The 288358-nt window shown below is 43.0% G+C and overlaps 5 protein-coding genes and 1 pseudogene across 14 annotated transcripts; 3 read left to right on the plus strand and 3 right to left on the minus strand.

Annotated features, from left to right (window-relative positions):
* Positions 1-24315: 24315 nt before the first annotated feature.
* On the plus strand, positions 24316-113960 carry LOC145340865 (septin-2). 3 transcript variants are annotated; one of them, XM_080185333.1, is made up of 13 exons: positions 24316-24371; positions 62579-62627; positions 75934-76099; positions 83084-83170; positions 84434-84557; positions 86453-86587; positions 88152-88269; positions 96893-96994; positions 102179-102324; positions 103596-103718; positions 108446-108503; positions 109029-109147; positions 110070-113960. In XM_080185333.1, the coding sequence occupies exons 2-12, from the start codon at positions 62601-62603 to the stop codon at positions 109137-109139; spliced, it is 1197 nt and encodes a 398-aa protein (XP_080041459.1). In that variant the 5' UTR covers positions 24316-24371; positions 62579-62600; the 3' UTR covers positions 109140-109147; positions 110070-113960. The 3 variants fall into 3 exon arrangements, with proteins under 3 accessions (XP_080041459.1, XP_080041461.1, XP_080041460.1); XM_080185335.1 differs by having other exon boundaries at positions 103596-103679; XM_080185334.1 differs by lacking the exon at positions 62579-62627 and having other exon boundaries at positions 24337-24371.
* Positions 113961-118280: 4320 nt separating this feature from the next.
* On the minus strand, positions 118281-139341 carry cep19 (centrosomal protein 19). Of its 3 annotated transcripts, none has more exons than XM_080185341.1 (3): positions 139123-139341; positions 126819-126976; positions 118281-124053 (listed from the first exon to the last, which is right to left on the minus strand). In XM_080185341.1, exons 2-3 carry the CDS (start codon positions 126946-126948, stop codon positions 123689-123691), a joined length of 495 nt encoding a protein of 164 aa, XP_080041467.1. In that variant the 5' UTR covers positions 126949-126976; positions 139123-139341; the 3' UTR covers positions 118281-123688. The 3 variants fall into 3 exon arrangements, with proteins under 3 accessions (XP_080041467.1, XP_080041466.1, XP_080041465.1); XM_080185340.1 differs by lacking the exon at positions 139123-139341 and adding an exon at positions 138551-138590; XM_080185339.1 differs by lacking the exon at positions 139123-139341 and adding an exon at positions 138551-138604 and having other exon boundaries at positions 118282-124053; positions 126819-127103.
* pigx (phosphatidylinositol glycan anchor biosynthesis, class X) lies at positions 138840-191893 on the plus strand. 5 transcript variants are annotated; one of them, XR_013886316.1, is made up of 8 exons: positions 138840-138944; positions 144799-144877; positions 149220-149355; positions 155532-155745; positions 159969-160069; positions 165134-165305; positions 172030-172236; positions 190679-191893. XR_013886316.1 is itself a non-coding variant. In XM_080185338.1 (7 exons), exons 1-6 carry the CDS (start codon positions 138887-138889, stop codon positions 165275-165277), a joined length of 732 nt encoding a protein of 243 aa, XP_080041464.1. In that variant the 5' UTR covers positions 138840-138886; the 3' UTR covers positions 165278-165305; positions 190224-190304. The 5 variants fall into 5 exon arrangements, 2 of the variants coding, with proteins under 2 accessions (XP_080041464.1, XP_080041463.1); XR_013886314.1 differs by lacking the exon at positions 190679-191893 and adding an exon at positions 190224-190336; XR_013886315.1 differs by lacking the exon at positions 190679-191893 and adding an exon at positions 182803-183286.
* Positions 179115-190306, minus strand: LOC145341205 (uncharacterized; annotated as a pseudogene).
* Positions 191894-223200: 31307 nt separating the features above from the next.
* scly (selenocysteine lyase) lies at positions 223201-247095 on the plus strand. 2 transcript variants are annotated; one of them, XM_080185342.1, is made up of 13 exons: positions 223201-223294; positions 224511-224612; positions 227699-227808; positions 228663-228763; positions 230457-230643; positions 231696-231823; positions 232979-233140; positions 236949-237055; positions 239424-239460; positions 241532-241615; positions 243548-243650; positions 243790-243865; positions 245574-247095. In XM_080185342.1, exons 2-13 carry the CDS (start codon positions 224551-224553, stop codon positions 245719-245721), a joined length of 1305 nt encoding a protein of 434 aa, XP_080041468.1. In that variant the 5' UTR covers positions 223201-223294; positions 224511-224550; the 3' UTR covers positions 245722-247095. The 2 variants fall into 2 exon arrangements, with proteins under 2 accessions (XP_080041468.1, XP_080041469.1); XM_080185343.1 differs by having other exon boundaries at positions 223207-223298.
* Positions 247096-251364: 4269 nt separating this feature from the next.
* agxta (alanine--glyoxylate and serine--pyruvate aminotransferase a) lies at positions 251365-277358 on the minus strand. The gene is made up of 11 exons (XM_080186347.1): positions 277062-277358; positions 271943-272135; positions 268962-269026; positions 267940-268040; positions 265183-265253; positions 264092-264176; positions 259565-259660; positions 258431-258500; positions 254984-255079; positions 252988-253116; positions 251365-251697 (listed from the first exon to the last, which is right to left on the minus strand). The coding sequence occupies exons 1-11, from the start codon at positions 277356-277358 to the stop codon at positions 251590-251592; spliced, it is 1311 nt and encodes a 436-aa protein (XP_080042473.1). The 3' UTR covers positions 251365-251589.
* Positions 277359-288358: the final 11000 nt, after the last annotated feature.

The following is a 288358-nucleotide window of genomic DNA, read 5'->3' on the forward strand; positions in this document are numbered from 1 at the left end:
ATGGAGTTGGGGGTAGGGTGTTAGCGTGGATAGAGGATTGGTTGTCAAATAGGAGGCAGAGAGTGGGGGTCAATGGGTGCTATTCGGATTGGCGGTTGGTGACTAGTGGGGTGCCCCAGGGGTCGGTGCTGGGGCCTCAGCTATTTACCATTTATATAGATGATCTGGAGGAGGGAACCGAGTGCAGGGTGTCGAAATTTGCTGATGACACCAAGATTGGGGGAAAGGCAAATTGTGCGGAGGGTGTGGAGAGTCTGCAGAAGGATCTAGATAGGCTGGGCGAATGGGCCAGGAAATGGCAAATGGAATTTAATGTTGGCAAGTGTGAGGTGGTCCACTTTGGTAGGAAGAATGGTAGGAAGGACTATTACTTACGTGGCGAAAAACTGCAGCAGGCGACGGTGCAGAGGGACCTCGGGGTCCTTGTGCATGAGTCGCAAAAACCCAGCTTGCAGGTGCAGCAGGTGGTCAGGAAGGCGAATGGGATGCTGGCCTTCATAGCGAGGGGGATTGAATATAAAAGTAGGGAGGTCTTGCTGCAGCTGTATAGGGCATTGGTGAGGCCGCAGCTGGAGTACTGTGCGCAGTTTTGGGCGCCGCACCTGCGCAAGGATATTTTGGCCCTGGAGGGAGTGCAGAGGAGGTTTACTAGGCTGATACCGGAGTTGAGGGGATTGAGCTATGAGGAGAGGCTGAATAAACTAGGCTTGTACTCGTTAGAGTTTAGAAGAATGAGGGGAGATCTCATTGAGACGTATAAGATGATGAATGGGATGGATAGGATAGAGGTGGAGAGGCTCTTCCCGCTCAAAAAAGACAGTAGGACGAGGGGGCACAGCCTCAAGATAAAGGGGAGGCGGTTTAGAACGGAGTTGAGGAGGAACTTCTTCACTCAAAGGGTGGTGAATCTCTGGAATTCTCTGCCTCGCTAAATATTTTTAAGAAGCGGGTTGATGGGTTCTTGATAAGAGAGGGGATTAAGGGTTATGGGGAGAGGGCGGGAAAGTGGAACTGAGCCACAACAGATCAGCCATGATCTTATTGAATGGCGGGGCAGGCTCGAAGGGCTAGATGGCCTACTCCTGCTCCTATTTCTTATGTTCTTATGTTCTTATGCTTGCATGTCAAAGCCATGTTATGCTCACTCTAATCTCTTGTTCTAATGGCTCTCAAATATCCGCTTAAAGTATCTACTGTTGTATCTCCACCACTGAGCTGGTGGGCACTTGCAGGGACTCATCATCTGCCTGGGTCTGAGTTGGTGGCTAGTCTCCAGCAGTCCTCAGAGTGCATCTGACTGCTGTGTCAATGTGATGTTCTCCAGAAAGTGACTCGGGGTCTAATCTAGACCTGAGCTCCAATGAGATGTGTGTCCGTGTGCGGTGAAGGGTGCGGGTGAGCACTGTGAGTGTTCTTTGTGAACGTCCTCATCTTTGGATGTGCTCTTGGGGCTTGCAGTGCTGCTCAGCTGTTGGAGATCCTCAAATACTGTGTTTAAAAAATAGAGAATGGAGTTTTAGTTGGTGAGAATAAGCTATATCAGAATACGTTAGACTCACTGTAATTGTCAACACCTGAGGAAATGATGGAGCTGTGATCAGTATTCTTGTGAGAGGCTGATCTCTCCTCCTACAGGAGTGATCCCTATCCTCTGCAGCAAGGTCACCTGCACCTTCCTCACATTCTGCAGGGAAATGATCGCAGCCGTCTGTCTCCTGGCCTGGGTCTCTCATGTTTGTTGTGCGTCAGCTTAGCCCGTCTGAAGGTGAAAGTGAATTAAAGGCATACGACTAGAGGGGATAGAGGGGAGGCTGAGTGAAATACACATCCCCTGCATGTAGTGATTCTTTCCCAGAAGATGCCAGAGGATGGAGTGTGAGCAACATGCTAGCTGGGATGCTGTTGGAAAGTATCCATGAGAAAAGGAATTTTGATATGTGTCCTCAGCTAATGGATGTGTGAGTTCTGTAGAATACCTATTTGAGTGCATGATACCATGATGCAAGTTTGATACTGGAGGGAGCTGAGAAAGGACTTAACCTGGCAGAGCGGATGAGATCATTCATTCACTTCCTGCACTCCCTGGAGATTGGGTGCAGTTGTCAGCTGCAATGAGCATTCAGGATGACAGCTTTCCAGGGTGCTTTGTGGAGGTATCCCTGGGGTAGAGGATGTGCCTCTGTGCCTGAGCTCTTCTGATCACAGCCTTTGAGGCCCAGTGGCTGAACTGTGGTGCAGCTTTCTTCTTTGTGCATATGCTTTGCTTCTGGCTTCCTGAAATGCTCCATGGTCTGGTGGGCTGGAGATAGTGTGATGTATGTGTTGGACTGGTGTTTAAGTATGACACAGGGATCTTCAAACCTGTCAGCTGCCAGTGGGCAGATGAATCAGCTCACAACCCACCAGTTGTTTCAACCTGAAACTTGTCTGTGCATAATTACAAGCTTCCAAGTGTGGAGTTGGGCACAAGTTCCTGCCATTCCAGCCAGTGGGAAAGATGCCTCCAGAACTGCCCACCACTGCACTTCATTTCAAAAATGGAAAATTCTGTCCGCAGCATCCATTCCATTGAAGTTGATTTTGCCTGAATGCTTATGGACCTAGTTTCAAGAAGGACGCAAGTGTTTGTTCAACAGCCCCCTCTTTGAATCTGCAGGATGTGGCAGAGACATTGCTGATGAAATTTCTCCTACGTTCTTGTGTGTTGCTGATACATGTCCAGCTCTCACTGCAATACAGGAGGGTGGTGGTAACAATTGTTCTGTACGCAAGAATTTTTGTTGACTTCGGGAGATCTTTGTCAAATACTCACTGGCTTAGTTTGTAGAAGATTGAGCTGGATCTCCAAGTCAGTAATGGCCTTTTGAGAGAGGTAGTTGACAAGGTGTGGGGAGTGCTGAACTTATTCCAGAGTGCCGTTTTCAACATATGCAGCAGGTGGATGTTTGGCTATACAGGTCCGGTTTAATATATCAGTTTGCTTTTCGTGGTGGCACAGTGGTTAGCACCATTGCCTTAAACTCTGGGGATCCAGCTTCAATTCTGGCCTCGGGTAACCATTTGTGTGGATTTTGCACATTCTCTCTGTGTCTGTGGGGTTTACTCCAGGTGCTCCAGTTCCTCCCACAGTCCAAAGGTGTGTGGGTTAGGTCGATTACCATGCTAAATTGATCCTAATGTCAGGGGGAGTGGCAGGGTAAATATGTGGGGTTACAGGAATAGGGCCTGGGTGGGATTGTGGTCGGTACAGACTTGATGGGCTGAATAGCCTCCTTCTGTACTGCAGGGATTCTGTGATTCTAATATTCAAGTATGGGCCAAGTTTCTTCTATGCAGATTAGAACAGATGAGTGCAGCTTGCAAATAAGAACATAAGAACATAAGAAATAGGAGCAGGAGTAGGCCATCTAGCCCTTCGAGCCTGCCCCGCCATTCAGTAAGATCATGGCTGATCTGTCGCTGCTCAGTTCCACTTTCCCGCCCTCTCCCCATAACCCTTAATCCCCTCTCTTATCAAAAACCCATCAACCCGCGTCTTAGAAATATTTAGCGAGGCAGCCTCCACCACTTCAACGGGCAGAGGATTCCAGAGATTCACCACCCTTTGAGTGAAGAAGTTCCTCCTCAACTCAAATCTGTTGCAAAGTAGGTAACAACGTTGCAGTCATCTGCAAACTGTAGATCATGTATGTCTATAGTGCTCAGTTTAGTTTTGGCATGGAGGTGACTGAGTTGGAGAATTTTCCTGCTAGGCAATATTTAATACTGACACCAGAGGGCAGCTGAACTTTGAGGTGAGTAACCGGGTCAGGTTAGATTGGAAATAGAATGGGGGATAACACCAGTCCAGCTTTTGAAGGTGTCTGTTTCAGATCTCTCATTCAAGAGAATTGTATTTATATCCTCGTGAAGTAATTGCAAGATTGTGATGACCTTTAATAAAAGCAAATTACTGCGGATGTAGGAATCTGAAACCAAAAGATAAATTGTTTGAAAATCTCAGCAGGGTCGGCAGCATTTGTGAGGAGAGAAAAGAGCTGACGTTTTGAGGCCAGGCGACCCTTTGTCAAAGCTAAAAGGCATAGAAAATGGGAAATATTTATGTGGGAATGAAAGGTGAGTCACAGCCACAGAAACCAGAGGAAAAGACTGCTAATGGCTGTCCACAGAGAGAATAGAAGGTGTGAATGGCCAAACAGCAGAGAAGCTAAAATGAAGATTTTTTTTGTTTTTTAGGGGAAAATGAAGATGTTGGGAGAGGGGAGGAGGAATGGATGGGACAGAGGTAAAATTTAGAAAAGGGGGAGACAAGGTAAGGGAAGGGGATAATGTAGGAGGAAAGAGTTGTGGGGGAATTAAAATGAAGACAGACAATGAAGAAATAAAATTTAGGAACAGTAAAAAACTAAATAGAGTGAAAACAGAGAGGTCGAGGTGGGGTAGAGTTAATCACCTGAAGTTGTTGAACTTGATGTTGAGACCAGAAGGCTGTAAAGTACCTAGCTGGAAGATGAGATGCTGTTCCTTCACTTTGCACAGAGCTTCACTGGAACATTACAGTGAGCCAAAGGTAGACATGTGGGCATAGGAGCAGGATCATGTGTTAAAATGGCAAGCAACTGGAAGGTCAGGGTCCTGATTAGGCACAAACCGAAGGTGCTTAGCAAAGCAATTACCCAGTCCATTCTTGGTTTTTCCAATATACAGGAAACCACATTGGGAGCAGCAAATGCAATACACCAAATTGGAAAAGGTGCAGATGAAACACTGCCTAACCTGGAATGAATGTTTTGGACCTTGGATGGTAAGCATGGAAGAGGTAAAGGGACAGGTGTTACAGCTTCTGCAATTGCATGGGAAAGTGCCATGAATGACGGGAGAGGTGTTGGGTATAGTGGAGGAGCGGACTAGGTTATCTTGGAAGGAATGGTCTCTGCAGAATGCTGACATTTGGAATGAAAAGAAGATGTGTTTAGTGGTGGCATCATGTTGGAGTTGGCGAAAATGGTAGGGGATTATACTTTGCACGAGGAGGCTGGTGGGGTGAAATGTGAGAACAAGGAGAACTCTATCCTTGTTCTGGGAGGGAGGGGAGGGGGTGAGGGTCATGGCATGGGAGATGGACTGCACATTGAGGGCCCTGTCAACAGTTGTAGATAGGAATCCATGGTTGAAGAAAAAGACACAGTTATTAACAGCACGACTTTGGAAAGTGGCATCGTCGGAACAAATGCAATAGATGCAAAGGAGTTGAGGGAAAGGGATGGAGTCCTTACAGAATGTAGAGTGTGAAGAGCTGTAGCCCAGATAGCTGTGGGAATCAGTGAGCTTGTAATGGATATTGATAGTCTACTGCTGGAAATGGAGACAGAAAAGTCAAGGAAGGGTAGGGAAGTGTCTCAGATGGAGCAGGTGAAGGCAATGGAAGGGTGGAAACTGGAAGCGAAGTTGATGAATTTTTCAAGATCTGGACAAGAGCAAGAAGTGGCACCAAAATAGTCATTGTACCAGTAAAGGAGTTGTGGGAGGGGACCTGGGTAGGCCTGGAACTAGGAATGTTCCACGTACCCAATAAAAAGACAAGCGTAGCTTAGACCCATGCAAGTACCCATTGATACTCCTTTGATTTGGAGAAAGTGGGATGAGTTAAAGGAGAAGTTGTGAGAGACAGAACGAATTCAGCCAGGTGGAGGAGAATGGTGGTGGATGGGATTTGTTCAGGCCTCTTTTCAAGAAAGAAGCAAAGAGGTCTCAGGCTGTCCTGGTGTGGGATGGAGGCGAGATTGCACATCCATGCTGAATAGGAGGCAGTTATAGGGCCTGTGAACTGGAAGGTCCCCCTCTCCCCCAACATCTTCATTTTAGCTTCTCTGACCATTTGGCCATTCACACACTTTATTCTCTCTGTGGACAGCCATTAGTGGTCTTTTCTCTTGGTTTCTATGGCTATGACTCATCTTTCATTCCCTCACCCTGCAGTATAAATATCTCCCACTTTCTATGCCTTTTAGCTTTGACGAAGGATCATCTGGACTCAACGTCAGGTCTTTTCTCTCCTTACAGATGCTGTCAGACCTGCTGAAATTTTCCAGCATTTTCTCTTCATCACAAATCAAAACTTCCTTGGACGTCCAAGTCTTTGGAGCATAATCCACAGCCTCCCATTTACTGAGTCAAATGCTTTGGTCACCTCAGTGAAAACAAAGGGATCCTGGTGGCATTTGCAATATCTTTTTGATTTGTCTGGCTACAAAGGCAATGTTAGAGGTTCCTCAGGAAGGCATAAGCCAAACTGCATCTCTGGGAGGATTTCTTCAGGTACAGGAAGTGGGCAATTCAGGAGAGTGTACGTAACTATTTCCTCTGCTGTGAACAAGGGGGAAATACCTTGATGGTTTCCAGAGCATGACTTGCCTCCCTCAAGATAATTACAATTTTTACATTCTTGAATTTGGGGAGGGGGGACGGGGGTGGAGGGGAGACAGGGTTGGGGGGTGTGGGTAGCAGCAGAGGAGAGTTCTTTTCTTTGTCATCAATCCAGAGGATGTATATGTGGGTGTGATGTCTTGATGTAAGTAAAAGCCCACCAGCTTCAAAGACCACAGCCTGAGAGGGCAGGACTCCTTTGTTGTTTTTCATCTGTTTGGAAGTTGCAGCTTTGCCATCGATGGTGGTTCACCCTTAGATTCTATCATGGGGTACTGGGAGATAGATAGTATGGAGATTATCAGCTTTCACTGTGGATTCATGGTTGAGGTGTTGTTGAAAATGTTCTTTCCAGTGTTTATGGGTGGCATTATGGGGAGAGGGCGGGAATGTGGAACTGAGCCACGACAGATCAGCCATGATCTTATTGAATGGCGGGGCAGGCTCGAAGGGCTAAATGGCCTACTCCTGCTCCTATTTCTTATGTTCTTATGTTCATTGTCATCTTGAAGAGGAGAAACATCACCCTGTGAGTAAAAATGATTTTGTCCATTTGAGCTGGTGGTCCTGGTGGCTTCACAAAAGCTTTGCATGTCATGACAATCAGCATACTGTTGGAATTTCTCTTCCCATTACCTGTCCTTTATCTTCCAGATTTGTCTTTTGGCAGCAGACTTGAGCTATTGGAATGCTGCCTTTTTGATTGGCAACATTGGGTTGTTCTGACAGGCAATAAAAATTGCTTGTTTTTGTTCTAGCCAGTCACCTTTTTACATTTATTCCTTCATTGATCGTGGGCCTCAGTGGCAAGGTCATCGATTGTTATCCATCCTCAATTGTCCTTGAAATACCCTTCAGCATTTTTTTTCACTGAACCAATCCTGGTGGTTAATAATGTTCAAACTCAATATTCTGAGCACAATCTAGTACAACTGATGTTACTTGATCTTATTGTTCTGGAATTGAGCTGGATGTGCGAATATTTTCCTGATTTATCAGCTGCACTTGGATTTCCTCAACTCTTTCAGGCTGCTTTAGGTCCTAGCCATTGATCTTTTTTCTCTCAGACATTTGAGCCTAGCAGTCTCTTGTTGCCAGATAAATGTTCATTATCAATCAAATAAAACTATAATATATTCAGTAGGCAACAGTCCCCCATGTGGATTGAGTGATACGGACATCATTTAGATCTTTGACTTGAACAATAAGGTAACCAGGAGGAGCCAATGCTTTATATTTTGGATGTTTCCATGCGTTTTCAGTTTACTTGTCCATCTGGTGGAAGAAGTGGTTTGTTATAATGAGGCCGTGTTGAGCAGACTTTATCAGCAGGAGGGACCATTTGCATTGTCTTTTCTCAACCTACTTTACCTAATGAATTTTCTCTAGACATTTGGGTCACAGCCAGCCCTGGCATTGATGCTTCTCAGAAGGAAGATCTTTTCTCTTTAGGGAAGGTAGTGAGGACTTCATCAAGATCAGACTAGATCTTTTCCTTAATGTCTTCATCAGCATTAAGGGTTAAAGCATAAGCACTTATGATAGCAGCATGTTGGTTAAAGCTGAAGTGAAGTGTTATGAGTCTTTCATTTATACAATTGGGGAGTTATGGTAAGATGTCCAGGATCCTATTGCAGGTAGCAAAACAATCTTGTTGATACAAAGCTCACTTTCAGCCTTTCCTTTCCGATAGATGGCGTCTTGCTCCTTCAGCAACCCTCCCCAGGTAGGTGGCTCTCTCTGAGGGCAGAAATGTCATATGGAGCCTTGAAAGCTCACAAAACATGATTGAAGTTCTTTTTTCTGAACAGTCGCTTTTGAAAATTATCCATGAGTTTCTAATATTCCAAGTTGCAAAATTTGAAGGTTTCTTCTTCAAAGGGAACAACCTCACAATCCTACACATTATTCTCCATCTGCCAGATTTTGCCTACTTTACTTTACTCAACCAATCTAAATCCATCTGCAAACTCCTTATTGTCTTTTAGAAAGCAGGTGGAAAGATGGATGGAACATTACCTCAAGCTCTATTGAAGAAGATCTCAGCACTATTCCAAACTTTCCTACTGTGGAGTTCCACTTTGAGCCCACCACGGTAGCGCTCAACAAGGCCATTTGACTGTTTTGCTATTGGTAAAGCTCCAGGAAAGGATGGCATTCTATCTGAAATCATCTTTTGTGTTTCTGCTGGAAGGAAAGATTTGTCTCTCAAGAAGCAAATGTAGTCACTCGCACAAAATCAAAGGAGATCACAGTGGTATTTAATAATTACTGAAACATCTCCTTGTTAAGTATTGTAGAGGAGGTTTTTGTTTGCATTGATTTGAATTGACACCACGTAACTGCCCTTAGTTTCAGTGTGGTTTCAGAGCAGGCACATCAACAGTTGACATGATTTTCTCACTTTGGTGGTTACAGGAGCAGTGCTGAGAACAGTACCACTCTAAACACTCTGCATTGTCTTCGTAGACCTCGTCAAGGCCTTTGGCCTTGTGAACAAAGGTGGACTCTTAAACTGCTATGAAAATAAACTGCCCATCTAGGCTCCTGGGCATCATTTCTTCTTTCCACAAGAGCATACACAGTTTTATCAGTGAAAATAGAGCATCATCAGTGGATTTCAAGGTCAGCAGCAGAGAAAATAAAGCAAGGCTGCAACCTGGTGCCAATTCTCTCTGGTATATTTTTCTCCATGCTGCTATTGCATGCTTTAGGTGACTGCATGCTGGAGGTTGGCAAGATGTATGCCAAGACTAAAGTACATTACGTCGTAACCTGTGAGTGATGAGGAAGTCACACTGGAAGCTCATATTGAAACTCACTTGCCATCATTTGTAGATTGATTTACCCGGATCTGCAAAGAGTTTGGACTGACAATCAGTCCAAAAACAGAATTAAAAACAGTGTGGAGGCTCCACCTTCCATCAAACTAGTTGGAAAACTAGTTGTGGAGGTTGCTGACAGATTCACCTTAGATCAACAATTACCAACACCCTGTCCCTTGGTGCCAGAATCAACACTAGGATTGCCAAGACCACAGCTGTTTTGTTAAAATTGAGAAGTTGAGTGTGAGCCAACAGCAAACTAACTGAAAATACAAAACCCCATGTGTATTCGGCTCGTATTGTCAGCACCTTTCTTTACAGTAGGAAGTGTAAGCAACCTATGCATGCCAAGGAAAGCAGCTGAACAGCCTCCACATCCATTGCCTCAGATGAATATTGGGCTTCCCCTGCCAAGATATAATGCTGAACATGGAAGTATATCAGCATGCAGGTGAACCCAGCATGTTTGCTCTATTGAGTCAATGGTAACCTCCATTGGCTGGATCATGTAAGCTGAATGAATGAACATCCCCAGAGACATGCTGTATGGCAAGCTTGCTATCAGCGTTCAGACCAACGGCTTGTCCCCATATCTGCGATGAAAGGATGTGTGAAAGTAAGATGTCAAATTGACTGGGATCAGGATTGTTGCTGGGAAATCCTTACTGCTGACCAGAAAGGGCTTTAAAAATGTAGAGGATAAAGGAAATGACCAGATAGCTGAAGAGAGCTCACCAGAAGGAAATAATATCAGTCAACCTTGGGCCAATGCTATTCATCTGTGCTGCCTGTAGAAGGGACTGTCACTCACAGTATCTTCTACAGCCTCAATAGAGAACCTTCAATCCAGAAGTGACATACCCCAAGGTGCAGTCCATTATTTCCCAAGATAGGCCAATGCCTAACCAATTAACTAACTGTGGTCAAAGTATCTATCCTTTGTTCTGCCTCATCTCCACATACCTGTTGTTGAGAGGGTGTGCATCTCCAGATCTTTAACAATATTGGCTATTTCAAGACGCTAAGGTATTCTGAGGAGTTACTCTTTAGTTTCCTGTGGGGAATTAGTGCTGCCTTCACATAACCCTTCAGTTAAACTCAGAGCAATAAAGGCACAACGTTCAATGGTTAAACAAATGATATAGGTGATGCGCAAGAGGCCAGAATTGAAGGAGTGCAGGTATCTTGGAGAGTTGTTGACTAGAGGAGGTTACAGAATTAGAGATGGGGAAGGCCATTGGAAGGGTGTGAATACAAGGATGATATTTTAAAATTGAAGTATTACCAATTTGGGAGCCAATGTAGGTGATAGGTAAGCAGAACTTGGTGCAAAGTAGGATATGGGCAGCAACTTTGAGTGAGCTCAAGTTCGGGAAGGATGGCAAATGGGTCACTGGGCTAAAGAGCATTGGAATAGTCAAGTTTAGAAGTATGAAAGGTCTGAATGAAGGTTTCAGCAGTAGACAAGCTGAGATAGGAGCAAAGACAGGCAATGCTTTGGAGGTGGAAATAAGCATCTGCATGGTGCTGCAGCACCTTAGGAACAGGATAGTTTGGTGCCCCTCAGACAGTTGCCAAGGAAGCGGATGGAATGAATTGGCCAGGGATTTAACTTGTCTGGTTACTTGAAGAGTAAAGTTGTGATCGATTAAAAGCCTGACATCAAAGCCTGCAACAATCTCACCAAAGGACTGCAGGTAGATGAATAATATGAAGGGCCAAGGGAATATTGTGGCAAAAACAACCACTCCACCTGTGAGCATTCAAGTAAAAGGACTTTTATTTTACAAGTATATGCTGGAGAGACAGAACCACAGCTTGCAATGGTGCCCCTCTGTGGCACAGATTTGTAGCACATATATTTATGATTCTTATTTTCCTATTTTTCATTATGATTGTTTGTGTAATTACTTCACTAACCATACTATTTTACCAGTGGATGTTCCCATTATCCCATCACTCAGCCTTGGGTAAAGCCATTAGTTCTGCCTTATCTGCTTATTGTCCAATTATGCAGTGAATGTCTGTGAAAGCTGTTATTGTTATAACTATTAGACTATTCTTGGCCAAGGATCCCATCATGCTGACAGAATTGACTAAATTTCCCATCATGCCTAGAAAAACGTCTCATAACTACATTTGTCTATTCTAAAGGAATCAATGCACATTTTAATACCAACCCTATATAATCATTTCATTTGTCCCACTCCAGACAGAACTTTGGGGATACCAGAGGTATTGATGGGGGAGCAGGCTTGCTCTGTTAACCCTGCCAAAGAATGCCAAATACACTGGAGAAGAAACATTGGAGGGGAATGGTCAAGTGTGTAAAATGTTGCAGGTAATTATTCAATTAGAGTCCACTCTAATAGCAATCAAGTTAATCTATAATTGAAACTCGGCCAAATAAAGGCCTTCAGTACCTCAGCGGGTTTTCCTGTAATGTTGTAAATAATGTGAGAAACTCTGGCCCAGAACAATGCATCTCAGTGTTATTCACGGACCAGTGGTAATCTCTGAAGGTCCTCCATGTTGGCCATGGGCTGGTCCAAAATGCAAGTCACTGATGCACAATGCCATGATTGAGGCATTATGTGAGTACAAACTGGAACCCTCAGCACCATCATGCCCTGACACAATGAGATCGGCTCCTGTATGTGTGCCACGAGACATCAAAAGTGTGAATGACAATGGGCCAGATCTCCCAGTCAGCAGCAATGCCATCACCACCAACTGCAAAGATATGTATGGCTCTTACCTTGCAATTGGGTCTTCTTTCCTCAACTGCTGGAGTGATTCCTTGATGCAGCCACAGTGAACAATGGAAAGAGGAGCAGCAAACAGGTCATGTTTCCTTTTTAGCACAGCAGCTGCCATGTTCAGGAAAGTTTTTAACAGTCTTAATACTTTGTGTTATTAGTTGGTGGATAGGTGAGTGGGTGGGTGAATGAAGAACAATACAGGAACAGACCCTTCAGCCCCCCAAGTTTGTGCTGACATAGATGCCCCTCTAATTTAATACTTTCTTGTCTCCATTTCCCTCTATTCCCTGCCTATTCATGTAGCTATCCAGATGCCTCTTGAACATTGTTATAGAATCTGCTTCCACCACCTCCTCTGACAGCACATTCCAGGCATTCACCACCCACTGTGTGGAAAAACTTGCCCCTTAGATCTCTGTAAACTTTTCCCCTCTCACTATCAAGCTATGCCCCTGAGTAAATGACCCTTTGACCATGGGAAAAAGACTGACTATCCACTCTATCCAAGTCTGTCATCTTGTAAACCTCTATCAGGACCCCCCCTCATCTTCCCATGTTCCAATGAAAACAATCCAGATTTGTTCAACCTTTCTTCATAGTCCATATCCTCCGATAGCTGCAACATGATTTTCCAATTCCTATGCTCAGTGCCCCCACCAATGCCATAAGCCTTCTTGACTACCTTGTTCACCTGAGTTGCCACCTTCAGGGAACTATGGATCTGCACGCCTCGATCTCTCTGAATGCTAGTATTTCTAAGGGCTCTACCATTTACTGTATACTTTCCTTCTGCAAGTAGACTTTCGAAATTGCATCACCTCACGTTTGTCCAGGTTAAATTCCATCCGCCATCTTTTGGCCCAGGTCTCCAGCTGATTTTTATCCTCTGACCATCCTTCTCCATCCGCTACTCCCCCAATTTTTGTATCATCTGCAAATTTATTAATCAGAACTACCTACATTTTCTGCCAAATCATTTATTTATTTATATATCCATTTTACATGTATCACAAAATACAGGGCCCCTGCATTGATCCTTGTAGAACACCACTTGTCACAGACCCCCAGTTAGAAAAGTACTCTTCCACTGCTACTCTCTGCTTTGTATTCATCTTACCAGTTCTTCTCTGACCCCATATGAGTTCACCTTGTACCAGTCTGCCATGAGGAACCTTATCGGAGGCTTTAATCAAGTCCATGTGAACAACATCTACTGCCCTGCCCTAGTCAATTTTTTTTGTCACTTCCCCAAAGAATTCAATAAAGTTTGTGAGACAATACCTCCCCTTCACAAAACCATGCTGCCTATCGCTAATAAGCCTATTCTCTTCCAGATGCGAGTACATCCTGTCCCTAAGAATCTTCTACAATAATTTCCCCACCACTGATGTAAGGCTCTCAGGCCTGTAATTTCCTGGATTGTCTCTTCCGCCTTTCTTGAACAGAAAAACAATATTAGTTACTCGCCACTCTTCTGGTACCTCGCCCATGATCAAAGGGGATACAAAGATTTTAGCCAAGGCTTCAGCAATTTCTTCCCTTACCTCTCTCAGAATACTGAGATAGACCCTATCTGGCTCTGGGGACTTGTTCACCTTAATGTTTTTCAAAACCTCCAATACCTCCTCTCTTTTTATCTCAACATGTCCTACAATGTCAATATTCTCCTTTCTACGCTCAACATCCACCATATCCTCCTTCTTTGTGAATACTGATGCAAAGTACTTGTTAAGGACTTCACTCCTCATTGGGTTCCACACACTAATTCCCTCCACTGTCCTTGAGTGGACCTACCCTTCCCTTAGCTACCTCCTTCCTCCTTATATACACATAAAAAGCCTTGGTATTCTCTTTAATCCTGCCTCCTAAGGACATTACGTGACCCATTTTTGCCCTCCTAAGTCCCTGTTAAAGCTCTTTCCTGCTACCTTCGTATTCCTCAAGAGCCTTATCATTTTCAATTTCTTGAAATTTATGAATGTCTCCTTTTTCACTAACCTCATAATCTCTCTTGTCATCCAGGGATCTCAAATCTTGCCATCGTTATCCTTCATTTTTACAGGGACATACTTGTCCCTAGAGTGTGTGTGTGTATGGGGTTTGAGTGACTGATTACAGAAGAGTGGTTGTGGGATGGGTTCTCTTTCATGTTTAAAGACAACAATGTTGTTCAGTGCTTTCTTGTTCTACATCTTTATTGAACTGATCAAAATGCCTGCTTCGAGAAAGACTGCCTCATGACAGAGTCACATGACAACAACAAGCCAGATACTGTTACTAAGTAGTACTGTTGTATTTCAAAACCCAAACAGGCTCCAGTATTAATCATTGACCTACCCCAAAAATTAACAGCAGAACAATACTCAATAAGTATCTGGGCGAGTATTGCTTAAAAAAAAAGCCAATTCTCCATCACTGAAGTCAGATACATTTTCAGAAGGGCTAGACAGTGCAAATACACCCATGGAAGTTTAAACCTCCTGGGCAATTACCTTGCACGTATGTGGGTCAGGATTTCCACTGGGTTCCAGTATGCAACAGTGGCAAATATCTCAAAATATTTCAAAAACATGTTGACATGGGAAGATACAGCCCAATATATTACATATTAGAATATTTCAAATAAGCATTATCTCTTGTAGTATTCATGTTTATGGTATGAAAATATACTTTTGTTTCTGACATGAAGTAATAATTTACTTATTTTTAATAAAATATTTAATGTTCGTCAATTTATTCCATTCAGTAGCAAATAAGTAGGGAAATGTCTATAGGCCTGGATCTTGCAGTCAGCTGCAATGCATGTGACACTCGCCCGCAACATTTTCTCTGACCCAGTGGCACTGCATGTTTTCAGCTGGGATTTCTGATTCCAGCTGCAGCAGCAGTAGGTCAGTGCAGACATCCACTTGGAAAAGTGATACATAGGAGAGGCAGGGAAAGGAGATGAGATAACCCCTCTTTACGACAGTAATTGCTCCATTCAGGTAATTTTTTTAAAGATTACAACTATTTTATTGATGCGTGTCGATTAGTGAATTGATGAGTGAGTCGGTGGACGAATGAGTTCAGGACGCACCTGGGCAATCTTCCACGTTGCCGGGTAAATGCCAGTGTTGAAGCTGTACTGGAACAGCTTGGCTAGGGGCACAGCAAGTTCTGGAAAACATGTCTTCAGTTCTATTGCTGGAATACTGACAGGGCCCATAGCCTTTCCAGCATCCAGTACCATCAACCATTTCTTGATATCATGTGAAGTGAACGAATTGGATGAAGACTCACATCTGTGATGCTGGACACCAAGAAATTATTAGAGTCATAGAGGTTTACAGCATGGAAGCAGGTCCTTTGGCCTAACTTGTCCGTGTCGCACAGTCCCAATTGCCTGCATTTGGTCCATATACCTCTATGTCCATCTTTGTTTTTAAAAGACAAAATTGTACCCTCCTCTACTACTGCCTCTTGCAGTTCATTTCACAGATTCTACACATACATTTTGAAACTAGAAAAAATCCCTTAGCAGGAAGAATAACACATTTAATTTCACAAGTTACAATCTGGGACTTTGCTCCAAATAGTCTGTTTAATCCACTTCTGTCCCACTGGGAAGTTAAAAATGTGATGCCCCAATTTTAAATAATTGGTTGAATACCTTTTCAGAAAGTTAAGTTCAGATATTTTCTCCAAGAGGGCGTGCCTGCCCTTTTAAACACACCTTGAAGGATGGAACTGTATCTTTAAACGTGAATTGAGAGGGATGTGACTGTCCCTTTTATCATGTCATGAGGGATAGCCTGTCCCTTTAAATCTACCCAGAATGGATGTGCCTGGCCCTTTACACACTCTAAAAGGGTTATGCCCGTCCCTTTGAACAAGCTCCAAGTAGGATGTACCTGTCTCTTTTAACATGTCTGATAGAAATGTGCCTGCCCCTTTAACCATGGCCTTAGAGGGATGTCCCTGCCCATTTAAATGTGCCCTCAGGGAGATGTGTCTGGCCCTTTAACCATGCACCAAGAGGAATATTTCTGTAACTTAAAACTTTCTTGAGTGGGATATGCCTGCCCTTTAACAATGCTTCAGGAGGAATGAACCTGCCCCTTTATCCGTGCTGGAGAGGTTGGTGAGCTGAGGAAGGGAAGGGAGATATTCCTTTTGCTTTTTCTAACTTTTTCTCCAATAGGAATTAATCCTTGCACTGCCGCCGAGGGAGCATCTGATAATTGGTCAAAGTCTATTATATTCCTAAGGTTTAAATTAATACAGGAATTTGTGATTAGATTAATAAATGTATAAAAGAAAACAAATAATTCAATATGATAAGTAATTAATTAAAGCAGATAAATATGGCAGGACAGATGATGTGTCAAGGCTGCAGCATGTGGGAGCTCACGGATACCAGTGTTATCTAGAGTTCACACATCTGCAGTAAGTGTCTGTGGATTAAGGAGCTTCAGCTCAGAGTCACTGAGCTGGAGGCTGAGCTACGGACACAGCGACACATCAATGAGACTGAGAGTTATCTGGACATTTTTGCTGGAATTTTACTACCTCGCCCGCCTGAGGTTCGTAAGATCCCACCTGAGGTCAATGGGGAATGTCATTCTGTGAGCCTTGCCTGCCCTAATTCCGGGCTGGGCGTGCCGGTAAAATTCCTGCATTTGTGTTAGGATGTGGAATACCGGCGTTTGATTGAGGTAAACATAGTAAGAAGTCTCAGAACACCAGGTTAAAGCCCAACAGGTTTATTTGGTAGCAAAAGCCACTAGCTTTCGGAGCACTGATCCCTCATTAGGTGAGTGGGATTTCAGTTCACAAACAGGGCATATAAGGACACAAACTCAATTTACAAAATAATGGTTGGAATGCAAGTCTTTACAGTAATCAAGTCTTAAAGGTACAGACAACGTGAGTGGAGTGAGGGTTAAGCACAGGTATTGTCTCCAGCCAGGACAATTAGTGAGATTTTGCAAACCCGGGCAAGTCGAGGGGGTTACAGACAGTGTGACATGAACCCAAGATCCCGTTAAGGCCGTCCTCATGCGCAGAAGTTGGCTCTCAGTCTCTGCTCAGTGACTTTGCAGCAACCGAAGGGGAAAGAGTCGAATTGGATTCTTCCGGAAGGCCGCTGCCCTCGATTTGACATGTATGCCCATGCCGTCTGGAGTTGCGTCAATGCCAGATTCATCAGCTGCACTCACAAGACAGCCCCGAACATCACCCAAGCACAATGCAACGCCATACGTGCTCTCAAGACCAACCTCAACACTGGCATCAAACCAGCAGACAAAGGAGGGGCCATCGTCGTATTGAACAGAACGGATTACTGTAGAGGAGTGTACCGACAACTGAACAACAAGGAAAACTACAGACAGCTACCCACAGATCCGACCAAAGAACACACCCGTCAACTCAACACTGATCAAAACCTTTGATCTGGACCTTCAGAGCACCCTCCGTGCTCTCATCCTATGTACTCCCTGCGTTGGAGATCTCTACTGCCTCCCGAAGATACACAAGGCAAGCACACCCAGCCGTCCCATCGTATTGGGCAATGGGACCCTGTGGGAGAACCTCTTCGGCTACATTGAGGGCATCCTGAAACCCCCAAAGAATCCCAGATTTTGTCGCGACGCTATGGGCTTACTACAGAAACTCAGCACACATGGAGCAGTTGAAGCAGGAGCACTCCTTGTCACAATGGATGTCTTGGCATTCTACACCAGCATCCCCCATGACGATGGCATTGCTGCAACTGGCTCAGTACTCAACGCCAACAACTGCCAATCCAGATGCAATTTTACAACTCATCTGCTTCATCCTGGACTGCAATGTCTTCACTTTCAACAACCAGTTTTTCATCCAGATGCACAGAACAGCAATGGGGACCAAATTCACACCTCTATGCCAACATCATGCACAAGTTCGAACAAGATCTCTTCACCACACAGGGCCTTCAACTGGTGATTTACACTAGATACATCAATGACATTTTCTTTCTTTTGGACTCATTTTTTCCTTTTGGATGATATCAACAAGTTCCATCCCACCATCAGACTCACCATAGACTATTCTCCGGAATCGATTGCATTCTTCGATACATGCTTCGCCATCAAGGACAGTCACCTCAGCAAATCACCTGTACCGCAAGTCCACGGATAAACTCACGATGCTCCACTTCTCCAGCTTCCACCCTAAACACATTAAAGAAGCCATCCCCTACAAACAAGCTCTCCGTATACACAGAATCTGCTCAGATGAGGAGGATCGCACAGACACTGAAAGATGCCCTCTTAAGAACAGGATACGGCGCTCGACTCATTGATCGACAGTTCCAATGCGCCACAGCGAAAAACCGCATCGACCTCCTCAGAATACAAACACTGGACGCGGTGGACAGAGTACCCTTTGTCATCCAGTACTTCCCCGGAGCAGAGAAGCTACAACATCTTCTCCGGAACCTTCAACACATTGAGGAAGACGAACATCTCACCAGGGCCATCCCCACACCCCCACTTCTTGCCTTCAAACAACCACACAACCTCAAACAGCCCACTGTCCGCAGCAACTACCCAGCCTTCAGGAAAACAGTGACCACGACACCACGCAACCCTGCCAGAGGAACCTTTGCAAGACGTGCTGGATCATCGACACGGATGCCATCATCTCGCATGAGAACATCATCCACCTGGTACAAGGTACATACACTTGCAACTCCACCAATGTTGTCTACCTGATACGCTGCAGGAAAGCATGTTCCGAAGCTTGGTACATTGGGGAGACCATGCAGATGCTACGACAACGGATGAATGAACATCATTGCACAATCATCAGGAAAGACTATTCTCTTCCTGTTAGGGAACACTTCAGCGGTCATGGGCATTTGGTCTCTGATCTTCGGGAAGCGTTCTCCAATGTGACCTTCACAACGCAGAGTCACTGAACAGAGACTGATAGCCAAGTTCCTCACACACATGAGGACAGCCTCAACCAGGATCTCGGGTCTAGGTCACACTATCTGTAACCCCCGTGACTTGGCTGAACTTGCAAAATCTCACCTAACTGTCGTCTCTGGAGACAATACAGATCTCTTTAACCTGTGATTATCCCTTTCTTCACTCACATTGTCTGTACCTGTAAGACTTGATTACCTGGAAAGACTCGCATTCCAACCATTATTTTGTAAATTGAGTTTGTGTCTTTCTTTGCCCTGTTCATGAACTGAAATCCCACTCACCTGATGAAGAAGCAGCACTCCGAAAGCTAGTGGCTTTTGCTACCAAATAAACCTATTGGACTTTAACCTGGTGCTGTGAGACTTCTTACTTTGTATTAGGAGGCAGTCACACCCCTTAGGATAGGCTCTTCTGATCTCGAAGGTGATTACAAATAGCTGTGACTGCAGCTGAGGCAGGTAAGGGGATCTAGTGAGTAGGCATATCAGCTTCTGCAATTGTCCAACAGGTTTGAGTTTTTCAGTTTGTTTGGATCAGAGTGGGGGCTGTAGAGTGGATAAGCTGGCTGACCTTGGCACTGTTGCACAGTAAGAAGTTTCACAACGGCAGGTTAAAGTCCAACAGGTTTGTTTGGTAGCTCAAGCTCTTGGAGTGTCACTCCTTCTTCAGGTGACTCACCTGAAGAAGGAGCGACACTCCGAAAGCTTGTGTTATCAAATAAACCTGTTGGACTTTAACCTGGTGTTTTGAGACTTCTTATAATGCTTACCCCAGTCCAACGCCGGCATCTCCACATCGTGACTGTACTACATGCAAATGGTGAGAGCATCAAAGAATGTAGTGGCAGGAGGGGGCAGTATAGCGAGGGGGATTAACACTTTTCTCAGTGGCTAGGACGGAGAGTCCAAATGGCTGTATTGCCAGCTTGATGCCAGCATATCTGCTCAAGATTGAACAAAAACTTCCAAGGAGAGGAGGAGGATCTAGTGGTCATGGTCCATGTTGGTATCATGACATAGACTGAATGAGGAAGGAATTTCTGTATGGTCAGTATGAGGAGCTAGACACCAAATTAAGAAGCAGAACCCCAAAGGTGGTAATTTCTGGATTTTACCTGAACCACATGCAAATTAGCATAGGACAATTAAGATTAGAGAAATGAATGTTTGGCTCAAAGACTCGTGGGAGAAGTGGGTTCCAATTTTGGGGCACTGGCATCAATACTGGGGGAAAGTGGGATCTGTAATGCTGGGATGGTCTACATCTGAACCGTGCTGAGACTGATGTTCTGGCAAGTCATAGGAAGTAAAGGGAGTTTTAAACTGAATAGTAGAGATAAGGAATCAAATAGGGGAAGGTGTAATATACCAAACAGAAACAAGGCAAGAGAGAACGGGAACTAGAAACACACCACGACGAGAGACAGAGAACACAAATCTAAGAATAAGTCAGCAGATAAAATTAGATACTGCAAAAAATAATAAAAGGACAAAACTAAAGGCACTGTACCTAAATGTACATGGCTTTCAAATCAAAACAGATTAACTGATAGCACAAATAGAAATGAATAAATACAATCTGATAGTGATTACACACACATGGCTACAGGATGACCTAAATACTGAGGGATATGTGACATTTGGAAAGGACAGGCTGTTGGGAAAAAGTGGAAGGTTGGCTCTGTTAACCCAATGATGTTATGAGCGCATGTGAGGAATGACCTAAGTTCAGGAAACTAGGATGTCAAAGTGGTTTAGGTGGAGATGAGAAATGATAAAGGCAAGAAGTCATTTGTGGGATTGGGATACAGGCCACCTAATTGAAACTAAACAGTAGGCTAGAGTACAAAAGAAGTGATATTTGGAGCTTGTCCAGAAGGTATGGCAATAATCATTGGTCATGTTAATCTACAAATAGACTGGAAAAAACATTTGTGTCAACATAGTATATATGAGAAGTTCATGAATGTATTCAGAATAGTTTCTTATAACAGCATATCCTGGAATTAATTTGAGAGCAGGCTATACTAGACAGTGTGGAATGAGATAGAATTAATTGATAACCTTATAGTGAAAGCACCCTGAGGGAGCAGCAATCATAATATGATTGAATTTTAAATTCAGTTCAAGGGAGAGAAGAATGCATCCAAGATTAGTATTGTAAACTTAAATACGGGCAATTATGAGGGCATGAAAACAGCTAATTAAAGTGAACTGCCAAATGTGGTTAAAATAGGTTAATAGTGGCAGACATTTGAAGGTACATTTTAGAATACACAGACTAGAACATTCCAGTGAACAAGAAAAATTCCAAAGACGGGACCAATTAACTGTAGTTAACTAAAAAAGTTAAAGATAGTATCAAACTTAAAGAAAATGCATATAATTGCACAAAGATGGATGGTAGGTCAGAAGATTGGAAAGACTTTAAAGTACAGCAAACAATGACAAATATTGATAAGGAGGGACAAATTGGAGTATGAGGGAATGGCAATATAAAGATGGATAGTCAGAGTTTCTGTTGATATTTAAATAAGAAAGTGAGCATTGGTCCTCCAGAGAGCGTGTCTGGGGAATTGCTAATGGAAAACAGGGCTAGGGCAGATGAATTAACCAGGCACATTTCATCATCTTCACTATTGAGGACACAAGTAGTATTCCAGAAATAGCTGTAAATCAGGAAATGAAACAGAGGGAGAAACACAGGAAAAATTACAATCACAAGGGAAGTGGTTTGAGCAAATTGTTGGGTCTGTGGGCTGGCAAATCCCTGACACTACAGGCCAGTTAGTCTAACATCTGTTTTAGGAAAATGTTAGAAGTCATTATTAAAGATGTTACAGCAGGGCACTTAGAAAAATTCAGGGCAATCAGGTAGAATTGACATGGCTTTGTGGAGGGAAATCACATTGAACGAATTTATTGGACTTCTTTAAGCAGTGTTTAAAGGGGAACCGTTGGATGTATGGTACTTGGATTTCTATAAGGCATTTGGTAAGGTGCAAAGGCAGATGTACTTGCAGAAGATAAAAGCTCCTACTGTCGGGGGTAATATATTGCACGTATAGAAAATTGGGTAGCTAACAGGGGACAGAAAGTTGGCACAAATGGGTCTTTTTCTGGTTAGCAGGATGTGAAGAGTGGTATGGTACAGAGATCAATGGTTGGGCCTCAATTTTTTACAATTCATATAAATGTCTTGGATAATGCGACTGAAGCTATGGTTGCTAAATTTGTTGATGACACAAACATGGGGAAGACGTAAGGAGTTTACAAAGGCACATAGCTAGGTTAAGTGAGTGGCCAAAGTTCTGACAAATGAAGTATAATGTGGGAAATTATGAACTTGTCCATTTTGGCAGGAAAAATAAAAAATAAACTTTAATTAATTGTCCATGTTGGCAGGAAAGATAAAAAAAACCTTATTATCTAATTGGTGAGAGATTGCAGAGGTCTAAGATTCTCAAGGGGGAAAGTTTAAGATAGATGTGTGGGGGAAGATTTTGATGCAGAGTGGTGCGTGCCTGGAATGCACTGCCAGAGGAGGTGGTGGAAGCAAGCACATTAATAATATTTAAGAGGCATCTGGATAGGTACATGAATAGGAAGGGAATAGAGGGATATGGACCGAGTAAGGGCAGGTTTTTTTTTTAGTTAGGGCATCATGATTGGCAGAGGCTAGGAGGTCCAAAAGGCCTATTCCTTTTTTGTACTGTTCTTTGATCTTATTTAGGAGGGAATCTGGCTGTCTTAATGAATGAATCGCAAAAGGCTAGTATACAGGTACCACAAGTAATTAGGAAAACTAATAGAATAGTTAGTAGAGTTTATTGGGAGGGCAATTCATTGCAAAATCAGGAGCACACTTCAGTTATACAGGGCTTTGATGAGACCACATCTGGAGTATTGTGCACAGTATTGGTCTCTTTATTTAATAAAGATGTAAATGCATTAAAAGCAGATTACAGAAAGTTTCCTGGACAAATACATAAGAACATAAGAACATAAGAAATAGGAGCAGGGGTAGGCCATTTAGCCCTTCAAGCCTGCCCCACCATTCAGTAAGATCATGGCTGATCTGTCGTGGCTCAGTTCCATATTCCTGCCCTCTCCCCATAACCCTTAATCCCCTCTCTTATCAAAAACCCATCAACCCGCGTCTTAAAAATATTTAGCGAGGTAGCCTCCACCACTTCAACAGGCAGAGAATTCCAGAGATTTACCACCCTTTGAGTGAAGAAGTTCCTCCTCAACTCCGTTCTAAACCGCCCCCCCTTTATCTTGAGGCTGTGCCCCCTAGTCCTACTATCCTTTCTGAGTGGGAAGAGTCTCTCCACCTCTATCCTATCCATCCCATTCATCATCTTGTGTGTCTCAATGAGATCTCCCCTCATTCTTCTAAACTCTAACGAGTACAAGCCTAGTTTATTCAGCCTCTCCTCATAGTTCAATCCCTTCAACTCCGGCATCAGTCTAGTAAACCTCCTCTGCACTCCCTCCAAGGCCAAAATATCCTTGCGTAAGTACAGCGCCCAAAACATACCAAGAATGGGTGGATTGTTTTATGAGAAAAGGTTGGACAGTTTAGGCTAAACTCCACTGGAGTTTAGAAAAGAAGTGACTAGATCAAAACTTTTAAGATCCTGAGGGTATTGAAAGGCTGAATATGGAGAGGACATTTCCTCTTGTTAGAGAATTTAGAACGAGGGATTACTGTTTAAAAGTAAAGAGTCACTCATTTAAGACACAGATGAGATTTTTTTTTCTCTGAGGATTATTAGCCTTTGGAACATACTTCCTGAAAAGGCAGTGGAAGCAGAATCTTTGAATATTTTTAAGGCAGAGCTGAATAGATTCTTGATTAATAAAAGTTATCGGGGGTTGGCAGGAATGTAGGCTTGAGGTTACAATCAGATCAGCCATGATCTTATTAAGATGTCTCATGTCTCACAAAACTAGTTTAAAGTCCAGCAAGTATCAAGAGCTGATGAAGGAGCAGCACTCTGAAAGCTTGTGATACCTAATTAAACCTGTTGGTCTTTAACGTGGTGTTATGAGAATTCTTATTGTGAACCCCCTAGAACCACACTGACATCTCCACATCATGATCTTATTGAATGGTGGAATAAACTTGAGGGGCAGAGTGGCCGAGACGTACTTCCCCTATTAACATATGCCCCAAAAGGCATGTGCCTGCCCATCGCTCATCGAGAGGTGTGTGACTGCCTCTTTAACCACTCTCCGAGAGGGGTGCCTGTCCCTTTAACCGCCCCCTGACTGGGATGTGCCTGCCCCCTTAAGCAGCCCCTCCCCCGATGCGTTGCGGCTCTGGATTGTTCTCGCGAGATTATCATCGCACCGGGCGGGAGCGGCCAGAATTGGAGAAGCGGAGCCGATCCCAGAGTGAGTGACTGAGGGAGGGAGTGGGAGTGAGGACGTGAGTGAGGGGAGGGGAGGGGAGGGGAGGGGAGGAGGGGAGGGGAGGGGAGGAGGGGAGGGGAGGGGAGGAGGGGAGGAGGGGAGGGGAGGGGAGGAGGGGAGGAGGGGAGGGGGCGCGATCGACGCAGAGGTGAGAGGGAGGGAACTCGCATTCTCCAGCCGCTGTCCCGAACCCAGTATCCGCCGGTCCCGGTGAGCCTCCCGGCTCTAATCCCCGTTACTCGGCTTCTCCCCTCATGAGTCCCCGTCTGACAGCGGCCCCGCACTGAGGGAGGGGAGTGAGGAGGTGAGGGAGGGGCGGGGCGGAGGGGCGGGGGGAGGGGGGGCGGGGCGGGGGGAGGGGGGGGCGGGGCGGGGGGAGGGGGGGCGGGGCGGGGGGGAGGGGTGGGGGGTGGACGAGGGAAGGGGCAGGGGTGGGGGCGGGGGGTTGGGGGTGGGGGTTGGGTGGTGGGGGGGAGGGGCGGGGGCAGGGAGAGGGGAGGGGCGCAGGTGGTGGGGGGGGAGAAGGGAGGGGCTGGGGAGAAGGGAGGGGCGGGGGTGGTGAGGGGGTGGGGAGAGGGGAGGGGTGGGGGTGGTGAGGGGGCGGGGAGAGGGGAGGGGTGGGGGTGGTGAGGGGGCGGGGAGAGGGGAGGGGTGGGGGTGGTGAGGGGGCGGGGAGAGGGGAGGGGTGGGGGTGGTGAGGGGGCGGGGAGAGGGGAGGGGTGGGGGTGGTGAGGGGGCGGGGAGAGGGGAGGGGTGGGGGTGGTGAGGGGGCGGGGAGGGGTGGGGGTGGTGAGGGGGCGGGGAGAGGGGAGAGGGGAGGGGTGGGGGTGGTGCGGGGGTGGTGAGGGGGTGGGGAGGGGGGGGTGGTGAGGGGGCGGGGGTGGTGAGGGGGCGGGGAGAGGGGAGGGGCGGGGGTGGTGAGGGGGCGGGGAGGAGAGGGGAGGGGCGGGGGTGGTGAGGGGGCGGGGAGAGGGGAGGGGCGGGGGTGGTGAGGGGGCGGGGAGGAGAGGGGAGGGGCGGGGGTGGTGAGGGGGCGGGGAGGAGAGGGGAGGGGCGGGGGTGGTGAGGGGGCGGGGAGGGGAGGGGCGGGGGTGGTGAGGGGGTGGGGAGGAGAGGGGAGGGGCGGGGGTGGTGGGGGGCGGGGAGGGGCGGGGGCGGGGAGGGGGCGGGGAGGAGAGGGGAGGGGTGGGGGTGGGGAGGGGTGGGGGCGGGGAGGGGGCGGGGAGGAGAGGGGAGGGGCGGGGGTGGTGAGGGGGCGGGGAGGAGAGGGGAGGGGCGGGGGTGGTGGGGGGCGGGGAGGAGAGGGGAGGGGCGGGGGTGGTGGGGGGCGGGGAGGAGAGGGGCGGGGAGGGGGCGGGGAGGAGAGGGGCGGGGAGGGGGCGGGGAGGAGAGGGGAGGGGCGGGGGCGGTGAGGGGGAGGAGAGGGGAGGGGCGGGGGCGGTGAGGGGGCGGGGAGGAGAGGGGAGGGGCGGGGGCGGGGAGGAGAGGGGAGGGGCGGGGAGGAGAGGGGAGGGGCGGGGGCGGTGAGGGGGCGGGGAGGAGAGGGGAGGGGCGGGGGTGGGGAGGGGGCGGGGAGGAGAGGGGAGGGGCGGGGGAGGGGAGGGGCAGGGGTGGTGAGGGGGCGGGGAGGAGAGGGGAGGGGCGGGGGTGGTGAGGGGGCGGGGAGGGGCGGGGGTGGTGAGGGGGCGGGGAGGGGCGGGGGTGGTGAGGGGGCGGGGAGAGGGGAGGGGCGGGGGTGGTGAGGGGGCGGGGAGGAGAGGGGAGGGGCGGGGGTGGTGAGGGGGCGGGGAGGAGAGGGGAGGGGCGGGGGTGGTGAGGGGGCGGGGAGGAGAGGGGAGGGGCGGGGGTGGTGAGGGGGCGGGGAGGAGAGGGGAGGGGCGGGGGTGGTGGGGGGCGGGGAGGAGAGGAGAGGGGAGGGGCGGGGGTGGTGGGGGGCGGGGAGGAGAGGAGAGGGGAGGGGCGGGGGTGGTGAGGGGGCGGGGAGGAGAGGGGAGGGGCGGGGGCGGGGCGGGGGCGGTGAGGGGGCGGGGAGGAGAGGGGAGGGGCGGGGAGGAGAGGGGAGGGGCGGGGGCGGGGAGGAGAGGGGAGGGGCGGGGGCGGTGAGGGGGCGGGGAGGAGAGGGGAGGGGCGGGGGCGGTGAGGGGGCAGGGAGGGGCGGTGAGGGGGCGGGGAGGAGAGGGGAGGGGCGGGGGCGGGGAGGAGAGGGGAGGGGGCGGGGAGGAGAGGGGAGGGGCGGGGGCGGTGAGGGGGCGGGGAGGAGAGGGGAGGGGCGGGGGCGGTGAGGGGGCGGGGGCGGTGAGGGGGCGGGGAGGAGAGGGGAGGGGCGGGGGCGGTGAGGGGGCGGGGAGGAGAGGGGAGGGGCGGGGGCGGGGAGGGGGCGGGGAGGAGAGGGGAGGGGAGGGGCGGGGGTGGTGAGGGGGCAGGGAGGAGAGGGGAGGGGCGGGGGTGGTGAGGGGGCGGGGAGGGGCGGGGGTGGTGAGGGGGCGGGGAGGGGCGGGGGTGGTGAGGGGGCGGGGAGGGGCGGGGGTGGTGAGGGGGCGGGGAGGAGAGGGGAGGGGCGGGGGTGGTGAGGGGGCGGGGAGGAGAGGGGAGGGGCGGGGGTGGTGAGGGGGCGGGGAGGAGAGGGGAGGGGCGGGGGTGGTGAGGGGGCGGGGAGGAGAGGGGAGGGGCGGGGGTGGTGAGGGGGCGGGGAGGAGAGGGGAGGGGCGGGGGTGGTGAGGGGGCGGGGAGGAGGGGAGGGGCGGGGGTGGTGAGGGGGCGGGGAGGAGAGGGGAGGGGCGGGGGTGGTGAGGGGGCGGGGAGGAGAGGGGAGGGGCGGGGGTGGTGAGGGGGCGGGGAGGAGAGGGGAGGGGAGGGGGCGGGGAGGAGAGGGGAGGGGCGGGGGTGGTGAGGGGGCGGGGAGGAGAGGGGAGGGGCGGGGGTGGTGAGGGGGCGGGGAGGAGAGGGGAGGGGTGGGGGTGGTGAGGGGGCGGGGAGGGGCGGGGAGGAGAGGGGAGGGGCGAGGGGGCGGGGAGGAGAGGGGAGGGGCGGGGAGGAGAGGGGAGGGGCGGGGGCGGGGGAGGAGAGGGGAGGGGCGGGGAGGAGAGGGGAGGGGCGGGGGCGGGGAGGAGAGGGGAGGGGCGGGGAGGAGAGGGGAGGGGCGGGGAGGAGAGGGGAGGGGCGGGGGTGGGGAGGGGGCGGGGAGGGGTGGGGGAGGGGCAGGGGTGGTGAGGGGGCGGGGAGGAGAGGGGAGGGGCGGGGGTGGTGAGGGGGCGGGGAGGGGAGGGGCGGGGGTGGTGAGGGGGCGGGGAGGGGAGGGGCGGGGGTGGTGAGGGGGCGGGGAGGGGAGGGGCGGGGGTGGTGAGGGGGCGGGGAGGGGAGGGGCGGGGGTGGTGAGGGGGCGGGGAGGGGAGGGGCGGGGGTGGTGAGGGGGCGGGGAGGGGAGGGGCGGGGGTGGTGGGGGGCGGGGAGGAGAGGGGAGGGGCGGGGGTGGTGAGGGGGCGGGGAGGGGAGGGGCGGGGGTGGTGAGGGGGCGGGGAGGGGCGGGGGTGGTGAGGGGGCGGGGAGGAGAGGGGAGGGGAGGGGGCGGGGAGGAGAGGGGAGGGGCGGGGGTGGTGAGGGGGCGGGGAGGAGAGGGGAGGGGTGGGGGTGGTGAGGGGGCGGGGGGAGAGAGGGGAGGGGCGTGGGGCGGGGAGGAGAGGGGAGGGGCGGGGAGGAGAGGGGAGGGGCGGGGGCGGGGAGGAGAGGGGAGGGGCGGGGGCGGGGAGGAGAGGGGAGGGGCGGGGGCGGGGAGGAGAGGGGAGGGGCGGGGAGGAGAGGGGAGGGCGGGGGTGGGGAGGGGGCGGGGAGGGGAGGGGCGGGGGTGGTGAGGGGGCGGAGAGGGGAGGGGCGGGGGGTGGTGAGGGGGCGGGGAGGGGTGGGGGAGGGGCAGGGGTGGTGAGGGGGCGGGGAGGAGAGGGGAGGGGCGGGGGTGGTGAGGGGGCGGGGAGGGGAGGGGCGGGGGTGGTGAGGGGGCGGGGGTGGTGAGGGGGCGGGGAGGAGAGGGGAGGGGGCGGGGGTGGTGAGGGGGCGGGGAGGGGAGGGGCGGGGGTGGTGAGGGGGCGGGGAGGGGAGGGGCGGGGGTGGTGAGGGGGCGGGGAGGAGAGGGGAGGGGTGGGGGAGGGGCAGGGGTGGTGAGGGGGCGGGGAGGAGAGGGGAGGGGTGGGGGTGGTGAGGGGGCGGGGAGGAGAGGGGAGGGGCGGGGAGGAGAGGGGAGGGGCGGGGGTGGTGAGGGGGCGGGAGGGGAGGGGCGGGGGTGGTGAGGGGGCGGGGGGGTGAGGGGGCGGGGAGGAGAGGGGAGGGGCGGGGGTGGTGAGGGGGCGGGGAGGGGAGGGGCGGGGGTGGTGAGGGGGCGGGGAGGGGAGGGGCGGGGGTGGTGAGGGGGCGGGGAGGGGAGGGGCGGGGGTGGTGAGGGGGCGGGGGGAGAGGGGAGGGGTGGGGGGGAGGGGAGGGGCGGGGGTGGTGAGGGGCGGGGGATGGGGAGGGGTGAGGGGGGTGGGGGGTTGGACGGAGGGTTGAGGAGGTGGGAGTGTTGTCATGTTATTCAGTTGTAATGGGATGTGGGGAGAAATGAGGTCAAGACTTGAATGCATGACTTTAACATGGGGCTCTATTATCACTGCCCCATTTTTCACCCAGTCCAAACATTGAGAGGAGGAAGAACTTGTAGGGCGCTGTAGCCGAGAAAGCAGCTGGAGTTATGTTGTAGTGCGATGATGATGATGATCTGATTGTTACAGTTGTCTGAATGCAAACAAACACTTCAATTAGTGCTACTTCAATCTATTGTCCTTTTGTAACCGATATAATTGCTGAGCTGTTTCATTGGATATTTTTGGACGGGTATGTTTTCCATAGCTTGTCTAAATTAGCTGAAAACTGATATTTTGTTCAACCTCAACTATTGCTACAATGAGAACAGCTGAACATGTTTAAATTATAGTGTTTCTGGTGCTTGGAGTCTTTGTCATCCCTTTTATATTGTGTGAAAACCTTTGAAATCCTAAATACATGTTTTTTGAAGAATCATTTAAGGTAATTTTATGATAAAAGTGTGGGGTATTCTTGTTAGGAAATGGAACATTTGCCCATTTTGGGTGTATATTGTTTCTAACAACTCAGTTTTAACACAGTTAGTCAAACTTCCTTAAATCTATTATACCCCAACAATAATCCTAATCTTACAAGAGCCTTTCATTGAAGATCTGACTTTGGAGAAAAGCATCGCATGATTGATAGATGAGCTACAATTCCCAATGTTTCTGCGTTTGTGAAACTGAGCAGGAGTTTCTCATCTCCATGCTGCCCTTGACAATATCATTCTAAAGTTACAGAGTTAATTTTAACGTGAATACTGATATTACTCAGCTCTTCCTCATTGCCATTTCTCTCGACTTTACTACTACCATATTATCCAACTGCTGATCTGACCATCATAGAATCTACAGTGCAAAAAGAGGCCATTTGGCTCATCATGCCTGCACTGACAACAATCTCACCCAGGTTCTATTCCTGTAAACTCATATATTTATCCTCCTCTTTTCCCTGATACCAAGCGCAATTTAGCATAGCCAATCCACTTAACCTGCACATCTTCGGACTGTGGGAGGAAAGAAGCATGCTGAGGAAGCCCACAAAGATACGGGGAGAATGCAAACTCCACACGGTCAGTGACCTGAGGCCGGAATTGAACCCGGTCCCTGGTGCTGTGAGGCAGCAGTGTTAACCACTAAGTGGATGAGCAGAAATTTCCTCCGATTAAATGTTGGGAAGACTGATTTTTGGTCTTCGTTCCAAACTCTTCCCCAGATACTGACTTTATCTCTGTCCCTAACAACAGTCTGACATCTAGCCAGTCTGTTCATGATCTTGGTGTTTCATTGGATCCTGAGTTAAGATTTTTGCCCTCCCTAAGACTGCCTTTTTCCACGTCCATGGCATTCAACTTCCCTTATCTGAACTCATCTGCTGCTTAAACCACATCTTTGTTATTTCTAGATTCAACTATTCAGAGACATTCCTGGCTGGCTTCCCACATTTTTTCCTCCATAAAGTTGAGGTTTTCCAAAGCTCTGCTTCTCGTGTCTTAACTCGCAGCAAGTTTGTTTGTATGCTGACCTGCATTGATTCCCAGGCAAACAACATCTTGTTTGTAAGTCCCACCATGGCCTCCTCTTTTCTTTCCCCCTCCTCATCTCTAATCTTCTCCAGCCCTCTCACCCTTTCAGTATCTGCAGTACTTTAATTTTTGTGCATTTTCAATCATCATTGTTCCACCATTAGTGACTGTGCGTTCAGTTGTCTGGGCACTAAGCTCTGAAATTCCCTCCCTGCACATCTCCACCTGTCTGTCACTTTGCTCCTTAAAGTTTATCTCTTGGTCATCTGATCTAATATCTCCTTTTGTGGTTCAATATCCGACTTTTGTAATATGTTTATGAAGTGCCTTAAAGTCTCATTACAGTAAACGCATACATAGATATAAGTTGATGGACAAAGCAGAAATCTGATCTATTTTCAGTTTGTTTTGTCGTCTCATTTAGTGTATTGGAATTCTTGGGACCCACTGTGGCAGTAATCAGAATATCTTCCGCTATCACCATTGGTACACTCATTTGCTTATTTGCCACTATGAAGCTCCGTAGATTGTGCTTGATAAGCATAATAGTATAGGTCGACTTGTGAAAATTATAACTGCCTAACAATGAATTTACAAAATTATTCATCTTGTGTTTATGCTCATCAACTTTGACTCTGTTTGTAACTCGTTTCAACCATGTATTTGAATTCTTACTGTGTATCTGGATGCTAGACACACTGCACATATTGCTAGGATTCCAGCGGGCCACGTTAAGGAATGTTTTAAATATTTCTGTTTCCTCTTGAACTGCAAAAAATGGTCAGCAGTTTATTCTGACTTCTAGGAACTTTATTCTGGCTGTTTTTGCTGGGGCATTTTGAATTGCATGGTACTGGGGGAGTTCCAGATCAATTGCTGAACTATACAAAATGGCAATTGCCACATGAAACCCTTCCAGGAAAAAAGCTAAAGTAACCAAATCCTTCTGGCTCCCTCACCATTGTGTCAGTGAGCAGGAAAAAATCTGACCTGATCAGATGCCTGTTTTTCATCATGATTTCCTCCAACTTGTATTTTAACTCCTTGTCTATATGGTTTATAATATTTCATTTTGTTTGCTACTGTGTGCCATTAGTTAGCATTTTAAGCTTTTGAGTCTGAGCTTCTTGGGCTTCCTTCCACTTCATTTTTAATTATTTGAGTATGATTTTTTTTCCAATGTGTTTATGGTTGTCTGCTTTGACTTTCACCTGTAGCTGTCCTAGTATCCTTTCTAATTCATTGATTTGAACTGTATGCATTAACTTGGCATCATGTGCAAATTTCACCACTTTGTATTGATCCTGAATCTGCCATTTTAATTAGAAACACACGTGGTTCTATCGCTGAATCTTGGGGCATCCAACTCAACAGCTTTCTCCTTCCCTGGATGCCGGCATAAGAACACAAGAACAAAAGAAATAGGAGCAGGAGTAGGCCATCTAGCCCTTCGAGCCTGCCCCACCATTCAATAAGATCATGGCTGATCTGTCGTGGCTCAGTTCCACATTCCTGCCCTCTCCCCATAACCCTTAATCCCCTCTCTTATCAAAAACCCATCAACCCGCATCTTAAAAATATTTAGCGAGGTAGCCTCCACCACTTCAACGGGCAGGGAATTCTAGAGATTCACCACCCTTTGAGTGAAAAAGTTCTTCCTCAACTCCGTTCTAAACTGCCCCCCCTTTATCTTGAGGCTGTGCCCCCTAGTCCTACTATCCTTTCTGAGCGGGAAGAGTCTCTCCACCTCTATCCTATCCATCCCATTCATCATCTTATATGTCTCAATGAGATCTCCCCTCATTCTTCTAAACTCTAACGAGTACAAGCCTAGTTTATTCAGCCTCTCCTCATAGCTCAATCCCTTCAACTCTGGCATCAGCCTAGTAAACCTCCTCTGCACTCCCTCCAAGGCCAAAATATCCTTGCGTAAGTACGGCGCCCAAAACTGCACACATTACTCCAGCTGCGGCCTCACCAATGCCCTATACAGCCGCAGCAAGACCTCCCTACTTTTATATTCAATCCCCCTTGCTATGAAGGCCAGCATCCCATTAGCCTTCCTGACCACCTGCTGCACCTGCAGGCTGGGTTTTTGTGACTCATGCACAAGGACCCCGAGGTCCCTCTGCACCGTCGCCTGCTGCAGTTTTTCGCCATGTAAGTAATAATCCTTCCTACGATTATTCCTACCAAAGTGGACCACCTCGCACTTGCCAACATTGAATTCCATTTGCCAGTTCCTGGCCCATTCGCCCAGCCTATCTAGATCCTTCTGTAGACTCTCCACACCCGCCGTTCCACCAATCTTGGTGTCATCAGCAAATTTCGACACCATACACTCGGTTCCCTCCTCCAGATCATCTATATAAATGGTAAATAGCTGAGGCCCCAGCACTGACCCCTGGGGCACTCCACTAGTCACCAACCGCCAATCCGAATAGCACCCATTGACCCCCACTCTCTGCCTCCTATTTGACAACCAATCCTCTATCCACGCTAACACCCTACCCCCAACTCCATGTCCCCTGACCTTCTGCAATAACCTCTTGTGAGGTACCTTGTCAAACGCCTTCTGAAAATCTAGAAAGACCACATCCACCAGCTTTCCTCTATCCACCGCCCTAGACACATCCTCATAGAACTCCAGTAAATTTGTCAGACATGACTTCCCCTTAACGAAACTGTGCTGCGTCTGCTCTATCAAGCAATTCCCCTCAAGATGCCTCGCTATTTCCTCCTTGATGACGGATTCTAACATTTTACCTACAACAGATGTTAAACTAACTGGCCTATAATTCCCTGCCTTTTGCCTGGCACCCTTCTTAAACAACGGCGTAACATTAGCCGTTTTCCAATCTTCCGGCACTTCCCCGGAATCCAGCGACGTTTGGAAAATAACCACCAAGGCATCCACTATCACCTCCGCCATTTCTTTCAGAACCCTCGGATGCATTCCATCCGGTCCTGGGGACTTGTCCACAATCAGTCCCTCCAGTCTGTCGAGCACCGCCTCTCTAGTAACAATAATGTCATTGAGACCCTCCAGTCCTACCACCTTTCCATCTCTAACACCCGGCAAATTATTCTCATCCTCCTCTGTGAAGACCGAAACAAAAAAGTTATTCAAGACCTCAGCCATTTCCCCATCCCCTACCACTAAGTCCCCCTTCTCATCCTCTAAGGGTCCAACGTTCACCCTAGCCAGCCTCTTCCTTTTTATATATTTATAAAAACTCTTGCTATCCTTTTTTATATTAAGCGCTAGCCCAGCTTCATAGTTACTCCTACCCTTCTTTATCAAATTCTTTGTGAATCTTTGACATTTAAACCTCTCCCAATCCTCTTCTCGCCCACTACTCTTAGCTACTCTAAACGCCTCTGCTTTTAATTTAACACTTTCCTTCACCTCCTTCGTTATCCACAGCTGATTACCTCTCCTCCTACGGTCCTTTTTGACCATCGGAATAAATTTCTGCTGAGCACCAAGAAAGATCTCCTTAAAGATCCTCCACTGCTCCTCAGCAGACCTACCTTCCAACGCGCTCCCCCAGTCAACATTCGCCAATTCTTCTCTCATCCTACCGTACTCCCCTCTGTTCAAACAAAGGACGCGTGTCCGGGAACCCACTTTCTCCTCCTCCATCTGCACCAGAAACTCCACCATACAATGATCACTCTCCCCAAGAGGATCCTTCACCGCAAGGTCCCTAATTCTACCCGCCTCATTACATAATACCAGATCCAAGATAGCTCGCTCCCTCATCGGCTCCAACACACACTGTTCAAGGAAACTATCCCGGCAGCATTCCAAGAACAACTCCTCGAGCCCACCGCGTCCAACATGGGTCGACCAATCAATATGCAGATTGAAATCCCCCATAATTACGGCCATCCCATTCCTGCACGCTGCACTTATTTGCGCGTTAACAGCCCGCCCCACCTCCAGATCATTATTCGGGGGCCTATAGACGACACCCACCAGCGTCTTCCTCCCTTTGCTGTTCCTAATCTCCACCCACAACGATTCCACTTTCTGCTTTTTGGCTCCAGTATCATCCCTTGCTACCACCCTGTTGCTATCCTTAATCAGCAGAGCTACGCCCCCCCCTTTTTCCACCTGCATATCCTTCCTAAACACTTGATACCCCTGGACATTCAGCTCCCAGTCTCTGTCACCTTGCAGCAACGTCTCTGTAATGGCCACCAGATCATATCCATTTGTGCTGATCTGCGCCACCAACTCATCCACTTTATTCCGAATGCTTTGTGCATTCAGATAAAGTGCCTTCATCCCAGCCTTCACCTGGACCCTATTTGCCGGTACGCCACCAACCATACTCACACCCCCTACTCCCTTTATTATTGGGACATACTCGGCCTCTTCCCTTACCTGTACCATCTCCTTAACTTTAGGCCTCGTAATGTCACCTACCCTCGCACCCTCCCCCCCCCCCCCCCCCCCCCCCCCAATTAATTTAAATCCCTGTCTACAGTCCTCTTCACACGATTCGCCAGGACTCTGGTCCCAGCACAGTTCAGACCAACCCCATCCGGCGTTGGACTGGGGTAAACACAATAAGAAGTCTCAGACTGCCAGGTTAAAATCCAACAAGTTTATTTGGTAGCACAAGCCACTAGCTTTTGGAGTGCTGCTTCTTCATCAGGTGAGTGGGATTTTAGTTCACAAACAGGACATATAAAGAGACATAAACTCTACAAAATAATGGTTGGAATGTGAGTCTTTACAAGTAATCAAGTCTTCAAGGCACAGACAATGTGAGTGGAGAGAGGGATAATCACAAGTTAAAGAGATGTGTATTGTCTCCAGCCAGGACAGTTAGTGAGATTTTATAAGCCCAGGCAAGTCATGGGGGTTACAGATCGTGTGACATGAACCCAGGGTCCTGGTTGAGGCCATCCTCATGTGTGGAACTTGACTATCAGTCTCTTGTATGTTGTGAAGGCCACCTTGAAGAACGCTTATCCGAAGATCAGAAGCCGAATGCCTGTGGCCGCTGAAATGTTCCCCAATAGGAAGAGACCACTCTTGCCTGGTGATTGTTGAGCAGTGTTCATTCATCCGTTGTCGTAGTATCTGCATGGTCTCCCCAGTATACCATGCCTCGGGACATCCTTTCCTGCAGTGTATCAGATAGACAATGTTGACCGAGTTGCAAGTGTATGTGCCATGTACCTGGTGGATGGTGTTCTCACGTGAGATGATGGCATCTGTGTTGATGATCTGGCACATTTTGCAGAGGTTACTGTGGCAGGGTTGCGTGCAGTCGTGGTTAGCGTTCTTCTGAAAGCTGGGTAGTTTGCTGCAGACAATGGTCTATTTTGAGGATGTGCGGTTGTTTGAAGGCAAGAAGTGGAGGTGTGGGGATGGCCTTGGCAGGAGGTTCATCTTCATCAATGACATATTTTGAAGGCCTTGGAGAAGATGTCATAGCTTCTGTGTTCAGGGGAAGTACTGGATGATGAAGGGTACTCTGTCCACCATGTCTCGTGTTTGTCTTCTGAGGAGCTCGGTGAGGTTTTTTTTGTTGTGGCGCGTCGGAACTGTTGACAGTTCCACAGCGAAAAACTGCACCAACCTCCTCACATTCCAACCGTTGTTTTGTAAATTGAGTTTGTGTCTTTATATGCCCTTTTTGTGAACTGAAATCCCACTGACCTGATGAAGGAGCAGCGCTCCGAAGGCTAGTGGCTTGTGCAACCAAATAAACCTGTTGGACTTTAACCTGGTGTAGTGAGACTTCTTACTGTGCTATTTCAAGTACTTGCTGTTTTCTCCTGTTTAACCCAAAGTCCCTTGTCAGCTCGCAAGAAATTTTGTTGCTAAAATGTGTGAGCACTGTTGACTCTTTTAGTCTTGTGGTTTCAGATAATCAAGCTAACACTTTATTAATAGCATTGCCTGCATTGTTGCAAAGCATAATTACACAGTCTGGGAATAGAGGTAGTGGTTTGAATTTTTTTCATATGTCTAGCAGACAACAGCTAAATAACTTGTAATTACATTTTTAACTACCCTCAAGATTGTTTGGATTATTTTTCAGTTTATTTTTATCTCATTCTTTGCAGGTTAAAAAAACACAACGTTACAATACAAATTCTCCATGTTGTAAAGTCATAGTTTTGCAGCTTGGAGATAGGCCCTCCGGCCCAAGTTGTCCATGCCGCACCCTTTTTTTTTAAACCCCTAAGCTAGTCCCAATTGCCCATATTCCTCTACCTGTCATACCCACGTAATTGTCTAAATGCTTTTATAAAGACAAAATTATACTTCTGCTACTACCTCTGACAGCTTGTTCCAGACACCACCCACTTTGTGAAAAAATTGCCCCACTGGGCCCTTTTGTATTTCTCCCCTTTCACCTTAAACCTATGCCCTTTAGTTTTAGATTTCCCTACTTTTGGGAAAAGATATTGACTGTCTAGCTGATCTATGTCCCTCATTACAGATCTCTATAAGATCACCCCTAAGCCTTCTACGCTCCACAGAAAAAAGTCCCAGTCAATCCAGCCTTTCCTTATAATTCAAACCATCAATTCCCGGTAGTATCCTAGTAAATCTCTTCTGCACTCTTTCTATTTAATAATATCCTTTCTATAATAGGGTGACTGGAACTGCACAGTGTTCCGAGTGTGGCCTTACCAATGTCTTGTGCAACTTCAACAAGACATCCCAACTCGTGTATTCCGTGTTCTGACCAATGAAACCAAGCATGCTGAATGCCTCCTTCACCACTTTGTCCACCTGTGAGTCCACTTTCAAGGAGCTGTGAACCTGTACTCCTAGATCTCCTTTGCTCTGTAACTCTCCCCAACACCCTAACATTAACTAAGTCCTGCCCTGGTTCAGTCTACCAAAATGCATTACCTCACATTTTTCTAAATTAAACTCCATCTGCCATTCATCAGCCACCAGCCCAATTGACAAAGATCCCGTTGCAATTTGAGATATGCTTCACTGTCCACTATGTCACCAATCTTGGTATCATCTGCAAACGTCCTAATATTGCCTCCTATATTCTCTTCCAAATCGTTAGTATAAATGACAAATAACAGCGGATCCAGCACCTATCCGTGAGACACACTGCTGGTCGCTGGTCTCCAGTTTGAAAAACAATCCTCTACAACCACTCTCTGACTTTTGTCATCAAGCCAATTTTGTATCCATTTTGCTACCTCACCCTGGATCCTGTGAGATTTAAGCGTATGCAACAACCTACCACGTGATACCTTGTCAAAGGCCTTGCTAAAGTCCGTGCAGACAACATCAACTGCACTGCCCTCATCTACCTTCTTGGTTACACCTTCAAAAAACTCAATTAAATTTGTGAGACATGATTTTTCCACACTCAAAGCCATGCTGACATTCCCCAATCAGTCCTTGCGTCTCTAAATACCTGTAGATCTTGTCTCTCAAAATACTTTCCAACAACTTACCCACCACAGATGTGAGGCTCACTGGCCTCTGGTGAGGTTCCCAGTTTTTCCCTGCAGCCCTTTTTAAACAAAGGCACAACATTTATCAACCTCCAGTCTTTAGGCATCTCACCTCTGGCTGTTGATGATTCAAATATCTCTGCTAGGGGACCTACGGTTTCCTCCCTAGCATCCCACAATGCCCTGAGATACACTTTGTTAGGTCCTGGAGATTTATCTACCTTGACGCACTTTAAGATTTCCAGCATCACCTTCTTTGTAATATGTACACTCCTCAAAATATCACTATTTATTTCCGTTAACATCAATGCTTTTCTCGTCAGTAAGTACTGATGAGAAGTGTGTTGTAACGTGATTTTTAGGAGGTCCTTTTTCAGGTTTACAGTCTGGTGGTTTTGTCACGTGCACCCTTATCATGGTGTATTTCAATCCTTCAGTGTGCTTTCTTTACAGTGGTTGCTGTAGAATCAAAGCTTGCAGTGCTGAAACTGTTCATTTAACCCCAGGTGTTTTTCCTGCAATGTCTAATCTGGTTATGTTACTAGCTAGATGGGACTATGCAGGATTTCTCATGCTCAGCTTCTGATTTGTGGTTCCTGGTCTGAGGTGTTTGGCAGGATGGTGAAGTTATCTCAAATGTAATTTTTCTTATTTTATGAAGAAAGATGAAAAATGCTTGTATTTGTAAAGCACTTATGATCTCGACACCTCAAAGCAATTTATTTTGAAAGAACTTCATTGGCTGTATAGTTGCGGTTGTAGTTATCAATTTGCAAACAGTAGTATGATAACCAGATAAACTGAGGGATACATATGTCAGGAAACAGTGGTAAGTCACATTAAATTCTCAGATTTCTTAGCTGACACCTCAGTAGTGGAGTGGCGTGTTGGCTTGGATATATTGTGCTCAAGTTCTAAGAGTAGGACTTGATTCTTCAATCTTTTGACCTGGACAACTATTCTACTGACTGAGTCATTGCCTAACACTGTACAACAGGTATAATGGACCAATGGGATGGTACAGTGCTAACCACTACTGCCTCACAGCACCAGGGACCCAGGTTCAGTTCCCAGCTTGGGTCGCTGTCTGTGGGGAGTTTGCCCTGTGTTGCATGGGTTTCCTCCATCATCCAAAAGACGTGTAGGTCAGGTGTTTTGGCCATGCTCAATTCTCCCTCAGTGTACCCAAACAGGTGCTAGAGTGTGGCAACTAGGGGATTTTCACAGTAACTTAATTGCAATGTTAATGTAAGCCTACTTGTGACACTTTTAAAAATGTTAAACAATGGTCTGTTGCTGTGATTCTATGCGATGTACTGAATTGGCAGTCTCCAAGGAGAGTCCTTTACATTTTGTTCCCTCCCTCACCATCCATTGTGAACAAATTGTGTTCTAGTTCACTGCAAACAGTTTTAAATGAACATATGTGTGCTATCCAAGGGAGTGAAGGATTTAATGAAGTTCTTTTTGGCTTTCCTCGATTTGGATCATTTGATATCACATCAAGAACAGAATTCATTCAGATTTCACTTTACATTGTTCAATTTGCATGGAACATCATAACAATGATTAGTTTAAAAGTAATTAACAGTATGAGAAACATTTTGGATGTTCCAAAGATATAGTAAATTTTATAAAGGACAGCTCCATTTACTGACAAATTTTCCAAAGCCATTTATTTGATTTATTTCAATTATTTTCCTTCATAACTTTGTTCCATTGTGAATAGTTCTGCCTTTTTTTCTTTCCTCCTGAACATTTGGATCCGTAATGGTGTATGGGCTTCATGTACTTGATGCCTTTGGGTGGTTAATTATGAGTAGGCCTCAGCAGTGAGTACAGTTGAGAAGTACATTCCCAGCAGGAGTTGATGAGGGACTGTGTGTAGGATTTCTTGTTTCTTAATCTGGGGCACCCTGGTCCAAGTTAGAATTTGTGATTTTGGCAGTGCTGTTTGTTGCTGCACCCACAGAGCCTTGGAGGATTCCTGAATTCTAATTTTTAAAAATAACAATTTTGTTATGTATCAGTTGTATTCATTCATAATTATTTAAAATATTTCTATTATGTAATCTCAAATTGGTCTACTCACTCCCCAAGCCTCCAATAGTAATCATGTCCAAGTCAGACTTGTCCAAATCATGGCTGAAAGAAGATTCTGGGACTGTGTTAATAAGGTGTTTAACTCTTAATACTAAAGATATTATCCACATTTTGTATTCTACTCTGGTTTTTAATTAAATTTTTGAAGTCCAATTATCTGCATTGCTGTGTAAAGTTCAATTGTGAATATTAATAGCAGCAGGAGTAGACCTTTCCGTGTCTCAAGTCTGGTCCACCAGTCAGTTTGTGTTTGATTTGTACCTCTATCTAATGACTTGTGTCTGAAATTTTAATCAATTCAACAGCCATTTTTGTTTTGGAAGAGAGTGATCCCAATTTTCTACTGTTTTTTTTATTTTTAAAAAAATCCTGATTTCACTCATTGGCCTATCTGCAATTTGATTTTTTTTTCCTGGAATGTGGATGAGGCCAGCATTGGGATGAGGAGAGCATTTCATCACACTCCTGACTTGTGCCTTGTAGATGGTAGACAGGCTCTGGGGAGTTAGGAGGTGAGTTGCTCTGTGCCAAATTCCCAACCTCAGACCTGCTCTTGTAGCCATGGTATTTATATGCTAGTTCGGTTCAGTTTCTGGTCAATGGTAACCCCCCAGGATGTTGATAATAGGGAATTTTGCAATGGTTAATGCCATTGAATGTCAAGGGTAATTGCTTAGATTCTGTTTTGTTGGAGATAATCATTGCCTGGCACTTGGGCGGCACAAATGTTATTTGCCATTTATCAATCCAAGTCTGAATATTGTCCAGATGCTGACGTATGTGGGCATAAGGATATGGAGTTTCTTATAATGGATTGTTATACCAAAAGAAATTGTTTTTCTGTATGTATCTTATCCTTTATCATTTTAAACACCAAAAATAATTTTTTAACCTTCTAAATGGAAGAGAATGCAAGTTACAGTTATATAACCAGTCATCATTATTAACTCCTAATACGTCGCTTCTTTCTGGCGAATATTCTGTCATAGGCCAATATATCTTTGACGTATGTTGTCCAAAATGGAATCAAATGCACTATTCTAGCTTGGGTCTGACCAAAGCTGTGTAACTGGGGCATCACTTTGTACCCTTGCTTCCAAGCCTCTTGAAATAGTCCAGTATTCCGTGAGCTTTTTGATTACTTGTTTTGCCTGTGCACTTGCCTTTTATGATTTGTGTGCTTTGAAACCCAAAATCCTTTGCTCCTTCAGTTTGTCCACTTAACAAACAACTTGCTTTGCTCTAATGCTCCTAACCTAGTGTCATGTAAACTCTTATAACTTTGAAAGAAAATATAAGGTGAAAACTGTGGCCCAGTACAGATCCCTGGGAAGCACCACTACAAGTTGAATCTCAATGTCTCTCTGGCAGTTGCCTGTTCCTAATTGTCCTTGTAAAATTGGTAATGATGTGCAGGTTAGGTTAATTGGCCATGTTAAATTGCCCCTTAGTGATGGGATTAGCTGGGTAAATATGTGGGTTTACATGGATAGGGCCTGGTGGGATTGTCAATGGAGGCTCAGTGGGCCACATGGCCTCCTCCTGTATGGTAGGAGTCTGTGATTCTAAAATATTTTTGGGCAGCATGGTGGCACAGTGGTTAACGTTGCTGCTCACAGTGCCAAGGACCTGGATTTGATTCTGGTCTGGGGTAATTATCTATGTGGAGTTTGCACATTCTCGCCATGTTTGTGTATGTTTCCTCCCACACACTCAAAGATGTGCATGTCAGGTAGTTTGGCCATGTTAAATTGCCCTTCAAGTGTCCAAAGATGTGGAGGTGGGGCATTAGCGGGTTAAATACTTGGGGCTACGGGGATAGGGCAAGGATAGGATGTTCTATCAGTTGTGTGAACTCGATGGACCAAATGGCGGCTTCCTGCACTGTGAGGATTCTATGGATGAACTGCTACAATCCATCTGGTGTAAATGCATCCATACTGTTGTTACGATTGGAGTTCCAGGATTTTGACCCAATGAACTTTGCAGTAACCACCATTTTACAATATGCTTTTGTGTATGGTGCACAGAAAATGCTTTATACAGGGCATACACTGCAGCATTTACAAGTTTAAAACATGCTGTAAGGCAACTTAGCTTTGCACGAATGTCTCTACTTGGGTTCTTTCAGTGCTTTGTTTGCAGCATTGGATTCTTATGTTAAGTAGCCAACAGGATGTGCGATTACGTTGCATGCTGAGAGGGGCTAGTGTAACTGAGTTTCTCATTGAGTAGGTTGTGGTCTGGATTTACGTTTAAAAACAAATAACAGGGTCATTTGAACTTGCTTTGTGTTCAGTCAACTGATTAATCTGTCAGACCTATTTATTCTGCTTTAATGTGTATAAAGCCAGAGGAATCTCCAATTTCCTATCCTATGCTCCAACCATAATTATAATTTATGTTTTGTGGATCGTGTCATTCTAGCTTGCTAAAAATTTATTATTTCTCCTTCCTGGTAATGAGCCCTCATTTTTTCCTTTCCTCCCCAAAAGGTACTGCCTATTGTAACACCTTTGCCTGTTGTCCATGTGCATGCTCTTGGGGTCCATTGCATTGTATTGAGGAGCACATTTCTGTCCAAGGAACTGGAGCCAAACCATGCCTCTTGTCCTCTTGCTGCATTCCCTTCCCATTTCTGAACTCTGGTACCAAGAATGTACTAACTTGCCATTCTGGAAACCTTTTAGTAAAAGGCAAAAGATTTATATGATCTGAAGAGAAACCAGATGTGACCTCGGTATATAGCAGGGATCAAATGTAAAGTTTTACTGCTATTTTTAAATCTCCCTCAGCTGCACAAATTATTATAGCTTTAGGTGTAAGTTGCAAAACTAATTATTAACCCCCTATTCCTCTGCCAAACAAAGATAATCCCTTTTTCCTAAGCTTTCCTGGCAACCAATTACTAACCCATGTTACCAAGTTAATTTCAGTTCTATAATAAAAACAAAATGCTGCAGATGTTGGAAATGCTGAAAATTCTGGGGTCTGGCAACATCTGTGGAGGGATGAATAGTGTTTAAAGTTTTGAGGTCAATGATTTCTTCATTCCACTAAGCTTTTTCTGTTTCTGTTTCCGTTTCCAATTTTGTATGCTTTCATTTTTGTTAATGATTTTTGGTCTGGAATCCACCAAACACTTACTGGAAGCGGACAACATCCAAAGATACTCCCCTATACACCAAGTCGTTGATCCCCTCCAGAAATTCATCTCGCAGTCAGCCATGATCATTTCTTAAATCCATGCTAACGCTTTTTGATTTTGTTAAAATGCTCAGTCACACTGTCACTGAAGATGAATTCTAATAACTTCCTCAAAGCTGACATTAAATTGACGGCTTTGTAGATTTTTGGTTTCTCGTTCCCTCCTGGCTTGAATTTACTGGCATTTTCAAGAGATTGCTTCCAGAGCTGAGGGGTTTGTCTTGTGAAGAGAGATTGGGCAGTTTAGGCCTATGTTTTCTGGAGTTTAGAAGAATGAGAGGAGATTTAATTGAGCAGTACAAGATGAGAGGATTGACAAATTAAATGTGGAGATTATATTCCCTCTTGTAGGGCAGTGTAGAGGTATAGTTTTAAGATAAGGGCTGGCAGATTTAAAACAAAGATGAGAAATTATGAATTTTTAATTGGTAAGGGTTTTAAGGGCTATGGTGAATGGCCAGAAAAGTGGAATTAGGTCCAGCAATGATTGTAATCCAGCAACGATTAATCAGATCAGCAATGATTGTATGCGGAGCAGGTTTGAGGGGATAAATTTCCTGCTCCAAGTTCTGATGATTCTTATGAATTATTCTTGATTATTGGAAAGTTTTGATCCATCTGCAATTTCTCTGCCCTGTATCTTTTAATTTCTGATGGTAGAAACCAAAGGTCCGGAGGCTTGTCTGTTTGTATCCCATTATTTTCTCCTTTCACTTTAAGGATATCTTAAATCCACTCAGTCCCTGTACTTATTTTTAGGTTCCCTCGCAGTTTTATCATCACCTATAAAAGCAGGGAGGTCTTGCTGTACTGTGTGCAGTTTTGGTTGCCATGTTTGCAGAAGGATATATTGGCCTTGGAGGGAGTGCAGAGAAGGTTCACTAGGCTGATACTGGAGATGAGGGGGCTAGCCTAATGAGGAGAGATTGAATAGACTGGGTCTGTGCTCGTTAGAGTTTAGAAGGCTGAGGGGGGATCTTATAGAGACGTATAAGATAATGAAGGGGCTAGCTAGGGTAGAGGTAGAGAGATTCTTCCTGCTTAGAAAGGATAGCAGAACTAGAGGGCACAGCCTCAAAATAAGGTGGGGGGGTGCATTTTAGATTGAGTGAAGAAGTTCCTCCTCAACTCCAAAGGGTGGTGAATCTCTGGAATTCTCTGCCCATTGAAGTGGTGGAGGCTCCCTCACTGAATATATTTAAGTCACGGGTAGATAGGTTTCTGATAGATAGGGGAATTAAGGGTTATGGGGAGAAAGCAGGAAAGTGGAATTGATCCACTTCAGATCAGCCATGATCTTGTAGAATGGCAGGGCAGGCTTGAAGGGCTAGATGGCCTACCCCTGCTCCTATTTCTTATGTTATTATATTGTCTTTAGTGGGCTCCATAACACACTTTTTAATGGAAAACATTTACTGTTAGATTTGTTATTTCTTGCAGGGGTTTTGTTCATTTTTTTGTGCTTTTAAAAATTTTGTTGTATCCATTTATTGTTTTATAACTCTTGGTTGAATTTCCACATTTTCTTGCATTTGTGTAAACCCCAACTAAACGTCTTGTGTTGATACTGTCTGTCTGATCTTGTTTATTGACCACAGTTGCTTAAATGCACAAGTGGAGTTTTTATTTTGCTATCAGAGATATGTACAGGTTTTGTGCCACATCTGCTCCGTTTACATCTCTTGGGTAGAGAATGGAAAATGAAATCCCATGGCACTATTTTGAAAAAAAGCAGGGGAGTTATTCCTGCTGCCATGGCTAATATTTATCCCTCAATCAGCATTACAAAAAGAGATTTTTCTCATGGGTAGAGGTAATATTTTCATGTTTGTGAATATTATATGAAAAACTACTGGATGGATTTCAACAGAACCTGGCACATGGGGCCGAAATAGAAGTGATTAGCTTCTAACGAGGTCCTGGAATTTTTTTAAAGGATCTGTTAAGGGTAGAAGCAGAATCTTTGTTTATTTTTAAGGCAGATTTGGACAGATTAATGATGAGTAAGAGGTTGAAAGGTTTTGGGGGTAAGTGAGAATGTGGTGTTGAAGTTGTCATCAGATCAGCCATGATCTTACTGAATGGTGGAGCAGACTCAAGGGGATGGGTAGCTTGTTCCTAATTTGGGCTAATCGTCTCAGCTCAGCTGTTGTGGTGAAATTTGTCACAGCTGTCAAAACGTGAGCAAAGTTATCAGAACGATTTGTTGGGTGTGGGTTGACCTGAAGCTGCCTCAGTGAAATAGAAGCTCAAAAGTAAAAGCACTTATTTTCTCCCACCTTTTATGGCTACTGAGCATTGTCAAAATTCTCAGAAACCTCGAAAGAGCTGTGCATTTGTAATAACTCAGTTGTGTGCTCCTTTTAGAATGTAGTCACGGTTTGGGATAGATTGTTCTTTAGGGCCATGGAAACAAAAGCCTTGGAATCATTTCTGGAAAGTGAGTGCTGTGCTGGGACTGTAGATTTTAGCAGGAGAACAAACTAAGATGGGCCAAGTGAACTATTTTGTTCATGTTTCCTTTTAGTAGTGAATTATCAAGAACTCATTAATTGCTGGCTCTTTTGAGCTCTCATCAGCTGTGGCTGCCTTTGCTGTGCACTTAAGTTCTTTAGCTATGCAGACCTTGAGTGTGTAAACAGTGAGGAGATAATCAGTTTATTTTGTCTACAAAGGTGCAACTTCAAGAAAATCTTCCTGAAATTGGTCAGTAACAAAAGTTGAATTTTTAATCAAAATATAGATCAGTTTTGCTTCCCGTGGTTTAGTCTGCAGATGTACTAGACAATTGGTATACTGAGTATGTATTATTGAGTGAGTGCACGTAACTCTTCAAATAGCTGAAGTGCAAATAGTGTGATGTGATCAGTAACACTGAGCTAAGAGTGGTTGCCTTTGTGCAAGGTTAACTGTTAACTTTTTAACTGTAATTTTTGAATGAATAATAAGTAATACTGTAACAGCTGGTGAAACAGCCCATGTTATTAATACCTACCTCCTTGTTGCAATATACATATTATTCACCCTTTTCATTTTAGTCCCATTTTCCCCCCCCCTCCATTTTTAGCATTCGCCTACTTTCTAATAAAATGAACTTTTTTAAAAAGCTCTAATGAGTAATTCATTTGCTGTGTTGAACTGTTTTCCAACTCAGTGTCGATTTTTGTATGAATTTTGGAAGGAGAGATGGAGAGGCTTTTCACTGAGGCAGAGCTGTTCTCATTAGCTTCCACTCCAGCAATGCCTCAGATTTTAAAAGTTCTGTGTTCAGATTCCTCTCTGACCTTGCCCCTCTGTGACCCTTCCCAGCCCTGCACCCCTTCAGGAATGGTGTGTTGCACATAGGCACTCTACACCAGCATCCCCTGTTACACATAGCTATGAATGGTGGAGCAATGATAGCTGTCTTCAACAGCCTCTGTCCTAAATCATGGAATTCCTTGCCTAATCCCCTCTATCAAGATGTTTAGAAAAAGTCTATCTCTTTGACCAAGGTTTTGGTCACTAGTCTGAGGGATCAAAATCTTTGATTCTCCTATGAAATGTTTTGGGACATTTTGTTGTTTAGCTTCAGAAAGTGTTAAGTATGTCTGCATTGGGGCAAACCAGAAGAGCTTTGTCAATTTAACATTTGAATTATTTGGTGAATTGAAGGTTCTCGCAATCCAAACTTGGTTGCAAACTGTAGGGAGACACTGATCTTCCTGCAATACCTCTGTTTAGAACCACTGACCGGCAACACTTCTGCATTTCCTTTTGACTTTGTTTCAAACAGTTGATGGAAGCTTCATAATTGAACTTCTCTGTAACTTAAACAAGGCACAGAAAAGGTGATGGACACTTCCACCTCCTTGTATCTGAGTAAATTGCTAACAGTTTGTGTTGCCTCCAAGTTGTGTTAATGTTGAAGTAAGAATTTCTTGTGTGTAAGCATGTTTCACCTGGGTTTGTATTTTGCTGTAGTGGAGTTTTCTTAACCCTATGATAAGGTTCCACAATACAAAGATGATTAGAGGGAATATTGGGAAAACCTTTTTCAATCGGGGTGGTAAGTGTCTGGAATTTGCTGCCTTGATTGGCAAAGGCAAAAACCCTCAACTCAGATAAAAGGTATAAATCTCTTCTGATTAGCTTTGTTCTCAGTTCTGACAAAGGGTCGTCCAGACTCGAAACATTAGCTCTATTCTTTTTCCACAGATGCTGTCAGACCTGCTGAGGTTCTTCTGCATTTGTTTCAGATTCCAACATCTGCAGTATTTTGTTTTTATCAGCTAAAAGGTACTTGGATCTACACCTGAGGTGGTATAACTTGCAAGGCTATGAACCAGGTGCTGGCAGGTGGAATTAGAATGCGTGGCTAGTTTTTTTTTCAGGTGACACCTATTGGATGGGCTGAAATGGCTTCTCGAGTTTTATTGTTCCATGATGTCTGAAGGTTTCTGGAAAAAAAACTCCTAAACTGAGAGGATAAAATTTATTGATCACCCTCATCCTATCAATCTGCAGAGGTGGAGATAGTTTCCTAATCTTCAATGAGGGATTCACATTGACCAGTGACTGGTTGCTGTGTATGCAGCAGCAGCGTCTCAGCTGGTGTGGTTGATTTCTGTGTAATGTGAAACGACTGCTGCAGCTCATTGGTATGTGCTTAGTCTTATCTGGAAATGTACAGAAGAAACAGGAAGTCTTACACAGTGGAACTTGGGTGATAGATTCTTTTCACTATTTTTGAGCATGCCTGTTGTGAGTTACACTCCAAGTGCTGTGAATTGCTTCATGACCTTGTTTCCAATTGTCAGAAGTGAAATAGTTTGACTTCTGTAGCATAGAAATATTTGCAGATAGTTTTGATATTAAGTGATTTTCGGAAAGTTTTTTTGCACGAAATGCGTTTTGGTGCATAGTTTTGCAGAATATGCTTCTTGTTGGTCCTAAAGTAAGGACACAAGGACAGTCTTCACCCGGGATATTTTTAAAAACTGGTTCTTGGAAACAGATTAATGAAAAACATCAATTATTTAAAGTCATCTCAGTTCTACCTGAGTCAAGAGCAACTTGACATAACATCTGAGTTGAATGCATGGCCAAAAGATTGGTGTGGGAGAAATGGGTTTTGAGTCCTGGGGCACTGCTGTCAGTAGTGGGGAAAGAGGAAGCTGTATCATTGGGTGGTCTTCCCCTGAAGCTGAATTAGGGCTGTAGAGTGGATTGAAACAAAATAATGGGAGGGATGGTAAACATGAGAGGAGATTTGGAAAGTTAAAGGGAAAAGATAAGGCAGTAGTGCAGGATAGAGATGTGGACAATGGTGATTAGAATGTCAGGAAGGGACAGAGCACACAAATATGAAAATGCAAATAAAGTCCAAGCAGGGAAAAATGGCTTTGAACTAATTGGGAAGTGTGTTTGGGTGAAGGGAGATTTAGAAATCCAAAATGTGGATGAAGACGAGTTGAGTGTAACAAGAAGGAACAGAGAGCTTACAATACTAGTGTATCAAAGATCCATGCAGAGAATTTGATTTTAACAAACAAAAATTATCGGAATTTATGGAGCATTGGCAATAAAACAAATGAACCACTGGCACAAAGAGATAAATGTTTCAATCTAGTTGCCATTGCAGCGACATGATCACAAGGTGTCCAAGGTTGGAAAACAAATATTCCATTGTATGCAACACTGTGAAAAGAGAGAATAGAAAAGAAGGATAGATCTGATAATTAAAAATGTCATAAGGACATCAGTGAGAGAGGAATCTGTATGGTTGGAGATTAGGAATAGCAAAATGAGAAAACAGTTTGGAATATTTTATAGCCCCTCTAACATGAGTAACACTGTTGGATAGAGCATTAAACAATAAATTTAAGGGTGCTTTTAACAAGATAATCTAATAATTGTGGGGGTCTTCAATCTTCTTGTAAATTGGATTAGTCAAATTGGTAATGGTGGCCTGGAAGATGAGTTTGTAGAAAGTTTTCATGACTGTTTCCTGGAGTGATGTTATGGATCCAACTAAGGATAGAACTATATTTTAAATTTACTATTGTGCAATGAGGCAAGGTTTGTCATAATAAAATATCCACTGCAAAACGATGATGACAGTACAATTGAATTCCACATTAAGTTTAAAATGACATACTCCAGTCCCAAACAAGAATCTTGAATTTCAATAAAGCCATTTTGTATGTTATGAAGGGAAATCTGGCTGAGTGATTTTGTTAATAGGCTTAAAAAATATGACCGTAAATAAAGTGAGAAATGTTTAAACAATTCAATGTTCATATAAATATATCCACTGATAAACAAAAATGGGATTGACAAAGGGGAACCAGTAAATGTATATACTTGGATTTCCAAAAGTTAATCAAATTTTAATGCATCACAAGAGGGCTGATGGAGTTCGTAGGATCAATTAACATGGATAAAGGATCGATTTAAGAAACAGGGAGTGGAGGGTAGGGATAAATGCAGCATTTTTAAGTTGGCAGGCTGTGACGGGATCAATGCAGGAACCTCAGCTAGTTATGATTGATATGAATGTCTTAGATACGTTACTATCTCGATTAAATTTGATACAAAACTAGGTGAAAACACAAGCTGCAAGGGCAATGCAGGTTGCAAATAGATATGGACAGGTTAAGTGAGTTGCTAACAAGGTAGCACATGGATTATAATGTGGGAAAGTGAGAGGATGTTTACTTTGATCATAAGGCCTGAAACTTGCAAATATTGATGTCCAAAGAAATGTGCACTCCTATAAGGAGCATAAAGTAGTATGCAGGTACAGTAAACAATTAGAACATAAGAAATAGGAGCAGGAGTAGGCCATCTAGCCCTTCGAGCCTGCCCCGCCATTCAATAAGATCATGGCTGATCTGTCGTGGCTCAGTTCCACATTCCCGCCCTCTCCCCATAACCCTTAATCCCCTCGCTTATCAAAAACCCATCAACCCGCGTCTTAAAAATATTTAGCGAGGCAGCCTCCACCACTTCAGCGGGCAGAGAATTCCAGAGATTCACCACCCTTTGAGTGAAGAAGTTCCTCCTCAACTCCGTTCTAAACCGCCCCCCCTTTATCTTGAGGTTGTGCCCCCCAGTCCTACTGTCCTTTCTGAGGGGAAGAGTCTCTCCACCTCTATCCTATCCATCCCATTCATCATCTTATATGTCTCAATGAGATCTCCCCTCATTCTTCTAAACTCTAACGAGTACAAGCCTAGTTTATTCAGCCTCTCCTCATAGCTCAACCCCCTCAACTCCGGTATCAGCCTAGTAAACCTCCTCTGCACTCCCTCCAAGGCCAAAATATCCTTGCGTAAGTGCGGCGACCAAAACTGCACACAGTACTCCAGCTGTGGCCTCATCAATGCCCTATACAGCTGCAGCAAGACCTCCCTACTTTTATATTCAATCCCCCTCACTATGAAGGCCAGCATCCCATTAGCCTTCCTGACCACGTGCTGCACCTGCAGGCTGGGTTTTTTGCGACTCTTACCTTCTGCAATAACCTCTTGTGAGGTACCTTGTCAAATGCCTTCTGAAAATCAAGAAAGACCACATCCACTGGCTCTCCTCTATCCACCACCCTAGACACATCCTCATAGAACTCCAATAAATTCGTCAGACACGACTTCCCCTTAACGAAACCATGCTGCGTCTGCTCTATCAAGCAATTCTCCTCATGATGCCTTGCTATTTCCTCCTTGATGACGGATTCTAACATTTTACCTACAACAGACGTTAAACTAACTGGCCTATAATTCCCTGCCTTTTGCCTGGCACCCTTCTTAAACAACGGCGTAACATTAGCCGTTTTCCAATCTTCCGGCACTTCACCGGAATCCAGCGACGTTTGGAAAATAACCACCAAGGCATCCACTATCACCTCCGCCATTTCTTTCAGAACCCTTGGATGCATTCCATCCGGTCCTGGGGACTTGTCCACAAAGCAAATGGCATGTTTACCTTGATTGCAAGTAGAGGGATGAAGTCTTGCTACTTCTGCACAGGGCTTTGAGCACAACTTGCACTGTGTGCACTTTTTTTTATCTCCAATGTGCATTTCTAGTCTCCTTATGGGAAAGGATTTACTTCAATTGAAGGTTCACTGGATTGATCCCTGGGCTGAGAGGATAGTCCCATGATAGATTCGACTTCAATGAATACAGGCCCAGAAGAATGAGTAGTGATCTCATTGAGATATTGAAGATTGAAGGGACTTGACAGGGTAGATATTGAAAGGTTGTTTCTCCGTGCTGGAAAATCTAGAACAAGGGGACACGATTTCAGGATAAGGGTTGATTATTTAGGACTGACACACTTCATTTGAAGGGTTGTACATCTTTGGAATTCCTTAATCCAGAGGACACTGGATGTGCCACCATTGGCAATATTTAAGGTTGGGCCAATTTTTTTTTGGTTTTTTTTGGAGAATCAAGGGATATGGAGAAAGTGAAGTCCAAGATCAGCCATTGGCCATGTTGAATGGCTCAATGGGCTGCATGATCTTCTCCCATTTCTTGTGCTGTTGTATTCAAAATCAAAAGAAATACAGTGTTGAAATACACTATTGTTTGGACTTGTTTGGATGTGCTCTGGGTGAGAGAGCATGAATAGTTTACTATGTATTATTAGTGGTTATATGTGAAATCCGTTCTAATTAATCCGACAGGAAAGTGAATGTTTTGAGGTTGCTGAGGCATAATTGCAAAAACCTTTTCCATTTTTGAAATGTGGGGCTGCATTGTGACCTGTAGTGGCTAGCTATTAATTGAGATAGCCTGCAGGGATTATTAGAAATCCTTAATGTGTCTTGTTGATTTTTAATTTGTGTTCTGGAGAAACAGATTTAAAAATGCAGATAATTGATGAATGCATGGGATGTACTTGCAGTCATCAACCTCCCAGGATTGTCCTGGATTCTTCAGGAATTAAAAGATTAATTGTCTGAGCATGCATGAGCAATCCTGGAGAAAAGTCATAAGGAAGTGATGTTAATGTTTCAGTTCCACTGAATGTCTCTTTATAAAATGGTTATTGATGAGGATAATGGGTTGTTTAACTGGATTGGATAGCTGGAGCCAGGAAGTCAAATGAAAACCCCAGGAATGTGTCCAAGCAGAGTTGATAACCCTAAGTAATATACTGGAACATTTTCCAGCAGTGCCTTTTCCTTGCAGTTTTTGAGGATTGGTGAAAGATGCCATTATCAGTTTTTAAGCCCAAAGCTGTATGTTGTCTTTTGGACTCATTTGAGCAAAAATGTTCTTCCATTTTAGGAAGTTTTATTCAAGTCTTTTTAATTGTTTGGAATCCAATTGTAGTCCTGGAGTGGTAGTTAGGCAGGTTGGATTTGTCCCTTTTGTGTACAGGACTACCTGGGTAATTTTCCACATTGGGCAGATGCCAGTATTAAAGCTGTACTGGGCAGTTTAGCTAGTTCTGGAGTACATGTCTTCAGTACTATTGCTGGTATATTGTCAGGTCCCAGAGACTTTGCAGTATCCAGTGTCTTCAGCCATTTCTTGATATTATGTAGAGTGAATTGAATTGGATGAAAACTGACACCTGTGATGCTGGGCACCAGGAAATTATTCTACAGATACTTTACATACATTTTGAAACTAGAGAAAGTCCCTAAGCAGGACGTTCTCAGTAACGTTTAATTAAACAAGTTACAATCTGAGACTTGGCTCCAAATAATCTGTTTAACCCACTTCTGCCCCACTGGGGGGGGTTAAAAATGTGATGCCTTGATTTTGAAGAATTCGTTGAATGCATTTTCAGCTAGTTAAGTTCAGATATTTTCTCCCCAAGGGGGATGTGCCTTTCCCTTTCTTTAAAAACATAACCTGAGGGGGATGTCATATTTTCCTTCATTTTATTTCCATTTGCCAGGTTTTTACCCACTCACTTGTGTGTATCCCTTTTGTAGGCTCTCATATTCTTGTCAGCTCATCTTTGAACCATCAGCAAATTTACCTTTTATCGCTTCATCCATGTTATTTATATAGATTGTGGAGAGTTGCGGACCCAGCACTGATCCTTGTGGCACACCATGTGCTGCATCTTGCCAGAATGAAAGATGCATTTATGCCTACCCTCTGTTTCAACTTATCTAGTCAATCTTCAGTCCATGCCATTAAGTTGCACCCTACACCTTGAGCTTTTATTTCTTTGCAATGATCTTTGTGGTGCCTTCTTGAAGGCCTTGTATCCACAGCTTGTAATTCCTTCAAAGAACTCTAGTAAAGTAGTTAAACATGCTTTCTTTTTCAGAAAACCATGTTGACCCTGCCTGATTGCCTTCATTTTCTTCCATGTGCCCTGCTATAATTTCTTTAGTTCTGGCTTCTCATATTTTCCCTGTGACAAATATTAAGCTAACTGGCCTGTAGTTTCCTGCTTTCAGTTTCCATCCTTTCTGACTAATGGAGTTTCAATCTAGGGAATTAAAACCAAATATCAACTATCTCACTAATCATTTCTCATAAGATTCGATAGGACCCAGGGACCTATCGGCTCACAGCTTCAACAATTTTCTAAGCATCACTTCCCTGGTGATTGTAATTTTCTTGAGTTCCTCGCTCTTCATCTTCTATCGTGAAGATCGATGCAAGGTACATATTCAGTTCATCTGCCATTGCCTTATTTTCCATTATGTATCCCCAGACTTTCCATAGAACCAACACTCACATTTTGTTAACCCTTTCATTTAAACATCTGTAGGAACTGTCTTAATATTTCTCATTAACTTTCTCCTGTACTTGAATTTTTCCCTCCTTATTATCCTGATATATGACTGGTGTGGAAATAAAGAGGAACCAGTGGACGTTATATATCTGGATTTGAAAACGTGCTGCACAAAAGTTTAATAGGTAAGGATTCATTGGGTAATAGCATGGATTGAGAATTGGTTAACCAAGAATGGGCATAAACAGGGCTTTTTCATGTTGGCAGGCAGTCAATAGTGGAGTTCCATAAGGATCAGTGCTGGGATCTTAACTATTTGCAACCCATTATAACAACTTAGATGAAGAAACAGTGATGTATGAATGATCAGTTATCCCTGGAAGTTGCAGGGCTGCAGGAGATTAGAGATGGGAAGAGGTAAGACTATGGAGGGATTGAAAACAAGGGTGAAACTAGTCATCTGGTAGTATACTGGAGTATTGCTGCAAAAAAGCCAGATGTTGTTGAAGCTTTTTGTCTTGCAATCATCAGGACAATTAACAAGAATTCCAAACACGAGGGGGCCAAATATTGCAATGTCGTAAGAGAGCTGATTGATAGAGATGATGTGATAGTAAATGCACCAGTTAACTAATGACTGACAATGAACTGCCAAGATTTGTTTAAATGCAATCCAAGCAAGTTACCTCTGGACAAGGCATTGCCTTGGGAATGATTGCCGCCTATTTTGTTCAGTTGAAACAGGAACAAAGTGTATAGTTGTTCTGCCTGTCCTATGTATTTTATTAATAAATGTAGCTTCCAGCATACACATGTATACAGCACTGCGAGGCTGACTGAATCTTGAACTGGTTGTTAGCAATCTTGGCACATCCAGGATTGTTTAGCAAATATTGTCAACTCAAAACAGTGTCCAGCATTGTGATTCTACAATTTTAAACAATCCTGAATATGGACCAGGCAAACGCATCTGAAATGCGTTCTTGTAGCTTGAGGAACAACAGCTCAGAGCCATTGCAGATACATCAGGGAGGAGGAAAAGTTACCTGGGTGCTTTTTATATCTCTAAGGATAGGATCTTCTGTTTTGGTCAAGGCCAGGAGGGTGTGATTGTGAGTGCAGCAGATAAGGAGACCAAGAATGCAAGAGGAAGCAGTGGGGCAGTGGTATTTGTTGCTGGACTAGTGATCCAGAGACCCAGGGTGATGCTCTGGGGACCCAGGTTTCAATCCCACCATGGCAGGTGGTGAAATTTGAATTCAATTTTTAAAAAAATCTGGAATTAAAGATCTGGTGATGACCATGAAACTATTCTCAATTGTCTTTTAAAAACCCATCTGTTTCACCAATGTCCTTTTTAGGGAAGGAACATCCTTACCTGGTGTGGTCTACATGTGACTCCAAATGCCCTCCAGAATGGACAATCAATGCTGACCCTGCCAGCGATGCATACGTGCCATAAATAACTATATAAAAAAGAGCTTCAGCCTTTGCAATTGTCCATTAAGTTTGAGAATCACTCAGCTTGTTTGGATGAAATGGGGGCCGATGAGCAAAGTAACCAAAGCAACATGGCACAAGAACCCATTCAAGTGGACAGAGCAAAATAAAATGGTAGTGGTTAACCAGTATAGTGAGGGGTGTTGATAATGTTCTCTGCAGCAAAGAACAAAATTCAGACAGCTTTGTTGCCTGCCCAAGTTAGGATTTGAGACATTTGTTCGGAGAGGATCTTGAAGTGGGAGGAGGATCAGATTGTGGCCCATGTAGGGACAAACAACAGAATTTGGAAAGAGGTTCTGCACAGAGTATGAGATGGGCAACAGTGATCTGAATTGTTACCTGAACAATGAATAAATTGGCATAGGATACATAAAATTAGACATCAATATGTGACTCTAAGACTAATGAGCAAGAAGTGGATTCTGGTTCATGGGCATTAGCACCAGTACTGGAAAAAGTGGAGGCTGTACCACTGTAATGGTCTACTCCTGAACTGTGCTGGGACCGAGGTGTTCTAATGAGCTACAGAATTCGGGAAGTACGGAAGGGTTTTAAACTAAATAGTGGGGGCAAGGGATCAAATTTGGGAAGATGCTGTAAATCAAGGTATAGATTCAAGACAAAAGAGAAAGGCATCAATGTGAGAATTGATGAACAGACCAAGACGGAAGGAACAAGGAAACCATTCTTTGTCCCAGTTTATATGAAGATTAAAGTTCCTCAATTATTTCATTTCCTTTGTCACAAACACCAATAATTTCTTGTTAAATGTTCTGCCTGAAAGTGCAACTACTTTGAAGAGGATTATTGACTACTTGTACTGATGGATTTTGATTCTTGCTCTTTCTAATTTTCACCCATAATGATTAAATGTCATAAGAACTAGGAGCAGGAATAGGCCATCTGGCCCCTCGAACCTGCTCTGCCATTCAATAAGATCATGGCTGATCTTTTCGTGGTCTTATCTGCCCACTCACCATTACCCTTAATTCCTTTACTGTTCAAAAAATTTATCTATCCTTGCCTTAAAAACATGCAATAAGATAGCCTCAACTGCTTCACAGGGCAGAGAATTCCACTGGTTCATGACCCTTTGTGTGAAGAAGTTCTTCCTCAACTCAGTCCTAAATCTGCTTCCCCTTATTTTGAGGCTATGCCCCCTAGTTCTAGTTTCACCCGCCAGTGGAAACAACTTCCCTGCTTCTATCTCATCTATTCCCTTCATAATCTTATGATTCTATAAGATCTCCCTTCATTCTTCTGAATTCCAAAGAGTATAGCCCCGGTCTACTCAGTATTTCCCTGTAAGCCAACCCTCTCAACTCCAGAATCAACTTAGTGAATCTCCTCTGTGCCCCCTCCAGCGCCAGTGTATCCTTTCTCAAGTAAGAAGACCAAAATTGTACACAGTATTCCAGGTGTAGCCTCACCAGCACCTTATACAGCTGCAATATAATCTCACTATTTTTAAACTCCATCCCTCTAGCAACGAAGGACAAAATTCCATTTGCCGCCTTTAAATACCTGCTGCATCTGCAAACCCTCTGCACACTAGCATGCTGCAATTTTTTACCATTTTTAAATAATAGTCAATTTTGCTGCTGTTCTTACCAAAATGGATGACCTCACATTTACCATCATTGTACTCCGTCTACCAGACCCTCGTCTATTCACTTAAATTATCTATATCACTTTGCAGACTTTGTGTCCTCTGCACACTTTGCTCTTCCCACATCTTAGTGTCATCTGCAAATTTTGACACACTACACTTGGTTTCCAACTCCAAATAATCTATGTAAATCATAAACAGTTGCATGATCTTCTGAGCCAGATCCTTTCTCACTAATGTCCTTGTGTTGTCCTTTAATATCAGAGCTACCACACGTTTGTCATTCCTTCTGTCTTTCCAAAAATATTTGCCCTAGAATATTACTCATCCTTGATAGCCTTGTATTAATGATGATCACATCAGTCATTTCCCTCTTTCTGCCACTGGTTCATCATTCTTATTGCAGATGCTTTATGCACTCAGGTAAAGAACTATTTTTTTCTATTCCTTGCAACGTCCTTATTCCCAAATGTATAATTGTTGTTAAATTCTGACCCGTCCTGTCCCACTCTGGTGGTAGTTACCCACATTGGTACATTGGTCTGGTGCTTCAACTTTTCTCATTGGAATTCTAAATCTCTCTTCACCAAAAACCTTGCCCAACATCCCAGGCCACTGCTTGAAGAAGCAGGAAAAAATAATTTTTAAAAAAAAGTGTTCACCAACCTAGCATGCTTTGAAACTCTGCTTGGTATCAAAGGATGTGATTGCACTAGAAAGGGAGCAGTGGACATTCACAGGATGTTGTCTGGGCTAAAGCGTTTCAGCTATGAAGATAGGCAGGCATTGTTTTCCTTAGAGCAGAGCTATGAAGATAGGCTGGCATTGTTTTCCTTAGAGCAGAGAGGGATCAGATTGTGGTGTACAAAATTGAGAAATATCGGGTAGCTAGGAAGAAACTTTCCAATTAATAGAGGGACCAATAATCAGGAGACATAGACTTAAGGTAAAGGGCAGGACATTTAAAGGGATTTGAGGAAAACCTTTTTCATCCAGGAGATGGTGGGATTTTGGACATCACTGCCTTAGAGTGGCAGAGGCGGGAACCCTCACATTTAAGAAGCATTTAGATGAGCACTTGAAATGGCATAACATAAGGACCCAATGCTGGAAAACGGGATTAGAATAGATAGGTGCTTGTTGCTTGGCACAGACATGATGGGTAAAGGGCCTGTTTTTATGCTATAAAACTCTGACTGTAAGGCACTAGGACAAATGAAAACATTGGCTCACTATAGGGAGCCAAAAATATCTAGAGTAAAAACCCAAGCATATAACAGTCATATTGAAAGAAGCCTCATTTTTCATCTTGTTTCTTTGTCCTAATCTAATTAACAGCAAATTGAAGTGCCAGTCCTGTAAACTTTCCAGAACATTCTGACACTTCTGTTTTAGGCTGAGCTTTTGCTGCTCGTTTTTTTTTTAAATGCATGGATGTAGAATGTGGTTTAAATCAGGACGTGTCAGAAAGAAGCTGTTGGAGACTGCAGCTTTGACTGCTTTGTTATTTCTCAGCTTCAACTGTTAAATGATGTAACTGCTGCAATTGGAATTGAAAAATCCTAATTGCTTTCAAATCTTTGAAACGATATGGCAAATGATTGCTCAGTATATTAATGAAAAGCATTGAAAATTCATTCCAGTAACAAATACCAGTATATGGAAGGATTCTGATTAACCACTAATAGTTGAATAGGGAGGGTTATTTCAATTCTACTGCCAGTCTAAATATTAATCAATAATGTTACTCAAATACCAGAAAAGTTGCATTACTGTAATGAAGTTGCTAAAACACAATTTTTAATCTGTGCTTTTCCTGTTACTTTTGAGTTTGGTTTAATTGTTCATTTTTGACTATCAAGCACTTTTTTCAATATATGCTTATGAATGATAATCACTTTAGCATTTTATTTAACTTTTTAAAGTCTCTTATTTAGTCATTCCACCTCCCTGCTCTCGCCGTGGTTTTTGTTCCCTTTAAGGGGCAATCTGCCAAGAGGGTCACATGATCTAGGTAACAAATCAGGAACCAGGGTGAGGTAATTTTTTAAAGTCCAATTCAGAGTCTCAACAAGTGACACATTCCTGATCCAAGCTGACAAGACAGGGCTCTCACCTCCTGTCCTGGGCTTGATCTACATGATCCAAACTGATCGGAGTAGGCATTGCACCTCCTCCAAGGCTTGATCTCATTTGCATCTTAGCCAAAGGCCGAGATGCCGCTTTTAAAAATGGCTTCAAACGAAGCTAAAACGTAACCTAATGACCCAGGATGAGGTAATCGGCCTAGCAAGTGTGGGCCATCAGTTTAATCCTGAAAGCTGACCGGCAGCCATGATGCTGCAAGCCTCTGCATTACAGTCATATGTAATAAACATTGCCGCTTTTATTTATCTAATTGGTGAACAGGAATTATAACATTGGCTACAAAAATAAAAAAAAAAGCAGTCCTAAAATTGAGAGTAACAAGTCATGTTGAAGTTCAGTTCAAGTTGAGAAACAGAAGAATGTTTGCTGATATACCCTTATTCAGATGGATGGATCCTTGTGATGCCTCTGAAGGATTGGACACAATACATTGAGCGTTTGGGCTAGTATTTTCAGGCCAATGGGATACAGGAGGGAGAAGAGAAAGGCAATCCTTTGGAGAGTTGTGGGACTCAGGCCCTCAATTTACGTTGCAGCCTCATATCTCCAAGTTGCCCAAATCAAATTATTCACCTGAGACAATTGAATTGGTGAAAAAAAACTACCATCCAAAGCCATGGTAATATTGCAGCAATTTTAAGTTTATCTCAACTGGGAGAGTCTCTGGGGAAACTACTGCAACTTGCGTTACCAAGTTAAGACAGATCTCCGAGCACTGTGATTTCAGAGCCACTTCAGAGTAATTGCTGTCCTGATGCCTGCAGGTATAAAGAGGCTGAATGCTTTTTTCTGTCACAGGAAAGGCACCAATATAAAAGTAAGTCAATCTACTCAGTAACAGAGTTAGCAATACAGTGAATAATATGGAAGAGTCTAGTGTTAAGGATCAAATGATCATTAATTGTTCAACATGAAAGCAAGCAAGGTAGACCCCATCACTGTGATGCTTTTCACAAACGGTAGGCCCTTAACGATGGAAGTTGATATGGGAGCCTCTGCCAGAGTGATGGGAAAGTACACATTTTGATATTGACAAGAAGTTCGGTCATTGAGTTTGAGGGGCACTCCAGCAAAACTAACAACTTAGAGGAGAAGTCATCAAGATAGAGCACTACCACGTACCTGTAAGCTATCAGCAGCAGAATGCTCAGCTCCCAGTAGTAATAGGCTAAGGGCCTGGCTAAGTCTTTTGGGCCACGATTGGCTCAAGGTAATCAAGTTAACCTGACGGAGATCTCCCAAGATCTGGAAGGGGGACTGCCTGAGTTAATGAAAGTTTTTTGCAGTGTATTAGGTAAAATCAAGGGCCACCAGGTGAAGATCTATGTAGATCCAGAGTCAACCCTCTTTTTTTTTAACAGCAAGACCATTGCCATATGCTTTCATAAGTATCCGATCCCCAAGATTGATTAGATGCAAAACTGGACAGTGGTCAGTCTTGTACAAAGTTGGATGTGAGCCACACATATCAGCATCTTGTGTTAGACACTGCTTCCTGAGATTAGGTTATGATAAACATGTGCAAAAGTTTGTTTCAGTATATATGACTACCTTTTGATGTGTCATTGGCATGTGCAATCTTCCAGAGAACAATGGAAAGTCTATTTCAAGGACTTCCACAGGTTGTAGTATACATAGATGATATTTTAGTAACTGGATCGACAAAGCTGAGCACCTAGCTAACTTAGAGGAGGTGCTAAAGACTAATCAAGAGTCTGGTGTTTGCCCCAAAAAGGAGAATGTACTTTTCAGCCACTGAGGCCAAGTGGCCTCCTTCTGCACTGTATGATTCTATGAAAGTCCTGTCCGCAGCCCTAGTTATTCAGTTGGCCACCTCACTGCCCCAGCCCATTCCAACAGAAAATCTCTCACTTCCTTGAGCAATGCCTGGCACTATGCCATGAATCACAACCTCTGCTACCTATGCCACTTGAGCCCAGCATTTAATTCTTAAATCTACTTGACCCTATGCCAATTGGCGTGTGACTCAGTCAACAGAGGAGATCATCATTGAAGTTCTGTGTTTTTAATTTTGTTCCTAATTCCTCAGATTTTCTTGGGTAATGTCTATATTAGTTTCCACGTAAACCACTCCCAGGCTTCTCTCTAGGTATGAGGAGATGTCCTTTAATCCTGGCCCTGGGCAGGCAACATCACCTTCGGAGCTCCTAGTAGCAGCTGTGGAAAACAGTATCGAATTCCCTCACTAATACTATCCCCTGTCACTACCACATTCCGTTTTGTTCCCTGAATTTGAATGACATCTTTCACCATGGTGCCATGGTGAATCCATTCATCACTTTGTAGTCTTGTCATCCACGCAGGTAGTAGGCACCTTGTGCGTGTTGGACAAAGTCAGGGGCTGAGGTTTCTGCATCACTGCATGCTGGTTTCCCTTGCCTGTCTAGTTTACGATAACAGTTTCCTGCCCTTGACCATTAACCAACTTTTAAGGTTCTGCCTAATGTCAAGGTGTAACTGCCTCCTGGAATGAAGTGTCCATGTAACTCTACTACTCTGGGCTGCCCTGAATTGTCTGCAACTCAGATTTTAGTTGAGCAACTCTGAACCAACATTTCTTAAGCTGTAGGTGCATCAGATATGCTTGAAAGTAAAATAATTGAAAGTTGCCCTTAGCTAGTTTGGGAGATGTGGAAAAAAAATCAGCTGCTGAAAAAAGTAGAAAAAGGAGCATCCTTGTTCCTCTACACCAAATTCTTAACTACATTCTGTCTACATTGCACTCTGAAGTAATTTCTTTTCTGTTGAAGGTAGAAGAATATTTGTGCCTCTGTACTCTTAGAAGAAAATGGTAAATTTTATTTATCTGGTTATCTGACTTAAAGTTGATCATTGACTTCAATCATTAACTAAATTATACCTGGGCGCTGGAGTGGTGCCTGTAGGATCCTCAGATTGAGTATAATGTCTGTTGTTAGAATGGTGTAGAAGGAGACCACGCTTACATCTGAACCATAGTAAAACTGAGTGGATGATGAATGTGTACAGCATCTCTATTTCAGGCCAGTGCAGTTTTTTTTTAAGAAAACAAACGCAAAAGGTTTTGCATCAGTTCTGTTTCATAGCAAATCTTCATTCGTTGGTGAATGGAAAAGTTCTATGAATATATTCAGCAAATACAGTAATTTTTATTTGTGAGGACAAGAATTTTCATAAAGCTAAATATAGATATGTGAAGGTAAGTTATTGAACTGAGATGGATGCATTTTGTGCAACAGTGTCCTGACCACTAATAAGTGTCAGTGTTTGCAGTCTGTTAGCTTTTTGTTGCTGGTGCCTTCACTGTTTTTAAATAAAACTTCTGTTTTTCAGGTGAGAATTGCCCCATCTTATCATGTCGCAATCTTCAGACAAATTTAAGGTAACTTTTAAAAGAATGGATCTTTTAAATCGATGAATTAAGTATGTGTCTTTTCCCTCCTCTCAAAAGAGGTTTTAATGGGCTCACAGCGATGGATTAGATGGGCATTGGGTGTCTGCATTTTGGATGATGAGGTCAACACATATTATATGAATGGGCGAATGTCCCTGAAAGAGATTTTTCCACGACTTTTATTCCCCTCTTCAGAAATAAAAGGGTGCTAATTAAAAGTATCGATGTGTTTCAGCTCATGTTTCCTCTTCCTGTTTTGCAGCAGAGATGGGAGGGTTTTGCTCCACATCCTGGTAAGATGCTGCAACTAAGTGTTCAAAATGCTGAAGGGTGAGGTAGAAATGGAAATTTTCAACGTGCTGCATCTTTGTGTAGTGATCAGCATATGTGTATTTTTATATTAACAGGGCACTCTGCCTCTTCAACCAATATAATTTGCACTGTACGTGTAACAGGTAATGGTCAGTCTGGTTTGGTGGCAACTATATTTCTTAGTTGTTTTCATCCCTCTGATAAAAACTGCTCTGTACTATAAATGCCACACTTATACATCACATTGTATGCTTAAGAATGACTCTTAAATCAGTGGATGACCTCAGCTAATGTGTGGGCCATGTGAATGGCTCCCCGCCATCTCAGAAGACCACAAGATTGAAATCAAGCTTGTTTGTTAGCCATGACCCCATGAATAAGATTAAATATATTTAATACATGCTTATTATTTCATGAGTTGTAGAAAATGCTCAATTATTTATACATTAAAACTACCATTCTCTGACAGTCAATGTTGTGTACAATCAGCATGTACCTCCCTTCACTTTTGTGTATCACTTCAGTCATGCCAATAGGAAAATAACTGTGGACAGAAATCAGCAGGTTGTGGCAACCCTGCATGTGGCCAACGGTGAAAAATGTCTCGTGGGCCATAGGTTGCTCACCACTGTTATAAATTATGGTGACTTCTTAATAACAGCAAGGAAGACTGATTTCCTCAGTTGAATGTAATGAGAAATGGATTGGCTACATAAGAATGACAGAAGATGAACAAATGTGGTTGAGTCAGCAGATGCCTCTTGGATGCCTGAGCTGATGGCTATGGAATTGGAAGTGCCCACCATTGAGGGAAATTTTTTGAACAAGGTTTCTAGTTGTCAAAAGTCAGAAGAGTAAACAACTCCATTGTTTTAACAGCTTGGATTTAACATTGAAGTCCCAAGTTGCTTCAGAGGGATGTAATCATAAATATGTGCCAAACCAATGAAGGAGAAATCTGCTTCTATCAGCTCTTCAGACGGGGCATTCCAGATCACAACATCCCATTTGTTAAAGTTTCTGAATATTGTCTTGTTATGATGTTAATCACCTTTAATCCTACGTCTTCCGATCACTGACTCATCTGCCACTGGAAATACTTTATTCTTTGTTCTTTCAAAACCATTGAACATGCATCAAATTAACAAAATATTCTCTGCCCAAGGGGAGGAACTTCAGCAAACTTCTCTGATTCTTCCACATATGTATGAATTCTCATTCTAGTAAATCTCTGCACCCTCTCCAAGGTATTGACATTTTCCTAATGTTTTACCCAGATTTGAAATTAATATTCTAATTTTTATAAAGTTTTAGCATAACTTTCTTTCTATTCTGTTCTACACTTCTAATAAAAAGCATCTGGAATGCTGAGGTTTATTAGCTGTTTTCCTTGGTTTTTTTCCCTCTCTCCATATTCCCGTTAAAATTGTACATTTTTGTTCATATTGTCTGTCTTATGCTTTCAGAAAGTATCGCTGTCATGTACTTTTCCATTTTTGTCAGTCTGTCCTCCCAAGGTCTATTACTGCTCTCTCATTGTCTCTATATTTCTAGATTTTGTGTTATCCATAAACTTTGCAATTCTACCTTGTTTAATCCAAGGCTAGTTCATCAATATATCAAAAAGAGCAATTGTTCTAACACTGACTTGTGGAACACCAATCTATACCTTCCTCGCTACTTTCTGCCTTTCACCAGTCTTGTACTGATGCATCCACTGTCCCTTTTATCCCACAAGCTTTAATTCTGCTAAAATGTCTATCATGTTATTTGCTGAAACACCTTTTGCCGGTCCATGTACACACAATTCCACTCATTGCCATTGTTAACCTGCTCCATTACGACTTCAAAGAATTCAAACATAATTTACCTTTGCAAATAGGGATTTTTATTTGCATTCTGAGGGGAAGGTGGTGGAAGATAAAGCAGAGTGACAAGGCTTCTGTGTCTGTTGAGGTATCATCGTTCATCATCTAAAAACTTAGTCAAGGTAATGTTAATGCAGCTATTATAATTTTGTGGCATACAGGGACAGGAGTAGACCAGTTAACCCCTCCAGCATTAGATGTGCTCGATCTGTACCTCCGTTTCAGTTACTCATTTCAGTTCTGCATCCCTTCATATCCTTACCTAACAAAATAAGCTATTCATCTTGGCCCTGAAAATTTCAGTGAGGTGTGACAAGTTTAATTATGGCCTTGATTCTGTGTGGAGTTTGTACATGATCCCCATGACTGTGTGAGTTTCCTGCTGGGTGCTCCAATTTCCTCCCACAGTCCAAAGATGATCAGGTTAGGCTGATTGGTCATGGTAAATGCACAGGGTTATGGATAGGATAGGATGGGGTGTGTGATCAGGGTAAGATGTTGAGTCAGTGCAGACTCGATGGGTCCAATAGCTACCTAATGCACTGTAGTGATTCTACACAGTTACTTTCCCAGCTTGTCCAGGAGATTCCATGAATGGAAAATTAATCTCCCAGTTAGTGCTAGCAATCCTGGAGAAATGTACTTCCTGTCTTGAGATTGGTATCAATGCATGCGCACAATTCAAGTTTGAAGGCACAGGTATTACTACCCCAACATCTGTCTTAACAACCAGCTGAACTCCAGCCTGGGGATTGTTCCTGCACGCCAGCACTGTGGCTGCTTTCAGCTTAGCTTCTAGGAAATAATCAGATTTTCAGGAAGGGGTGGCTGTGGTAGAATGCACATGTGTCCCATTGGCAGGCTGTTGAGTCTAACTACCCAATGAGATACATTTGAAGGGCCATTCCTAATTTGCTCATGATAGAGCTAACCATTCCATGCCTTGGGGACAAGAGGATTTTTTTTACTGACTTTCCACTCTGTATTTGTGGCCAAGGAGGCGTGTGCATGATCTGTATGGAGAGAATTCAAATCATAAGTTTCAGTTCTTGACTAACAATATGACTTGGACAAGACACCAGAAAAGGTTAGCAACTCAATTGTGACCTTTTTAAGAGGAGTTGTGTAAAAAGCCACAATTCCCATGAAACTCATCTCCAGACGCCTGGGCCTTGGCACCTCCCTCTGCAACTGGGTCACGAACTTCCTAATTCACAGACCACAATCAGTAAAGGATAGGCAACAACACCTCCTCCACGATCATCCTCAACACCGGTGCACCACGAGGCAGTGTTCTCAGCCCCCTACTATATTCCTTATACTTCCAGGACTGTATGGCCAAACTCCCCTCCAATTTGATTTTCAAGTTTGCTGACGACACCACCGTAGTGAGTCGGATCTCAAACAATGACAAGACGGAGTACAAAAATGAGAGAGAATCTGGTGAACTGGTTTGGCAACAATAATGTGTCCCTCAATGTCGCCGAAACAAAGGAGATTGTCATTGACTTCAGGAAGTGTAAAGGAGACCATGCCCCTAACTACATCAATGAGGACGAAATTGCTTCAAGTTTTTAGGTATCCAGATCATTGACGATCTATCCTGGTCCCCCAAAGCTGACACTATAGTTAAGAAAGCCCACTAATGCCTCTACTTTCTCAGAAGACTAAGGAAATTTGGCAAGTCAGCTCTGACTCTCTTCAACTTCGTAAGAAGTCTGACAACACCAGGTTTTAGTCCAACCGATTTATTTGATAGTAAACTCACAAGCTTTCGGGTTAGTCCCTTCGTCAGGTGAATGGAGAGTTCTGGCCTCAGACAGAGCATATAAAGCACAGACAGTTTAGAGATTACTGATTAGAATGCGAATCTTTACACCTAACCTGCTGTTCAAGTCCTGAAGCGGCTGACAATGTGTGTGGAAGGAGCACTAATCACAGGTTAAAGAGATGTGTATTGTCTCCAGACAGTACAGTAAGTGAAGTTTTGCACACCCAGGCAAGTCATGGGGGTTACAGATAGTGCGACATGAACCCAAGATCCCTGTTGAGACCGTCCTCATGTGTGCGGAACTTGGCTATTAGTCTCTGTTCAGCAACTCTGCGCTGTCGTGTGTCGTGAAGGCCGCCTTGGAGAATGCTTACCCGAAGGTCAGAGGCTGAATGCCCGTGACCACTGAAGTGTTCGCCAACAGGAAGGGAACAGTCTTGCCTGGTGATTGTTGAGGGATGTTCATTCATCCGTTGTCGTAGCGTCTGCATGGTCTCCCCAATATACCATGCTTCGGGACATCCTTTCTTGCAACGTATCAGGTAGACAATGTTGGCCGAGTTGCAAGAATATTTACCGTGTCAACCGATGCTATACACTAGATACATCAATGACATTTTCTTCCTTTGGCCTCATGGTGAACAATCACTGAAACAACTATATGATGATATCAACAAATTCCACCCCACCATCAGACTCACCATGAACTATTCCCCAGAATCAGTTGCATTCTTGGACACATGCATCTCCATTAAGGACGGTCACCTCAGCACCTCACTGTACCGCAAGCCCACAGACAATCTCACAATGCTCCACTTCTCCAGCTTCCACCCTAAACATGTTAAAGAAGCCATTCCCTATGGACAAGCTCTCCATATACACAGGATTTGCTCAGATGAGGAGGATTGTGACAGACACCTCCAGACGCTGAAAGATGCCCTCATAAGAACAGGATATGGCGCTCGACTCAATAGATCGACAGTTCCGATGTGCCACAGCGAAAAACCGCACCGATCTCCTCAGAAGACAAACACGGGACACAGTGGACAGAGTACCCATCGTCATCTAGTACTTCCCCGGAGCGGAGAAGCTACGACATCTTCTCTGGAGTCTTCAACATATCATTGATGAAGACGAACATCTCACCAGGGCCATCCTCACACCCCCACTTCTTGCCTTCAGACAACCACGCAACCTCAAACAGACCATTGTTCGCAGCAAACTACCCAGCCTTCAGGAGAACAGTGACCACAATACCACACAACCTTGCCACAGCAACCTCTGCAAGATATGCGGGATCATTGACATGGATACCATCATCACACGTGAGAATACCATCCACCAGGTACACGGTAAATACTCTTGCAACTCGGCCAACATTGTCTACCTGATACGTTGCAAGAAAGGATGTCCCGAAGCATGGTACATTGGGGAGACCATGCAGACGCTATGACAACGGATGAATGAACATCGCTCGACAATCACCAGGCAAGACTGTTCCCTTCCTGTTGGCAAACACTTCAGTGGTCACGGGCATTCAGCCTCTGACCTCCGGGTAAGCATTCTCCAAGGCGGCCTTCACGACACACGACAGCGCAGAGTCGCTGAACAGAGACTAATAGCCAAGTTCCACACACATGAGGACGGTCTCAACAGGGATCTTGGGTTCATGTCGCACTATCTGTAACCCCCATGACTTGCCTGGGTGTGCAAAACTTCACTTACTGTACTGTCTGGAGACAATACACATCTCTTTAACCTGTGATTAGTGCTCCTTCCACACACATTGTCAGCCGCTTCAGGACTTGAACAGCAGGTTAGGTGTAAAGATTCGCATTCTAATCAGTAATCTCTAAACTGTCTGTGCTTTATATGCTCTGTCTGAGGCCAGAACTCTCCATTCACCTGACGAAGGGACTAACCCGAAAGCTTGTGAGTTTACTATCAAATAAATCGGTTGGACTAAAACCTGGTGTTGTCAGACTTTATACTGTGTTTACCCCAGTCCAACGCCGGCATATCCACATCATCTCTTCAACTTTTACAGATGCACCATAGAAAACATTCTTTCTGGTTGTATCACAGCTTGGTATGGCTCCAAGACTGCAAGGAACTGGAAAATGTCGTGGATGTAGCCCAATCCATCATGCAAACCATCCTCCCATCCATTGACTCTGTCCACACTTCCCACTGCCTTGGCAAAGCAATCAACATAATTAAGGACCCCATGCACCCCAGACATTCCTCCACCTTCTTCCTTTGAGGAAAAAGATTCAAAAGTCTGAGGTCGTGTACCAACTGACTCCAGAATAGCTGCTTCACTGCACTTCAGACTTTTGAATGGACTTATCTTGCATTAAATTGATCTTTCTCTGCACCCTAGCTGTGACTGTAACACGACATTTTGCACTCTCTCGTTTCCTTCTCTGTGAATGGTATGTTTTGTCTATAGCATGCAAGAAGCAATACTTTTCACTCTTACTACATGTGATAAAAATAAATCAAATCAAACAATTTAAATGGATATTCTTCTCCCCAAAGTAGCAATTCCCCTATTTATGAGCAATTTACTTCATAAGAACATAAGAAAAAGGAGCAGGAGTAGGCCATCTAGCCCTTCAAGCCTGCCCCGCCATTCAATAAGATCATGGTTGATCTGTCGTGGCTCAGTTCCACATTCCCGCCCTCTCCCCATAACCCTTAATCCCCTCTCTTATCAAAAACCCATCAACCCGCGTCTTAAAAATATTTAGCGAGGTAGCCTCCACCACTTCAGCGGGCAGAGAATTCCAGAGATTCACCACCCTTTGAGTGAAGAAGTTCCTCCTCAACTCCGTTCTAAACTGCCCCCCCTTTATCTTGAGGCTGTGCCCCCTGGTCCTACTATCCTTTCTGAGCGGGAAGAGTCTCTCCACCTCTATCCTATCCATCCCATTCATCATCTTATACGTCTCAATGAGATCTCCCCTCATTCTTCTAAACTCTAACGAGTACAAGCCTAATTTATTCAGCCTCTCCTCATAGCTCAACCCCCTCAACTCCGGCATCAGCCTAGTAAACCTCCTCTGCACTCCCTCCGAGGCCAAAATATCCTTGCGTAAGTACAGTGCCCAAAACTGCACACAGTACTCCAGCTGCAGCCTCACCAATGCCCTATACAGCCGCAGCAAGACCTCCCTACTTTTATATTCAATCCCCCTCGCTATGAAGGCCAGCATCCCATTAGCCTTCCTGACCACCTGCTGCACCTGCAAGCTGGTTTTTTGCGACTCATGCACAAGGACCCCGAGGTCCCTCTGCACCGTCGCCTTTTTACTTTACTCCAATTCTCTCCTCCCTTCCCCACTTCCTCCTCCTTTCATCAAAGAACATTGCCCCTCGTGTATCTCGCTAGGCACTGACTCTGGTTGGAATGTAATTCCAGAGGCAGTGGATGAAAATCTGGTGAACCTGGAGAGCAGATGTGTAGAAAGTACCGAAGCAACACAGCAAAGTCAAATCATGAATCTCACCTTTTGAGCAGATTTTTAGTATAAGCCCTGACTGTCCTCCATAACATGGCGATACTGAAGCTAACTGAACTGCCATGCTAGCTGTAGTGAATAAACTCAGCTTCGCACAATCAAACTTTTGACTTTTTGGTCTATCTGGTTGCATTCTCAGATCACGTCAGTTTGAGTTTACAGAAAATTATCTTCAGTTTCAGGCTAGAGGTGGTCACATGATTAAATGTTGTGTGAACAGACTTAGAGGAATATGTTCCAGTAGAGGTGGTAATCACATGTGGCAAGGTAAATTAAAAGATGAAAAAAAAACACATTGCAGAGAGGCTTCCTACATTGTACAAGAGTGTCATACCACTGTCTGAAGAACATATATTCCAGCTGTGCAGTTATTCTGTGACTTGGTGCCTCTGTAAACAAGGCTAAAGTTATGCACTCATCTGTAGATTTCAAGCAGAGTCAGTGGTTGAATTTTAGTCAGGATTTGGCGAGGTGGGGGAAAGAGAAATGCAACAGTTTGGATTTACTTGGGGACCATTAATAATCAAACTATTAAACCCTGTAAAAGGCACTAAATCTTAAAACAGAAAATGCTGGAAATATTCCACAGATCTTGCAGCATTTGTGTGGAGAGACACAAAATTAACAGTTCAGGATGTTGATCCTTCAGCAGAACTGAAAAGTTAATTTTCTCTTTCAAGTTGCGAAACATGAACATTTTCAGAATTTTCTGTTTATAGTATTTTGCTATAGGAAATCTTGTGTTTGGATCAGAGCTTGTATATACACTTAATGGAGTTGCTACGTGAAGTTTTAGACTTCTGAATTGATTCAGAACTGCAAATTTATACATTGCTTCAAAAATCAACAATTTAATCTCTTCCTCTGGTGCTGTAGAGAAAAAGCACTGTTTTCCATAGGGGCTCACTTACTCGTTTTGCACTTTTTGAAAATCCATTCATGTTGTGCACTTAAAATATATTTCAAGTTTTCAGCATATAATAATAAAACTCAATGTTATAGCTGAGGAGTTGAGTTGAATAATTAAGATGTAAGGGGTGCTTGGCCAACATGAATCCTCTTTATTTGATGAATGAACAACAGAACATATGGGACAAAGCAACTGTTGTCTTAACTTGTTTAGGGCACTATTCTATGTTATAGAATCCCTACAGTGCAGGAGGAGACCATTCAGCCCATCAAGCCACACCAATAATAATCCCACCCAGACCCTATCCTTGTAACCCCATGTATTTAGCTTGCTAATCCCCCCAACTGAGGGGCAATTTAGCATAGCCAATCTACCTGACCTACACATTATTGTAACTGTGGGAGGAAACAGTAACCTCTTTGCTGATAAAATTTACATAGTCTTTGTAAAAGTTAAGTCTAATGCCACACTACCGTTAGAGAAAAGGATATATCTAGCTTTCCTGCAATGTGCATCCATGGTACACTGGGCTGTTAGATTAATCTATCAGTCTGTAACCTTTTGGCCTGAAGTTTCATTCCTCCCGTCAGACCAGGGCACTAAGGCTACTTTAATAGGGATTATGGAATTGTGTCCCAGGAATAGTAGTGGGATTGACTTGGGGTAAATATCCAACCTAGTAAAGTTGGCTGCTTGCTAAGCACCAAAAAATAGTATTGTATGGATGGATCAAATAGTCCTACACGGTCTATTTGTCCAATGGACCAGAGAAAAGTTCTACCAAGTCCGGTTGAAAATGGTGATCAATATGAATCAACTAAAGGGAGCAGGAATTTCCATGTGATTCTTAATTTTAAACTGTGCTGAAGCTCATTGCTTTAATGTAAGAGTCAAGGCTAGTGCTTATTTGTCTGACTAAAACTGTGGACTAAATGGTTCTACTCCTGAGGCTCCACCAGCATTGGCTTTTGTCTGGCTTAATTGGTTCACTGCATGTGACATTAAGAAGCAAGTTCAAAGGCTGTAGACCCAGGAAACATTTGGCTGCAATGCTGAAGACCTGTGTACAGAGTTGGCTGGTCTACTTGCCAAAGTTCTCAAACTAATGTTCTCCATGTGACTAGAACAGGCCTCCAGAGTAGTAGTCCAGTGCTGGGCATGTGAAAATATTCACTAGATTACAGATGGTTAGATATATTTCCATCCATATTGCTGATTTCAGCTAAAGAGAAATCTATTTTGTTGGCCTTTTCCTTTCAAAGGTATGGTCTTTAGATGGTTCTACATGTGTTCTGAAACTTGGCTCTTCTCTATTTGGACAGTTAACTCCAATTATGTACCATTTGTTTATTGCAAAGTTCTGCCAATTTCGTTTTATCTGTTGGTGTAGCTGCCTTGGTTCTAATTATCAGATTTTCAACAATGAAACTCTACTTAACTCAGACATTTGTAGTGAATCCGCCCCTCTTTTATTTCTTTAATCTGCCTTTCTGAAGGTTATTTTGATTGCACTGTTTTATCAGTATTAAATTGTTTCTAAAAATGCTTTTATTGCATTGGAGCTGTCAATTTTAGGGTTTCATACCTGACAGTACAAATCGCTCATTCTTCCCATTACGGTAACTGACTAGCTTTAATTAAATTCTGCTAAACACAATTACATTATGTTTGCACATCTATACACACTGGAAATAGTTCAGGTAGTGTGCAGAGAGAAAACAGATTTGAATATTTCAGGTCCATGACCTTGTCAGAACTGGAAAATGTTACCTTTCTGACCAGAGGTTATTGATCAGAAACGTTTAAATCAGTTTCTCTCTCTCCACGCATTCTGCCAGGTGTCTCTCCACACGTATTGCCAGGCTTACTCAGTGTTTCCAGCCTTTTCAAATAGGCTGTCAAATAGGAGGCAGAGAGTGGGGGTCAATGGGTGCTATTCGGATTGGCGGTTGGTGACTAGCGGAGTGCCCCAGGGGTCGGTGCTGGGGCCTCAGCTATTTACCATTTATATAGACGATCTGGAGGAGGGAACCGAGTGTATGGTGTCGAAATTTGCTGATGACACCAAGATTGGTGGAAAGGCAAATTGTGCGGAGGGTGTGGAGAGTCCGCAGAAGGATCTAGATAGGCTGGGCGAATGGGCCAGGAAATGGCAAATGGAATTTAATGTTGGCAAGTGCGAGGTGGTACACTTTGGTAGGAATAATGGTAGGAAGGACTATTACTTACGGGGCGAAAAACTGCAGCAGGCGACGGTGCAGAGGGACCTCGGGGTCCTTTGCATGAGTCGCAAAAACCCAGCCTGCAGGTGCAGCAGGTGGTCAGGAAGGCTAATGGGATGCTGGCCTTCATAGCGAGGGGGATTGAATATAAAAGTAAGGAGGTCTTGCTGCAGCTGTATAGGGCACTGGTGAGGCCGCAGCTGGAGTACTGTGTGCAGTTTTGGTCACCGCACTTACGCAAGGATATTTTGGCCTTGGAGGGAGTGCGGAGGAGGTTTACTAGGCTGATGCCGGAGTTGAGGGGGTTGAGCTATGAGGAGAGGCTGAATAAACTGGGCTTGGACTCGTTAGAGTTTAGAAGAATGAGGGGAGATCTCATTGAGACGTATAAGATGATGAATGGGATGGATAGGATAGTGGTGGAGAGGCTCTTCCCGCTCAGAAAGGACAGTAGGACTAGGGGGCACAGCCTCAAGGGGGTGCGGTTTAGAACGGAGTTGAGGAGGAACTTCTTCACTCAAAGGGTGGTGAATCTCTGGAATTCTCTGCCCGTTGAAGTGGCGGAGGCTGCCTCGCTAAATATTTTTAAGACGCGGGTTGATGGGTTTTTGATAAGTGAGGGGATTGAGGGTTATGGGGAGAGGGCGGGAAAGTGGAACTGAGCCACGACAGATCAGCCATGATCTTATTGAATGGCGGGGCAGGCTCGAAGGGCTAGATGGCCTACTTCTGCTCCTATTTCTTATGTTCTTATGTTCTGTTTATTTCCGATTGCCAGCATTTGCAGTATTTTGCTTTTGATACAAAAGCGGGACTTGAAGGCACTGTCAAAGCCAACAGGTGAACCATAAGTAGGGAATTCTAAATATAATCACTCCCTCACCATTTTCTTTGTTAGAAGAAGGAGCACCAGCCTGTTGAATCAGCCTGTTTTATGTAACAAGCTTCATTATGAATGTCAACATTGGAATTTAATGGGAAACAGTTGACAGAAGCATTGCAAGAAATAATTCAAATTCTATGAATATGGGGTGCAGCTAGATGCAACATTTTGAATATATTAATGTTAAATGTGTCTAAAACTAGTAGATGCATCATATATTTGTTACTGCCATAATCAGTAGTCTTGTTTGTTCTTGCACTGTGGACAATTCTGGCAAGGCCTCCACTACCATTGATACTAATTGCTCTTAAAAAGGTTGTTAAAAACTGCCTTGAATCCAAGTAGGTACGCCTGTGATCTTAGAGAAATCAAATTTACAGAAGAGGATCATTTGACCCATGTCTGTGCCAATCAAGAGAAAGCTACCCAGCCTAACCCCATCTTCCTACATTTAGCCATCCGGTCATGGCTCTTCAAATATACATCCAAGTATTTTTTTAATGTGCTGTTGAATAGGGGCCTCCAGAAGTTTGATCCAGTGCCAACAAAGGAATGGTGATTATGGATGGAGTGGAACTTGGGATTTAGCAGTACTTGAGCTTGTGGCTGTTGCCGCCGCCTGCCCGCCCCCAAAGATGTTGACGTTGTGGGATTTGGTGATGGTAATACTATTAAATGTCAAGTGGAGATGGTCAGATTCTATCTTGGTGGTAGTCATTGCTTGACATGTTTTTTAGCCCAAGCCTGAATGTTTTACAGATGTGGGTGAGAATTTCATTATTTTAGGAGTTGCAAATAGAACTGGACACTGCAATCATTAGTGAACGTGCACCACAATCTGAGAAATTCAATAAGTGGAGCTGATTCACATTTCAAACTAAGCAAGCTGCTGCTTAAATGCAGGATACAAAAACATGAAGTAGTATGCTATACTAAGAGTTTAAAGCAGTCACTGACAACATCTCAGCTCTGTGAGAGTATTTACCAATCACATTTATCCATTTTGTTCCTCCATCCTTTCAACTCCTCCTCTTCCTTTGTCTAATCTTAAATATTGACAGTTTTGATTGCAACCATTACCCTCAAAATCATAACTCAACGCTCTGAAATTGTTTAATATTCCACATTAGTAACAATGCAACTGAAATTTATTTTGAGTCTTGAATTTTAGAGCATTTTAAAGCTATTTTTAATTTTAGAGTGCAGATACTTGTATCTGTGATGTACATTGCATTTTACCAGTGCAGCCCTAAGGCTGCTAAATATCTTGTGTATATACATGTGGTATCTTAGATGATTTCTGTAAAGCTGTTTGTCTGTAGCCCAAACCCCCTGAAGTAGAATTGACCAGATAGCGCATGTGGTTAGTTTTGAAAACCACCTGGTAGCCAAATTGTTGAGCATGCACTAAGTATTTGAAATGGCTAGAGGTAACCAAATTGATTCTGCGTACTGCAAGAAACTAAATCACTTATGAGAACAGCTCAAATTTTGGTTCTCAGCCAGGAAGCAGATTTGACAATCAGCAAGTGTTCTATTTCACTTGTAAGTGTACTGTGCCATGAAATTCTTTCCATTTGATTAAATTTCAAGCTGTTTACTTCAAATTTATTGCACTAATCTCAGAGTTTGGAGAAAAGCACAAGAATGATCAGAAAAATGTAATTCAACCAGGAGGATTTTTCGATGGGGGAAATTTGAAACCTACTTTTGGATCCGTCTTTTATGAAGGGGAATGTTAAAAGATTTAATGAGGAGCCCTGAACAGTTTCTATTTTGATTAAACTGGTTTGATATTTTGCAGATGTTGCAACAGCAGCAACAGATATTGCAACAACAACAGCAGCAGCAACAACAAGCTCAATTCGCAAATCCAGAGACTCCTGGTTATGTGGGATTTGCCAACCTCCCTAATCAGGTGCATCGTAAATCTGTGAAGAAGGGGTTTGAATTCACACTCATGGTGGTTGGTAAGTGTGGTTTATTTATTTCCCTTAAGATTTCGATGATTTTTGTAAAAGTTTGTCATCCTCTTTGGGAGTATACATGAGCAGGGAAATTTTTTTGTAGATGTGGTGTTACATATTACATATGAACATACAGACTTGCAGATTAGGATTAGGAGCAGGAGAGGCCACTCAGTCCTTCAGCCCTTCAAGCTTGTCCTACCATTCAATAAGGCTTTGGCTAATTTGGTTTTAATTATTTCATATGAATTGTAAAGAGTTGAGGCCCCAGCATTAATCCCTATGGTACACCACTCTCCATATCCTGCTAACCAGAAAATGCCTCCTGTTTCCAGTTAGCTCACCAATCTTCTAACCATGCCAATTTGTTATCCCCCACACCATGAGCTTTTAGTTTCCGTAATAACCCTTGATGAAGCACTTCATTAAATGCCTTGTGAAAACGTAAGTACAGTATATCCACTAAAGGTTCCCTTTCTCTACAGCAACTATTACTGTGTCAAAGCACTCAAATAAGTTTATTCATGATTTTCCTTTCAGAAAGCTATGTTGACTCTGCCTGATTATCTTAAATTTATCAAAGTGTTCTGTTTATAATGGCTTCTAAAATTTTCTTTGTGACAGATGTTAGACTAACTGGACCATAGTTTCATGCTTTCTGTCTCCCTTTTTGAATAAGGGGCGTTACATTCTCTAATGGAACCTTCCCCAAATCTAGTGAATTTTGAAAAATTGAAACCAACGCATCACCAATCTCACTAGCCACTTCTTTTAAGATCCTAGGATGAAATCAATTTGGACCTGGGAACATGTCAGCCAGAAGCTCCAGTAATATGCTCAGTACCACTTCCCTGCTGATTTTAATTTTCTTGTGTTTCTCCCTCCCAATTCCTAATTTACAGCTATTTTTGGGATGTTAGCTATATCTTGTATAGTGAAGATCAATGCAAAATATCCGTCCATTCATCCGCCATCTCCTTATATTCTAATATTAATTCCCTAGACTTGCTTCCTAAACGATCAATGTTCATTTTTTTTAGCTTTAATTTTTAAACATCTGTAGAAACTCTTACTATCTGTTTTGATATTTCTAGTTCACCCTTTCTCATACCCTAATGACTCTCTCCTTATTAATCTTTCAATAATTATTTGATGGTTTTTATATTCTGTCGAATCTTCTAGCCTGCCACCCTACTCTGCACTACTTCCTGCTTTTTCTTTAAGTTTGATACTATCTTTTTTTTTAAACTCAATATTGATGGTGAGTCCACCCCTTAGTATTTTCTCTTTGCTGTTGGAATGTATCCAGTGCATTCTGAAATATTCCCTTCAATGATTGATTGTATCTTTATTCATCTATCCCTTTTAATCTACGTTGCCAGTTCATTTTTGCTAGCTCTGGTTTTGTGTCCCCATAATTCCACTATTTAAGTTTAAAGTACTAGTTTCTTCCTCATTGTAATTTGTGCTGCACCTTCACCATGAGATCACAACACCGGGTCTGATATAACTTGCTCCCAGGTTGGCTCCAGAATGTGCTGACAGAAGAAATTAGGTTGGAAATATTCTGTGAATTTGCCATCTATCCCATCTTTGCCCACCTGGTTGTTCCAGTCTCCCTGTAAATTGAAATCCCCCAAGAGAATTGCTGTACTTTTCTGATAAGTTCCAATTGTTGCTTCTTTGATGCCTCGTCCTACCTTGTGATTATGGTTTGTTCTGTATAGTTCTCCTTCCTTTATTGTTCCTCATCTTTACCAAACCGCTTGTACAATCAAGGTTCCCTGAACTAAGGCTATCCCTTCTATTTTGCTAATGTCATCTACAATTAACAGAACCACCTCTTCCCCACTTCCTATCCTTCCTAAACAAATACTCATCAACCTGTCCCACTATGTAGCCATGTTTCAGTAATGGATATTAGATCATACTTACCTCTGTACTATTGATTTATCTGTTCTGTTTCACATGTACATAATTCAAATAGAGTCTTGCGTTTTGTCCTTTTTTGTTTTGTTTGTAACCTCTAGATTTATCTGTTAGTTTACTCATAGACTTATGCACTCTGTCCCTTCCTGTCATGGTCTGTTCATCACTTCCGATATTAATGCCTCCCCTCTCTTCCCTTGTCTTTACTGTTTGCTGTACCACATCTTCCCTCATTTTGATCACTTGCTCCTACTATTTAGTTTAAAACACTTTCTACTTCACTAGTAATTCAATCCGCAAGAACACTCATCCCAGTACTGGCGCCAGTGCCCAAAAACCAGAACCCACTTCTTCCATACCAGTCTTTGAGCCACACATTCACTTCTCTCATCTGCTTATAAGGGGCATGGACAGAGTGGATAGGGAACAGCTATTCCCCTTAGTTGAAGTGTCAGTCACAAGGACACACAAGGTTTTAAGGTGAGGGACAGGAGCTTTGTGCGGTGATGTGAGGAAAAACTTTTTACCCAGAGGGTGGTGACAGTCTGGAATGCCCTGCTTGCAAGAATGGTGGTGGGTTGCCACACATTCTTTTGATAATTCCCAGATGAGCACGTCATAACATTCAAGGCTATGGTCCAAATGCTGGTAAATGGGATGAGGTAGGTTAGGTGGTTCTTGTGTGTTGGTGCAGATTGATGGACCGAAGTGCCTCTCCTGAACTGTATGCTTCAATAATTTGCCTGATGCCAATTTGCCCATGATTTGGGTAATAATCCAAAGATTATTATCTGAGGTTCTGCTTAATTTGGTGCCAGCTCCTTGTTTTTTTTTTACTATGAGTAACCTCTTTCCTCATCGTTCCCATATCGCTGTGAGCTACACAGATCATGAAGCTAAATCCTCTCCTTCCAACTGCAAGTAACTCTCCAGCCCTGAGCATGTGTCCCAAATACTGACTCTGGGCAGGCAACGTAGCCCCTGGAAACCCTGGCAGTGGGCAGGCAACATAGCCCCCTGGACTGCTGAGGGCAATGTAAATCTCCCTTACTATGAGTACATCCCTGTTCAGTTGATGAACTGGTGTCTGAGCTTCAGACACTGTAGTACATTCGGGAAGGGGAGAATTACCAGGATGCTGTTTCAGGAGAATTTACCACCCGGTAGATTTAAGTATCTCTAATTCGGTCAGAGACATCAGAATGTGACTGCAGGTGAGGCAGGTAGAGGGATCCTGTATTCAGGAATGGGAGGAGCCTCAGTTCTTGCCCTTGTCCAACAGGTATGAGTTACTTGCCCCATGTGTGGATGAGGAAAAGGGCTATATCGAGGATGAGGTAGCCAACCATTCCACTGTAATATAGGAGGCCATTCGGTGGGGGGGAAGCAAAAAGACAAGTGGTAGTTGAAGGAAATTCTATAATTAGGATGATTGATAGCATCCTTTATAAGCAGGAGCGTGTGTCCCGCATGGTATGTTGCCTGCCTGGTGCCAGGGACATTTCTGACTGGCTTGAAAGGATATTAGAGTTGGGGGGAGGATCCAGTTGTTATGGTCCATGTTGGAACAAATAATATAAGCAAGACTAAGAAAGAGGACCTGTTTGAGGATTATCAAGCACTACGAACTAAATTAAAGAACTGATCCTTAATTATAGTCTCTGGATTACTACCCAAGTCACGTGCTAATTGGCCAGGGGGTTGAGAAAATTAGGGAAGTAAACACGTGACTAAAGGAGTGGTGCGGGGCACTGGCATCAGCATTGGAACAGGAGAGATCTGTACCATTGGGACTGTCTTCACCTGAACCGATCTGGGACCAGTGTTGTAGCGGAAAGGATAAATAGGGTGGCCTCAAGGATTTAGCAAATGGCGGAGGAGAAGGGAATGGTAAAATTATGTGAAGTATAATGGTTAATGAGAAGCAAAGCAGCAGGAGGAAATTACGAAACAAGTTAAAAGGAAGGTGAACTCAGGACGTGTTATTAATGGAGGTATTAGGATTAAAAAAGAAGATATAAAACTAGCATCAGGGCTCGTTGACAGAGGTAATGACAGATAATATAGATTCTGTGGAAAAAAAGGTTGAATTCATTTGGGTGGAAATCAGAAATAGTAAGAAAAAGTCATTGATAGGCCACCAAATAATATCATGATTGGGTGGACAATAAAGAAAAGAAGTAACTAATGCATGTAAAAATGGTAAGGCAATTACCATGGGGGATTTTAATCTACATGTTTGGTCAAACTAGGTTGGTCAAGGCAGCCTTGAGGAGTTCATAAAACGTTTCCGGGATAAATGGATCCTACAAGGAAGATCTGGTCCTGTGCAATGAGACAGTAATAATTAATCTCTCAGTTAGGGATCCTCTTGGAAGGAACGATCACAATATGGCTGAATTTAAAATACAGATAGATGGTGAGAGTTGTCGCTGACGTGCTGAATTTTCCTTAGCCTCCTGAGAAAGTAGAGGTGTTGGTGGATTTTCTTAACTATAGCATCAGCTGGAGGGACCAGGACAAGTTACTGGTGATCTGGATACCTAGAAACCAGAAGCTGTCAACCATTTTCACTTCATTCCCTTTGATGTGGACAGGAGCATGTCCTTCACAACACTTCCTGAAGTCGATGACTACCTCCTTCGTTTTACTGACACTGAAGGATAAATTATTGTCATTGCACCACTTGACCAGATTCTCTATCTCCTTTTCTGTCTCGTCATTGTTTGCGATTGGCTCACTGTGGTGGTGTCATCAGCAAACATGAAAATGGAGTTGGAGTGGAAGTTGGCCACACAGTCATAGGTGCATAAGGAGGCAGAGGATATAGTAAAGAGCTGCACATGTTGCAGCTGATGTGCAGAATACTGCCCACATGGTGCCTGGCTCACAACTTCAGTTCTGGATGCAAATCTTTCATTTTCTTAATCTTCTTCCTTTTATGGTTATCTTTCAGCTATTAATAAATGAGATTTTGGCAGGAAACTGGCAATGCCATGATGCATGCAGATCACCTTGCATTGGGCACCAAACATTTCCAGCACTCTTATTTTGTAATAGTTTGGGTCAGAGGCAGAAGTGAAGAAGGAGGGTGTAGCTGAAACTAGCTGAAAATTAACCATGCTGATAGGAAAAAATAGAATGGATGGCTTGTGAGTTTGCCAGGTTCAGCAACATGACAGAGTTGAAATGTAGTGCTCCATGCATGCTGTTATGAGGAAGGAAATTGGGAAGCTGGTCAGTGAAGTTATAGAATAATAGAATCCCTACAGTGCAGAAAGACACCATTCGGCCCATTGAGCTTGCACTGACAACAATCCCACCCAATCCCCATAACCCCATGCATTCACCCTGACGCTAAGGGGTGATTGAGCCTGGCCAATCAACCCAACCTGCACATCTTTGTATTGTGGGAGGAAATTGCAACATCCGGAGAAAACCCACACAGACACGGGGCGAACATGCAAACTCCACAGTCACCCAAAGCCGTACTAGAAAGTCGCTGCTAGAAAACTGAATATAGCAGATTTCTAAAGCACTTAGCCAATGTCCTGCATGCACAGTGAAGTGGCATGTGTGCTGTATCAAAAGGAAAAGGTCTGAGCAAAGATTAAAAGAACTGAGTTTTCTGGGCATAATTGTAACTTGCCACAGTGGTTTGTGCTGCTGCCTCACAGCACCAGGGACCCAGGTTCGATTCCTGGCTTGGGTCACTGCATGGAGTCTGCACATTCTCAGTGTGTCTGCGTGAGTTTCCTTGGGTGCTCCGTTTCCCTGTCACGGTATGAAGGACATGTTGCTTGGGTGGATTGGCCATGATAAATTCCCCTCAGTGTATCTGAACAGATGCCAAGAGTGTGGCGACTATGGAATTTTCACTGCAACTTAATTGCAGTGTTAATGTAAGCCTACTTGTGACACTAATAAACTTAAAAGCTAATTCTTAAGCTCCTGATAGAGGGAAAGGCCTGAGTATTGCCACCTGGTACCTTGGGAGTTGCATGCGTTGCCCGTCGTGACGGGGGCAAACAGTGTGATAGTAATGCAGCAGAGAATAAATGCCTAAAATTATGTAGAACTTGCAGTGCAAAACCACCTACCCATTCACCCCCAACTCCTCATATTTGTTAAATTTCATTTGCTACTTGAGTGCATCAATGTTTATCTTTGATTACTGATCATAATCTTGTCCATCTGAAATTCAGTCCTGAGGTTTCAAGATTGGGACATTTTTTTAAGGAAAATGTGGTGGGAGCTATACTCTGTCTAAACCAAAAATCACTGATGTCAGCTCTAGGCATCAGAAGGAAAACAAAATCACCCATGTCATCACCTAGCTGTATTTTAAAAATAAGTATTGCTGATTCCTATTTATATACGATATTGCTCCCTCTGAACAGTTATGGTTCGGTATAACGTAGACATCATTCTATGATATATTTAATCAAATCATATCAGTTATGGACACCATCGATTTAATGTTGAATCTTCCATTCATCATTAAGTAGCCCCATGTGGACTGACTTGGATTTGAGAATGGTTTTCAAGCTGCAGTGCATGTAGCACAACATAATTGTAATTTTATGTAGAGTTTGAGCTTGTTTCTAGAAATAGAGGTCACTTTAAAAAGAGATTGCCTATTTAAGCAAGTGCTTAGGAAAACATTTTTTGAAGGTGGTGAATCTTTGAAATTTTGTCCTTCAAAAGACAGTGGAGGCAAAGTTTTTGAGCATCTTTAAGGCAGAGCTGGATAGATTCTTGATAGGCAAAGGGGTTGAAAAGTTATTGGGGTCAGGAACATGGAATAGAGGTGAAAATCAGAACAGCCGTAATCTTTTTGAATGGCAGAGCAGGCTTGAGAGGCACAGTCACCTCCTACTGTCTATATTTGAATGTATGTATGTTGTCTACTGTAAGTTTTCACGTGTTTAATTTCTTCCCTCAAACTGGATAAAGTTGTAACTCTTAATTTCCATGCAGTTCATGTCAGAGATCAATGCATTAGCTACTGTCAAAAATTTTTGGCAGTCTGTTTCAATGTAATTGTTTTCTATGCAGGTGAGTCTGGCCTGGGCAAATCAACTTTAATTAACAGCCTCTTCTTGACTGACCTCTACCCTGAGCGAGTTATCCCTGGAGCTGCAGGTAAGCTGAGGGAAACTGGCACCTTGTTCAATGCTAATTTGTAACTATCATGGTAGTTGTGGTTAGTGAGCAGATTACTATGTTGGCAGGGTAAGTTGTGATAAATGAATCTATTGCTTGGTATTTCAGTTCCAAGCAGGAGAAAGTCAAGCATGTGCTTCAGTGAGATGATTTGAGGACAGGTCTTCATGTTGCCACAGAGAAGGGATTAATATTCTAGCAGTTGTAAGTTGTGTTGGGATGATGGCACTCACTTTGGAGTGGGAAGCCCAAAACATTTGGCTCCTCTGGAATTGTAGGTCTTGTCATAGTCCTTGCCTCTTGGGCTATAGTCTAGAAAGGCTGAATGTACTAGCATGCAGCTTGTGTATACTTAGGGAATCCACCAGCCCCCTCAAAGCAGACCACTTTTAAACATGCCTATGGCTGTTTTGCAGTGGGGATCCTGGAGCAGACTGCTATCCACCTTCCAAGTTGAAGATGAAACAGAGCCTCGGGGAGGGGCTAGATCTGTTGACGTTGCCTCACCCAAAAAACTTGCCAAGTTTGATTTGATTAATTATTGTCATACATATTAACACACAGTGAAAAGTATTGCTCCTTGCACACTATACAGACAAAACATATAGTTCATAGAGAAGGAAACAAGAGAGTACAGAGTGTGGTGTTAGTCATAGCTAGAGTGTAGAGAAAGATCAACTTAATGCAAGGTAAGTCTGTTCAAAAGTCTGACAGCTGCACGGCAGAAGCTGTTCTTGAGTCAGTTGGTACGTGATCTCAGACTTTTGTATCTTTTTTCCCCGAAGGAAGGAGGTGGAAGAGAATATCCGGGGTGCGTGGGGTTCTTAATTATGCTGGCTGCTTTGCCAAGGCAGCCGGAAGTGTAGACAGAGTCAATGGATGGGAGGCTTATTTGCATGATGGATTGGGCACATTCACGACCTTTTTGTAGCTCCTTGTGGTCTTGGGCAGAGCAGGAGCCGTACCAAGCTGTGATACAACCAGAAAGAATGCTTTCTCTGGCGCACCTGTAAATGTTTGTGAGAGTCATAGCTGACATGCCAAACTTCGTTAGTCTTCTGAGAAAGTAGAGGAGTTGGTGGGCTTTCTTAACTGTAGTGTCAGCATGTGGGGGATCAGGACCGTTTGTTGATGATCTGGACACCTAAAAACGTCAAATTACTCAAACCCTATCAAATTGTGTAGTTGATGAAACACCAATTTGATTTCACATTGGCTCACAAGTACTTGTCTTTACTTCAGAGAAAATTGAAAGAACAGTCCAGATTGAAGCTTCAACTGTAGAGATTGAAGAGCGTGGTGTAAAGCTGCGTCTGACTGTAGTTGACACGCCAGGATATGGAGATGCAATAAACAGCCAGGATTGGTAAGTTAGCCTGTTGCAAATTGGAATGAGTTTTGTGATCGCAGTTTTAACAATCAAGTTTAAGGTTTATTTACATTTTGGACTCTAGTATTTTCGCTGAGCAGTCCTGCAAGTGTCTGTGTACCGAGGAGTACTTGCTGTCGTTTCTAATAGTTTATATATCGACACAGAAAAAGTTCTGCTAATAAACAGATTTTATTAGCAGATTTCCAAAATTACTGTTGCATTTTATACGTTGAGCTGCATTTGATACTTGTGCTAATCTAGCTAGCCTGTTTAACCTTTTTTCCCAAATTGACAGGTCCTTCCCTCTAATGCTCATTCCAAATGGCAACAGTGGGTTTTGTACTTCAATTTTTGTAACAATATTTGTAACAATTGTGTATCATGGGAAACACTTCATATCGAAGTTATTGCCATGTACAGTATTTATCCTTTCTTGCCTTCCATAACAAAATGGATATGGTGAAATACTATCTATTGAAGACCAACTAACGACTCTCATTTATGCCTTGTTTAAAGAATCTTACTTGCCTCAGATATTGAGATCAGTTGCTGCTTTTCATCTCCTTAAGCCAATTGGTGAAGAATAGCACTGCGACAAAGTTTTACTCAATCTTGCATGTATTTGCAGAATGCAACATTACAATCATACCACAGTTTCAGTAATTGTATCGTCATATGTGCTCAAATGAAACCTAGTTAATACCCACTACCTCCACTGAACATGTTGTGCAACTAACTACCTGTTTAAAATACAATCGCAGTTCCAGCGGTGTATGTGTTTGATGCACATTGGCTTGTACTTTCCTCCAGTGCACTGGGTCATGGGCAAATCCATCAGCTGAGTTAGAGCCAACAGCAGTGCCATCATAATGGAAAAAACATAATTTGGGTTTAAGATAAATAAACTATGTAGATTGGCAAATGTCAGTGGTTAATTTCATTATTAGCAGGATATATTGTAAACCTTTTCAGTGATTTGAGAAGCTGTATGGTATGACTTCATGAAGTAAGCCTCAGATTTTGAATCAAGAGATGGCTCTTGAAACTTTACATCTATACTTTTATCTGACAAAGGAATTGCTAATTAATTAATTGTTATCCAGGCTGAAGGCTTGTCTTCTGATGGGTTAACGATGGTGCCTGTACACTTTTAGCTAACTACAGTGTTGTAGTGATGCTGATAGAAGTGAAAAAGGGGCTAGGTTGAAGAACTGTACACCACTTGTAATTACTTGCTGCAAAGCCTTCAAGAGGGAAAGCCAGTTCTTCAAATTCAGAAAGCATGTACAAAACTGGGACAAACACTGGCTACCTGTCCACGACTTGACTGTTTTCTGTACTGTCTTGTACATTTCAGTTCCTTTGAAATAATTGCCTTCATTCCAAAGCTCTTTGGAATGTCATATCTTTGCAATGTGCCTATAGTCAAATGGTGGTGGTTTTCATGGTGGTATTGTATGGTGAATGCAAGGGCACATGTTTGTGACTGATGCAGGCCTGTTGCTTCTGTAGATAGCAAATATGATAAATGTTATAGGTTGTGACTAATATGAACCACTATGTAATGGTGTGAACCTTGTTTTGGTGGATGATACATACTTGTGGTGGTTGGCAAGCACAGTGATACATACCAGTCTTCAGTGATTGGCAGCTGCAGTGTAATTGCAGACATCTGTCCTTGCTGACATTGGCATTGCCATGGGCCATGCTTCCTACACCTTGTAGCAGTTTAATACTGGGATTGCTGGAGTAAAATTATTTGAGATTAGCTATGCTTGGCATACTGAGTAATAGGTTTGAAGAGTTGCTGCAGCATGTTGCAGTTGCTCCTGCTGATGCCGTGCAACAGCCCAGCCTGTTGACTTTTTTTCCCCTTTGATCTTTCTCAGCTTTAAGACAATTATTTCATACATTGACGAGCAGTTTGAGCGGTACCTGCATGATGAAAGTGGTTTGAACAGACGCCACATTATTGATAACCGGGTTCACTGCTGCTTTTATTTCATCTCTCCTTTTGGACATGGGTAAGCATGGTTACATGTTCTGTGTAATGAAATAATTTGTTGCAGGAACGACTCTGATTATTGAAGAGGAGTGGCTCAGAGTTGTTGCTGTGTTCTCTGTGCTTCAAGTTATTGACTGACTTGAACTACCAATTGGATGGTTAAAGCAATGTGACCAAACTCTGGTTCCAAATGATTAACTAGTTAATGTGACAGACGGATGTGAGAGTAATATGACCATGACATCTGTCACCCCATTGATTTGCTAGGGTTGATTCGGCTGATCTGGCTGGCTCGGTAGGTGTCCCCCTTCCCTTGGCTCTATGTACGTCCCTCCCGAAGCTTAGCGCTCAGTTGCAGAGGATGACCCCCCAGAAGAGGACTGCTCTGCCAGTCTAGGGTATATGATGTAGCTACAGTCACCTACTAGGCTAAACCTCCAAGACCATTTGTAGGATGACGTAGGGACGTCAAGCTCCAAGACAGCAAAGGGGGGGGGAGAAAACAAGCTTTTCAGGGGTGGTATGGTGTAGTTATAGGGTCAGTAAGTTTCCTGAACTGAAAATTAAAATCTGTTCTCTGTCCCTAAAATTCAACTTTTATGATTTATTTATATTTGTTAGTATATTTTCCTTTAATTTTCTTTCTCTCCTCCTCAATCCACCACCACACAATGGAAACTAACCTGTGTTTATCTTATTCACGTGGATCATAATTACATAATATGCAAGATTTGCTTCTCAGCAAACTCTTCCAATTATCTGTTGTAGGATCACAGAATGATTACAGGAGGCGGCCATTCAGCCAGTTGTCTGTGCCAAATCTGTGTAGGAGCAATTCATGTGCCGCCCCCCTACCTTTTCCCATAGCATTGCATTTTCCTCTTCAGATAATCCAATTCTTTTTTGAAAGTCATGACTAAATCTGCCTCCACCACACTCTCAGATAGCAGATTCCAGATCCTAAACACACGCTGTATTTTTAAAAAAATGCCCCATGTTGCCATTGCTCCTGTTGCCAGTCATCTAAAATCAATGTATTCTGGTTTTTGATTCTTCCACCAGTGGGAGCAGGTTCTCCCAATCTACTCTGACCAGACTCCTGATGATTTTGAATGCCTTTGAAAAATTTCCCCTTGTCCTAAGGAGAATAATCCTAGCTTCTCCAAGCTGTCTACAAACTGAAGTTATTCAACACTGAAATCATTGTGTGAACCTTTTCTGCACTCTAATACCTTCAAATCTTTCCCATAGTGTGGTCCCAGAACTGGATACAATATTCCAATTGAGACGGAACTCATGTTTTATAAAAATTCATTATGTGGTTGTTACTTCTGTATTCTGTGCTCCTGTTTATAAAGCCTGTGATCCCATATGCTTTATTAGCTTTGCTCAACCTGTCCTGCCATTGTCCATGACTTGTGCACATGTACCTCTAGGTCCCCCAGCTCTTAAAATTATGCCTTGTATTTTATATTGCCTCTTTCCATTCTTCCTACCAGATTCAAACATGTCTCTGCATTAAATGTCATCTGCCCATCTCCACCCACCTGTCTGTCCTTTATCATATTGTATTTGTTTTTTAGACTCAAGCCCCTGGATGTGGAGTTCATGAAGGCTATACACAATAAAGTGAACGTTGTTCCAGTCATTGCTAAGGCAGACACCCTTACGCTGAAGGAAAGAGAGAGACTCAAAAGAAGGGTAGGCACAGTAACCTGTATGTGAAAAATTAGAGATCACTTAAATTTTTGCACTCTATTACCAATGAAGACTTGATGGTAGTGATGGTTCATACAATTTTGGAGCTGTCCCCTTCCCATCACTTGTTTTTTGGTAACCCTGCTATTCCATGTATCTCTTAAACTGCCTGGGATGTTAAGACCGTAAAGAAAACAATTGGCTTGCTGGGCAAGTGGGTGGGTGTTATTTGAATCGTTTGGTTGGTCTTGTTTCATTTTCCTTTGTGCCTGTCTCTCTCATAGCAACTGCTCCAAGTGAGTCTTATTGAATCAGGATATGCATGAAATCAAACACACAGATTTGTGTTCTGTCCGTTAGCACAATATGCTGTACTTCGTAGTGTAGCCTTTCATCATGTATCAATAGACTGCTCTTTCTAAGATCATGGTCTTCACTTGTGAATGACCATTCAACAGAAATCTACATCTGAAATCTTGTATTTGGGATTAAGTCATATGGATGTGCTGGTATGGCTGGTCTGGGTTAAGTCTGTGGAATACATGTAACTGAACTTCTTATCATTGGAGCCATTCTTGTGACTCTTTCTGTACTATCTGTAATGCCTCATTGTATTTAAGTTGATGGGTCACTAGAACCAGGTGGGATGAATCCTGAGGGAAATCAGGGTGTAAGCTGTGGAGGTATGGGCTGTAATATTCCAATCCTTCTTAGCTATAAGGGTGATCCAAGCAACAATAAGCCAGTCATTTTAACCTTGGTGTTGGGAAAGCCTTTTCAAACAATATCACAGACAAAATTAACAGTCACTTGGACAATAGTGAATTAATTGAAGACAGTCAGAACAGATTTGTTTAAGTTATGCATGTTTAACAAAGTTGTTTGTGCTCCTCGATGAGGTGAAAATGTTGCTGAGGGTAATGTGGTTGATTTCATGTATAGTAATGAAAGTAAATGAAAAACAGAACTTCGCAGGCCAGTTAGCTTAAGTTCAATATAATGCAAAATCAACATGGTTTTGTGAAAGGGAAGTCCTGTTTAATCAACTTATTGGGGGGTGTAATTTGTGCTATGGATGAAAGGGAACCAGTGGACATACTGTACTTAGATTTCCGGAATGTTTTTGATTAAGTGCCACATCAATGGTCATTGCAGAAAATAAAAACTCATGATATGGTGTAATATATTGGCATGGTTAGAAGACTGGCTGGCTAATGAAGCTGAGATAGGCAGAAATGGGTCTTTTTTTTAGGTTGGCAAGATGTAACAAGTGATGTACCACGGGGATCAGTATGGGGACCTCAACTGTTTACAGTTTATATCAGATGTTTGCCAAATTTGCTGATGACACGAAGATAAGCAGAAAAAAGTTGTGAAGAGGGCGAAAGAGCAATGTTTTTATCTGAAAGTTGAATCTTTCCAACCCTCTTCCTAAAATAGTGGTGGAAACAGAGTCTTTGAATTGGGGATAGGCAGGATTGAGATTTCTGGTTACTGTCAGATCAGCCATGATCTTTGGCAGAGCATACTTGAGGGGCTGCATGACCTACTTGTTCATAGGTAAAAGATAAGGGAAAATTTTGGGGTTATAGGGAAAGAGTGGAGGAATGGGACTAGCTAAATTGCCCTTGCAGAGAGCTGGCACAAACTTGATGGGCCAAATGACTTCCTTCTATGCTGTGCAATCTTTCTGTATGGTTCAACAAATGTTCTTGAACTGAATTACTCCTTATTTGTTCATTGGATGTGGGCATTGCTGGTTGGGCTAACATTTATTGCCCATCCCTAATTGCACTTGACTTGAGTGGCTTGCCGATCCATTTCAGAGGGCATTTAAGAATCAATCATATTGCTGTGGATCTGGAGTCACGTAAGTCAGATCAGATAGGACAGCAGATTTCCTTCCCTAAAGGACATTAGTGAACCAGATAGGGTTTTATGACAATTGACTTTGGTTTCATGGTCATCATTAGACTTTTGATTTCAGATTTTTTTTTATTTAATTCAGATTTTGCTGTCTGCCATGGTGGGATTTGAAACTGGCTCCCCAGAGCATTGCTCAACTCCCATTAAGGATGCATTTTTCAGGATGCCTGAAGTTAGGACAGAAATAGAACCTTTTTATAATTGATTGAATAACAAAGTTCTTTAGTTGAGCTACATCATTTTGGCTTCTATTTAAATATCCTGACTCCAGTGCTTGTGGATATTTTTTCACATTTAATTCCACACTCTTGCCTTCAGATACTTTTGCGTTTAATTAAACGAAAGATTTAAAAAGTAGACATTTTCATATGAAGGTGCTCCGATAGGAGTATATCTGGACCACACTGCCCATCCTGTGGATAGAGCCTATCCAATTAGTCCTGTTTATTTCCCTATTAGCTTTGTATATTTTTTAATCCCAATCTCTTTTGAATGCTGCTATTGGACCTGCTTCCACCACATCACTGTTTCAGACAGAACATACCAGATCTCAAACTAATGTGAGAAAATAATTTCCTTGTCACCTCTGGTTCTTTGCCAATCACCTTCAATCTATCTACTGTGGTTACTGGCCTTTTTGCTGTAAGAAATACTTCTGCTTATTTACTCCATCAAAACCAGTCATGGTTTGAATATTTCTACCAATTGCTTCTTTACATTCTCTGATATGAGGAAAACAATCCCAGCTTCTCCAATCTTTTCAAATGTCTCATTCTTGATATTACTTTCTGGAGGAGGAAGCTGCACAAGTTTCCCAACTCCTTAAAATGATGGGGGAGCCAGAAGTGCCAGATGGATGATCTATCTCAGCCTCCTCCAGAGGTTCCCTCATCAGAGATTGAAGCCTTCATCCACGTCAATTCATTCCATGTAATATCAAAAAGTGGCTGAAGGCAGTGGATGCTGCAAAGGCTACAGGATCCTGGTAATATTCTGGCAATAGTACTGAAGTCTTGTGCCCCAGAACTTGCCATGAACCTCGTCAAGCTGTTCCGGGATAGCTAAAACACTGACATCAACTCAGCAAAATTGCCCAGGGATGTCCTCACACAAGAAGTGGGGCCAATCCAACCCAGCCAATTATCAGTCTACTCTTGATCATCAATAAATGATGGAAGGGGTCATTAGCAGTGTATCAAGTGCACTTGTGTAGCAATAATCTGTTCACTGGCACTCCGTTTGGGTTCTGCCAGAGCTGCTCAGCTCCTGGCCTCATCACAGCCTTAGTTCAAATGTGGAAAAAGGAGCTGAATCCAGAGATGAGGCAAGAGTTAATAGCACTTGGCATCGGGCAGCATTTTGACCAAGTGCGACATCCAAGGACTCTAGCAAAAATGGAGTCAGTGGGAAATCTCTTTGCTGGTTGGAACCTAGAACAACGGAAGATGGTTGTTGGAGGTCAGTTATCTCTGCTCCGGGACATTGTTGCAGGAGTTCCTGGGGTAATGTTCTAGGTCCAGTGATCTTCAGCTGCTTCATCAATGACCTTCCTCCCACCATAAGGTCAAATGTGGGGATGTTCACTGATCATGTTTACCATTCCCGACGACTCGGATACAAAAGCAGCCCATGCCCAAATTCAGCAAGACCTGGACAATACCCAGGTGTGGGCTGACAAAAGGCAAGTAACATGCATGCTACGCAAGTAAAATCCATGCCACACAAGTACCAGGCAATGACTATTGCCAACAAGAGAATCTATCCATCATCCCATGATATTCAATGGCATTATCATTGCTGAATTCCCCCAGTATCAAACCTGGAGATTACCATTGGCCCGAAAGAGAACTGCACTGGACAGTAAATACTTTGGCTACAACACAATTGAGGCCAAGAATCCTGTGACAAGTAACTCATCAACTGACTCTCCAAGGCCTGTCCACCATCTACAAGGCACAAGTCAGGAGTGTGATGGAATACTAAACTTTAAAGTTTATTTATTAGTGTTACAAGTAGCTTACATTGCAGTGAAGTTACTGTGAAAATCCCCTATTGTTGCCTTGCCTGGATGATGGTAACTCCAATTAAGAAGCGAGACACCATCCATAGCAAAGCAGCCTACTTGATTGATACCCCTTTCACAAACATTCACTTCCTCTAAGTGGCAGCAATGTGTATCATCTGCAAGATACACTGCAGCAACTCCTTAGAAAGCATCTTCCAAACCCTGACCACTAGCACCTGGAATGACAAAGATAGTAAATGCTTGGGAACATCGCCACCTGGAAGTTCCCCTCCAAGCCATTTGCCATCTTGACTTGGAAATGTACACTGCTTCTTCACTGTCTGAGTCAAAAATTCTGGAACTTCCTCACAGCACTGTGGGTGTATCTATACCATGTGGACTGCAGCAGTTCAAGGCGGCAGCTCACCTCCACCTTCTTGGACAATAAATGCTGGCTTAGCCATAAAGCCCACATACATTCCTTTTAATACTAAAGTCATCTGCATCCTCTCCAATGCCTAGATATATTTCCTAAAATGTTACCCAGAAATGAGCACAGTTTTTCAGCTGAAGCCTAACCTGTGTTTTATAAAAGTTTGGTACAACCACCTTCCGTTCATACACTCCACTTCTAATAATGCATTTAAGGATTCCACATGTTATTTAATGGCCTTCTCAACTTGAAATCCGTCAAAGATTTTCTGTGTATGCAATCAAGTTTTCAGCTTCCCTTCAAAGTTATACCATTTAGTTTGTACTCTGCAAAAATATACCTTTGGGTATCTGATCAGGTACCTTAACAGTAGGAAGAATGCAGTTAGACGAGACCCCAACTATTTTCCAATTCAAACAATATTCCTCTTATTGATTTAAACTCCACTTCAGAATCAATTAGTGACACACAGGCTTACATGCTTGTATTTGAGCTGCCAGTCATCAAATCGCCAGAATACCTTTGGTGAGAGAGAATTATTTCTCTTAACGGGTTCCAAACAGCAGCCTTCAGCGAGAGAGAAACACCTTGCATCTATCAGAACCTGGTAGATGCTGCATGCTTTACCCTGTAATATTAGCTCCTCCTCTTAAGCCCATGACTCTGTCAATCAACCTAATAAACCTACTCAAACCCCAGGAGAAAATCCAGTTAAGCAAAAATGCATTAGTTCAGATTAAAACAAACATATCGTTCACTAAAATCAATCATTTGCCAGCATTTTCAGCATGTGAGGTGCCTGCTCTGCAGATTGGCACTATGTAAAACACAGCTGAATTCCAAGCATACCCCCCCACAAGAAAAATGATATGAATACATTTCCTAAAGGCACAGTATCATCACACTACCAAAATTTATTGCTTCACGTTTCCCTGCATTTAAATTTCATCTCCCAATTCTCAATCGTTTTCACCTGTTTGTCCGTGCCCTCCTGAATTGTTAATATTCTCCATTGATTACAACATTTCTGGCTTTCTTACAATTGGCAAATTGAGATTGTGCCCTGTGTATCTAAGTCAATACATCAAAAACAGCATTGATCCATATGTCAGCCTATGGAAAACAGCATTTTCTACTTCCCTCTTGTTCAAAAAAAACAGCAATCGCCAATTTTCTATCCCACATTGCCATTATCCCTTAATCTCGTGGGTTTGAATTTGCTAACAGATCTTTTATATGGTACTTTGTTGAACACCTTGTGAATGTGCACAAAAAATCAACTTTGTTGCCACATCACCCCTCTGTTATTTTCATCAAAGGATGCAATGAAGTTAATCGAACATGATTTTTGTATTCAAGAGTCTGTGGTGATCACTTTTAGTCCATATTTATCCAAATACTAGTTTGGTTTGGATTATATCTCAGTTTACCCATAACAGAATCTGGGCTAACTGGTCTGTAGTTGCTGAGTTTATTTCTTTCCCTCTTCCCCAACCACTCCACCCTTTGTAACAATTTATAGTCCTTTGGCCTCCCTCTATATCTTGGGAGGATTGGAAGACCAGAAACTCTGCAGTTTCCATCCTTACATCCGGACCATTGCTGCCCAATATTGTTACTCCTTTTACGGCTGCATTGACAGCATTCTATTCTCTTTGTTGAAAACAGATTCAAAGTACTCAATTAGTACCCAAGCCTTGCCCTCTGTCTCCACAAGATCCATTTAATCCCAAATAGACACCAGCCTTTCTTTGACACCGTTTACAGTTTGTATTTGCAAAAGATTTTGGTTTCCCCTTTGTTAGCTATTAATATATTGTCAAGTAAGTTGTGCATTTATTGCTTTTTTTGAAATTAACTGATTTGAAATTTCATGGGAAAGAATTTTGGAAACTGACTACATGGCAGAAATTTAAAGATATTATAAATTCTGTGGGAGCACATTAAAATGCTGAATTATCCGCACTGTCCACTTGTTGAAGCACCAGTTTTCAGCTGACTGACTTTGCTAAAGACAGCTAACTACTAGTGACCTCCAGTGTTGCAGTCCCAGTACTGCATCATTGTGTAACCTGTTGGACCTTCCTTGGTAAAATACCTGATGTCTTGGACAAATGTGTTTCCGAAGACATTGCCCATTATTGTATTGCAAAATAAGTGTGGACTCAGGAGTTGAAAATATCAGTTTTCAAAATTGATAGGCGGTGTTGACAAATGTCTTAGTTTAAATCCACTTGACCAGTTATTTTGTGTACCTGTTTGATTCTGAAATGCTGCTGTATCAGGCTATAGTTTCCAGAGGTCCTCCACGAACTCTGTGTACTGGAATACCATAGTAATCAATATATTTGGTGACTAATATTTTAAAAATTCAAACTACAAAGGTGTTATTGGGAAGGTAATCCTTGACTGGTTCTCACCCTATTAAAGTTTAGATTTAGTAATGGGAATAGCAGAAGGAGGAAGACAGAGGGGTATGTATCAGGGTGAGGGAGGTAATTAGAAAGGGAGGAGTTTCTTGTACAATGAGAGTAGCATAGCAGCAGCATAGATTAGATGCCTTGTTTCTTAATCACAGAAATTATGCAATTCTATGTATTGTTGAACTTGAGACTTCCAGTGAACAAACTACTGAAAATGAACCTCTGCAGTCCAGAAACCCATCTGTCTGTCATTGGAAATTTTGACCCTTCATTCAAAATCCTTCCGCACCATCCAGCAGTTAGTCCTATCATCCTCCGTCATGTTTTCGTGGTCCACTTCATTGGAACTACCCTTAGCTGCTTTGAATTCTATCTGTAGCAAGCTAGTGTATATCCAGCAATAGGTTCTCCTCCTCCTCCAGCTCCGTCACAACCCTGGCCATAGCTTTTCTTCCTGTGTATTGCCTTCTGGTGATATCTCTAGACACTGAATCAGCTTCAATATCTCCATGGCAATCTACATTATTCCCCACAAACGTGGAACTCAGTATGAAAAGGGATCATTGAGAAGAATAGCGTAGATACCTTCAGGGGAAAACTAGATAAGCAAATGAGGAAGAAAGGAGTTGAAGGATATTTCGAAGAATGAGAGGAGATCTGACAGAAACATATAAATCCTCATGGGACTGGACAGACAAGATGCAGGAAGAATGCTCCTGATTGTTGGGAAAGTGTAGAACTGGGGGTCGCAGCTTAAAAATAAGGGATAAGCCATTCAGGATTGAGATAAAGAAGAACTTCGCTCAAAGTTGTGAATCTGTGGAATTCTCTACCACAGAAAGCTTTTGGGGCCAGTTCGTTAGATCTGTTCAAGAAGGAGTTGAACATGGCCCTTGTGGCTAAAGGGATCAAGGGGTATGGAGAGAAAGCAGGAATGGGATACTGAAAATCCATGATCAACAATGATATTGAAGGTGGTGCAGGTTCAAAGGGCCAAATGGCCTACTCCTGCCCCTATTTTATAAGCTTCTACGATAAACTGGGTGGATTAGGAGGAGACTTGTAAATACTGTGCTAGAACACTTTGGACTGAATGGCTTGTTTTTCTATCTTAAATTCAGTACTGTTAGACTGCTGTTTAACAGTAGCTCATAAATGTGTTAAATAAAAGATTGGATAAACTATGACTATTACCTTCAGCCTCAGCCAAAAAAAAGCCTCTACACAGAAGCCTTCAACTCCATTTCAGGTTAACCCTATCTGGTTTCAACTTCCACTATCCTGTTTATCTCAGAACTAAATGGAGCTTCAAATCCCATATTCAATTCACTATCAGGGTTACATGCTTCCAGTGCTACAGAAACTGTAAACACGACTTTGACAACTGCGGGAAGGAAGGAATCAATTCCTGTTTCTCTCTCAATTATTCCAACATTCTACTGTGGAATTGATAACCCCACATATGAAACTGTTCTATGAATAAACTATTTGTACAGGGAAATTTTGAGGCAAGTAGAACTACAGAAAATGCAGCTTTCCAACTTAAAGTTCAGTGCCTATGTGTACTTGCTAGTACAATCTATACATGATGCAGCATTAATGAGCAAGGCATTGAGGAAATTGAAGTAGTATCATGAAAAATTAGGTCATAAAGTATTCAGGTACCATTATCTATGATCCCAATGGTATATAGATGGAATTGATGAATGTGGCCTCCCAAAACAATTTTTAAAATTCTCAATCCTATGTAATTAAACATTGAATTTAAATTCTTTAACCAGTGTGTCATGGTGACTCAATGGAATTATATATTTTTTTCTTGTTTGTTGCTTTATTAAGATTCTCGATGAGATAGAGGAGCACAGTATTAGGATATACCACCTTCCAGATGCGGAGTCTGACGAGGATGAGGATTTCAAGGAGCAAACGCGAGTCCTTAAGGTACTTAACAGAAATTAAAACTTAGTGTGATTATTGTCCTTGCATTGGTTGTTTTGGAAACTTAAAATTCTCCTTATTTGTGCAGCTATCACTGAAAATGAATGGGCTGTGGTCCAAATGGAAAAGTAGTAACACAGCATCACCCTCTGACACCTGAGAATTTTTTTGTGTTCCCTTGCTTTTATTTTTATCATACTTGAATTGGTTTACTCTCGTCATTATAAACAGTTTGTTAGGCAATAAATTAATCTCTCAATTCTTTAAGGTTATATTCCGTTAATCTCAGGCCAATACACTGGTACTGAAGTACAAACTACATTCAGAAACATGGCTAAATCTAGCCTGGAGCAAAGCAGAATCCTGGGAGCCTTGCTATTCAAATAATGCAAATGTAGTCTGACTAATTTGAGGTTGGAGAAAATTTTCTAAGGTTTTGGCTGTTTCCTTGCAAGCTGGAAAGCTTTGGTTTAGAGGTCAGAGTTGGAATTAAGACTTGTGTACTGTGGTGTGGGTTGTTTGCAATAGCTAGTGCTTAATGCTTCTGCCACCTCCCCACTTGCAAAGCGCTGTAGCAATGAAGTGTAAAGGATCTGGTACTGTGAATAATCATAGATCACTTTATTACTAGGATATCTTTACCAAGGCCTTGAAATATTGAGCTATGAAGTTGTGTGAAAAATTTCACATCAGCCTTGAGATTACTGTTATTGTAGGTAAGATTTGCTTGGGTAAAATCCACACTTTTCTCCTATTATGTTAGCTCCAGTAATGAGGGCAGATATTGACACTTTGGTCCAGCAGTTCCTTATTGAAAGAATCCCCACTTGTCCTTTGCATTGTGCTAGACAGTTCTAGATAAATTAACACGACTAGATCACTTCTCCATGCATGCAACATGTGCTTTGTTCCACCAACAGAAAGGAGTATTCAAACTGAATGGTAGTCTAAATCCTAGGTCTGAAGGAAGCCATGATTGTGGTGCTGAGTGCAAAGATGCATTTTGATATGCAAACAGGCTTTGAGTGTATCTGGCTGAACTGTTTACTAAGGGAGAGAGGTTCACCATGAACTGAGTATAATTGGGAAAGTAACCCAAGTGAGATAAATATGGAAGAAATGCACTTGTGATCCTGTATCAGGACTTGAATTGTAGTTTTTGAGTTATCAGAATTGTATTTCTTTATTTGCTGCCTAAAAGTTCAGTTTGTAGCGTCAAACCCTTCAGAATCCAAAAATTATTTGTTAAACTATTTCATAGATTTTGTGGCACAACATTTTTAGATGTAAGATGAGTTTGCTATCTAATTTTGATGCAAAGTAATGGGTCATTCTGACAGCAACTGTTCATGTTTTACACAAATCTCTCCGGCTTTACTTCAATATTCTATTTCTTTTTTAGATGCATAGTTGTGATGATTCCCTATTGGCTGAGGATGATTTGATTCTCAGATCTTTGAGTTGGGGTTGACCTGTCCATAGTATGCTAAATAATTTAGTATTGTTCAGCTCATATATTTGAAAATTTTGAGAGCGCCACTATAACTGTCTTGAAATATCTTTTTGATTATCAATATTTTATTAGCATCACACCATTTTACACCATGTTCAACCTGTAACATTATACTGTGTTGCTTGGTTCAATAATGCCATCTTTGCATTTATATCTAAAATATGAGGCAAGTTTCATTTTGCCTCAAACTTCAGTGCCATGTTCCTACCCTGTTCTTCAAGGAAACATTGGTGTATAAAGGCAGAAACACAGAACAGAGTTTAGGAAAACCAAACACCTGGTAATAGTCCTTGAACCAAATTATCAGCTATTTGCTCTGAGCTACACAAATCTATCTGGGTTTTTGATCCCACATGGCATTCCCATCAATCTCTGTCACATAGCTAGATGCAAAAATAGTGAGCTAAAGACCCTGAAAAGGCTCTCAGTTACAAAGGAGTTTTTGTCTTTGTGGAAACAGTCTTTTAGAAACTAGAAGCAGGAGTGGGCCATTTGGCCCTTCGAGCCTCCTCCACCATCCATCTTGATCATGGCAGATCATTAAATTCAATATCCTGGTTCCCAAACCACCCCTCAAATATTCCTTGATCCCTTTAGCCCCAAGATCTATACCTAATTTCTTCTTGAAATCAGATATTTTGGCCTCAATGTTTTTTTTTGGCGGCACGATAACACAGTGGTTAGCACTGCTGCTTCACAGCTCCAGGGACCTGGGTTCGATTCCTGGCTTGGGTCATCGTCTGTGTGGAGTTTGCACATTCTCCTAGTGTCTGCGTGGGTTTCCTCCAGGTGCTCCAGTTTCCTCCAGGTGCTCCAGTTTCCTCCCACAGTCCAAAGATGTGCAGGTTAGGTTGAGTGGTCATGCTAAAATTGCCCCTTAGTGTCCTGAGATGCATAGCTTAGAGGGATTAGTGGGTAAAATATGTAGGGATATGGTGGTAGGGCCTGGGTAGGATTGTGGTCGGTGCAGACTTGATGAGCCAAATGGCCTCTTTACGCACTGTAGCATTTCTATGATTCTATGAACTACATTTTGGTGGTAGTGAATTCCACACATTCATCACCAAAAAGATTTACCCCTTATCCTCAAACTACAACCCCTAGTTCTGGACTCCCCCATCATTGGGAACATTTTTTCTGAATCTACCCTGTCAGAAATTTATAAGTTTCTATGAGATTCCCTCCCACTCGTCTAAAATCCCGTGAATATAATACTAACCAACTTGGTCTCATGACAGACCTGCCATCCCAGGAATCAGCCTGGCAAATCTTCTGAAGAGTTGCTCTCCAGCACAGGTAGCCATGTATTAATAGTTTGGGAGAAGATCCCTTTCCGCTTTTTCAATTGAACTAGATTGCAAAATTTGGTCCTTGGTATTGAGCCTAAGCACCTTTTTGAAAGTCATAATTCTTCTAAACTGTGTTGTCTAATTGCTTAAGATGGTAATGAGTAGTAACACTGAGATCAATGGAAGTAGAAAATTAAGTCCTAAAGTTTCTCTGTTTCCACTGATAGAATTCAAGATAGAGTGTTGAGATGGAGAGGTTGAAGGGATTAGATTAAGATACTGGATTATGGAAATTGGTAGATTTTCACTAGGAAATAGAAAGTTGAAGTGTGTGATTACTGTTCCTTGGATTCTAAAGGGAATAGATGATGCCAACCGTGACTAGCTATTTTGTGTTGTCCAGAACAAAAGAGGAGACAGGAAGGGTGGACTTGGAAGGGTGTAAATTTAAAATGAATCCGCAAAGATAATATTTCAATGAACAAGTCCATAGAATAGGCTCCCTAGAGAGTCAGTAGCTACAGATAATCATTCAGATACAGGTTATTCCAAAAACGTTTCTTGCTGAAAATAGATGTAACTATAGTCTGAGTAATTTGAGACATGCCGTAGGCGTTAACAGGAAATGAGTGACCTTTGGGTCTATAGCTCCGAAAGCACTGAGGTTTTCCTAGCTTCATGTCTGGGTCTGTTCTAGGCTAATTGATTGAGATTCCAAAGATTAGTCAACAGTTCCATTATCGTTGCATCAGGTTGTTGCTGATGATGAGCAAATTAATGGACCTTGGGAATTGCTAAATAAAAAGAAACTATGACAATATTTTGTCTGTTAGAAGTATCATTTTTTAACCACCAGTATTTCAAATGAACATGGTAGTATTTGCAAAATTGTGTATTCGCAAGTACAGAAATTCAGATTTTTTTTCTAATTTTTGGGTGTGCCTGCAGTGGTCATATTGAGCATGAAGATTGTTGGGTTAGAAGATGGTGTTAGAGATCTCGCTGTTTAGTGGCAATAAATATACATGCATTCAATATTGCACGCTAGAAGTATATTGACTTAACATCAAATTTACCGTAAAATGTGATTTCTATAAGGGATCATTACTGGTACTATGAAATACATTAGTGGCAACACTTGGTGTTTCTCATTCTTCAGATTTAGCTCAGCCTCCACACACAAACTTCCAATTGCAACTGTGAGATCATATTTAAAGTAGCTAATTTAACATTTAGGTAAACCCCTTAACTGTTGCTTCATTTGACCATTTAACAGTAGGCAGCCCCAATGAAGTATGACAATGCAAGCTCTTTTATAAGGGCAGGTGTACGAATCAGTCCTTGTGCATTTCGCTAAATGTGTTTAGGTGAAAAATGGATTTCTTTACCATTAAGACATGTCTGTGTCCATTGTGATTATTTACAGTGAGTTGGATAGTCAACCTGCAGTTTTGTTCTTGAGTGTCTGCATTTTGATGTATTTTGTGCGTATATTTCTATTCACATTTCTGAGGAAACTGAATCAGTAGTTTTGGTGGTGATTAATCCATGTTTATTGACGTTGTGCAAAAAAGGATGGAGAGAGGCAACAGCTTTATTTACCTTCTCAGAATTGAGGTTTGGCAGATTAACTGAATTCTGTTGGGGTGGGACAGAGGCACAGTGTTTAGCACTGCTGCCTCACAGCTCCAGGGACCCAGGTTTGATTCCTGGCTTGGGTCGCTGTCTCTGTGGAGTTTGCACATTCTCCCTGTGCCTGGGTTTCCTCTGGGTGCTCTGCTTTCTCCCACAGTCCAAAGATGTGTGGGTTATGTACATTGGCCATGCTAAATTGCCCCTTCGTGTCCTAATTTGCATAGGTTAAGTGGGACTAGTGGGGTAAATATGTGGGGTTACAGGGATAGTGTCTGAGTGGGATTGTCGGTGCAGACTCAGTGGGCTGAGTGGCTGCCTTCTGCACTGTAGGAATTCTATTCTAACGTACTCCTATTGAGATTTGGAACTTTATTTAATCCACACCTGAAGTGAAAATCATATGAAAATAGCTTTACTTCTCAGATATTGGAGGGATCTTTCCCATCCCACCTGCCACAGGAATTGCAGCGTGCCAGGGGCAGACCATGCAAAGGTCCATTGACCTTAGGTGGGATTTTCCAGTTTTGGGGTGAGCGAGACCGAAAAATCCCACCCACTGTGTTAACATGAGTGAAAATTTGTTTGGGTGTTCAATGTGTGAAATTGAGATGTTTAGTCTCACAGGCTCTGTCTTAAGCTTTTGGTCAAACATGCATCTAGGTCTTGGTAGCAGAAGCCTTGGGGAAAGATTTTTTCTTGTTAAGTGGATCAGTTTTGGACCATGTTGCCTTTTGTCGCTTGTGAATATAGGCCAGTATCCCTTTTGCTGTCGTTGGATCAAATCAGTTGATTGAGGCAAAAGGTAAAAAAGTCAGAGGGCGTCTGTATCCATGGGGTGTCGTGGAAGTGGAAAATCCAGAGCACAACGATTTCCTGAAGCTGAGGACCATGTTAATGTAAGTACCTTGGCTGTACATGCCATAGTGCATGTACCTTCAGTGCAGTATCCAGACAGTTGCTAAGGGGAGATGGTTGTCCAGTGTCAATGTTGGTGGACTAGGCTCATGCTCTGGGGACACTGGTTCAAATTGCACCACGGCATCTAGTGATTTTTTTTTAATGAACGAAATCTAGTCTTAGTAATATTGGCCCGTTAAACTATCATGGTCGTGATAAACCACCTGGTTCCTGTCCTCTGGAGAAGAAATCTGCTGTTCTTACCTGATCTGACCACCCGTGACTCCAAACCCACAGCAATGTGGTTGATTCTTAACCCACTCGGTATACTATTCTCTTTTGGAAGACTGCAACTGCCCAAGAAGTTAGTTACCGCCACTGGGGATGGGCAACAAATGCTGGCTTTGCCAACCATGCCACATGCCATGAAAGGAATAAAAAAAACCTCAAGTGGCTGCTGCACTTTAAAATGTGCGCAGCAAGTACTTCAGAAAGTTTCTCTGGGATAAGGTCTTTCAGTGGTTTTAAATGTTTGTACAAAAACATTGTGTATGTACAACTGGAGAAAAATAAATATTTTTGTTTTCCTTTAAGCTTGTCCTCTCTTGGAGACACCTAATTCATGCTGGGGTATAGTTTTGCTTATCCCTGCAACCCTTCAATATTGTGCCCAGCTCTTTGGGCATGGGTTTGTTCATTGAGTGTTGGTGGGTTAACTTACAGACCCAGAGCCAAGTCAGCTCCTGTTGCTCAACGTTTGTGTCCTTTTTTGCCTACGTGATGTGTAAGTAATGTTCTAGAAAAGGAACCCTTTTGTTTTAATTTCTCCTCTCCTTAAAGCTATGGGCAGCTGAGCCCAGTTTGCCTTAGTTAAGGTCAACTAACTGATCTACAATTGTACTGGGTTGCCATTTGTGGCTTAATACTTATCACAGCTATCACATTTTACTCTCTGCAAGCAGCTAACCTTTCAGCTGGGATCACATCTAATCTTCACTCTGGTTTCAAGGTGTGCATTTCTTCAAGTTATGATTCTTACTGCTTACTGTTGCGGCTGTTTTGATGAAATGTTTTGCTGTTTATAGACACTAGTTGTACTTTTCTGATCAATATTTTGAACATCGTGGCATTGACCAGGTAAATATTTACTGTTGTGTAGACTGCTGTTGATTTTATATTTGATCCTGCTCCGTTTGAAAAGATTAATTACCCAGCTTATTCCCATTTTAAAAAAAATTCTAATGTCCTCCATTTCCTTTCAACCTTACAGTACACACATGCAGGATCTGCAGGAGGTAACCCAGGATCTTCACTATGAAAACTTCCGCTCGGAGCGTCTCAAACGGGGTGGCAGGTTGTCTTCACATGGTTACGTTCTCCCTCTGTCTCCTTCGTACGTATCTGTCACCTGTCTCTCTACCTTCTCACCCTCTGAAAACCATTTGAACAGAAGTTTCTGATATACCACAATCTGCACTCAGTGTGTGATGGGATGATGTGCAGCTGTCCTGAGGAGTGAGTATACAATGGCTCTAAAATCCCATTCATTGAATTCCCCTATGGATTCACCTGGGAAGGGATGTAGATAAAACTATTGTGTTTTCTTCTCAGTATCACTGCTTATATATTCCTAATCTGGAATTGACTAATCTAATCATTAACCGGTAGCCTTGGACTGGAAAACCTGACTGAAAAGTAAGATTCCTCTCCCCACATAGTTGAGCTATATCTTGAAGTCATCCATGTTCTATTAGTACATTGAACTGATGGAACAAATTAGCCAACATGAAATCTTTAGTTGGATTTTTTCCCTTACCAGTTCAGCTCTTTAATTTTAAACTGGCTACTGACCTGTATCTGCTGATAGCCCTAATATAATTGATGTAAAACAGACTCCTAGTAGCACATTAAGTTATAAACTAATCTGCTATTGATGAACTCTCTTCAGGAAAAGAGAATCCCTGATTCCCATAGAAATTTTGGAATGATTCCTGGCCAGAAGGAAGTTCACCTAAGGTCCATCACTCTTTCCAAAAAAAGCCTCTTTTGATTACTGGCTTTCCTCCTGCAGGTATTGGAGGGGGTATTGGAATTCCTACTGGAATTTTTAGCTGCTGCTCACAAAGCAGGAATGATTGGTTGGATGAGCTTGCCAGTCTGCAGTAGCTGCACTGAAGCAGTTTTAGTTCTAGCAACAAAGTAAGAACTTTTTGAAGGAATTTTTGGGGTATTGAGCCTTGCTGCGATGTTTCCAGTGTCAGGAAAGTGCCATGTGGGTTTTACTAGCATTAGATTGCACATTTCCATGCCCTCAACTCTGCACTAAATCTCATTAATCCCTCCCCTGCAGAAAAATTAACTACTTTGTGGATGAAAGGACAACCTTCCCACGCTCCCATTTAAAGGCTCTTATTGGCTTGTTTAGCACTTGGTCTTGTGTCCACACAAGATTGCAGTTAAGGTTAATTCTAGGACAATGGGACTAAGCTCTGAGCACATCCTGGCAGAACAATGCAGAAGCCCATTAATGAGAATGCATGATCTCATATTCTGAAAGATAATCTTTGTACAAACAAATTCCAGAGTGACTCATCCCATTTGTTGAGTGTGCTGTTTCAAGAGTTGCTTAGTGTGCGACACACACTGGGAAAAGATGTGGTATACAGCAACAAATTGATGAAAATATGAGGAGTTGAGGAGGTCCTTTATCTTTTTCTGATCTTTTTATAAAATCTCTGTATTCAGTGTTATACCGGAAGTGGGAGACAATGGGACACGTTAATGAAGAAATTGATTCAATTCCATGCTTTATGAAGTGCTATATGTACTACCTTGGTGTCCATGAAGCTAGATTTAATAATTCCTTTCAAAAATGTTCGAAATCAAGGTTCTCGATTTTTTTTTTGAGTAATGTTTTAATATTTATCCTTTCCCCATCTTGAGCAGCACAGTTCCTGAAAAGAAGGTATATGGATTAATTAAGCTGTGATGTATCCTATGCTGATTTGGTAGGAGTAATTTTAAGATTACATTGAGCTCAAAATATGTCCCAACACGCTGTTTCAAACGTGCACCCACTACCAATGCAGAACATGCTTGTACCACTTGTTTCCAGAGACACAGGCAAGTGTAACTACAATGCAACTGATTGTGCAATATGGTATTATGGTTGTACAGTAAGTCTGTCAGAATGCCAACTACAGCTGTTTATCCAATGCTGACAGCTGCCATTGCCATGAAAGTGTAACTGTTTTGCGATGGTTATTTGGCTGAAAGTTATTAGTTTACCTAAAAAGAAAAACTTCCCATTTTAATTGGCCTGCCAAAGGAACTGGGCATCATTTGCACATTGGTTGACTGCAGGGTTGGTACAGTGGTTAGCACTACTGCCACACTGTGCTAGGGTTCTGGGTTCAATTCCCAGCTTGGGTCACTGTCTGTGTGGAGTCTGCATGTTCTTCCCATTAATGCATGGGTTTCCTGCCACAGTCTGAAACATGTGCTGGGTAGACGCATTGGCCATGCTAAATTCTCCCTCCGTGTACCCAAACAGGTGCCGGAATGTGGTGACGAGGGGATTTTCACAGTAATACATTGCAGTGTTAATGTAAGCCTACTTGTGACAGTAATAAATAAACTTTACATTTTGCTTTATTAACAACCTGGGTGCTGTTTATCCTACACATTGTTCCTGCACCCCAATAAGGTCAGTGTAGAAAATATTTTGTGTGAGCGTTTATAAAAGTGTAGTGTCAGTTACATTAGTAACACTAGTGTTTGCACTGCGTTGCTTTGGCCTTATTTTCCACATCAATTGAATTGTCAAATCAGCATGTTGCTTTTTTTTTTACTATTTGGTGTACCCTGTTGTCCTGCTTAAAAAAAAACATGTGAACTTCGGCTGCAAGGTGTACACTGGCTTCCAAGGCTTTCTTAGCTGCATGTATTTGTGTGTTAGGGCACTCTCTGTCATAGGTAGGAAGGTTGATTGGTTCCAATGTCATGTGGATGATCCGACAAAAGTCGGATTCTGACTGTTAGAAGCAGAATATAGCACTCCTTGAATGTTCTAACCGAAATACATTGAATCTATGTGTGGTTGGATGGATTAGAAAAAGTTTAAACCATTACTACACAACTTCATAAAGCACATGGAGGCCATTTGATAAAATTTGTCTATTCCAAGATTGATTTTTAGCTCCACAGGATCATGTAGTGTAACACCTATTTTATTACGACCTTCAGTCTTTTTTCAAATGTTTGATTTCTTTAAAAAATATTTTGATAATACAGTTCATATTCTAATTGTATGAAAACATTTCTCTTATCCCAGAATACTTCCTCAAACTGCATGGTGTTAATACTGCAATAGACTGCCCATGGCAGGTTCTGTGCCCGACAAACAAAGTCGTAAAGCAGTGTGTTTTAAAGGTTTTTTTTGTATGTTTCATTAACAGATAGAAAGGTAGTATATGCTTCTCCATGCTTCTAACTTAGCTTTGCAGGAAAATGTAATTGTGCTGTAACCTTGTTGTGGTTTTTTTTTGCTCAGTTTTTGCTTGACGTTTGTTGTATTTGAGGGACAACACACAATGATGGTTATGATTTGAAATGCTTTTTCTTTATAGCTTTTTTCAATAAATTACTAGCTGTCAAATTTAATCATCTAATGTCAAAGAAAATGTTTAGGTGGGGGACTGAATTTAACACCGTACCTCCGTTTCCTCCCAATTCACTTATTATATTTTCCTCCTTCCTTTTATATGTTTATTTTTCTCCTTTTCCTGGATGTCAATTTGCACTTGGTTGTTTTTAAAATTGTTTTACCAATGATTCATGGCCTTCATTTGATGGATGGGTTAGAGGTGCAGAACTTATTTGATTTGAAGGAAAGATGTCTCCATAATCACAATAAGTATTAGATTAACATTGTGCCCAGAATTTCAGTACAAAACGTTTAGCACGTGAACAGGGCATGTTTTGGTTGGTTCCATTCAAAAGGTAGTCTCTCTGTGTCGCAGTTAATTTCTGGCTGCAGATGTTCTGAGTGGAACGTGCTGTTAAACTAAGTTGAGCTTGTTCTAACAGTACTTCAATGGAACTCTGAACACTTCAGTATAAAATTGGTTTCATCCAGCTGGTGACCATTATAGTGTGATGCTGCATGAAGCTTAATGGTGGGGAATTATATTGCATCACAATCATGCTACCATTGCTAATATAGAGAACCGATTCCAAACACTCATTAAAAGTACATACAAGAAGTATATTTTGATGTGTTTGGTTAGGCATTGTCCTTTGCTTGAGTTCAAATGTAGCTCAGATCGATCAAGTCTGGCTTTGGCCAAGATAGGCTAAATGAAAATACTCTCTTAAGGAGTCTGAAATAAAGTGATTCTGAATCTAGTTTTGTGGTTGAGCTTAAAACATGAGTCCATGCAACTTATTGCATGAAGTGAACATTGTGCTGCCATGTTTTGAGGATCATTACTCAGGGTAACAAAAGTCCATGCAAAGCAGCTATTCATCATTGGGTTAAATGAGGGGAGGCAATTAGACTGAATTGCCTCTGACCAGGAGCTGCTATTCCATTTCCTAGCATTTACTTTTTGTTGTGACATTGTCCATGTGTGACACTTAAAACATTAATCCTTGGAGGACTATGAATTGCCAATGTCATTGGTTTATTCATGCTATCTGTTAGAAAATTAAATCTGTAATAACATTTTAAAAATAATTCAAATACTGGACTATGCTGCAGGAATGGTTTCCATGCCAGTGTAAGTCTTCCAGATTGCTTCTATTCTTAATGGTTTTGCCACTCTTTTTGCAACCTACCTACTTCAGGCTGCTTCTGCTGGCAGATAGTAAACACAAAATTTGGAGAGTGATATCAAGATTTTTCTAAAAGGAACAATGTGCTAACAAGATTAGTAATGTTGCAGTTGTCTTGGGAAACTTTTTAATTCTAGACAACAATTTGAAATGATTTGATGGTCAGGTTAAATTCAGCTTGTTTATTCTAGTTGTCGGGTACTTGATAGTGATACAGGTGAGCTAAGGCGCATGGTTTGAAATGGATCAGTGCTTTTGTGTGTCTAATATTGTCCTATCTCTCAGGAAAGGGGAAGAGCATCCTCAGGATAAGGACCAAATCCTGTTGGAGAAAGAAGCTGAGGTAAGAGATGGGATAATGCAGGAAATACCCAATGCCTCTTTTAACAAATCTATTTCTAACTCGTCACTGACTTGATCAAGGGATGGGGGCTCAGTTGATGTAAAAACAATACACTTCTGGCCCACCTACATAAGTTATATATGTGTATATATTATCTATTACATATAATGCAAGGCGAGATACCTGAATTTGGAGTCTTTAAATGACTCAGTCTTGACCGCAGCACTGTTGCCTTGTGATGTTCACTTGGGCCCTTCTTCCGCAGTTGAGGAAACCTAGCTTATTACATGATGCATACAATACAGGTGACTGCTGAATCTCTGCTTTGGACAGGGTTTCTTATCCTGATATTATGTAAAGTCTGTTTGTTAGTGAATCTTCTGTTTTGTGATCACATTTTGAGTGCCTTTGGCTATGATTAATTCTCCCAGTTTGAAGTAGTAACTTTCAGTGGCTCTGCAATGTTTGTCTGTTTGTTTAGTAATTGCTTCAGTGGGCAAAATGTTGCATTGTTCTTTCTCTCAGTTGCGCCGCATGCAACAGATGATTGCCCAGATGCAGGCGCAGATGCAGATGCAAATGCAGAAACCAGGAGGAGATGGAGACACCAGCAGTGTGCACAGTCAGCACGTCTAAACCTGAGAGTAAGTATTAACATGCACAAATTACTAGTAAACCAACTTAAGAGGGATTGGCTAAGAAGTATAGGTGATACAGTGAATGTACTGTTGTTGCAGGTATCCTGGTAATCTGGTGGAACGATTGAGAATGCCAGTGAAGCAGTTAGCTTGGATAAGGGCAGGGGCAGTAAATGTGGATAGTTCAAACTTGTGTGTGGATGCACAGTAATGCTGGGAGGGACTGGGTCGTACATTAAATGTTGGATAGTGAATCTGGGAGAAAAAGATGGCGGGTTGGCATTTTTCTTAGTTTGCACTTTTATGGTTTGGAACTGAAACCATTGCGGGTCTTATGAGAACTTCCTGCAATAAGTTTGCATCAGAGCACAAATGAAGAGCTTAGTTTGTTGAATTGGGATTATATAGGAGGGAATATTGTCTGTATGGTTTCCAGAATAAGAACTTAGTGGGACCGAGGTTCCTACGTTATAAAATCTGGCTTCATTGTCATTTTTTCTTTAAATGGACAAATTTGCAACAGATCACCTAGTAAAAGAATAAGCCTGAACAATGATCTTGCCATTAGTTTAAGACACTAATCAGCTTCTGAATGATTCAGATACGCAATATGATACCAAGCCAGAAGGGTGATTGCAGAGGTGTATTTTGATGTATTTAAAGGGAACAGGGATGAAATTCCAGAATGCTTTGGCTGTTGAAGGCAGCTGCCACTGGTGTGGGTTTAATGGCCACTCCTGTTCCTGTGATCTAGCATGGATCCTGAGCTGAATTTGTTGTTACTCAAGTCTACATGTCTGAGTGCCACAGATGTTAGTTTAAGGGCGGACTGAATGTGGGGTCTATTTCTGAAATCATTCATTATCAGTAGACTTTCAGGATGTACATTACTTCTAAAATGTTATCCTTTTATTTTCATCTGTTCCAGGCAAGACTGAAGCATTCCACCTCCTTGAAGCAGAGGTGGAGAGGAATTTGAAGTGCAGAAAATATGGTAGCCAGTTTTGGCAGCTGATTTCAATGCTTAGTTCACAATGCAGTATTGTAACCTTTGTACCCTTATTTCTGCTGTATTTTTACTGGTATTTCTTTTTTAATATTCTGTATTGCAATGATATTTCATTATCAATTCCCGTTGTGTTAATTTTGTACCTATGTACCTTTTTATGAAGTTGTAGCTTTCTAGTACTTGGTATAAAGTATTTATAACACTGGTTAAGGGTGCAAATGCCATTATTATTGGAAAAAGTTTGACTATAAAGGAGCTGTAGCCAGTTCTATTAAACAATACCATCTGGTTTCATATGTATAGGGTGAGATGGAGAGAGATGTACAAGGTATTGCTGCTGATTCTTAGTATACTGAAGGTAGATGCAGGTTGGACTCCTTTCCTGGACCTTGATATTTAATATTTTCTGGTGACGATCCAGGTTATTGTATGTATTAACAGTTATTGTATGCTATCTCCTCTGTATTGTGTTCTGCACAGTTTATCCTCATTTTGGCTCAACAGAAACTTTTCAAAAGTGCAGTGGTTTAGTGGAAGTCTTGTTCAGTGACGTTTTTCTCTTGTTAACGGACTTGCCTGTTGCTTTGCTGTGGGGCTTGACTCTGGTACAGGGACTCTTGGCCCATGACTTTACTTAGCTAACAGCAGTTTGACGAGCCCTGTCTTTTAGTAGTGCAACTCCATGTGACTGAGCCTTGATCTAGTATCATTTCTTATTTGTTTTGAGGTGGGAAGCGTAGATGGATTGGCATATCATAATTTGAAGGGAAGGGGGAGTTAGTTGTATTCTGTAATGTGTTTGTGGGAAGTACGGCAACAGTGCTGGCTACTGGGTTTTAAGAGATTTGCAAATGGCTCATGAAAATTTAAATCAATGCCTTTAGATGGTAAATTAGATGAGTTTTTTTACTAACTGGAGAACAAGTCTGTTTACTCTGATGCACTGATTTGTTTTTCAGTGTATTTTAAATTGCTTTATTTAATTCCTTATACTTTCAGTAAAACGTTCTTAAAATATAGCCCTTTAGAATTGATGTGATGTGTACACTGCTATGCTGTATGATAATGGGCAATAGCAATATCATAATGTCTTCAGTGCACTGTCACCATTTGACCTGATCATTCACATTCACTGTTAGGAAGCTGCGCATACAACTTTGTGTACTGGGCTGCTTCACTTATTTCATCCTCAGCCCCAACATGAGCCTATTCATGGGTCCTAATTGAAATACCTGTATTGAAGAAAGTGTGTTTCTGATCACTAGATTCATAACAAGGCATGTTAAAATTCTGGTTAGATTGAACATGGCTGCCCTCCGTCTCACACACACACCCAGACATGAGGCGTTCCTTTAAAAGGCCTCAAAGCACCTTCCTAAAGGCTCAATAGGTATGATTGGTTATAGCATATCCAGTTTACTCTGAGTGAGTGCTCAGCACAGAAATGTCAGAGCCTTTGGCTAAGTAGTAAGAATGATGATCATTATTACTACAATCAGATTTGCTTTAAAATTCCTTGCCAATGGTTTAGACTTGCTTCCGGGCACATACTTTCAATTTTTTATCAGTGGTGCTGAGTCTGCCCGAGTGCTTTGTGGCTTGCTGTTTCTGAATTAATTGCTGGCAGACTGTGTTTAGGTGTGCTGAACCAACTATTATGCAAGAACCAGGTGTTTCAAATAAAATGCTGCCTAAATGGGCTATTGTAATGCTTAGCAGAAAAGCTAGTTCATTACATCTTCAAAATTTGAAGGCTCTTAACACCACACTATTGTGATCTTGCAAATGTTGTGCCGTTTATACTAATTATTGCATACTAGTAGGTTATTGAATTACAGGCTCTGGCACCTGTAATTTGGAAGAGCTTGGACCTCGTTTTGAGGTCTTGTGTTTAAATCTATTTATAAAAGTAGCCAAATAAATTCCCTTCACAACAAGGTCTCCAAGCTTTTGCTTCTGTGAAAGATAAAAACATACAGCCTGTGGTTGGAGAGAGGAAAAGAGGTGTTGTAAAATCTACATCCATATTTCCATGGACCTCTGTCAAGGTGTTCGGATTTAGGATTTAACCAGTGAACCTTTTTAAATGTTTGACCTGCAAAAAAGATTGGCTGCCCTGCAGTTGCAGAATTGTGCATGTTAATATTTGGAGCAGTGGAAGTGCAGATATTTGAATGATTAACAGGTGGCAATGTCTAGAATGGAGTTGGGGATGTGGATTGGCATCATGATGGAAATATTTTAGTTAACTGAGAAAGTAGTTGGTCTTGCCATCTCAGACATCTAATAGCATTTTAAGGTATATGCAGTGAGAAGCATGAGTTTGCCCTAATGAGAAATAAGTTGTGTGCTTTGAGCTCCAGTGAGAGTCTGGGTGATCAAATTGTACCTGAATGGATATGTCTCAAAAATCAAATACATGCACTGCAAATGCGATAAATTTAATTTCATTTGGAACATTTCTCAAGAACTGCACAAATTTATGCTCATACATGCAGTTGCACATGTTTAAATCAGTAGCTTTCTTGAAATACTTAAACAAGACACTAAAGCTACTATTTTTGTTTAAGTGGCAAATTATATAGCTGCTGGAAAAGTATTATGGAAATGGGTCTGTTGTGAAAAGAATATTCCTTGATCTAGTGTAATTAGTTATTTGCCCAAATTATGAAGTCACATCTATCTGCTAACTCTTGTGGAAAGCTTTTGATACAGACATCAAAGCACTGCAAATTCAGAAAGGTTCTTTGCTATCACAGAAGTACCTGAGTCATAGTAACGCACAAAGAAGTTCCCACAGCTACTGATTCTTGCCTGCATTTATTTCCAGAGTGGCACAATAGCAAACTAGTGTGCAAACAAGAACTGGGGATGCAGGTTTTGTAGTTTTCAGTTTTTGCACTTGAACAGTATTAAACAAAAGAAGATACACTTGGTGGAGTTGGCCATTTGCCTCAAAGTGAAGTGTCATAATTTGATACCACTCCAGTTGTAAAATGGAATAGTTGGGAGAAACAGCATCATTGTGCCCAACAAATAATAGTCTTTATATCAAAGCCTTTAATATGTGAAATCATTAGCATTTTATTCTGTTGCATGTATATGTGTGGTACATGTTGCCTTTGAAAGCTGGCCCCTTGCTTTGGTGCTAGCTTGTTATGAGACTGAAACAAGAAAAAGGGCACATATTTGTTCATACTTTCTATCATAGACATTTCCAATACTAATTCAGATTTTCCTTTGTCTCCTAATTTTAGTGGGGAACAAATTACAAAATGTTCCTTGTATTTTGGCTAAAATAGTTGAGGGAAAATATCATTGTGTGGGAGGGGGAGGTGGAATGAAAAGCACTAGAAATGCAAGCTGTTTGCAGTTAATGCTCAGACAACTCTGAAGGAGTTTTTGAGTATATTTCTCATCCTAATTGGAGCTTCAGTCACCTATTAAGCATCAAGTTGCCAAGTTATAAAGCATTTTTACTGCCAAAATATTGAGACTGTTACAGTTTTTCTTCATGAGTTTTAAAGTTTGAGATTTAAAAAGCTGTTTTGGAATTGCAAACGATTTCAGTATTATATCTGGTTGCAATGTCTGAATTATATGGTTGATGTAGAAGTGATGCCAAACTCTGTCAGAATATTTTGTCTTGGCCTGTGGGTCAGCCATATCTGTTGATGTACTAGAGATTGAGGCAGTAGTAATTAAACTCAATTCTGCCTGACTGGTTGTTATAACAATGTCATTCCATGCATATTATTCACTGTCATGTCATAATAAACTCATAAAATACCCAGATAGTCTTGCTTTGATTCTATAAACATACTGTGGTTGAAATAATTAGATGACAAACTGTATGATGACCTTGCTAATGATTTCGAACTTTGACAATGTACTGGGTGGGACAGGGGTGGGGGGGGATGCGCGTACACACTGTGGAGCCTGACTGGCACATCCTGCTAGCAATGTTGAACTGCTATCTTTTGGGAAGACATTGAAGTGCCAAATTGGACAACTTTCACCCACCTCATCAATATTAAAATTTGACACTTTTCCCATTACTTGCCCTCACAGTGCCATTAGCACCTGTGGCCATAAAAGATAAAGTCACCATAGGCTATAATCTCCTTTTGAGGGGGAGAGCTAACTGGTGGTGATTAAACCTGAGGATGATCACACCTCAGGCAATGGGCAATGTTGAGAAGGTGGGCCTTCTTGAATAACCTCAACCAGTACAGACAGGAATTGAACTCGCACTGTTAGTGTCACTCTGCATCACTAACCAGCTGTACAGCCAACTGAGCTAACCCCATCATTACCACTCTGTCTTTCTCAGCCTCTGCTCAGAATCACACAGCATAGGAGGCAACTGTTTGACCCATTGTATCAGTGCAGATCATTTGAAAGAGGAGTTTAGTCACTCGCACTCCCCTGTTTTTCCATTGGAATCATGATGTGGGTATGCCGGCGTTGGACTGGCGTAAACACAGTAAAAAGTCTGACAACACCAGGTTTTAGTCCAACCTATTTATTTGATAATATACTCACAAGCTTTCGGGGTTAGTCCTGACGAAGGGACTAACCCCGAAAGCTTGTGAGTATGTTATCAAATAAATAGGTTGGACTAAAACCTGGTGTTGTCAGACTTTTTACTGTGTTTCCATTGGAATGCAGGCGACCAACACATTTTACAGGGGAGTTGAAGAGTTTACCCACTGAGTTACATAGAAACTAGAAGCAGGCGTAAGCCCTTCAATCCTGCTCCACCATTTAGTTTGATCATAGCTAATCATCTTCAATGTCCTGATCCCTCTATTCCCCCAGCCCCCATATCCCTTTAGCCCCAAGAGCTATATCTAATTTCTTGAATTACAGCAGGATGGCAGTGGGATCAATCATTCATTTGCATCAAAATTACATCACAGGCTCTTTGTGCAGTTTGTTTTAGAGGGTGAAGAATGCACTAATCCCCAAGCCACCAAATGTATATTAGAAACTAGGAGCAGGCCATATCACCCTTTTGAGCCTGCCCCACCATTCAGTATGATCATGGCTAATCCTCTGTCATATTCTCACTTTTTCCTCATACCCCTTGATGCCGTTTAAAATAGTTGAAATTCTTTTTTGAGTACGTTCAGTGGCTTGGCTTCAACAACCTTATGTTGTGGAGAATTCCACAGTATCCTTTGAATGAAGACACTTGTCCTCATTTCAGACCTAAATGGTCTACCCTGTCTTGGGTTCTAGGGAAAACCTCTACCCTGCATTTATGTCCGATCCTGTTAGAATTTTATATATTTAATCTGGATCTCCTCTCATCCTTCTAAATTCTAGTGAATTACCAACCCAGTTAAACCAATCAGTCCTTCATAGGACAGTTCTGCCAACCTCGGTATCAGCCTAGTGAACAGCCACTGCACTCCCTCTGGCACGTATATCCATTCTTGGGTAAGGAGACCAAAATTGCATGTCATAGTCCACCAAGGCTCTGCATAACGGCAGGAGGATATCTCTAATTCTCAACTCAAATTGCCTTGCAATGAAGGTCTACATAATATTTGCCTTCCTAATTGCTTGCTGCACCTGCTTCTCCATTTTCATTGGCTGGTGCACAACTTCCCAATATATCACTATTTCAATAATACTCTATTTTTCACATTGGAGTATAAATAACTACACATTTGGCCATGTTGTACTGCAACTTCCATGTTTGCCCATTTACTCAACTTGTCTAAATTACCTTGAAGCTTCACTGCATCCTCCTAGTTTTGTCATCAGCAGATTTGGAAATGTTACCTTGTCTGTGATAGTAGGGTGATGAAAGTGCTGGCACTGCTACTCTGCAATTCTGGGGGTTGAGTGTTGGCATTCAGTGCCACCACTCACCATATCACACATTTTTGAAATTTCCTACAATTAACCAGTGATCTGTTTTTACCACTCCATTTCTATGGGGTTTGCAAATCTAAGTCATTGAAGTTGTGTGCTTTTTTTTTGTCCCATTGTTTATCTCAATTCTGTGCAGCCACATAGGTAATATTTTCTGAAATGTGGCACATAAACACTGATGTCTAGACCAGCCCATTAATAGTGAATATGGAGTGAGGAAAGCAGTGCAACTATTGCTGTCCCGGTCAGACTTGGGTTTCTAAATCCTGTAAGTTCCAAGCACCTGAACATATTATTTCAGTGAGCTATACTGATAGCCAATGCAAACTCATCAGGTGGATTTACTAGGACGGTACCAAAGATAAGGGATTTCAGTTATGTGAAGACACTGGAGAAGCTGAGATTGTCTTGGGCTAGAAGATTGTTAATTTAATAGGTGTTCATAATTCAGGATAAACAAAGTGAACCCATTTTCACTGGTAGGGGAGAGTTGGTAACTGGAGGACATTGATTCATGATTGGCAAAAGAAATAGGGAGATGTGTTTTTACACTGATCTTGAATGCACTGCCTGGAGGGTGGTGGAAGCTAAAACAATGCAGCATTAACTTTCAAAAGAGCTGGATTTCTACTCAAAAAGGAAAACATTTGTAGGGTTATGGGGATAGAGTGGTATGGGATTAGTTGGATATCTCTGCCAAAGATGGCACAGTTATGATAGACCAAATTGCCTCCTGTGCTGCATAATTCATATGACACGTGCAGCACAACCTTATGCATGGAACTCCTTAACAGCACTATGAACGTTCCTGCAACATGTGGATTGCAGTAGTTCAAGGTAGCACACCACAACCTTCTTGAGGGCAATTGGGGATGGGTAATAAATACTGGCCTAGCCAGCAATGCCCACATCATGAACAAATAAAAAATTTGGGCCTACTTTTGTTATTCACGTACACTTTGAAACAGTCCTCAAACAATAACTGCAATGACTGTAAAATTCTCCTGTCCACTATTTAAATGGAGACACTGATGCTTCAATGCCTCTAATGAAATAGAAGTATCTATTTAAGTGTGGGGTGGAAAATTATCAAAATGAGGCATTGCTTAGAAAAATGCCATTGATATAGGTCTTCTAAACATTTTGTCTTCATGCCTCTACACAAGTCAAAGACTAGGAAATAACAAAATAGGCTTGTTTCCAAGTGACCAGGTGGAAGATGTGCAATCTTCTGGAACTCTACTGTGTCTTCTGCAGAAGAACAACTTCATACAAAAGACAGGTTATTTGCATGAAAGTGTTGAGACAGGAGGGAAAATAAATATATATTGATGTCAAGCAGACTATATATTTTTTTAAATGAACAAAATTTACCCTAGCTAGCCATGATGCAATGCAAAAGAATTTCTAACCTTCAGACAAACCATCATCCTAGAACTGCACAAAACCTCTTTGCATTCTAAGGAAAAAATTCTGGGCCAGAGATGTCACACCTCCAAGAACAAAAGGAATCTTGACTACTAAATGCCTCAAGATTCCAATCCTGGGGAAAATAAAGCCTTTGTCCAATATTATGTGACCTCCAAACTGCCCTGGGCAGTTGCTGCTTGACCTCCAAAGAAAACAGAACTCCTGTGCTGTTTACCATCTTACCATCAAATAGGTAACAGCAGAAAGAGCTCTGTTGAATTGTAATTACCTGGCCCCCATCCACAGCAAATCACTGGAACATTGGAACTGGTACCCTCAAGCCTAATTTGACTCAACCTATGTTCTCCTCTCATGGAAGCCTCACTTCTAGAAAGGTGGCTCACTCTGCAATAGTCAACTGATCTACCCTTGGAAGAAACCATCCATTAAGTTTTGATTCCGGACTCCTGTAAACCATAACTTGTATTTTATGGTGGTTTGACCCTGTGTGCCTTTTCCCTTTTCCATCTTTTAGTGTGAGTGCAAAAAGGGATGGATGTTGTGAAACCCTTTCTGCATGGTGTGTGTGTGTTTGTGTGTGTGAAATAAAAGAATCGCTTACTTTATTCATGGAGGATTGGGATACTCGAAATGTAAGAGGGAAAATACACCAACACTTATAAAGAGGGAAATCAAAAGCACCTTTCTTTTTACAGATGAATAGAGAGGAGAAATTGGGGCTAGTTGAATTAACCCTTTCCTGTCCATATGAATAAGGAATAGGAGTGGGCCATTCAGCAGTTCAAACCTACTCTACCATTTAATAAGGTCATGGCTGATCCTATATTAACCTCAAGTCTGCATCCTACCTACCTACCCTCTCCTGATAATTTGTCACCCCCTTGCTTACTAAGAATCTATCCACTTGTGTCCTAAAAATATTTCAAGTCTCTGCTTCCACTATCTTTTCAGGAAGACAATTCCAAAGACTCGGAACTCTGAGTGAAAAAAAATTATCTTCATCAGTTTTAATGATATCTCATTTCAAACTGATTCCTAGTTCTCAATTCTCCCACATGAACAACTGTTCTCTCCATATCCACTCTGTCAAGACCCCTCAGGATCTTGTATGTTTCAATCAAGTCACCTGTTACTCTTCTAAACTCCAGCAGATACAAACCTAGCCTGTCAAAATTCTCCTTGTAAGAACTTGCCCATTCCAGGTATTGGTCCGGTAAACCTTCTCTGAACACACATACTGACATCCTTCAACATTTTGTTGAAATAGTTTTAATTTCAGGAAAGATATATTGGATACAACAAATACAAGTTCTGAGATTGTTGCTTTCACTAGTTAATTCTTAAAGCTTTCCACAATCATTCACCCTGCTTTTCCAAAGTCTTGTCCCACCATACTGTTAGCTCAGTATATAAATCAATGTGACTAAATTTCAGAATTTCTTTAAAAAGCTGGAAGTCTGATATCAAACCACAAAATGCTGGAATTGCTCAGGTCAGGTAACATCGACAGAGGGAGAGTTAATATTTTAGTCATGCCCTTTCATCAGAAGTTAGCAACAGAATAGGAAGAACAACAAAAGGGAAAAGATCTGTGATGGGGTAGAGGGCAGTATATATTAAATGACAAGGTTTCATGATGCAGGCCAAAGGGAATGGTATGGTAATGGGACAAGAAACAAAATACATGTCTAGAAGGTTGGGACAGCAGCCATCTATGTGCAAAGTAAATAAATTTAGAAATGCAAAAACATGAAACAACATTGGGGTAGGGTTTATGTTCTAAAGTTATTGAACTCAATTTGGAGTCCAGACAGCTGTCTCACATTTGTTTTTGTTGGTTTATTTTCTGTTCTCTTACTTTCTTTGCCTTCTAACAGCTACTATCCTGCCATTCACACCTCCTCCAGACACATTTTTCATTTCTTGTTCCATTACCACGCCATCTGGCCTTGCACAAATGAAACCTTATATTCTCGAATCTCTCCTATCCTGCACCCTGTCAGACTTTTCCTTTTTGTTCTTCCCACCTTCACCTTTCAGTTGCTTAAAACCTATTACACTTCTAGTTTTTCTTAGTTCTGGTGAAAGATCACAACTGGAACGTTACCTTTTTCTATCTCATCCTCTATCTTACCTAATTTGCTGCATAGTTCCAGCATTTTCTATTTATAACCGGCAGTGTTCACAGCTTTTCACTTTACTCAGCTGCATTGCTAAACACCCTTTTTTAAATGTAGATTTGTATTAGGCAAGGTGGACTTCAGTTAAACTGGACTAAACAGTTAGCTTTCACATTGTTGGAATCTTTCAAGATTAGTTTTTTAAATTCTTTTTATTTTTTCAGAAAGCGATAAAGAGCAGATAAACAAAGTACAGTACAATGACGCAGTTCACTTCCCCCCCCGTAAACAAACAAAAACTGCAAAACAAAAAAAAAGTGGACAATAATTAATTCCTTAAAGAGAGAGACGAAAGGCTGCCATCTATGTAAAATTTCCCCGCGAATCTTCTTATGATGTATTTAATCGTCTCCAAATAAAAAATGGTATTGTCTAACCAGGGTGAAGCAGTGTTAGCTTGGAGGACCTCCAGCTTAATAGAATTCGCCTGTGGGCTATCAATGAAGCAAATGCAATGACGTCTGCCTTAGTCATAGTGAGATTGGCCAGCTCAGATGGGACTCTAAATTTGGCTATCAAAAGACAGGACTAAAAATCAAAATTTAGAGCTTTGAAGAGTATCGAAGGATGATCAAAATCAGACAGTTTTGAACACGATCGGAAAGTGGCTATTGCCTGCAGCGGCAAGTGAGCGCCTGTCACATCTGTTGTTTGTGTTGGAAAAAGACTTCCTAATTCTGGTCCGGACTTCAAATTGAATTAAGCTTAACTGAGTACAGGAGTATGTGGATTGGCCTGAAGGAGGATCTACTCCCAGCAGCTGCCCATGAGATTGAGCCCAGGTTTGACCTCCCAATCAGTTCTTGTGGAGACCAGAGGATTGCATGAGATCGCACAATCTTGAAAGAAAACTGTGAGCTTGAGACAGTGACAAAACTCCTTCCAATAATATGCTTAGAGGTAGTTGAGAAAAGGATGAACCGTGAATAGTTTGCCAGCTTATCGACTTTGGCCCACAGTCAGCTTGGACTCCAGTGAACAGATCCTGTTGCTGCGATCTCGATGTCGGTAAGGGTGTTGGTGTGAGAATCAACAGCTGAACAGATGATGTCAAGGGTGGACTGAATGTGACCCAGTGACTCTTCCAATTAATTTTTCAGCTCTAGATCTAAACTTCATCAGCATTTGTTGAACTCAGTGATGGAGATTTCGTTTAGGGTTTCAGTCGTCAAAAGCGTGAGGGAGCTGGTCACCATCTGAACTGAAGCCATCTCGCAGGCATTTCCTTATTTGATTTTTTTGCCTCCTGTGTTCTTTAAATTCCTTGACACCACTTAACTGGAAGTTCCACCAGAATCTTTTTCCAAGATTAGTTTTGACACATCCAGTTGGCTTCAGCCCAACTGGCTCGGCAAGTGCCTGTGAGAGTACACTTGATAGTACTATCTTTATCAAAATGGAATATGATTTCTCAGATTCCTACTGCAAAACTCCAACCTACTGTTTCATATGCCATTAGTTCCTATGTGATACATTGGATATGACTACTCGCCAGTAACTACTTGGCTTGACCTGTACCTGGATTGAAACACTTCAACTTACTCCACCTCTCTCGCTCTCTCTCTCACGTATGCATCCTCGTCCTACTGCCTACTTGCTCCATAATTCACCTCGCTCTGCCAGCTGCTCACCCTTGCCTGGGACTTTGAATACTCACTTTGCCACTGTTTCGAGCTCATCCAATCAAAGACCAGCTTCTCAGTGCATTGCCTGCTGATAAGTTGACTAGTGTATCCAGCAGTAGCAAATGAAGTGTGAAAATCACTTCCAATTGGACAAGCTGGAAGGACAGCTTTTTTCAAATTTACAGTGGCTGGACCTACTACGGAACCCCCAGATGTCTCCCAGAGAACCCTATCCATGGAACCCAGATTGGGAAACACTGGATAAGTGGATATTGTCTTGTTCCCTATGCTGCAGAGGAATAGTGGAAAGTCAAGTACTAGAAGCTAAAAACAATAAAGAATAATAAAGCATTCCAAGTGTTGCAGAAAGGCAGTATGAACAAAAACTTAAATATGAAAATTATGAAAAGTTTATAAATATACTAAGCATGTGATGAGAGGAATATTGGTCCATTAAAGACAGATACCAATGTGATGATACTGTGTTATTGATATATTTTATGTTTTTGTAGAATATTCAAAGTTCAGTTTTGTCCTACAGGTAACCAATATGGCTAGAAGGAATATGGCTCAGATGCTGGGGAAGCAGGACAATTACTCATTTTAGCCTAGTAGTGTTTACTTAGGTGAGGGTAATGGACTCTTGTTTATAAATGTAGATTTCCCCTGGGTTTTTTTTGATTGAAGGAATGGAAGCTGGGGTTTTGATTAGGTGTGCAGGGTCACATGATGATTGTTAATGTGAAGAGCTAGGTATGTAGCAGAGAGAAACAGTTTTCTGTTCAGTTGTTGGCTGGGGCTGTTTAAAGATAAAATTCTGTAGGCTGCTCTGAAAATCAAAACCTCTCTGAAAGCTTCAAGGCCGTTAACCCAAGTAATAGCAAGTATACCTGTGTTTGCTAACTATATTTAAAATGGGTTTTAAGCCTGTAGGAAAAAAATGTTGCTTATTTGGAACTGAAAGTGATAAGTTAAGAACTAGCATTGTTTCCTTTCATTTTTCTGATCGTTCAACTGTTAAAGGTTAAGCTACTTCATTTTGTTTGAGCTATATTTAAATTGTGATGTGAATAAAGTTTGTTTTGATAACAGATCTCTAATTTGTCAGTTGAATTACTTCTGGACTGAAGCATTCTATTCTCACATTTATGCCAAAATAAAAAAATGTTGAGATTTAGTCTGGCTTCCTAATATGAATTGGGGGTCTGGTCTGGGACTCTAACACCAATGATAGATATTATGATGGTTAATAACAAAATAGCAAAATTATCAAATACTGTTTTCATAATCAAGGAAGATAACTAAAATTTTGTGGCGCAATGGAAGCTTAAGCTAAGGGGAGGAACTTAACCGAATTTAATATAAGTTTATAAAAATGGAGAAATAATAATGGGACTTAAGATTGACAAACCTCCAGAGCCTGATGGTTGCCATTATATTGCATTTAAAGAGCAGATACAAAGCCATTGGATCTTTTATATTATCAAAATTGAAAACTAAAATATATCAACTTCTCTTACTCTTAAAAGGTCGAGAGACATCAATCTAAAACAAAAATTATTCACCTTAAAGAGCAGAGTGCCTAATTTAAAAAATCAAATCAGTCCCCTAATAACAGTGGAATTTTAACACCATGGTTTCAGCTCCCCACTTAATCTGGAAGATTTTTTAAAAAAATACAAGTTTTCAAAAAATGTAATTCTTCTCTTTACTGATTTAAAAAGTTACCATTTATTCTCCTCTGCAAGAATGAGCAAGAATTGATAAAGGTCTAGGAAGTGGGAACCATCTGAACATATCTAAGGAATCAGCATGTACCTGGCAAGTGGGCAACTATGGACAGCAGACAGAATTAGCTGAGAATTGAAGCAAGCAGTGTTAAAAAGCAGAGAAAACCTTTGAGACTAGGTTTTCAAACAAAGCAAATCAATGGAAACATCAGATTGGTTATCTGGTGAAAAAAATTGATACATATTGAGTGCAAGCAAATGTCTCTGTTCTGAAAACATGAGATTAAGAGTGGCCCACCAAATAAAGGCACCATCATCAGTTTCCGAATAAAACTGGGTTGGTAGAACTGCAAAAGATCTTATTTTGCATTTATTGATAATAATTTTGACATCTTGGGACTGAAATTATTTGGTGGTCTATTACCCGCACCATAACATCTTTTCCTCTCCAAAGTCCCGCACCGTAATGAGGACAAAAGCTATTTTGTTTGCTGTTTAATATTTATAGTTTACTCATAAGTGATAACAAAACCTGTCCTTGTCCCCTTTAACCTGTTCCATGCCTCTTACAGTTGTAATTTTGGTCAAATGCAACTAATAGGTTGGTCAACCAAGATTAGCTGACCACTCATTTATTCTTCTGCTATCATGGTTGCACACTGACAGATCTGCAAACGAAGAACAAATCAGAACTCTCCATCTTGGTCTTCCTCATCCCAACCACATGACTCAATCTGTCCATCCTGTGGGAAATCAACTTCCAGGTCATAAACAAACTCTGGGTCACTGGGTTTTCTCCGGTTCTTTTCAAACAGTTCATCCATAATTTTTTTCTTTTTTGCCAATTCATCATCATCAAGTTTGTTGAGATCCTCTTCTGGATTGATAGACCTTTCCCTCAGGATGGCCTTCAGACTCTGGTCAAGGCTCAGTCCATTAAGGCTATCCCTCAGTACCCGGTATAATTTCTGCAGCTGCTGCTGTGACACGCGATTCAGATACACTTGGTGCCGGGGATTATTCTTCATCCGTTCTGCAGCTTGGCTGCAATCTATGGTCAAACATTTTCAAAAGGAGAAAATAAATTATATACTGACACGATTCAATATTTCTCCCGTTTCTTTCCTTTTTATCCCTTCTAACAACATTGACTCAACTGAAGCACAAACAAGGAAGCAAGTAACTTTAAAGTTATTCAAAGATTCAATAGCAGGGGTCATGCAATCCTGGTGTAGAGTATGTTGTGATGTCAGCCTGGCCTTTGGCCCTTCCCCCAAACTGATATGCAATGCAGTTCCATTTTAGGAGAGTAATCTCACAACACCACACTGTCCATGAATGCAGAATTAATGTTTGAATGTATCGAGGGTGGCAAGAAGAGATTCAGTGGTAACTTTCAAAAATACTGGAAGGGGTGATATTTACATGGCTGCGTGGAAGAGCCTAGGTGTGGGACTTTTCAGATAGCCCTTTCAAAGAGATTGCACAGACATAATAAGACAAATGGCCTACCATATAATTCTATGAATATAGAGGAATGAGCTGAATGGCTGTGTCCTGGCTTTTCTTGTATAGATATAACTCACTACAGAACTTTGCATTACCAGAGAGTACATCAAGAATTTGGACATGGTGTTTATTGAGTCCCACTTAATTTTCCACCCATCAGGGCTAACACACTGACCTCATCACCTGAATTCTTGACATGTGCCCCAATTTCTGAGCCCTCATTGTCCCATTATTGGCATTATCTTGTAGCCCAATTTCTCATCTGTTAAAATTCAACTGATCCTCATAAAGGAAAGGAAACAGGAATGGAGTGAAGTTGTCTCATTCTTGTCCAATATACATACAGTATGACACAGTAGGCATTTCAGTCCAACCAGATAATGCAGATACTCATTTTCTTTTTGATTTGATTTATTGTTGTCACATGTGTTAACATACAGTGAATTGTTTCTTGTGTGCTAGAAGACAAAACATACTATTCATAGAGAAGGAAATGAGAGAGTGCAGAATGTAATGTTATAATCATAGCTAGGTTGTGGAGAAAGATCAACTTTTTTATTCATTCTTGTGACGCGGGCATCACTGGTTAGGCCAGCATTTATTATCCTTTCTAATTGCCCTTGAGAAGGTGGTGATCAGCTCCCTTTAGCATGACCAATCAACTAGCTCGCACATCTTTGGAGTGTGGGAGGAAACCGGAGCACCAGGAGGGAGCCCATGCAGACTTGAGGAGAATGACCCAAGGTCGGAATTGAACCCAGTCCTGGTGCTGTGAGGTAGCAGTGCTAACCACTGTGCTACCATGGCGCCCATTAGTAAGTGAACAATGGTTTACATTATCTGAGTACCTTTATATCCTGAGCTATCAATGGGATCAGCACAAAATAGGGAAAACAAACTCTACTGAGCATGGCACACTTTGTGTAAATGGGCCAAAGACAAGGCTGTCTTCTTAAGTTAAGGAACAGATTGAATGTTTTTAAGGCAAGGATAGATAGATTTTTAAACAGTAAAAGAATTAAGGGTTATGGTGAGCAAGTGGGTAAGTGGAGCTGAGTCCACGAAAAGATCAGCCATGATCTTATTGAATGGCGGAGCAGGCTCGAGGGGCCAGGTGGCCTACTCCTGCTCCTAATTCTGATGTTCTTCCCTGGCTAGTCCAATTCAGTTTCTGGTCAATGGCAACCCCCCGGACGTTGATACTTCATATTCATACTCCGTCCAAGTCTCCTCCCATCTTTTCTCATTTAAATCTATCATTATAATTCTCTATTCCTGTCTCCCTCATATGCTTGCCTTAAAACATCTTTATTATCCATTTCAATTGCTCCCTCTAGTAGTGAGTTCCACAATCTCACCATTCTTTGGACAAAGATGTTTCTTCTGAACCCTATTGGGTTTCCTGGTAACTATCTTCTATCGATGACCACAAGTTATGCTCTTCCCCACAAGTGGAAACATTCTCTGTCAAAACCTTTCATAATTTTAAAGACTTCTATTAGGTCACCCCTTAGCTTTCTTCAAGGAGGAAAAGAAGAGATCCAGCCTGTTTATCTTTTTCTCTTCTGAAAGCACAAGCATAACAGAGGTGATGACATCCCACCAACATGGGAAAATATTCCAAGCCACTTTGGTGCATCTTCCTGTGAGGAATGAGATGAGCTATTAACTTTGTATTATTTTAGTGGTTGGCAACAGACACACATTGGAAGAACTCCTGGTTCTTCAAGTCAACTGTTCATCCAGATCAATATTTGTGGACACATTTCTAGCAGGAAATCCTGAGCAGGTTTAATTAGCTTCTTAAAGAAATAAATACAAAAACATGCGCTCCAAATCTCCACTGATGTTTAAAACACTTCACAAATCAATAAACTACCCTGGAGTATCGTATATAACCTATGGAGATTGTCACTACATTGTTTGTTGCAATATGTTACACTTAACCAAAACAGTTTTCATGTTGTAAGATAGCTTCTCATGATCTAAGTACATCTTCTTAAATTGCTCCCACCACTTACTATACCAGTGAGCAAATGTGTAGTAACCTAGAGCAATGTAGTGATATTACACAAAATGTTCTAAATTTGGAAAGCAAAATATTTTTGTGTTTGCTTTTTTTAATAGTCTAAGCGGATGGAGAGTTTCACTTACTCAGCATGCTTTACTGAAATCATAGCGTACAGCACTGCAAAAGCATTCCATAAGGTGATCATTGTAATTTTTCCCTGTTATGATTAGCAAAGTGTTTGAATGTTGCATTGTTTGATGGCCTAATTGGGAATAAACATAAAACTACGTTCTCACCTGAAAATTTGGAGAAATTTCGAACAGGTATCAGCCTTTGTCGGGTTTTTTTAGTATTTTCATCATCATAGATCAAAACAATGGCAGGTGGTTTGAACTTAACACCACACTTCCTTGGAATGTAGGCCATCTTGCTGCAGCCACAAGATCCTTTCAGCCTGCAGGCAATGGATCAGCAAGGTCAGAGAATTGGTGAAGTTGTGACACTCAACTGGCTCCAGGAATTTTCAAAACCCTTTTTCTACATTTTAAAGCATTGGTGAAGAATAATCAACAAGGCATATCCTGTGTGGAGGGAAAATAAGTACAAGTGTCTGAATCTCTCCTGTAAAATTAGAGGAAAAAACGTTGTGTCTAGAACAGATGGCAGTTGTGGCAGCAGTATTGAATACTGGTATATCATAACTCTTGAGAACAATTGGAACAGGTCCATCTATCTATGTATCTGCCTGGAAAATGTTTCAATTAGCATTGGTACCTTCCAGTAACTTCTTGAAGTAGCCACTGGTCAGAAGCAAAACTTTACAAGTATGTATCCACAAGGAATTTGACTATGATCCTCAAGAATAGTGAGCTGATCACGTCTGCATGTAGGTGCTTTCCATAAAGGTTCATTGCTCAGCAGGCGTACATAGAACCAGTGGCTGCTTTTTTTCATTCCTGGACAACGAGCTTAATAGTAGTTCTTCACTGCTTGCTGGTTGGAACTAGACAGGGCAATGTAAATTTGGCCAAAATTGGGCCTTCCTGGTCCATATGGCATATTTATTTACTAAGCCATTAGGAAGACTCATCTTACAATATGATATATGGTACACAATATTTTATTCTGCTTCACTATGGTCCTTGGTTGATGTGAGCATCATTCACAAATATGTTGAACAATTGCTTTTTCTAACCATAGCCCACCATCTCTGTCCTAAATTTGGTGACAGGAAGAGTTTTTCCATGGACATCAGCAGCCTGGTTGACCTAACGGGTGAGACATGTCATTGTGGGCTCCAACTTTGGCTACACAAAGGCACCTTATCCTGTCCAACAGTGGCCAGTGAAAGGCAATTTAGAACAGGGTGACTGTTTGAAATTGTCAATTCATGCCCAAAGACACAAAGGCATTGTAATGCTCACCACTGTCCTGGCTGAGACCAATGAACTCAGCCCAGAGATGGGTTGGAAACTAAGACTACACAGTGCAATGGCACACCAAGCATGTCCTATAGCGCTATCATGAAGGCCAAATTTAATTTTAAAAGGTGAATTATAAGATAGTTTTGACTTTTAAAGCTGTAATTGGTGCCCCAAACAAGCTGCCTGGTTGACAGGATGTGATGAAAGATAGGGGTTGGTTTTCCAATACTCAGCGGCTGTAATCAATGTCACATTTTGCAATGCTGGTAACATTCTGTGCTACTGCTAGCCTTGAACTTTCCATAGATTTTTTTTCACTAAACAGCTGTAAAATTATTCAGTTCTAAATAATTTACAGGTTGTTCAAAAGGACATATGAATTAGGAACTGGAATAGGCCAATCAACCCCTCAAGCCTGTTGTGCCATTTCATAGATCATGGTTGATCTGCTTGTGGCTTCTACTTTCCTGCCTGCCTGCAATATCCTTTGCCTCCCTTGTCAATCAAGAATCTATCTAACTCAGCCTTAAAAATATTAATTGACCTTGCGTTTACTACTCTTTGGGGAAGGGAATTGTAGGATTAACAACCCTCAGAGTAAAAGAAAAATCCTCATCTCTACCTCAAATTGGAGACCCCTTATTTCAAGACCAGGCTTGTTCAAAGCTCTGGGGGTCAGATGTGGCCTTCTACACCCTTCAGCGCGGCCCCCGGCACCAATTTTCAAAATGTCATAACCTGTGGGTTATGTGGTGCAATCTTTCTGTTGTTCTGAAACATTAAAGATAGCTGGGTCTTACCCTTGGTGGTGGTGGGAGCATGTTTCTTTGTGCATGTGAAAGGTTCCCCCTTGTGCATGTGGGCAGGGGCCCTTTCTTTTATTTTGCAGATCTGAGCGTCCTTTTCCCATCTCGCAATGTGACGGCATGGGTCATGCCTCCAGAATTTTTTGCACGAATGCTGGATTGTCTGAAGAGAATGCCTGCTATGCAGCCTGCGAGCTGTGCACCAGTTTTCTTCCCTCAGCCAGCACTCTGTGAAATGGATGGAAAATTCCTTCCATTGCTTTGATTTCCCAGAACAGACTATGCCCTAACACAGATTCCACTGCCCTCCCCTGTTAGTCTCAGCCTCAATTAGTCCGTTTTCAGATTCAGCATTCTATTTGAGTTTGAACAGATTTTACTCCCATATCCTTTCCATCACAGTAAAATCACACATTTCTGCACTGTTTCAACCCCTGTGCTGCTGCAAGCTGCATCAGTGTCTGTCACAGTGTGGGCAACCTGCAGCCTGGGGGCCACATGCGGCCCATGAGACATTTACTTGACTGTTGTCCACATGCAGGATTGCCACAATAATTCCACTGGTTTCTGCCCCTGTAGAGTTTTCCTACCAGTCTAATTAAAGTGACATGCATGTAAAGCAAAGAAACATGCTGATTTCACATAACACTGACTGTGAGAGCTGTGCGTTTCCTCTGCATCCAATCAAAGCATAAATATTTGTTTTGCTTTTGCCATTTGAAGTTAATAGCCTTACTAATATATAAATGATTCAGCATTTTCTGTAATTCATTAAGCAATATTTGGCATGTACTAAATGAATTCAGTCTTATTCATAGGGTCATGGTTAATGAACATGCCCAATTTCAGTCTTGCAGCACACTGAGATGGAGGTCTTGTGCAGTCCAATGAAGAGTCTAGGTTGCCTACCATTACCTACATTCGACTATTTCAGAACTCTTCTGGTCATACTCCCCCACAAACAGCAACACATCATTGACTCCCAGAATCACAATAATTCAAATGTACGCAATTAGAAAGTATAGGACAGAAACAGGCCATTCAGTCCAATAGGTCAATGATTATGCTCCACACTAGCCTCTTTCTACCTATCTTTGTCTAACCCCATCAATGTTTATTTCCATTGCTGATATATGTATTTTCTCTTAAGTGCATCCAAGTGATTCACCTAAACTATCCCATCTGGAGTTCTATATTCTAATCGCACTCTGGATAAAGAAATTTCCTTTGAATTCCCTACTGGACTTAATGGTGACCATCTTATACTTATACCCTCTCAGTTTTGGCTCCCCCACAAGTGAAAATGTCTTCTTCTACCCCTTTCATAGAATCATAGATCAGTACTGAAGGAGGCCCATTGAGTCTGCACCGACTCTCTGACAGAGCATCCCACTCAGGCCCTATCCCTGTAGCCCCATGTATTTACTAATCCCCCTACATAGCTTGAGACTCTAAGGGACAATTTAGCAAGGCTAATCACCTAATCTGCAATTAAACTCCATACAGATACTCACCCAAGGCTGGAAATGAACTTAGGTCCCTGGTGTTGTGAGGCAGCAGTGCTAATCACTGTGTCACCATGTGCTGTCCATCTTTCTTATTGAGCCCCTTCATTATTTTAAACATAAATTTGATTTATGTAATCCTTGTACTTAAATCCCTTTGTAGCAACACTCCTGTCTATCTCTGTAACCTCCTTTAGCCTGACAATGCTGCACAAAGAGTCCAACCATGTTCTAGAATTCACTTATTAAGCCATTCTGCTTATCCATCTCTTCTTTCTGTAATCACCTTCTCTAGTGAACTTTCGATTTTTCATTATCGCACTGACAAGTGCCTACTGTATAATATTACTTCAAAGGCATTATCAAAAACAATATTGTTATTGCAGCTCCTCAGATACCGAAGCAGCTGGTGCCCATTTACAGCAAGACCTGGCTAACATGTAGGTTTGGGATGATAGATGGCAATTACTGTTCAGGCAATGACCATCTCCAATGAGAGAGAACTCAATCATCTCCTCTTGACATTCAATGGCATTATCATTGCTGAATCTGCCACTATCAACATCCTCACCAAGGCTCCTTCGACAGCACCTACCAAACCCGTGACTTCTATCACCCAGAATGACAAGGATAACAGATGCATGGGAAAATCACAACTTGCAAATTCCAAGCCACACACCATATCACCATTCTTTCACTGATGCTGGGTCGAAATTCTCAAATTCACTTACAAACTGCACTATTAGTGTACCTACACCACATAGACTGTAGAGGTTAATTAAAGAAAGTGACTCGTAACCACCCTCCAGCGATAATTAGAGACAGGCAAAATAACTAGTGATGCCCATGTCCTTTGAAAGAAAGAAAGAAAACCAATCTTATGGCCTTTTTAGTCTCACTAACTAACATAACTGCTATTTAGTCAGTACTAAAATACTCACTGGTATTATTAGTACAACATTCATTCACCACTAATAAAGCCTTCTATAAAAGAGGACCCTGGAGGCAGTAACCACCACTTAGAAGAGCCAGGGAAAAGTGGATGAATCCAACTGTGTCCAGGACGTGGTTGCAGAGCAGAGCAGGCACATTCCCCTTACCTAGGAATTGGAGAAGCAGTGGACCATTCAGCAGCTCAGCCCACACTGAGTTTGAAAGGAGAGTATAAAAACAAATAGTGGCACCTCAGGAAAACCACGGTTGGTAAGAAACTACTGTTGGGGATTGTCTTTAAGTCGCTGTAAATTAGCAAAGTATATTTTTTAAAGAAGCAGGACACTTGGATTTAAATGAGAAACATCAGGAATAAGGAAAGTCAGGACCAGTATAGTAAGTAATATAAGTAATCCAAAGTAAAATAAACGTAAGGGAAGTAAAGTTAAGACATGGCAGGGCAGCTCTCAAGTGGAATGCATGACCATTAATGTGAAGTTATGCACGCTCCCGTGCCCTAGGCAACCATATGTGTAGGAAGTGCTGCCAGCTTCAGAAACCGCAGATTTCAGAACTCAAGCAGCAGCTGGAGTCACTGTGGAGCTTCCGTGAGGCTTAGAGCTACATAGTTAGCACATTCAGAGAGATGGTCACAATGCAGATTAGTATCCTGGAGGCAGAGTGGGAATGGGTGACTGCCAGAAAGTCCAGGAGAACCAGGCAGATAGTGCAGGCTTCCGCTGGAGTCTCGCTCAGAAATTGGTTTCCCATTTTTGAAGCTGGTGAGGGCACTAGTTCCTCAGAGGAGTACATCAGAGCCAAGTTCAAGGGACCACGAGTGGTTTGGCTGTGCAGGAGGGGAGGAATAAAATAGTGAAAGGGGATTTGTTAGTTAGGGGAACAGACATTTTCCTGGTTGTTGGGATATGACTCCAGGATGGCACAGTGACTCCCTGGTGCCAGGGTAAAGGATGTAACCAAGTGGCAGCAGGACATTATTCTAGGGGACAGTAAATAGCCAAAGGTTGTGATCCACATTGGATATGTAGGAAGGGGGATGTGGTTCTGCAATCATATGGTCCTGTTACTTGCCACTCATCTGCTCAAGCCTGGAATTTGTCCTGACCTTGCTGCATTTGGACGTGGATCGTTTCAGTATTTGTGGAATTATGGATGGTGCTGAACATTGCGCAGTCATCAGGTGTTCAGAAAACAGGGAAAGGGGGAGAGGTGGTTGTATTAAGGAGAACATTGCAGAGCTGGAGAAACAGAATATCCCGGGGGCTCAAGGACAGAATCAATTTGGCCAGAGTCAAAGAACAAAAAGGATGCAGTGACATTGCTCCATATGGTATTAATAATCTGGTTGTGCAGAGTCCTTTTGGCAACAGTGACCATAGTGGGAAGGATGTAGAAGATCAAATCTGCAGGAAATTACAAAGAGGTGTAAACATTATAGAATAGTTATAATGGCAAACTTCAAGTATAGACTGGGACAGTGGTAGTGTAAAGGATGGAGAGAGGTAAACATTCCTATATTATGTTTATGAATCTTTTCTGCAGCAGTATGTATCCTGTGCAACAAGAAAGGATGCATTGTTGAACCTTGGAAATGACAATATGCCATTGTTCAAAGAAGTTGGTAAGGGTAAGCCCAACAATTAGGACCAATCAGTTTAATGTCAGTGGTGGGGAAGCCCTTCAAGCCTGCTCCACCATTCAACATGATCGTGGTTGATCCTCTATTTCAATGCCAAACTCCAGAATTCTGCATGCCTTTAGAGTTTAGAATTTTATCTATTTCCTTCTTAAATATATTAAGTGATTTGGCCTCCACAGCTCTAAGTAATAGAGAATTCCAAAGGTTCACCATCCTCCGATTGAAGAAATTTCTCCTCATCTCAGTCCTAAGATTGAAACTGTGACCCCCTGTTCTGGATCTCCCCCAGAGTCAAAGGGAACAACAACAACCCAGTCTGTCTAGTCCTGTCAGAATTTTATAAGTTTCAATTAGATTCCCTCTCATTCTTCCCCATATGACAATTCTGCCATCCGAGGAATCGATGTAGTGCACCTTCACTGCACTCTTCTCCATGGCTTTCTTCAATAAAGAGGTCAAAACTGCACACAATACTCCAGGTGTAGTCTCACCAAGGCCCTGTACAGCTGCAGTAAGAGACCTTTGCTCCTCTCTCTTGCAACGAAGGCCAACATACCATTTATCTTCCAAACAGCTTATTTTACCTGCATGCCTTGTGCATCAACATTTCCCAATCTACTATAAGGGACCTATGTTTGTTTTTACTAGTCTTTTTATACACTCATAGAAGAAGCTTTTATAGTCCACTTTGTATTACTTGGAAGTTTACTCTCATACTTTAATTTTCCCCTCTTAATCAATCTTTTTGTCTTCCTTTGCTGAATACTGAACTTCTCCCAATCCTCAGGCTTGCTACTTTTTATGATTCGTCTCTAGATCTAATAGTATCCTTTATTTTGTTAGCCATAAACAACTTTCCTTGTTGTGTTTCTATCCAGAAAAGAATGTATAGCTGTTGCAATGCATATTCATTCCTTAAATATTAGTCATTGCTAATCCACCATTATGCCTATTAATGACGTTCTCCAATCTGTCTTGGCCAACTCACGCCCTCATACTTTCAAATTTCCTTTGCTTAAATTTAGTCTCAGATTGAATTCTTCACTTTCCAGCCAAATGAAGAATTCTATCATGTTATGGTCACTGTTGCCTAAAGGACTCTGCACAACCAGATTATTACTGAACTCCTTCTCGTTACATAATACCAAATATAGGATAGCATGTTCCTTCATTGGTACCTTAACATACTGGTCTAAAACAAAATTGCATACACACTCCAGGAATTCATCTGCCACAATATTGTTATTAATTTGCCCAGTCTATATATAGATTAAAGTCATCCATAATCCCTGTAACACCTTGTTACATGCATTTTTAACTTTCTATTTAATGCCATCCCCCTACCTTACCACCACTGTTTAGTGGGGGTTGTCTTCAAGCCTTCAATGTTTTCCACCTTTTGCAGCTTCTTAATTCCACACAGACTGATTCTATATTTAGATGTTCAAAGCCAATATCCTCTCTCACTATTGCAATGATTTGATCATTAACTAACAACATCACCACACTGCCTTCCCCTTTTTGTTTGTCCTTTTTAAATAGAGCATCTTGGACACTTAGTTCCCAGCCTTGGTCATCCTGCAGACATGTCACCCACAATTGCAATCATACTGTACCCATGTATACCAATTTGCACTGTTAATTCGTCTGCTCCATGCATTCAGATACAGTGCCTTTAGACTTGTCTCTTTAACATATTTACAAATGCTTTTTTTGCACTATGGCCCTATTTGCTGCTAGCCTCATTTTCTCTGCCTTCTACTTTCCTGTCTTTAATTTCTATCATTGTTTTCCTCTCTCGTGTCTCCCTGTTCAGGTTCTCATCCCCTGCCACCCTAGTAACTAACTTCATTAGTTTCACAGTAACTTCATTGCAGTGTTGCTGCAAGTCTACTTGTGACACTAATAAATAAACTTTACAACACTAAACCCACCCCAATAGACTAGCAAGAACCTGTGAGGATATTGGTCCTGATCCTGCTGGGGGCAACCAGTCCACCTTTTGCAAGTCCCATCTTCCCCAGAATTGGACTCAATGCCTCAGGAATCCAAATCCCTCCCTCTTATACCATCTCTTCAGCCATGCATTTATCTGGCTATTCTATGCCTGCTTTCGCTGGGATAATCCTGACATTCCTACATTTGAGGTCCTGCTTTTTATTTTCTAACTTATATTCTGCTTTCAGAACCTCACCACTCTTCTTGCCTACATCACTGGTACCAATATGGACCATAAGCTCTGGCTATTCACTTTCCACTGTCAGAATGTCCTGCAGCTGCTCAGTGACATCCTTGATCCTGGCACCGAGGAGGCAACATAACATTCTGGCGTCATGTCTGCAACCACAGAAACAGCTATCTGTTCCCTTAATGATAGAATCCCCATCACAATTGCTGTCTTGCTATTCATCCACCTGTTGCTCCCCACCTCCTCCAACTCTTCATCCATCCACCCCCCACCCCCTGCACTACCTCTCTGGTGCTTTTGCTCTGTCCGCTGGTCACCATCCTCTTTCTACCTGTGTACTCTTTACCTGTGGTGTGACTGTACATGCTATCCACGAAGATCTCATCCTTGCGGATGTTCCACAGTGACTCCAGTTGCAACTTCAGTTCTAAAACGTGAATTTCAAGTAGCTGCAGTGGTAGGCACTTCCTGTGCACATGGTCACCCTGGAGACTGGAAGTGTGTCTTACTTCCCACATTGCACCAAAGGAGCATTCTACATGGTCAAACTACTCTGCCATGACTTAAACAACTCTCTTAACTTTTATTTCTCCAATTCAGGGCATGTTGAAGATGATAATAAATATTCACCTGGTCCTACTTACCAAGGCAGCTGCTTCCCGCTTGAGGAGGGAGGTCAAGGTCCGGTGTGCCTCCACACTCAGATAGTGACCTTCCACCTCCAGACCCTACACCTACAGAGATACCTTTACGTTAAGCCCCCTCTATGATGGTGTGCCCTGGTGACATATTTCTTCTGCCAGTGGCGTGGCCTCAATTATGACGTGCAGCTCCTGCATATCAATCTGGGGCGCGTTTCGACCTCCATCCAGGATTTGCCCGTCTTTTACCAGGACCTCCTCACTGTCTGGAACACGGTCGCCTCGCAACGCAGCTCTCCTCCGTCAGGAGTAGCGGCTCTCGTGTGAGAGCCACTGCTCAGGAATCCACTCCTCTAGCCGTAAAACCTCAGGTGGCTGACGGAGAGGGAGGCTGCAGACGCTGGGGTGACCAGGATCGGGTTCGTGCTGGATGGCAGAGAAGCGGGCTGGATGAGCCCTCACATGCTGGCTGAGCACGCAGGGGTGTCTGGTGCACGGCCAAAGTCATCCAAGACCTTAGGACGGTCGTCTCGACGTGGCGCATGTGTGCGGTGGGATCCCATCTGAAAGTTCCCCTGTTCGGACGGAATTCCACATTGGCCCAAAGCCTCAGCCCCCGTCCTCGGGTCAGGTGCCCCACAGCATGTGCTGTCTTGCGGAAATGTCCTCCGTGCCTTTTTCCAGCGTGTGGAGGCATTTCCTGTGCGGGCTGCTGCTGCACACCTTCCACTACCGCGTCCTCGCCTGTCGCCCGGATACAACTCGGCGGGCCTTGTTGCCGTCGGGCGGCAGAGGTACCCAGTGGAGGTCCCTTTATGAAGGGATCTCCCCCAGTTACATTGGAGACCTGGGGTGGAGGGTGACGCATGCAGCAGTTCTGCACAATCTGGTTCACGGGCTCCGAAGCTTGCCCATTCTGTGGCCTTGTGGAGTCCATGGACCATGTCTATGTTTCATGTCTTAGGTTGCACTCCCTTTTGGTTTTTCTGAAGAACCTTTTATTGATGTTTTGCTTGCACTTCAGTCCCACGCTCCTGATCTACGGACACCTGGTGCGGAGAGGGTAGGGTCAGGATGGCGACCTCCTCGTGAACCTGCTCCTGGCAAAATGCGCCATTTACAGGTCCAGGCAGCGGGCAATCGAGGGGGCCGTCCATCCTGACTGTCTGCCCCTCTACCACGGCTACGTTCACAGCCACGTGTCCCTGGAGAGGGAGTATGTGGTGTCCGTGGGCGCAGTTGATGCATTCCACGCCTGTTGGGCACCGCAGGGGCTGGGGTGCATTATTGACCCTAATAATCACATTTTAATTTGACATTTTTAAGTTTCCTTTGTACTTTGTTTTTGTTCCGGCTGTTCTCCTTCATTTTGGGGAGCTGCCCCTTTTATTTTGTCCTAATTTAATTTGAGTTTGTTTATTTGGTTTGACCTTAAAAGAGGACCAAGGCTGCTGCTCCTCTTTTGAAGGAAAGGTAGAAAAGGAAAGGTTCACTTAGCGCCCCCATTACCAAACTGTGGGCTGCCCCTTTTAATTCATCCCTAAGTTAATGTGAGTTTGTCTACTTGTTTGGTGCCTTAAAAGAGCCGCCGCTGCCACCGCCACCACCACCACACTCCAGTTGTCACACTCTATTGCAGCCCAAATACACACTCTGGTATAGACAAAAGCACCACTTTAAGAATGCCTAATTTTATACTCAACCAGCCTCTGGAAACCTGTTTAAGCCAGCTGGTCTAAAAAGCTAAGCTCTGACACAGGGTCATCCAGGCACAAAAATGTTGGTTCTGCTCTCTTTCCACAGATGCAGTCATACCTAGTGGGATTTTCCAGCATTTTCTGTTTTTGTATCTAATTAATTGCCAATGCAGCAAAGCTTGAATTAACCTTGTTTTAAAGCTAAAACTCACCTTCTTCCAGCCCAAAGAGCAACTTTTAGTTAATTGCTAATTTAAAGAAAGACTAGACTTGAAGTAGCAATTAACCCTTACTTAAACCCTTAAATTCCCTTGGTCCCCAAACTCCAGTTGTCACATTCTACTGAGTCAATAAGTGCATTCTAATGCAGATTTGATAGAGATGTTCAAAATTGCGAGGGGACTGGACAGAGTAGATGGGGAGAAATTGCACCTCTTCTTGAAAGAATCAAGAACAAAAGAGTGCAGATTTAAAGTGATTTGCAAAAGAAGCAAATATAATGCAAAAGAAAACTTTTTCATTCACAGAGTGGTTTAGGTCTGGAATGCATTACCTGGAAGAGTGGTAGAGGCAGGATCAAGCGAGGCATTCATTAGATGATTATTTGAATAGTAACAACATTCAAGAGTAAGGTGAAAAGGGAATGGCATTAAGTCATAATTCTCATTCAGAGAGTCAGTGCAGACACAATGGGCTGAATGATGTCCTTACATGCCGAAACAATTCTGTGAGCAGTACGGTAGAACGCGTATTAGTTATTAAAATAATTTCATATCTTTAAATAGTAGCTAAATGGAAAAAACCCCAGAAAGTCTTGTATTTCTATAGTGCCTTATACAACCATTGAGTATCTCAAAGCACTTTGCAGCCACATAACTTTTTTAAAGTCTGATTAGTTTTTACTGTCAGATAATAAACATGGCAGCCAGATTAGCGCACTGCAATTTGCCACTTGGCTATATTGGGCGTGGGATACACTTTGGGCAGATCTCCCTTGTTCTTCTTGAAAGCAGTGCCAGAGAAATCTTATATCCACATGAAAGAGTTTAATGTCTCAGCTAAAAGATAGCACCTCCTACAGTGCAACATTCCCTCAGTACTGACATGAAACTCTCACAAGCTTTCTTACTCTCATTAGTCACTAAAATAAATCTTATTTTCTCTCAATACAAACCTGAACTCAGCCTTGACAACCTCCCTGTCCCCATGGTAACCCAGCCAATGAAAGACCCCTCTCTGCGGCTGACTGATGCAATGCTTGAGATTTTTTTAAAGAATCATCTCAGCCAGAAACCTACTTTAACACTAAAAATAGCTCTGCAGAAGGAAATATCTTTAACTGTCTGCATCTCACTACTTCCTATTAAGGAGAGACAATCCACTAAAGGGATTGAGTCAATGTACACTCAGGCACTGCTCAGGGCCACTGGCAGCCGGGGGTCCTAGGCCGGGCCTAGCACAGCCTGGGGCTAAATTTAAAGTATTGTCCGGGCCGGCTGAGAGAAGCTGGATGGGTGTGAACGGAGTGTTGCTTATTTTTGGGTTTATTTGTGTCGCTGTTATCACAGGTAAGGGCAAATGAGCAAGAATTTCGTATCACTGCTGAGGCAGCGCCGCACTGTCAGTATGGAGGGAATGCTGACGGGATGTCGGGGCTGCAGGAGTGCTGCGGTTTCGGAGGGTTGGCAATCTCAAACACCTCTTTTACACCCTGTCTCCGACAGGTTGTGGGCAGGACGCACTCACCCCAAACTCTGTCTCTATGGAGAGATGCGATCCTGTCTTTTGTAGAACAATTCCAATTCTCTGCAATATCTAGTTGGATCCAGTCACTGGCAGGCAAGGAACAACAAAACTAACATTCCCTCAGCTGCGCAACAATAGTTAACATTCTCCTTGCCTTGAGAGATGATGGGAATACAGCATCAGAACCTTGGTCAGGTCAGATGAAATCACCTGCTTGCACTCCCTTTGGCTGAAAATGTGATTCTGGAAAGTCAGTATCTGCCCCAAGTACAGGAAGGGGTGGCACAGCTGCCTCAGCGCCAGGGACTTGGGCTTGATTCCCAGCTTGGGTCAGTGTTTGTGCAGAGTCTGTACGCTCTCGTCATCTCTGTGTGGGTTTCCGCTGGGTGCTCCGGTTTTCTTCTACAGTCTGAAAGATGTGCTGGTTGGATGCATTGGCCATGGTAAATTGTCCCTTGGTCTACCCAAACAGGTGCTAGAGTTTTGCCACCTGTGGATTTTCACAGTAACTTCATGCAGTGTTAATGTAAGCCTGCTTGTGACTAATAAATAAGCTTTGCTCTGCTAAGTGTTTTCAGCAGTTTCAGTTTTTATTTGAAGCTGTCCCTTGTCACTGGTGTGGGATTATCGCTGTTGTGATGTTGCAACATTGTCTACTGCAGTACAATAGTGAGAATATTTGATTATAGGATAAGGATGTTTTGCTGCAATTGCATAGACATTGAGGAGACAAAACCCTGAGTGTTGTGTGCAGTCTTGGTGGCTTTATGTGAGGAAGAATGTCTTTGCTGTAGGGGGATTGCAGCAAAAGTTTACCAAGCTGATTCCTGGGATGGCAGGACTATCATATGAGGAGAGACTAAGTCAGTTAGGATTATATTCACTAGAGTTTAGAAGAGTAAAAGGGGATCTCATAGAAACTTATTTAATTCTAACAGCGTTAGACAGGGTAAATTCAGGAAAAAATGTTCTTGATGGTGGGGAATCAGAACTAGAGATCACAAACTAGGCTTGTACTCGTTAGAGTTTAGAAGAACGAGGGGAGATCTCATTGAGACATATAAGATGATGAATGGGATGGATAGGATAGAGGTGGAGAGGCTCTTCCCGCTCAGAAAGGACAGTAGGACTAGAGGGCACAGCCTCAAGATAAAGGGGGGGTGGTTTAGAACGGAGTTAAGGAGGAACTTCTTCACTCAAAGGGTGGTGAATCTCTGGAATTCTCTGCCCATTGAAGTGGTGGAGGCTGCCTCGCTAAATATATTTAAGACGCGGGTTGATAGGTTTTTGATAGGCAAGGGGATTAAGGGTTATGGGGAGAGGGTGGGAATGTGGAACTGAGATACGACAGATCAGCCGTGATCTTATTGAATGACGGGGCAGGCTCGAGGGGCTAGATGGCCTACTCCTGCTCCTATTTCTTATGTTCTTATAGTTTGAGGATAACGGACTGAGGTGAGACAAAATTTCTTCACCCAGAGAGTGGTGAATCTGTGGAATTCACCACCACAGAAAGTAGTTGAGGCCAAAACGTTGTGTGATTTCAAGAAGAAATTAGATATAGCTCTTTGGGCTAAAGAGTTCAAGGGATATGGGGAAGGCAGAATCTGGGTTTTGTATTTGATGATCAGTCATGATTAAAATGAGTGGTGGAGCAGGGTCGAAGGGCCAAATGGCCTACTCCTGCTTCTATTTTCTATGCATGTTTCTATGTAAGCACATGCTATCTGTTGTTAGATCCCTCAAAAACCATATCTACCTACGCAATAGCAATGCTAAAAAGAATTGTATATGTGCGTGGATGACCAGAGACTAAAGCACAATCCCTACCCTAACATACTTGGGAATGACTCTAAACAGGACTTGTTTTGGGAACATTTAAAGGATACAGCAGAAAAGATCAAAACCTGAAACAACCTACTAACCAAACTTCTTGGATCCATGTGGGGTGCTGCTGTCACAACACACGGGATCTCAGGATTTGTCCTGACATATTCCTCAGTGGATGACTGCACACTTATTTGCCAAAGGTCATCTCACACTCAATTTGTTGATGCTCAATTGTATCCAACATTGTGCACCATAGCTGGAACTGTCTGCTCAACATCTCTCCCCTGGCTTCCTGTCCCTGCAAACATCATTATGCCTCACATACGCTTACTGATGAAAACCCACAAGCTTGTTGAAATTATCCATGCTGCACCATGCGTATGTCTCCATGATAACATGTTCAGCCCACCTATTGCCCACTTTCCATTTAACATCCTAACAGAACACCCTTTCTTTGCAAGATCTATCAGCAGACAGATATACTTTAGATTAATGAATGGGCAACACAAGATGACACTAATAAGTTCCTTGCGATAAACCATTCGGTCGAATAGCAGGCTTTGCGCTGCTACAGCGATAATGGTCCTTGCTAAAAAAGCTTCAGGAAAGTCCAGGGCTTATCTGCAGTCACCCTTCACTACTGGGAACAAACCTTAAATTTTGGTGTGGTAATCATAATTTCAAGCATCCAGACAGGGATTGGAACCCTCAGATTAAATGTCTGATGCTTTATAGGCTAAATCATCCAGGCTCCCAGTTTGCTGTTTTGGCATGCCCATTTTGTCAGTCTGCCAAATTTGGTTGCTGCCTTTCTGGTGTATTTGCCGAGGCCTTCAGCAAGGGACAGGTTGTCTGTTGTCATAAATCCAGGGAGTGCAATTTGTTCATTGCTTCCAGCAGATTTTCATTGAGTCTGATCACAGATGGAGACAAATAGCCTAACCCAAATATTGATGTTTCCTTGACACTGATGATGAGGGAAAAAATGACACTGGTATGGGCAGACAATCCATGAGTCTTTCAAGTTGGTCCTCTGTCTGAGCAACTGCTGTGGCATCATCAACATCAGGTTCCTGATCAGAACATGCACTTTTGAAATAAAAACAAAAAATGCTGGAAAGCTCAGCAGGTCTGGCAGCATCTACAGAAACAAAAAACAGTGTTAACATTTTGAATCCCTATGACTCTTCCTCAGAGAGAGACGGGGTGTTGGAGGGGGAGGGAGAGGCTGAGACAGTGGATGCCAATGAGGGGGACAGAGAGGGAGACGGGGGGAGTTGAGTGGGAAGATTGAGAGACACATCAAGGATCAGTAAGGATTGGGAAGAGACATTGCGGGAGTCAACGTGGGAGAGTGAAAGTGCATGCAGAGTCAGTGAGGGAGGGAGCGACAGTGAGAATGCAGGAGTCATCAAGGGAGGGAGAATGAGTGTGTGCAGGAAGAAAGGGAGGGAGAGAGACAGGGAATACAATTCAGGGTCCCAAGTTTAGTGAACACAGTGCTGACACTCTGGATTTCAGAGAATGCGTAGTGCTTCCATCACCAACCCTCAGGTCTCCCTGTTACAGCACTATTAAAATTGTAGCATTCAGTTTATATTGCCTTTCCTTATTCTTCCTTTTAAAATGCATCACTTCACTCTTCTCTATTAAGTTTCACCTGCCAGGTTTCTGCCCATTGCATCCGTCCGTACTTTTCTCAATTCTTATTTCTTGAATTATTTCCAAGTCCAGATATATAACAAAATGGCACGGTAGCACAGTGGTTAGCACTGATGCTTCACAGCTCCAGGGATTGGGTTTGATTCCTGGCTTGGGTCACTGTCTGTGGAGTTTGCACATTCTCCTCGTGTCTGCATGGGTTTCCTCTGAGTGCTCCAGTTTCCTCCCACAGTCCAAAGATGTGCGGGTTAGGTTGATTGGCCATGCTTAAATTGCCCCTTAGTGTCCTGAGTTGCGTAGGTTAGAGGATTAGTGGGTAAAATATGTAAGAATATGGGGATAGGGCTTGGGTGGGATTGTGGTCAGTGTAGACTCGGTGGACTGAATGGCCGCTTTCTGTACTGTAGGGTTTCTATGATTCTATGACTGGTCATAATGTTGGGGAACGCCTGGGAACACCACCTTTTACGAGCTAATTTTGATTCCATGTGCTTTAAAACTTTATCAGATGCTTTTTGGAAATCCATACACAATTGACCTACCTTCATCAACCTTCTCCGTGACTTTAAGAACTCAGTGTGTCAAAAGTTAGTGATCAGCTCAAAAAGGAACTTTTTTCTGCTTGTTAGTGAAATATCAACAATATGCTTTGTCTGTATAGCACGCATGAAACAATACTTTTCACTGTGTCCCAATACATGTGACAATAGTAAATCAAATCAAATCAAAGTGTCGTTATGTTCAGCCAGAGGAAAGGATGGTTCAAATATCAACTAGCTATACAGATAGGGAGCCATTATTCTCCCTTCAATTTATAACATGACAACAATGTTTGAAGAAAGATTTGCACTTATAAAGCATCTTATTATCTCCAGACATCCCAAAGCATTTTACGCTTAATGAGATACTTTTGAAGTGCAGTTACTGACATAATGTAGTAAACGTGGCAACTAATTTGTGCGAGGCAAGGTTCCACAAAGAGCAATGTTAAGTTTATTTATTCATGTCTCAAGTAGGCTTGTGTTAACCCCGCAGTGAAGTTACTGTGAAAATCCCCTAGTTGCCGCACTTCAGCGCCTGTTCGGATACACTGAGGGAGAATTTGGCGTGGCTAATGCATCTAACCCACATGTCTTTTGTATTGTGGGAGGAAACTGGAGCACTGGAGAAAACCCATGCAGACATGGGGAGAATTTGCAGACTCTGCACAGGCAGTGACCCAAGCTGGGATTTGAACCCGCGTCCCTGGTGCTGTGAAGCAGCAGTGCTAGCCACCACGTGGCCTGAGTGGTAATGACCTGACATTTCTTTTAGCGATGTTGATTGAGGGATAAATATCAGCCAGGATAACAGGAATAATTAGCTTGCTGTTCTTAAAGAGAGTGCCATAGTTTACTTGTGAGGACAGACAGTTCAACATCTTATCAGAGGGGAAAATGGCCTCTCTGACAATGCAACACTCCTTCAGTACAACATTCAAACATAAGCCTTGATTCTTGTGCTAAAATCTCCTAAGGTGAATGCTACCAACTGAACAGGGCTGTTCCTTGAAAATCAACTTAATTGCCTGATAAAAGCAAAAATCCCTGCAATATAAAATCTCCCACTTTCTATGCCTTTTAGCTTTGACAGAGTCATCTGGACTTGAAACGTGAGTTCTTTTCTCTCCTTACAGATGCTACTAGACCTGCTGAGATTTTCTGGCATTTTGTCCAATGATGTCATTGTCTATTAGTTGCTTTGGGATGCCCTACAGTCATCAAAGATGTTACATAATGCAAATGTTATCTACCTCCTTTCCCTCTCTTTCAAGCCTTTTCTCAAATAATTTGATCAATCAACCTCTTATACATATCATTCTGACAATTTTCTAAATGTTGTTTAGCCATTTGCTACATCTTTCGTATTTGAATCTGTCTTCAGTTCTACTTCTAGAATTCCAGTAGCAAGCCTTTAGATTTTTAGAATTCAGTGTGGTTATTTCTTTGTTTGGGAAGAAAATTTTCTCCACAATGTGCTGTTGCGGTGTTAGTGCGAGAAGAGAACACAGATGGGAAATCTGTGAGTAACATGAAAATTAAGAAAACCATATTCTTTGCTTGGAATTTCTTAAATTTTAACAAGTTTTTTTTAACCTGTTAAATAAAGTCAAGAATCGAACGCTTACTGTTCTTGTTTATACAGGCACAGATCCATTATACGCTGAACCCCAGCTGCAATCAGTGAGTTTGAACAGAAGCATTATAAAGAATGGATTTCATAGGTAAGAGGTGTAAGAATATGGGTATGTTTCCACATTTTAATACAGGATAGCTAATATAAGCAGAATTAGTGAAAGTAGTGTGCTCAAAAATCTTATCTTTTGATCATACTGAAACTCATAAAATTGTAGAATTTGTAACAGAATTTCAGAGCTGATGACTTTGCACTTTGTAAGGAAACACATATACAAGTTATTAAATAGAATCAGCTAGCTGGTATTATATAGCATTACATAACATTAGACGGGAAGTTTTGGGTTAAAACCAAAGGAGGGCAGTGTACAGTAGTATTAGACAGGCATTTCTCACAGTGAGGAGGGAAGGGGAGGAGGAGAGTGCAGAAGAAATTTCAATTATCAGTGTATATTGGGGAAAAATTAGTTCTCTGGCAATATATTTTGAAAGCGAAAAAACATCAAAGGTGTATACAGTGGAAGGTGAAAACTAATGAACTAAATTAATAGCAATTGGGTCACAGGATTCACACAGGGAGGTTGTGATAATACAACAATAAACACATTTATTCCGTGTAATTTAGTTTAAGAGTGCAACTCACTGATCTCTGAATATACAATCCAATATCCTCTTTTTGAGGTTAGTTATATGTTAATTAGGAGGACCCAGGTCCAGTGCTGGAAGAGTCTCTCCAGACTTTTCCCTTCTCCAACATGTATGAGTTTCTAGCTATTTGTGTAAATGGTCAGTGGAGTGAATGAGCTAACTGACCATGGTACAGGAGACCATTCAAGTCAAGGAGAGGAAAGGAATATAGTTATGATGGGTGACTATATAGTCAGGGGAGAGATGCTGTCATGTTATCTTATTCCTAAAGAGCTAGGAACTAATTGCTTGGAAGACAGTGCGACCAGAATGCCACATTTACTGCACTACAGTCAGCTGCTGAACAACAATGCATCAGTACACCAATGAGAACAGTTTCTCCCTATCTACTCTATCCAGACCACTCATGATTTTGAATACCTCTATTTAATCTTTCAGCTGCTCTTTTCTAAGGAAACAGTCCCAAATTCCCCAATCTTTGCACATACTGAAGTTCCTTTTGATTTGATTTATTATTGTCATATGTATTGGTGTACAGTGAAAAGTATTGTTTCACTTTACAGTGCACTATACAGACAAAGCATACTATTCACAGAGAAGGAAAGGAGAGAGAGGGATTAGAATGTAGTGTTACAGTCATAGCTAGTGTGTAGGAAAAGTTCAACTTAATGCAGGGTAGGTCCATTCGAAAGCCTGATGGCAGTAGGGACAAAGCTGTTCTTGAGTGGGTTGGTACGTGACCTCAGACTTTTGTATCTCTTTCCTGACAGAAGAAGATGGAAGTGAGCATGTCTGGGGTACTTGGGGTCCTTAATTATGCTGGCTGCTTTGCCAAGACAGCGGGAAGTGTGGACAGAGTTGAAAGATGGGAGGCTGGTTTGCGTGATGGATTGGGTATGTTCATGACCTTTTGTAGTTCTTTGCAGTCTTGGGCAGAACAGGAGCCATACCAACCTGTGATACAACCAGAAAGAATGCTTTCTATGGTGCATCTGTAAGAGTTGGTATGGTTGTAGCTAACATGCCAAATTTCCTTAGTCTTCTGAGAAAGTAGAGGCATTGGTGGGCTTTCTTAACTATAGTGTCAGCATGGGGGTCACCAGGACCAGGACAGGTTACTGATGATCTGGACACCTAAAAACATGAAGCTCTCAACCATTTCTCCTTCATTCCCATTGATGTAGACAGGGGCATGTTCTCCACTACGCTTTCTAAAGTCAATAACAATCTCCTTCGTTTTGTTGACTTTGGGGGAGAGATTATTGTCATCACACCAATTCACCAATTTTTCTATCTCATTCTATCTCGTCATTGTTTAAGATCGAGTTGGAGGGGAATTTGGCCGCACAGTCATAGACGTAAAAGGAGTATAGTAGGGGCTGAAGTCACAGCCTTATGGAGCACTGGTGTTGAAGATGATCGTGGAGGAGGTGTTGTTGCCTATCCTTATTGATTGTGATCTGTGGGTTAGGAAGTTCAGGATCCAGCTGCAGAGGGAAGAGCCAAGGCCCAGGTCACAGTGTTTGAAGATGAATTTCATAGGAATAATGGTGTTGAAGGCTGAACTATAATCAATAAATAAAAGCCTGACATATCCCTGGAACTACTGTAACAAGTCACAAAGTCGGAGAGCAAATGACATGTTGGTCTTTGTTACAGAAAAATTGGAGTATACAAGTAAAGTACTTCAATTGTAGAGAGCCTTCATGAGACCATGGTCCGATATTGCCATTGCGTTGTGCCCATTTTTGCGTGTGCAAACCTGGTAAAGTTGGGCTTGAGGCAAGTGGGGTGATTCGTGCCTGCCTCTGTGCCCCCTTTACCAAGACCTGAAAATGGCCGCAATCGGACCGTACATTAAAGGAGCGCAATGATCGTTTAAATGCATTTGCGTGTATTTAAATTGACTTAATGGGCTGCATGCCTAACTTTACTGGGACTTCCTCCTTTAACACCACGTTTGCCCATCCAGAATCAGTGCGAAACAGACATGCACAATATAAATCCCATTTGGGCACTCTATCAGTGAGGGTTAGCGAGGAAGTAAGTGCGGAGCATCTAATGGATTTCTGCTTGAGATCGTTGGTGGTCCAATAGCTCTCTGCTTGATCATTTGTGTGGGGGGGATGGAAGGTGGGTCTGCTGCCACTCTTCTTTTCCCCACTGATCACAGCAGGGGGGTGGTCCACTGCCACTCTGCCTGTGATCAGTGGGGGAAATGGAGGAGGGTCTGCTGCCACACTGCCTGTGATGAGCAGGGTTGGGGTGGGGAGAGGGTCTGCTGCCACTCTGCCTGTGATCAGTGGGGGGAAGGGGGATTTGCTGCTGCTCTGCCTGTCATCAGTGGGGGGTGGTCCATTGCCACTCCACCTGTGATCAGTTGGGGGGGTGGTCCGCTTCCAGTCTGCACGTGATCAGTGGGGGACAAAAAGGGGACGGACCTGTGATCAGCCTGGATGGGGCTTTGGGGCAATGTTTGTGCAGGCCAGGGGGAGGCATTATCTGGCCTGGGAGGGATGGGGAAGCAGCATTCTATCACTTTTTTTTCTGCGCATGTGTAGTTGGAGGCTCCAATCACAGCTGCAGGGTTTTGGGCGCATTGCAAGCTTGTGCAGCACAATTCGGAATCATTGATATTTTTGCAGGCAGAGTATGTATGGGGGCGCCTGAGAACGGGTCTAAAAGTTGGATCTAAACACTCCCAGTTTCAAGTCCACCCAGCACTTAAAATCAAAATAGGGTCCTCCATCTGGAGTACTGTGCAGTTTTGCTTTCCTTACCTGAAGATGGATATAATTGCCCCACCAGAGGGAGCACAACATGTGTTTGCCAGATTGATTTCCTCAGGTTCACTAAAAAGAGACATTGAATTGATTATACTCGCGTTGTCTAGAGTTTCATAAAATGTGAAATGATCTAATTGAGACATATAAAATTCTTATGGGTCCCGAAAGGGAAGATGCCAAAAGGCTGTTTCCCTTGGTTGGAGATTAGGGGTCACCGTCTCACAATAGGTGGTCAGCCATTTAGGTTCAAATGAGGAGAAATTTCTTCATTTAAGGTGGTGTGAATCTTTTGGAATTCTGTGTTCCAGAAAGCTGTTTAGTATACTTAACTTAAAGTTCAAGATCTTAGGATACTAAGGAAATCGAGGGACGTGGTGGTAATGCAAGAAGCTGTAGCTGGACTAAACAGTCAGTCAGGATCATGCTGAATGGTGGTGCAGGTTCAGTGGGCCAAATGATCTACTCCTTTTCCTATTTTGTAAATTTTTATGCAGCAATGGTAATATCTCCTAGGATATTTGAGTATTTTGGTACATAAAACTTAAATTTGCCGCACATGAGAGATTGTTTTATTATTTCATTGGCTTAACTTAATAAAGAATATTAATCCGCCATTGTCAGCGGTTCCCTATACCTTGAACCTATATGACAGTATCTTGTATAAATCCAGGAAAGACCAAACCTTTCCTTCAACCATCATTCTCTACCAATTTTACACTCCGTGCTTCTATTCCTGTCCTATATCATGATGCAATATGTTTCCATGCAGACCAGGCAGAATCATGGATCTTCTGTTCTAATGGTTCAATACTGTGCAATTTCTTCATTCACTGAGCCAGAGGAGAATTCCAAAAATGTTTCAAGATTGAAGCAAAATATGGAACATGAGAAAATAAATCTAGATGTCTTTCATTCTTTGTGGTTAATTTGGAGAATACATTGAACAGGTAAGAGTCTGACTTATTGTGACTAATTGACCACTTGTTAATTTTTGTAGAGAGTTAGTAATGGATATTGACCTTGATGAAGGTGTTCACCAGGACTGTTGCATTAGGATTGAGGCGCAGTTACCCCAAGGAGTTTACGTGGATCCATTTGAGCTTGCGTCACTACGAGAGCATAAGAGTGAAGAGGTATGATTGCTTTATTTATCATTTTTAAAAGGACGAGATAGTAGTATCGTAATCTTGCTTAGTTACTTCTGGTCACTTTGTGGAAAAGCATATCCTACTCCCTCACAGTGACAATGTTAATGTTATAATCCATCTCTCATAGAGATAATGGAAGACTTGAGGGGGTAGGTGGAGGAGAAGCATGGCACCAGGGATTCAAACGTCGAGTTCCGGAAAAGATGGGGGCAAATTTGGGACATTGCAATACTTTCAAGGACTTTGGTGAGGAAAGGGAGGTTGGAGATAGGATGGTGGGTCAAGGTGTGGTGCTCTGAGGAGAGGGGATGATTATGGCAGATTTGAATGACAAAGGGACAGAACCTAAGGAGAGACAACTGTTAACAATATCAACTAGCCTGGGAGCCAGGAGAGAAAGTTGGGTTGGAAGGTGATGCATCCAGTGGTAGAAAATGGGTTTAAATAATCTTTAGGTGCAAGAGTTATCAGTCAAAGAGCATTATAAAAGCTGTGTATGACTATAACATTGCCTGAAGTTGGATTTAAGGTATGTCATTTCTTTATTATCTCTAAATTATCAGACTGCTTATCTGATGAGCAGGAATTTCCTCCCTTTTAAATGCTGGAAAGACTGAAAGCAATTCTTCAGTCCCTACCATAATTCCACTCCCATGCAACCCTCTGCAGCCCTCCCCCAGGCAACTGTCTGAGAGTAAACCAGGAAGTTTGCAACTCCTGTGGTATCTTTGACCCTGAGACAAGCTTCCAACCATATATCAGTATCTCTAGGATCATTTACTTCCTCCTTTACTTGAATTCCCCTCACCTTGCCACAGCACCTTCCTTGCTGAAACCCTCATCAACCCATAGACTTGACAATTCTAACAGATTCCTGGATGACCAGGAATGGCAATTGAACATCCAGGAATATTTAGTATTTAGGAAGGGCAGGCAAAAAAGAAAATGTGGTAGGGTTGCATTGCTGGTTAAAGAGGAAGTTATTGTAATAGTGAGGAAAAATAAAAACTCCAACAATGTGGAATCTGTGTGGGGAGCTGATAAACACAAAGGGGCAAAAAGCATTAATGGGAGGCGTATTGTGTATAGACCCCAAAACTGTAGTGGTGATGTTGGGGATGGCACTAAACCAGAGACTAGAGACATATGTGATAAAGAAATATCTGTAATTATGGGTGACTTTAATCTGCGTCTGGACTCGACAAATCAAATTAGTAATAAACAAAGAGGAGGAATTCCTGGAGTGTGATCAGGATGGTTTTTCAGACAATATGTTGAAGAACCAACTAGAGAACAGACCATCCTAGACTGGTATTGTGTAATGAGAAAGGAATAATTGGCAGTCTAGTTGTGCACAGACCCCTGGGGATGAGTAACTGTAATATGATGGAATTCTTCACCAAGATGGAGTGATGCAGTTGATTCTGAGGCTAGGGACCTGAAACTACAACTAGCAAGTTGGCTATGATGGATTGGAAAAAGTTACTTAAAAGGGATGATTGTAGATGGGCAATAGCTAACATTCAAAGAGCGCATGGTGAACTGCAACAATTGTCATTCCTGTCTGATACAAAAATTAAATGGGAAAGGTGGCCAAGCCATGGCTTACAAGGGAAGTTAGAAATAGAGTTAGATTCAAGGAGCAGGCACACAAATTGGCCAGAAAAAACAGCAGGCCTGAAGATTGGGAGCAGTTTAGAATTCAGCAAAGGAGGACAAAGGGAACAAATAAGTGGAACATAGAGTATGAAAGTACACTTGCGGAGAGCATAAAAACTGACTAAAAGCTTCTACAAGTATGTGAAGAGTAAAAGATTGGTGAAGCCAAATGTAGGTCCCTTACAGTCATAAGTGGGGGCATTTATCATAGGGAACAAAAAATGGCTGACCAACTAAATGCATACTTGGTTCACAAAGGACACAAATAACATGCCAGAATGTTGGGGAACACAGAATTTAGTAAGAGGGAGGAACTGAAGGAAATTAATATTACTAGGGAAATGGTGTTGTTGCTAATGTTACGCCGCTGTTTAAAAAGGGTAGCAGGCAAAAGGCAGGGAATTATAGGCCGGTTAGTTTAACATCTGTTGTCGGAAAAATGCTTGAATCTGTCATCAAAGAAGAAATAGCGAGGCACCTTTAGAAGAATTGTTTGATAGAGCAGATGCAGCATGGATTCGTTAAGGGGAAGTCGTGTCTGACCAATTTATTGGAATTCTATGAGGATGTGACTAGTGCGGTGAACGGAGGGGAACCGGTGGATGTGGTGTTTCTCGATTTTCAGAAGGCGTTTGATAAGGTGCCGCACAAAAGGTTGCTACAGAAGGTTAGGGGGCATGGAGTTGGGGGTAAGGTGTTAGCGTGGATAGAGGATTGGCTATCTAATAGGAGGCAGAGAGTAGGTATCAATGGGTGCTATTCGGATTGGCAGTTGGTGACTAGTGGAGTGCCCCAGGGATCGGTGCTGGAGCCTCAGCTATTTACCATTTATATAGATGATCTGGAGGAGGGAGCTGAATGTAGGGTGTCGAAATTTGCTGATGACACGAAGATAAGTGGAACAGCAAATTGTGCGGAGGGTGTAGAAAGTCTGCAGAGGGATCTGGATAGGCTGAGCGAGTGGGCGAGGACCTGGCAGATGGAATACAATGTTAGCAAGTGTGAGGTTATCCACTTTGGCAGGAATCATAGTAGGAGGGACTGCTATTTAAAGGGTGAAAAGCTGCAGCATGCTCCAGTGCTGAGGGACCTGGGGGTCCTTGTACATGAGTCGCAAAAACCCAGCCTACAGGTGCAGCAGGTGATCAGGAAGGCAAATGGGATGCTGGCCTTCATAGCGAGGGGGATTGAATATAAAAGCAGGGAGGTCTTGCTGCAACTGTCCAGGGCACTGGCGAGGCCGCAGCTGGAGTACTGTGTGCAGTTTTGGTCGCCGCACTTGCGCAAGGATATTTTGGCCTTGGAGGGAGTGCAGAGGAGGTTCACTAGGCTGATACTGGAGTTGAGGGGGCTGAACTATGAAGAGAGGCTGAATAGACTGGGCTTGTACTCATTGGAGTTTAGAAGGATGAGGGGGGATCTTATAGAGACGTATAAGATGATGAAGGAGATGGATAGGGTAGAAGTAGAGAGATTCTTCCCGCTCAGAAAGGACAGCAGGACTAGAGGGCACAGCCTCAAGATAAGGGGGGTGCAGTTTAGAACGGAGTTGAGGAGGAACTTCTTCACTCAAAGGGTGGTGAATCTCTGGAATTCTCTGCCCGTTGAAGTGGTGGAGGCTACCTCACTAAATGTACTTAAGACACGGGTAGATAGGTTTTTGGTAGGCAAGGGGATTAAGGATCATGGGGAGAAAGCGGGAAAGTGGAACTGAGCCACTTCAGATCAGCCATGAGCTTATTGAATGGCGGGGCAGGCTTGAGGGGCTAGATGGCCTACTCCTGCTCCTATTTCTTATGTTCTTATATTGATAGGATTGAAGGTTGATAAATCCCCAGCACCTGATAATCTACGTCTCATAGTAATTTAGGAAGTGGCACTCGAAATAGTGGATGCATTGGTGGTCATCTTCCAAGATTCTATGGACTCTAGAACAGTTCCTACAGATTGGAGGGTAGCTAATATTAACCCCACTATTTAAAAAGGAAAGAAGAGGGAAAATAGGGAATTATAGAATAGTCAGCCTGACGTTAGTAGTGGGTCCATCATCAAAGATTTAATAGCAGTGCACTTGGAAAATGGGCAGGATTGGACAGGGTTAGCAGGGATTTATGAAAGGGAAGTCATGCTTGACAAATCTTCTGTAATCCTTCGAGGATGTAACTAAGAGTTGATGAGGGAGAACCAGCGGATGTGCTTTTCTGAGATTTCAGAAGGCTTCGATAAGGCCCCACAGAAAAGACTAGCATGTAAAATTAAAGTATGTGGGACTGAGACAGGTAGAAAACTGGATAACAGATGGGAAACAAAGCATAAGAATAAATGGATCTTTTTCCAAGTGGCAGGCAGTGACTAGTGGGACCTCAGCTATTCACAATGTATATTGTAGATGTAATATCATCAAATTTGGAGGTGACACAAAGCTGGGTGGGAGGTTATCCACTTTGATAGCAAATACAGGAGTGCAGATTATCTGAATGCCCTCTTTCAATCTATAGCTAATGTGTAACAAAACCTGGATGTCCTTCTACACCAATCTCTGAAGGGAAGCATGCAGGTGGTCATGAAGGCAAATGGTATGTTGGCCTTCATAGTGAGGGGATTTGAATACAGAAGCAGATTGCTGCAATTATACAGGGCCTTGTTGAAATTATACCTGGAATATTATGTACAGTTTTGGTCTCCTTATTTGAGGAAGGATGTTCTTGCTATGGAGACAGTGCAAGAAGGTTTACCAGCCTGATTGCTGGAATGGGAGGACTGACATATGAGGAGAGATTGAGCCAATTTAGGATTATATGGAGTTTTGAAGAATGAGAGGATCTCCTAGAAATCTATAAAATTCTAATGGGGCTAGAAAGGGTAGAAACAGGAAGGATGTTCCCAATGGTTGGGTAGTCCAGAATTAGGGTCACAGCCTGACGATGCGGGTAGACCATTTAGAACTGAGATGAGGAGAAATTTCTTCACCCGAAGAGTAGTAAGCCTGTGGAATTCAGTACCACAAAACTTTTTGAGTATGTTTTCAAGAAGAAATTAGATATAACTCTTGGGGCTAAAGGGATTAAAGGATATAGAGGAAAAGTGGGAACAGGTTGTGGAGTTGGATGATCAGCTATGATCATAATGAATGGTGGAGCAGTCTTGAAGAGACAAATGGCCTACACCTATTTTCTACGCTTCTACTCTCTGCAAGCTTGAGGTCATCTAAAACTCTGCCTGTGTACTAACACTAAATCCCATTCGCATTTCACTGCTATTCTTGCTGACCTTTTCTGGCTACTGGTTAGGTATTAGTTCATTCTTGTTTTTAAATTCCACCATGACCTTGCACCTCCTTTATTTCTATTTTCCCCCAGGCCAACACTCTCGATATGTGGTTCTCCATTTCTGGCTTCTCTAGCATGCCTGATTTTAATTGCTACATCATTGGTGGTCTTACCTTCAGCTGTCTGGGGTATAAGCCTTGAATTCTCTCTTTTAAACTTTTGACTCTCTAACTCCTTTAAGACACTCCTTAAAATCTATTCTTTAGATGACCAAGCTTTTGGTCATCTGCTCTAATATCTCTTTATGTGGCTTGGTGTTTAATAATTTCTCTGTGAAGCAAATGGGGTGTTTTTACTACATTAAGGTGCTATGTAAGTACAATTTGTTGGATAAAACTGCAGTATCACCAAGCAAAGTCAAGTACTGCATATATTAAATTCAAGGTAATGTTCCATACACTGCCCCATTCAGTAATTCCTGATCCAAGTATGGAACAAGGTGGACATAAGTTGTATCTAAGGTATATTATTTCTACCATCAGGCATTGTTATAGAGCATTATAAAGACTGTGATAGGACTTTGATAGCTTCACCTGACATGCATTTAGATGTGTTTTCCACATATACTGCCTGTTGCTGATTTTATTGAGGCCTGTAAGTCAATTGCTGCTATGTTTTGGTGCTGACATCATGACACCATTATGCCCAAATTTTCTTTTTAGAGACATCCTGCGATAGCTATGTCTGCTGCTGTACCTTGCACAATAAATGCAGGATAGCTTTTCATTTAGGTTCTTTTCGAAGTCTTGTTATAATGATGCACTTTCAAAGACTTTGAATGACAAAGATTTTATTTACAAGGATCGACAAGACCATCAGCATGTCTAACTAGTTTTGGAATACCTCTGCCTAGGAGAACTCATCCCAGTGGGGTGATTCCCCACTCTGGATCCTGATTGGTCATCCAGGGCAGGAGATCCCTACGCTGTGGTGCTGCCCTTAAAGGGCAATCACCACACGTGTAAAAATGGCTGTACATTCTATTCTACACTATTACAATCACTGGGTACATAACAATGCAATTTATTTCAACAGCAACAATAGTACTATCGTCTGGCAAACTGATTGTAGTAATTATTGAGAATTATTCACTTGGGTGTGTGTAGCGACAGTGCTTATTGTTTGTTCCTTGCTATTGATGCTGGCTTGTTAACAGTTGTAACTGCGGTGCAGATATTCATTCAGAATGAGATCGACATCGAAGCTCCAGAATATTTGTCAACAGCGCACACGATTATCATCTACTTAAAGCCTGGCCCCAAACATAATGGATATTTTACTGGCACTGTCCCTGTGCATGTACGATATCACCGGCCATCAGACACCGAGGAAGCTACTGCTTTGGTGACCCTTGCTGATCCACAGTTGATGATTCGCTGCCAGGAAAGTATGTAACAAATTAGAATGGGTGGTTTCCATTTTGTATTTTTGATTTCCAATTTTCTGTCCTCTCTCCTGACTCCTGCTACCATTTGGTTATGGTTCTATAAAGTCCAGCTATTGTTTTGTTTCTCATCTGCTGAGCCTACATTCTTTATTTACTGTGGATCTGCTCCATAGTTAATCAACTTGCCAATCCCATCCACAGACAATTCCTACACCTATGTTTACCAGCAAGAAGTCATTGGATTGCAACCTTGAATGGAAACTCTGGCCATTTTTCCCCTCCATATTTTAGGGGTGCAGTACCCTGAGTTGCTGTTGCTGTTCTAGTCCAGGTCAGCCAACAAAGTACGAACAGCAGGTGAAACCTGTCATCTGTCTAGCTTGTACCCACACAAGGCTGGCTTTTGTGCTGTAGATTGCAGCACATTTGCTTTTCTAATGAAAACTTTTTTTGTGAAGACAAACTCATAAGTAGAACTGCCAACTCTGGTTGCTGACACCTCCAGAGGTTTGACCACATGTCTTCTGCAAGTGTTTATTGTATTTACTCTAGAAAGATTGGGTTTCATGCCTCTGAATATCTTTGTTTGTGATTTTTGTGCAGCAGCTGTTGTGCAAGGAGTACAGAGAACCAGACATCCACCTGTAAGCAATGTAATGGTGGTGGGAGAGGGGTAACCAAGTGTGAGATGGGAGGGTGGCAGACAAGAGAGTGGAGATCAGATTTGGAGGGAAGGGGAGATAAATGATGGAAAGGGGGAGAGAGGAAATCAAGGGGTGGGGAGAGGGATACCCAAGGGTGGAAAAAGGATTTGTGAACAACCAGAGATGAGAGGAATTTTAGTTCCATCAATAACTCACTGAAAGAACACATAACTAGCAATGATTCTAGTTATAACTAAAATAATTTAATTTATTAAAAGACATAGGCAATGGGTAGTAGGCTTAACACAAGTATCTTACCTGTTACTAATTGTAATCCATTACCTGCTGATAATCACGGTCACCTTGAAACAACAACCAGAATCATCCTACACTGTCATTGCTCTCAGATTTCTCAGTCAGCACAGCCAGCAGCTCTTTAGTGCAATCTGCTGAAATGTCAGCCTGCTAACCTTCGAACCTGTCCACTTAAATAAAAGGTTCATCATCTTTGAACAAACTTTGCTCCTGAGTTGTGAGTGACAGTGGTCAGGATATTGCGACTGGAAGCTGAAGGGCTGGGAACCCAACTTAGAATCATAGAATTTCCACAGTGTGGAAGGAGGCCATTTAGCCCACCGAGTCTGCACTGACTCTCCGAGTCCTCTTACCTAGTGTCGTTGTTGTCGCCACCACCACCACCATTTCCTCTCTCTCTCTCTCTCTCTCTCTCTTTCCTCCTCTTCCCCCCCACCCCCCACATAGCCCTGAGGAGGTCCAGATTAAATGATCATAAATACATAACTTTACTCCTTTACTCTGCATTGTGAGGCTTTTCAAATTCACTCACAGTATTAATGGTAGAGGCAGAAATAATTTTAACTTCCTTTAATAGGTTAATGAGGAACCCTGTGCAAATTTCACACAATCACCCAAGGCTGGAATTGAACCTGGTACTGTAAGGCAGCAGTGCTAACCATTGTGCCACTATGCCACCTAAATCTCCTAATGTGGTATCATATTTTGTTTCATAAAGTCCCATGGGATGTTTTAATATGTTAAAGGTGCTATATAAAATGTCATAGGTGGACTTAATTACCTACATGTTTTAAATTGGGAGTTAGTAATGGACTAAGTCCTCTGGTTCCATTGTGATTTATGAACAGGAATTGTGATCATTTGGTTTAGGAGGGTTAAGACCAGGTTCAGTAATAATTCTTTCTTCTGTGATTGATTAAAATCTTCACTTCTGTATCTCTTAGTGAATCAATGTTTGCAGATGTGCATTTTCCAAGTGACTAAGCATAAGTGTAGCTTTTTTGGAAAATACACTGCTGAAGAAAGTTGAGGAAGAAATGTAGAATTTTGTATGTTTGGATTTTTCTTGGCTAGGGATTAACCCTATTAACTTTCACTTCACATATCTAAATAAATGATCAGACAATGAAAGATCTTAAATTGTGGTCTTGCCAAACAGCTTCACAAGTTTTGCTGACACTTCCCTCCTGAGATGGTTATTTTGCATTTTCTCAATGCCTTCTACCGAAACACACAGAACAAGTAGACAAAATAGCCCCATCTCCACCTTAAATTGATGCAGGAATTATAAAAACATGCATTATGCTGTTTTGAAAACTAATGGAAGGTTTTGGCCTTGGGCAGATAAACAAGGTGAGACTGATTCTACAGGTCAGGAAGGTGGACAGTGCAGCTGGTATCTATCCATCCACTAAAATAGGCAATCATAGGCTCTGGTCTTGCGTGCCCCTCTCAACTGTGGTTCCCAATTGTAGCGTCACCCTTGTGCAGAAATTAGTACTTGGAATTTCTGTTAGCTACCAGTAAAATATTTATAGGATCAAGTCTGTCTGTAGTTGACCAGGTCTCCTCTTCATGCGATTAGTTACATCGTAACGTATATAAAGTTACCACACAAAAAAGACAGCAATTTGACCCAATCATCCATATTGGTGTTGACTCTCCTGTGTTTGGAAATTCACATTTACCTGCTGTCTCTATATCTCTTTTTCTGCCATTTCCTCACTAACCTATTAAAGTTGAAATTATTTCTGCCTCTACTATTAATACTGTGAGTGAATTTGAAAAGCCTCATAATTTAGAGCAAAGTTATTTTTTGCTGTCAGTTCTAAATCTCAGGCATTTAATCACATATTTATGACCATTTGATCTAGACCTCCTCAACTACTGATGATGGTCTGTTTCTAACTAGCTTGTCCAATTTTTTTCATAATTTTAAACACTTCAGTTGGATCCCCTCATAATCTGCACTGGTCTAACAAAAAACTTTCAATTTTTCATGTGTATCTTTGCATTTGTATTTGCTCGTACCAGACAACATCCAAGTAGATCCATGAGTTATCTGCTTAAAGCCTCAATATCTTCCTACAATGTAGAAAGAAAGACTTGCATTTAATTTGCATCTTTGAGGTGATGATTTAATGTCCTGTGAACATGTACCCTTCAAATCTCTGCTCGCCCATTCTGAGCCTGTTTCCAATCATAGTACAATTATTGCTTTTAATTGTTTTAACCAACATGTATCTGCTCTCACTTGCTGACAGTTGATCCTGTCTTCTAGCCAAGCTGCAACACATCTTATCATTGTGCGCTTGGTTCAAGATCTTGCTATGCATCCTACTTTGATATCGTCTGCAACTTTCAACGCCTTTCCCTCTAGACCTACTTTTGAATTATTGATACAGTGAACTGGAATGATCCCTGAAGTGAACCCTGTAAAATTGCCATTAACTCTTTCTCACTTGTTTCTCTCTTCTATTTTTTAATCCAGTTAGCTGTCAACCAACCCTTTCCCTGTTCATTTCATGACACTTTGTTTTTTAAAATATTATTAGATAAAATTAAGGGTCGCTCATTTAAGACAGAATGAGGAGAAATTAGAGGGGCTTAAGTCTCTGGAACTCTCTTCCTCAAAAGGCAATGGAAGCAGAGTTTTTGAACATTAGGTCTGAGCTAAGTAGATTCTTGATTAACAAGGGGGTGAAGGGTTATCAGGAATGTTGGGTTGAGGTTCCAGTCTGATCAACCATGATCTTATTGAATAGTGGAGCAGGCTCGAAGGGTTGAGTGGCGTACTCCTCCTAATTACTATGTTCACATGCATGTTGGTTTGCTTATTAAAGCCTTCCTTAAAGTTCATGTACGCTATGCATTTCATTTCCCTTATCTAAAATGTCTCAAACTATTTGGTGTTTGTCATGCATAATTGTCACCTTTTGACATCCATGCTTACATTCAACACCTCAAAATGCAAACAGAAAATGTTGGAAAGTCTCAGCAGGTCTGACAATATCTGTGGAGAGAGAACAGAGCCAATGTTTCATCACCACAGGTGATGTCAGACCTGCTGAGATTTTCCAGAATTTTCTGTTTTTGTTACAGCTTCTAGCATCTGCAGTATTTTATCTTTACCTGAAAACTCACCTCCTCTCCTGTCTCATTACTAAAAGCCTATGCAAATTATTACTTTGTTAAATAACTTCTGTTTTTTTAATCCTAATTTAGGAAGAGAATCTGCTCCTCTTATTCTTTTGTCTCTTTTAGATAATTCATTAGTGGAAAGTTGGAAACTTGGTGTGACTGAGGCTCCCTGCTCAGCAAGTAGCCCCAATATCTGTAGCTGGCTGAATATTAACTATCGGAATGTAAGTTGGTAACTTATTTAAGAAACACTACATTCTCTGTGGGTGAAACTGTGCTTTCTTTGTATTTTCTATGCACCTTTTGTAAAAATGAGCAAAATTATTCCCATTTGTTCCATTGGACCTCTGGTAAAAACAGTAATAGAGCGCATTAGTTGATATATATATATTGTTGTAATGCTCCTATTAATGGTTTCAGGCTAGAGAAAAACTTTCATCTGTCTAGCTGATCAATCTATTCTTTTTTGAGAACCTGCCCAATTTCTTCTTGAAACCAATTGGAGTTTCCTGAAATCACCTTTGTTGGTAAACTGTTCACATACTTACCACTCTTTTTTTCAGTTTGTAAACAAACCATCCTTCTGCATTTCCTTCTTTATTTAATACAGTTGTAAAAATGTTTGCTGGTAAACTGAGATGGGGTTCCAAAATGATATCTAGGCATGTATACACATGTCTGGCACACCTCGCATCAGATACCAGGTGAAGGGTTTGACATGCCCACATCTAACATCCACCAGATGTATGCAGAGCAGGCAGATCATAGCATCAGTAGCTGATTTGATGCTATCGCTGCTGCACTCTCCTCTACAATCTCTCTTGATCTTGCATAGCTGGATCACACCCTCTCCTGCTCAGCGTTGTGTAAAGGCATCATCAAATACTTGGATATTTCTTCTGGCTGTTGCTGTAATTCCATTGGTGCTGAGGTCCTTTTCTGGTGACTGAAAGTTTTGTGCACAAACCAGTTCCTTCCTGACATGGATGGCTGCTTCTTAGCACTTCTCCCTGGCATTGAGCATGATTGGGATAATGAGCAGAAGCCTTAGAGCAGGACAAGCTGCTAGCAGAGGAGAGCAGGTGCCTCAACAGGAAGCTTTATCATTAATGTTCTTTGGGGAGTAGGTTTGTTGGAGAACAGATTGCAGTAGTGTTATGTCACTTTTGCATTGTGGCAAAAGTCTGAACTTCCATGGTACAGGCTGAGATTGCATGACAGCCTTCTGAGCTTTGGTTACAGCACATAGATGGACGATGGTTTATTTGTTGATTCATAGGATGTGGGCATCGCTAGTTGGACCAGCATTTATTGCCCATCCCTGATTGCCCTTGAACTGAGTGGCTTGCTCAGCCATTTTAAAGGACATTTAAAAGTCAACCATATTGTGGAGGGGGCTGACATCGATCATCTGCTTGGCATTTTTGGCTGAAGATCGTTGTGAATGCTTCAGCCACATCTTTTGCACTGATGTGCTTATCATTAAAGGTTCTCAATTATTGATGGTGGGGATATTTGTGGCATCTCCTTCTCCAGTGAGTTCATTAATTGTCCACCAACATACATAGCAGGATGTAGCAGGACTACAGAGCATACTGCTGATCCATTGGTTATGGAATTGCTTAGCTCCTGTCTATTACTTGCCATTTATGCTATTTGGCACACAAGTAGTCCTTTGTTGTATCTTCACCGGGTCAACACCTCATTTTTAGGTATGCCTAGCATTGCTCCTGGCATGTCCTCCTGCACTGTTTATTGGCTTGATGATAAATGAAGAGTGGGGGGGGGGGGGGGTATGTTGGGCCATGAGGTAACAAACTATAGTTGAGTATAATTCTGCTGCTGCTAATGGCCTACTGTGCCTCGTGGATGCCCAGCCTTGAGTTGCTAAATCTCTTCAAAGTCTATCCCATTTAGTGTGGTGGTGGTGGTACAACACAACATGATGGAGGGTGGTCATCACTGTTGCCAATTCTGTCATGGACAGTTGCATCTGCAGCAGGCAGGCTAGTGAGGATGATGTCAAGTATTTTCATCTTGTTGGTTCCCTCACCATTTGCTAAAGTCTCAGTCTAGCAGCTCTGTCCTTTAGGACCTGGCCAACTTGGTCTGTGGTGGCGATGGATGTTGAGGTCCCTCAGTGTGCATTCTGTACCCTTGCTACCCTCTATCTTTCTCCAAATGGTGGTCAACAAAGCTGATTCCTTGGCTGAGAAGGGATGAGGCGTGTTAATCAACAGGAGGTTTCCTTGCCCATATTTGACCTGTTGGGTTGCAGGTAATGTCTTGAGATGGATAGAAAGCTGGTTAGCAGATAGGAAGCAAAGAGTTGGAATAAATGGGTCTTTTATCTGATTGGCAGTCAGTAACTAGTGAGGTTCCACAGGGATCTGTGCTAGGACCTCAACTGTTCACATTGTATATTAATGATGTGGAAGCAGGAACTGACTCTATTATCTTCAAATTTGCAGGTGATACAAAGTTGGGTGGGAAGCTGAGCTAGGAGGATGATGCAGAGATGCATGATTTGGACAAGCTGAATGTGTGTGCATATGCATAGCAAATGCAGTATAATGTGGATAAATGTGAGGTTATCCACTTTGGTAGCAATAAAAGGAAGACAGATTATTACTTGAATGGTTGTAAGTTGAGAGGGGTGCATACTCAGCAAGACCTTGATGTCTGTGTGCATCAGTCACTGAAAGTAAGCGCGCAGGTACAACAGGCAGTAAAGAAGGGAAATGGTATGTTGGCCTTCATAGCAAGATTTGAATAAAGAGGTAGGGTTGTTTTACTGCAATTGTATCAGGCGTTGGTGAGGTCACACTTGAAGTATTGTGTGCAGTTTAGTGTCCTTAGCTGAAGAAGGATGCTGTTACTATAGAGGGAGTGCAGCAAAGGTTTACCAGGCTGATTCCTGGGATGGCATATAAAGAGAGACTAAGTTGGTTAGGATTATATTCATTGGAGTTTAGAATAGTGAAAGGGGATCTTATAGAGACTTATAAAATTCTAACAGCGTTAGACAGGGTACGTTCAGAAAGAAGATGATGGAGGACTCCAGAACTTGGGTCATAGTTTGAAGATAAGGGGTAAACCTTATAGGACTAACGTGAGGAGAAATTCTTCACCCAGTGAATGGTGAACATGTGGAATGCACTACCACAGAATGTAATTGAGGCCAAAATGTTGTGTAATTTCAAGAAGAAAGTAGATATGGCTCTTGGGGCTAAAGCGATCAAAGAACATGGGGGGTGGAAAGGGGGGATCAGGATATTGAATTCGATGATCAGCCATGATCAAAATGAATAGTAAAGCAGGCTAGAAGGGCCTTATGGCCTACTCCTGCTTCTAATTTCTATGTTCCTTGTGATTTGATGAAAGCCATTTCAGTACTTCAAAGAGGGCAAAAACCTGAGTGTGTTCTTCAGCAAATTCGCTTCACTCCACGTGATATCAAGAAATAGTGGAAGACACTAAATATTGCAAAGACTGAGCCCTGACAATATTCCAAATATGAAGATTTGTACTCCACAATTTGCTGTGCCCCTAGCCAAGCTGCTCCAGTACAACTACAACACTGGCGTTTATCTAGCAATATGGAAAAATTGCTCCAGTATGTCCCGTATACAAGAAGCAGGACAAGTCCAGCCTGGCTAATTACTGCCTCATCAGTTTATTCTCGATCATCAGGAAAGTGATGGAAGGATTCTCCAGCAGCGTTATCAAGCATTGCTGAGGACTTGCTCAGTAATTAACCTGCTCACAGCGCTCAGTTTGGGTCCCGTCAGAGTCACTCAGTTCCTGATCTCATTACAGCTTTGGTTCAATAGTGGACAAAAGAGCTGAACCCCTGAGGTGAGGCCCTAGACATCAAGGCAACATTTGATGGAGTATGGCAATGGAAAGCAAGGGGAAAACCCTCGCAGTTAGAATATTAACTGGCACAAGGAAATTGGTTGTGGTGGCGGAGGTCAATCATCTCAGCTCCAGAATATTTCTGCAGGAGTTCCTCAATGTAGTGTCCTTGGCCCAGCTGTATTCAGCTGCTTCATCAATGACCTTCCTTCCATTATCAGATGAGGAATGGGAATGTGCAGTAATTGCTGCACAATGTTCAGCACTATTCATGACTCCTCAGATACCGAAGCAGTCCATGTACAAATACAGCAAGTCCTGAACAATACACAGGCTCGGGCTGACAACTGGGAAGTCCAATAAGAGAATCTAACCATCATCCCTTGACATTCAGTGGTATTACCATCACCAGAATCCTCCATTATTAACATCCTGGGGGAGTCACCATTGACAGACACTGAACTGGACTAGACGTTTAAATACGATACTACCAGCGTAGGTCAAAGGCAAGGAATCCTATGCCACACCTCATGACCCCCCTGACGCACCTCCCTCCCAATTAGGATGGGAACTAAATGCTGGCCTAGCTAGCTAGGCCCATACCCGATTAAGTGCTTTTTTTTTAGTTCAATTTTAAAATTTACCTTTTTCAAATACCTGCAGGACCTCACTTCTCCCTGCCTCTGTAATCCCCTGCAGTCCTCAATCTTCTGGTATATCAGAGGTTCATTTCATTCTGATCTCTTGAGCATTCTTTTTTTTAATCATCTCACCACTGATGGCTGTGCCTTTGATGCCTAAAGCTCGATTTTCTGCATGAATCTCTCCAATGCTCTATTTCACTTTGTTTCAGATGCTACTTTAAAACCCACCACTTTAACCATCTGCCCTATTTTTGCCTTCTGTGGCTGTGAATTTATAATGCTCCTGTAAAGCACCTTGGGGTGTTTTATTATGCTAAAGGTTCTATATGTTCATAATTGAATTGGATAAAGGGCGTTATGTAGGTCAGGGAAGTAGAGGGTAATTTGGAAGTACATTGGAACACTTTTACCATGCTTTGTGATGCTAATGTAACATGCCTTTGGATATATTTCTGTTATCCCAGAGTTGAAAAGTTCAACTTCCACAAAAACAGAAGCTCACCATTCTCAACTTGCTGAGTTCTCTCTCTGATTAGGCATTCTCTGTTCTTATCAAGCAGCACTGTCTAATCTGGGGATTTATATTTGCACAGTTAACAGCTTTTCATATAATTTGCAGTTGAACTAGAAGTAAATGTTGCATTATTCTTAAAACCACTCCCACAATAGTGAATTTCAGTATGGATGTACAGTGTAATGTGACTGCTTTCTATTTGCAAGTTACGAAGCCACAGAATCTTTTCCTGTTTCAGTTGCTGTAACTCATGATTTTCCTCCTCTTTGCAGGTTGTAGAAACCCTAACACTACAGATTCCTGTCGGCCAGAAGAAGGATGCAGTGCTTGTGATCACGACAACTTTACTCACCACCGTTTTGTGCTGCAGCCTGCTTCTTAGAACTGTGTGGATACATGGCGAGTTTGAACACTAACTTAAGGGTGATGGAAGGCTGTCAAAAGGTGCAGTTTTCAGTCTTAGCTATTCCTGGAATAGTTTGGAATAGCACACTGATGTGGAATCCTCTTCATTTATTCAACAACTGCCAATTAATGTATACACTGATAGTCCAAGCAAGTGTGTGGCCAGTGATGTTAGTATCAACTTGGTGTTTTCTGGTCCCTTGAGTGTTTGCAGATAATGCGATGTTTATATGCATTCTCCAATGCTCAGAATTTATGGCGGGGACAGGGAGATTGTAGAACTGATTCGTTTGCTAAGAGTAGATGCATCAAAAAATAGAAGCCATTCAACCCTGTATCAGAGCTTTGATAGAGCTGTCCAGTTAATCCCATTCTGCTGCTCTTTCCTCACATGCATGTAATTTTGTTCCCTTTAAGTATTTATAGGGAAGGAATAAACCAGTTCTGCCATTTTATTGAGATCTTAGCTGATCTGCACCCTAATGCCACATATTCACCTTGGCCTGAAATCCCTAACTATCTTTGATCTACAAAAATCTATTAATCTCAGTTTTAAAATTAACAATTAATCTAGCATCAATTCCTTTTAAAGAGAGCTGTAAGTTTGTGAATGAACACACAAATTAGGAGTAGGAGTGGGCCACTTGGCCCCACAAACCTGCTCCATCTTTCAATAAGATCATTTCAACTCCATATTTTTCACCAACCCTTCCCCCTCCCCATATAACCATTTACTCCTTTTGGTTATCAAGAATCTATCTAGCTTTGCCTTAAAATATTCCTGCTGCTGCCTTTTGAGGAAGACAGTTCCAAAGACTCATGACCGTCCTGGAGAAAGCATTCTCCATATCTCTGCCTTAAATGGGTGACCCCTCATTTCTAAACAGTGGTCCCTAGTCCTAGATTCTCCCACCAGAGGAAATTGGGTTTAAAACATCCATTCTGTCAAGACTCCTCGATCTTTTACGTTTTGATCAAGTCACCTCTTATTCTAGTAAATTCCAGAGGACAGAAACCTACCCTGTCCAACCTTTCCTCATAAGACAACGTGCCCATTCTAGGTATTAGCGTAGGAAACCTTTTCTGGACCACTTCTGGATGATGGATCTGACAGTATGGTTGAAGAGGGCATAAAGAGGCAACAAAGGTATATAGATAGGCTGAATGAGCAACGATTTAGCAAATTGAGCATTGTGTGAAAATGCAGGAAGAAAAAAAGCGTGTTTCCTAAACGGGGAGAGATTGCAGAGCTCAGAAGGAACTCGGCCCTATTGCATGAATCACAAAAGGTTACCAATACTGTACACACTACTCCAGATATGCTCTCACCAATGCCCTGTATAACTGAAGCATAACCTCTACCATTGTATTCAATTCCTCTCAAAATGATAACATTCTATTAGCTTTTCTAATTACTTGCTGTACCTGCAGAGTAACCTTTTGTGATTCATGCAATAGGACACCCAGCTCCCTCTGAGCTCTACAATCTCTTCCCATTTAGGAAACATGCTTTTTTTCCTTCCTGCATTTTCACACATAATGCTCAATTTGTCAGATCGTTGCTCATTCAGCCTATCTATATATCTTTGTCGCCTCTTTGTGCCCTCTTCACATCTTCTTTTCTACCCATCTTTGTGTCATAGCAAATTTAACAACCATACTTTCAGATCCATCATCCAAATCATTTATATAAGTTGTAAAAAGCTGAGGCCACATCATTGATCTATCTGGCACACCCTTGTTACATCTTGCCAACTAATAAATTACCCACGTATGCCCCCCTTCCTGCTAACCAGCCAATCCTCTCTCCATGCCAATATGTCACCCCATAACATAAGCTTCTATTTTCTCGATAATCTTTGAGACACTTATTAAATGCCTATCTAAATCTAAATACAGTACATCATAGGTTCCTCTTTATCTACAGCACACTGTTTTTCAAATTCTGTCCCTATCTCTTTGAATAAAGCAGCTATGTTCACAATTTTCCAATCTAATAGAGTCTTCCCTCATTCTAAGGATCTTTGGAAAATTAAAATCAATGCATCGACTATCTCACTAGCCACTTTTAAGACTCCTAGGGTAACATCCATCAGGACCTAGAGACTTATCAGCTCATAACTTCAACAATTTGCTCAGTACCATTTCCTGATTGTAATTTTCTTGAATTCCTCCCACCCTTGTATTCCTGATTTGCAGCTATTTCTGGGGTGTTACTTATATCCTCTATTATGAAGACTAATGCAAAATACCCATTCAATTAATCTGCCATTTACCTTTAATATTAATTCCTCAGATCACTTTATATAGGATCAATGCTCAGTTTGTCAGCTCTTTTTCAAATATCTATTGAAAATCTTACTATCTATCTATATTTCTAGGTACCTTACTCTTATCATTATTGTGACCTGTTACCTGTCTTTGCCCAATTTTTTTCTTGAAGTTTGATACTTTCTTCTTAGTAAACCACAAATTTTTCCCTTTGAATTTTTATTATTTCTCATTGGAATGTGTATCCTGAAATATCCCTTTTAAATGTCTACCACTGCAATTCTATTGACCTATCATAGATGGCTGGATTGGCAGGCAGGGAGGAGCAGTGTCTGGCAGTACAACGGGATATAGATAGGCTGGTATATTGGGCAGATACATGGCAAATGGAGTTTAACCCTGATAAATGTGAGGTGATGCATTTTGGCCAAAATAATGTAGGGGGGAGTTATATGATAAAGGGTAGACCTATAGAGAGTATAGAAATGCAGTGGGACCTGGGGGTGCAAGTGCACAAGTCTTTGAAGGTGGCAGTACAAGTGGAGAAGGTTGTGAAGAAAGCTTATGGTATGTTAGCCTTTTATAGGAAGGGGTATAGAGTACAATAGCTGGAGTCTAATGTTGCAGTTGGTTAGGCCGCATTTTGAGTACTGCGTCCAGTTCTGGTCACCTTAGTACCGGAAAGACGTGGAGACCTTGGAGAGAGTACAGAGGAGGTTTACCAGGATGTTGCCTTGTATGGAAGGACTGGGTTATGATAAAAGATTGAGAAAATTAGGGCTGTTTTCCATTGAAAGAAGGCAATTGAGGGGATATCGAATAGAGGTGTATAAGATTATGAGGGGTATAGATAGAGTAAACAGTGGTAAGCTTTTTCCTATGTTAGAAACGCACATTATGAGGGGCCACGGGCTTGGGGTGAGGGGAGCGAGGTATAACACATGTTAGAGGGAGGTTTTTCACACAGAGGGTAGTGGGGGTATGGAATGCTTTGCCAAGCAAGGTGGTGGAGGCAGGCATGCTGCAGTTGTTCAAGAGTTACTTAGACAGGCACATGAGTGGGTTGGAGATTGTTTTAAATAAGGTTCAGTAGCCTTGGGACATCCCTGGTAATGTATAAGGATGTGGAATGATACTAATGCTTTTCTCTTTTAATTCACAGGTGCTTCGGTCCGCCTTGTTGTCCAACAAGGGGCATACACGTGATGGGTTGTACGAGGGCTGCTCTTGGTTGTTTCGAGAATAGCCTAGTACTTGTTAGTGTACGCTTAAACTGGACCAGATGCTGGGCAACACGACAGCTCAGTGACTATCACTGTTTGCTGTGCAGACACATGGATTTGGGCCAGTGTCTGTGGGAGTTTGCGCATTCTCCCCGTGCTTGTGTGGGTTTTCTCCGGGTGCTCTGGTTTCCTCCCACGCCCCAAAGGTGTGCTATTAGGCTGATTGGTGTAATAAATTGTCCCTAAATCAGTTTTCCCTCAACGTGGAATGCCATAAGCATAGATAAGGGTCATGGGCGGAGGGGGGACTCATAATGTTAAAATGGCGGCGCGGGCTCGTTGGGCCAAAGGGCCTGTTTCCTGGGCTGTTTTGTTCTTTGTTTTTAAACCTTACAGGGCAGAAACTGACTATTGGGCCCATTTGACTCTTTGACAGAGCATCCCATCCAGATCCAATTCCCTACATATTTACCCTGCTAATCCCCTCTTAACTTACACATCTTCGGGCACTAAGATGCAATTTTAGCATGGCCAATCAACCTAACCTGCACGTCTTTGGATTGTGGAAGGAAACCCGAGCACCCAGAGGAAACCCCTGCAGGCATGGGGAGAATTCCACACTGTCACCCAACGCTGGAATTGAACCTGTGTCCCTGGCACTAAGGCAGCAGTACTATCCACTGTGCTGCACCCAAACACTTAACCTAATTTTCCAGATCACTTTTGCTAGCTCTGCTTTTGTGCCCTCAAAATTGCTCTTATTTAAGCTCACAGTACTAATCTTAGACTTTCCCTCAAACTGAATGTAAAATTCAATCATATTATGATCAGTGCTACCTGGAAGTTCCTTGAGTGTGGTCTTTAATCCTATCACATTGTACAGTATCAAGTACAGTATAGCCTACTGTCTGGTTGGCTCCAAAACATACTGTTTTAAGAAATTAACCTTAAAATATTCTATGAACTCCTCATCTAGACTACCTTTGCCTATCTGATTTTTCTAATCTATGTAGGTTGTAATTCCCCATGATTATTATCGTTTTTGTGACATAGTCCTATTATTTCGTCCTTTATACTCTGTCCTACCATGTTGATACGGTTAGGCGTCTCTCAAGTAAATCCTTGCCTTTATTGTTTCTCATACCTATCCAATCCACTTCTGCATCCTGATTCTCTGAACTTGGTTTATCCCTCTTTACTGTGCTAATATTAACATTAATTAACAGAGCCATCCCTACATCTTTTCCTAACTTCCTCCTTCCTAAATCTCATGCTTCTCAATATTCAGCTCCAATTTATGTCACCTGCACCCATATTCAGTAATGGCTATCAGATCATATTCATTTCGTTGCACTAGCAGTTTATCTGTTTTTGTTTAGAATACTACGTGCATTTTTGTAACCTCTAGCCATATACACTGATTTACTCTTAGATTTGTACTTTTTAACTTCTTCTTGTCATGGTCTGTTTATCATTTCCCATATTGGTATCTTTCTTACCTTGTCTCTACTCTTTAATTTTCCACGTCTTCCCAGATTTGATCCCTTACCCCCTCTATTTAGTTTAAAACCGTCTCTACTTCCCTAGTTTTGTAACTTGCTAGAACACTGGTCCCAACGCAATTCAAGTGTAGACCATCCCAATAGTACAGCCTCCACTTTCCTCAGTAGTGGTGCCAGCTCTGCATGAACCGGAAGCCAAACCCTGGCACCAGGAGGCAAGACAGCCTTCTAGACTCTAGTTCTTTACTACAAAGACCACTGTCAATCCTCTTCACTAGACTATCTCCTACTCCCACTATATTCCTTTTTGGTTCACCGCATATGAATGGCTTCCTATAGCATTGTGCCATGGTCAGTCACCTAATCTGCACTGCAGCTCCCACTCATCCAAACAAGATGAAAAGGCCTCAAATCTGTTGGACAGTTACAAAGTATGAGGCTCCTACTCTCCCGCCCTCTGGGTCCCCTTGCCTGTCTCGCACTCAATCACACCCTCCTGTCTCGCACTCAATCACACCCTACTGTCTCTGATCACTGACTAAATCAGAAGACCCTGTTCTGGAAGGTGTGACTGTTACCTGGTTCAAACTGTCCAGGTAACTTTTCCTCTTCCTGATATATTGCAGTGTTTGTAGCTTGGTCCCTAGCTCACTAGTTCTGAGCCGAAATTCCTTGAGCCATGAACACTTACTGCAGACATATTTGCCCAGGATCACACTGCCATCCGGAAGCTCCTGTATGCTACAGCCATGACAAGTCACCTTCCCTGCCATCCTTAATGTGTTTTAATTAACTATTTATTTTATTCAATTAATTATTCTAGCTTGTTAACCTTACAACCAGTTTGTATACCATTTTGAACATCAGGCATAGAATAGACCTTAAACCACTCACCAAATACCCATCAATTAGTTGGCTTCTTCTCCTGTTGTAGAGTAAGAACCAATTCCTAAGGGTGTAAAAGTTAGAAACACCAAAGGAGCACCTCCTCCTCTTTGCCTTACTTCCTCACTCACGCAACTCCCAACACTGTTCAAAATGTTGCCATTCTGCCACATTTACAGTGGAAGATGAAAAGAAGGCTGTAGAAATTCCAAGCTATAGTCTGAAAAAGAATAAATGAGATCACTGCTAAGTTCATAGAAACTTGTCTGCACAACCAGAATTCAGAAAGCAATGTTAGATAATGGACTGTAGTGGAGCCAGATGATATACATCTCCTTTGAACATCCAGGATGTTGCATGGACTCTTCTGTTCCATGTGCTACTCCACATCAATCCTTTGCTTTGTGAAGGTCAGGATGGCATTAAATAGCTATAACCAGTAGCACAGGCATCTGGGCTTTAATGGAGCACAAACTTCAAGGGAGCTACTACTACATTTCTCAAATATTTCTCTCGTAATTGAAAAGGTTTTGTCACATGTAAATCCTTGAAACTTCTGTGGGGCATTTGTTGCCAATCCCTAATTACCCATGAGAAGGTGAGCTGCCTCTTTCAACCACTGCAGTCCATGTGATGTAAGTGCACCCACAGTTCTGTTAGGGAGGGAGTTCCAGGAGTTTTGTTCAGTGTTGGTGAAGGATTGCTGATTATATTTCACAATCAGGCTAATCCTAAATGGGCCTATTCCCTAAGCATTTCCTATTTATCAATAAAGTTGTATTCTGTGAGGAGTTTCTCTATGCTAACCTAATTGACTAATTATATGTTTTGTGAATAAAATTAACTACATAACAGGTTTGATTCTCCTCTCTCCTTCTACAGGGTCTCATGTCCCTTTGATAACTGCACGCAGAATGATATTTGACATGGGACTTGCTGCTGCTCCTCATCCCCTTATTATGCTTGGAGCTGACATAGCAAATCACCTGCCCAAAGACTTGTGGATGGAATGTCTGATCCTTCCCAACACTATCAGCAGCATCATCTGGCATTCTGTGGGCTCTCTTCTCATCTCCAATTTCCTTACTGGTATGGATTGGATAATATGTACTGTATGACTAAAAACTGGAGAATGCATTTGAATAACTTGTACAGTCTGTATTGTTCAACAGCCTTGTTGCTTTTGTCATTCAATATCTGGTAGGGATTGTATCCTGTAACATCTGGGAAAGCTACAAAGTTGGAGTCCACAACATTATTGTTTAGGAAGCTGTCCCAAATACACTCTAGCAGAGATAGCCATGAAAAAGATCTGATTTTTTTTTCCTAATCTGTGAAGGTTAAAGTCACCCATGATTTTAAAGTACTTTTTTATGTTATCTCCTGATTTATTCTCTGTCCAGCAGTATAGCTGCTGTTAGGGGGCCTATAGACCACTCCAATCTGCGTCTTCCTCTTGTTATTTCTTACATCCACCCATATGGATTCTACATTCTCCAATTCCAGGTCATTTCTTGCTCTTGTACATATTCATCTTGTACTAACAAAGCTTTCCTGCCTACCTTTACAAAAAATCACATACCCATGAATATTTAGTTTTAGTTTTTATCTCCTTGTAACCACGTCTCTATAATGACTGCAAGATCATACCTATTAACCTCAATTTGTGCTATTAATTCACTTATTTTGTGCCGAATACTGTGTATTTAAATAAACCACTAATTTTGCCTTTTCACCTTTTTTTTCACTTTTTGACTGTATTTTCTGCTGTTTTTGTTTGTACACCTTGTCTCTTCCTGTCATACTCTGTATATCATTACCTGAATAATTGCCTTGTAATTCTGCCTGATCCTGTTGCTTTGTAAGTCCTCATATTCCCTCTCCAGAACCACCCCTCTAGTTTAAATCCCTCTCTACTTCCCTATTTATGCGCTTTGCAGGAACATTGGTCCCAGCACAGTTCAGGTGTAGGGCATCCCAATGGTACAGCCCCCACTTTCCCCAATACTGATACTAGTGTCCCATGAACCAAAACCCACTTATCCCACACTAGTCTTCGAGCTATGTATTCATCTCTCAACACCTCACCATCCACATCTCAAAAAACCTGTAATATGTAGAGCGAAGATCAAAGGACTGGATTGAGCTTGAATTTGTACTAATGTTTATGATTATCAAGACACTAACAGAATGGACATCATTCAGGAATTTTTGAAATTTACCACTGTGGTTGATGGGGCTGAAAGGCTTGATGCAATGCGAAGATGCATCTGTGTGATTCTTACCAACCATGTTTGGGGATCTTGAAACAATCAAGAAGGGTATTATGATACATAGGGACTTTGCCCATGAGAGGTGACATGAACCTGGACCACTCATGCAGTTGAACATGCAGAAAGTAACCAATCCATGTTCCTCACAGACTTTCGTATATTGAGGGGTATGAGAAAGGCATACTTTTCTTATTTGCTGTTATAGCTGGAGTTCAGGTCACAGATCAGAAATTACATCTTTTTCCCTGAGTGTCTGATCATTGCTTCAGAGTGAACAGATATAGGGTTTTGTCATTATTGTTTAGGGAACCAGTATTCCTTTAGTCTCCTGGTTGAATTAAATACAGAAGGCCCTGGGTGAAAGAAGCCAGTTGTTTTTCTAAGGGGTTAAAGGAAGAAAATTGATGGGAAAGGCTAGGGAAACTGCAAGATTCAGCTTTGTGGGCATTGTCCAGACAACTTGACACACAAACCTTCGATCATGTTTCGACAGGGAGTTGAGTGAATGAGGCCAGTTGTTCTGTAGTTTTGAAAAATAAAACAGTAATTGAATTGGGAGAATTCAGTTTCTGTGGGGTACTTCAAAATCATGGGCACAATTGAACTGGAAAATCGGTCTGAAAGTTTTGTTTCTAATTGGTCCTGCGTGATGTCATTCATCTGTTCACCAGTTATCAGTATGCTATTCATATCCTTGTAAAATAGAACTAGTTAGAGAACTTAATGTCATAACTTTGCCAGTATCATTATTTATTCCATTCAAGTCTGAGCCATTGTAACCGTTCAAGTGAAATAGGTCTCTGTTTTGTTCCACAGATCCTTTTATTTATTGTCCAGATTTTTAAGACATACAGGAAAATGGATAGAATGCAACATCTTAGGTTTTTTCCTACTAGCTTGAGCATTGTTGTTGCTAACACATTCTTCATTTTCACAAAATTACTCTGGCTATCCCTTCCCTTCTAACTTTTATGAATCATGTCTTCTGTCTTCTGTTATCATTGTCTTAAATAGGCAAACTTATCTATTTATCCCAGTGTGATGCCATCCACTTCAATCTTCACTCCACATTTTTCTCATGTATTTCTTTCTCTACCATTGTTTTTGCCGTTTATTCTTGATCCACAATATTTTGGAGGGCCTCTTCTGCATATGTGACTAGCACTGTGCCATCAGTATACCACGAGTTTATGTTCTTGCCTCCAATCTTTACCCCTGGGAGTACATCTAATTCTCTGAATATTTGTCCTGTGTACAGATTGAATAATTTTGGTGACAGTACACAGCCCTGTCGTATCCCACTCTTCACTTGAATCACGTGTGATTGCCCTTGCTCACTAATTCATCCCAATATGTGCTATAGATAAATCTCGCATTATTACGATCAAAATAGATAAGTCAGAAATGGATCCACAAGCCTGCTTGGTTATTCAATTAGTTCATGGCTGAACTTCTACCTGAATGTAATTTGATCAGTGAAAGATTGAAATGAACATGTAATCATGGGTTAGTGCTGCATTTAAGAGACAACAAGGCATAGCCTTGCTGACGTCACTTCCACAATTCAGAACTTACCAAAATGTACTAATTTTAAATATTGGCACTTGGTGAGACCGTGCCCCCAATGAAAATGTCAGGGAGGAGAATCGCTAAGCGGATGGTGGGTGGGCAGTTTTCGTGGTGGGCCGGGCTGGAGGTTTTGAGGGTTGGCATGGAGTAACTGACTGGTGGGAACAGTGGAGGAGAGTTCAAAACGCTAATTTTTAAGCACACAAAAAGAGAATAGGGAACTAACTTTTGTAAGCAGGGTTGATGGCAGTGACTGGGCCTCAAAGTTTGTTTCTTTAGACCACAGAAAAATAATTTGTGCGTAAAATGGCTTTGGAGCCTGTCCATAAAACCTTTTTTGAAAAATGGAGCAGAATTAGGTCATTCGACCCATCATGCCTGCTCCGCCATTCAATCATGGCTGATAGGATTCTCATCCCCATTCTCCTGCCTTCTCCCCAGAACCCTTGATCCCCTTATTGATCAAGAACCTATCCATCTCCGACTTAAAGATAGTCAATGACCTGGCCTCCACGGCCCTCTGTGGCAATGAGTTCCACAGATTTACTCCCTCTGGCTGAAGAAATTCCTCTTCATCTCAGTTTTAAAAGAGTGTCCCTTCACTCTGAGGTTGTGCCCTCATTCTAGTTCCCCCACTAGTGGAAACATCCTCTCCAGGTTCACTCTATCTAGGTCTCTCAGTATTCTGTAAGTTTCAATTCGATCCCCCCCTCATCCAAAGAACAAAGAACAGTACAGCACAGGAAACAGGCCCTTCAGCCCTCCAAGCCTGTACCACTCATTGGTCTGACTAGACCATTCGTTTTGTATCCCTCCATTCCTAGTCTGCTCACGTGACTATCCAGGTAAATCTTAAATAATCCCAGCATGTCCGCCTCCACCACTTGGCAGTGATTTCCAGGCCCCACCATCTGTGTAAAAAGAAAAAGTCCCTCTGATATCTGAGTTAAACCTCGCCTCTTTCCTTGAGCCTGTGCCTCCTCATGATCGTCACCTCTGACCTGGGAAAAAGCTTCCCACTGTTCACCCTATCTATACCCTTCATAATTTTGTATACCTCTATTAGGTCTCCCCTCATTCTCTGTCTTTCCAGGGAGAACAACCTCAGTTTACCCAATCTCTCCTCATAGCTAAGACCCTCCATACCAGGCAACATCCTGGTAAACCTCCTCTGCACTTTCTTCAAAGCCTCCATGTCCTTCTGGCAGTGTAGCGACCAGAACTGGATGCAGTACTCCAAATGTGGCCTAACCAATGTTCTATACAGCTGCAACATCAGACTCCAGTTTTTATACTCTATACCCCAGCCTATAAAGGCAAGCATGCCATATGCCTTCTTCACTACCTTCTCCACCTGTGCTGCCACCTTTGAGGATTTGTGGACTTGCATACCTAGGTCCCTCTGTGTTTCTATACTCTTGATAGCTCTGCCATTTATTGTATAACTCCCCCCTACATTAGTTCTACCAAAATGCATCATTTCGCATTTATCTGGATTAAATTCCATCTGCCATTTCTCCGCCCAATTTTCCAGCCTATCTATATCCTGCTGTATTGTCTGACAATGTTCATCGCTATCAGCAAGTCCAGCTATCTTTTTGTCATCTGCAATCCAGGATTGTCACAACTGAGGCTGTGCTCCACAGACAATATTGATGCTTTGCAGCTTGTGATTCCAATTTCTTGTCCCATGACCCCACTGGAACCCCCTGCTACAAGCAATAAAATCAGAAGTAAAGTATTTGGCAAGCTGGATACCCACAATTTTGTTAGTGAGGAAGGTGTAGACATTCTATTGAGTTCCTGGATGAAATGAACTAGAAAGACAATGGGTCATAATCTGTATAGGGTGGCAATCACAGTCAGATTGCAACTGCTGGCTACTTATCCTGAAATGCAGCTGCATCTTTCTTGACTGACTTTCCAATTCAGGCCTGATGAGAAGGTTGCAATGCCACAGGTTATCAAGTGCAGGGAAGTGGAGATATCCTGATGTGGGACTTCCAGGAGTGGGATCCTCTGAAGCACCATTAGATACATCAAAACTTTGATCAAAGTAGTCAAAAGGGAATTAGATTGATATCTGAAAAGAATATGCGAAGTTATGGTGATAAGGCAGGGGAGTGTGACAAGGTAGAATGATTTTTCAAAGAGTCAGTCCAAGCTTGATAGACTGACTGACTGACCTCCTTCTACATTTACAAGTATTCTGTGAAATTACTCTCATGACGGTGTTTTAATCCTATGATGAATGTATTAGTTATAGACTCATTTAAATATGTAGTACTAAATAGCACTTGTGCTTGCGCTTGTGTGGAATTGATTGTTTAAAATGGTATTGAGGATCCACACAGGATTAATGGATATAAAAGTACCTCCTGCTTTAGGTTTGGCAATGACAATGCTTTGAGGTCAGAAAGGTGTAATTTCATGTAGAATAGCTGGAGTAAAATCATTTTATAACAACTAGTGTAATCACAGTTGGCATACCTGTTGTTGAGAAAAGCTATTAGAAGACTCAAATGAAATTTGACATGGGCATATGATGCAATTATTTTTGGAAAGCCAGTTATGACATGATTGTATCTCTGATCCTAACTGTAACATGTTTAAAAAAAAAACACCTGGTTCACTAATGTCCTTATGAAAGGCAATATGCCAACATTACCCAGTCTGGCCTACATGTGATTCCAGACCCACAGGAATTTGGTTGACTCTCAGTAAGATACTCTGTTTAGGGGCAATTAGGGATAGGCAACAAATGCTGGCTGTGGTAAAAGCAAATAACTGTGGATGCTGGAATCTGAAACAAAAACAGAAAATGCTGGAAAATCTCTGCAGGTCTGACAACATCTGTGGAGAGTAGAGCCAATGTTTTGAGTCTGGATGATCTTTTGTCAAATTATAAAGGTAATCAAATGCATTGTTTAAAAGAAGAACCTTCTTTACATAATGAAATAATAATGTTTAACAATAACAGCAATTCAGCAGAACAGTAACAACAATGAAAACAGGAGCACTCATAAAATAGATCCTTCTTGGAGAACACACTCTTACAGACTGAAACCACCACCCCCTCCTCCCTCCCCCCCCCCCCCCCCGCACCCATACACTCTCTCTGATATTGTTAGTTTGCACTTTCAAGCCATTTGTAATATACCTCATGAATCTGGAAAATTTCACACACAAGTAGTTATTGATATGGGACATTTTAAATTGAAATTATCTGTACTTCATCAAAAAGACAGGTAAAAATGAAATGGGTAATATGTCCAAATACATCAATAAGGAATCAACAAATGGCAGATAAATCAGATGTATTATTTAATAGATATGTAACAAGCTTTGTTAATTTTCTTCTTACCACCATTTTGTTGGAAATATATATTAAGATGTACATTCTTATGTCATGCATTTATCAGCAGTTATAGTTAGCAATATCAGATGAAATCATCCCAATAATTCTTAATGTAATCATTAATTCATTGGGTGGAATTTTTCAAAAAAATGGTAAAGTGAATGCAAACCAGACCTGTTTCTCCCCAGAGAAACAGGCAGGTTGTCTCTCCCAATCTTCTGAGACTTTGTCAAAGAAAAACCAGAAGTGGGATGGGGCCCACTTTTTGTGCCATCATTCTATCATGCCTGACAGCCAGGGTGAAAAGGACACCCTTGGGTGGTGCAGTGGTTAGCAGTGCTGCCTCACAGTGCCAGAGACCTGGCTTCGATTCCCGGCTTGGGTCGCTGTATGTGCAAACACCACACATTCTCCCTGTGTCTGTGTGGATGTCCTCTGGCTGCTCTGATTTCCTCCCACTGTGCAGGTTAGATACATTGGCCATGCAAAATTCTCCCTTTAGTGTACCCAAAAAGGTGCTGGAGTGTGGCAATTAGGGGATTTTCACAGTAACTTCTTTTGCAGTGTGAATGTAAGCCTACTTGTGACTAATAAATTTTTAACTGATCTCAAATGGAAGGTAAAGTCTCTCCTCCCCCACCCCCACCATCATCGACATTGGGCCATTAGAACACATCTCCCCACCATCCCCCACATGGCAGGCATCCACCCTCTTTCCCCCCCCCCACACCATGGAATGGGAAACAACATGGGGTTTCCTAGTGGCTCTGCCCCTGACATGGCCAGGGCACTGCCCACTCATTTCCCTCACCACATATAATGACCTCCAAGCCCCTGGTGTAGTCATCATGATTAGTTTCCGCTTTTGGAATTCAAAATGTGCAATTATGCAATTGGTCATTCATTGCTGTGTTCTCACTACAAACATGAACAATGATGTAATTGCTTTTTCGTATACAAAAAAATTCATATTTGGAAAAACTACTCACTCAGCATAATTATAGAATGCCACAATTCCACTCAATGATTCTCATGTATTTTCTCCCATTACTGCACTCATGTTAATCACATTAAGGGCAGCAGGGTGGCACAATGGTTGGCACTGCTGCCTCATAGTGCCAGTGACTCAGGTTCAATTGCCAGCTTGGGTCACTGTCTATGTGGAGTTTGCATGTTCTCCCCATATCTGAAAGATATGCTGGTTAGGGGAATTGTAGGAACTCCAAAATAATGCCTTAAAACCTAACATCAGAAGATATAATTCAACCTAACACTATCAAACACCATGTTATGGGGAATTTGAAATGCTCCTAATGGAGCATAATGAAATGGCAGTGCGGATTTGGAGCAGTTACAACAGGACTCAGTTGAGTGGTGATGGTTCTATTTTGCCGAATTGGGTTATAATAGTGGAATTTTCCAGATTCTGTCCCAAATTATACCTAATTTTTAGATGTTCCTTTCACTTAATATCCCCAAAATCTCAGGCCCTAAATGACTCCACTCTTTGGAGATTGAATTAAATGTCTATATAGTTGGACAATACATTTAAAAAAGATATTCTGATAATGATCCACTTCCAGCAACTGTTTTTTTTTCTTCATGCCAGAATTCATATAGTTCCAGATATGTACTCCCTAAATGAAGCTCTCTATATCCTCCTTTGGCCAGAGATCATAGTAACATTCCCAGCTTGAATAGGGGATTGGATAGAACTACCTTGGAATTCAGAAAGAGATCTCATTGTATTCTTTTACAATGATTCTGAATGCATCATTAAACTTGCACCATCACTTCATAACACCGATTATCAGTGTAGGACCTCGATGACCCCAAATGTGCCCAATATAATTGGCTTCAAAATCTTTCATGCAGTCAAACAAAATCTGATGATGTTTGAGATGAAATCCCATTGCTCCATTACTGAAAACAGTGTCATGTTCCAAAACAGTAAAATTCACAATTGGCAAAGGTTTTATTGATATAATATCACTATCCAGGTTTGACCCACCATATTTCCATAGCAGAGCTAACCTGCAAGCTAATCAGCAAGGACATAGATCCAATATTTTTCCAAATCTGGATTCATCTGTGATACAATGGACAAAGTAAAATAGAATCCATTATGTTCCATTTCAGCACATCTATGTTGATTTCTTCACTAGTTCTTGTGGCTTCTCCTTTAGTTAAAGATAATTTCAGTCAGTTCGTAGGCGCTCCACTTGTTTCCCTAATATAATCTTTATTAAAGAGTGGGAAAATTTTTGTTTTGGTTTGTTCCCCATAGTGGCATCCCTGAAGAATTCTGGACATGAATGGATCACCTGCCATACATGGCACAATGTTCAGTACATAAAGTGTTTGTGAGGAAGTTTGGAAAGAAAGACTTTGGCCTCTGAGACCCTGCTAGAGAATGAGAATGTTGAGATTATAATTATTTCTGAAACATGGCTGAAGGGGCAGGAATCACAACTCAATGTCTCAATGTTCCTGGTTCTCGGGTTCCCGACACAATCAAGGCATATAGAAATGCAGGGAGGAACCACGGGGGTTAAACTGAGGAATTGGGATAATTACACAACTGGCAATATTCTTTTAAACTTCAAACATTTGGAAATTCGTTAAAGACTAGATATGTAGGGGGCAATTTTCTGGTCTCGCCACACCTGGTGCAGATAGCGCCGATCCAGGAAAATTGCCTGTGGACCTAAAAAAATGGGTTTTGCGCCTGGTGCCAAATGATATGCAATCATCCCAGTCGCTTTCTACCAGCACAAACCGGATCACACCCAGACAGGGCATGAGGCTGATTAGCATATGATTCTCACAGCCATCCTTATGCTCTACATGAGTGCCAAAGTGCTGAGCTCAGTCTGCCACATGCTGCTCCAATGGTCTGTCGAATCAGGGGTCCATATCTGGGTGGCTGACCATTGGGAGCGACAGCATTGTGCTGCACACCATGCAACTGCATTGGGGTGGAGAAGGCATCATGTAAAGTGATGGTACAGCTGTATGGGATGCCATTGGTGACCGTGTGGAGGCATAGGCAGTGCTTGTGACTACTGAGGCAATGATGTGCTGTGGCAGCCAACTGAGATGGCGCATGGCACCAGGGATGGTGTAGATTTGTCAGATTCCAGACATGGGGTGCTAGGAAGGATTGAGGGGTCCGGGATGGATAACCTTGCAGGCTGTCGCTGTCTGTCCCTCTCCCTTTTGGTTGCACACAGATGCCCAGGACCATGTCTAAGTGAGGGTTGGGGGCACCGCTGTTGGCCCAATGCTCAAGGGATTGGGTGAGAGAGGTGGGTGGTGCTGGGCCTAGGTTAAGTGGCTGCCATTCCAGATAGTCTGTCCATGTGGGTCTCCAAGGCCCTCACTGCTGGGATTTCTTGGGAGGCCAGTAGGAGTTGCTGAGTACAGATTGGGGGTACAGATTGGAGTACAGATTGGGTGTCAGTGGAGTGGGGAAGTATTAAGTGAGGAGTTAGAAAGAATTCAGGACAAATATCTTCCCAGAGAGAAAAATGTTGAAACTCCCAAATCTGGATACCCTAGAATATCAAAAAGCAGACAGAAGCTTCCTATTTTGCCAAATCCTATTCTATCAGAGCATAGCAACACAAAGTCCACAGCAATATAAAAATGCAACAGTGAAAATTCAAAAGGAAAAGCAACAAGATGGAAAGAAAAAATATTACAAAGTAAAATCTAAACTACAGATGTAATTAAGGAAGAGAATTGTGAGTTATTGGATAGAATTCCATGATTTGTTACTGTTGAAAGTGAATAAATTACAAAACTTGAATGAAATGTATCCCAGCCTTTTTTTTTATTCATTGGTGGGACAACGGCATCGCTGGCCGGTCAGCATTTATTGTCCATTCCTAGTTGCCTGAGGGCAGTTGAGAGTCAACCACATTGCTGTGGTTCTGGAGTCACATAGACCAGACTTGGTAAGGATGGCATATTTTCTTTCCTAAAGGACATTAGTGCACCAGATGGATTTTTCCAGCAATCGACAATGGTTCCATGGTCATTAGTAGATTCTTCATTCCAGATTTTTAAAATTGAATTCCACTACCTGCATTGGTGGGTTTAAACCCAGGTCCCTAGAACATTAGCTGAGTTTCTTGATTAATAATCTAGCAATAATACCACTTGGCTATCACCTCCTCTCTGAAGGGGCGGCGATGTGCAGATGCTGTCAGATTTGCTGAGTTTTTCAACATCATCTGCTTTAATACAGAGTACTTTCCTTTATTACTCATGATATAGAATAGGGCGCTACTGTGCAAACTGTTGTCTTGATGATGCACTACAGCCACAAATTATTTATGAGCATATATAACCGCTTAAGGAAGACGTATGTCTTTAAAAGAAATGCAAGCAGAAACACCTAAAAGGGGAGGTAGGAGAAAGAGACTGAACTTTAATCCCCTGTGATTACAGAAACAACAAGAGACTGATTGTCACATACCAGCAGATGTCTAAAACCCATCTCCTGCTGATTGATAGCTCAATGTGGAAGTGGTCTGATTTCATAGAATCTGGAGTGGAAGATATATTGTTTAACCCCTTCTGGCATACACAGGAACTTGGATAAAAAGCCATTTGCAGACCTTTTTGGCGTTGGGATATTAGCGTGTGTGACACAGGAACAAGAAGAAACAGCAGTCAGTCACCATTGAAAAAAGCTGCAAGAAAATAATATCTGTTGCTGGAACAAAAATCAGCAAAAGCAACAAGCTAACAAAAATCAGATAGCTTTTCAATCTCCCTGCAGAATCCAGTATCTCCAAACTATCAAAATCAGTTCTACAGAAATCACCAAACTTAATGGCTGCAACATTCATTTATTCCCATGGACAAACCAATGACTGATTTGCATAATTTTTAATTTTGTCTGGACTTTTAACTTTTCATTTAATCAGTTTGTTAACATATGTGTTGCTTTCTTTATTACTTTCTCAGAATTTTTTTGTAACTAATAAATTTGCTCTTTGATTCAAGAAAGCCTGGTTGAATGGGCTCCTTCTAAAAAGTCAATATATTTGGAGTGGGGAAGGTATCCATGGGGGGGAAGGGATTCCTTTAAAATTAACCTTGTTGTGACCAACTGAGGCGAGGCTGAATAAAGGAGAGCCAACTAATTCCTCTTCATCCAGGAGTGTAAAAGAATGGGGATCCCTCTCAAGAGCTTATCAAATTGGGGAACACTGCCGGTCAGAACATTGTAAAATACTAGTTCGACTGTAGCTAGAAAACTGATCATCATATTACTAAAAGATTACAGAAAGGGATTTATGAAAATGCTGCCAGGAATTAAGAATTTTGCAATAAAGAAAGATTGGAATTAGCTTGGGTTGTTTCTTCTGAACAAAGGAGGCTGGGGGCAGATTTGATGAAGGGAACGTATGAGAGGCCGAAAGCCTATGAGAGGCCAACAGCCAGGTACATGAGGTTAAAGCAATTGGTAGAAAGGATAGGGGGGAATTGGAGAAACTTTGTTCAACTGGACGGTGGTGATGGCCTGTAATACCCAGCCTGATAAGATGGTAGAGCTTGAAACCCACATCACATTTAATAAAACCACTTGGATAGTGCCTTTAAGTGCCAGAACTTTCTGGGAGACAGACCAAAAGCTGAAAGTGGGATCAGACTGGATAGCTCTTTTTCAGCCTGTACAAATACAATGGGCTGAAGGGCATTCTTTGAATTTCCTGTTCTTGTTTTGCTGAGGCTGAAACATTTTGCTTGCCCTGTTATTATTCTCTCCATTATTTATTAATATGACATCCATGCACCACACCTTTAACTAATATTAACTGTCAGTGCTGCTCTTTGAGAAACTATTCTAACCTCCATGCCTTGTTTCTTCATCCCTTACAGCTGTCTGAGCATCCAGCAACACCAGCAAATTGCAGTGTGTTCCTTCACTCGATCTAAAACTCCTGAAAATAGTAACATTATGGGTGGGATTTTCCAACCACGCTTGCCCTAAAACCAGAAAATGCCGCCTGAGGTCAATGAATCTTTCCATGGTCTGCTCCTTGCCTGCTATGATTCCTATGGCAGGCAGAACAGGAAAATTCACCCATGTACCTGGCTGCAGACTACATACATACATATGAACGATCATGAGCAGAATGCTAATGTTTCACGGCAGAGCTTGCCCTCCAATTGTCTGTGAATCCCCTTGCCGTTTGACCAGGAACCCACTCTGCCGAGATTGTGTCATAGGTAGCATGTAACAAACACTCCATGTTCCAAAAAATTCAAGTGTAGGTTTTTCCCTCTGGTCAAACTTAACTTTGGCACCTGGAACTTCAGGGCGTGCATGGATAACTCTAGACCAGTGAGAGCGACAGACCTGAACACCACATCAGTATCATAGCTCATGAAACCAAGTGTATCAATATCAACAATACCAATCTAATTGAGACACATGCAAAGGAAGGCCAACTGAAGAAACAAAGTATTTGATGCATTTCATGCTGGAAGGGTTTTCCTGAAATGGACCTATGCTTCCACTGCTTCACCATCAAAATTAGCTTGTCTGGTGGCTCAGCAACTTCCTTGTGAGGGAGGTAATGGCCTAATGGTATTATTGCTAGACTATTAATCCAGAAACTCAGCTAATGTTCTAGGGGCCCAGGTTCAAATCCTGCCATAGCAAATAGTGGAATTTGAATTCAATGCAAAGTACCTGGAAATGAGAATCTACTGATGGTCATGAAACAATTGTCAGAAAAATCCATTTGGTTCACTAATGTTTTTAAGGGAAGGAAGTCTGCCATCTTTACCCAGTCTGGCCTGCATGTAACACCAGACCCATAGCAATGTGGTTGACTCTCAACTGCCCTCAGGCAACTAGGGATCGGAGATGCCCATGTTGCATGAATAAATAAAAAAAATTCCAGCAGCTGGAGTATATTGTGCAAAAATGCAAAGTTGTTTACTTTGACAGGAAAAATAAAAAAGCAGAGTATTATTTAAGTGGAGAGTGACTGCAGAATTCCCATGCTTGAGGGTGCAGAGGGATCGTCATGTATTAGTGCATGAGTCACAAAAGCAACAGCATGCAATCAAAATGTTATCCTTTATTAGAAGAGGAATTAAACGTAAGTAAAGATGTTATTCTTCAGTTATATAGGGTATTGTTGAGACTACATCTTGAATACTATGTTCAGTGTTGGTCTCCATTAATGGAAGGATGTAAATATTTTGGAAATTGTTCGAAGGTGGTTTGCTAGATTGATACCTGGAATGAGTGGGTTGTCTTATGAGGACAGGTTGGAATGGCTGGGTTTGTTGATTAGAAGAGCAAGGGGTCTCTTGATTGAAGTATGTAAGATCTTGAATTGTCTTGACAAGGTGTATGAGGAAAGAGCATTTCCTCATGAGGGTGTATCCACAGGTATGGAACTCTGTTTTAAAAATTGAGTCATTCTTTTGTGACAGAAATAGGAGAAAGTGTTTCAGGCATGTGCAACTTTGGAATTCTCTGCCTCAGAAGGCATTCGAAGTGGGGTCATTGAATATTTTTACGTAGATAGATTATTATTAGGCAAGGGAATCAAAGATTACCAACAGTAGATGGGAATGTGGAATTCAAAACAAATCAGCTAGGGTCTTATTGAATGGCAGAGCACACTTAAGGGGCCAAATGACTTACTTCTGCTCCTGTTTCGTATATTCAAATATAATCCTTAATTTCTCCTGTTAGCCAAAATTGGATCACTATTCCTGCTGTCCTATTAGTTAAAATAATGCAAATTTGTTGCAAATGATGCATTAATTCTTTAAATGCCAGCCATTGTCTGACTACTGTTATATCTTTAATGTTGTTCTTTAATCTATCGTAGCCTCATAATTTTAGTTTCCATTGTTTAGATGAAAGGCCCTAGTTTTGGTTTAAAACAAATCATTTTCAATCATTTAATGGTCATTCTTCCCTAAAAGCTCCTTTACAATGAGATTATTAATTATCCCTTTCTCATTGCGTGGTGTTGAATCTAAAATTACTCATTATCCAATTGGTTCCTGAACATACTGCTTCAGAAACCCCTATACATTCCAGGAATTTGTCATCCTCAACATTAGTTCCAAAGTTTATCCAGTCTATATGCTACTCATGATTACTATGTTACCCTTGTTACATTCCTGATTCCAGTTCTCTTCCTGTACCTGAGGCAAAATTTTGTCCATTACTATGGCTCGTAATTTCTGGACCAGGTCGTTAGTTTGTTATCAGAGACTTATAGCTGAGGGGCTGACCAGGAGTCTATCCTGCTTTTGCCTATTGGCAGGTTTGGGAGGATTTCCAGATTCAACCCATTTGACCGTGTTATGAACACACCTTCCTTGGTCATCAAGTCCTGAGGTGGGACTCAAACCCAGAGCTTCTGACTCAGAGGAGGGACTCTGCCCACTGTGCCACAATACCATCCTTGTTACATGTTCCTCTAATTTCTTGATTATTATAGTGTCCTACATTACCACTACTATTTGGTGGACAGTAAACTACTCCTACCAAAGATTTCTGTCCCTTACTGTTTCTTAACCTAAACCTAACTTGATTCTATATCTTAATTTTCCAATCTAAGATCCTCTCTCATTAATATACTGAGCTCATCCTTGATTAACTCTGCAACCCCACTTTTTATTCCTTTTTGCCTATCCTTCCTAAATACCAAATAGCTTTAAAATTTGATTTTCCAGTCTTGGTCATCCCGTAGCCACACATCCAAAATGGCAATTAGATTATCTCTGTTCACTTCTATTTATATCTTCAATTCATCCACCTTGTTGCAAATGTTGCACATATTCAGGTAGAGTGACTTTTTTGACTTTTCTCAATCTCTAACCTTAACTGCTCATGTACTCTTGTGCTCATTCTGTCTCTCCCTGACACACTTTGATAACCATTTCCCTTATTTCTATCCTGCTCTCTTACCTTCTCCTACCTTTTTCATTTATCACATCTTCCAACACCCCCAAAATTGTATGTCCTAGACATACAATTCTCCAGAACACTGGTCCCAGCACAGTGGAGATGAAGACTCTTCCAACAATACAGCTTCTACTTTTCGCAATACTGTTGCAATGTTCCAGGAAACAAAACTCATTTCTTCCACACCAATCTTTAAAACACACATTTAACTTTCTTATCTTACTTAAAGATTATTATCTTTGAAATTCTGCTTTTTAATTGAGCCATTTGCTGCTCATACTCTCCAGACAGAATGTCCTTTTTAGTCTAACTATGTTGCTGGTAGCAATATGGACCATGATCATTGGATCCTCCCCCTCCCATTGCACATACTTCTACAACCCAGAGCAAATATCCTTAACCATGGCAGTGAGCAACAACGTAGCCACCTGGACTCAAACTCTTGACTCCAGAGAAGAGTATCTACATTCCTACCCAACCTGCACCCCGTCCCCCACCCACCTGACTATACTTTTCCTGTCACTACAATCCTCTTTGCTCGCCCCACTTGAAACAGCTTCACCATGGTGCCATAGTCACACCACTCATCCACCTGCAGTTTTTTATCTCATCCACACAAGTAGCAAGCACTTCAGTACCTGTTGGACAAAGTCAGGAGTTGAGGCTCCTAAACGTCTATATTTGTTTTCCTCTTCACTGCCTGACTTGCAATCACACCCTCCTGTTCTTGACAATTGACAAACATTAAAATTTTGCCTAAAACATTGGAAGTAACTGCCTCTTCAAACAAGGCTTTCTTCAATGTCTGTAAGTCAGGCTTCAGTACAGTAACTCAGAGCTGAGGTTGCCTGAGGGACAGATATTGCTATAGATATGGTTGTTTGGGATTGCGGTGTGTTCTACAGAGACCCATATGCTGCAGTTACAACACAGCACCAGGTCGTGAGGCTTTGTGCTTAGCATCACTTCTGAACCCCCCATTATCCCAGGATCTGATGTCCGAAACCCACGTTCTCTATTCATCCAACTCCTCACACACACACTCTCTCTTCCTCCCCACCTCCACACACGCACTCTTTTATACTCCACCCCTTACTAACATGCTTCCTACCCCCTCCCCTCATACACATTGTCTTCCTCTCCATCCCTCATGTACACTCTTACTCTTCACCCCTCACACACACTTTCTTCCTCCTCACCTCTTCTACACACTTTCTTCCTCCCCACCCCTCACGCACGCTCTCTTCCTCTCCACCCGTCACACATAGTCTTCCTCCTTACTCCTCACACATTCTCTTCCCCCTCCAACACCACCAACAGTGAGTCTGTCTTTCTGCCACCACCAAAGGTGTAGTTGGAAATTTCAAGGTGCAGGAGCTCTAACAAAATGTGTATGTAATTTCTTAATATTCTATTAAATTTGCCAAAATGTTGCTCCTGTCCACACCAGCAGGATCCCATGGTCCCACTAATGGCAAAGCCCCGTCACAGGATTTTCAGCGGCGAGAGGGGCGTTCAATAGGAAACCCCGTTGATAATAGTAGGACCATAAGATCCCACCACCAAACATGCCACGGAGTTGGAGAAAAATCCTGCCCATTGTTTTGCTATGTATTAATTATTTGATTCCCAAAACATCACTAAAACTATGCTTCCTAAGTGAAAGATTAGGGCCAGGTGGCATTTTATTTTGAACCATGAATCATTGAAGCATTAGTCTTTCATATACCTATAAATTCATGATGCTAAAGTTTTATTATATGATTCAAGCCTATTAAAACAGCTTTACTTACAAGATGTGTACGTTAGGTGGATTGGCCATGCTAAATTGTCCTTTAGTGTCCAAAGATGTGTACGTTAGGTGGATTAGGAGAAGGTAAAGGGATAGGGTCTGGATAAGATGCTCTATCAGAGAGTCAATGCAGACTTGATGGGCTGAATTACCTCCTTTTGCACTGTAGGGATTCAGTGATTCTATATCGAAAAATAACTGAGTGAATAAGTAATAGACAAGTCACGATGGCAGAGCAAGCTCATGGGGCTGAATGACCTGCTCTTGTTCGTATGTTGCTATATCAATATTAACGAATGGGTTTGGCATATGTGTGAAAACTTTCATGCATCAAACACTTTCTCCAGTCAATTCAAACTAGTCCAGATTTCAAATTATTATTAGTCAGCTAAATTAATGGCTTGTTTGTACCTCTCCAATTTTCCCCTGCATTCGAGATTAACTGTCATCAGGTCCAGCAACCATTGTATCACCTTCAATAGTGAAAATAAATACAAAACACATATATTTACATTTCAGCCATATTCCATTCCTCAATCCTCACCATTATTCTTAGTCTTTCAAAGGATGTACATGGCTTTTCTGGTCAAGCTTTACCATAACAATGCAACCTGATCACTTGTTTTTTTCCAATACATTTTTTGACATTCAACTGTGGCTTTAGTTAACTTCAGCTGTATCTGATACATATACATGCAATCTTGCCAATATGTTTTACTTTGTGAAATATTTATTTTTAAGGCTAATTTCTGACTATTTCTGTAAATAACTTTATTTTTCTTCTCTATAACTTATTTCCACCAACCCAATCTCCATTTTAGAAACTTATCTTTCAAACAGTTGAATGATTTCAAGGTTAGAAGGAGAACATTACTTATTGCAGATAGCAATGGAACATATTGCTATCTGCAATAAATAATTAGGCAGTGGATATTGTGATAATTTGCCACTGAAACCCCTCATGAAATAACAGACATGTTTGTCTGGATTTAACTGAGCAGCCGATTCCAATGGTGTGGGCTCAACTTCAATCGTCTCTACAAATATATCCATGATTCATTTTGAATGAATTGTGCCTGCTTTATCTGTACTATTTCCAAGATGTTGTTTTTCTTAAACTGGTAGGTTTTCATCTTGTATAATTGGAACAGAATATCACAAACAGTAAGGGTGAGAATGAGCAAGAACCATTGGTGCCGGGATCCCATGGTCTGGAGCTGAGCTGTTTCTTCAAAGGCATCTGTGAAACATGAAGATGGAGAATCTTTGTTTAGTAATGGAACACCATATCATTAACACTTGTACTGAAATCATCCAGGATTTGCATTACTCGTGGGCCGAAGGGCCTGTTTGTGCTGTAGTGTTCTAAAATGTATTTAACTATCATGTCATTAACACCTGCACAAATGCAGGCAAAAGATATTCCTGCTATGGGTGAATAAGGCAGAAAAACCAGGAAATTATGGGACTATTCATCTAAAATCTGATTTACAGATCCATGTGGGATGACAACATGAATCACTTCCATCCACTTTCAGCATGTGACCATTTTGTTTGCATTTGTCTTCTGCCAATGCTAGGTTCCAATGACTCGTGAGCAAGGACTTACAATAATAGTTTATTCAATAGTTTGAGCAGCTCTTACACGTTTCAACTTTGCCCATGCTCTGAATGTCTGGGGTTACAGCACACAGCAAAGCCATTTGGCCAGTGGTGGCTCTGCAAGCTTTTGGTAAAATCTACCCATCTATGCTACTACCTCTCTTTTTCTCCATAAGGTAAGAAACTTATCTATCCAGATAATTACAACATTTCATTTGAAAGCCATTTTGAATCAGTCTCCACCACATGCTTGGACTGTGCATTCCAGATTCTAATTACTCACTGCATGTCCCTTTTGGATTATTTTTCCAACCACCTATATCAGTGTCCTCTGAATCATAGAATTCTATAGTGTAGAAGGAGGCCAGTCAGCTCATCAAGTCTGCAGCGACTCTCTTTCGAGTATTTTACCCAAGCCCTATCTCTCTAACCCCATGTGTTCACCCCATTAATATCCCTACACATCTTGGGACACTAAGGGGCAATTTAGCATGACCGATCAACCTAATCTGCATATCTTCTGACTGAGGGAGGAAACTGGAAGAAACCCACGCAGACATGGGGAGAATGTGCAAACTCCACACAGATAGTCACCCAAGGCTGGAATTGAACCCGGGTCCCTGGTGTTGAAAGGGGTGCTTTTGGCCCCTTGCTGGAAACATGTTCAAATTCCAACATTGGCTGGACTGCTGTGTTAGGGATTTGGATAATTTCCCACCTTGGTGCCCCGATATCCATGCTGGCTTCTTGAATCTAAATCTGTGGGGTTGGAGTTTGCTAATTTTGTCTACTTTCCTCCCCTGAAGTCATTGACTGCAGCTATGATTGGGTTCCATGGGCATAGGTTGCCCTGCAGCACTTTGCCTAGGTGGCCTCTTTACCCTCCTGCAGGTTGAGATCTGGCTGATTTGATTTCCTTCTCTAGCCATAAGATCATAAGATATAGGAACAGAACTTGTCCAATCAGCCCATCGAGTCTGCTTTACCATTCAATGAGATCATGACTGGTCCAAAACAATAATCCTCAAATCCACTTTCCTGTCTTATCCCCATAATCCCTGATTCCCTTACTGATTAAAAATCCACCTATCTCAACCTTGAACAAACTTAACAACCCAGCCTCCACAGCCCCCTGAGGTAAAGAATTCCACAGATTGACCACCCACCAAGAAAGGAAATTCTCTGTGTTAACTGGGCAAGATGTGGGTATGCCGGCGTTGGACTGGCGTAAACACAGTAAAAAGTCTGACAACACCAGGTTTTAGTCCAACCGATTTATTTGATAATAGACTCACAAGCTTTCGGGGTTAGCCCCTTCATCAGGTGAATGGAGGGTTCTGGTCTCAGACAGAGCATATAAAGCACAGACAGTTTAGAGATTACTGATTAGAATGCGAATCCTTACACCTAACCTGCTGTTCAAGACCTGAAGTGGCTGACAATGTGAGTGGAAGGAGCACTGATCACAGGTTAAAGAGATGTGTATTGTCTCCAGACAGTACAGTAATACACATCTCTTTAACCTGTGATCAGTGCTCCTTCCACTCACATTGTCAGCCACTTCAGGTCTTGAACAGCAGGTTAGGTGTAAGGATTCGCATTCTAATCAGTAATCTCTAAACTGTCTGTGCTTTATATGCTCTGTCTGAGGCCAGAACCCTCCATTCACCTGACGAAGGGGCTAACCCCGAAAGCTTGTGAGTCTATTATCAAATAAATCGGTTGGACTAAAACCTGGTGTTGTCAGACTTTTTACTGTGTTAACTGGGCAACCCCTTACTCTGAGATTATGCCCTCCGGCCCTAAACTCTCCCACAAGGGGAAACAACCTCTCAGCATCCAGCAGAGGACATTAAGCGAGTTATACTGCGACCCTGGCTGAGAAAGGACATGGAATCAAACGTGGCACCTTCTTATCTGTACCAGTTCAATATTTCTCTTATGAAGTGAGCTGCCAGGTGTGCCATGTTGGACATTTGAGCAAACAGAATGGCAATTTAGCAAAGTTGCTCCCTTCCCACTCTCAGCAGTGGGATGCCCCATGATGATTTCTGGAAGCTGACGGTTGATGAGAGAAGGATCTTGCTTTCTTCTATTCCCTGGGACTTGATCTGCTTTTAGATTTCAGTGTGCTGCACAATGATAAGAATAAATTGCTTCATCAAGTTATTGCAAGCTGTTAAACATGATGTGTTGAAACCCAAACAATGACAAAGGAATTAGCTTTAATCAATCACATTAACTTCCCCATGAGCAATATTAAATGCACTTAGTTCTTTCTTTGGAATACTTCCTAAGGAGATGTGGGAAGCATAAGCTGGGTGCTGCTTTGTATTTGTGCACACTTCTCATCTCCATTGGTTGCTGGTTGGATCTTTGGGTGTTAATTTGATTTATTATTGTCACATGTATTATTGATTTATTATTGTCACAGTGAAATGTATTGTTTCTTGCACACTATACCAACCAAGCATACCATTTATAGAGAAGGAAAGAAGAGAGTGCAAAATGTACTATTAAGTTATAACTAGGGTGTGGAGAAAGATCAACTTAATGCAGGATAGGTCCATTCAAATATCTGATGGCAGCAGGGAAGAAACTGTTCTTGAATCGGTTGGTACGTGACCTCAGATTTTTGTATCTCTTTCCACAAGGAAAGAAGGTGGAAGAATGAATGTCTGGGGTGCATGGGGTCCTTAATTATGCTGGCTGCTTTGCCGAGGCAGTGGGAAGTGTAGACAGAGTCAGTGGATGGTTTGCATGATGGATTGGGCTACATTCACAACTCTTTGTAGTTTCTTGCCGTCTTGGGCAGAGCAGGAGCCATACCAAGCTGTGATACAACCATAAAGAATACTTTCTATGGTACATTTGTAAAAGTTGGAGTCATAATTGACACGCCAAATTTTTAGTCCTGAGAAAGTAGAGGCATTGGTGAGCTTTCTATAGTGTCTTTCCACCAGTGGCTACAGCATTTTCTGGCTTGCCTGTCCCACCACCAGGGAACCTGCTGCAATGGGCTCATTTTTGGCAGGACCAGGAAATCCTGCTGGTGGGATGGGCAGAAAACCTTGCCTCAGATCTACAATTTCAAATTTTGCAAAGACCGCCAAATTGGAGGGGGATAAAATGTTGTTGACAAAGAAAAAATATAAGAACGTTTGAATGAACATTCAGAATGGGAGTTTAGTTAGCAAAATTAATTTCCCCAAAGACTGCTGTCCATCTATAAGGCAAAAGTCAGAAGTGTCTCACAACACTTGTCTATATGAATGCCAATATGTGGACGAATCTCCTCCCTCAGAGGGCCGCAAGCCCCTGGAACACCCCATCACAGAGTCCCCATGCACATTTAGGCTGAGATAGACAGACCCCCAATAAGCAAGGAAATCAAGGGCCATGGGGAAAGGCCAGGAAGGCAGACGCGACAAATGCCAGACCAGCCACAATCCTACTGAATGGCAAGGCAGGCTCAAGGGGTTGAATGGCCCACTTCTGCCCCCTTTTCCTATAATCCCATGGAGGGATTTGTAGATAAAGGCGAGGGTTTTAAATTCGAACCACTGGGAAGTAGGAGGTCATGTTGTTTAGTTACAAATGGGCAAAATAGATGAACAGAGCTTAGTGTGAGACAAGATGCTGGCAATGGAAGTTGGGTGATTGGGATTTTATGATCCATAGCAGCTGGGAATCGAGCAAGGAGAGGATCAGAACAATCAAATCTACAGATGGCCATCAGGATGAGGGCAGCATTTGGTACCTCTCTTCCTACTTTATCTAGAGATGGTTCCCTCCGGACACAATCCAGATGAACTTGAAGATGTTTTGGGTGACTGCTGTTGCACAGGACGGAGGTATGGGTCAGATCTACACCATGCACACAACCCTAAGTTTATCTCACACCTGATGATCAGGCTTTTTCCTGTGGAGAAGAAGCATTGTCCCCACATGCCCAGTTTCTGCTTTACCTTGGCAATATGCTCCTCCCAGTTTTTGGTGCACACCCCAGCCATTCTGATTCATATCCCAGCACCATCGCTTAATCTGATCTGATGGTGAAGGGACAAAGGATCCATGAGCCCAGTTCCCAAAAAACACAAGACCATAAGTAGGATCAAGAGCAGCTCACCTGACACTCAACCCACCCCACCATTCAATAGGACCATAGCTGATTCAAATCTCCCCGTGCCCATTCGCCACCCCCACACTGATCAAAATCTATCTCATCCCCAAGTACACACAAGGATGCTGTCCCCAAAGCTTCCTGCAGCAAGGAGCCACAAAGACCTACAACCCCAAGATAAGAAATTCCCCCCCATCCCAGTCCCAAAGTGGAGCTCCTCCATCACCCCCCCCACCCTTCAGCATACCCATCCTGCCAAGTCCCACAAGAATCCCATAAGACCATCCCTCCAAACTCCAATGAGTAGAGTCCCAACCTGTCCAAATCTTTTCTCAAGACAATCCCTCCATACAGGGACCATCTGAATGATCCTTCTCTGACTTGCCCCTGAAGTAATCATATCTTTCCTTAAATAAGGGGACCAAAACTGCCCACAGTATTCCAGATGTGGTTTCATGAATACCTTGTACAGTTGCACAAGACTTCCCTACTCATACTCCAACCACAACAAGGCCTCCCTCTTGCCACAATTTACCTTTGCTCCCAAGGCCAAATCATACTGGTTGCAGATATTCAGGAGCCTGCATGCCAGCAACAGATCTGAGTAGAAGACAGCAATGGCATCCATTTATAGTGAGGCTTTGACCAGCCTGCCTCTGCTACCTGGGATTGTCACATCTCTTATGCCTGGATTCTTCCTGATGGACTCAGCAAAAGATTCTATGCAACACACAAACAGGGCAGAGGAAAGAGAGCAGCCCAGCCTAACTCCAGATTTGATCTGAGAGCTTTCCAACTCTCCCCATTGACTGAAACTGCACTACTGGTTTATGTAGAGCAGTCAGATCCAATTGTGGATTCCCTCCCCAAGCCCTATTCTGGAGAGCACATCCATCATATTCTGTCAAATGGCTTCTCCTGGGGCAGGCTGATGAGGCACAGATCCACCCTCATCTTGCATGTAGGTAATTATTTCCTTGAGTAATGTGAGGCTATCAGAGATCTTCTTGCTAGGAACAGCATTGGTTTGGTGAGGGTGGATCACCCACTCCAGAGTATTGATCCACCAGAAGGAACTCTTCAGTTGCAGGCAATAAAATAAAACAAGATTTACTCATAAGAACATAAGAAATAGGAGCAGGAGTAGGCCATCTAGCCCTTCAAGCCTGCCCCGCCATTCAATAAGATCATAGCTGATCTGAAGTGGCTCAGTTCCACTTTCCCACTTTCTCCCCATAACCCTTAATTCCCTTGCCTACCAAAAACCTATCTACCCATGTCTTAAATATATTTAGCGAGGTAGCCTCCACCACATCAACGGGCAGAGAATTCCAGAGATTCACCACCCTTTGAGTGAAGAAGTTCCTCCTCAACTCCGTTCTAAATTGCACCCCCCCCTTATCTTGAGGCTGTGCCCTCTAGTCCTGCTGTCCCTTCTGAGCAGGAAGAATCTCTCTACCTCTACCCTATCCATCCCCTTCATTATCTTATACGTCTTTATAAGATCCCCCCTCATCCTTCTAAACTCCAATGAGTACAGACCCAGTCTATTCAGCCTCTCTTCATAGTCCAACCCCCTCATCTCCGGTATCAGCCTAGTGAACCTCCTCTGCACCCCCTCCAAGGCCAAAATATCCTTGCGCAAGTGCGGCGACCAAAACTGCACACAGTACTCCAGCTGCAGCCTCGCCAGTGCCCTGGACAGTTGCAGCAAGACCTCCCTGCTTTTATATTCAGTCCCCTGCGCTATAAAGGCCAGCATCCCATTTGCCTTCCTGATCACCTGCTGCACCTGCAGGCTGGGTTTTTGCGAATCATGCACAAGGACCCCCAGGTCCCTCTGCACTGTAGCATGCTGCAGCTTTTCACCCTTTAAATAGTAATCCCTCCTACTATGATTCCTGCCAAAGTGGATAACCTCACACTTGCTAACATTGTATTCCATCTGCCAGGTCCTCACCCACTCGCTCAGCCTATCTAGATCCCGCTGCAGACTTTCCACACCCTCCACACAATTTGCTGTTCCACTTATCTTCGTGTCATCAGCAAATTTCAACACCCTACACTCAGCCCCCTCCTCCAGATCATCTATATAAATGGTAAATAGTTGAGGCCTCAGCACTGATCCCTGGGATACTCCACTAATCACCAACTGCCAATCAGAATAACACCCATTGATACCAACTCTCTGCCTCCTATTAGACAACCAATCCTCTATCCACGCTAACACCTTACCGCCAGCTCCATGCCCCCTAACCTTCTGAAGCAACCTCTTGTGCGGTACCTTATCAAACACCTTCTGAAAATTGAGAAACATCACATCCACCAGTTCCCCTCTGTCTACCGCACTAGTCACATCCTCATAGAATTCCAATAAATTCGTCAGACACAACTTCCCCTGAACAAATCCATGCTGCATCTGCTCTATCAAACAATTCTTCTCAAGGTGCCTCGCTATTTCTTCTTTGATGACAGATTCAAGCATTTTTCCTGCAACAGACGTTAAACTAACCGGCCTATAATTCCCTGCCAACATATAAATCAAACAAAAAGATTTATAAAGAAACTTCATTACTCCACACTTGAGACATGACCCCAGCAGCTTCTTATTTATACTGAGTCAGCTGGTCAGCACATCATTTTGTCATTGGTTACATAGTTTACTGGGTCAACTGACCCTTAAAGCAAGTCACCATTGGTCACACTACAACAGAGCCAATGTTATCATTGGTTACATTCTAACACAGAGCAGATTTGATCCAATGGCCTTGGCTAGAATTTTATAGTCCGCATTCAGAGTGATATGGAGTGTCGCCAATTTCTAATTTCTTCCCTTCCCCACTTCTGTTTGTAGATGAGGGTAATGTTGCCTTTCTTAATGGATTCTGACATGCTGCCTTCCAGAAGCATACTCTTGTACAGTTCTGGCAGGTCTAGGCCGATCCAGTCCTACAAAGCTGAATACAACTCAGCCGGTAAACCGTCACTTCCAGGAGGTTTACTCATCTCAAAGAACTTGACGGCCTTTGTCAACTCATCCAGAGATAATGGTTTGTCTAGCTCTCCCGCTCACTATCTTTGAAGACCTCAGTGATAGAAGACGGGAAGGGCTGGGAGGCTATGTTGTCTGTTGGCTTTAGTTCATACAGTCCGGTGTAGAAGGATTTGCTAATCCTCAGGAAGTCAGACTGCGACGACTTTACCAAGCCATCTTCTTCCTTCAGGCTGCTGATCACAGAGCTCTCTCTGTGCACCTTTTGGAAGAAGAAATGTGAGCACATTTCTTCCTGCTCCACGGGGTGGACTCTGGATCAGAAGATGACTTTGGAGGACTCCAAGGCAAAGTGCAAGGCTTGCTGGCTCTTCACCTCCTGGAGATCCTCCATGATATCGTCCTGCATTGACTGCAGCAGGACCCCGGCTCTCTCTCTCTCTTCCCTTCTAAACACCTTTAAAGATGAAAAACCTCTTGATGTTCTCCTTTATTCCTTCTCACCAGAGTGATGGAGACTCAAGGAGGGGTTTCTCCAATCTTTTCAGTTCCTTGAGGTTCTCTTGGGTCAACAGTTTTACGTTCAGCTTCCATATCCCCCTGCCAAACATCTGATTTTTCTGCAGGTGACAGTCAGCCAGTAGGAGGCAGCAGTCAGACAAGAACACCAGCTTGACATTGGTGTATCTGACTATGAAAGCTCAGGACGCAAACAGGAATTCTATCCTGGAGTGGACAGGCCTGTCTGGCTGTAACCATGTATATCTATGCTTCGCTCCAGCTTAAATTTTAAGTTTATTTATTATTGTCACAAGTAGGTTTACATTAACATTGCAACAAAGCTACTGTGAAATTCCCCTAGTCGCCATGCTCTGGCGCCTGTTCGGGTACACTGAGGAAGAATTCAACATGGCCAATGCACCTAACCAGAACGTCTTTGAGACTGTGGGAAGAAACCGGAGCATCAGAAGAAGCCCACAGAAACAGAGGGAGAACATACAGATTCCACACAGACAGTGACCCAAAGCTGGAATTGAACCTGACTCCCTGGCGCTGTGGGGCAGCAGTGCTAACCATTGTGCCACTGTGTCACCCCACTATAGGGTTGCTGAAGATGTCATGCAGCTTGGCATCTTTTACCAATTCCATCAGGAATCTGAACATGGCGTTAAGTTTTGTGTCAGCCCTGCCAGATTGTCCACTGCATTGATGGTGAGTTGAAGTAACCATTCAGAATGATTGGCCTAGAAGTGGTCAGCAGCTGTGGGAGCTGCTGAAGGACTGCCAGCCACTCACTCTTTAGGACTGGGACATACACTTTAATCAGTATGAGGGGAGCGTTCTAGTACATGACATACGCTATGAAGAGGCATCTGCACTCCACCACAAGACAATCAAGCAATGGTCTGCACATAATGTCCTTGAGGCCCTGAGGGAAAAGAAAATGGTGAATCCTGTTGGATAGCTCCCTGAGCAGATTGTCAGAATCATTTGAAAGAATGCCTCATCACCAGAATTTTCAAACCAGCACCAAAACCTAGCTTGGCTGGTGGTGAGGAAGGCATGCCCCATCAGATCCTTTATGCATGTCCGAATTTTCTGTGTTTCTGACACTGCCCTCGAACTGGCTCCGGTGGGGAGGAGACTGTCACGCACTTCCTTGTGAAATGTGCCTTAACAAAGAAGGTCTGGAAGTGATATATGTCGAGGTTCATCCCAAGCAGTTCTGTGACATATGACTTGTGCTCTACAGGCTACCGCAGGGATGCAGTGGTGTAGTGGCATTATCACTGGACAAGTAATCCAAAGACCCAGGCCCCTGGAGACCTGAGTTCAAATCCCACCAATAAAAATATGGAACTAAAAGTCTAATGGTGACCATCACTGGTCAACCATCACAAAACCCATCCGGTCCACCAATGTCACCCAGTAATGGAAATCTGTCATTCCACACATGACTCCAGAGTCACAGCAAAGTGGTCGACTGCCTAATGCCCACAGGAATGGGCAACAAATGCTGGCCCAGCCAGCAACTCCCACAAGCAGGTGTATTAAAAAAAACACGGAGACATATGCCAACTGCTGCTGAGAATCATCAACTTAGTGAAAGACACTCTTTGGTCTGCCAGAAACTTGTTGGTCTCCCAGTGCAAAGAATTGTCCCCAACCGAGGGGTGCAGTCTAGCACATTCCAAAGTCAAGGACTATGTGAGTGATTCACTCAAGCTTGGGGTAGTTGCTGCAAAGATGCAATGGGGGAAGACAATTGTGTATGCCTGTGCACCGAGGGGCTGGTAACCAAGTAAAACCCCTCAGACTGTGTGCTTAATCCTAACCGTATGTAACTGTATTGAAGCACTGCAGAGCGCAACATGACCGATGTATATAGTTTGTAAAGAACTGTACTCCCTGTACTGAAAATATTGAGATGTTTGTAATGTTCTCATTACTGAAACATCTCAAAGTGCTTTGTGATCTCTGGAGAAAATGGCTGGAATTTTACTGTCCCACCCGCCACGGGAATCAGAACGAGCGAGGGGTGGACAATGGGAAGGTCCATTGAGCTCGGACAAGATTTTACGGTTTCGGGCCGAGCGAGGCCGAAAAATTCCACCCAGTGTGAATATGTTTGCACTTTACTGTTACAACAATTTGAAATGTTTTGTAATATATCTTACAGATTTTATATAAATAAAGTATATCTTTGCAAAAAAGGTTGCGTTCTTCTTCACTGCATTCATGCAGAGACAATGAATAGCCCATCTGTCCTCTCTGTCGCTAAGTTGAAACAATGACTTCTTAACTAGCTTATCTGATACTTCAAGACTCGTGAGCACACAAGGTGCTCTGTATGTGGTGAGCAGTGTTTGTCAGACAAGGAAATGAATGTATGCTTTGCAGCTAGACTGCACAGGTGTACACAATGAGCAAGAACCACATTTAAACTTGAACTCTTATACCTACAGCTGGAAGTATCAAATCCACATTTGAGATAACGTTCAAGAATTTGCAGCGACTTCACATTCCCTCCAAGCCTCAGCATCCTGACTTGGAAAAATATTGCCGTTTCTTCATAGTGGCTGGGTCAAAATTCCCTCCCTAATGGCATTGTGGGTCAACGCACAGCATGTGGATTGCAGTGTTTCAAGAAGGCAGCTCACCACCACCTTCTTGAGGGCATCTAGGGACGCGCAATAAATGCTGGCCAGGCAGAAACACCCATGTCCACAATCGAATAAAAAAATCTTGAGTTTTTGGAAACTGCAGCCAGGTGAATGCATACCATGTTCTTTTTGTAAAATTAAGACTCTAACACTGAATTTTCAACCTTGACAGCTTAGCTGCCAGCCATTGGCTGTCAATGCAATTCACATAAATCAATTTGCCTTTGCTGTGTTCAAACTGTAAATAAAATTTGCCTGTGCAAACCGCTACAGTGCGGTCCTCAGAGAGTGTGCGGTCCTCACTCACTGTGGGAGATCTCACTAATCTCACACCCACTAACACTCACTGGGAGAGCTCACTAATCTCACATCTGCTCACACTCATTGCAAGAGGTCACTAATCGCACATCCACTCACTCACTGTGGGAGATCACTAATGTCACATTTGCTCACACTCTTTCAGTGAGTGCTCACTAATCTTCCACCCGCTCACACTCACTGTGAGAGAGCTCACTAATCTCACACTCACAGAGAGCTCACTAATCTCACCTCGCTCACACTCATTGTGGGAGAGCTCACTAATTTCACACCTGCTTGCACTCACTGTGAGAGCTGAATTATCACCCTGTACCTCACAAATAAACCAGGAGGTTTTAATCTTCAACTGAATGGAGCCCAATCAATAACACCCATCAGTCCTTCCCACTCAGAGGCAAGGAGGGAGGGATACAGCTTTGAGTGGGGGAATGGGGACAGGAGACCTATAAATCTGTTTCAGACTATCCTAAAATCTTTGTGAGCAATTCAGGAATTAAATAGTAATTGTTTTATCTTCAGTTAATGTTTGCAGTAGAAATCTTTCCCCCATGCTGTCCCCCCCCACCTCCCCACCCCTTCACTGAAGTTTGTATTTGCTATTTGATTGTTATCCGAAAGGAAAGCTATTTTGTCATCCCAGCCACAAGCCCTTGAACTAAGCTTTACTGCAAAATTTTCACCCTGAAGGTATTACACAATGTTGTTAAATGTGAGGTCATGCATTTTGGTAGGAATAACAGCAAAATGGACCATTTTTTAAATGGTAAAAAATTGCAGCATGCTGCTGTGCTGAAGGACCTGGGTGTCCTTGTGCATGAATCACAAAAAGTTGGTTTACAAGTGCAGCAGGTCGAATGGCCTACTCTTGCTTCTAGTTTCTATGATTCTAAAGTCCCTCATAGCAGGTAGGTACAAAAGGTAAAATCTCATGGGATCAGGGGTGTGCTGGCTCGATGGATACAGAAGGAATAGCCCTCGATATTGAACTCGTGGATGTCAGCTTTGTTTAGGTGCTTTGCAAATGGGACTTGAAACCTAAACCTTTTGACTTGGCCACAGGAGTGGAACCAACTAAGCCATGGATGAGAAACAATGAAAGAAATTTAATCCATAAAGCAGTCACATTCAGTATTACAACACTAAATACATAAATGTAAATCACAATTTGGATCTTGACTTCAATTCATCTTCACATTCATCTGGTCTCAATCGACAAAATTTACCAGTCCATGAATGGACCATTCTTCATCACAGTGCAGAGAACATGAGGTATAATTACCAATTAAACAACCCAACTTGCATCATTGATGCTCCATCTAACAGAATAGCAGGGTTCAGGCAAAGGGTTATCCAGGTTCAAAACGTTGGCTCTATTCTCTCTCCACAGATACTATCAGACCTACTGAGATTTTCTAGTATTTTCTGTTTTTGTTAATCCCCCATCACACCGGAGGCTGCATTTGCATGCACAGTTGTACCGCTTCACTCGGAGACATCATTGCAACTGATGGAGGTCAGAACTCCCCAACCCTAACCAGTTTTCAGTTTTGGATCTTTACTACTTAACTCTACTCTGTATCAGTTCAACCTCATAACAGATTAGGTTGAAGAAGCTGGGGTTGTTCCCATTGGAGCAAAAGAGGTTGAGGGGAGAAGTAAAAGATTATGGTCAGAAGTCTTGTGATGCAGTGGGTTAGTCCCTGCCTCTGAGCCAAAGGTTCCGGGTCCCGAGTACTACCCTAGAACCTCATGGCCAAGGAAGGTGCATTCATAATGCGGCCAAACAGGTTAAGTGCCAACCTGCAATTTCATCCAATACATGCCAATGGCAAGCGGTAAGAGTGAGAGAGATTCCTGGTCAGACGTGTGATGGAGGAAGTGTTGGAGCCGCTACCATCACTGTCCTGAGCTCTAGACCACAATGTGTGTGTGGTGTGCATGTTGCCACAACAATTTGGACTCCCAAAGTGAACTATAACACACCACAAGATTGTGATATGTTTAGATCAGGTGAAAAGCTGCTCTCTTTAGTTGATTGTATAAGGATAAGAAGTATGGTGGAATGGGTTTAAGTCAATTGCTCCACAGAAAGCTGGGATGAACTCAATGGGCTGAATGACCTCCTTTAGTGCCGTAATGGCTCTAATATCAGAGTGATATTTATACAGAGAAAAACAAGGCCATATCCCTGCTGTTAAATAAACACATACAAATGACGTGATCCCTTCACCCATTTCTTATCAGACATCTTCCCACACTTAAGGCTGCCAAGTCAGGTGGAAGTAATAGGAGGCTTTCAACAATTGAAGATCATATGAATCGCAGTCCCAAAAGTGCTTATAGTACTGAAACATACAAATGTAAGAAAGCCTTTTCATACTTCAATGATAATTCCCTTACAATGCACAACGTATGATCCAGTCCATTCCAGCTTCCTGCCCTAAAAAGGAAATAAATTCATAAATGAAAGAAGTTTGGGGGTGAAATCATAACCAAATGACTGAGCTGAACTGAGGACTTAGCAGCTATGGTTCTCAGCTGCAGCAGGATACGATTGTGAAGAATGCAGTCAGTGTGTCATAGTTGGCTGGATTTTACGGCCTCGCTTGTCCCGAAACTGTAAAATCCTACCAGAGGTCAACAGACCTTTCCATGATCCACCCTCTGCCCATCTGATTCCCATAACGGGCAGGGTGGGAAAATTCCAGCCAGTGTGTCTTTAACAGTATGTCTTTAACAATATGGGAGGGTCCTGCCAATGAGTTGGGTCATAGGTTAGTTACTTGATTTTTAAGATGATTGTTGTAAGTGGGAACAATGTTGGTGCAGTTGGAAACCACAGTCCCTCCCACCATTACACACACTGCACAACCAAAAACGGAAGAAAACACACACGGAGGCTTATCAATGGGATTGGGCAAGAGATTTAGATAATGTACAAAGAGGTGGGTTTGTAAAAACATTCGTATCTTTCTTTTTGATCTGTGTGGTCAGAAATTGCATAGAGAAAAAAATTCAAGATAAAGGATTTCTCTAAACTCTGAATTTCTCGTAAGCTTTTTTTCTCTCCCTTGCCAGTTCTCTGTCCCTCATTGCTGTGAATTGATTGGCACTTCGGCTGAGGCTTATTTATTTAAGGATAGGATATTCAACTGCAAGGGGCATGTCAGCTGAGCCCACTTTCTCCACAGAGTTAAATAGTGATTAAATGTCTGCCTGGAGGTTTCATTACATGACTTGCCCACGCTCCGTCCATTAGTCGCCTTTCATTGCTTTCCTACACCAATTGGAAAGCAAAAAGACTCATTATCCAATTGGATGATGCTTGCCTGTCAATGAAATGCCCCCCGCACCCCCCTCACCATCTTCAATATATTTGGTAAAGAGAAATGTTCAAAGAAACAAAATCCAATATTTTTTAATGTCCTGATGATTTTCTTCTACACTGTTGGACACTGCAATGTCCTGCAGATAGATCGTCAATTCCTGGAGACTCCAGGCCAATCCTGGTGGGGCATTTTTATTCATTTGTAGGGCACGGATGTTGCTGGCTGGCCAGAATTTATTGCCCATCCCTAATTGCCCTTGGAGAACAGCTGAAAGTCAACCATGCCACAGTGGCTCTGGAACCACATGCAGGCCAAACCAGGCAAGAACAGCAGACCTCCCTCCAGCCATTGTGTTCCTCAAGCTGGCAGTGAGGGAACTTCCTGTGGATGTGTGATGGCTGTGTGATTGTGTGTGAGCTGATAGAGATGAGAAGAGTGACTTATCCCTGCCAGAACAGAGGAGATTGTTCATTCTTTTACAGCACCGGATGGTTATTCTCCTTTGCAGAGCGTGAATCCTGCCTACCATATCCCATGCTGGGTTGCTGTCCTGGCTCAATGGTCTCCTCCCCGTGTATGGGTACAGGATGTCACACCGCTTCTCCACTGCATCCAGCTGTCTGTTCATGGAGGTCTCAGAAAACATGGGGCAGCCTTTCTTGCAGCCATCACTTGCCGTCAACCAAGGCGAAGTGGCCGGTAAGTGCCTGGGCAGTTTTTAAGTGGAACACCTCCATGATTAGGTGATGGCGAATCAGAGGTCAGCCACAACAGAACTGGCATGAAAACCCACCATCGCGGCTGGCAGGCTAAGTGTTGCTTTTCCGATCTGCTGTTGAGGGAAATTTCCACCCTTTATTTGTGTTCTGGTACAGATCCTCAGAATTGTATTCATCCTTGCATCTAGCATGTGAATATGGGGTTGTACAAATTTGCAGTCCTAATTATCATACTTCTCTTCCACAACTACACGTATGAGATGTTGGCCTCCATGATAGGGAACTAGGTCTCCATTCTAAAGTGTTCAAATGAGCAGAGCTCCAATTCAAAGCCACATAATTTGGGAACTATGCAATGGAGTTATATCACCAAATTCCTTTTCAGCACAGGGGACTTCTTCAGATAGCATTGCATGGATGTCAGCCTAGGCAAATCCTCAGATGTGCAATGTATTATGCATTATGGCTGAAATTCTCTGGCCATTCATGCCCCACTGCCAGCGAGGACAGAGAATTAGGCGCTCAGCCAAATTTCCATTCACTGCAGCAGGATGGGAGAATCCAGGCTGCGAACAAGATTACAGAATCCAGCACTATGTTTCTGAATCTTGAAATGTGCCAGTGTCTTTGATGGGAAGTTCTTTGATCATCGGCATGAAACAACTGTGAAATGCCAAGATGATTTGTAGCTGTCTGAATTGCTGGTGGCCAAATGAAACACGAGTTATTTATTTAGCTAATTTTAGCTATGTACTTACAAAAGAACACCCCGTCTTGGAGCAATCATTCTATAATATCCATCAGTGATTTCATCTCCAGCAATAGTATAGCCTATAGTAGACAAAGCTGTTACTTCTTAAAGACTGAAGGCCTATATGTCACCTTTGCCAAAAAGAGGTCTAACCCTCCGAGGGTTTCATGGGTACTGTCCTGTCCCTCCTTTGGTCTTAGCATTGCACAACGGAATCTTCTCATTATAACAAGCTTCAAACTCACCCATCGTGTCATATTTTGCAAAAGGAGAAACTCATACAACATTTGTGAGATAATTCCCCTGTAGCCTTTGAGTTGTTGCTTCACCCGCCAAAAGCTTGCAATAACAGGAAAACGTGAATGAGTCCACCAGGGATTCCACACTTTTTGGAAGATGTGTCAGCAAGTGCACATTAAAGGTCATGACAGCATCATCGCATGGAGTTGGCACCCTGGCAACAAATGAATAAATGAGTGCATCACATGTGCTCACGCCATTGGGAAAGACACCTGCAGGACCATAACCCAGTGATTTCAGTAAATATCTGGAAGTGACGTGGACTTTCCACAGGTGAGCTGTGGAACAATCATTCAGAAGTCTCCCAGTATCTTATTTCAGTTAATGGTCTTGGTGTCCTTGCTACAAAACTTGGTGGCCAAATGAAATGCAGGTGCTCATACTTCAGGGAGATGCAGTGTAAAATTCTTCATTTGCTGGTGAGGAGAGCCACAATTTAATTAACAGTCCAACAGCTCAAGAGGAAAGCAGTGCCTGAAGTCTGAGTGATATTGGTGAAGGCTGCATTAGTCTTCAGTGAATCATCCGTACTAAATGTCTAGTCAGGAAGGGGATTCCCAGGGTAAAGTCAGGGCTAAAAAAGTGTACATTTGATTAGATGTAAATAGTTTACATTTGCAACATGCCAGTATCATAAATAAGGAGTGCAACCCCTGAAGGCAATGAACACTGTGGCAAAACTAGCTATGTATGGCGAAGCCATAAAGATAGAGGGAATAACTACAACACTTGTGAATTACAGATAGCAGTCGGCACAGCTACTGCTGATAGTGGTGCCAGCTCAAGGACTGAATTTAATGGAATGAGATTGGCTTCAGACACCAAAGGGTGGCACAGTGGTTATCACTGCTGCCTCACAGCTCCAGGGACCCAGGTTCAATTCCAGCCTTGGGTGACTGTTTGTGTGGAGTTTACATATTCTCTTGGTGTTTAAAGTTTTTTTATTATTATTAAGTAGGCTTACTTAACACTGCAATGAAATTACTGTGAAACTCCTCGAGTTGCCACACTCTGGTGCCTGTTGAGTACACTGAGGGAGAAACCGACTCCGACACAAGGAGAACATGCAAACTCCGCACAGACAGTGATCCAAGCCAGGAATCGAACCTGGGTCCCTGGCGCTGTGAGGCAGCAGTGCTAACCACTATGTCACCATGATGCCCCACTGGATGCTCCAGTTTCCTCCCGCAGTCCAAAAATGTGCAGGTTAGATGGATTGGCCATACTAAATTGCCCCAAGATGTGTAGATTAGAGGGATTAGTGGGATAAATACGTGGGGTTACAGGAAAGAGCCTAGGTGGAATTCTCGGTCAGAGAGTTGGTGCAGACTCACCAGTTAGGCCAGGGGATAGTCGTTAAGGGGGAGCGGGGGGTATAAAAAAGGGGTAGCAGTATAGAGCGGGCAGCGTCAGGAGCGGGCAGCGGAGTGAGTGGGAACTGAGTGAGAAGGGCTTTGGCTTGCTGGGCTTAGGCGAGTGCAGGCTTGGAGAAGGTGAGTGACAGATTTCTACCTTGGGCACTTACAGGAGGTTGGGACATGACAGGGAATATAGGGAGGAATGTAAGTTGCGTCCGGTGCCACATGTGGGAGTTCCTGGTGGTGTCACGGGTCCCCAAGGTACACATCTGCAGTAAATGTTTAGAACTGCAGCGATTGAGGGCCCGGGTCAGGCAACTCGAGGGGCGACTGGAAGATGCGTTTCTAGTTAGGGAGAATGAGGAGATAATGGCTGGGAAACATGAGCAGGAGGAGGTCTCAAGGGCTGAAGAGAAGGGAGGATGGACGACTGTTAGGAGGGGAAAGAGGAAGAAGAAGAGTAGTCAGGGTCCCCCGGCCTCCCCGGAGGCCCCCCAAGGTTCGTCAACAGGGGCACAGAAAAATAGGAAGGAAGGGGAGACTGAATTAGAGGGACGGAAGGGGGCTGGTAAGGTGATAGTGGTAGGGGATGGGAGGGTCCGAGGGATTGATAGGAGGTTCTGTGGGCAAGGGTGCGACTCCAGGATGGTGGTCTGCCTCCCTGGAGCAGGGGTAAAGGATATAATGGAAAGGGTAGAGGGAATTTTGAAAGGGGAGGGGACCCAGGCAGAGGTCATAGTACACGTAGGGGAGGGGGATATAGGAAGGAGGAGTAGGGGAGAGGTCCGTAGGCAATTTAGGGAGTTGGGGGCCAAACTAAAGAGCAGGACCTCTAGGGTGGCACTGTCTGGGTTGCTGCCCAGTACGAGCAGGGCAAAGAATGACGAGATCATGCAGTTGAATGCATGGTTGAGGGACTGGTGTAGGGTAGAGGGGTTTACTTATGTAGATCACTGGGAGGTGTTTAGGAGAGAAAGGCAACTGTACAGGAGGGGTGGGGAGGATTTGAACGGGAGGGGGACTAGTGTCTTAGCAGGGAGGTTAGCTGGGGTGTTCAGGAATGATTTAAACTAATAGGGAGGGGGGGTGGGGAGGTGGCTGGGAGAGAGACGGGTGAAAGGAAAATTATAAGGGAGAAGGTGGTTCCGAGGGACATTTGTGGGTTGAACTGTGTCGGTTTCAATGCTAGGAGTGTGGCAGGGAAAACGGATGAGCTTAGGGCCTTGATGTTTGTGAGGCAGTTGGATGTGGTGGCTGTAACGGAGATGTGGTTACGGGAAGGGCAGGACTGGCAGCTGAATGTTCCTGGGTACAGGTGTTTTAGGTGTGACAGAGGAGGGTTGAAGAGAGGTGGAGGGGTGGCACTGTTAGTCAAGGAAAACATCACAGTAGTGCAGAGGGAGGGCGATATGGAAGAGATAGGGATTGAGTCGCTGTGGGTGGAGTTGAGGAATAAAAAGGGAGAGATCACACTGCTAGGGGTCTACTATAGGCCACCCAACAGCCCAAAGTCAGTGGAGGAGGGAATTTGCAGGGGCATTTTGGACAGGTGCAGAAAGAATAGAGTGGTTGTAGTGGGTGATTTTAATTTTCCCGGAGTGAATTGGAGGGGGCCTAGAGCTGGGGGTACGGAGGGAGAGGAGTTTGTGAAATGTGTTATGGAAGGGTCGCTAGAACAGTATGTAACTTGCCCGACTAGGGGAGGGGCTATACTGGATTTAGTGTTGGGAAACGAGCCAGGGCAGGTGGGTGAGGTAGAGGTAGGCGAACATGTGGCAAACAGTGACCACAAGTCCGTCTACTTTAGGATAAAAATGGAAAGGGACGAGTGCCGTCCAAGCGGGAGTGTGCTGAACTGGGGAAAGGCGAGCTATGGCAGGATTAGGAGGGAGCTGCAGCAAACTGACTGGGAGGGACTGTTAGCTGGCAAGTCCACGGTTGGCAAGTGGGAGGCTTTTAGGGACAAAATGAAATGGTTGCAGGGGACGTTTGTTCCGGTTAAGCGAAAGGATGGGAAAGGTAGGATTAGAGAGCCGTGGATTACGGGGGATATTGAAGACTTGGTTAGGAAGAAGAGGGAGGCGTATGTTAGGTCAAAACAAATGAGTACGGAGTGTGCGCTGGAGGAATATAGAGAGAGTAGGAGGGAGCTAAAAAGGGGAATTAGAAGGGCGAAGAGAGGGCATGAGATGGCTTTGGCCGGTAGGATTAAGGATAATCCTAAGGCATTTTATTCCTATATTAGAGGCAAGAGAGTAGTTAGAGGGAAAATTGGTCCTCTTAGGGACAAGAGTGGAGAGTTGTGTATTGAGTCGGAGGGAATGGGGGAGCTCCTGAATGAATACTTTGCGTCGGTATTCACGAAGGAGAGGGGTTCGGAATCGTGCGGTCTCTTGGAGGGAGCGGAGGTGCAGTTGCAGGATATAGTTATTACGAGAGAGGAAGTGCTAGGGCTTTTAGGTAGCGTAAGGACGGATAAAGCTCCGGGGCCTGATGGTATTTATCCCAGGCTGCTTAGGGAGGCGAAAGATGAAATTGCTGGGCCTCTGGCGCACATCTTTGTCTCTTCTTTGGACACAGGTGAGGTCCCAGAAGACTGGAGGGTAGCAAATGTGGTCCCGTTGTTCAAAAAAGGTAGTAGGGATAACCCTGGGAATTATAGGCCGGTGAGTTTGACGTCGGTGGTAGGGAAGTTAATGGAAAAAATACTTAGGGGTAGGATGTATGAGCATTTGGAGCGTTGCGATCTGATTAGGGATACGCAACATGGCTTTGTTAGAGGGAGGTCTTGCCTTACGAATCTGGTGGAATTCTTTGAGGAGGTGACAAAAACGGTTGACGATGGGAGAGCCGTTGATGTCATCTATATGGATTTCAGTAAGGCGTTTGACAAAGTCCCTCACAGTAGGCTGGTAGAAAAGGTTAAGGCGCATGGGATACGAGGCCAGGTAGCTAGGTGGATTGAGAACTGGTTGGGAAATAGGAGACAGAGGGTAGTTGTGGAGGGTACCTTGTCGGGCTGGAGGCCAGTGACCAGTGGTGTGCCGCAGGGCTCGGTACTGGGACCTCTCCTCTTTGTAGTCTACATAAATGACTTAGAAGAGGGAGTAGGTGGTGTGATCAGCAAGTTTGCTGATGACACCAAGATGGCAGGGTTGGCGGGTACAGAACTGGATTGTCAGGTGATACAACAGGATATAGATAGGTTGGTGCAGTGGGCAGATAGGTGGCAGATGGCATTTAATCCTGACAAATGCGAGGTGATGCATTTTGGAAGGAATAATGCAGAGAGGAGCTATGTGATAAAAGGTAGGCCGATTAGGAGTATAGACGTACAGAGAGACCTGGGAGTGCAGGTTCACAAATCCATGAAGGTTGCGTCACAAGTGGAGAACGTTGTTAGGAAGGCTTATGGGATGTTAGCCTTTATAGGAAGGGGCTTAGAGTATAAAAGCTGCCGTCTAATGCTTCAGTTATACAGAACGTTAGTTAGACCGCATTTGGAGTACTGCGTCCAGTTCTGGTCACCTTATTACCGGAAGGACGTGGAGTCTCTGGAAAGGGTGCAGAGGAGGTTTACCAGGATGTTGCCTGGCATGGGGGGACTGGGTTACGAGGAGAGACTGAAGAGACTGGGGCTATTCTCCTTGGAAAGAAGGAGATTGAGAGGGGACATGATAGAGGTATATAAGATACTGAAGGGAATAGATAGAGTTAATAGTGAGAGACTGCTCCCTAGACTGGGTACGAACACAAGAGGTCATCACTTAAGGGTGAGGGGGGGGAGGTATAATTTGGAGGTAAGAGGAAGGTTCTTTACACAGAGAGTTGTGGGGGTCTGGAATGCGCTACCGAGTAGGGTGGTGGAGGCAGGAACGTTGGACTCGTTTAAGATGCAGTTAGATAGGCACATGAGTGAAACGAGAATGGAGGGATATGGTAGGGGCTATTAAATAGGGTTAAACCTCGGGAGACACCGGAAGGGCAGGCTGTATGATTAATATTTTTTGTCTTTATTCCACAGGTGGAGGTCCACCTCGTGTCAAGCGAGGGGCATGCACACGGCGGGTCGTGCGTGGGCTGCTCTTGGAAGTCCAGGAGTGGCCTAGTACTTCATGTCGGTGTGTGTGCTTGATCCTGGACCGATAGACGGGCTCCACAACAGCTCAGTGACTAGCACTGCTAGCTGTGCAGATACATGGATTTGGGCTTGTGTCTGTGGGAGTTTGCGCATTCTCCCTGTGGTTGCGTGGGTTTCCTCCGGGCGCTCCGGTTTCCTCCCACACCCCAAAGATGTGCTCTTAGGCTAATTGGTTTCCACCAAATTGACACTATTTCTTCCCTGAATCTGACTGAGTAGGGTCCCATTCGTAGACATGCAGGGTAGAATAGGTGTAGGGCGATGCGGCGGCGCGGGCTCGTTGGGCCGAAGGGCCTGTTTCCCGTGCTGGGTTGTTCTTTGTTCTTTGTTCTTTGTTCTTTGACTCAATGGGCCACATGGTCTTCTTCTGCATTGTAGGGATTCTATGATTCTATGAGGTATTTAGGTGAACTGGCTGGAGATCTTTAAGATAAAAAAGTAGGCGTGCACAAGGTCATTAAGAAGTACCAAAAGTACTTCAAGAGGCACTTGGAAAGATGAAAGGATTGCAAGATGGGATCCATTTAGACCCAAAACCACACTAAGATTTTTAAAGCGAGACCCATGCCTTACACATTAATAGAAAAAATAGAGACAGAGCTAAAACGGCTGGAAAACTTGGGCATCATCAGGCAGTACAATTTTCTAAGTGGGCAGCACCCATTGTGCCAGTAGTTAAACCAGACAAGACTATCCATATATTTGGGCTGCAAAATTGATAGGAACCCCATCCTTAAAATAGAGAACCCATGTGCAAAATTGGCTGGGAGGTCTGACATATACCAAATTGGACATGAGCCACGCTTATTAATAATTAGAACTAGACAATACATCACGAGCTTATGTCACCATAAATAAACATAAAGGGCTGTATCAATATACAAATCTATTGTTTGGGGTTTCATCAGCTTGCACCATCTTTCAGCGAACTCTGGAAAGTTTTCTGCTGGGTTTGCCCAGACTTGTCATTTATTTGGATGACATCCTAATAACAGGATCCACTGAGAAGGAACATTTGTGCTGACAAGTGGTGTTGATTGTCCAAGGGATGAAGTGGCTGATCAGCCAGTGGCAGATTAAAATGCTGCTCCCAAAGAAACTGAGGAAATAGTAGGAGGTGAGGCACAGGTTCCAAAAGTGAATCCTAGTGAAGCAAATCCAAATAAAACTACCTCCACGTTTGAACCTCAACTATGTTGCTCCCAGATAAAGAGAAAGTCTTGGGTTTCTTATGTAAAAATGTGGTAAAAATGTTCATTACAGCTACTGTTTTGGAAATTGTATAAGTTTTTTATATATAGTATTATGATACTTAAAGCAGTTGGGATGTAGTAGCTGGCTCCTTTAAGGGGCATACATCAGGAAGCCATGTGACTCAATCGCCTCATGCGAAATGAGTGCAGGGATCTTGGTGCAGAGCTTTTGCAGCCAGCGTAGATCTTACAGCTGGAAGTATTAACATCGTGAAAGTACTTTGTATATTTATCTGCTTGTAAATAAACCATTATAGTTCATTATACTAACCGGTGGTCACCAATGCTTGAATTATTACATGTTCAATACCTTGATAAGAAAACATCTTCAGATTGTGTCAGTTGCAGAAGACATTAAAAAATTTGATCCCACAATCCATTAAGAATCCCAGCTCTACAAGGAGAATTGTGTCCAGGCAGATGTGAGAGGCTCAGTGGACTATGATTTCGAGAAGAACTGGAAACAGGATGAGTCTTCCATAAAGCGCAGATCTATACAATGGAACAGAATCCTTATAGTGCAGAAGGAAGCTATTTGGCCCATTGAGCCTGCACTAATTCTCTGAAAGAACATCTTACTGAGGCTCAAGCCACCCCCTCCTCATCCCTGTAATCCCACAAATTTAACATGGCTAATCCCCTTAACCTACATCTCTGGACACTAAGGGGCAATTTAGCATGGCCAATCCATCTAACCTGCACATCTTTGAACTGTGGGAGGAAACCAAAGCACACAGAGGAAATCACGCAGACACAGGGAGAATGTGCAAACTCCACAGAGACAGTGACCCAAGGTTGGAATAGAACTTGGATTTTTGGCACTGCGAGGCAGCAGTGCTAACCATTGTGCCACCATGCCGCCCATTGATCCTTTAGCATGCAGGTAAACCCGAGTGAAAAAGCTGAATATTTGATTTCCCGATCATTGGAAACTAAATGTGTCTTTGAGGCATGTTGAGATTTCCTCTCTCTGTCTGCTGAGTTCCCCCTAGGATATCATTGAATGATTGCGCCTCCAAATCTCAAATGTTTGGGGACACTGCGGTTGAGACTGATAGCAGTACTCCCGATTTTCACCTCAGAGTCAATCAAACAAATGGGGCATTGAAAGATGCTACTCATTGTTTTTTGCTGTGTTGGTTAATATTGTATTCTCACAGACCTGCAAGGACAATCATGTGCCTAAAAGGAAATAATTCATAGAATTTGCATGCCTGCTCACATCACGGAGCTTCTTATGTCTGCTGCTACTGTCCCTTTTATTCCACGGGTTAAATGGCGCTGACAAACCTGTATGTGACAGATAGCATTGATCAGAAAAGGTGCTATTGATTGCAAGTAGGGTGATTGGAATACAATTTTCTTCTCTCTTTGCCTTTGTGTTTAATCTATTTTCTGCACCGCTACCTGTCAGTCTGCGGTTGAGACTGATAGCAGTACTCCCGATTTTCACCTCAGAGTCAATCAAACAAATGGGGCATTGAAAGATGCTACTCATTGTTTTTTGCTGTGTTGGTTAATATTGTATTCTCACAGACCTGCAAGGATAATAAGAACATAAGAACATAAGAAATAGGAGCAGGAGTAGGCCATCTAGCCCTTTGAGCCTGCCCCGCCATTCAATAAGATCATGGCTGATCTGTTGTGGCTCAGTTCCACTTTCCTGCCCTCTCCCCATAACCCTTAATCCCCTCTCTTATCAAGAACCCATCAACCCGCTTCTTAAAAATATTTAGCGAGGCAGCCTCATCATGTGCCTAAAAGGAAATAATTCATAGAACTTGCATGCCTCACCCAGTGATTCTAGTCCTGGCCATTCCTTCCTTCCTTCTTGTCCAACACAGCTACTCAATGTTTGAATTTTCAGAACAGCCTCAATGAGAAACCAGTTGTTTAGAGAGATTCACACTGAACTATCAATAAAAGAAAATTACTGAAGATGCTGGAATCAGAAACAAAAACAGAAAATGCTGGAAAATATCAACAGGTCCAACAGCATCTGTGGAGAGAAAACTGAGTCATCCAGAAAGTGCAGATCCATAGAACGGAACAGAATCCCTACAGTACAGAAGGAGGCCATTCAGCCCATCAAGACTCAAAACATTAGCTCTATTCTCTCTCCACAGATGCTGTCAGACCTGTTGAGATTTTACAGCTTTTTCTGTTTTGTTTCACATTGAACTGTCCCTGTTACACTTCAAGAAATCAGACAAATTCAGGAATTGAGTTTACTGACTTCAGCAGGATGTTATGATTATTATTTCATGACAAGTGTTGATCCATCCAATGGCTTCACAACTTACATCAGAGAAACACTGAAAGAGCAAGTTTGAGCATGCAGATAATTTTTCATCTGCGCTAATTATTCAAAGTCCTGCTGTGTAATAGTGTGAAGGGAAACAATAGGATGTGACATAGTAAAGACCAGTTCTGACATGACAAAAATATCCTGAGAATATACAAAAGGAACAGTTTTAGAAGGCATCATCACTTATCTGTTGAAATATGTCTAAGATCCAGACAGTCTATGTTGTGTGTAAGATTGCCTAATATAGGTTCTTTTATGAACAGGTATTACTGAGTCTTGTGCGTAATAATATATAATTTACCTTTGTACTATGTCACTTTTAATTACATAATTGTGTTCTTTCATAATAATGAATGTAAGTTAGAGTCAAAGAGGTTTACAGCACGGAAAGAGGCCCTTCAGCCCATCATGTCCACACTGGCCATCAAGCATCTATCTGTTCTAATCCCATTTTCCAGCACTTGGCTCATAACCTTGTATGTTACAGAATTTCAAGTGCTCATCTAAACACTTTTTAAATGTTGCGAGAGTTCCCGCTTCTACCATCTTTCAGGCAGTGAGATCCAGATTCCCACCACCCTCTGGGTGAAAAAGTTTTTCCTCATATCTCCTATAAACCTCCTGCTCTTAAAATTAAATTTATGCTCCCTGCTAATTAATCCCCCGGTAGGGGAAATGTTTCTTCCTAACAACCCTATGTGCCTCATAATCTTTTACACCTCTATCAGGTCCGCCCCCCGCACCCCCCCCCCCCCCCCCCACCAGCCTTTTCTGTTCCAAGGAAAACAATCCCAGCCTTCCCTGTTATCTCTTGACTGCTGAAAAGCTCCAGCTCAGGCAGCATCCTGGTGAATCTCCTCTACATCTTCTCTAGGGCAATCACTTCCTTCCTATAATGTGGCAACCAGAAGTGAACATAATACTCTAGCTGTGGTGTAATCAGCGTTATGTCCCTGCTCTTATATTCAATGCTTTGGTTAATAAAGACAAGTATCCCATGTGCCTTCTAACGATCTTATCTCCCTGTCTTGCTGTCTTCAGAGATCTATGGACGTGCAAACCAAGGTCCCTCTGATCCCCCATACTTCATAGGGTCCAACCATTCATTGTCCATTCATTCCCTTGCCATGTTAGTTCTCCCAAAATGTGTTACCTCACATTTTTCAGGGCTAAATTCCATTTGCCACTGTTCTGCCCTGTAACCAGCCCATCTATATTGTCCTGTAATCTAAGGCTTTGCTCCTCATTATTTATCACACACCAATTTTTGTGTCACTTGTGAATTTATTTATCATACCTCCTACGTTTATGTCCAGATCATTAAAGTATGCCATAAACAACAAAGGACCCAGTACCGATCCCTGTGGAGCACCACTGGTCACAGTCTTCCAGTCACAGAAAACAACTTCTGACTATCACCCTCTGCCTCCTGCCACTAAGCCAATTTTGGATCCAATTTGCAAAATTGCCCTTGATCCCATGGGCTCTTACCTTCTTCCATCAGCCTCCCATGTAGGGACTTTGTCAAAAGTTCTGTAGGAGTCCCGTGGACATGATGAAGGAAGAATTCTGACCAAAGAAATCATCGCTGAAGCCCTCAGCCAGAATTCAACCTTTTAAAAATAAGGAGAGTTTCAACCAAACAGAACATATACAAAGATACAGACATGTCAGCTGGATTGTCCCTGAGGTGATGGTTTACCACTTTGTCTACAGAAGCTGAAAAGGTGAGTAACCACTTAAGGGTGCATGAATTGTCTTCTTCCTGCCCCAAGATGGAGTATTTACACCCACTGTTGGCATGCACCTGCAGATCCCACTCCTCCACCCACTCTGCTGAGGGTGCAGTATATGACCAAGTGGGATTGGTCCTGGATGATCAGGGCAGGATTTTTTTAATTTCAAAAATGTATTTTATTCATATATAATCTGAAAGGCATTACAGAAACATTTATGATCATTACAACAGTAAAATATTTACGTTTTCCCTGAGATCAAAATTTTACGCTGTGTTCAGTCTAGGAATGTTACATATATTTCACTACAAGTCTAAAGTTCTTTATGAAATTATTTACATTGGTCAAATTGCACTTTGTGGTGCTTTAATAGAGTTACACACAGTGAGAGATTATAGACAGTCCGAGAGCTTTTTGTGGTTAATAGCCCTCAGTCTACGTCAGCTGAAAGGTCTTACATAATGACGTTGGTGGTGCCTGCCCCAAGCTTGAGTATGTCCCTCAGCACATAGTCCTGGACCTTAGAATGTGTCAGTCTGAAAGACTCTGTGGAGGACAATTTCCACTGGAGGATCAACAGGTTTTGGGCAGACCAAAGAGCGTCTTTCACCAAGTTGTGAACCTCTAGCAGAAGTTTATGTTTGTCTCGGTGTGTGTTCCTAGGAACAGTCTGTGGAGCAGAGTCCTGCGTCACAGAGCTGCTCAGGGTGAACCTTGACAAATACCACTGCATTTTTCTCCAGATCTGCTTTGCAAAGGCATGTTCCATGGGGCATGATTAATAAACCGATAATTCAATTTAGGGTATTGCTTCATATGCCAAGGCCTATGGTCAGGAAGATGTATAAAGGCACAATCTTCAAGGACATTGTTACTGCAGTCAATGGTATGGCTTGGTAACCATTCTGAAGTCACACCAGAGGATCTGTCAAAGGGCTGACCCCTTGGAGAGGACCTCAGCTCACACAATTCCAATGTAACCATAATCATTGTGTGTAATATTAATAAAGGTGACTTACATTTAGTGAAACACTATCTGGGTTGTTGTAGCTCATTGATATGCAGATAAAGACCAGTGGAACAGAGAGGGTGTTCTTATAGTTGGAACAAAAGCAAAAAAAAAATTATCAGTTGTGCAAACACCAGGAAGCTCTCCCTTAAAACAGTATAATGTCAATAGTTTTCAGTAGTGTAAATTGAATGTTACTAGCTAACAATAACATTGGGATGAATAATCTGCAATCATGAATTCAAAACCAAAGTGGTTGGTGGAATTTAAATTCAATTAATTCATAAATCTGAGGGGAAAAAAGGCTGTTCTCAGCGAAGGTGACCATGAATTTACTGTTTTCTCATTAAAACTCATTTTATTCACGGAACCTTTAGGGATTGCAATTTGACATCCTTATCAAGTCTAGTCTAAATGTGACAAAGTCACAGCAATGTAGTTGACTTTAATCTGTGGGCACTCCGTTATATCAAACTGCTCCAGAAAAAGAATAAACTGTACAGACCACTTGGCATCGACCTAGGCACCAACATTGCTTTGCCCTCTTCACTAACATCTGGTGACTGGTGCTAACACTGGGACAGCTGTCCCACAAACAACTCAAGCAACAGTCTGATGTGGTCATACTCACTAGGCCATAACTTTTAGTCAATCTCTAAGACTCAAACATACCTGGGTATGTTCTACCTCACCAAAGGTGATGGCGCAGTAATTAACAGTCAGAAGTGAGTGGCTCTGGAAGTTTTCCACATTGATTCTGTACCTTGAATCACGGAAGGTAGCAAGGGCACAGACTGCAGTCTGGAGATAGAGTACATTAATGCTCATCACTGAGAGAGGCTCAGTATCACCATTATTTGGATCTGGCTTCATGCCATCAGCTGTAAGTGGCCCACATAAGGAACCTTGGTGACCCTGAATCTGCATTTTAAGGATTAAGCTGTGTCATCCTGATTCTGCCAAGGACAAAAAGTGTATCATGTTGTTGCATAATGCAACCCAGATTAGGGTATCATCAATGATAATTTTGCAGGGTTTGCTTGCAAAGAGTTGCTCCACGCACTGCTGGAAAACCTTGCTGCCAGTGGAGATCAGGAAGGACCTGGTCTCCGCCTCTCCTGAGCTGGTGAAGTTGTTCAATCTCATCATTCTCCTGAATTACTAATTCAAAATCAACTGGAGACAACACATTGAAGAATCACCCAGCTGAAGCTGTGGGGGTTAGAAATAGATGGAGTTAAAGAGGCTTAATGGTGGCATACCTTCATTACCCTTCTTTGACCAGATCACAGGGAAAGGCAGGTGGACCAGATTGCACGGCAAGCTCAATCCAGTCCCTGCTGCCCTATCTCCACTACAAGCCTTACGGTAATCCCACCCAAGGAATACTCCAAAGAGGTGTTGAAATCATAACGGAACTGGGCACTTCAAACAAGACTGCAATCAACAACCACATCTATCATGGACATCAGCAAACAACTTCCCAGTCTGAAAGAAACCCATCTACTACCTGACTGGTGGTACTTGGAAGATAAGGAACCTAAGGGGTTATAAGCAAAACATGGGTTTGTGGGAGTAAACATGGCTGCTTGTCCAAACAGCCAGCGCTATCATGACAGGCTGAATGGCCTGCTTTAGTTCTGGAAGCTACTAGGCTTCTATAATAGAGCAGAATGGTAAAATTGACAGAATCATGAGCTAATAAATGAAAGTCACGTGGACTTGTTAAAGGTAACTTGCATTTGACTCACTCGAGCAAGTTTTTAAATTAAGTAATAGAGAATATTGATAAGGTTAATGAGTTTGATGTTGTGTATATAAACTTTCAAAAGTCATTTGATAAAGTTCTGTATAATGGATTTATTAGCAAATTAAAGACAGTGGGATGAAATGGACAGGGGGCAGTGCAGGAAAGGGAAGTTGTGTAGAAGTACTGCCATGATCTTATTGGATTACTGAATAAGCAAGGTGTCAAATGGGGCTGAGGCTGAGACTACAGGCCTTGACAACATCACAATCAACGTATTGGAGACCTGTTCCAGAACTAGCTACATACCAAGTATTGAGCATGTGAATGGTTTGCTTAATTTATGCAAAGCCCTAATTTTAAAATACTTTTGCTTTTGCAATTACATTTAAAGGCTAAGCTTAGAAAATTGACTAACTCAGCTTTAACTTGACCACCTTTTAAAACTCAAAAGGTTGGCTAGGAATTGAAAGTACAATGCCAGCAAAAGCAGGCTTTTTTGTAAGCCAAACAAAGATTTTCGTAACCAATATCTGCCAAGACTGCAAGATAAGGATGGATATATTTTGGAACTGCATGTTCAGAATTAGTTAGTTTGTTTTCAGGATGAGTTCAGTCCAGCATCTATTTTGAGTGCTGCTTTAATCAGTGCAGGACTGGCAAAAGCCAGTATCTCTCTCTCTCTCTCTCCAGTTTTTCACTTTCTGTAATGTTTTAATTCTAACTTCTGCTCAGTATAAGAAATTCAACTCTGTACTAGTGTCGTAAGGGGGCATGGAGTTGGGGGTAGGGTGTTAGCGTGGATAGAGGATTGGTTGTCAAATAGGAGGCAGAGAGTCAGGGCTAATGGGTGCTATTCGGATTGGCGGTTGGTGACTAGTGGAAAGCCCCAGGAGTTGGTGCTGGGGCCTCAGCTATTTACCATTTATATAGATGATCTGGAGGAGGGAACTGAGTGTATGGTGTTGAAATTTGCTGATGACACCAAGATTGGTGGAACGGCAAATTGCACGGAGGGTGTGGAAAGTCTGCAGAAGGATCTAGATAGGCTGAGTGAATGGGCCAGGAACTGGCAAATGGAATTTAATGTTGGCAAGTGCGAGGTGGTCCACTTTGGTAGGAATAATGGTAGGAAGGACTATTACTTACATGGCGAAAAACTGCAGCAGGTGATGGTGCAGAGGGACCTCGGGGTCCTTGTGCATGAGTCGCAAAAATCCAGCCTGCAGGTGCAGCAGGTGGTCAGGAAGGCTAATGGGATGCTGGCCTTCATAGCGAGGGGGATTGAATATAAAAGTAGGGAGGTCTTGCTGCAGCTGTATAGGGCATTGGTGAGGCCGCAGCTGGAGTACTGTGTGCAGTTTTGGTCGCCGCACTTACGCAAGGATATTTTGGCCTTGGAGGGAGTGCAGAGGAGGTTTACTAGGCTGATACCGGAGTTGAGGGGGTTGAGCTATGAGGAGAGGCTGAATAAACTAGGCTTGTACTCGTTAGAGTTTAGAAAAATGAGGGGAGATCTCATTGAGACGTATAAGATGATGAATGGGATGGATAGGATAGAGGTGGAGAGATTCTTCCCGCTCAGAAAGGACAGTAGGACTAGGGGGCACAGCCTCAAGATAAAGGGGAGGCAGTTTAGAACGGAGTTGAGGAGGAACTTCTTCACTCAAAGGGTGGTGAATCTCTGGAATTCTCTGCCCGTTGAAGTGGTGGAGGCTGCCTCGCTAAATATTTTTAAGACGCGGGTTGATGGGTTTTTGATAAGCGAGGGGATTAAGGGTTATGGGGAGAGGGCGGGAATGTGGAACTGAGCCACGACAGATCAGCCATGATCTTATTGAATGGCGGGGCAGGCTCGAAGGGCTAGATGGCCTACTCCTGCTCCTATTTCTATTTCTTATGTCTTCGTCTGTTCAAAAGAATGAATGGACCCTACATCAAGCCAAGTTGCTACAGTACAACTACAACACTGCCATCTATCCCTGCACACGAAAAGCAAGACAAACTCAATCCAATTAAATTATTGCTCATTGTTCCTATCATAAAGGTGATGGAAGGTGTTGTTGGCAGTGCTGTAAAGTGTCACTTACATAGCAGTAAACTGCTCACAGATGATCAGTTTGGGTTCCAATTTGGCCACTTTTGACTCCTGATCTCTTGTAGCTTTAGAATCCAAACTCATGCATCTTTAGAATCTACCTTTAGTCCAAATGTGGACAAAAGAGGTATTAAAGGTATGTTTTTTGTAATCAGAATATCTTGAGACAAATTTGCTTGGTTTGTAATAGGAACTACAAGTCAATATTGAACATTAGAAAGTAAAATACTTAAAATGGTCAAATAAAACAGTACAGCTGTTTCTGCAGAGCAGTTGGATCCAATTGCAGATTCTTTCCACAAGTGATGTTGAGGAGAGCACATCCAACACTTAGATGTGTGTCAACACCTTCCATCACTTTTCTGATAGATCAAAGGCCTTCTCCTGGTTCAAGCTGATGAAGCAGATATCCCCACCATTTCTCCTCCCCTGAACCCAAAGGTCACTGAATTTGGTTGAACATATTCCAGATGTCAGTGGAAGTGAAATATAGAAAGCAATGATATGTGTGAGTGGATCCTTAGGGAATGGCAGGCAGGTAAACACAACAACTTTAATTAGATACAAGATCTGACACCATGGTTTCATTGTAAGAGGTCTCACAACACCAGGTTAAAGTAGCAAACCAAATAAACCTGTTGGACTGATGTTGTGAGGCTTCTTACTGCGTTTACCCCACTCCAACGCGGCATCTCCACACCATGGTTTCAAATAGGGATACTGAAAGCTGCTGAAAATTAGGAGAAAATGTTTTTTCTCCATCTCTGCGTTTCTGTAAAGAAAAGATCTGAGGTGAAGTAATCCAATCATTGCCTTCTCCTGCTCCCACACATTACAGCACTCTCACCCCCTTTATTTCTTCTTCCTCCCGACTTCGCCCTTTGTCCCCATCCCGTTCTCTCTGCTCTCCCTCACTCCGTCCCTTCTTCTCCCCTCCCACCTCCTTTCCTCCCCTTTTTCATCCTCCTCCATGCTTCCCTCTTCCAATTCTCTTCATCACCCAACCCCACCACCCCCGTCGCAGTCGGCGCCTCTCTGTAATTCTCCCATTCCGCTGCCGGTGGCGCTGTGAAGGGAGTCTCCAATGGGAAAGTGGGCGAAGGCCGCGCCGGTGCGTGTCCCAGCGGCGAGGGCGGGGGGGGAGGGGCTAGCGGCCGGGGGGAGGAAATATCAGGCTGAGTAGATGCTAAAATCTTCACAGGATTCAACAGCCGCAGTCCGGGGAGAATAAACGATAATCAGTGAACAGTAAGTGAGTAAAATGAGGAGGGAACAGCAGGTGGTGTAAATGTGTCTGTGATTTCTCTCACTGTACATGGGAATATCATTCACAACATCCCCAGCTCTCACACACACCGCAAAATAAACTCAGTCTCCTTTAGAAACAAGGGGGTTCTCTGCACACAAGGACTTTGCCATTCAGGGTTCAGCTAGCTAGATTTTGCTGTTCTCAGCAATTGGTTTTGTTGTTGTGCGAATGGAAGCTCACTTTTGATCAGCTATTATCACAGGACTTCCCAAAAAGGTCCTCTTGTGAAGTCAGTTGAGCCATACCCATGTCAACTTCACATTGATAGTTATATTGCTGACCTGACTGGTTCTCAGTCATGTACCGTGAAATTTTCAAAAGTTCAGAGGTAAAACTAAAAATTATAAATAGTCTGGGCAGCTGGTTTATTTGATTGTATATTTTTATGCTGTGGTTAATGGTTTGCACTGCTGCCTCAGTGCCAGAGACCCGGGTTCGATTCCGGCCATGGGTGACCGTATGGAGTTGGCACTTTCTCCTTGTGTCTGTGTGGGCTTCCTCCTACAGTCCAGAGATGTGTAGGTTCGGTGGATTAGCCAAGGTAAATGAATGGGGTTATGGGGAAAGGCAGAAGGGAGTACCTGGGTGGGATGTTTGTTTTTCAGAGTTGGTACAGACTTGATGGGCTGGATGCCCTCTTTCTGCACAGTAAGGGTCCTATGGTTCTACTATTTGAGAGAATGGTGTCTCCTGAGACTGTTCTGCCCTGTCTATGTGCAGCTGTTGTGTTTCTCTACTAAAATGTTGGGTAAAAATTGAACATTGAAACCTGGCAGCAATACAGTTAGACCCTCAAAACTGAGGTCTTTGCCTAACCTACACAGCTTGGGATACCAGGGTGTAATTTAGCATGGTCAATTCACCTAACCTGCACATCTTTGGACTGTGGGAGGAAGCCAGAGCACCTGGAGAAAATCAATACGGGGAGAAAATGCAAACTCCTTGCAGTTACCCACGGCTGGAATTGAACCCGACTCTCTGGAGCGGTGAGGCAGCAGTGCTAACGATGGTGTTGCTTTTCATATAACCCCTTTAGAGTTGTTTCACTGCCTCTGATACAAAGCTCTTAGAATCTCATGGCTTATACACTGTCCCTCTGTCAGTCAGATGTGATTCATTCAGATGCTTGAATTTAATATTTTACTTATTTTAAAGCTTTGTTTTGAGAATTGTGCTATCTATAAAGTGCCAGGCCATGGAGAGGAATTGCTGTACTGCAATAACTAGTGGATGCCCTGTTGATGCTGTATCTGACAAGTAAGTATGAGCTTCGGAAACACTTTGGAGATAATTTTGCTTTTGTGCAATATGATAGCAGCTGTTAGTGAACTGGCAGCCCCTTTTCACATCTTAATTGTAACAGCATTTAATATCGAGTTGAATGTAGCTCTTTCCGACGCTTCTGCTCTGAAGAAGGGTAATGTTCAACTCAATGTTAACTGTTATTGTCTTACTGCTTCCAGAACTGCTGACCATTTCCAGCCCTCCTTGTTTTTATTTTAGATTTCCAGTATGTGCAGTATTTTGCCTTTATTGTAACTTATTTACAATTGTTATTCTGCACTAACTCAAAATAAGGAAAGCAAGTGGCTCACAATCTCTAAGATTGGACTATATTTTATCATTAACTTTTTTATGTTCTTACCAACTCATCCGTTCACGTGTACTTTGCACAGAAGCAGGTCTTTGGCTCATTGTCTGCTGATGCTTCAACCTAAGCTCTTCTCTTGCTATAATGGTTTAACATTGCCTTCCATTCTCAGGCAGGTCCCAAGTCCTCTGGCCGGATCAGGAATCAAACCCTTACTGTTGGCATAATTCCACTGAGCCATCTAGAGCTTTTTTTTTGCAACACGCCCGGTTTCAGTCACTATTACCTTTGATAGCAATGCCTTCAATTGGCTCTGAACTCTGGAATTCTTTTGATCTTTCTTCCTTACTTTCCTCCTTTAAGATACTGCTTAAAGTCCACCTCTTTGATTAAGCTCTTGGTCATCTGTCCTAATGTTGCATAGGTGGCTTGGTGTCATATTTTATTTGATAACGCTTCAATTAAGTTCCTTTTGAATGCTTTATGGTAAGTGTTATATGAATTCTTGCTGTTGAGGAGCTGACCCATCTTCCTAGTCTCTCAAAGTTCCTTACTGGCCATTTCAATTTGAACAGTCGAAAAATGATTTTTTTAAAATTATTTTTATGGCAGATGAACGTGGTTAGCAAAGCCAGCATTTATTGCCCATCTGTCATTACCCCTGCTAAGCCTTTAGGGAAAGCATTTGAGAGTTAACTATATTGCTGTGGTTCTGGAGTTACATAGGCCAAAAGTACTGCAGGGGCTGAGGTGTGTTATAGACCCCGACAATCACATTTTGATTTGACGTGTCTTAAGTTTCCTTTGTACTTTTTGTTTCTGCTCGGGTCGTTTCCCCCAACTTTTGGGGAGCCGCCCCCTTTTTCTTTGTCCTAATGTAATCTGAGTTTGTTTATTTGGTTTGACCTGAAAGACCCCCCACCCCCGCAAGGATGACAAATTTCCTTCCGTGAAGGACGTTAGTGACCCAGGTTTTTAATGGCAATTGACAATGGTTTCATGATCACCATTTAGATTCTTAATTTCAAGAAATTAGAGCAGTTACCAAAGAGTTTGTGGATTTGAAAATTGCCAGTTAAATGTAAGAGGATAGGCTAGTTATGCACATAATTTGAATAAATTAAACACTTGAGTCTGTTTGAGTTGCTTGCTTTAGCTCCTCATTAAAGCATTTTGTTGAGAGATGAAACTGAACTGACCAGTAGTTCTCATTGAGGCAGACAAGGGGCATGAATATAAACTGCAGTCACTTCTAACTCCTTATGCACTGTATTTGAATTAAAACAGTGAATCCCAAGGTAAACTAGAAAATATACTCCAGGCATGACCGCATCTAATAAAAAGTTTTGCTAAGGTCCTTCATCGGAATTTGATTTTATAGGAATATCAGACTTGAGAGCCGGACTAGGCCATTTGGCCCTTCAAGCTTGCGCCAATAAGATAGTAGCTGATCTGGTTGTGGTTTAAACTCCATTTTCCTATTTGCCTCTCAGTCCTTGATTCCCTTCTCAATCAAAAAGGATCTAACTTCGTCTTGGATAAGTTCAGTGAGTCAACTTCCATTGCTTTCTGGGGAAGAAACTCATCCACATCTTCACCTCAAGTGCTCTTATTCTTAAATTGTATTGGCTAGATCCTGTCTCCCCCACAAGATGAAACATCTTCCATCACAGTATACCACCTATCAATTACACTCAGGATCTTGTACATTTTTCCATTCTAATGTCCACTTGGGCTAATTAGTTCAGTTGGCTAGATGGATGGTGAGTGGTTCAGCAAAAGAAAACCCAACAGTATGGGTTTGATTTCCATTCTGGCTGAGACATGTCTCCTCACCCTGTCTGCTGACTTTGGAAGGAAATGGCAAACCACCTCTGACAAAAACTGTCCATAAAATGGCTCTGAATGTAGCAACAGCAGGCTTCAGGTGGTGCACACATGAATGGATGCTCTTTCTCCATTGCTACACTCAATTTCCGTCTCCTATGTTTGAGATCTGTCTACTGTGAAATTAAAGCTTAGAGATCAGTGGAAAACGGCTCTGAATATATCCCTACTGGGAATTGATTTGAGGCTCTCTGTTTTTTGCACAAGGATCATTTATAGGTATCAGGAGAAGGAAACCTATACCTTTGCAGCCTGGGCTAGGATGAAAGTGCCACTGAATAATCATAGAACTGCAGAATAGTTACAGCACAATTTGGCCCATTATATCCATGCCAGTTCTTGGAAAAGCAGCAGCTAGCCCCACACTTCTGCCTTTTTCCCTATAGCCTTGCACTTTTTTCCTCAGATAATTATGCAATTCTCTTTGGAAAGCAATGATTGAATCAGCCTCCGTTCTCAAGTAGTGCATTTCAGATCCTAACCACACATTGTATAGAAACGTTTCCCTCAACGTCCCCTCTTTTATTCTTTTGCTAATTGCCTTAGGTTGGTGCCACTTTCTGCTGGTGTGTTTTATAATTGATTTAATATAAATTAATCCATATCTTGTCATTCTGAGAATGATGAGACCTTTATTTTCTGGCTATGGAAGATGTTTGCATGCAGGTTATAGATGTAAAAGGAAGCCATCAAAACCTTTTGCATCAACTAAATTTTGTCAATTTATAATTTTTCCTTCATAGTGACACATTGTGGGTGTAATTAACTTTAGCCACCCAGTGAGGGTTGGGTCCTATGTCTTTTTATAGGAAAAGTGAATAAATAAATAAATGGGAGTTAAAATAATATCTTCCATTTGAAACAGCATTTACATGGATTACAATGCAACAACGCCTGTGGACGCTGAGGTAATCCAGACTGTTACCGAAGCCATACAAGTGGCCTGGGGAAACCCCAGCAGTTCGTATAGACCAGGTATGTAACTTCTTAACTGCCCTTCCTGCCTCCCTACCATGGACATTGGCCAGGATTTTCCAGAAATCCCCTACAGCAGGGACAGCTTGCCATTGGCCATCAGCAGGATCTTCCAATCCCACTGAGGTCTGTGGCATTTTCTATGGCTTGCCTGCATTGCCACTGGAGAACCCACCTCTCTCTTTTGATTAATGGGAAGGGTCTCCATGCATGTTCCCACTATGCTGCACATAATTCCTAAATAAAGGCAACATGTACTGTCTGTCTGGAACTCATTCTGCAACTACTGGCCTCAAACTGATAGCCACAGTCTCAATGCACTCTTAAAGCAGAGAGCATTTCTGCAATTATCACATGACCTGACATTTGTGTTGAAAGATGCTGTAGCAGGAATTAGCTTCTCTTACAATTTGGTCAAAACCTGAATCACTTGCACTGAGGGTGATTTTTCAGAGCTGTTTCAACTGTAAAGAAGCTCTTCTTTTAGGGTGGCCCAGTGGTTAGTACTGCTGTCTCTCAGCACCAAGTACCCAAGTTCAATTCCCAGCTGTCTGTGTAGGTTTCCTCCCACAGTCTGAAAGATGTGCTGATTAGGTGCATTGGCCATGCTAAATTCTCAGTACCCAAACAGGCACCGGAATGTGGTGACTAGGGAATTTTCCCCAGTAACTTCATTGCAGTGTTAATGTAAGCTGACTTGTGATACTAATAAATAAACTTCAAACTTTTTTCGTCCCTGCATCAAATGCCCAATCCTTCTTCCAATGTTAAAAGTGGAAAAGACTTGGACATAATTGTTTCGGTGAGACTGAAGACAAATGCTGCCTTCCATTTTCTTTGTGTCTAATGATTAGGTAGAAAAGCCAAAGAGCTGATAGATTGGGCAAGAGAGAAAGTGGCTCAAATGGTTGGAGGTCAATCAGAAGACATAATTTTTACCTCTGGTGGAACTGAGGTAAGAAGGTTTCTATCTAAAGAAATGTAAGTTAAGTTCCAGTTTTGATTGCCTGTTGTATATACCCATGTGTGAGGCAATCCACCCTTCTAACTCCATGCAACTCTCCACTGTACTACTTTCAGCCCCCTGTCACCACAAAATCCATGGCTGTTATACAATGTAAGGACCAGCATTGCAAACCTGCATCATTCAGCTTTGATAGATGAGTCTCCTGAGTGACTGACAGGTTACAGACACTTCTGTGCAGTTTAAACTGCCGTTTAGAGTTGGGTTGATGTTCATTTCAGTCCTCCTACCTAGGCTGGAGGGGGAGCAAGAGAAAGTGTGAAGACTTTCAAACATGGACTTTTTTAATGAAACAAATTCAAAAGATTATGTATCTCCCCATGCAGTACCTGACTTGAGGTGGTATTCTTCCAAAAAAATTTTTACATGCCAAAATCCAGTTTAAAAACTGGAGTAAAGCCCTGGCTTGTTCAGAAGGATTTTCAAAATGAACCTCCCATATTCTGTGCGTTATAGGATGCTCTAGCATGAATCTCATTAAAAATCCTGGGGTGGGGCCTATTCCCAGTTGAGGCCAGCAGCAAAGCGCTCAGTGGGCCATGTGCTGATCTGTCGGAATGCTGATCGGTGCATGTGCAATAGCCCCGCACTGCTGGCCTCTCAATCGCTGGCTGTGAGACCCCTTACCACGTGATTGCTGGCCTACTCAACGTGTCCAGGTCAGCATCGATTTCCTGCCCCAATTGCTGGCCTTCCTCCTTCTGTCATGAAGCCTGAGTGCAGAGTATCAGTGGCTCCGCCCAGTGGGCAGTATTAAGGTGCCCTGGGCATTGCCACTTTGTCCCTTGGCTGGAGGGGAACAGCTGCACTGCCAAACTGGCAATGCCCAGGGGGCACCCCTTTTACCCCAACCACCTGGGGGACCGCCACAGTCTCTCCACCCCTTTTCACTCCAGGGGGGTTGGGCCACCTGTTCCCTACTAATGGGGAGTTGTTGTAAACCCCACTGAAGTGAAACATTCCTTGTGGGGTGGGGGGAGAGGCTAATGAGCCCGGAGATTTCAGTCCCAGGCCCATTAATGATATGTTAACCCTTGTAATTTACTCAATTCTGTGCTGATTTCATGTGCAGAACTGATGACACTGGAAATCTGGCAGCCAGATGCAGACCAGTAGAATGCCTGCTACATAGCCTCCACTTGAGTTTCCTGGCACAATGCACTGCCATAGCAGCACAACAGGCTGGGAGAATCATCCCCATGGTTTGGAGGGGATGGGGAGGGAATAGCAGGAAGAGTGGAAAATCCCATAAGAGTGATCTGTGTTTGCATAAATTTCTATATCACTATCAGGCTTTTATGCCTGATGGTGGGGATTGGGAATGTTACGTGAGTGGGGAAAGGATGTTTGTATTTTCAGTTTTAAAAATCTGGTTGGACAGAGTCAATCAAAGCCCATGTCATGTTGATGTTTTTGCAGTGAAGTGAGTGGCTAAAATACAGTGAAGGAAGCCATTCTTAGTGTGTTCAATGAAGACACTGAATTAAAAAAAAAGGAAAGATTCCTTTCTTCTACGTGCTATGCCTCTTCAAAGAATTTCCTGGAGTTTGTCACTGTCTCATGCACAGGTATTTATGCAGAATATGGGAGTTTCAACTTAAACTTACGGGTCCATGTTTTCCAGGCGAACAATTTGGTCTTTCACACTGCAGTCAAGTACTATTGGAACCATTATCAGCAACTGGCACAGCAAGCTGGGAATACAGGGACTGATTCTACTGCTAAGCCATTACCACACATCATTATATCAAATGTCGAGCATGATTCAGTGCAACTGGTGGTAGACAATCTGGTCAAGGAGGGAAAAGCAGGTGAGCATTTGTTGATGTACTCTCATCTAGAAATGAGAAATTCTGCCTTTCTCCCAATGATACAATACCTTCAAATGTAAATAAATAATCAAAGTTCTACCAATGTGTAAAGAATACACAAAGCATTTACATGGTTGGCATCTTGACTATGATTATCAGCACACCATCTGAGATGAGCAGCTGAAATGTATTTTCTTTATTTTTGGAATATCAGAGCAGATTTTCTCCAAATGAACTCTGGCAGGCCAAGTACATTCTATACTCCCAACCATGAGAGGAACTTTTTTTTTAATGGATTTTATGGGATGTGGGTGTTTTTGGCTAGGCCAGCATTTATTGCCCATTCATAGCTGTCCTTGAAAAGGTGGTGGTGAGCAGCTGCCTGAATTGCTGCTGTCCCTGTTGTGTAGATGCAGGCACTTTAACCTAGTGACAACAAAAAAAATGACAAGATATTTCCAAGTCAGGATGGTGAGTGAACTGGAGGGGAACTTCTAGGTGTTGGTCTTCTATGTGCCTGCTGTCCTTCCTTCTAGATGATAGAGGAATATTGAGTGGAAGATGTTGCCTAAGGAACGATGGTGAGTTCCTGCCGTGCATCTCATAGATGGTACAAACGGCTGCCACTGCTCATCAATGCTGGAGGGAGTAAATGTCTGTGGAAGTGATGCTCTGGATTCCTCCCACGGTCCAAAAGATGTGCTGGTTAGGTGCATTTGTTATGCTAAATTCTCCCTCCATGTACCTGGAACAAGCGCTGGAGTATGGTGACTAGGGGATTTTCACAGTAACCTCATTGCAGTGTTAATATAAGCCTACTTGTGACACCAATAAATAAATTTAACTGAGTGCAGGTGTGTTTAGAATTTTTGAGCATATTGTTAAGCGTGCTTCGGAGTCTGTGGCCTGTAGAGGAAAATACATCTTGTAGTAGGCGGAAAAAGCAGCTGCTGAAAAGTAGTGAAAAATCTTCCAACTGGTTACAAATGGAATGATTTTATAATAAAAATTTGCCTTTAAGTGAAAGGACCATTATTTTTTCTCCATTTCAGAATCCACGCTTTTGCCTGTTTCCAAGGCATCCGGCCGTGTTGAAGTAAATGATTTAATGGCTGCTATCAAGCCATCCACCTGTCTTATTTCTGTTATGCTCGCTAACAATGAGACAGGTGTTGTCATGGTAATTATGTCTTTGTTTCATTCTCAGGAAGTGGGTGTCTGACAAGGCCACCATTTAATATGCACGGTTCTCCTGAAAATGTGGTAGTGGGCCTTTATTTTTGGACTACTGATAGAGGTTTGATACAACTGTAGCTTGCTTGGTTAGCAGAGAGCAGAGTTAACCATGTTGGTCAGGAACTGAAGTCACATGTGGGCCTGACTGGGTTACAATGCCAAGATTCCCACCCTGTGAATCAATTGGGTTTCACAATGATCTGACAGATTCATGCAGGAAACATGGCCTGACTATCTCAGAATAAGAAAATCCATTTAAGACCAATATAAAGAGGAATGTTTTCATTCAGAGAGCGATGAGTCTTTGGAATTTTCTACTCTGTTGTGGAGCTTCTGCCATTGAGTACGTTCAAAATAGAGCTGAATAGATTTCTACATATTTAAAGACATCGAGATATGTAGATTGTGCAGGTGAATGGCAGAGCAGGCTCAAAGGGCCAAATGGCTGCCTCCTGCTCCAATTTCCTATGTTCATTTCACTTTAACTGCTTATTTTTATTTTCAGATTTTGTTTTAAAATGAATTCAGTGTTTCAAATGGCCACGGTGGGATTTGAATTCCCTTTCCCTGTATTACAATTCCAGTAGCATAACCACTACATTATTGTACTCCTGGTTAAAATGTCCTTTTTGTCACATGTCATGTTCTTGAAGTGGAGTGTTTGAACTTTTAGTAAGCTCCTTGGCTTCATAGAGTCCTATGAACCACGTATAAAATCAAATACATTTTTCTTTAATATTTTGAGCCAAAGGAAAAAGTTCAAGTCCATCCACTGAACCAGCAGGTCCAGATAAACCAACAAATAAGAAATATAAATGCAAACTGATACAGGGCTTCATTATCCAGATTGCCTGGTTTTCCTGGCTGCTTATAGCTTTTATGCCACACTTTAAACTTTCCATGCTCTATTCCTAATTGAGTTGGTAATTGATCTAATTCTCAAGTAGTTAAATAGCATTTGTATTTGGTGCAGCAGCCCTTCCCTGATATTGTTGAAAGAGTCTAAATATCTTGCTCCATTTAAATTGTATATAATTTTGTATTTACACCCTGATCAACAACACAGTAACAAGTTTCAATGATAATTGCTCAATTATAGCCAATTGCAGAGATCTGCCGGCAAGTGAAGGCTCTCTCTCAGCAAAGAAACGGAGCAACACCCAGGATTTTGGTGCACACAGATGCAGCGCAGGGTATCGGCAAATTGCGAGTAGACGTGGAGGATCTTGGTGTGGATTATCTCTCAATTGTAGGACACAAGGTAGAACACCCTTCTTAGCTTAGCTGTTTTCACTAGTTGGTGAATTAGATTTGTGAACAATAACATTGGACAAGGAGTAAGCATTTCCATCCCATGAGCTTATACTGCCACTCAGTCACTTCATGTATCTTAACTCTGTTTATGCTGCAGACGTTAGGAACTCTTGTTCCTCTGTCCCTCACTATCCTAGTCTATATTCAGCCAATTAAAGCTCCCCATGATTAATTATTCCATAGTTCTTCTTTTTGTAATTTTCTTGTAACTTTGTTCATCCACATCTTTCCCAGTAGTTGGTGGCCTATAGCAAGCAATATAATCATATTTTCTTTTGTTTCTTTTGCTCGAGCCAAATAGATTCTGTCCTTGTCTCCTCTGGCCCAGCACTGCAAAGTTCTCCTTAATCAATATCACCACTCCTCCTCCCTTCCTTATTTTTCTGGAACACCTTGTATCCAGGAATATTTATTACCCAGTCTTACCGTTCTTTGTCTACACCTGTTATTTCTGTGTTTATCTGATTTTGCAACTCAATCTTATTTCCTACACTCTGTGCATTCACATGAGGCAGCACGGTTATCACTGCTGCTTCATAACTCCAGGGATCTGGATTCAATTCCTGGCTTGGGTCACTCTGTGGAGTTTGCATGTTCTCCTCGTGTTTGGTTTGGTGCTCTGGTTTCCTCCCACAGCCCAAAGATGTATGGGTTAGGTTGATTGGCCATGCTAAAATTGACCCTTAGTGTCCTGAGATGTGTGGGTTAGAGGGGTTAGCAGGTAAATACGTAGGGATGTGAGGGTAGGGCCTGGGTAGGATTGTGGTTGGTTCAGACTCAATGGGTCAAGTGGCCTCTTTCTGCACTCTAGGGTTTCTATGATTCTATGCATGTAGTGTAACCATAATTTAGACTTTATTAATTTCCCTTTTATGCAGAAAACATCTCGCCTTACTATTTTCTCTTGTAGTACTATCTGCCTTTCCCGATACTCTTGACACTTTTGAAATTCTTCTTGAGTATCTCCTGGTTCCCACACCAATGCCTGGTTACTTTAAACCCTCTCCAAAAACACTAGCAAATCAACCTGCATGGAAATTGATTCCAGCCATGTTTAGGTACAGCCTGTCCTAGTCATATCTCTGACAGAATTGATCCCAATTTCCCAAAAATTAAAAGCCCTCCTTCCTACACCATCTGTCCAGCCATGCATTTAATCTGCTGTATCTTCCTACTTCTATATTCACTTAGGGGCAGGACCAGGAATAATCCGGAGATTACTACTTTTGAGATTCTTGCTTGTTTGCTACCTAGCTCCCAGTTTTGACTGCAGGGCCACACGCCATGGATTGAGGCTGCAGTCATAGATTGACCGTCACTTCCATCAGTATTCTGGCCTAAGTAAGCTGCACCCGAAGGACTCCTGCACCACCTGCCTATTTCTATGTCACTAATTGGTGATCACCCATTCTAGCTCTCCCTGTGTACCCTTAATTTGCAGGGTGACCACATTCTATAAACGTGCCATCCACAAAGCTCCCAACCTCACAGATGCATTGCAGTGATGTCAGCCGCTGCTCAAGGCATGAAACCCAGACCTCAACTTGCTGTTAATCACACTTCCGTATGGTTATCCAGGACATAGGAAATGTCCTGGAGTTCCCTCGTCGACTAGGATGTGCACTTCAGTGGTTGGAGCTAAATTACCATTCCTCTATCTATTAGGTAATAGAACTTGAGCGGGGGGGTGGGGGGACGACTCACTCGCTACTCCCTTTCTCCTGCTGTCACTTAATGACAGGAAGGTTAATTGAAAAGCTTTACTTAACCCTTTTATTAAAAAATAAATTTTAATTTCCCAGCTCCTTAGATAACTTCCTAACTTTGGAGAAGGAGAAACAAAGCTACACTACTTGTCAGTCAACTTACAGCTTCCCTCTGGCATTGCAATTCCATTTTTTTATCACCCAAGGCTCCTGAGGCAGCACCTTCTAAATTCATGACTTCTTTCATCTAGAAGGGCAGCAAACATGTGGGAACACCGCCTGCAAGTTCCCCTCCAAGCCACTCAACCTTCCTAAATTGGAAATGTATTACTGTTTCTTCAATGCTAGGTCAAAGTCCTGCAACTCCCTCCCTGACAGCACCATGGGTGTACCTACCATGTGGACTGCAGTGGCTTGACAAGATAGCTCATCACCATGATCTCAAGGGCAATTGGGAATAGGCAATAAATGCTGGCCTAGCCAGTGACAATCACATGCTGTGAAAGTATTTCTAAAAACTCCAGTGATTCTGGTCTGATTCATAATGATTCTAGTTCTCTTGATGTCCTTGCCCAACAAAATTCTTATTGATTTTCATCTTGTAAACATCATTTGTCCTCCAACTTACACAGTCTAGGAGAGAAAATTCAGATTTCCACTATCCTTTATATGAAAGAGTGATTCCTGGTTTCAATCCCAAATGGCCAAGCATTAATTTACAGATTAGTTCCATTGTTCTGGATTTCCCATACCAGATCAAATAATTCTCTCTAACATATACAATCCCTTTATAGGTTTAAACATATCCTTTAGAACACCTTTTCAACCTTTTTAAATTCAGGGAACACAAACCAAAAATTTTGTAACCTGTCCCGTACTGTCTCCAAAGCCACCAACATTCTTGATGTTTTGGTGTTCAATACAGAACACAGTAGACCAGATGAAATCTGACCAAGACTGCTGATGCAACAGGGGTTCAGTGATACTGAGGAAAAGACAAAACAAGTTCAGAGTGTGTATGTCAAGAGAGGGAAGACCAGAGTTCTAAATTCTCTGAAAAGAAATTCTGCAAGGCTGCTGGGGCATAGAGTTTAGGAATCCGTATATTTGCTCTGCTGTTGAAATAATAGTGCAGCTTTGGTATCGCAAGGAGAAATACCAGCTAGGGAAAAAAGCATCAAGTGAATGTGCTGGAAGTAAACTTTTTGCATCTGGGCCAGCCCAAGGAAGAAGTCTTGATAATTCTTCACTAGTTTTTTGTCTGTATGGGTAGTTTTGGGATAAAAGGAATAGTGTGAATTTTACTTGTGTTTGTACTGAAATCTTTCCATCTCTTCGTCTAGTGTAAAGCAGTTCTTTTTCCTTTTTCAATGAATGTTTAAAGTTCATCAGGAAACTCCTGTGAACTTGTTCAGTGACTTGCTTCCACAGTTTCTAGAAAGTTAGGATCAGTCAAGTTCTGTTGGGATTGACTTGTCCAGTATTAACATCAACTGGGGTGGTAACACTGTGCAAATAAAGTTCGTCAGTTTGCACATCTCCCTCTCCCTCTCTCTCTCTCTCTCTCTCTCTCTGTCTACCTTTTGTACCTGTCCAGTAACCTTTAGTAAATTGTGTACGTGAGATTTCAACTCTTTGCTCTTGCACAGCTCCAAGTCTCCCTGAATACCCTAATGTGTTGCTTCTCTGATGAACAAATTGAATCTGCTCAGTAAATGGCCTACAAGCAATTCACAGTATAATTTGTGTACACAGATCCAGAACTTCAGTAATTCAATTATTTCTCAATCTTAGATATTTTGTTACAACTGATAGACCACTGGTTTAATGCAGAGCATGGTGGTGGTTAGCTGCTGGCTATGTGCAGCAGATATTTATGATGAAGTCTTGTATTTAAAACACTGGTGCAATTTAGTCATCTCAAATTCCTTGAAATTTGGATAGGAAACAAAATGTAATGACCATGAAAATGAAGAGCGAGTGCTACCTGATTTCAGAACCGGTTTTTTGGTTGGCATTAATTTTATTGTATTTCTGTCACCCACACAGTTTTATGGCCCACGGATTGGAGCTTTGTATGCAAGAGGGCCAGGCATGAACACGCCTTTTTACCCAATGTTCTTTGGTGGAGGCCAAGAAAGAAAATACAGACCAGGGTAGGTTAACTGGAAAATGCAGAGGAATTAGATCTTTTTAACCCTGGATTATCCTTGAATGATGGTTTCCACTGAGTTTAACATTGTAATTTTGATGAAATAAGATTTATAGCTTCAATCTCAAGTTTTGGGGTTATGGAGTGAAAGCAAAGAATAAGATCAATCGTGTTCCATTGACCTGGCTATCCACCGCTATCTGCTTGAACAAACTAAAGCTGCATTCAAAGTTCATTCTATTTAATCAAAACAACATTTGACTCTTGGTTGCTATGAACTTCAAACTTCTCTTGCTTAATCATAAACCTTTTCTAAATATCCTCATCCTCACACTGATCTCTTAAAGAGTTCTTTTTTTTTGTGTGTCTGAAATTAAGGCCTTCCACATAGTTGCCTCTACTCCTGTGACTGTCATTCAACTGACCCACACCCTTAATTCCAGCTCTTCAGACAGTCTGGCCCCCATGTCCTTGTCATCCCACTTTTCCCCAGCAACCCTGACCACTCGTATCACTTCTCCAGCATCTGACTCAACTGCTCCTGGGTTATATACCAGCCCTTTTCCTCCCAACTACCCTCTCCTACTCATAATTCAGGAACCTCCATGACTTCCATTTCACCTGATCAACAGCTTCTATTTATATAGCTCCTTCAGCATAGTGGCTCAAGACATTTTCTGGAGGCAAGATTGACCAACTGTTGGCCAAGAAGGAGGTATTGGGAATGCTAACATAAGATTTGGTCAAAGAGGGTTTTTCCCCTACAGATATGCAGACACGCCTTGCCCCAGACAGTAGATGGCTTTGTTTCCTCGGCACGCATTGTGTGTAGCTGACTATCCCAAAAGCCATCACAAACTTCCTTCATACACAAGAGTGCTATAGAGATGGAATTTCAAGTGCTCCTTTCTCGATTTTCACTATCACCTGTTTTTGCCCCATGATTTTAAAGTTATTACCTTCACCCAGCTCCAGTTTTCTCTTTTACTCTGTTGCTTGTCACCTAGTGTTTTTTCCCTCTTCAACTTAAAGCAGCTGAAATGTTTTCCAATTTGTTGCTGCTCGGAGAGACCATTTAATATCTCCTTTCTTCCACTAGTCAAATAATAGGAGGAGCCCCAAGTATCTGAAGAAGCAACATTTTTGTTATTGTGATGCAGTGTACTCATACCCTTTCTGAGAACTGACCATATTTCACGACCATGATGTCCGTCCTATGTCATTACTGTGACTCTGTATGGATGGCCCCAGTGATTGATTTTTGGTTCTGATTCTACCTTCTCTTCTGGCCATCACGCTTAATGTACCTTGGAGACAGTATAGCACAAATTTGCCAGAATGAGACAATGGCTAAAATAGGGTGGTGTGGATGTCAGCACTGCTTCTCACAGCACTAGGTGCTCTGATTTCCTTCCACAGTCCAAAGATATAAAAAGTTAGGCTGATTTGTCCATGCTAAATTGCCCCTCGGAGATTAGCAGGCTAATTACATGGGGTTAAGGGGATAGGGCCTGGGTGGAATTGTTGTCGTTACAGGCTTGAAGGGCCAAATGGCGGCGGCCTGCACTGTAGGGATTCTGATTCTAAGAGTTACATTTATGAAGGGACAGTTTGTAAAAGCTAGGTTTATATTCCCTTGAGTATAGCAGATTAAGGGGTGACCTAGGCAATGTGTTTGCAATTACAAGTTTTAATAGGATAAAAGAAAATTTTGCACCTGCTAGGGGAGTCCAGAACATGTAGGCATAAACATTAGAACCAGAGCTAGGCAATTTGTGGGTGAAGTCCAGACACGTTTTTCACAAAAGGGTCATGGAATTCTGGAACTCCCCTTTTAAAAAGTGAAACCAGGACTCAATTGAATTTCAAAACCGATTGATACCCTTACTTAGCAAAATCAGTGTATATGGAACCAAACAAGGTAAATGGAATTACTAATCAGTGTCTGCTTGAACTGGGCAACAGGTTTGAGAAGCTGAATGGACTGCTTAGGTACCAAAGGTCCAAAGGAACACTTTTCGGTTTTTAACTGTGGGAAGAACGTAAATTTTTTTTTTTTATTGCCAGACCAAAAACAGAATCAAATACTCTGTTTGATACCTTGTGTGGTTTTCTTCTTTGGTTAAGCTAATTGCATACAAAATCACATGAGGTCTAAATCGGACAGTTAATTCACTATTGCCCATTTCTCACCCAACAATTTAACTGGAATAAGAAGATCTGTCTGATCTCCGCTGGGTAGACTTTCATCTAAGTTAGGTTTAATCGGGCTATTGGAACTGATTTAGAACTGACTGTACATGTTTTAGTGAATATATAAATTTGTAGGTCCAAAACTTAATCTCCCTGTTTGTATTGCCATCTCTTTACAGCACAGAAAACACACCAATGATCGCAGGACTTGGAAAGGTGAATAGCAATTGTTAAGTTTTGTCCTGACTGTATGATATGGATGATGTGGAGATGCAGGCATTGCACCTGGTTAAGGTCCAACAAGTTTATTTGAAGGAGCAGCAACACTCAAAGCTCATGCTACCAAATAAACCTGTTGGACCTTAACCTGGTGTTGTGAGACTTCTTGCATATGATATGGATTAGGCATCAACTGTGTTAGCTCAGCAGGATTTTTTTCTGAAACAGCCCTCTGCAGCTCCCATTCTGCAGGCTAAATCTTGCTTATGTTGAGATGAGCTAATTCATTGCAGTCATGGTAAAACTGGCAGCAATTATCTTTTTATAGTTCTGTCTGTATTCACCTCACCAATACTTTAATGACACAGCAAGTTTTTCACTCTCCTCTTTGAAATGCAGTCATATATTTGAACCACTAACTGAAATATAACAAAGAAAATTACAGCACCCGAACAGGCTCTTTGGCCCTCCAAGCCTGCGCCAACTCATGCTGCCCGACTGAATTAAAAACCCCCTACCCTTCTGGGGACCATATCCCTCTATTCCCACCCAAGTCATGTATTTGTCCAGACACCCCTTTAAAAGTCACTACCAATCTACTTCCACTACCTCCCTGCCAGCAAGTTCCAGGCACTTATCATCCTCTTTTTAAAAGGAAAAACCTGTGCTTGTACATTTCCTTTTAACCTTACCCCTCACCCCTTAAACTTATGCCCCCTAGTAATTGACTCTTGCACACTGGGGAAAAAGCTTCTGACTATCCACTTTGTCCATGCCCTTCATAATCTTGTAGACTTCTATCAGGTCACCCTTCTTCGTTCCAGTGAGAACAAACCAAGTTTCTCCGACCTCCTCATAGCTAATGCCCTCCATAACAGGTAACATCCTGATAAATCTTTTCTGTACCCTCTCCAAAACCGCCACATCCTTCTGGTTGTGTGGCGACCAGAATTTAACAGTGTTCCAAGTGCAGCCTAACTAAGATTCAGTAAAGCTGCAGCGTGACTTGCTAATTTTTAAAGTCAATGCCCCGGCCAATGAACAGGAATAAATCCAAGTATTGCTAGTCCTTTTGGGAAGTATGGGTGAGCTGTGTGTGGTATTATAAGTGCTTGTTGGTAAAGTCACCAGGAATGTAAAGAATTGAGAGGATTAAAGAATTTTGCATCGTGAGCCTTGAAGAAACAAAATGAGTAATTCTAAGGTTTAGATTCATGAAGGGAATTGATGGACTGCAGGGATATTTTGTGTAAAAATAGAATGGGGGAGATAAAGTGATTACTAAAGGAGCTGTGAGTCAAATCAAACTTGCATTTACTAGTTTGTGAATGAACTGATGCCCATGGACTGGGAATTGGAAACGCAATTAAAGGGAATCAGGTCAACTTCTGAATCAGGAAAAAATATATTCTTAGAATAAGAAAACAGTCAGTTGCTGATCTGACATGATCTGAGTGACAGTGAGTTGGATGGATTGAAGCACTTTCCTCAGTGAATCGTAGAATTATGCAACACAGAAGGGCACTATTCAGCCTATTGTGCTTTTGTCAACTTTTAAAAGAGCCATCGGATTATCCCCACTTCCCTGTTCTTTCTTTTGTAGCTCCATAATTTCTTCAATTTTTTTCATTTCCCTTTTGAAAGTTAGCAGTGAGTCTACTTCCCCTACCCATTCAGGCCATGAACTTGTTGAATAATTATCTTGTCCTTGAATCACCTCGGGTTCTTATGCCAATCAGCTTAAAATAGTATCCTCTGCTTGCTTTTCTTTCTGCCACTGGAACTAGTTTCTCATTTATTCTCAAAACCTTTCAAGATTTTGAAGACTTGCCCTTATCTAGCCCCTCCATTACTTCATCAAAGGTTATTATCTTAAATATACCAAATTCTGAACATTAAGTATCTCTTCTGCTGAATAAGTTGGAACTCTTCATTGCATACTGAGTAAGTTCAAACTGTTTATATGGTAAATAATCCTTATGCTAACAAGCTGCTGTTTATTTGCAAAATAAAATAATGGTTAATGGCAGATGGACTTCAAATGCATTTTACTGACTTCTTTCTTCAGGCTGCTGAGCTGGTGGTCAGGGAGCTGGAGGTGTATGCCAAACACATGAAAGAAGTGAGGGATTACCTGGAAAATAAACTGTTGGTATGTGTGAATGTTTAATAGTCATGAAATAATATTTTAGGGTACAATATTGGAGTAATTTGAACCATGCATGTAGTATGTGTAATGTGTTGAGGACCAAGTGACTTTGGACCAGTGGTTCCCAATAATGGAGGTTTTCTTCACCCTACCTTTGGAGGTGTTATACTCTAATTGATAAAAGGATCGATTACAATGATTAGCCAACAGCTCCGTACAACCCACAGAACATCCATGGTGATATTTTTTGCATGAGTTCTACTGCAATGAAGTGACTGCACAATAATTTAGTGACTGTGATGCAATTGTAAAAAAAATTAGCACAGGTATCCAGATATTTGTGTGTCGAGTACCACTCAATGCAGCACTAAACCATTATAGACCAATAGGACCTGCTTTGAATCCTCTGAACTGGCCACAATTGAGGTGCTATAACTAGGTTAAAGAGGGGAGCTGGGAGTAATATTATCCAGGGTGCCCTTAATTGTTATACAATGATTGCAAATGGAAAATTGCACTTAGGTGAACTTCAGTAGAGGATAAAGCCAGGATATGATTGATTAAGTAATCTGATGACATTCACTGATTGGCCTTGCAATCCACTTGGGTGTAATTCCAAGCACTGCTGTCACCCTGGAATGTCAGCCCAGCTAGAATAGGTACCACTGGAAAAGAAGAGGTGAAAATGTACAAAGTGATCTGAATACGTGAAATTACCTTAGCGTCAGTTTGTCCAATGTCATGCTTGAACTGTGTGTTACTGTTTAGAGGGATTTCTACACTCTCCGCTGCTTCAGAACAGCAGCCAGCATGATTAAGGACCACATGCACCCCGGACATTCTCTCTCTCTTCCATCACTTTCTGTCAGGAAAAAGATACAAAAGTCTGAGGTCACATATCATCTGACTCAAGAAGCGTCTTACTTCCTGCTGCCTTCAGACTTTTGAATGGACCTACCTCGCATTAAGTTGATCATTCTCTACATCCTAGCTATGACTGTAACACTATATTCTGCTCTCTCCTTTCCTTCTCTATGAATGGCATGCTTTATGCGTAAGAAACAATACTTTTCACTGTTTACCAATACATGTGACACATAGAATCAAATGGTACAGCAAACAAGTTGGGCCATTTACTCTTATTATAAGACGACTGCAGTACAAGAACAAACAAGCCTTGCTACAGTTGTACAGCCTTTGGTAAGACCACATCTGGAGCCCTGTTTGCAGTTTTCATCTCCGTGTTTAAGGAGAGATCTACCTGCATTGGAGGGTACACTGACAGTCTTTGTACATAAACAGATTGTCACTACCTGCCCTGCCCATACTTCGTAACTTTGAGTTGTCAGGATATGCATACCACAGTAGGATACAAGTTACAACAGGAAGAACTTAGTCCACTAGACCTGTACATTTGTAGGGATTTTTGTAATTCATTCATGGGACATGGGCATTGCGGGCTGGCCTACATTTATTGCCCATCCCTAATTGCCCTTGAAGGTGGTGGTGAACTGATTTCTTGAATCACTGCAGTCCACGTGCTGTGGGTTGACCCACAATGTGTTTAAAGAGGGAATTCCAGGATTTTAATCCAGGAACAACAATATATTTCCAAGTCAGGATGGTGAGTGACTTGGAGGGGAACTTCCAGGTGGTGGTGTTCCCAGTTATCTGCTGCCCTTGTCATCCTAGATGGAAGTGGTTGTGGGTTTCGAAAGTGCTGTCCAAGGATTTTTGGTAAATTGCTCAAGTGCATCTTGCAGGTAGTACACACTGCTACAGAACATCCGTGCTAGAGGGAGTGAATGTTTCATCAGAGAAAGTTGACTCAGCATTATTGCTGAATCCATTAATGTGGTTGCTGTGTATTATATAATTGAGTAAATTTTATACCCCCAAGAAACTAATTTGATTTTTTTTCTATTCTTATTGCAGATTGCATTTGGGCAGGACAGAGTCCATTTCAATAGCCACTTTTCGGGCTCAGAAATATTGCCAAATACCTGCAACATGTCTATTCTAGGGCCTAACCTGCAAGGTACTGACAAAGCTATTGTCTTACACTCATTGAATCAGGCGTGTAGTAATATTATTAATAAACACCCAAAAGTACAGGGTTAGGAATGCTTAAATCACCATTGTGTGCTACACCACAATAACTGTTTGATTGTGTGCAGGTTACAAGGTGCTGCAGCACTGTCGAAAGTTGCTGGCTGGCGTGGGAGCTGCCTGCCATTCGGGCCACAGCAATAGGTAAGAGGTCCCAAGCTGACTCCTGTGATTCTGGAATAGGTTTCAGAATAATGTTCAGAGACATTATGCTGACCCACTCTCCTAGGCAGCCCATGCTTTTAATTATCAGGGGTGAAATTGAATGTTTAAGAAGGAGAGATACAATTGTGGGATTTTGTATATTTTTTTCTAAATAGGAATGCTGCCAATTAAAACTACCAACAGCCTAGAAAGATCAGTGCCTGAGTCTGTAATCTGTTTCACATTTTGCATTTTATGTACTTGCTGCTTGATTTGAAGTAAATATTAATGGGGAATAATTTAAAACTATGGCACTGTTGCTGTTTAGTTAGAGGCCGCTTTATATTTTTGGTACTATGACCCACTGGCATTTGATAGCGTCTGCCCACTGTCCCTTCTGTGCTGGTGACAGATATTGCTACTCTGCCTTAGTTCTCTCTCTGATATGGGAGATTGAAGGGGTGTGCACACAGCCATTCATTGCATGTGAAAGCAACCAGTGTTGTACAAAGAATAGATTTGAGTCTTTGAAAGTAGGCCAGGTTGCTGCTGGTCAATTTTTTTATTTAAAATGAAAAATAAATGTCCATTTAAACTTTATCCTTTCCCATATTTGTCTGTATTCCCCACATCATTCAGTGCAGTATCTGTGAAACATGTAAGGGACTTAAGTATCCTTAGAATACAGTACAGTGGTAGCCAAACCCAAGTAGTGAATGAAATACAGTACCAGAAACTGATGTTGAGCCATGTTCCAGAGAAGGGGTAAATTAGTGATGTATGTAATTTTTTTTTTAGATGGGATAAGTTTTTGGTTTGGGCCGAAATGCTCAAATATTTTAACGGTATCTGGACCTGCACCTGAAGTGCTGTAACTTGCAAGCTACAGAGTAGATGCTGGAAAGTAGGATTTAAAATGAGCGACTAGTTTGTGGTTTTTTCTTTTTGCAGACACAATGGGCTGCATGGCCTCTAATGTAACTTTTCTAGATGGGGCCAAAGTTGGTTCCTTTGTTCCTAATTGCAGCAAATCTGGTCATACAAAAACTGAATGAAGGAACTTCAGGAAAGTCCAGAGATAGCAGAGTGAATTTGCTCCAGAGAAATGGATGACAGCTCTCAGACAAACAACAAATAGCATGTTGGTGAAACCTCTACAGAGAGTAGCTGGAATAATATGTGGTCAGGAATTGGGATTGGCGATTGCAGGGTTAAATACAGACAGAATTAAATCTTTCCAGCTGCTGCCATGCTGCTTGGATACTTTCAGAAATCAAGCAGTCTAGACTGAACAATGAAGCCATGAACATAGGTAGACATTATAGTTTTGACTTCCTATTGGACAGGAATAGGCCAGACTGAGCAGACTAATACCTTTTGTAAGGTATTAGTAAACTGGTTAGCTTTGGACAACCCAGCAGCATTTTTCCCTTGAATTCTGAAAGTTACAGAATTCAGTTCCATGACTTGTCAAAGCAGGAATTGAGTTTCGGGCTATAACAGTATAACTACTTGCCACCATATCTGCAGTTTGTATTCAACTATGCAAATGTTCCTGGCAGGAATTATTTGTATAAAACTTCATGCTGGTATTCAATGAGTAGTGATGAATCCAAGCTCTGAAAGGAGTAGAATTGATGGACTGAATGCAATTTATTTTCTCTCCTCATCTTGTGTCCTCCTATAACAATTAATCTTGCTTTTCCAGGCCCTCACCTATTTTACTGAATAGTGGCATTCAACCTGATGTGGCAATAAATGCAGTGCGTTTGAGTGTGGGGCGGACAACATCAAAAGAGGATGTAGATATCATTATTGAAGACCTGAAGCAAGCAGTTAATGAAATTGAAGGCTGAGGTTTGGGCAGTGGCATGGGACCAGGATCTGATTATTGCCAGCAGAAACCCAGAGCTACAAAGTGAGAAAAATTAGGCCTTTCTCACCAAAAGATAGGGCTTAGAGTTTCCACTAAGGTGGACTAGCTTTTCTTTCCAAAGCAATCATACTAACACAAGATCGAGGAATTGCATCAAGCTTAAGGAAATTTCCACAATTTTTTTTACTTTTGAAAAAACCAGGGGTATAAACTTGTTCTGTCCACAAAACTGGTTATCCCTCTGGATCAAGCTATTAACTGTTGCTAGTTTATTTGAGGAGTGCAATGCTAGTATGCCTTTATGAAACATTGGGGGTGATTCTCCAAACCTGCTGTGCTGCTCAGGTGGGCCGGGAGACATCAGCGGGGGCTGTTTCACGGGCTTCCTACTGGGCATCACGGTTTTCACGGCTCAGATTTCCACAGTAATCCGTTCCATGTTGGAAATCGGTGTGGAGCTGATTACCATATAGAAATCGGGATTTACATTTAATTAGCGGGCCTGCCACACTCTAATAGGACTGCTGGCAGAGAGAGGAAAGATGGTGGGGTTGGCGCTGGCCATGGGAGTGAGGGGGCAGGAGGAGGGTTGGGACTAGTCATTCAGAGGGTGGGGAGAAGAGATTAGCATTGCCGGAGGATTGGGAAATTGGCGCAAGGTGGAATGCATTGGGGCTTGTCTGTGAAGCCAGTGATTCGTTGGGGGAGGGCTCTGCAAGGCCAGCAATAGGGAAGGGGGGGTTGCAAGGCAGTGATCTGGAGGTCAAAGTGCAAGGCCACTGCACATATTTTGATCTCCGCACTAACAGTTTGGTGCGCGTGCAGTAGCCTGCCCAGTGCTGTGCTGCCAGCCTCACAGGCAGTAATAGGCCCCACTCCATTCTTTCCAGAGTGAATCATGCTGAGGTGCTCTGCATTGCTCAGTGTCAGATTTGTTCTGGTAATCTGGCTAAAAAACAGTGCGAGTTACTCCTGTTTTCCTGCAAATTGGGGACTTGGTTTTTTTGGGAAAATCTCAGCTTTTTTTTTAAAATCACATTCTGCCTGCTTAATAGTACTTTTGCTGCTGCTTAAAGCTAGACGCCAGCAGTGGTATTATCTCTACCTCGAGAGCTGTTGGGAAGTCAAAGTTTCAATTTCCCCATATAAAGGACTAAGTTTCAGCATCATGTAAGCATTTATATTTTCTGTGCAAACCTGTGGCAAGGGTATGTTTTTAAAGAGGTTTGGTTGGAACATTTCATATAGTTAAGGTTTATACAATATAATGGGGTTTTTTTCTTGTTTGTAATTGGTAAACGCTATTGCTATATGTTAACTGTATTCTGAAATAAACTTTGCTTGATAAAAGCTCCCTGGTGGGTCATTTATCTGAAGTGAAACATCTCATGCTTATCCTAGCCAAATTCAACTTGCAAAATTTATGATCCAGGCAGTCTTCATAACACACTTTGGAGTTTCTGATCTGAATTATAAGAGGCATTTGAGTTTAATTTTAGGTGCAAGGACATTAAAAGCACCATTTTAGAAGTGTTTTTTCTTAAATTTACTAAGATTGACTACTGTGCACCATATTACTGGTAAATGACAGTCCTATGTAGTTCCTTAGTCATTTCCAGCTGATTAAAACCAGGTTATTCAAGCAATGAGCTAAAAACACTGATCATTACTTAAGTATATATTGTCTGGACAAAAATCTATGGTGTGATTTCTTCTACCAGCCCCCAAGTCACGTTTTCCAGAGGCAGCTGAATCTTCTGGTCTCATTGTTTATGGCATTTTGTGTGGCTTCCCTGTCCCACCACTGGGGAAGCAGCCATGGAGGGACCAGAGCCTTTGGTGGGACCAGAGGATCCCACCCTTGATCTTTTTTTTAACTTTTTGAACTGAATGTTGTGACAGCCTGTGTTATTTGTTCACTGCTTTCACTTTCTCCACCCTCCCCCCCACACCCAACCTTCACTGTTCAGTTATTTTTAATTAGAGACTTTTCAGTCCCTTCAGCTACCCCTCTACCTCAATAAGGAAGGGGCCTTGAGCACCCTTTAGGAAAGAGAAGAAGCTGGTGCATAGCCTGGGGCCTTCCACCCAGGAGACTCTGTGCCTAGCCATCTGACTTCCCTCTTCTGTGACCAAATCAGCCCCAGCCTCAAGCCAAAGGGGATAGTGCCATCACGCAGCAAGATCCCAAAAGTAGGCTGGGGCTACCACAGATAATGTAGCTTGGAGATAGCTGACTGCCTCCACCACTGCTGTGGATCCTGGGGATACACCAAGATGTAGCAGCTGGGGCACTGATTATTAGACAGTTGTAAATAATGAATATGTAAGTCATTGCCAGAAGTGGAGAATGTAATAAATCTCTGCAACCTCTGTGGCTTTATACTTTCATAAAATCTCTCCCATGAAGTTCTGCTGAGAACTACATTCACCTTCCACTGAACGGCTGAATGCTCACTCCAGAGCTCCTCCACCTCCTCTCTGCAACATAACCAGCTCATTGGTGACATTCCCAGTGACAGAACACAGTCATGTCAATGCTCCCCTGGCAATGAGGAGCTTCCCCCATCCCATCCCTGGTGATGTACTTTCCTCTCTCTACCTGTACAACCACCCCTCCCTCTTTCCTGGGTGCAAGCTCTGTAGGAAGCACAAGTCCTGTCGCTGGCTTCTGCTCCCTTGGACTCAGTTCCTGTGGTGAACTGCATGCTCACCTCAGAATTCCTCTTGGAAGTGAGCTTGCAACTCTTCTTAAAAACCTGTCTGGGAACATGACATCATGTTGCCAGGGTGGATTTATCAATGATGATGGAGAATTGTTGTTGGAGGCCCGTTCATGATATGCTGATTAATGCAAAATGGCAAGAGGCCAATTATGTCACTGTTTTGGGGTGGGGGAGGTGGTGCAGGGGCAATTGCTCTGGGAAATCTCACCAGTGCAAATTGTTTTTTGGCTCTCATAGTAATTTGTGTTCCAAAATCCAGGCCAATATCTTCTTTATTATTTTAACATCTTCTTGTTCAAATTTTGTCTGAATCTCCTTAGGACAGTAGTAACCATGAAAATTGGTGACCACATTTGAAGATTGGAAACATAAGAACATAAGAAATAGGAGCAGGAGTAGGCCATCTAGCCCTTCGAGCCTGCCCCGCCATTCAATAAGATCATGGCTGATCTGTCGTGGCTCAGTTCCACTTTCCCGCCCTCTCCCCATAACCCTTAATCCCCTCGCTTATCAAAAACCCATCAACCCACATCTTAAAAATATTTAGCGAGGCAGCCTCCACCACTTCAACGGGCAGAGAATTCCAGAGATTCACCACCCTTTGAGTGAAGAAGTTCCTCCTCAACTCTGTTCTAAACCGCCCCCCCTTAATCTTGAGGCTGTGCCCCCTAGTCCTACTGTCTTTTTTGAGCAGGAAGAGTCTCTCCACCTCTATCCTATCCATCCCATTCATCATCTTATACGTCTCAATGAGATCTCCCCTCATTCTTCTAAACTCTAACGAGTACAAGCCTAGTTTATTCAGCCTCTCCTCATAGCTCAACCCCCTCAACTCCGGTATCAGCCTAGTAAACCTCCTCTGCACTCCCTCCAAGGCCAAAATATCTTTGCGCAGGTGCGGCGCCCAAAACTGCACACAGTACTCCAGCTGCGGCCTCACCAATGCCCTATACAGCTGCAGCAAGACCGCCCTACTTTTATATTCAATCCCCCTCGCTAAGAAGGCCAGCATCCCATTCGCCTTCCTGACCACCTGCTGCACCTGCAAGCTGGGTTTTTGCGACTCATGCACAAGGACCCCGCGGTCCCTCTGCACCGTCGCCTGCGGCAGTTTTTCGCCACGTAAGTAATAGTCCTTCCTACCATTATTCCTACCAAAGTGGACCACCTCGCACTTGCCAACATTAAATTCCATTTGCCATTTCCTGGCCCATTCGCCCAGCCTATCTAGATCCTTCTGCAGACTCTCCACACCCTCCGCACAATTTGCCGTTCCCCCAATCTTGGTGTCATCAGCAAATTTCGACACCCTACACTCGGTTCCCTCCTCCAGATCATCTATATAAATGGTAAAAAGCTGAGGCCCCAGCACCGACCCCTGGGGCACTCCACTAGTCACCATCCGCCAATCCGAATAGCACCCGTTGACCCCCCCACTCTCTGCCTCCTATTTGACAACCAATCCTCTATCCACGCTAACACCCTACCCCCAACTCCATGTCCCTCAACCTTCTGCAATAACCTCTTGTGAGGTACTTTGTCAAACGCCTTCTGAAAATCCAGAAAGACACCAGCTCCTATACCTGTGTTTGATGTAGGCAGCGCTGTAACTGCTTATCTTTAGGACTGAACATCGAAGTGAAGTCGTTCCTGTTGTGTGTATGTTGTAATGCTTCAGTGAGATAAATGATTTATAGGCTGTGAGAGAAACGATGGCCAGGGCACTTGGTGAATCCCTGTTCTCATACAAATTGTGCCTTGGAATCTTTCACATACGTTTTGACTGCGTTTAATGTCATTTCAGAAGACTGTGACATTTGGCACTGCAGCACTTGATCACTACTGTGCTGAGGTATCAACCTAGCTTAGAAATTTCAAGTATTGGAGGATGGAAGAGGAAACAAGCGGGCAGTTTATAGTACAATTGATTGTATAATTGATGTTGTGTCAGTAGTTAGAGTTGCTGACCCTCCAGGATTAGCTTGGAGTCTCCAATAATTGAAGGTCAAACACCAGGACACAGCTCTGTGCAACCCTGGGGAGCATTCCTGAGGATATCAAAAAAAATTGGAGATTTTTTGATCATTTTCTTTGTACATTTTGTTTTACAGAATTAAGAAATACAGGGAAAAGGGCTGGCTGACAACCAAGCATCATCCAATTAGGTCTTTTTGCTTTCCAATTCTTGTAGGAAGATAGTGTGTCGGGTTAGGGGTTAAAATTAGGGTTACGGTTAGGGTTGGAAGTGTTGGTTAATGACTGGAACATGAGAGAAAGTCATGTGATAAAACCTCCAGGAAGGCAGTATGCAACCCTGCTATTCATGCAGTGATTTGAAGTTTTGCATAACAATTTTTTAAAACATCAAGAAATAATAGTACTGAAATTAGTGTTTATTCAGTAAATACCTGAAAATGGTTTATGTAATTTACTCAATAATATATTGAATTGATACAATGCATAACAGTCAATATGTTGAAGCCTTCCATCTTTCCAATCCCTTAATGTACCAGAGTATCCAAAAAGCAGAGTCTTTATCCTCAGGTTCCCCTCATGTTTCAGTCAGATATCCACAGTAACCTCACTGGTTTGTGTGGAAGGACAGGGATTTGGGTGCACTTCCCTTCCTTAGTTAGTGTCACTGTGTAATAATCCACTGCCCAGAATCATTCTCACCCCCTCTGCCTCTGACACACAAGCCTATCAGGGGACTGTGTTAAATCCGAGGTAAAGAAAAAAAGTGAAGACGTCCTTCAGTGTGCTTAAGTTCCCTAAGCCAAAAAGAGAATCAAATTTAATGACTAGTATTAATAGTAAGCAAATGTAAGCTTCCCAAAACTTCTTGTCTTAAATTTGGAAAAGATTCAATTTAATGGTTCTCTTCACTATGAGCTGATAGAATCCTTTGGGAATCTATATGGTGAAAGAAACTGGGGGCTAAACCAAATGGCTAGCTTTTTGGGTTGTGTTTGGTAAATTCTAGGATTTGGTACAGTTCTGTATATTCTGTTTTATCATAGCAAATGCTAAAGTAATACAATGCATGTTGTTCAAGGATTAGTTTCATGTTCTGTCATTTGATTGTTAGATCTTAGAGCCATTCTATGCCTTCCAGCCTTCACTCAGTGCTTGCTCTTCTTGCAGTGCTTGAGGGCATCCTTCAAAGCTCCGAGCACAAGATCTGCATTGGCTTTTGTGCAGTTGATGCCCATCAATCCAATCCGCAAAACCTAAACACCCAGGAAATAAATAGTCATGGATAGCATAGAAATATTAGCATAAATCCATCAATCTCATTTTCCAAATAGAGTTGCAAGGGTTGCAATTGGAGGGAGTGTAGCCTTTATGAAAGAATGTTCCATCTTCAACCTGCCATAGGACATCCTGAAGAGTTGTATATTGGACATCTTCAGGAGGTAGGGGTTAGTAGTTTAACTTTCTTGTATTTTGGAGCAATAAACTTCCCAATTTAAAAAAAAAATGGTTTTGAAGAGTCTTGACAAGACTTGGTCTTCTGCTTTGAGTCTGAATATTATCAAGAAATGTGTGTACAAAAAATTAAGTGACAATAATGACATGAACCATGCTGAGTGAAATCTAACTTTGGTGGCTAGTTTGTGAAATACTAGTAGAGGCATCCATTAACTACAGAAAGGTAGTGATTATTAAAGCCTACTCATCAAATGATTTGGAACAGTTAAGTTGGGAAATCTTGCTTGAGTGAATCAGCTTTCAAGCAAACTATAGCTGTTTACGTGAATGGACTGTTTCAAGAGAATGTTTCAACACATCAGTGTCGCATAAAACTGATGGCTGGCTGGACTGACCTCCATGTAAGATCATTTCTCAAAAGCTATGCAGCCAAGGTTAGGGACTTGCCATGTGAGAAATCCCAGGTGAAGGGAATCATATAAGCATTTTGTTGGCAATAGATAATTATCTTCAGTTTGAGCAGAATAAATGTAAGTGATCAGGTGTTTGGAAACAAATATAAAAGATTCACTAAAGGATTATATCCTTTGAAGATGTCTTCGGGTACCATGCCCTAAGCGTGTATTAGTAACCAAAGGCTACCATTTGATTATTCCATGGTTACGCTCGGCAAAGTACTCCAATGGTTTTCTGTTGCCTTGAAACTCTCCCACGCTTATACCCTGCCAGCAAATGTAATGGAATTTATAGGCTGGAAATCAACCTGTTTGACCACACCTTCCATGGTCATGGAGTCCTGGAGTGGAACTTGAGCCAAGAGCTTCTGGCTCAAAAGTAGGGACACTAACACTGTGCCACAAGACTCCTTCCCCTCTTAAGACTTAATATCAAAAACCATATCTTTCTCCAGAACCTTAGCTAGGCTTTGTGACTTCAGGCAATTAAGATCTGACTATTCAGATAGTACCCTTTCATAATTTTCTTCAGCTGCGTATGTAGACAATCCATCCCTGCATAGTAAAATAATAACACTAACATTATTGTACACCATCTTCCCTATGGGTTCACCCCCGCAATCCCCATCCTACCTTTCCAATTGTGGGCCCCAGTCCCCCAGTGACTTCAATCTGATAGTTCTTCATGATGAAATCAACAATCTCTTTCCACTCATAACCGTCTGGTACCGCAATTGTTGTGACTGTGGGGAGTCTTATGGCCTGAAGAATGAAAAATAAAGTATTTTAATACTTTTCCTCCTTGGTTGTACCATCCCATTTATCTAAATGCATGATTTTCCTTTACGATTGGACCTTCAGGTCTAGAAGTTCAATGTGCTGTGGATGGGATTTAGTTTATCAGAATTGTTTTTCATCTCCATTCCCATAAATGATTCATAATCTTAATATTTTGTTTTATTATCAATGAATTGATAAAGACTTGAAGTTATGTATTCAAGTTTATAAGTGACACAGAGTTAGTTGACACAATAATTTGTGTAGGTGGGAGCAAAGAAGTTACAAAGGAACATGGGTTACATGACTGGACACTTAGGATAAGTATGAGGTCATTCACTTTGAAATGAAAGTTAAATTGGAAAGTTAATATTGAGAGAGAAGGAACTGTGGAGGAACAAAGATTTTTGGGTTTCCAGGTACATACATTTCTAGAAGTTAGGGTAGAAAAACTAATCAAAAAGGTTACATCACTAGAAAGGAAATGGTTGAAGTGATTGAACACTTGTATTTAAATGGAATAAGGGTGACACAGTGGTTAGTAATGCTGCCTCACTGCACCAGGAACCCGGGATCAATTCCAGCCTCTGTCTGGGTGGGGTTTGCACACTCTCCCTATGTCTGTGTGGGTTTCCTCCGGGTGCTCCAGTTTCCTCCCACAGTCCAAAGATGTATGGGTTAGGTTGGTTGGCCATGCTAAATTGCTCCTTAATGTTAGGGGGACTAAATATTTGGGCGATACAGGGATAGGGCCTGGATGAGATTGTTGTCAGTGCAGGTACAATGGGCCAAATGGTCTCCTGCACTGTAGGAATTCTATTCTTTGATTCTATGATTCTAAGTACACAAGGAAGAAAGAAATATAAATATGTTAATCTGTCCAATCATGGTTAGCCGTAGTCCTCAAGGGGTTGTAGATATCTCTCTTGCTTAGACAGCAAGTCTGTGTTTTGCTGTCATCCAGTTTTTAATCTTGTCCACCCATCCAGTTCTTCTCCAACCTAATTTGTTCTTTTCTGATGTTTCCATATTGGTTGTCTCCAATTCTCACCCTGTCTTTTCCAGTAACGGTACTTTCTTTATCTCCACTTCAAAAATCAGCTATAAGTCAAATGCTGAGACTCTGACTTCCCTGCAGACAATTTTATTGATTCTTTGCTCTGCCCATCAGATTCTAAGGATCTTATGCCAGAACCACATTTAAAACATTGTAATTCTCTTCTCATTAGCCTTGTTGAAAGTGCAGCTCTCGCACTCATACTGCGCAGAGCTCCACACCAGGGATTTTGCAAGGTTTTTTTTCCAACTGCTTCCAATTCAAAAGTCGTAGCAGAGTTTAAGTACTTCAACGAATGTTGTTTGTCCAGTGCTACTCAGACATTCCTTGTCTCTCACTCAATCACTCCTTGGGTATATTTAAGGCTGAGATAGATACTTTGATCTGGAAGGGAATCAAGGGTTATGAAGAAAGGGCAGGAGAGTGAATGTGAGGAATGTCGGATCAGCCAGGGTCCTATTGAATGCTGGAGCAGGCTTGAGGGCCAAATAACCTACTCCTGTTCCTGTTTCTAATGGTCTTGTCCATCTCCCACCCCTTTACCCTTCTCTCTTCCATCTCACCATTCCTTCCCTCTCCCACCAATGCTGCCTTCCTGCTCCTACCTGCCCACTGGACAACTACATTATCTCTTGAGAATATTTACTCTCCTCAAGTTACAGCATGTTTACACTGAAGCACCCATGAATATTACCATGTACGCACTCTCTGTAATTTGACATCCCACTAATACTGAGGGGACTAATGCTTGCATGCTCGGCCCCTCAGTTTTCAGACTGCTGTGCCATTGCTTACCTTATCCTTTACAAAGAGTTTCAATCCCAGCTCTTCTATTCCTTTGTGTAGATACTCAGCATTTTCCTGGTGAAGCTTCCAGTTTTTCTCAAGGCCCTATTTATAAATAGCAATAGTTACAAAACATCAAGCTGTAAAAACAAGAATAATTCCCCACCATTTTTTTAAAACACTGTGCCATCTACAGGCAAGACCCAGAAAAACAGGTAGGATCTGAGCGGGAAGAGTCTCTCCACCTCTATCCTATCCATCCCATTCATCATCTTATATGTCTCAATGAGATCTCCCCTCATTCTTCTAAACTCTAACGAGTACAAGCCTAGTTTATTCAGCCTGTCCTCATAGCTCAACCCCCTCAACTCCGGTATCAGCCTAGTAAACCTCCTCTGCACTCCCTCCAAGGCCAAAATATCCTTGCGTAAGTACGGCGCCCAAAACTGCACACAGTACTCCAGCTGCAGCCTCACCAATGCCCTATACAGCCGCAGCAAGACCTCCCTACTTTTATATTCAATCCCCCTCACCTTCCTGACCACCTGCTGCACCTGCAGGCTGGGTTTTTGCGACTCATGCACAAGGACCCCGAGGTCCGTCTGCACCGTCGCCTGCTGCAGTTTTTAGCCACGTAAGTAATAATCTTTCCTACCATTATTCCTACCAAAGTGGACCACCTCGCACTTGCCAACATTAAATTCCATTTGCCAGTTCCTGGCCCATTCGCCCAGCTTATCTAGATCCTTCTGTAGACTCTCCACACCCTCCGCACAATTTGCCGTTCCACCAATCTTGGTGTCATCAGCAAATTTCGACACCATACACTCAGTTCCCTCCTCCAGATCATCTATATAAATGGTAAATAGCTGAGGCCCCAGCACCAACCCCTGGGGCACTCCACTAGTCACCATCCGCCAATCCGAATAACACCCGTTGACCCCCACTCTCTGCCTCCTATTTGACAACCAATCCTCTATCCACGCTAACACCCTACCCCCAACTCCATGTCCCCTGACCTTCTGCAATAACCTCTTGTGAGGTACCTTGTCAAACGCCTTCTGAAAATCAAGAAAGACCACATCCACCGGCTCTCCTCTATCCACCGCCCTAGACACATCCTCATAGAACTCCAGTAAATTTGTCAGACACGACTTCTCCTTAATGAAACCGTGCTGCGTCTACTCTATCAAGCAATTCCCCTCAAGATGCCTCGCTATTTCCTCCTTGATGACGGATTCTAACATTTTACCTACAACAGACGTTAAACTAACTGGCCTATAATTCCCTGCCTTTTGCCTGGCACCCTTCTTAAACAACGGCGTAACATTAGCCGTTTTCCAATCTTCCGGCACTTCCCCGGAATCCAGCGACGTTTGGAAAATAACCACCAAGGCATCCACTATCACCTCTGCCATTTCTTTCAGAACCCTCGGATGCATTCCATCCGGTCCTGGGGACTTGTCCACAATCAGTCCCTCCAGTCTGTCGAGCACCGCCTCTCTAGTAACAATAATGTCATTGAGACCCTCCAGTCCTACCACCTTTCCATCTCTAACACCCGGCAAATTATTCACATCCTCCTCCGTGAAGACCGAAACAAAGAAGTTATTCAAGACCTCAGCCATTTTCCCATCCCCTTCCACTAAGTCCCCCTTCTCATCCTTTAAGGGTCCAACGTTCACCCTAGCCAGCCTCTTCCTTTTTATATAAAGGACAGTAGGACTAGGGGGCACAGCCTCAAGATAAAGGGGGGGCGGTTTAGAATGGAGTTGAGGAAGAACTTCTTCACTCAAAGGGTGGTGAATCTCTAGGATTCTCTGCTCGTTGAAGTGGTGGAGGTTACCTCGCTAAATATTTTTAAGATGCGGGTTGATGAGTTTTTGATAAGAGAGGGGATTAAGGGTTGTGGGGAGAGGGCAGGAATGTGGAACTGAGCCACGACAGATCAGCCATGATCTTATTGAATGGCGGGGCAGGCTTGAAGGGCTGGATGGCCTACTCCTGCTCCTATTTCTTATGTTCTTATGTTCTTATATGGTGTAACAGGCAACAGTCGACAATCAAGCCTGGTGTTCTGTTAAAAATTAAGCAGGGATCGTGTGGCTGTTGAAGTCTGTAAGGCAAGCTTTGAATGAGGACAGTAGCAGTCGATAAATAAATGCTGCCAGATCTGCTGAGATTTTCCAGCATTTTCTCTTTTGGTTTTAGATTCTAGTATCTGCAGTAATTTGCTTTTATATAGTAGCAGTCATGACTGGGATATCTGTGCAATTCAACACTGTGATACTAGGGCCAGTAATGAAGAATGACCAGCTGGACCAGGGAGTTTCTGATATCTGTGCCTGTATTCCAGAATAAGTCAACATTCTCGTGAAATGATGGATGATAGATATTGCTCTGAAGAAAAGATGCACTTAGTTAGATACTACACTGAGTTTGAAGAGGTGGGGTTAGTGGCTGCTAGGATTGAACTCTGACACTGTCCTCAAACTGGGAAACAGTGAGTTAAATGCTGTCCTGAGGGGGTGGGGCAGCCAGTTACAGTCTGTCCTGAGGGGGTGGGGCAGTGAGTTAGAGTCTGTCCTGAGGGGGTGGGGCAGTGAGTTAGAGTCTGTCCTGAGGGGGTGGGGCAGTGAGTTAGAGACTGTCCTGAGGGGGTGGGGCAGTGAGTTAGAGACTGTCCTGAGGGGGTGGGGCAGTGAGTTAGAGACTGTCCTGAGGGGGTGGGGCAGTGAGTTAGAGACTGTCCTGAGGGGGTGGGGCAGTGAGTTAGAGACTGTCCTGAGGGGGTGGGGCAGTGAGTTAGAGACTGTCCTGAGGGTGTGGGGCAGTGAGTTAGAGTCTGTCCTGAGGGGGTGGGGCAGTGAGTTAGAGTCTGTCCTGAGGGGGTGGGGCAGTGAGTTAGAGACTGTCCTGAGGGGGTGGGGCAGTGAGTTAGAGTCTGTCCTGAGGGGGTGGGGCAGTGAGTTAGAGACTGTCCTGAGGGGGTGGGGCAGTGAGTTAGAGTCTGTCCTGAGGGGCTAATGGTTGGAATGCGAGTCTTTACAGGTAATCAAGTCTTAAAGGTACAGACAACGTGAGTGGAGAGAGCATTAAGCACAGTGCAGTAAATTGAGTTTGTGTCTTTATATGCCCTGTTTGTGAGCTGAACTCCTACTCACCTGACAAAGGAGCAGCGCTCCAAAAGCTAGTGGCTTTTGCTACTAAATAAACCTGTGAGACTTCTTCCTATGTTTACCCCAGTCGAACACCTGCATCTCCACATCCTGAGGAGCTGGGTCAGTGAGTTAAATTATGTCCTGAGGGGGTGGGGATGCAATGCATTGCTTTATGGATTATTATTATGAATCTAAGTTGTGCTGATTGGGTCTACCTTTTGCTTTCACTGCATGAAACTTTTGGAAAATCTATTCATTGCACTAACATAATGTTCATAAACTAAACAATACTCACTTCTTCTGCAAGTATTGCAAGCGCTTCTCTCAATGCAAAAAGGCCAGTAATGGGGACTGTGTGGTGGTATCTGTAAAACAGCAATGTTATTCATAATCTTTTCAGCTGGGTTAATGATTCTTATTGACACTTGGGCCATGAAAATTGTTTTTTTCCATCAAAATCCCAATTGTATTGATAAGGTTTCTACATCAGTTAAATTCTGTCTGAAGGAAGATGAATAGATCCAAACTTTCACAGCACAGTAAGTGTTGGAAAAATGACTGTTACACATTCTCTGGACTGAGGAAATGTTTAGAATGGATTTCTCATACTTTAAGGGATCTTTGAGCCATTGACTGTTGAAGCACAACTTTAAAATTAATTTGAAACTAATAGCATAAATATATATTAAGTTGGGATTGTTTGATGACACCACATTCCAACCGAACTGTTCAAAAAACAAACCAGAGCCTAACCGAGGCCCCTAAGTGAGTGAGTGACACTCAGGCACTCCGTCTTGCTTGTTTCTTGGTCCGACCCCTTCCTTCCCACCACCCTCTACTTCCCCCAATCCCTCTCCCACCTTCTTCTAACCCTCCACCCAGCCTCTATTTCTCTTCCCCAGTCATCCCATCCTTCCTCCCAGCCACCAATCTGCTCCTTCCCTCACCCACCCACCACTTGTTTTCCCCAAGCCACACTCCCCTTCTGACTGCTTCTTATTCCTTAAAAACTGCTTTAAAAACATTCCTTAAAACTGCTCCTTCCCCGCTCACCTAAGCACGGGTGGCATTGTGGCACAGTGGATAGCACTGTTATCTCGCAGTCCCAGGGACCTGGTTCAATTTGCGACCTGGGTCACAGTCTGTGTGGAGTCTGCACATTCTCCCTGTGTCTGCTTGGGGTTCCTCCCGGTGCTTCGGTTTTCTCCCACAGTCTGAAGGACGTGCAGGCTAGGGACATCGGCCATGCTAAATTCTCCCTCAGTGTACCCGAACAGGTACTGGAGTGTGGGGACTAGGGAATTTTCACTGTAACTTCATTGCAGTGTTAATGTAAGCTTATTTGTGACATGAATAAAATAAACTATTAAAAACCAGTCCTTGATTTCTAGAATATTTTCAACAATGAATAAATGGAACTCTATCTTACTTTCTTGGGTTCTCGTCACAACCCCAAATGTTTGAGAGCCAACTCATGTCAAAGTAAAGTGAAGTTGGCTTCTTCTTTCGATTAAATATTTTCTGGCTGTAAAGAAAACACACACACACCACATCTTAAAGTGGATTTTTAGAAACTGATGTAAAATATTTGTAATTATGTTCTATGAGTTTTATGAACATCTTGATGATTGTAATCACTTGCAGGCTGCTGGATATTCTTCCAGCTTTACAGATGCCAAGCCATCAAGCTATTTTTGATACAGATAGGCTGAGGAAGAGAGATTGATTGATTCTAGGAGAAAGTGAAAAGATAAATATTGCGTGGAAACAAATGGGATATGCATTCTTCCTGCTGTCTTTCTCAAACTCTGACTGAGGATTCAGTAAACTGTTGGATTTGTTGTTATTTGTTGGGAATATTGATTTTTTTTATGGGAGATTATTAAATGATGATGTCAACTCAACTATTTTACTGGAATACAAACAGGGACTCGAAACACCCAGCAAAGCCTGCACACAATGATTGAATGGCGGAGCAGATTCAATGGGCTGGATGGCCTAATTTTGCTTTGATATCTTATGGGTAAGGATATTGCTGGGTATTCAGCTATGTCACTCTAAGTTGTCACTGATCCCCTTGATTTCTGCCCCTTTCAACCATCTGTTCAACCTTTAAGAAGTAAACATGGCCCGAGGGAGGGATTTTCCGGCCCGCCACAGTGTATTTTCCAGCAACAGAGGTGGCTCACCATTGTCGCTGGTGGGATCACCACGGCTCACCTATCCCACTGCAAGGGAATCTGCCTGGGAACGGAGTCGCCTGACACAGAACCAGAAGATCCTGTTGGCTGGAAAGGCTGAAAAATTCTGTGTTGTGTTTAAAAAATATAAAATTGTGCAGGAGGGATGAAACACAAACCCAAAGTGATGGAAATTGGATCATTTCACAGTTTATGTAACAAATTCTGGATCTCATTCAAATCTGACTTAGGTCTGTTTGGACAAAGTAAACCTTTCTGCCATATGGATAAAGGAAATACTTGTGTTTATATAGCACCTTTTAGAATGTAAGGAGGTCCCAACATGCTTTACAATACTTTGAAATGTAGTCACTGGTGTAATGTAGGAAACACAAAACAACTTAGGGATAGCAACAGTATGACCAGAAAATCTACTTATTGCTGTTGATTGATTAGAGCAGTGGGTAGGATTCTCATGCTCTTCTCCATGATAATGCATAGGATTTAACCTGAGAGAACAAATGGGATCTCTATGGACATTTCATCAGAAAATTTGTACTTCCAACACCACAGCACTCCTTCAATACTGCACTAAAATGCTGGCCTGCATTATGTACTCAAGTCACTGGAGTAGGCCTGGAACCCAGAATTTCTGACTCATGAGTAAGTTGCCAATTGAGCCACACCCAACATAGAATCACCTTTAACTGATTACCTGGGAAACCAAACCAAAAACTCTGTATTCCTGCACCAGATTGCACTTCCATTGTCAGCCTCTTTCAAATTTTGTGTCCGATTTAATCCCAAGCGTAGCTTTAAACCACCATATTCCGTTCATCATCAAGGTTATTTATTACTTTCTCTGCAACTTTATCCACCTCCCTTTTTACCTCCTGCACCACAACTCAGACCAAATTTCACATATTACCTGTAGCTCTACTACCCTAACTCCCTCCGCACTCCTGACTTACACAAGTTGAAACTAGTTAATATTTTGCACAAACTACTGTTTATCCATCACCTTTGCTGACTTTCTTTGGCTCCCTATTCCTCAATTTAAAATCTCAATCCTCATTAATACACCTCTTCAAGACCTCACCCTGGCATATTCCTGCAGCTTTCTCCAGTCCTACCTTCCAGTTTGCACCTTTTGGGTTCTTGGACTTCAATTTTAACGAGTACTTTGCATCAGTATTCACAAAGGAGAAGGATGTGGTGGATGATGAGTGTAGAAAGGAGGATGTTGATATTCTAGGACATGTTGAGATAAAAAGGGAGGACAAGTTCCCAGGGCCAGATAGGGTCATCCCAGAGTACTGAGAAAGGCAAGGGAAGAAATTGCTGAAGCCTTGGCCAAAATCCTTGTATCCTCTTTAGCAATGGGTGAGGTACCAGAGGATTGGAGAGTAGCTAATATTGTTCCTCTGTTCAAGAAAGGCAGAAGATACAATCCTGGAAATTACAGGCATGTGGTGAGGAAATTATTGGAGAAGGTTCTTACAGACAGGATGTACTCACATCTGGAACAGAATAGGCTTATTAGTGATAGGCAGCATGGTTTTGTGAAGGGGAGGTATTGTCTCACAAACTTGATTGAGTTCTTTGAGGAAGTGACAAGAAAAATTGACCTGGGCAGGGCAGTTGTACACATGAACTTTAGTAAAGACTTCAGTAAGGTTCCTCATGCAGGCTGATGTAGAAGGTGAAGTCATCTGGGATTCGAGGTGAGCTGGTAGATAGATACAAAACTGGCTTGGGCATAGAAAGCAGAGAGTAGCAATGGAAGAATACTTTGCTAACTGGAGGACTTCCACAAGGATCAAGGCTGGGGCCTCAGTTGTTTGTAATGTATATAAATGACCTGGAGGAATATGTAGGTCTGATTAGTAAATTTGCAGATGATACAAAAATTGGGGACTGGCAGATAGTGAGGAAGATTGTCAGAGGATACAGCAGGATATAAATCGTCTGGAGACCTGAATTGAAAGATGACAGATGGAATTTAACCAGGACAAATGTGAGGAGACACAATTTGGAAGGTCTATTGCAAGAGGAAAGTATATAGTAAATGGTAGAGCCCTTTGAAATATTAGCATACATAGGGATCTAAGCATACAGATCCATAGTTTTCTGAAGGTGGCAACTCAGGTGGGCAAGATGGTTAAAAAGAGATATGGCAGGTTGGCTTTCATCGGTTGGGGCGTTGAGTAAAGGATTTGGAAAATCATGTTGCAGACACTGGGAGAACCTGCAAATTCTACAGTCATTCAAGACCAAAATTGAACCCAGATGCTGGAGCTGTGAGGCAGCAGTACTAACCGTGCTGCCCTGTCCTTTTTTAAGACTTTGGTTAGGCCGCATTTGGAGTATTGTGTACAATTCTGATCGCCACACTACCAGAAGGATGTTGATGCATTGGAAAGGGTGCAGAAGAGATTTACCAACAAGTTGTCTGGTTTGGAGGATATTGACTATGAAGAAAAGTTGAACAAGCTTGGATTGTTTCACTGAAGCATTGGAGGATGAGGGGGGGACTCGATCAAGGTTTTTACAAGAGTATGACAGGCTTGGATAGAGTGGATAGTGTCAGTCTTTTTCTCAGGGTCAAATGGTCAATTACTTGGGGGCATAGGTTGAAAGTGAGAAGGGGAAATTTTAACAGAGATTTTGGGGCATGTTTTGCCACACAGAGGGTGGTGAATGCCTGGAATGCGCTGCTGGAGGTGGTGGTGGAAGCACATTCTATAACAATGTTCAAGAGGCATCAGGATAGATACATGGATAGGCAGGAAATCGAGGGATATGGAGCGCATAGAGGCAAGAAAGTATTAGATTAGAGTAGCATCTGTGTCAGCAGAGACTTGGTGGGCTAAAGGGCCTGTTCTTTGCTCTTTGTTCTCTTTGTTTTCTTTTCCACCTTCGTTTCTTCCACCACGGGCAACCTTCAGCAATCTTGCCCCATCTTTCTGGAACTTTGTCCCTTCGCCAGTTGGTTACTCTTCGCACTCTGCCTTCAGTTAAAAGCCTTCTCAAATCTTTGCAGCCATCCATTCATCCAACCTCACCTCTTTTAGTGCTCCATGTTCATTCATAGAATCCCTACAGTGCCGAAGGAGGATATTTGCCCCATTGAGTCTGTACTGACTCATCCCATTGAGATCCATCCCTGTAACCCCACGTATTTACCTCACTAATCCCCCTAAACTACACATCTTGAAACAATTTTATCATGGCCAATCCACCTAACCTGCACATCTTTGGACTGTGGGAGGAAACCAGAGTATCCAGAGGAAACCCGCCCAGACACTGGGCAAATTCCACAGAGTCACCCAAGGCCAGAATTGAACCCAGGACCCTGGAGCTGTGAGGCAGCAGTACTAATTGTGCTACCCTGCTCCTTTTTTAAGAAGTGTTATGGGTCATTTGGTTAAGTGAAAGGTATTTCCTAAATACTGCTCTTGTAGTTTCAAACATGAAGATGTAAGGGATGGAAATGAAAAGCCTATGGAACTGAACATGGGAGGAGTGCTTGCTTTATGCTGGAATAAATTGGGAAGGAGAGAAGAAAGTTAATTGTAGGAATACCCAAACATCATTTCTTGGCAGTGACTCATGGTCTAGCAAGAGTCAGAAAGGGATGACAAATCTATAAGTGATCTGCGGTTGTGTATGCAATGTTCAATGGTCATCCTGGTGGTAGCAAGACAGCTTCTTGTGTATATTTAGGATCACTAAAGTAGCAGAGTGGGTATGCGAAGGAACAAACAATAAAATACCAGGCTTTGTCATTGAAGGAGAGCGGTGCTGTTCCGGGAGGGCAGTTGAGGACTTTCTGGCATCCCGAGTAAAGAATGTCAATATCTAAATGGAGATAAAAGGCTGCATCAGTCCAGCACAGAGAACTAGATACCCAGCATTGAAATTGGCCTTGGATGTTGCAAATAAATTATCTGGGATTGGGGAGTGGGGAACATTGGATTTCATATACTTGAGTAAGCTTGCTGACCCAGTTTTTGCTGGTATCATGCAGTGGTAATTACAAATGCACATAAAATGATGGGTGTACTAGTGGACGTACAGAACTTATATCTAATGAAAACATATCCACTGGTGAAAATGAGACACTATTTTTAAGTTCTTAAGCAAAACGTGTTGCTGTAATGCAGATTTGGAAATCAAGTTTGTGCCTTGTTTCCACCAACACGCCCTTTGAGCACATCTGACTTGGAAGTCAGGATTCCCCGTATAGGCCAATGACCTGACTTCCTTTAAACACTGGAGCACTTGTTGGCAATGTTCCATCTGCTGGTGACCCCAGCCACATTTCTGGTCATCAAGTTCAAGAAACATTTCTGAGGCAGTGGGGAAGGCAAACAACATGACACCCAAGTTAAAACAAGATGGGAGAGGGTGGTGGCAGGGGTAGTTGGTGGGGGGGGGGGGGGGGGGGGAGGAATAGGCTAAATTATGCTCAACTTGGAAAAGTACAATGAAGCCAGACTCCTGCCTGCTTGTCTGCCTGCAACCATCAATAGGCCATGCTCTAAATTGTGGAAATAAATAGTACTGTGGACTCTTGTATGGAAACAACGAACAGTGTCCAACCCAAAAGCCAGCAGGAAAATCAGAGCAGCACTCACACTATAACACTCTGATGAGGTTTAAGAAAGAGTGCAAACATTTTTAAATACTTTTTAGAGAGGAAACAGCCACTTTTTTGAAAAGGTGATCAATTTCCTTTGGAATGGATTATGCACAATAAGGTCCAATTTCTACACCAGACTCACAGAACAAGAATTAACGAATCAAGGGAGGCAGATGGGTTAGATGGCCTCTTCTTGTTAAAAATTTTAGGCAAAATACATACCCTGCTTATCCATATACAGAGGGGCCCCTCCCAGAGAGGCAACAGAATCGACCAGCAGCAAACAGTTATGCCTAGAAACAAGTGGACCAATATTAGAGATGCATAGAAAGCACCATCAGACCAGTTAATAAATACATTATAGGAAAGGGGATAGGGAGTGGTGGAATTCCTGAAGAATCAGAGAGGGTTGAATGATATTTTTATGTTGTGGCATTCTTTTCGTGGCGAAAAACTGCAGCAGGCGACGGTGCAGAGGGACCTCGGGGTCCTTGTGCATGAGTCGCAAAAACCCAGCTTGCAGGTGCAGCAGGTGGTCAGGAAGGCGAATGGGATGCTGGCCTTCATAGCGAGGGGGATTGAATATAAAAGTAGGGAGGTCTTGCTGCAGCTGTATAGGGCATTGGTGAGGCCGCAGCTGGAGTCTGTGTGCAGTTTTGGGCGCCGCACCTGCGCAAGGATATTTTGGCCCTGGAGGGAGTGCAGAGGAGGTTTACTAGGCTGATACCGGAGTTGAGGGGATTGAGCTATGAGGAGAGGCTGAATAAACTAGGCTTGTACTCGTTAGAGTTTAGAAGAATGAGGGGAGATCTCATTGAGACGTATAAGATGATGAATGGGATGGATAGGATAGAGGTGGAGAGACTCTTCCCGCTCAAAAAAGACAGTAGGACTAGGGGGCACAGCCTCAAGATAAAGGGGAGGCGGTTTAGAACGGAGTTGAGGAGGAACTTCTTCACTCAAAGGGTGGTGAATCTCTGGAATTCTCTGCCCGTTGAAGTGGTGGAGGCTGCCTCGCTAAATATTTTTAAGAAGCGGGTTGATGGGTTCTTGATAAGAGAGGGGATTAAGGGTTATGGGGAGAGGGCGGGAAAGTGGAACTGAGCCACGACAGATCAGCCATGATCTTATTGAATGGCGGGGCAGGCTCGAAGGGCTAGATGGCCTACTCCTGCTCCTATTTCTTATGTTCTTATGTCATCTCTGAGCATTATTTTCTATAGCATCACTTAGCATTATTTCCCATACAAATTGAGCATGGTGTTGAGTATTCATGTTACTGGACTAAAAGCTCAGAGACTGAGTTTAAGTCCCACCATAATAAATTCAACCATTCCAGGTATTTATAGGGTGATATTGGGCATAGAAGCAACTGCATTCTTGTCCCAGATAGTTTTTTAGGTCCCTACTCAGCCTGGTCTCCAAGTTACTTCAATTTCACAGTATGACCAAAATTTACATGGCGTGGTGGGGGTCCCAATGATGGGCCCTGAAAGCTGTGGGCAACATTTAACGGATAGATGCTGGTACCCAAGAACTGCCAGCCAATCAGAGGGTCTGCAGTTCAGCAGTGCCACTGGGAGTGGCGGTGACTCCGAGGACTGTATATGGAACAAGAGGATGCCATGGGACCAGACCATCCTCAGAGTCAGGTAAGTTGGGGTCTGAATGGGTGGATCAATGAGGGCAGAGGGGTAAGGTTATTGCAACATTGTAAACAGATATTTACCTAAGAAAAGTGGATAATAATAGGGCATAGAATTTCAGGAGTTAAAGCAAAAATGGTAAAAGTTCAGAAGTGAAGATGAGGGTAAATTTTGCATTTACTTTCTAAAAGAGTAAGAAATGTCATTAAGAGGATCCCCTAAAACAGATAATTCAGATAAGAAAAGATCAAAAGGAAAAAGCAGTACATCAATGGCAGAGTTCATCCTGTACAGAGATCTGGTTCAAGGTCACAGTCACACAGCAAGAAGCTGTGTTCACTCCCAAACCAGCAAGTGCCTGGAGAAACAGTGTTTGAACAGCCACTTTGTCTCTATTTTAAGCCAGAAGCAACCCAACAAGAGATGCAGGTACTGACTGTGGTAACTATTACTGGATTTTGTTTAAAGTTTAAATAATTATGGGATGTTGTTTGCGTAGGTTTAGCATTGACATTAGGAACATAGACAGATTTGGAACTGGGTCAATTTAAATGTATTGTGTATAGCTTCTAATGTAGTTAAGTGTATATTTATAGTTACCTTCCTTGTATGTTTTACTGTTTAATAAACATTTATTTGTTTGATTATTACAACAAGACTGGAACACTCTTCCTTGGTGTTCACATGTTTCCTTACGTTATACAAATAGCAAAAAATACAGTTTGGAACCAGCATTCCAAGTGTCCCTTCTGGAATGTCGCTTACCCTAGCTGGGTTCTTAACAAGGGGGATTAAGAGCAAATGTGTAGCTGGTGGGGGGTGACACCTTTAACAGACCTTTGATCAACAGAAGCAACAGAGTGGAAGAAAGACAGCAAATCCTTTGGAACCTCTGAATTAACAACAAATGAAAGATGAGCCATCAACTAAATTTGAGAGTAAATTAGATAACCTTGAACAATATAAAGGCAACAAATCCCAAAGCAATGCCAAACTTGCTCTTGAGGTATAAATGTCATTTAGCTATACTGACATTTATCTATATGTTCTATAGGTTAGGCTGAAGTATCCAAGGTGTGGAGCTAACAGCAGCTTTGATAACTTTAAGCAGTGTTGATGCATAATATAGAGGGGGAATCCCCTTTGGAGAGGGGATGAATGGAGCAGTTACTGCAGGGACAAGAAGACAACAGGTGGGATTTACTTTCAGAAAATGCTGGCAGTCTTGTAGTATTTTTAGTCAATAGCAGGGAAACTGGGGGCAACAAAAGTTGAAGATTGTAGAGCTCTGGTGACAGAGTTGAGCCAGCATTGAGTAATTGCACATACTCACTTGTGACAGAGAGGTCCTATCCCGTCCATTTCCTGAACCACACCCGAGGAGGATTCCCCATGTGTGATGAAAAACAGAACGGGTTTATGCTGCATCAGAGCCTGTGAAGCAAAGCAAATCCTTTACTTGGCATCTGCCATGGGAGGTCACATTAACCGTGAGGTAATTGGATCCTTCCTTCTCAGTCTCACTTCTGCCCATTCATCGTTCATCCTGCTAACATCACAAATCATTTCCCTGTACTCTTAAGTGGTTATTATATTAATTTCCCTGTCAATGGAACTCGAGTCATTCCCTAACCATGTGAGCAATGGCAACAAAACATCAGTGATGTTTTGGGCTAAAGAGGGGAAAGCTCTCTACTTATGGATCAATGTTTGAGGGTAGTGGAATGGGTTACCTCAGCTCTGATGAGTGAAAGATCATCCAAGTTTCAGTACGAGTCGAGCAGTCATGAGCTCAGTGTTATACAGTTGATTTCAGGTAAACTCAACTGCTGTTCTTGGCCATCATTTGAGCAGCTAACCCTCAGTTGCAAACCCTCATGTCAGCATTGTTGAATCCCTAGGAAAGGGGCTGATAGATGACTAATCACATCAGAATACAAACACTTTGATGATCCAGAAATTTCAAGTTAAGGCCGTAATGTAAGGTGAGGGAGAGAGCCAGTTCTTTCAGTCTGGGCATACTCATGTATTGACCAGTGGGTGGCACTGTAGCATGCCTATCCAACCCCACTGAACTGACTGTTCAGTCAGTCAGGGAACTAATGGAGATCGTCTCAAGGTGGTGAACCTTAAAAAACGACAGTCTCAATGATTTAAGAGACTCAATAGTCAGTCTGCACCACTGTGTCTGCATAACTATCACAAAATTTCCACTTCCACTTGCAAGGGAGGGAAAAAAAGCGCAAACTCAAACACACACACACACACACACACACACACAAGCACATGCATTCAGACAGTAACACACACAAATACACTTGTGTACTGCGCACAGGCAGGCACACAGATACAAACCTGCTCAACTTCTTGCAAGGTGAAATTTTCCCCGGGTGGTTTTACAAATCTCCTGACATCGCCGCCTTAAATGTAAAGTGAAAGGGTAAAGTGAGTGTGTAGCGTATGTAGAGCCTTGTGCCAGAGTGACATAATGGTGATACAATGTTCTGGCTGCTGTCAAGCAAATAAAAATCACAAGATTTTGAAAGCTGAATATCTTACTTATTCACCATCTGATTTCAATTATACTTACATGCACAAGTCCACTTTGGCTAAACTGTGGGTTTGTTCAGCCAATAACATGGCCAATAAGGTTGTGATGAGTGGGATCTATGCCATGGCATAGTTACAATAATCGGTAGTAAAAGCAGAAAGTGCTAGAAGTACTCAGCAGGCCAGGCAGCAACTATGGAGAGAAACAGAGGGCCGGACTCTCCAATCCTGCCGATGTCTACGGTGTATTGTGTGACTTGTCCGTCCTGCCGCCAGGAAACCCACTGCGAAATGTCACTTTCAGCGGTACAGAGGATCCCGCCAGTGGGAAGGGCTGGAAAATCTGACCCAGGTTGACAACCTTTCATTAAAGAAAGGTTGAAATTTAAGAGTTTTTAAGCCAGTGCTGGAAGAGGGAAAGGAGCAGGAAGAACAAGAGAGAATGTCTGCGTATTTATATAGCACCTTAGCATAGCTAAGTGTACCAAAGTGTTTAACAGGAATGCTATCAAACCAAGTCTAACACTGAGTTTTACAAGAAGATATTACGGCAGGCGATCAGGAACAAGGCCTTAAGGAGCAACTTAAGGCATCAGAGATGGAGAGAGGCAAGTTAGGTTTGCAAACTGTGATGAAATGTATGCCTGGAGGTTTCATCACATGACTTTCTCCCATGCTACAGCCATTCATTGGACAACACACCCATCCTTGTGGTGCACTACCTTCCTATGGCAATTGGAAAGCAAAACAACTCATGATGCTCAGATGATGCTTACCTGTCAGTCAAACAGACTTTATTGTCTCATTTTCATTACTTTATACCTCATAAATAGAGATGTTTGAAGAAAATTGTTTTTAAATTATTTTTTAATGTTTCAGTGATTTTTCTCTGGGGTTGCACACAGCAGTGTGCTGGAAATTGATCTTCAATTCCTGGCAAAGTGGTCAAAATTCTAGAGCTTGGGGCCTAGCCAGTTGTCAACAAATTCATAATGCAAGATCTTCTAACCTGAGAAGTACTTCTGAGGGATGTGTCAGAGTCTAAGGCCTGATTCTACCGGCACGGCTGCCCAAGGCTCATAGTGTCGCACCTGAGACCAAGGGAGAATGCCGTTCTGCAAGCCTCACCCGCCCCGATTTTGGGGTGGCTGTGCCAGTAAAATCAAGGCCTAAGAGTGACTTAGCAACGATTGCAAATCAGAGGGCGGGAAGTCTGGGCTAAGCCAGCTTACTTTTAAGGTATGAACACCCAATGAAAAAAGTAGGTAAAAAGTGAGTGTTTACATGCTGTCACCATTATGTTATTTCTGTTTCAGTAATGTGAATAATTCCAAGTTTCAAATGAAGTCTTCCCTGTTTGCCCCAGGTCTGAAGCTGTAACCACCTCCTTGTTTCTCACACCCCCTGACAGCAGCAGTCCCAGGCCACTCGCCCACTCAGTCCGCACCCCAATTTACAACCTCCTCATTTCTCTCCCATCCCTAGTCTTCTAACACTAGACTACCTGTGTCTGCTATCTCCCAGGCCACTACCAGGACTCTCGCTGTTGTTCAATCCAGCACTATGGAAATAGTTTTACAAAATTCGAAAGTCTTTATGGACAGAACACCTCAGGCATTTGTTTTGCCTACTTCCTCCTAACACAAGCCCACCCTCTTGCTCTTGTGGTACGGTGGCATTGTGGCTAGCACTGCTCCTCACAGCAGCTGGGACTCAGGTTCAACTTTGGCCTTGCTGACTGGCTGGGTAGAATTTGTATGTTCTCTCCGTATCTGCATGGGTTTCCTCTGGGTGTTCCAGTTGCCTCCCAAGTCCGAAGATGTGCAGGTTCGGTGGACTGGCCATGCTAAATTTCCCCTTAGTGTCTCAAGGTGTGTAGGTCAGGGTGATTAAAGGGGTAAATATGCGGAGTTACAGGTATAGGGTTGGGTAAGGTACTCCGTTGGAGAGTCAGTGCAGAATCAATGGGCTGAAAGCCTTCTTCTGCATTGTAGGGATTCTGTCTTCTACGTCATTTGGCTTGCCGGAACATTACACTGACACCAAATCCATAATCCTTTCCATCCTTGGCCTCAGTTTCTTTCCCACCGGTACAGATCACAGAAGCTGCCAAGCTGGGACTCCTTGCTGAATCTTACAGCTATATTGAGCCTAGCAAAAGTGGAGAGTCATCTCTTCACTGTAGAAATGTGCGATGTACAGAAAGGGAGAAACTATCAGCTAGTATGTGAGCTAAACAGCAGGTAGAGAGACATGAGACAGATGATAATGAAGGAAAGGATTCTTACAGAAAGAGGGAGAGGGAAACACATGGGACTGTAATCTCCAAGCTCCAGCGCAATATAAATGGGGAGATATCCCTAAAAATGCGCAAGAGGACCCACCCACTTTTGCCACAGTGGTTCCCCGATAATGTTTGCACAGCAATTGTCCCAACTGCAAACACCCTCTGGGCAATTGCCCTGTACTGGAAACCATCCTGAAATGTGATTTAAGTTCCAAACTTTGAATGGCTCCAACTGTGACACACCAATAGTTACCCAGAAAAGGTTAGAAGAATTAAAACCACTTTTAAATTCTGGGTAACTATTACACTGATCACCCCCTGACAACCAATCTTGGGGTCTTCCACCAGTCCTGCTCAGCCTTCACACGTCCACCCCATAGCACTCTGTTGCACTGGTACAGCAATGGGAGTACTTATTTCTTAAAATAGAGAGGAAAGTTGAATTCGGATGCCCACATTACACATCATTTAACAAGGAAGGAAGACATAAAACTCATACCAATCCTCTCAGTGATGTCTGCTGCTCTTTCACCCCACACACCATGAATTCCGATTAGTACCACTTCTCCTGGCTCCACCACATTAATTAAGGCTGCTTCCATAGCGGCGTGCCCTGAGCCACTGATTGCCAGAGTCATGTTGTTAGTGGTTTGAAAGGCATACTGTATCCCAGCCTTTATCTCGTTCATAATCTGCACCAAAAGAAAATAGTGAGACATTCAACAGGAGCTTCAGAAATAGTTCATAAACCAGTTAAACTATACTTAAGGCCAAAAGTAAACTGGAAATTTGGAAAATCTAAAAACATAGAAAAGTCTCAAGTACTGTTGGAAAGAAAAGTGGAGTTTTGGCGTTCCTGGAATGAACAACCACAGATATAAGTAATAGACCTAGTTCAGGAGAGACTTATTTAGAATCGGTTGTACAAAAATCTGGTTACATAACATGGGCTTCCCGCTGGGGATGCCACAGCAATCGTGCATCTCTGGTCGCAGGATTTCCAGTGCCACCAGCTCTGCACCAGAAATTGGGGTGGGGCTGAATAAATTATGCAAGTGAAAAGCACAAGCATTTTTAAAAGGTATGAAATGTAATTGTTGATGTTCAGAGAAATTGCTTCTAGGCCTTTTAGCTAAAATCAAGTGTCAGATCATGCCCAAGATGGGGTGCAATGCCTTATTCTGTCAGCTTGGATCTTGTATGTCTCTCTTGTGGGTATCACGAATTGGATTCAATTGGACTTTGAATTTGGTTTTTGGAGCAAACAAGCAATAGATTTAGATCTGCCCAATCCACTCGAAGCATTGGCTTTGTAACTTTAAGAATGGAGTAAAAAAAATTTAAAATTCAGAGAAATACAGGTGTGCTTGTGAAAGGAACTCAGAAAATTGGTGTGAAGGGATAACAAGCAATTAGGAAGGCAAATGCATATTGCCCTTTACTAGAGTACAAGAATAAGGAAACCTTCCTACAGGGTTTTGATGAAGCCACACTTAGAGCACTCTATGCAGTTCTGATTTCCATATTTAAAGAAGGACAGGTGGGATTCTCCCAAAAAAATGTCGAATTTGCGTAAAAACTGGAGTAAATCCCATTGATTTTTCAGCGGGAGTTTCAAAATGAATCTCCCACACTCTGCGCACTACAGAGTGCACTAGCATGAATCTGATTAAAAATCAGTGGGCAGGGCCAATTCCTGCTGGAGAGGCCGGCAGCATAATGCTGAAAGGGCCATTGCGCATGCGCTGATCTGTCAGCACTGAGATCAGCACATGCTCAGTAGCTCCGCACTGCTGGCCTTGCTATCGCTGGCCAGCCCTGTGACCTTCGCATTGTGTGTGACCCCCTCCTCCACCCCCTGGTTGCTGGCCTCCCTGATGTTAAAGACTCCTGGTGGCGGTGAGAGGTTAGCGGGCCCAGATACTTCAGTTCTGGCCAGCTAATCATATGCTAATAATCATTTACATAATTTATTCGGCCCACCCCAATTTCTGGTGCAGAGCTGGTAGCACTGGAAATCCCATGACCAGAGACGCATGGAGGCTGTGGCATCCAGCAGAAGTCTGCTTCACAGCCTACGCTTGAGTCTCCCGGCCCCGCTGTGGGCTCAGAAAATTTCCCCCAATATATTTGCACTGGAGGCAATACAACAAAGGTTCGCAAGATTGGTGCCTCAATAAGATGGTTGTCTATGATGAAATGCTGGGTAAATTGGGCCTATACTCCCAGGAGTTTGGAACATATTGAAACACAAATGGTTCTGAAGGAGCTTGAGAGCGTTGACATTAAGAGACTTGGGAATCTAAAATATACGGCCATGAATTCAGGATGAAGACTGAGATAAGAACAAATTTCTTCACTCCTAGGTTTTGAATCATTCAAATTTGCTATCGAAGAGGATTGTGTATGTTCTGTCGCTGACTATGTTTAAGGCAGAGTTAAAGAAACTTTTGATCTCTTAGGAAATCAAGGAATACTTGAATTAAATCCCAAGATCAGTCATGATCATACTAGATGGCGCTGCAGGCTGGAGGGACCAAATGGTCTACTCCTACTCTTACCTCATATGTTCTTGGACTGAGGTGGAGGAAGGTCTTCTTGGCATGCCTGAGGGCTGGCACCTGTTTCTTCAGATGCTATTTCTATGTTTGGTGGATCTATGCTTCTACCTCTGGGATGCAAGGATTCAGTGTGCAGACATTACTCTCTGAAGATCATAAACATCAAGCACTTTGCTGGTCAGTGGCATCTATTAGACATCAAACAGCATTCACCCCATGAATTTCTGTCCACCAAAACCTTGGGGACTATGCATGCAATTTATTGGTGTGATCTCACCACCAGTCCAAAGATGAACAAGGTAAGCGAAGCTCCATGTAAGGTGTAGTGCTGTTGTCACTAGACTAATAATCCAGAGACCCAGGGTATTATCCTGGGGAGGGAGTTTGAATCTCACCATGGCATGTGGTGAAATTTGAATTCAATAAGTAAAATCTGGAATTAAAAATCTAATGATGACTTTGAAGCTGTTGTCAATTGTTACGAAAACACATCTGGTTCACTAATGTTCTTTAGGGAAAGAAATCTGCCATCCTTACCCAGCCTGTGACTCCAGACCAACAACAATGTGGTTGACTCTTAGCTGCCTTCTGAAATGACCTAGCATTTTTTTATTAAATAGTAATATGCAACTGAAAGGTAGGTTACTCGGGTGTGTGTCTGTTGGTTTATAAAGGCAGCGTTTTCAAATGAATGGTATTTCAACATCAACAAAGTAGCATCATGCAAAATCAAAAGCTCATTCAAGATTGTGAAGAGCAAGTTTTGACTGATTTCAATCCAAGGGCAATTAGGGATGGGCAATAAATGCTAGCCCAGCCAACAATGGCCACATCCCCTGAACAAATAAAAAAAAGTCAGAAGCCAGTAAATGAAATATTTACCTTCACATTTTCAAACAGTACTTATTATACTAGATAAAACCATTTTTTTATTAAATCGCAATAAGCAACTGAAAGATAGGCTACTCAGGTGTGTGCCTGTTGGCTTATAAAGGCCACGGTTTTCAAATGAGTGGTATTTCAACATCAGCAAAGTTGCATTATACAAAGTCAAAAACTCATTCCAGGTGGTGAAGAGCAAGTTTTGACAGCTGTCAAGAACTGTCTCTTTACAGGGGCAGTGGTCACCAACAGAATGGATAGCGGGCAGTTGATACAATGCGGCAGTGGCTTCGGACTCATTCGAGAAATAGCCAAAATGACGTAGGTATTCAGGATCAGTTCATAAGGGTGTGAAGGAATGAAGGGTTTGTCATATAACAGGCAGTTGAGAAGTCTGGGTCTATACTCGATGGAGTTTAGAAGGATGGGGGGGATCTAATTGAAACTAACAGAATACTGAGAGATCTAGATAGAATGGATGTGGAGATGATTTTTCCATTAGTGGGAGAGATTAGAACTCAAGGCACAATCTTAGAGTGAAGGGACACCCCTTTAAAACTGAGGTGAGGGGGAATTTCTTCAGCTAGTGTGTGGTGAATCTGTGGAACTCATTGCCACAAAGGGCTGTGGAGGCCAGGTCATTGAGCGTCTTTAAAACAGAGATAAATAGATTCTTGATCAATAAGGGGATCAAGGATTATGGGGAGAAGTCAGGAGAACAGGGATGAGAAAAGTATCAGCCATCATTGAATGGCAGAACAGATTTCATGGGCCGAATGGCCTAATTCTGCTCCTATATCTTATTGTCCATGGTCGTCTGAAGAAATTGGTTCTTCAGAACTTATCACATGAATCTCTGAATTTAGGCTTTAGGCTTCAATAATTCTGGGCATCATGGAAACAAAGTATAAATGTTAAATGAAGAAAGCTTGTGTTAGTTATAAAACAGAATTGAAACAAAAAACAATGGAAATACACAAAGAGTCAATGGCCAGAATTTTACTGTCCGGCCTACCTCGCAAATCAGAGCAGATGAGGAGTGGACCATAGGAAGGTATGTTTTCCTTTAGTGAGAGTTTATAGTTTCGAGACGAGTGAGGCTGTAAAATCCTGCCCAAGACCCAACCGATGAAGGAGAGGTGTTCTGAAAGCTTGTGCTACCAAATAAACCTGTTGGACTTTAACCTGGTGTTGTGAGACTTCTTACTGTACCTACCGCAGTCCAATGCCAGCATCTCCATTTTGAAGACAAAAGACAGATTTTCATGTCTGAGCAGGACCCTTCAACTGAAGCACAGGAAAAATGTCTTCCTTCAATTGAAATAAGGGGACCAGCGGTGGAGGAGTGTGGGGAATGGGATGCTATCATTTTAACATAATTCCCTGGGGAGGAATCCCACAGGATTGGGTAGAATGCTAGTTTTACACCCCATCTAAAATTCATCTCTATTGGTTCAAGTGAAGAGTAAAACTAGCAAAACACGCAATCTGTAATTTTATTGACAGTGGTGAGAGGTGGAAATTATTCATAAAATTACCCCCTTCTCTCCACACCTTCTCCCCCATGTATCTCTCCCCCAACTCTCTCTCTCAATACCCCCTCACCCACCCTCGTTAAATGGCAAAAAGTAAATGTGTGATCCACTGAAATGATGATGAGGGAGAGATAGGTGAATGAGGATTGAAACAATGAAAGACTAAAAAAATGGTCTTGGATAGCTCAAAAGAGGATTATTTGTTATTCCTCTGTCTGCTATCTAAGCTGTCAATGACAATGGATTAAAATATGGGCAGAGTATATGGACAGAGTACCATTGCTGCCTCTTTTGTAGCTACCCCATAAGATAAATTCCTTTGAGGAATTGATAGACAATTTTAACATCTTTCAATGCCTTTTTTCAAAAAGGTTCCATTGAAAATCTCTCTGACCCTTATCTGCACAAACTTTAGCTCAATGTATTTATATGTATTTTTTAAAATAACCCAACTTGTTGGCCTTTGCAATTTCCTGCATGTCAACACCCCACTTATCTTGCTATTTGCAAAAGATTTACTTACCTTCAGCACTTCATCACATTCTCAGAAAGACCCTAAACTTTGCATTGCTTTCAAGAGCAAATACCCTTCGGAAAGAAAGATGGAGAAGTAGAGAAAAATAGCAATAAAGGGGCTTACCTCAAACATTTCAGCATGCATGTGTCCAATCACCTGCTTGCCCCCTGCCTCTTGGACCCGGGAGGAGATATTGGAGGGGCCTGGTCCCAGCAGTAGTCTTTTGGGGACAACAAGAGGTTTCAGGAGCGCCTGGGGTGGAGGGACCGTCAGCTCGGCGTAAGCTGACATGTTGCGGCTAAAAGCTTTGCACTGGGAGCCCAACTGCACCAGGGAAGCAGAGCTTCGTTCACCCTGAGCCAGGAGGCTACAGCTCGTCAGATGAGCTAGGAGAGACCTTCGAAGTACAACCCCTGACATTGCTAAAAATCTTCCACTGCCACACACTCAGCAATCACCTGTGCAATTGGGCCTTTGATGATTTCTGGAGGCTATTTTTTGTTTGCAATGGAAGGGAAAGGTCTATGGCCTCATGGACACCAATGAGCACACCCTGACCTTCCAGCTCCAACACACCGGAAAAGTTTTAAAAATGTTCAAGTCTGCTCCACAAGTCCCACAATCTGCTCACTTGAACAGAAATCCAAGGAGGAAGTGGAGCTGGTCAGATCTCCAAGAAAAAGAATTATCTGGCGTCCTTGTCAATAAATAACCGGAATTGAAAGAGACATTTGTATTAATGGTTAATACTTGTCAACATATCCAGTTATACATTGTTAACCAGTAAATTAGATCAGCCTCTTTCAGAGTCCCAATCTGTGATCCACTCTGAAGATTACGATTGCAATGTCAGAAATGGGTTAATTTGTCAAAGCCATTTGTATTTTTATGGAATGAATTCAAAGATAACTGGCATGTTTTTCTGCAAGTCAAGTGGTCAGGTGTTTGCTTGTCATGTCGGTCACCGACTGGCAGAAAGAGGCAGTGAGCTGGAGATTGCAACTGACTGGCTGCTGATTGCAGGAGGGGAGAAGGGTGAATGGACTGGAGCTTGGATAGCACAGCTCAGTAGTGCCCTAGCAAGTTAATGCTGAAGCCAGACAATGAATTGGGTATATCTTTGGTTTTGTAACCTTGCAAGTGCTCATTCTGAAAGCCTGACTGGAGACACCATATCCCTTTGAAACAAAGGGGACAAGGTTTCTCCTTAAACTATGTGATAAGAGCATATCATCTGTCATATCACTTGCCTGTGTGATCATCACTCTGCATCACCGCATATTGCACACCAAATCAAGTCAGTCAAATATAAAAGGCTATTAAATGGAGCCCTGGGTTTTATGTATCAGAGCACTGATTAGAAAAGAATATTGAATATAAATGGTATCTTGCACTTCAGCTATAATTAACAGGGCGTACCGGCCTTGGGACTGCAAAATGCAGCAAACTGTTTGAAACTCCATTGACTTCAGTTGGAATGGAAGATCATGCTGGTAAAATTTCACCCTACACTTAATTGGAGCAGACATGGGTAAGCAGTGGAATCCCCACCTGGCTTCCTCCCACCTGATTAAATGTCTTCCCCTGCCTCCAAACTTACCTCAGGGGAGGGCGTTGAATTCCGCCCAATGTGAATATAAATACTCGTCTTTGTAAAAGTTACCCAATTACTTCAGTGGTCCACGTTTGTGTCTAAGACTTCAGTCAGATAGTTAGAAAGCAGAGATAAATAATGATACTAATGAAATCTGTAATCGCACACTGGACCAGTAAACACATTTTAGCTCAAGGTTGCGGACAGGATTGCAACAACACGAGTGTGCTGCAGCAAGTATTTGGTATCTAATCTATTAGGCAATTGCCACACACTTTCAAAACAATCTAACATTGACTCCTTATTACACCACACGCTTTAGATATTCACCAAAAAAAGGTAGCATATGAATGTTCAAAATTATATTAACCTATTTCCATTTATCCAATCATGGCCAATCATCTGCAATGACCTCTCTTCTCGTTTCCACATCATTATCTCTGGAAATTACAGAATTATCGAATCCTTGCAGCGCAGAAGGAGGCCATTTGGCCCATTGAGTCTGCACCAGCTCTCTGACAGAGGATCTTACTCAGGCCCTATCCCCATAACCCTGTATTTACTCCACTAATCCCCCTCACCTATGTAACTTTGGACACCAAGGGGTAATTTACCAATCCACCTAAGTTGCTCATCTTTGGACTGTGGGAGGAAATCCACACAAACGTGAGGAGAATGTGCAAACTCTACACAGACAGTGGCCCAAGTCTGGAGCTGAACCCGGGTCCCTGGTGCTGAGGCAGCAGTGCTAACCACTATGCCACCATGCCACCCTTTCAAAATTTTCCATACAAATATTGTAAAGTAATATGTTGTCCCTCTCACTTTCATTTATAGGACTTTGCCTGTTGTAGTTATGATTGACCTCTCCCATGTGAGTGATAATATTCCTGTAGACTTCTCCTGATTTGCTCACAGAATGCTGTAGCAGAGGGGTTGTGGAACTTGGCCCAATCTCAGAGGGCAAGGGCTAAGGGATCACAGATCATGGGGCAGATGCCTCTAGGCTTCCAGGACTGGCAGAACCAGGTGACGCCGGAGCTTCTGGAGCTCCGTCCAGCTACCTGGCGTCCCATGGAGTGTCCCCGGGGCCTCTGGGCACCCCAAGGGAGGAGGAAGGGCTTGAGCCCATGCCGAGGCCTTCCACGCAGGAGATACCGAATATCCTGAGACATTCTGATTCCTCCCTTCCTCACACTGGAGCATCTCAGAGTCGGCAAGATGAACAGGCTGGCAGTGAAACAGTGCCATCCACAAGTCAGTCGGGGCCCTCCAGGTTCTGGCCACTCAGGGCACATCTGCCATGGGCATCACAGACAACGGGGCGTGCATCACAGCTGGACACCTCCACCTCTGATGTGCATCCTGGGGTAGCACTGAGAAGAAGCAGTAGACAGCACAAAGTTAGAAAGCTGTAGTTCACTAGGAGGGCACAGACGAAGGTCAGCATTAGTCAGAGTTTGGTAATCATTTTCATTAAGAACGCAATAAAAGGTTAATTGAACATCAAACTGTGACTAATGTGTCTCTGATTCTCTTCCCCCCACAGCTCAGTGTTTCCGACTCCCAAACATAGAGGTGCTATTTGTTGAATCTTGCAGACTCAGCCACATGTTTCAGAGTGCCTGCCCCACCTTCCCCAATATCCACCAGACCATTGGTGCAAGTGTGCCACCCTCCCACCGAGTGCCCAACAAATATGTGTCTCCAATCCTTACAGCTATGTGGAACAAGGTGGTAGTGTGCATTTGGAGTACAGGTAGGAGTGGCACCAGGGACAGGATCCTAGTGTGCATAACAGAGGGTCGTCATCATCCTCCAGCCTTCAACCAAGACTTGCAACCATTGCCAGCCCAGGAACATTAATAGGGTCGGATGTTTCTGGGAGATATGGTGGTGGGATGACAGAAGCAAGGGAAAGGTGATGTGGTGATTTGAGATCCAGGACGGTTTGGAGGCAAATAGTGGCTGCACTTACACCTGGGGTGTAGTGGATGTCTGTTGGTTGCAGCCTCCTCATAGTACAGCACGAGCTAGGTGAGGTGGGCTGCAATCAAGGCATCCCTCGCTGCCCTTCCCTGCCGGATACCTGCATCGCCACCTGCCCTCTTTCCTCTGGCTCCTCATATGGTGGGGCGTCTACTTTGCCCCCTCGCTGCTCCTCCTCCTCTTCCTCCTGCTCCAGCTGCTCTTCCTGCTGCTGGGCGATGTTGCGAAGAGCGCGTCAAATGATGGTGATGCATGAAGCACGCACAGAATCATACTGGAGGGCCCCCCCAGAGCGGTCCAAGCAGATGAACTGCAACTCCAGCAGGCTAATAAAACACTCAATGATGGACCGGGTGGCTGAATGGGTCTCGTTGTAGCAGGTCTCCACCTCAATCTGGGGCCTCCACACCGGTGTCATCAGCCATAACCTTAGTGGGTAACCCTTCTCACCCTGTAGCCATCCCAGGAGCCTGGGCTGGTCTTCAAAGAGCCCAAGGATGACCAATTACCAGATCACAAAGCTGTCATGGACACTCCTTGGCTGGCGTTCATTGACCTGCAAGATTTTCATTTGATGGACGCAGACAATTTGGATGTTCAGGGAGTGTTCAACAATTGCTGTGGCCCTGCATGGGGAGCTCACAAGGTGATGTGTGTGCCATCCACTGCACCCTATACGTTCGGGATCCCAGTGATGAATGCAAAGCCAAGAGCCCAGGCCTCCTGCTGTGCACAGCCCATATTGAAATTGATGAATTGCCCTGCCCGGATCTGTGATCTGTCGCGACATCTGTGTATGGAGTCCTAGAGATCACAGCTAGGTTGCCACTGGGAACCTGGAATGATCTGGAGACATAGAAATTCAGGGCTGCTATCACCTTCACCTCCACAGGGAGCGAGTGGCCACCCCTCCCCTCACAAATGTGTTGCACAGTAGTCTTGGAGACAGCCAGCGATGGCACATGTTCTGCAAGAGGGCCTTGAAGGAATTGTGGAGCCTATACCTCCTTGCCTTCAGCACCCTCCGCCTTCTGTGCACCCTCTCGCGAGGCTGCCCATCCACCTCGTGGCCCTCAGCCTCAGCCCCCTGCCCTGCTTCCTGAGGGACTGGTGGTAGCTGCTCCTGCGGTGGTATCTCCACGCCCGCCACCTCCTGAGCCTCCTCCTCCTCCTCTTTCGCCCCTGCTGCCACCAACATGTCCAGCTGTAGATCGAGCAAACTGAGATCCAGCTGCATATTGGGGTTTGGAAAGAACATAGAATGACAGACTATTCTCATTGGCTGCATAGACCTAACACCACACCAATCTGTCACTTGGGCCAGTACCCCCACCTGTGGAAACTGGCAATCCCACACAATCCATGGTGCCATGCGTGACCCGATTTAGAGTTGTGTGAAATTCCCATTGTGATAAATGCTGGTACAGAATTTGCAGGTCGGTGTGCAGACTTGGGCAATGCACATCCTGAGCCATTGCCACGTGTGCAACTGTAGCATTCATTACAGGCATGTGTTACTGGTCCGTGTCACAGGGCAGGGACAGACTGCAAAATCGGCACCAGATGTGTTGCCCAGTGACAGCAGATTCCATGCAGTCCATGTCTGAACCTCTGCACCCCGGCCTGGAGCTGCTTCATCCGGTCAGGCCTCAGTCAGCACATTGTGCACTCCTCTCCCACCCTGGAACACCAGCACTCAGTCAAGTCCCTGACCACACCCCACAGCAGGACAATACCACCGCAAAGTGCCGTGGAGGGCGAGGGTGAGCGGGAGCCCTCAAGGCTGCCTCTCACACTGTGCTACTGCACTGCCTGGTGGGAGGGGGGAGCATGGTGGGGGGGGGGGTGAAGATGGAGGGGTGAGGGTGAGGGAGGGGTGGCGGAACTGACAGACCCTCACCCACAGGGCTGTGAGGAAATAGAAGCCCCCCCCCCATAAACCCCGCCACCCCAGATATCACTGGTCCATGGGTCAACACCTGAAGGCAGCAGAAGGAAGACCACCAGGCATTTCCAGAGCCTGCTTGCAACATTCCCCATGCTCCCCAAGCAGAACCTCACGCTAGTTCAAGGCTGCTGCGCCTTGTTGATACTTTTAAATACCTACTCTGATTCGCGCCAAAGTTATATCATGCCAAAGAGGTGGGAGAAGCAGATGAGGATGGAGAGCCCGATAATGGTATGTAAAGTTATATAAACTCATGCAAATCAGCGGCCTGCCAGTTTTCTGCAGGTTCCCGGCAGCACCATTTTTCTGTGGTTAGGAGGTGCGTGCAGGTCATAAAATCTCCCAGGGAACCCGCAAAATGGCCGACATGCTCATCTCCCGGCCTGACTCACTAGAAAAGTTGCAGATTGCGATGCAAGATCACGACTGTAATTTCCAGGGGAAATCTTGTGGCACAGTAGACAACATTCTTGCCTCTGAGCCAGAAATTCTGGGTTCAAGTCCCACTTCAGACATGGTGGGTGGCACAGTGGGATGGTGATTAGCACCGCTGTCTTACAGTGCCAGGGTTCATTTCCCAGTATGAGTCACCGTGTGTGCGGAGTTGTATGTTCTCCCCATGTCTGCATGAGTTTCCTCCAGCTTCTCCAGTTTCCTCCTAAAGATCCCCCCAGCCAGAAGAAACATCCTGTCTGCCTCTAACTTGTTAAGGCCTGTGAGAATTTTGCATACTTCAATGGGATCACCTCTCGATTCCTCTAAACTCGACATAATAAAGGCCCAATCTCCTCAATCTCTCTTCAGAGGGCAACCCTGCCACTCTATTTTATTAGAATCCCTCATAATTTTGAACACATCTATTAAATCTCCCCTTACCCTCTGCGGTAAGGATAAAAATCCTAAATTCTCTTGTTTCTCCACATAAAATTGTTCTTCATCCCACATTTCATCCTTGCAAATCTGCTGTGCACCCTACCAAGGCTTTGCTGTCTTCTCTACATTTGGTGCCCAGAAATGCTCAAAATATTCCATCTGGTGGCTAGCCAGTGGCGTATAAAGATTTACCATAACCTGCTGCTTGTGTACTTTATGCCTCTTTTTCCAAAGCCTTTTCTAAAGCTTAATGCAATTAAAAAGTTCCAGTTTGCAGCCAATCATGTCCAGTAAAAAAAACTTCTGGCGGACTGTGTTTCATGTGGAATGGGTGGCATCAGACTAAGGCTCAGTCTGTCAACTTAGCCCCTGCCCCACAATTTCAATCACTTAAATGTTCATCCAACACTGATAACATGCTAACTCCTGTATTTCGTACTTTTAATCCATTTTTTAAATCCTAATTGTCGTTCGAGCTACACAAAAGACTGTTTACCAGCTATTTGGTTTATGCACTCACAGTGCAAGCTGTGCAAACAAGGAAGATAAGAGTCCATGTGATGAGTAACTTGGATCTTACACACTGTACTGAAATGCAGACTGAAATGTTTAAACATGAAAGACCAGTTGTTGACAAAGCCCAAGCCAGCAATCTCCCTATGTTAAAAATCGTAAGTTGTGGGGTTACTTTAACCTCACTCCACCGAGGCAGCTAATGGAAGTGCAAGGTGTTAAAATTAGGTTGGCTGTACTTAACAACTTAATGCTGCTCCAGCCTAACACTATTTTAACTTTGCAGACTTTCCAGTCAGTTGTAGAACCCACTATGTGCAGCTGGAAGTCTTGTGAATCTCATGTAAATCAGATGTCACTGAAGCTTTATGTGTCCCCAAATTGGTCGCCTGAGAACAATGCACTTGTATCTGTGCATGTGCATAATTTCTTACCTGTGGAGTGAGAAATTCAGTTTAAAATAACCCAGCAGCAAAGGCTTTTTTACTAGAAAAGGACAAGGTTAGTCTATCTCACTCTGTAGCTCTGGGAGTTACCTAAGAAAAGACAAAAAGTGGAATTTTCCATTCTGGAGATCAAGCAGGAAGGTTGTGAGATTCCCACTGTGCACGGTGAACACGCACAATCTGCTGTTCAATTAATTAATTATGCATCAGTGAGGAGCTTGGCCAATCTCATGGGGGATGGGCAGGAATTTGCCTGTTGTTACCTTGTGGGGTCAAAGGTTGTGGCACCACATTAAAAGGTCACCCAGACTGGTGTTCACTCTTTGCAGACCAAGAGATCTGCACTGGGCTGCATGATGGTACAGCGGTTAACACTACTGCCTCTCAGTGCCAGGGAACCGGGTTCAATTCTGGTCTCGGGTCACCGTCTGTGCAGTCTCCTGTATCTGTGTGGGTTTCCTCCGGGTACTCTGGTTTCCTCCACAGTCCAAAGATTTGTGGGTTAGGTTGATTGACCATGCTAAATTGTGTTGAGGGGATTACATAAGAACATAAGAAATAGGAGCAGGAGTAGGCCAACTAGCCCTTCGAGCCTGCCCCGCCATTCAATAAGATCATGGCTGATCTGTCATGGCTCAGTTCCACATTCCCGCCCGCTCCCCATAACCCTTAATCCCCTCGCTTATCAAAAACCCATCAACCCGCGTCTTAAAAATATTTAGCGAGGCAGCCTCCACCACTTCAACGGGCAGAGAATTCCAGAGATTCACCACCCTTTGAGTGAAGAAGTTCCTCCTCAACTCTGTTCTAAACCGCCCCCCCCTTTATCTTGAGGCTATGCCCCCTGGTCCTACTATCCTTTCTGAGCAGGAAGAGTCTCTCCACCTCTATCCTATCCATCCCATTCATCATCTTATACGTCTCAATGAGATCTCCCCTCATTCTTTAGCAGGGTAAATATGTGAGGTTATGGGAATAGGGCCTGGTGGGATTGTGATCAGTACAGGCTTGATGGGCCAAATGGCCTCCTTCTGCACTGTAGGGATTCTATGAGTACTCCTTTAGAGTTCTTGCAGCCTTAGCTGATACTGGAAAAGCTGGCAGATGTGAGCAAACACATCCCAGGACATACTATGGCACATCCAACATTGGTTTTCCCTCATTTCTGGATAAGAGCACCGCTGGTGATACACCCATAGTTGAGTCAATGCTTGCTTTTGCAGTAGTCCATGTTCACCAGCATCTTCACCTCACAGAGGCCCCACTGCCTCATGCTGCTCAGCCCTTGCACTTCCTGGCCCTCTGCCAACCTGTGAAGGTCTTTCTTTCTTCTCATCTGAATATGAGCCATTACCAAAGCAGAGTTGTCTCCTGCCTTCTTCATCATGCCTCAGTGGTGTGAGAACAAATTGAAATCATAAATTTAGTGACCGAGTACTTTATAGGTTTCACTCTACCACAAAGCTAGCAGGCAAGTACCAAGCCGTTCACCTGGCTGCTGTCTGGACAAAACATTCCCATCCCACACCTTCCAGATAAGGACATTCTGGAGGACCAGAGATAAGTGTTCCTCCAGTTCTTATATGAATGCATTTGGAGGCATTGCTCTTTGACCAGGGTAATGAGAGCCATACGCAATAATCCTCATATAGACACTTCTCTGTTTGTCTGCACCTATCATTAAGACTCTATAGAGAGAGCATTATCTTGGCAGTATAAAAAGCTTAACTGCATGTCAGCCATGAGCATTCAGCCAGAGATGGAGGTTTAGACTCATGAGTTAATTGCCCTCCATCAGTCATGCGTCCTAGAAGTATTCAACCTCCCTCTCTCCTTCACTCCACCGCTGACTGTAGCGAATAGCAAATGGCACAGAATGAACGACAGCTCCACACCACACTGGGACTCAGTGTTGTGAGACTTGTGAGTCAGGAACAAGCCTGCTGCAATATGAGCTTCACCACAAAGGAGTACACAAATGGGTATCTTTGAATCCAGTTGCCTCCTAATTATTAAGGTGTCTCTTTAGTCGGTCACAGTAACTTTAACTTTAAAACTTGCGCTGATCTTGAACTCCAACTATCTGAGAAGACCCTCCTGTCACCTGGAGCGAACTCACTTAATGACCAGTTGTGTGGTCAAGGTCAGTTTGGAGTAATGTTGGGCATCACCATTCAAATTCTCCACCACATCCTTTCCTCCCTTTGTCACCCACCAACTTACCCCATCACCATAGACCCAATATCATCATTCCTCACCCCTCTGTCACTCTTGAACACTCTCCAGTTACCAGTACCCTCCTACAATCCACCTTCATATAAGAGCATAAGAACATAAGAAATTGGAGCAGGAGTAGGCCGTCTAGCCCTTCGAGCCTGCCCCGCCATTCAATAAGATCATGGCTGATCTGTCGTGGCTCAGTTCCACATTCCCGCCCTCTCCCCATAACCCTTAATCCCCTCGCTTATCAAAAACCCATCAACCCGCGTCTTAAAAATATTTAGCGAGGCAGCCTCCACCACTTCAACACGCAGAGAATTCCAGAGGTTCACCACCCTTTGAGTGAAGAAGTTCCTCCTCAACTCCGTTCTAAACCGCCCACCCTTTATCTTGAGGCTATGCCCCCTAGTCCTACTGTCCTTTCTGCGTGGGAAGAGTCTCTCCACCTCTATCCTATCCATCCAATTCATCATCTTATATGTCTCAATGAGATCTCCCCTCATTCTTCTAAACTCTAACGAGTACAAGCCTAGCTCTCCCTCCCCTCTCCCTCCCCTCAGAGCCGACAACACATGTTATCAGCCTTATGCCCACCAGTTTTGTCCCCCACTTATGAGACCATTGCATACTAGCCACTCATCTTGTATCTGCCACTACTACATCCCCTCTCTCTCTGACTATTCCCTTCTTTCCCCAGTACCTTATGTTGCCCCCTGCCAATCTTCTGACCATCAATGGCCCCAGTATTGACATTGCCAACAATGCCCTCTTAAGATTCTCCATTCATCCCTTCCTTGGACATTCCCATTTTCCTTCCCAATATTGCCCTCCATTCTATGGGCACTCTCTTGTCCACCTTTACCCCATAAGGCTGCCTCCCATATCCACTCTTCCTTCCACCCTTCCACACTCCCCTCACTTCCATCCATCGCCAGATTGTGCAAGACACAGCACATGACCACAATGTGGGAAGGGATCGCAGGGCTGTGTTGGAGGGCCCCGTCAGATCCATCCAGGTACTGGAATCCGATTTTGAGAAGCCAAATGCACCTCTCCACTATCGCGTGGGTGGCTATATGGGCCTCATTATAGTGGGTCTCTGCCTCAGACGCAGGCCTCCGTGCAGGTGTCATCAGCCACGTCCATAGTGGGTAACCCATATCACCTGCAAGCCACCCTCACGGCCTGGGCTTCTTCTCAAATGCCTCCAGGATGTCTGAGCTCCAGCCAATGAGGCTGTCAAGCACACTCCCTGGGTGTCTTGTGTAGACATGCATCATGTTCATATTATGGTCACACACTAGTTAAACACTCGGAGTGGAACCCCTTCCTATTGATGAATCTTCACGGATTCTGTAGGAGATGCTTTGAGGGTGAAGTAGCTGCAGTCGATGGCCCCCTCTACTTTCGGTGTCCTACAATGGCTGCGAACCCTGCAGCCTGGGCTTTCTGATGGGCCTGGTCCAGGTTAAATTTGATGTACTGCCCAGCCCGGGTATACAGGCCTTCTGTGACCTGGTTGACGCAAGTGTGCACAGCTGACTGGGAGATGCCACAGATATCTCTGCTCGGGTTCTGGAAGGAGTCAATTGCATAAAAGTTCAGAGCAGCCACCAAGAGTGAGTGCTTCCCCATCACCACCCTCCCCCCGACCCACCCTAGACGCCAAGTCCTGCAACAGGTGTTACACTGTCTACTTTCAGAGGTGGAGGTGGAGACGTCGGCAGCACATAGTGTCTGACATCTGTTCTAATGACACTTGTGCACAGAACTGCCGGGGTCTCTGCTCCTTCTCCTGCATGCCCCCCACCACCACCTCTGGGTGAATGGCTGCCAC

The sequence above is a fragment of the Carcharhinus amblyrhynchos genome, chromosome 3 (genome assembly GCF_965287045.1).
Source record: "Carcharhinus amblyrhynchos chromosome 3, sCarAmb.v2.hapA, whole genome shotgun sequence".
NCBI lineage: Eukaryota > Metazoa > Chordata > Chondrichthyes > Carcharhiniformes > Carcharhinidae > Carcharhinus > Carcharhinus amblyrhynchos.

Coding starts and splice junctions, on each gene's coding strand:
- agxta (XM_080186347.1), bottom strand. CDS start 277,358: ATGTCAGGGGTTGTACTTCGAAGGTCTCTCCTAGCTCATCTGACGAGC. Junction 272,136..277,061: donor TGCATGCTGAAATGTTTGAG/GTAAGCCCCTTT, acceptor CTTTTGGTGCAG/ATTATGAACGAGATAAAGGC. Junction 265,254..267,939: donor ATAGGACCTCTCTGTCACAA/GTGAGTATGTGC, acceptor ACTTGTTTCTAG/GCATAACTGTTTGCTGCTGG.
- pigx (XM_080185338.1), top strand. CDS start 138,887: ATGGGTGTGAACGGAGTGTTGCTTATTTTTGGGTTTATTTGTGTCGCT. Junction 138,945..144,798: donor TTGTGTCGCTGTTATCACAG/GTAAGGGCAAAT, acceptor TTGTTTATACAG/GCACAGATCCATTATACGCT. Junction 144,878..149,219: donor ATAAAGAATGGATTTCATAG/GTAAGAGGTGTA, acceptor TAATTTTTGTAG/AGAGTTAGTAATGGATATTG.
- cep19 (XM_080185341.1), bottom strand. CDS start 126,948: ATGGCCTACATTCCAAGGAAGTGTGGTGTTAAGTTCAAACCACCTGCC. Junction 124,054..126,818: donor AAATTTCTCCAAATTTTCAG/GTGAGAACGTAG, acceptor GTTTGACCATAG/ATTGCAGCCAAGCTGCAGAA.
- scly (XM_080185342.1), top strand. CDS start 224,551: ATGGAGAGGAATTGCTGTACTGCAATAACTAGTGGATGCCCTGTTGAT. Junction 227,809..228,662: donor CAGCAGTTCGTATAGACCAG/GTATGTAACTTC, acceptor TCTAATGATTAG/GTAGAAAAGCCAAAGAGCTG. Junction 239,461..241,531: donor TGATCGCAGGACTTGGAAAG/GTGAATAGCAAT, acceptor TTCTTTCTTCAG/GCTGCTGAGCTGGTGGTCAG.
- LOC145340865 (XM_080185333.1), top strand. CDS start 62,601: ATGTCGCAATCTTCAGACAAATTTAAG. Junction 76,100..83,083: donor ATTCACACTCATGGTGGTTG/GTAAGTGTGGTT, acceptor TTTTCTATGCAG/GTGAGTCTGGCCTGGGCAAA. Junction 102,325..103,595: donor AAGCTGAGGACCATGTTAAT/GTAAGTACCTTG, acceptor TCAACCTTACAG/TACACACATGCAGGATCTGC.